Here is a 288,358-nt window from a genome sequence, read left to right on the forward strand (position 1 = left end):
AGTAGATCCCCTAGTGTTGACTAACCAGGTGGCTTTGGCTAAATGTTTATCCCAATGTTTGAATGTCCCGTCACCCATTGCTCTCAGTGTAGTCTTTAACAGTCCGTTGTATCGTTCAATTTTTCCGGAAGCTGTTGCATGATAGGGGATATGATACACCCACTCAATGCCGTGCTCTTTGGCCCAGGTGTCTATGAGGTTGTTTCGGAAATGAGTCCCATTGTCTGACTCAATTCTTTCGGGGGTGCCATGTTGCCATAAGACTTGCTTTTCAAGGCCCAGGATAGTGTTCCAGGCGGTGGCATGGGGCACAGGGTATGTTTCCAGCCATCCGGTGGTTGCTTCCACCATGGTAAGCACATAGCGCTTGCCTTGGCGAGTTTGTGGAAGTGGGATATAGTCAATCTGCCAGGCCTCCCCATATTTATATTTCAACCATCGTCCTTCATACCAGAGGGGCTTCAACCGCTTGGCTTGTTTGATCGCAGCACATGTCTCACATTCATGGATAAACTGTGCAATAGCGTCCATGGTCAGGTCCACCCCTCGATCCCGAGCCCATCTATATGTTGCATCTCTTCCCTGATGGCCTGAGGTGTCATGGGCCCACTGAGCTATAAATAATTTACCCTTATGTTGCCAGTCCAGATCCACCTGAGCCACTTCAATCTTAGCAGCCTGATCCACCTGATGGTTGTTTTGATGTTCTTCGGTGGCCTGACTCTTGGGTACGTGAGCATCTACATGGCGTGTACTTTTATGACTAGAGTCTCTAATCGGGCAGCAATATCTTGCCACAATTCAGCAGCCCAGATGGGCTTGCCTCTGCGTTGCCAGTTGCTCTGCTTCCATTGCTGCAGCCACCCCCATAGAGCATTTGCTACCATCCATGAGTCAGTATAAAGATAGAGTATTAGCCATTTTTCTCGTTCAGCAATATCTAAAGCCAGCTGGATGGCTTTCACCTCTGCAAACTGACTTGATTCACCTTGTCCTTCAGCAGCTTCTGCGACTCGTCGTATAGGGCTCCATACAGCAGCTTTCCACCTTCGATGTTTGACTACAATACGACAGGACCCATCAGTAAACAGGGCATATTGCCTTTCGTTCTCTGGCAGTTCATTATATGGTGGAGCCTCTTCAGCATGCGCCACCTCCTCTTCTGGTGATACTCCAAAATCTTTGCCTTCTGGCCAGTCCATGATCACTTCCAAGATTCCCGGGCGATTAAGGTTTCCTATTCGAGCCCGCTGTGTAATAAGCGCGACCCGCTTACTCCACGTAGCATCAGTCGCATGATGTGTAGAGGGGACCCTCCCTTTGAACATCCAGCCCAGCACCGGCAGTCGGGGTGCCAGGAGGAGCTGTGCTTCAGTACCAACCACTTCTGAGGCAGCTCCAACTCCTTCATATGCTGCCAATATCTCCTTTTCAGTTGGAGTATAGCGGGACTCAGATCCCCTATATCCTCGACTCCAAAACCCTAGAGGTCGACCTCGAGTCTCTCCTGGTGCCTTCTGCCAGAGACTCCAGGTAGGGCCATTCTCCCCGGCTGCCGCGTAGAGCACATTTTTAACATCTTGTCCTGCCCGGACTGGCCCGAGGGCTACGGCATGAACTATCTCCTGTTTGATTTGTTTGAAGGCTTGTCGTTGCTCAGGGCCCCATTTTAAATCATTCTTCTTCTGGGTCACTTGATAAAGAGGGCTTACAATCAGACTGTAATTTGGAATATGCATTCTTCAGAAACCCACAATGCCCAAAAATGCTTGTGTTTCCTTTTTGCTGGTTGGTGGAGACATAGCTGTTATTTTGTTGATCACATCCGTTGGGATCTGTCGATGTCCATCTTGCCATTTTATTCCTAAAGACTGGATCTCTTGTGCAGGTCCTTTGACCTTACTTTGTTTTATAGCAAAACCAGCTTTCAGAAGGATTTGAATTATTTTCTTCCCTTTCCTGAAAACTCCTTCTGCTCTGTTGCCCCATACGATGATGTCATCAATGTATTGCAGATGCTCTGGAGCTTCACCCTGTTCCAGTGCAGTCTGTATCAGCCCATGGCAAATGGTAGGGCTGTGTTTCCACCCCTGGGGAAGTCAATTCCAGGTGTATTGGACACCCCTCCAAGCGAAAGCAAACTGTGGCCTGCACTCTGCCGCCAAAGGGATTGAGAAAAACATGTTAGCAATATCAATGGTGGCGTACCACTTGGCTGCCTTTGACGCCAGTTCATATTGAAGTTCCAGCATGTCCGGCACAGCAGCGCTCAGTGGCGGCGTGACTTCATTCAGGCCACGATAGTCTACTGTCAGTTTCCACTCTCCATTAGACTTTCGCACTGGCCATATGGGGCTGTTAAAGGGTGAGTGAGTCTTGCTGATCACTCCTTGGCTCTCCAGCTGACGAATCAGCTCATGGATGGGGATCAGGGAGTCTCTGTTGGTGCGATATTGCCACCGGTGCACTGTTGTGGTAGCGATCGTGTCCTGGTTTCAGCCAGGATAGAGCTGGTTTTCTTCACAGAAGCTAGTGTGAGTCTGTGTTTTGGATTTGGGATGAGGAACTGTTGATAATGTGCTGATGTTTTGGGTTGTTGCTGAGCCGTCAAGGACAGTCCAGCTTCTTGTGCTGGCCTGCCAGCGAGCAGGCTGGGGGTGCATAGGAAGCTGGGAGGGGACACAGCCAGGACAGCTGACCCAGACTGGCCAAAGAGATATTCCCTACCATCCGACGTCATGCCCAGTACATAAACTGGAGTTGGCCAGGGGGCGGAAATCGCCTCTCGGGGACGGGCTGTCGATCACGGGGTGGTGAGCAATTTCTGTATTGGGCCTCACTTGTTCTTGTACATTCCTTTGTTGGTATTATCATTATTGTTCCCTTCTTTCTTTCTGTCCTATTAAACCGTGTTTATCTCAACCCACGCGGTTTTTCCTAATTCTCTCCCCCGTCCCACTGCGGGAGGGGGAGTGAGTGAGCGGCTGCGTGGTGCTTAGTTGCCAGCTGGGGCTAAACCACGACAGTTCTTTTTGGCGCCCAACGTGGGGCTCGAGGCTTGAGATAATAACGGTTGCAGGTCACAATATCAGTTTATTTGATTTGCATCATGCTCTCGTCTTTGCTGTACATGTCAAGAATCAGTGTTGGTTTCTGCGGGCTGCTGTACTCTGCAATGATTAGTAATGTCTCGCCTGTGAATTTTGTTTTTAGAGCACTGACCTTGAGCTTAATGTGGTATCATCTGAGCTCTGTACTAAAGCCGTTACTGTATTTTGGCTACAGTCTTGTGGAGACGATTAGCAATTATACTTCTGCCTCTGAAAGGTTTTTTATGGAGGAAATGCAGAATGGTACCTTTGATACCCTCTATCATAACATTTCCTCCTTCATCACAATAATTTTTCAGTATTTTGAACACCCTTGGGTAGTTAAAATACCTCTATTGCTACTTCTGGGGAACATTGTTTCGGTTTTGTCTAAGGTTGGCAAGCAATTTAAGAATATCATCCAGAGATCTGCCCCAAGGCTGGATAGTTATGAATGGCAGGGTGTGTGGAACAGCATGGGCAAATGCCTGGGGCGGTGGGCACCTCCGGTGTTTTGGAGCTTCACTCCCGAACAAGTGCAGAATCCTGATAAACTAGCAGAATATCTGGAAGAAGTATGCTGTCAGCCTGGCAGCTCCAAGGAGACACAAATCATTGCCATGTGCTGGGGCCTGGCCCATGCCTACCGAACCCTATTTAACACTGTGCAAAGGGGAGAGGGGCTCTCTGGGTCTGATGGCAATGTGGCAGGCACTGTGACTACTCCAACCCCTGTGGCAGGCACTGTCACTACTCCAACCCCCACGGCGAGCACTGCCACTACTCCAACCCCCACGGCGGGCACTGTCACTACTCCAACACCCACGGCGGGCACTGTAGCTACTCAGACTGTTGCAGCTGAACCAGAGAACCAGCCCATCCCGGTATTAGTTGCCCCTGTACAAAAGAAGAAATCTTGGAAGCGGAAGTCAGCTCGTTTAGTAAGGGAGGAGGAAGATTCTGCTAAGAAGGAGCCAGAGGAAGAGAGTGAGGAGGCAGAGTGCTCTGAAGCAGGGCCATCACAAGCACGGAAGAGGGAAGAGAGCGAGTCATCACTTGAAGAGGAGGAAGAGGAAGAACTCATAAAAGAGACGTTAACTACCCGATCTCTATCCCTGAGTGAATTGCGAGATATGCGAAAGGATTTCAGCCGTCGTCCAGGTGAGCACATTGTCACCTGGCTGCTCCGATGCTGGGATAATGGGGCCAGTAGCCTGGAATTAGAGGGTAGGGAAGCCAAGCAGCTGGGATCCCTTTCTAGGGAAGGGGGCATTGACAAAGCAATTGGAAAAGGTGCACAAGTCCTCAGCCTCTGGAGACGACTCCTGTCGGGTGTGAAGGAAAGGTACCCCTTCAAGGAAGATGTTCTATGTCACCCAGGCAAGTGGACCACCATGGAGAAAGGTATCCAGTACCTGAGGGAGCTAGCGGTGCTGGAAGTGATTTATGGTGACTTGGACAATGGACAATCATCCAAAGATCCAGATGAAGTCAATTGCACGCAACCTATGTGGCGGAAGTTTGTACGGAGTGCACCATCATCATATGCCAACTCATTAGCAGTAATGGCCTGGAAGGACGGAGAGAGACCAACGGTGGATGAATTGTCTGGCCAACTCCGGCAATATGAAGAAAGTCTCTCTTCCTCCCTACGGGCCTGCGTCTCTGCTGTAGAGAAACTGTCCCGGGAGTTCCGGCAATTCAAAGAGGATATGCCCTACTCTCCAGCCATACGGACCAGTGTCTCAGCCATTAGGAGTAAGCGCTCTTCTGTTCAAGAGAGAAGATACAGAGGATACACACCACGAGCCACCCTGTGGTTTCAGTTGCGTGACTACGGAGAGGACATGAGGAGGTGGGATGGAAAACCTACCTCGACCCTAGAGGCACGAGTACGCGAGCTGCAAGGAAAAACAATTACAAAAGGGGGTTCAGGTTCCTCGAGGAAAATCGTCGCTCCACTTTCCAGTGGGCAGCTTCCCAGAAAGAATAGAAGAGCTGATCTCACCTCTGATCCTCTTGAAGGGACTTCTGATTCCTATTTACAAGAAGTGGGTAACGAGTACTATGAGCAGGACTAGAGGGGCCCTGCCTCCAGCCAGGTGGAGGAGAGGGACAACCAAGTTTATTGGACTGTGTGGATTAGATGGCCTGGCACATCAGACCCACAGGAATATAAGGCTTTAGTGGACACCGGTGCACAATGTACCCTGATGCCATCAAGCCATATAGGGGCAGAGCCCATCTGTATTTCCGGAGTGACAGGGGGATCCCAACAGCTGACTGTGCTGGAGGCCGAAGTGAGCCTAACTGGGAATGAGTGGCAGAAGCACCCCATTGTGACTGGCCCAGAGGCTCCATGCATCCTGGGCATAGACTATCTCAGGAGAGGGTATTTCAAGGCCCCAAAAGGGTACCGGTGGGCTTTTGGTATAGCTGCCTTGGAGACGGAAGAAATTAAACAGCTGTCCACCTTGCCTGGTCTCTCAGAGGACCCTTCTGTGGTGGGGTTGCTCAGGGTCAAAGAACAACAGGTGCCGATCGCTACCACAACAGTGCACCGGCGGCAATATCGCACCAACAGAGACTCCCCGATCCCCATCCATGAGCTGATTCGTCGGCTGGAGAGCCAAGGAGTGATCAGCAAGACTCGCTCACCCTTTAACAGCCCCATATGGCCAGTGCGAAAGTCTAATGGAGAGTGGAGAGTGGCAGTAGACTATCGTGGCCTGAATGAAGTCTCACTGCCACTGAGCGCTGCCGTGCCGGACATGCTAGAACTTCAATATGAACTGGAGTCAAAGGCAGCCAAGTGGTACGCCACCATTGATATTGCTAACATGTTTTTCTCAATCCCTTTGGCGGCAGAGTGCAGGCCACAGTTTGCTTTCACTTGGAGGGGTGTCCAATACACCTGGAATCGACTGCCCCAGGGGTGCAAACACAGCCCTACCATTTGCCATGGGCTGATACAAACTGCACTGGAACAGGGTGAAGCTCCAGAGCATCTGCAATACATTGATGACATCATCGTATGGGGCAACACAGCAGAAGAAGTTTTCGAGAAAGGGAAGAAAATAATTCAAGTCCTTCTGAAAGCTGGTTTTGCTATAAAACAAAGCAAAGTCAAGGGACCTGCACAAGAGATCCAGTTTTTAGGAATAAAATGGCAAGATGGACGTCGACAGATCCCAACGGATGTGATCAACAAAATAACAGCTATGTCTCCACCAACTAGCAAAAAAGAAACACAAGCATTTTTGGGCATTGTGGGTTTCTGGAGAATGCATATTCCAAATTACAGTCTGATTGTAAACCCTCTTTATCAAGTGACCCAGAAGAAGAACGATTTTAAATGGGGCCCTGAGCAACGACAAGCCTTCGAACAAATCAAACAGGAGATAGTTCATGCCGTAGCCCTCGGGCCAGTCCGGGCAGGACAAGATGTTAAAAATGTGCTCTACACGGCAGCCGGGGAGAATGGCCCTACCTGGAGTCTCTGGCAGAAGGCACCAGGAGAGACTCGAGGTCGACCTCTAGGGTTTTGGAGTCGAGGATATAGGGGATCTGAGTCCCGCTATACTCCAACTGAAAAGGAGATATTGGCAGCATATGAAGGAGTTGGAGCTGCCTCAGAAGTGGTTGGTACTGAAGCACAGCTCCTCCTGGCACCCCGACTGCCGGTGCTGGGCTGGATGTTCAAAGGGAGGGTCCCCTCTACACATCATGCGACTGATGCTACGTGGAGTAAGCGGGTCGCGCTTATTGCACAGCGGGCTCGAATAGGAAATCTTAATCGCCCGGGAATCTTGGAAGTGATCATGGACTGGCCAGAAGGCAAAGATTTTGGAATATCACCGGAAGAGGAGGTGGCGCGTGCTGAAGAGGCTCCACCATATAATGAACTGCCAGAGAACGAAAGGCAATATGCCCTGTTTACTGATGGGTCCTGTCGTATTGTAGTCAAACATCGAAGGTGGAAAGCTGCTGTATGGAGCCCTATACGACGAGTTGCAGAAGTGGCTGAAGGACAAGGTGAATCAAGTCAGTTTGCGGAGGTGAAAGCCATCCAGCTGGCTTTAGATATTGCTGAACGAGAAAAAAGGCCAATTCTCTATCTTTATACTGACTCATGGATGGTAGCAAATGCTCTATGGGGGTGGCTGCAGCAATGGAAGCAGAGCAACTGGCAACGCAGAGGCAAGCCCATCTGGGCTGCTGAATTGTGGCAAGATATTGCTGCCCAACTAGAGAATCTCATCATAAAAGTACGTCACGTAGATGCTCACGTACCCAAGAGTCGGGCCACCGAAGAACATCAAAACAACCATCAGGTGGATCAGGCTGCTAAGATTGAAGTGGCTCAGGTGGATCTGGACTGGCAACATAAGGGTGAATTATTTATAGCTCGGTGGGCCCATGACACCTCAGGCCATCAGGGAAGAGATGCAACATATAGATGGGCTCGGGATCGAGGGGTGGACCTGACCATGGATGCTATTGCACAGGTTATCCATGAATGTGAAACGTGTGCTGCGATCAAACAAGCCAAGCGGTTAAAGCCTCTCTGGTATGAAGGACGATGGTTGAAATATAAATATGGGGAGGCCTGGCAGATTGACTATATCACACTTCCACAAACTCGCCAAGGCAAGCGCTATGTGCTTACCATGGTGGAAGCAACCACCGGATGGCTGGAAACATACCCTGTGCCCCATGCCACCGCCCGGAACACTATCCTGGGCCTTGAAAAGCAAGTCTTATGGCGACATGGCACCCCCGAAAGAATTGAGTCAGACAATGGGACTCATTTCCGAAACAACCTCATAGACGCCTGGGCCAAAGAGCACGGCATTGAGTGGGTGTATCATATCCCCTATCATGCACCAGCTTCCGGAAAAATTGAACGATACAACGGACTGTTAAAGACTACACTGAGAGCAATGGGTGATGGGACATTCAAAAATTGGGATAAACATTTAGCCAAAGCCACCTGGTTAGTCAACACTAGGGGATCTACTAATAGAGCCGGCCCTGCCCAATCAAAACTTCTACGTACTGTAGAAGGGGATAAAGTCCCTGTGGTGCATGTGAGAAACATGCTGGGGAAGACAGTCTGGGTTACTCCTGCATTAGGAAAAGGCAAACCTGTTCGTGGGATTGCCTTTGCCCAGGGACCTGGGTGCACTTGGTGGGTAATGCAGAAGGATGGGGAAGTCCGATGTGTACCTCAAGGAGACTTGATTTTGGGTGAAAACAGTCAATGATTTGAATTGTATTATGTTAATTGTTCAGTATGACATTACTACTATGGCTGCTATCTACCATATCAATGGTATTATAGTAAGAATCACCCAGACTGATGAAGAATGAGCTTCACTGAAACCAAGCAACGTGCAGCAGTGATGAAACCAGAACTGGCTTCAGCAGCTTGCGCCCAACAAATCCCTCGAGACCGACATCTTCGACCTGCAGATCATGGACATGGACCGTGCCAGATGACAATCCAACACCACATACCATCTCCCCTGCCCTGAGAGACTGCTATGATGGATGAAGCCCAGAGTCATGGACTGACTGAACTCCATAGATATTTTGAAGTGATGGCCCATGGACTAAGAGAGTGATATCTGTGTGTATATATTAAAAGACAGGAAGAGTAATAATGAATAATTTGAATGGATTGAAAAGTATAGGACCAGGGCATGACGTAAATGGTATGGAATAAGGGGTGGATACTGTCCTGGTTTCAGCCAGGATAGAGCTGGTTTTCTTCACAGAAGCTAGTGTGAGACTGTGTTTTGGATTTGGGATGAGGAACTGTTGATAATGTGCTGATGTTTTGGGTTGTTGCTGAGCCGTCAAGGACAGTCCAGCTTCTTGTGCTGGCCTGCCAGCGAGCAGGCTGGGGGTGCACGGGGAGCTGGGAGGGGACACAGCCGGGACAGCTGACCCAGACTGGCCAAAGAGATATTCCCTACCATCCGACGTCATGCCCAGTACATAAACTGGAGTTGGCCAGGGGGCGGAAATCGCTGCTCGGGGACGGGCTGTCGATCACGGGGTGGTGAGCAATTTCTGTATTGGGCCTCACTTGTTCTTGTACATTCCTTTATCGGTATTATGATTGTTGTTTCCTTCTTTCTTTCTGTCCTATTAAACCGTGTTTATCTCAACCCACGAGGTTTTTCCTAATTCTCTCCCCCGTCCCATTGCGGGAGGGGGAGTGAGTGAGCGGCTGCGTGGTGCTTAGTTGCCAGCTGGGGCTAAACCACGACAGATCGGCACCTGTTCTTTGACCCTGAGCAACCCCACCACAGAAGGGTCCTCTGAGAGACCAGGCAAGGTGGACAGTTGTTTAATTTCTTCCGTCTCCAAGGCAGCTATACCAAAAGCCCACCGGTACCCTTTTGGGGCCTTGAAATACCCTCTCCTGAGATAGTCTATGCCCAGGATGCATGGAGCCTCTGGGCCAGTCACAATGGGATGCTTCTGCCACTCATTCCCAGTTAGGCTCACTTCGGCCTCCAGCACAGTCAGCTGTTGGGATCCCTCTGTCACTCCGGAAATACAGATGGGCTCTGCCCCTATATGGCTTGATGGCATCAGGGTACATTGTGCACCGGTGTCCACTAAAGCCTTATATTCCTGTGGGTCTGATGTGCCAGGCCATCGAATCCACACAGTCCAATAAACTTGGTTGTCCCTCTCCTCCACCTGGCTGGAGGCAGGGCCCCTCTAGTCCTGCTCATAGTACTCGTTACCCACTTCTTGTAAATAGGAATCAGAAGTCCCTTCAAGAGGATCAGAGGTGAGATCAGCTCTTCTATTCTTTCTGGGAAGCTGCCCACTGGAAAGTGGAGCGACGATTTTTCTCGAGGAACCTGAACCCCCTTTTGTAATTGTCTTTCCTTGCAGCTCGCGTACTCGTGCCTCTAGGGTCGAGGTAGGTTTTCAATCCCACCTCCTCATGTCCTCTCCGTAGTCACGCAATTGAAACCACAGGGTGGCTCGTGGTGTGTATCCTCTATATCCTCTCTCTTGAACAGAAGAGCGCTTACTCCTAATGGCCGAGACACTGGTCCGTATGGGTGGAGGGTAGGTCATATCCTCTTTAATTGCCGGAACTCCCAGGACAGTTTCTCTACAGCAGAGACGCAGGCCCATAGGGAGGAAGAGAGACTTTCTTCGTATTGCCGGAGTTGGCCAGCCACTTCATCCACCGTTGGTCTCTCTCTGCCTTTCCAGGCCATTACTGCTAATGAGTTGGCATATGATGATGGTGCACTCCGTACAAACTTCCGCCACATGGGTCGCGTGCAATTGACTTCATCTGGATCTTTGGATGATTGTCCATTGTCCAAGTCACCATAAATCACTTCCAGCACAGCTAGCTCCCTCAGGTACTGTATACCTTTCTCCATGGTGGTCCACTTGCCTGGGTGACATAGAACATCTTCCTTGAAGGGATACCTTTCCTTCACACCTGACAGGAGTCGTCTCCGGAGGCTGAGGACTCGTGCACCTTTTCCAATTGCTTTGTCAATGCCCCCTTCCCTAGAAAGGGATCCCAGCTGCTTGGCTTCCCTACCCTCTAATTCCAGGCTACTGGCCCCATTATCCCAGCATCGGAGCAGCCAGGTGACAATGTGCTCACCTGGACGACGGCTGAAATCCTTTCGCATATCTCGCAATTCACTCAGGGATAGAGATCGGGTAGTTACCGTCTCTTTTATGAGTTCTTCCTCTTCCTCCTCTTCACGCAATGACTCGCTCTCTTCCCTCTTCCGTGCTTGTGATGGCCCTGCTTCAGAGCACTCTGCCTCCTCACTCTCTTCCTCTGGCTCCTTCTTAGCAGAATCTTCCTCCTCCCTTACTAAACGAGCTGACTTTCACTTCCAAGAATTCTTCTTTTTTATAGGGGCAACTGATACTGGGATGGGCTGGTTCTCTGGTTCAGCTGCAACAGTCTGAGTAGCTACAGTGCCCGCCGTGGGGGTTGGAGTAGTCACAGTGCCTGCCACAGGGGTTGGAGTAGTCACAGTGCCTGCCACATTGCCATCAGACTCAGAGAGCCTCTCTCCCCTTTGCATAGTGTTAAATAGAGCTCAGTAGGCATGGGCCAGGCCCCAGCACATTGCAATGATTTGTGTCTCCTTGGAGCTGCCAGGCTGACAGCATACTTCTTCCAGATATTCTGCTAGTTTATCAGGATTCTGCACTTGTTCGGGAGTGAAGTTCCAAAACACCGGAGGTGCCCACCGCCCTAGGCATTTGCCCATGCTGTTCCACACGCCCTGCCATTCATAACTATCCAGCCTTGGGGCAGATCTCTGGATGATATTCTTAAATTGCTTGCCAACCTTAGACAAAACCGAAACAATGTTCCCCAGAAGTAGCAATAGAGGTATTTTAACTACCCAAGGGTGTTCAAAATACGGAAAAATTATTGTCATGAAGGAGGAAACGTTATGATAGAGGGTAGCAAAGGTACCATTCTGCATTTCCTCCATAAAAAGCCTTTCAGAGGCAGAAGTATAATTGTTAATCGTCTCCACAAGACAGTAGCCAAAATACAGTAACGGCTTTATTACAGAGCTCAGATGATACCACATTAAGCTCAAGGTCAGTGTTCTAAAAACAAAACTCACAGGCAAGACATTACTAATCATTGCAGAGTACAGCAGCCCGCAGAAACCAACACCGATCTTTCACATGTACAACAAAGACGAGAGCATCATGCAAATCAAATAAACTGATATTGTGACCTGCAACCGTTATTATCTCAAGCCTCGTGCCCCACGTTGGGCGCCAAAAAGGACTGTCGTGGTTTAGCCCCAGCCGGCAACTAAGCACCACGCAGCCGCTCGCTCACTCCCCTTCCCACAGTGGGACAGAGGAGAGAATTAGGAAAAAAAACCGTCGTGGATTGAGATAAACACGGTTTAATAGGACAGAAAGAAAGAAGGAAACAACAATGATAATACCAACAAAGGAATGTACAAGAACAAGTGATGCCCAATACAGAAATTGCTCACCACCCAGTGATCGACAGCCCGTCCCTGAGAAGCTATTTCCGCCCCCCGGCCAACTCCAGTTTATGTACTGGGCATGACGTCGGATGGTAGGGAATATCTCTTTGGCCAGTCTGGGTCAGCTGTCCCGGCTGTGTCCCCTCCCAGCTTCCTATGCATCCCCAGCCTGCTCGCTGGCAGGCCAGCACAAGAAGCTGGCCTGTCCTTGACTGCTCAGCAACAACCCAAAACATCAGCACATTATCAACAGTTTCTCATCCCAAATCCAAAACACAGTCTCACACTAGCTTCTGTGAAGAAAACCAGGTCTATCCTGGCTGAAACCAGGACACATGCGTGCGCTGAAACAAAAGTTCATCCTTTATATACCTTAAGGACATGAATATTCACACATCTTCCAAGAAATCACCGCCTCCTTGCTTATCTATTACATTTACATAATGCTGGCGTTGCAAAACTACACTACGCATGCACGGGGGTCTCGGGTGGTCGTCGGTGGTCGTTTGGGGAGTTAGCCCCCTACTCCTTTTTCCCTTTTATGGTCACAGGTCTCCTGAGGATAATTTCTTCTCCTTGGATGTTTGCCCCTTCTGTTGTACAGCCAAGTGATCCCTTCTTATCATCCTTGTTAGAGCACTCCTGCCAGTCTGTCTCTGTGCTCAAGGTTAAGATATCTTCTCTGTACTCATTCATCTCTCAGTCCTTGCTCTTAATTCTTCTTTGGTTTAATTTTCATGAGGCCTGCTTTAGTCGTGATTAACCGTTTACACATAGTCACAATGTTAGCATTGAGGCAAATACAGCCTAAGGACTATGAGAGTAGGCCGTTAAACATAATCACATGGTTATTAGGCTAAAGAATTTTATACTAAAGTTAAACTAATCATGTAATCAATAACCTTTCATATATTAAGAAATTTGCAAAAGTTACAGTTGATTAGTTACACATGCTAAAACTTTATAATTGTTTTAGATCCTTGTTTCAGTACCTGTATCAATCATGCCATATGTATTTGTACTGAGCAGTAAAAAAAAACCACACCACCACATCCTACCAGTATCTTGGCTATTGAAGGTTCTCTTAAAACCACTACCCACTACACTAATGACCACAATCACTACAATGACTAATGTTAGTCATTACTGAGATTTTAAAAAACAGATTAATTTTTCTTTACATAAATGAACAAGGCTGTCTATACTTTTCCCAATGTAAGTCATAGTAAGGAAGACAAAAATGTCTAAGTAGGAAAGAGTTATGTTTTTTTTTCCCCCCATACTGCTATTGACAATAACAGAGGAATAGAACTTCTACAAATTTATTTTTACAAAAATGCAACACTGAAATTCAAACTAGGTCTGAAAAAAAGAATCAGCATGCAGAAGACAAGGGATAAAAGAACAAAGACTAAGAAGGAGGAACACACGAATAAAGAACAGCAGTGAGCAAGGCTGACAATAATATTTAGGGAAGTAACTCAGATTACATTATAAAATACTGAGGACAAGAAGAATGGCCTTTCAGGTTAAATGGAAAGCACCAAACTGGCAAAACACTTCTAACAAACAAGCAGTAAAAAAACCCACCACAACAATGGGACTATTCCAAGGAATTTGCTTGGATACAGCTCAGAAGAAACTCTTATCATAGGGTTCAGTATTGATGACATAGGGGATGTCATCCAAAATGATGTCATCAAAAACAAAGGGATACAAAGACAACAGAAGAATATTTTTAATGTTTAATAGTATGCTTATAAGATGCCCCATCTCAAAAGACCAGTCTTGTTCCTTTGAATTCTTCCAACTTCACCTCATTTAAACAGATTTTCAAAAAGCTAGGACAGAACACTTTATAACAAATTAATGTGCAACAGCTGAAATAGAAATTCAAGTTTCAGTCTGCCCTCATGCTCTGAAACTGCCTTAAACCATTTCAATTTCACCACAGTTAAAACCTGCTTCTGATAATACAGTGTTAAAACTTTATATGTAAAGCTTGGGCAACAAAAACCTCTGTTATACCATTTAAATATATAGCACTGTATTCTGTTTTCGTGGCAAGGCTTTGGTAGCAGGAGGGATACAGGGGTGGCTTCTGTGAGAAGATGCCAGAAGCTTCCCCCATGTCCAACAGAGCCAGTGCCAGCTGGCTCCAAGATAGACCCGCCGCTGGCCAAGGCTGAGCCAATCAGAGACAGTGGTAGCGCCTCTGTGATAGCATATTTAAAGAAGGGGAGAAAAAAAAACCACCCACAAATGGTGCACAGCAATTGCAGCTGAAGAGAGGAGCGAGAATATGTGAGAGAAACAACTCTGCAGACACCAAGGTCAGTGAAGGAGGGGGAAGATGTGCTCCAGGTGCCAGAGCTGAGATTCCCCTGCAGCCTGTGGTGAAGACCATGGTGAGGCAGGTTGTGCCCCTGCAGCCCATGGAGGTCCATGGTGGACCAGATATCCACATGCAGCCCGTAGAGGACCCCATGCCAGAGCAGATGGATGCCTGAAGGAGGCTGTGACCCCGTGGGAAATCCACACTGGAGCAAGCTCCTGGCAGGACCTGTGGATCTGTGGAAAGAGATCTGTGGAAAGCTCCCCACACTGGAGCAGGTTTACTGGCAGGACTTGTGACCCCGTGGGGGATCCACACTGGAGCAGCCTGTTGCTGAAGGACTGCACCCCGTGGAAAGGACCCATGCTGGAGCAGTTCGTGAAGAACAGCAGCCTGTAGGAAGGACCCATGTTGGAGAAGTTCATGGAGAACTGTCTCCCGTGGGAGGGACCCCACGCTGGAGCAGAGGAAGAGTGTGAGTCCTCCCCTTGAGGAGGAAGGAGTGGCAGAAACAATGTGTGATGCACTGACCACAACCCCCATTCCCCATCCCCCTGCACCACTGGGGAATGAAAAGGTAGAGAAAATCAGGAGTAAAGTTGAGCCGGGGAAGAAGGGAGGTGTATGGGGAAGGTGGTTTTAGATTTGGTTTTATTTCTCATTACCCTACTCCGATTTGACTGGTAATAAATTAAAGTAATTTCCCGAAGTTGAGTCTGTTTTGCCCGTGACAGTAATTGCTGAATGATCTCTCCCTGTCCTTATCTTGACCCATGAGCCTTTCATTATATTTTCTTTCCCCTGTCCAGTTGAGGAGGGGAGTGATAGAGCAGCTTTGGTGGGCACCTGGCATCCAGCCAGGGTCAACCCAGCACAGATGCTAAATGCCCTTTTGCAGAATGGTACAATGAAAGAAGAAAAGCAGACAGCGATAAAAAAGCCTAGTGTTAAATTTCAAGAAGTCAAAACCCATAAGGTACATGCTGTTGTCAGAGACTGAGGTAGTTCTCGCATATTATGAATACTTGTGACTGGTATCCCCTGCTCCCAACCCCTGGTAATATGGTTAGCATAACTAATGCCATTCTCTGTGACTGACTGATTTAGAGAAGAATCTGTTTTACAGTAAGACTTCAACTGCTGTTCTTCAAAAACCTGTGGGAAGAAAATAACCATCTTTAATGAAAGACCAATACTTGCCCTTTCCTACAAAAAAACAACTTCTGTCAACAAACCACACAGCTTAATGCTTCATATTCTTCTGATGCTTTCCCATTGATTCTACACAGACTGAAAACTGTTTCAATTTGGAACTAAGAAATAGTCCCCTGAAATTAGGTAACAGTTCATCTTTTCTCCTGACTCGGAGAAAGCACTTTGCCATTGCCAAACAACATAAAACGCAAAGCCAAATTGTCTTATCCCTGGCAATCAACAGAAGTCAGCACAGAAAATGACACACAACATAAAAACAACACTGCACTAGCACAGAACAGCACCTGGTAGCTCAAATAAAAACACAGCAGGTGTAAACAAACAGCCTATATATATGGGTCAAAAGCTGCCAGGAAGAGCATCGCTCGGTGCATTCCAACTTTCGGGCTCCTTCCTCCAAGCTGTGCCTTGCTCTAAGCCGAAACCATTTTTCCCTCTCTTTCCCTCTCCCCAGCCCACTGCCAGCCTGCACAGCGCAGCACCCGCAAGAACCCAGCACTGACCAGCTCCACGTCGCACCTCCAGCCACCATACTTGCTGTCCAAAAAGATGGATTCGTTACCCAGTGTGCAATAAGCCAATTTCACACACAGAGACGAGATATCGGTTTATTACAAAGGTGCGCATGTTTGGGTGCTAGTTGGCAGAGCCACAAGGCTAGCACAACTAGGGACATTTCACGGCATTTCTTATACGCATTCTTATCTATAGCCACTACCTTAACTCAGCCCCCCCTCACACTGATTGGTCAGTCAATTTATTTACAATTACACAAACATTTCTACATACTACACATGCTCGGGGGTGGGAGTCTGACCTGAGCTGGGGTCTTCTTGACCTATGGGTACGATTTTTAGTATTATATTGAGGATAGTTCAGTTAAGGATACAGCTTAATCATGCTTTTGGCTGACTATTCTAAACATACTGATTAACCACATAATTAGTTCACTCATGCTTCGGGATGTTCCTGTCTTGAAGGATAAATTTGAGGCAAAATCGAGATTAGAAATTCCTTCACTATCCAGTCCTGACAGACTCAAGGACAGTCAGCTTGTTCCCAGGCAAAGAACATACCTCAGCTGCGTCCACGTTTACGCATATACAAATTAACTCTTGCTTGCCTTATACTGAGGGGCGCAGAGGCCGCCGCGCTGGGGCGGCAACTCGCAGCCGCCTACTCCCAGGCCCGCGCCGCCGCCACCACCACCCCCCCCTCAGTCCTTAAAAGGGCGGTCCCGCGATGCCAGGGAAGCCCCCGGACGGCGGCAACGGCGGCACCGTGAGCGCGGGTCACTGTGATGGCTGGCAACGCTGCACGCAGACCACGATTGGCACGCGCAGCTCCACCTATTCGGAAGCTCGCGCCACGAACTGCTACCGCTGCGGCACCCCACCTCCCCCGGCGCGCCACTGCTAACGTCATCGTCCAGCGACACGTAGCCAGCTCTCCCCGCAGCGCGTGCAGATGTCGTCGGACAGCAGGCGACGGTGGGGGGGGGGGGTCTAGCTCACCCTCTGGTGCGCATGCGGCTCTCGCCGCTAATGGCGGATACTCGAGGTGGTGTGCCTAGCACGAGGCGTCGCCTGACTTTGATGGGTGGAAAGGTGGGGGAGGGCAGCTACCGGCTATCGGGGTGGATGGAGCCTAGCATCCGGTGTCTCTTTATCTCTGCTAAGAACGGCCCTGCTGTTCAGCTGTCCCAGAGGAGTGAGCTTAAACCTGTGGTGCAGTGAGTTGAGGTTCACGGCTACTGAATAATGGCCCATGGGGTGCACCAATGCCGCTTGTCTCAGGCCCGCTAGAAGACATTACTGGCGTGCAGCCTTTGCGTGGGGAAGTGGCCTGCAAACCTGGGTTGCTGACAAACTGCTTCAGTGCAGCATGGCTGTGAACCCATGGCTGAATTAATTGCAATTCTCTGTTTTAAAATAACAAGACTATTGGGCTTCCCTCACAACTGTTCACTGCTTCATTTGTGTATTTCACATCAAATCAGGATAATGGCTTTATTCCTGGTGTTTGGTGTGTAAATGATTGAAAATAATTGAAGAAAAAATTAAACTTTTGACAGTTTTGATATCTGAGGCAAATGGAAAGCTTTAGTGTGCGGGTGTGTAGGAGTTAACAGTACCTTAAAGGTTACAACATTAAAATGAAACTAGATCTGGCAGTCAAAAAAACAAAGAAGTATTTGTACTTAAGCAGTAAACCATGAAGACTTAGCTGTTCCTGCATTCTTGAAAAATGTAACTGTCATGAAGTCAGCAGAATCCACAGTAACGAGGGTAAAGGTGGCAAGGGGAGATTCATGACCACTGACTCAATTGAGGGACTATGCAAATTACCCCCCCCCCCCCTTTCTAGGAGCATGCATGCCAGTTTGAATATGTGTAACCAATAATAGGTGACATGGTAATTACTAGCCAATGAATGTAAATTTGGGTGGGTTCTCTATTGTTTTTGCTAATCATGGAATGGGATAAATATGTGGTAATTCCTCTGTGTGGTGTGCTAGCTTAGTGGAATTGCCACCTAGCACCTATCTTTGCACAAACATGAAATAAATAAAATACCTCTACTCTGTGTGCATATTGGTGTGTTGCACACTGGGTATACGATCGTGTTGAAGGTATGCAAGGAATGAAGCTGGGTGTATTGCTTAGTGTCTGTGAGCAGTTAACAAGGTGCAACCTTAAGGGAAGGAACAAGATAATCACAAAAGAAACACAACTACTGAACCTTGAGTGAACTATCCTAATTAACATCTAATTAACATATAATTGGCATAATAGAAACCTGCCCCTGGGTGGGGAAAGCCCCCTACTCACAAAAGCCCCCTCCTCACTGAGCGCATGCAGTCAAAAAGAAGGATGCTGTGACTTTAAGTGTAGCTGAGGCTCACGAGAACAAGGATGACTGAGCAAACTTTTTAAAATACTGATAATTGTTGCTCAAAGTGTACAAATATTTTCTGTGTATTAACTGAGGCGTGCTAGCTTTGTGGACCTACCACCTAGCACCCAACTCTGTGCAGATTTGGAATAAAAGCAAATATATCAACTCTGTGTGTTTTTCAGCTCTCTGCACACCACGTGGAAGAACCCATATTTGGGACAGCACTTGTGCACTGCTGGATGTTTGTTCCCTATTGTGTTACCAAAAAAGTCATCAAGAAAACCCTCTAACACTTAGTTTGAAGTTTTAGAAGGCAGGCATTCTTTATTGCAGCGCTGGATGCACGGGGGATCGCTCCACCTAATGTGCATACCCTGAAACAAAAGTTCATCCTTTATATATCTTAAAGACATGAATATTCACACATTTTCTGAGAAATCTCCGCCTCCCTGCCTATCTACTATATTTACATAATGCTGGCGTTGCAGAACTACACTACGCATGCGCGGGGGTCTCGAGTGGTCGTCGGTGGTCATTTGGGGAGTTAGCCCCCTACTCCTTTTTCCCTTTTATGGTCACAGGTCTCCTGAGGATAATTTCTTCTCCTTGGATGTTTGCCCCTTCTGTTGACTAAAAACCACACCTCTAGGAGATTTTAGATGCAAATGTGAGTCTACCTTAGTATAATGAGATAAACTAAAATTAGGGCATGCGCAGATGAACTTTTGTATATGTGACCAATCAACTATTTCTTCTTTGTTATTGTTTTGTATAAAAGACCCTGTGTGCTTGGGACAACAGACCTGCTAGCCACACTTCTTTTGATGCAGCCCAGGATGCTATTGGCTTTCCAGGCTGTGAGTGCACATTGCTGGCTCATGTTCAAATTTTTAATCCACTAGTATCCCCACGTCCTTCTCTGCAGGGCTGCTCTCTCTATATATACATAGATATAGATATATAGATAGCCTGTAGGAATTTAGAGCCATAATTTCTTTACTCTGACTTACTGGGTATCATACTGATTTCAGTATGAAACTGAAAGTGGAGGCAAGGAGATGTGAGGCAAAGAGGGTGACAGGCTGGGTGGGAGCATGCAGCTCTTAGGGGTGGTGGTGCAGTGTCAGTTGTCATTATGTATTACCAGTTGAAGCATGGACTGGGGGATTATTTTTAATAAGACTGGCTTTGCTAGGCAAGAAGAGATTGTGTGTTTAGGCATATTTATTCTGATGCTGCTCAAGGTGACTAGGAAACTGTACAGGAAGGACAAGTTTAAACCCATGGTGGCTTCATCATATTAGGAATTGCCCCCAGAGGAGAAACCCAAGGGACAATGTTTAATGAAGTAGCTTGCCTGAGGTACAGGAATCATTATAAGTGTGATAAATGATTTAGTCCCAAACAGGATTCCAATTTAAGTTTACAATTTATTAAACGAATAGAGGCAAGCAAACAGCGCTGGGTGCGCCGGGAGTCTCCGCTCCACCTAGTCGCACACCTTCACTTCTTACAATTCCTTCCTTTATACTTTTCTAGGCTTCGTTTCTCGCTTTTCTCCGCCTTTTTCTTCGAGGATGACTCCTTCTCTAAGTGCGTCACCACTTCCCCGGTCTGCGCATGCTTCATCCTTTTTTAGGTGGTCGTCCGGTGGTCGTTGGGAGGAAGATGCTCCTCTTCGTCAGTGCACTCTACATGACCTTTCTGTTTGCGCATGCGCTCTGTTATTCTACTTATATAATGCTACCTTATTTGGCTATACATCTTCTCGACATTTCTGCGGTTATCTACAACACTGGTTTGCACTAGTATATCAGGAGCTAACATACACATATCAGGAAGCTACATAAGCTACACATATCAAGAAGTTACATAAGCTATACATATCAGGAAGTTACATAAAGATTATGGTTTCTTCTATTTAACACCACTCCCCTGTTTATGGTCATGCCCTACATACATTCTTTTATTTCAATATAAATGACATTTGCTTCAAGCATATATTCACTAGATTTTCTTTACACGAATCACTCATTCCTCACATAAGGAAATGAGAAACATGAAGTGTGTTTTGGTTTTTATTTAAGTTGTATAAAGGCAGTCATGAGGTGAGGATGGATGGATGCTGTTGACAGCGTGACCTTACTTGGACTGAAGAGGTACTGGCAGGTTGGGGAGCGAGTACAAAGCATGCTTCTAAGCTGCTCTACCTGGCACACGGGAGCCTTATGAGCAGATATTAGATCGATAAAGCTATTACGTTAAAAATTAAAGGCAGCTCAGTCACCATCTGGTGCCAAACAGGCACATGTGTGTGTTTGTAAGTCGGGGACAGGGCCAAGAGGAGAGACTCTCCCGGCCCAGGCCCGAGCGAGCAGGGAGGCAGCCCCAGGGTAGCAGGGGCGCCCATCTTGTGCCAGCTCCCGCCTTCCCCGTGAGCCGGTCCTGCCGTGACGCCGCGGTGAGCCGCACAGGCGCAGCAGCTTCCAGCGCCTCGTATCCAGCCGGCGCCTTTTCTCTTTCCCCCCTCCTCCCTCTCCCCGTTCGTCCATCCGTCCTTCCTTCCGTTCCTCCCACCCACCCTTCCTCCCTGGGTTGCCGCGGTCGGTGCTGCCGTCGCTGCCGCTGCTGCTGTGTGCGCCCTCCCTGCCCCCTGTGCGCCCGGCCGGCAGCGCCTCCAATCTCCCCGGCTGCCCCATGAAGCGATGTCAGCGGCCAACTTCGGCAAGATCCAGATAGGGATCTACGTGGAGATCAAGCGCAGCGATGGTCAGTGGGGCAGGAGCGGCGGGAGGGGCCGGCCCGGCGGAACGGCTGCAGCCCTTGGCCGGGCACCGCCGCCCCGGTGCGCGGCGCGAGGGGGCGCGGAGGGGGCTGCGCGCGGGGCCCATTGTGTGCGCGGGGCCGGGGAGTGGCCGGGCCTGGCGCGCGCTGTGGTTGTCAGGGGAGCGCTCGCGCTTGGCGGCGGAGGGTGGTTACGCAGGGCGCGAGCGGCGGCGGCCGCCGCTGGGGACGGGGAGGCTTCAGCAGGGCGGGGAGGGGCGGCGGCGGGATGGGGGGGCTGAAATGGGGGGGAGAAGGGCGAGGTGGGTGCGAGGGGGATGAAGCAGGGATGGGCTCATGGGGGAGGGGAAAATGGGACAAGTGTGGAGTGAGCACTGAGACGTGCGGAGTGGCAGTGGATGGGGTCGATGAGGTGATTTGAGGGGGAGAGGGGCGTGGGTGGGGAGGAAAGCCTGGGGAGGTTTTGGCGGGGAGGTGGGAGGGCCTTAGGGGAGGGGATGAGGTGATGGAAGGAGGAAAGGCCTTCAATGCAAAGTAATAACTTCTTGTTTGCTCTGGCATACGAGCCGTGTTCTGAAAAAATGAAAATGGATAACTCTATTTTTCTTTAAGTAAAAAGAAAAACTAACAGCATAACATTTTTTTGGTGAAACATCACTGTTAAAAGCCATACTTGTTCATTACAACAAAATTACAAAGACATGTAGAACACAATAAATGTGAAAATGCGACCAGAACATTCTGGAAAGAAGTTACATATTCTGTCATTTTGACAAGTTCTAATTAGGTTTAAGTGTTTCATGAGAGATTTCTTAGAGGACTGAATAGAAAATAGATGTGCAAATGAAAGGCATTATTAGAACTCGTGGCCAAGAACACATGAAAAACAGTGTTTGGATAAAACCCAACATTTTCAAGGTTTGATGCTGCAGAGCTGCTTGCTGTGTATCTGGTTTTTCTCAGTGGGTAAACATTGGTATAAATGTTGTCTAGAGTTGCAGGTAATGTTTCCAGTTATAATTGGAATAACTAGTTATGTTCATGTAATGTAAGAGCATATTAAGTCAGCTAGTTTGGCTTTTTATAATCATTCTGATACTGAAATTTACTACTTATTTCAGTGTAATTTATGTATGTTGCTTGAAATATGCCTTGGTAATCTGTCTTGGAAATGGGAAAGTACTCGTTTGTTTTAGGTAGTGAATTGCTAAGAATGGACTGCATTTCCAGTCTTGCAAAATGTGCCTTATCACACGGAAGCTTAGGGAAGTAGAGAGGTGGCCAGAAGGTACCCGCAAAACCTGCTGTAATGGTGTTTTCTCCTGTCCAGAAGATGCTCCTTGTTGAGGTCTAAATATGGGCATTTGTTGATGAATTCCCTTTACTCAAATAATAATAGCCCACTGCTTTACATGTGAACTTACACCTGTATCTCCACTTCTTGTGCATTATCCAGTTAATGATGACAAAGATCTATGTAACTACTTGGAGAAAGAATATCTCACTTTTTTTTTTTTTCCATAAATTCAGTCTTTTGCTGAAACAGGATAAATCTCTTATGCCCTGTAGCCCTTTAGTAGGCTGATTACTGTTTTTCCTTTACTTTTTCAGTCCAATTGTTTACCATCCATTTTCTCCTCAGGCTGTTCCTATTCTCTCTGTCTTTGCAGATCTGAAATGCTACCTAGAAGGACAGAGAAATTAATTATATATTTGCTTATTTGGAAAGCAGGGGGGAATACAGTTCTGGTCTCACTGTGTCAGAAATAATGTAACAGAGATGAGGACAAGGGATGTTCTTGTAATTGGAAGAGTGACTGAAGATTTGATAGAAATTCCAGGAAGGGAAAAATGGTGAATTTTTAGGGATTAACCATCAAATAGTGTAAAAAAGAAAGATCATGAGTTTGTGCCCATTTTTTTCATAATACAAGAACAGGAGAGCTGTCAGTGTTTGAAAGAGAAAACTTAAAACTGATAAAGGAGAATAAATTAGGTACAGTTATCACGTGGAGCTTGTCACCATAGGAGATGGAGGCTAGAAGCATAGCAGAATTTTAAGAAGGATCTTGATGTGGATGATAGGAATATCCAATTTTACACTAAAAATTAAAAAAAATACACTATCAACTGTAAAAGGTAGTTTCTGTTCTACCTGAGTCTGTAGTTTAAATAATCTTTAACTGATGGGAGGTAGGAAGAAATCTTGCCTGTGGCTGTGTTATTTTGTAATTGTCTACTTAAGAATTTTCTTCACTTGTCTCTGAAGCAGCTGGAACCGGTCATGGTCAAAGATAATACATCTAGTCCAAAAACCTACTGGGCAGCTCCTCTCTCCTTAGGCTTGCCAAAACATCATTGTAAATGTTTCGCCTTCAAACACAAACAAGACTAAACTTTTGTAACGGCAAGGGCTATAATTTTTTTCTTTAAAACCCAACTTCCATGAAATTGATGTTTATCAGAGTTGAGAGGTCTGTACCATCCTCTGTCTTCTGGGTAATCCTGTATGATGATCTTGATCTTTACGTACAACTCGTTGGTTGCTGAGGGGAGCTGCTCTGGAGCCGGCCCGACCCACAGCGGAGTGGCAGATCTTGGCGCACAGGGGGTTTTCCTGAGGCAGGGAAATGCCAGGGCAGCGGAGAGACCCGCCAGGAGCCGGCAGCTCTCGCGGGAGACACTGAGGCCTGGGCATTGCCAGAGCAACAGTGGCCCACCCCCCCACAGCCTCAGGAGCACTATTGACCAGGAGTGCTGCCAACAGTGTGGCACGGCAGTTTGCAGTTTGCGTGGAAGGGCACTCAGGGAGGGCATAGTGGCCCCACCAGCAAAACAGGTGAGTTCTATTGGTGGTCATCACCCTCTCAGAAGGAGCTTAGCTATGGTAACCACCCAGTGGAAAGCCATGTCCTTTGCACTCACCAGAATGGATGTGGCAACCCAGACAGAGCTTCCATGGAAACATGCAGCCATCCAGGTCTCAGGCTGCAGAGAGTTCCAGAGCCTCTCACTGGCAGTAGTGAGAGCAGATGTGTGAGGTGTGACCAGGTGGATGATCTGCTTAGCCTGGTGGCAGAGCTACGAGAGGAGGTAGAAAGGTTAAGGGGCATCAGGGAGTCTGAGAAAGAGATAGACTTGTGGAACCATGCCCTGCCCTCTCTGAGACAGAAGCAGGAACAGTCATCAGAAAAAATGCAAGATCAAGGGGGTCCCGTATCCCCCCTCTGCCAGGCTGAAGGCAATAGCTTAAAGGAAAGGAGCAAATAGTCAGGTCCATGCTCGAGGCGGCAGGTGAACCCCCTCCTTGCCCATCTCGCCTCCCCAGGTGCCTCTGTACAACAGGTATGAGGCTCTGCATGTGGAAGACCAGTCCATGGATGATGTGGATGATGGTCCAGCTATGCCGGAGATGTTGCCAAGGTCAGAAAGGCCTACCCCCCATATCACGACCAGTCCATGGATGATGTGGATGATGGTCCAGCTATGCCGGAGATGTTGCCAAGGTCAGAAAGGCCTACCCCCCATATCACGACCACTCCCATGAGAAAGAAAAGACTTCTTATAACTGTAGGTGACTCCCTTCCAAGGGGAAATGAAGATCCAATATGCCGGACAGACCCTTCTCTTAGGGAAGTCTTCTGCCTCCCTGGGGCCCGGGTTAAGGACATCACATGGAAACTTCCTAGCCTGGTGCAGCCCTCGGACTATTACTCGCTACTGCTCTTCCATTTGGGTGGCGATGAAGCTGCAACTAATAGTCCAAGGGCGATCAAAAGAGACTTCAGGGCCTTGGGACGATTGGTAAGGGAATCTGAAGCACAAGTTATTTCTTCCTCCCTCCTTCCAGATGCGGGCAAAGACATAGAAAGAAATAGCCCAGTCCATTAATGCATAGCTCCGTGACTGGTGCCACTGCCACAATTTTGGTTTTCTTCGATAATGGGATGGCCTGCATGGCACCTGGCTTGCTGGCATCAGATGGGATTAACCTTTCTCAAAGGGGGAAGAGGGTCTTTGCTCACAAGCTAGTGGGGGTTATTGACAGGGCATAAAACTAGCCTTGAAGGGGGAGGGGGATAATATCAGGCTTACCCATGACAAGCTGTGGGATGACATGACAAGATTAGAGGGATGGGGGTGCTAGTGAGGCCCCTCAGCCAGTTGCACCAAAGACCTCAAAAGAACTAAGGGATGTTCCTCTAAGAGGGTGACACGGCCGACAGCGCAGCTGAAGTGCCTCTACAGCAATGCACGCAGCATGGGCAACAAACAGGAGGAGCTGGAAGCCACCATGCTGCTAGAAAGCTATGACCTGGTTGCCATTACTGAAACTTGGTGGGATGAATCCCATGACTGAAGTGCGGCTATCGATGGCTACAGGCTGTTCGGAAGGGATGGGTGAGGAAGGAGGGGCAGAGGTGTTGCCCTCTACGTCAAGAAATGGATAGAGTGCGAAGAGCTGTCTCTGAAGAATAGCCACGAGCAGGTCAAAAGCTTATGGGTAAGAATCAGGGACCGAGACAACAAAGGGAACATTGTGGTTGGTGTCTACTACAGGCCGCCTGATGAAGGGGAGGCTATTGACAAAGCTTTCTTAGTCCAGCTACAGGAGGCATAGTGCTCGCAAGTTCTCGTACTGCTGGGGGTCTTCAACCACCCCAACATCTGCTGGAAAAGTAGCACGGTGAGCTGTAGGCAATCCAGGAGACTCCTGGAGTGCATGGAAGATATAACTTCCTAAGCCAGGTAATAGACAGCCCCTACCAGAGGGGATGCGATACTGGACCTGTTGGTCGCCAACGCAAGTGAGCTAATTGGTGATGTCAAGATTGGAGGCAGCCTGGGCTGCAGCGATCATGCACTGATGGAGTTCACAGTCCTGAGGGATACGGGGCAGGGGAAGAGTCAAGTCAGGAAAAGCAAACTTCCAGGTCTTCAGGGAGTCAGTCAATAGGCCCCCCTGGGAAACTGCCCTCAGGGACAAGGGAGCAGAACAGAGCTGGCAGATCTTTAAGGATGCTTTCCAAAGAGCTCAAGAGCTCTTGATCCCCAGGTGTTAGAAGTCAGGTAAGGAAGGGAGGAGACCAGCATTGCTGAGTTGAGACATGCTGGTCTCGAATGGTAGAGGGCAAGCTGCCTACATAAGTATCTGCTGCCCTGCTGGTAAAGGGCAAGAAGGAAATGCACAGGAAGTGGAAGCAGGGACAGGTATCCTGGGATGAGTACAGGGATGCTGTCTGGTTGTGTAGGGATGGAGTAAGGAAGGTCAAGGCACCACTGAAACTGAATTTGGCAAGGGATGCAAAGAATAATAAGAACGGCTTCTGTAGGTATGCCAGCCAGAAAAGGAAGGTCAAAGAAAGCATACCCCCCTTGATGAGCAAGACTGGCAGACTGGTAACAGCGGATGAGGACAAGGCTGAGGTACTCAACGAGTTCTTTGCCTCAGTCTTCACTGGCAATCTTTCTTCCCACACCTCTCAAGCAGATGGCCTGCAGGACGGGGACTGGAGGAGCAACGTCCCTACCACTGTAAGAGAAGATGAGGTTCAAGACCACCTGAGGAACCTGAACATGCACAAATCTATGGGACCTGACAAGATGCATCCCAGAGTCCTGAGGGAATTGGTTGATGTAGTTGCCAGGCCACTCTCCATGATTTTTGAAAAGTCATGGCAGTCAGGTGAAGTCCTTGGAGACTGGAAAAAGGGAAACATTGCACCCATTTTTAAATAAGGGGAGAAAGGAGGACCCTGGGGACTACCGACCTGTCAGCCTCACCTCTGTGCCTGGGAAGATCATGGAGCAGATCCTCCTAGAAGCTATGCTAAGGCACATGGAGGACAGGGAGGTGATTTGAGACAGCCAGCATGGCTTCACCAAGGGCAAGTCCTGCCTGACCAACCTAGTGGCCTTCTGTGATGGAGTGACCACATCAGTGGACAAGGGAAGATCTACAGATGTCGTCTGTCTGGACTTCTGTAAAGCCTTTGACCCGGTCCCCCACAACATCCTTCTCTCTAAATTGGAGAAGATGGATTTGATGGGTGGACTGTTGGGTGGATGAGGAATTGGTTGGATGGTCGCATCCGGATGGTAGTGGTCAATGGTTCAATGTCCTGATGGAGATCGGTGACGAGTGGTGTCCCTCAGGGGTCCATCTTGGGACCAGTACTCTTTAATATCTTCATCAGTGACATAGTGGGATCAAGTGCACCCTCAGCAAGTTTGCAGACGACACCAAGCTGAGTGGTGTGGTTGACACGCCTGAGGAACAGGATGCCATCCAGAAGGACCTGGACAAGCTTGAGGAATGGGCCCATGTGAACCTCATGAGGTTCAAAAAGGCCAAGTGCAGGGTCCTGCACCTGGGTCAGGGCAGCCCCAGGTATCAATACAGGCTGGGGGATGAAGGGATTGAGAGCAGCCCTTCCAAGAAGGACTTGGGGGTACTGGTGGATGAAAAGCTGGACATGAGCCGGCAATGTGCGCTCGCAGCCCAGAAGGCCAACCGTATCCTTGGGTATGGTTGGAGGAGTATGGAGGGAGTTAATTCTGCCCCTCTGCTGTGCTCTGGTGAGACCCCACCTGGAGTACTGTGTCCAGCTCTGGAGCCCTCAGCACAGGAAAGACATGGACCTGTTGGAGTGGGTCCAGAGGAGGGCCACCAACATGATGAGAGGCATAGAACACCTCTGCTATGAAGAAAGGCTGAGAGAGTTGGGGTTGTTCAGCCTGGAGAAGAGAAGGCTCCGGGGGACCTTACTGCAGCCTTCCAGTACTTAAAGGGGGCTTATAAGAAAGATGGGGGCAGACTTTGTAGTAGGGCCTGCAGTTATAGGACAAGGGGTAATGGCTTTAAACTAAAAGAGGGTAGATTTACACTGGATTTAAGGAAGAAATTTTTCACAACGAGGGTGAGGGTGGTAAAACACTGGAACAGGTTTCCCAGAGAGGTGGTAGATGCCCCATCCCTGGAAACGTTCAAGGTCAGGTTGGATGGGGCTCTGAGCAACCTGATCTAGTTGAAAATGTCCCTGCTCACTGCAGGGCAGTTGGACTAGATGACCTTTAAAGGTCCCTTCCAACCTAAACTGTTCTATGATTCTAACTCCCAATAGCAACAAACATTTTATAGCAAGGTAGAAGGTATGACGCTATAAAAATTGTGTTCAGTTTTGGGTAGTCATCCTGTTTTACGAGCTCTTGAGGGTAGCTTTAAATGGTAATGTGGTTTTACTCTTTCCTTTTTTGACATACATCTATTCCTTCTCTTTGGTTAAGACTTTTGTTACCACATTTTAATCATTTGTCTCAGTTACCCTGTGTAAGCCATACAGACACAATGTGTCTTTGTCCTTCCATATTGGCCAGATCACATGCGGGGTTTCAGGTCTGCTATTGCTGGTTGAGCTAATGGGTGCAACATTTAGGCTTCCTCAGCCGGTGTTGGTTCTTGTATTGTTACATCTAGAGTTTCTGGGGATTGTTGGTCAACACAGAAGTGTGACCAAGAGGATGTGTTAAATTTTCTGTGTCCTTTTTCAAATCACTTTTTAAGTGTTCAGCTTTTGTTATGCAGTGAGTATTTTAACTGTAACTTGCAGATTCTTAGATATTTATGTAGGCCTTCTGTATTTTGTATAAATAGCTTTTGAATGACAAGAGTTGAAGTCCTGATCTTCAGATAATCTTCTTATCTTTGTTCCATAAGCATGTTTAATACAGCATTACATACTGGCAATAATGTCTTTAGAGCTGTATATGGCTACTAGGATTACACAGCTTGTATTGCATGTTTTTTCCCCTCTCATCATGTTATGAGGGAATCTATCCTTTATTTCTCTTTGGTAGGTAAAGTTATTGCTCTTTCCACCCACTCTCTATAACGGCCTGTTGCCTGGGCTCAGTTTTACTTGTGTTTTCTTCTTATGGCTTTATGAACTGAAGACTTTGCCATGCTGCTGCTTGGCAGCATGGCACCAAGAATGGCTTCCCACCTTGCTGAGGTGGGAAGAGCCGATAAATCATTGGGAAGAGGTCATGCCTGACTGAAGAATAATGTCATTGCAAAAGTATCTCTTTCTCTTTGCTCTAGAAGATAAATTAGCCTTTTGAGTTCTTGTAATACATCCACTTACTGTAGGACAATGTAGAGAAATGAGTGAACAGTATGAAGTATTTAGCAGGTGAGTTCCTTTCCTGGAGCACAGAATCTGTAGCATTTTTGTTGGCTTGACCTGTGGAATGTGCCACTGTGATTATTTTTTTTTGTGTGCTTGAGAAATAAGTAACAGAATGGAGTAAATTCCCTTCATTGCAGTGTTCTTGTTTAAGTTCTTCCTTTGTAAACATTTACTACTTATAAAGTCTGATTTTTCTTTTTAAACTTTTTTCCCATCTTATTGTTTGTTGGGTTATCTTGTCTTCCTCACCATACTGTGTGGCTGGACTCTTGGGATCAGGAAGAGAATGCTGTGGTCAGCCCGTTGTGAACACTAAAATATGGTGTTCACTATAAATATTCACAATATGTTTAGTCATAGAGGAAAAGAATTAATGAATTTTGATAAATTAAAGGTTTATGTTAAATTTTCAGAGTTAAGTTAAATTTCTAACATAATGCAAGAAGTAAGATACGGAAGTCCACAGTAAGGACTCCTAAGCAGTCTTAACTTTGTCCAGTAGTGAGAATGTTTAGATGTATAGTAAACAAAATATATGGTCAAGCATGATGGTGTTCGTAATTTAAAATGAAAGAGTTTTTAAGAAGACATCAGCTTTTAATAATCAATTTCTTATAATGCATCTGTAGCATAGTTAGAGTTATTTGGAAGCCTAGATGCATTCAGTGTGTATTTCCAGATGTAGGGTAGAAGGTTTTTATGGAGCTGTAATACATTTTTTGTTATTTCTGTTCATCTATTTCAAAAACATGAACAAGCTTTCAGGTATGTGAGCAATTCTTTTTGCTTGCTTGAAAGCTTATCTATGTTTTCCAGTTTTACAGAATCACAGAATCACTAGGTTGGAAAGGACCTTTAAGATCATCAAGTCCAACCATTAATCCAGAACCACCATGTCCCCTAAACCATGTCCTGAAGCGCCACATCCACACGTTTTTTGAACACTTCCAGAGATGGTGACTCCACCACCTCCCTGGGCAGCCTGTTCCAATGCCTGACCACCCTCTCAGTGAAGAAATTTTTCCTAATATCCAATCTAAACCTCCCCTGGCGCAACTTGAGGCCATTTCCTCTCGTCCTATCACTAGTTACTTGGGAGAAGAGACCAACACCCTCATCGCCACAACCCCCTTTCAGGTAGTTGTAGAGAGCGATAAGGTCTCCTCTCAGCCTCCTCTTCTCCAGACTGAACAACCCCAGTTCCCTCAGCCGCTCCTCGTAAGACTTGTCCTCCAGACCCCTCACCAGCTTCGTTGCCCTTCTCTGGACACGCTCCAGCACCTCAGCATCCTTCTTGTAGTGAGGGGCCCAAAAGTGAACACAGGATTCAAGGTGCGGCCTCACCAGTGCCGAGTACAGGGGCACAATCACTTCCCTATTCCTGCTGGCCACACTATTTCTGATACAGGCCAGGACGCTGTTGGCCTTCTTGGCCACCTGGGCACACTGCCGGCTCATATTCAGCCGGCTGTCAACCAGCACCCCCAGGTCCCTTTCCGCCGGGCTGCTCTCCAGCCACTCCTCCCCAAGCCTGTAGCATTGCATGGGGTTGTTGTGGCCAAAGTGCAGGACCCTGCACTTGGCCTTATTAAACCTCATACAGTTGGCCTCTGCCCATCGATCCAGCCTGTCCAGATCCCTCTGCAGAGCCCTCCTACCCTCCAGCAGATCAACACTCCCACCCAACTTGGTGTCATCTGCAAACTTACTGAGGGAGCACTCAATTCCCTCATCCAGATCGTCAATAAAGATACTGAATAAGACTGGCCCCAGAACCGAGCCCTGGGGAACACCGCTTGTGACCGGCCGCCAGCCGGATTTAACGCCGTTCACCACAACTCTCTGGGCTCGGCCATCCAGCCAGTTCCTCACCCAGCGAAGAGTAAACCCGTCTAAGCCACAAGCCGCCAGTTTCTCCAGGAGAATGCTGTGGGAGACGCTGTCAAAGGCTTTACTAAAGCCCAGGTAGACAACGTCCACAGCTTTTCCCTCATCCACTAGGCGGGTCACCTGGTCATAGAAGGAGATCAGGTTGGTCAAGCAGGACCTGCCTTTCATGAACCCATGCTGGCTGGGCCTGATCCTTTGGTTGTCCTGCAGATGCCCTGTGAGCACTCTCAAGACCAACCGCTCCATAATCTTCCCTGGTACAGAGGTCAGGCTGACAGGCCTGTAGTTCCCAGGTTCTTCCTTCCGGCCTTTCTTGTAGACGGGCGTCACATTGGCAAGCCTCCAGTCTTCTGGGACCTCCCCTGTGAACCAGGACTGCTGATAAATGATGGAGAGTGGCTTGGCAAGCTCCTCCGCCAGCTCTCTCAGTACTCTCGGGTGGATCTCATCAGGCCCCATAGACTTGTGGGTGTCCAACTTGTATCTTTTCAGAAGTGAATGTTTCCTTGTATTTCTTTTTAGTTTTTTGGAGGGAACAGTTACAGTTCCTTCTAATGTCATTTTTTAAAACTTGCTTGCAGTTGTATATTCCAAACCTTTGGGTTTTATTGTGAGTTGGTATTTGGGGTTTTATTTAAATTTTTCTCAATACTGAATTGAACATAGACACTAAAACAAATGTTCCTAGCTACAGTGTTTGGACCAATTTTTCATGGATTTTGCTAGAGATTTTGATACTTATTTAAGACTGTTAGACACTCATCATAATTAAGTTAGCTACAGTTAATTTTGACTATTGGTGTGATTCAACAGCTGTTTAAGATGTTTAAATTGGGGCTGCTTTTGTCTGTCCACTGCATCAGTGTTAGTTTTTAGTTAAATGTGTTGGAGGGAAGGGAGGGAGGGTAGAGAACTAAAACTATGGTAATCCAGATGTAGATTGTCTTAAACTGCTGTTAGTTATATCCGCGAACCTGTTCATATTGTATATGTACAGGCACATGCACCGTTTCTTCTTTTTATCTCCCTAAAATGTTCATAGTTGTTATACTGCTGTTTGAGTACTATTTTTTATTTTCACTTGAAGAATTAAAAAGCCTATAGCTCGCTATAATGTTCCCAATAGAGAGACAGACGGTTGATTGACATGATTTTCCTACAACTTTGACCTCTGTAAAAGGACACTGAATTCTGTAGTAAGTGTTTAGCTATGAGACAGTACTGACTGTGTCTGATACCCTGGAAATGTGATTTGTGCATATCCCCAGAAAGTATCATGATAAACAGGTAAGTTGTGGCTTAGAACATCCATAAACCATTGATTTACTAGAAGACAGTGAAGTACACCTGCTATGTTAAATGCTTTTCTCAAGCGGAACCACTGTTGGAGGCAGAATACAGGGCTAGGTCTTCTTGTCTTGTGCTGCTCTTCTTTGTGCCTTGTAATCGCTCCTGGGAAACAAAGCAGCCACAGGTAGTTCTCTGGGACGGTGTTACAAAGATGGCATTGCCATTTCTCTGTTGAAGAGTGTTCTGTGGAGTTAATTTTGCTGTCTTTGAATTTGGTCATTGCTAAATATGTAAAACTAGATTTTACATCTGTTAGACAAAAGGTAATAAAGCTGTGCCAAAAATTACATTAGAATTACCTTTCCTGGAAAAGGGAATTAATTTATCGGGTTTATGCTTTTTTTAAAATGTTTATAGTGCACTGAATCATTTACATGAGTAGAACATACCTAGAAGACACTTGATAACTCTACTGTTACAGTCTAAATTCAGTTATTCTTTTAATTTACTAGGAACCCAAGTTAATTTTAGAATTGCTTAGTTAAAACAAGTAAGTAGAGGTTCTTGAAGATAACTGTATAACTGTGTGTCATAAACAAAACTTCGTGACATTTTTAAAAATGTGAATTGTCTGTTAGATTTACTAATTTAGCTACTTGATCACTTTTTTTTTTATGAGGTCTTGTTCAGCAACACTGAGTCTGATCTTATATTTGACTCTTGAAAAAGAATGAGTGATTTTGCTGCTTAAAGGCTTAGATGTGGTTGTGGAGGTTAATATTTTGCTTTATTTGAATAATACTGCTTTCAGTATAGCTTATTGTTTTTACCTGGTGGCAATTCTAGTTGCATCAGGCATAAGTTGCTTTCAAGTTTCCCAGATTTGTAAAGGGACAAGTCTGCTGCATTCCTTCTGCAATGCCAACTCTGTAAAACATAATTGTCCAATCCCAAGCCAAGCAGTAACAAAGTGACTTCAAGTAACTTGCATATAACAATAAATCTTTGACTTTGGTTGCATTTTTATCAGTGGGTGGTCATGCTTTTCACATAGGGGAATGTTATTTGCTTTCAAGTTATCAATAATCCCATCGAAGCTTTGTCGAGTGCAAGTTTGAGTTTCTCATGGCTCCCATCAGGCACTGAAAACTCTGTGTAATCACAGGTATTGGAAGTGTGAGTATTTTCAGTCTCTTCTGTTATGGGATAGTATGTTAAGAGTTTCCTTCAATGGATGAACACACTGAATGTGTATGTGAGTGGAGGGAGGTAGAGCGCGAGCTTTGTTTAAAGCTTTATCTTTAGAAGCAAGGTACATAGCATACTTGTGCCCTTGCAGAGTTTGGATCTAGAATTTTTGTTGCACAGTGTTGCATATCTTGCAATCACTAAAATGTGTTACTTTTCCCTTGTGGCTGAACTGCATAAGGAATGTGAGGTGTATTTCCAACTGATCTATAAAAGTGTTTTCTAGAGATGCAGGCATGAATAATGATGTGGTGATGAGGATCTCTGGCTCTAGGAAGCGGGCAGTGGAAATGAATTTTGAAGTTTGAAAAGCACATGTACACTTAGATTTTTGGAATACTTAGATTTTGGAAACTGTGTGCAGTTCTAGTCCCCACAATTTAAAAAGGGTGTGAAGGTCCTTGAATGCATCCAGAGGAGGGCAACAAAGCTGGTGAAAAGGCTGGAAGGAATGTCCTATGAGGAGTGGCTAAGGACTTTGGGCGTGTCTGGTTTGGAGAAAAGGAGGCTGAGGGGTGACCTCATTGGTCTCTGCAGCTTCATGAGGAGGGGAAGTGGAGAGGGAGGTGCTGATCTCTTCTCTCTGGTATCCAGTGATAGGACACGTGGGAATGGTTCAAAGCTGCATCAGGGGAAGTTCAGAGCTGACATTAGGAAGCATTTCTTTACCGAGAGGGTGCTCAAACACTGGAAAAGGCTTCCTAGAGAGGTGGTAGATGCCCCAAGCCTGTCAGTGTTTAAGAGGCATTTGGACAATGCCCTTAATAACATGCTTTAACTTTTGGTCAGCCCTGAAGGGGTCAGGCAGTTGGACTAGATGATTGTTGTAGGTCCCTCCCAACTTAAATAGTCTATTCTATTCTAATACTCCAAGTTCCTGATTCAATTTTGGGTTATGTTTGCACATTCTTCTATAATACATTTATGAATTGAATTTCCCAGTTCATCCTGACATTTTAATAGGATAGGAATTCAGGCGGTGATGAATGAGGTAAATATAAATCAAAACCTGATGATTTTTAAGTTGCAATAAGCTTTCATCAAACCACAGAGAACTCTGGTGGTGATTGGTGGCTGTCTTGGTCACAATGACCATGAAGTAGTTGTGTTTCAAGTCGTTGGTGACAGGAGAAAAACTGCCAGCAAAACATTTTCCCTGGATATGGGGAGAGCAGACTTCAGGCTGCTGAAGGAGCTAGTTGACTTGCTTAGTGGATGAGGGAAAGGCTGTGAATGTTGTCTACCTGGACTTTAGTAAAGCCTTTGACATCATTTCCCAAAGCATTCTCCTGGAGAAACTGGCTGCTTATGGCTTGGATGAGTGTACTCTTCACTAGGTAAAAAATTGGCTGGACGGCTGACCTCAGAGAGTCATGGTGAATGGAGTTAAATCCAGTTCGTGGACAGTCACAAGTGGTGTTCCCCAGGGCTCAGTATTAGGGCCAGTTCTGTTTAATATCTCTATCAGTGATCTGGACCAGGGCATCAAGTGCACACTCATTAAGTTTGCAGATGACACCAGGTTGGGTGGGAGTGTTGATCTGCTGGAGGGTGGGAAGGCTCTACAGAGGGATCTGGACAGGCTGGATCAATGGGACGAGGCCAATTGTATGAGATTCAACAAGGCCAAGTGCCTGGTCTTGCATTTGGGTCACAACAACCCCATGCAACGCTACAGGCTTGGGGAGGAGTGGCTAGAGAGCTGCCCGGCAGAAAAGGACCTGGGGGTGCTGGTTGACAGCTGGCTGAACATGAGCCGGCAGTGCGCCCAGGTGGCCAAGAAGGCCAACAGCATCCTGGCCTGTATCAGAAATAGTGTGGCCAGCAGGAGTAGGGAAGTGATTGTGCCCCTGTACTCGGCACTGGTGAGGCCGCACCTTGAATCCTGTGTTCAGTTTTGGGCCCCTCACTACAAGAAGGATGCTGAGGTGCTGGAGCGTGTCCAAAGAAGGACAACGAAGCTGGTGAGGGGTCTGGAGCACAAGTCTTCTGAGGAGCGGCTGAGGGAAGTGGGGTTGTTCAGTCTGGAGAAGAGGAGCTGAGGGGAGACCTTATCGCTCTCTACAACTACCTGAAAGGGGGTTGTGGCGAGGTAGGTGTCGGTCTCCCAAGTAACAAGTGATAGAACAAGGGGAAACAGCCTCAAGTTACATCAGGGGCAATTTAGATTGGATATTATGAAAAATTTCTTCACTGAAAGGGTGGTCAAGCATTGGAACAGGCTGCCCAGGGAAGTGGTGGAGTCACCATCCCTGGAGGTATTTAAAAGATGTGTAGATATGGCATTTAGGGACGTGCTTTAGTGGTGGACTTGCAGTGTTAGGTTAACAGTTGGACTCAATGATCTTAAGGGTCTTTTCCAACCTAAATGATTCCATGATTCTCATTAGTAAGGTCCCCTGGGAATCTGCTTTTGAAGGTATTGGGATCCATGAATGCTGGTCACTTTTTAAGAGCCATCTCTTAAGAGCACAGGAGCTGGCAATTCCAAAGTGTCAGAAGTCAAGCAAGCAGGGCAGAAGGCTGGCTTGGCTGAGCTGGCATCTCCTTCTAGAACTTAGGCGGAAAAGGAAAATGTATGGACATTGGAAGCAAGGACAGGTGACACGGGAGGACTACAGAGATACTGTTTGCCACTGTAGGGAGAAAATCTTTGTGGCCATAGCTTGATTAGCGTTCAGTCTAGCCAGCACTGTGAAGGAGAACAAAAAGGGCTTTTAAAAATATGTTAACAGCAAAAGGAGGATCAGAGATAACATTGGTCCGTTAATTGATGAGGTCAGTCACCTCACAAATAGGGACGTAGACAAAGCAGAGACGTTTAATGCCTTCTTTGCCTCTGTCTTCAACATTGATGATGGGCCTTGGGACCCCCATAGCCCTGTGTTGGAAGACCGTGACTGGGGGGGGATGATAAACTCCCATCTGACTCTGAACTTGTTTGAGACTTGCTGCTCCAGCTGGATGCACATAAGTCTATGGGGCCCGATGGGATTCATCCCAGGATACTGAAAGAGCTGGCCGATGTTATTGCAGGACCTCTCTCCATTATTTTTCAACCGTCTTGGGAGTCTGGAGAGGTCCCTGTCAACTGGAAGCTGGTAAATGATGTCCCAGTTTTCAAGAAGGGTAAGGAAGACCCTGGTAATTATAGGCCTGTCAGTCTCACTTCAGTTCCTGGTAAAATTATGAAGACGGTTATTCAGGGAGTTACTGAAAAACACTTGAGAGACAATGCAGTCATTGGTCATAGCCAGCACAGGTTCATGAGGGGAAAGTCCTGCTTAACCAACTTAATTTCCTTTTATGACAAGATCCCCCATCTAGTTGACCAAGGGAAGTCAGTAGATGTGGGTTTTGGTTTTTTATTTTAACAAAGCTTTTGATACTGTCTCTCACAGTATCCTTCTGGACAAAATGTCCAGCATAGAGCTAGAAAAGTCCATAATACACTGGCTGAGCAATTGGCTGACAGGTTGGGCTCAAAGGGTTATAGTAAAGGGGGTTACATCAGGCTGGCAGCCGGTCACTAATGAGGTTCTGCAGGGCTCAATTTCAGGGCCGGTGCTCTTTAATGTTTTTGTAAATGATCTGGATGCAGGAGTCAAATGTACATTAAGTAATGTACATTAAGCAGCCGATGATACTAAACTAGGAGGAGCTGTGGACTCCCTCGATGGTTGAGAGGCCTTACAGAGAGATCTGGATAGACTAGAGAGCTGGGCAGTCATCAACTGTATGAAATTGTGGTGGGTTGACCTTGGCTAGATGCCAGGTGCCACCAAGCTGCTCTATCACTCCTCTCCTCAGCAGTACAGGGGGGAGAAATTACGACGGAAAAAAAAAAAACCCAAACACGTGGGTCAAGATAAAGGCAGTTTAATAAGCAAAAAGCAAAGGCTGTGTGCAGAAGCAAAAGAAAACAAAAGGTTTATTCTCTACTTCCCATCAGCAGTAGGTGATATTCAGCCACTTCCCGGGAAGCAGGGCTTCAGTACGTGTAGTGGTTGCTCTGGAAGACAAACATCGGAAAAACGAATGCCCCCCACTCCTCCTCCTTTCTCTTAGCTTTTATTGCTGAGCTGACGTCATATGGTATGGAATATCCCTTTGGCCAGTTTGGGTCAGTTGTCCTAGCTATGTCCCCTCCCAAGATCTTGCCCACCCCAGCCTACTGGTGGGGGGGAATGTTGGAGAGACAGCCTTGAAGCTGTGTGAGGACTGCTCATCAGTAGCCAAAACACTGGTGTGTTATCAACACTGTTGTAGCCACCAGTACAAAGCACAGCACTGTGAGGGCTGCTATGGGGAAAGTTAACTCCATCTCAGCCAGACCCAGTACAATCTCCACCCATTATTCCATACCATTTCCGTCATGCTCAGGTCCCACATAGTTTTATACATAAATAAATAAATATATATATATATTAAAACTCTTCTAACCATCCTATTGTATTCAATTCTCATTACTGAAATCCCTTCTGTCCAACACTTACAACATATACTACATACTTAAGCCATCTTTATCCCCAACATACAGATTTATACATTCTCATTAACTATATTATACCCTGTCCTTTAACAGATAGATATTACTCTCCCATTCCATGGGCTTCTGCCACTCCTCCAGATGTTCAGAAGAACAGGCTATAACTTGGGCCCCATCTGTCAAGATGGGTGCTCAGGACAGGAGAAGCAGTATGTTCGATTGTTGGGCACCAGCACTGGTTTGGGTCATTGCTGCGCTTGTCTGGTTCCTCGTGAAACTTGCTTTTCGTTGGTTGTCCTGGTTTCAGCCAGGATGGAGTTGGTTTTCTTCACAGAAGCTAGTGTGAGGATATGTTTTGGATTTGGGATGAGAAAATATTGATAGCGTGCTGATGTTTTGAGCTGTTGCTAAGTAGTCAAGGACAGTCCAGCTTCTCGTGCTGGCCTGCTAGCAAGAAGACTGGGGGTGCACGGGAAGCTGGGAGGGGACACGGCCAGGACAGCTGACCCAGGCTGGCCAAAGGGATATTCCATACCATATGACATCATGCCCAGTACATAAACTGGAGTTAGCCGGGGGATGGAAATCGCTGCTCGGGGACGGGCTATCGATCACTGGGTGGTGAGCAATTGCTGTATTGGGCATCACTTGTTCTTGTACATTCCTTTATCGGTATTATCATTGTTGTTATCGTTGTTTCCTTCTCTCTTTCTGTCCTATTAAACTGTTTTTATCTCAACCCATGAGTTTTTTTCCCCAATTCTTTCTCCCATCCCACTGGGGGAGGGGGGAGTGAGCAAGTGGCTGCGTGGTAAGCGGCTGTGTGGTGCTTAGTTGCTGACTGGGGCTAAACCATGACATCAGTTCAGGTCATTCCTGCTACATTACTTCCTACAACATACAGCTCACATCACAGATTACTTTTCCCCCAAGGTTAGATCTCCTTGAGGCACACACCGGGTCTCCCCATCTTTCCACATCACCCACCAAGTACACCCAGATCCTTGAGCAAAGACAATCCCATGAATGGGTTTGCCTTTTCCCATGGGAGGAGTAATCCACACTGCCTTCCCCAGCCACTTCCCTAGGTGCACTACAGGGACCTTATATCCTCCCACAGTATCTAGGGGTTTTGTTTGGGCAGGACCAGGACAGTTAGCAGATCCTCTGGTGTTAACCAGCCAATTGGCTTCTGCTAAATTTGTATCCCAGTGCTTCCATGCCCCATTGCCCAATACTCTCAACATAGTCTTTAACAGTCCGTTATACCTCTCAATCTTTCCAGAGGCTTGTGGGTGGTAGGGGATGTGATATACCCACACAATGCTATGTTTTTTGGCCCAGGAGTTTATGAGGTTATTTCAGAAATGAGTTCCATTGTCTGATTCAATTCTTTCTGGAGTACCATGTTGCCATAAAATTTGCCTTTCAAGGCCTAAGATAGTGTTTCGGGCAGTGGCATGGTTTACAGGGTATGTTTCTAACCAACCAGTAGTTGCTTCCACCATGGTGAGTATGTAGCGCTTGCCTTGGCATGTGCGTGGCAGTGGTCCAATAGTCAATTTGCCAGGCCTCGCCATATGGAAAACCCAGCCACCACCCTCTGTTCCAGGGAGATTTTACTCGTGTGGCTCGCTTCATTGCAGCACATGTTTCACATTCATGAGTGACCTCCATGGTCAGGTCCACTCCCCGATTACGAGCCTATGTGTATGTTGCATCTCTTCCTAAGTGTCCTAATGTCTCATGGGGCCATCGAGCTACAAATAGCTCACCCTTGTGCTCCCAGTTCAGGTACACCTGAGCTACTTCAGTTTTCACAGAATCACAGAATCGCTAAGGTTGGAAAGGACCTTCAGGATCATCAAGTCCAACCATTAATCCAGAACCACCATGTCCCCTAAACCATGTCCTGAAGTGCCACATCCACACATTTTTTGAACACTTCCAGAGATGGCGACTCCACCACCTCCCTGGGCAGCCTGTTCCAATGCTTGACCACCCTCTCGGTGAAGAAATTTTTCCTAATATCCAATCTAAACCTCCCCTGGCGCAACTTGAGGCCATTTCCTCTCGTCCTATCGCTGGTTACTTGGGAGAAGAGACCAACACCCACCTCGCCCCAACCCCCTTTCAGGTAGTTGTAGAGAGCGATAAGGTCTCCCCTCAGCCTCCTCTTCTCCAGACTAAACAACCCCAGTTCCCTCAGCCGCTCCTCGTAAGACTTGTCCTCCAGACCCCTCACCAGCTTCGTTGCCCTTCTCTGGACACACTCAAGCACCTCAGCATCCTTCTTGTAGTGAGGGGCCCAAAACTGAACACAGGATTCAAGGTGCATCCTCACCAGTGCCGAGTACAGGGGCACAATCACTTCCCTACTCCTGCTGGCCACACTATTTCTGATACAGGCCAGGATGCTGTTGGCCGCCTTAGCCACCTGGGCACGCTGCAGGCTCATGTTCAGCCAGCTGTCAACCAGCACCCCCAGGTCCCTTTCCGCCGGGCAGCTCTCAAGCCACTCCTCCCCAAGCCTGTAGCGTTGCATGGGGTTGTTGTGGCCGAAGTGCAGGACCCTGCACTTGGCCTTATTAAACCTCATACAGTTGACCTCTGCCCATTGATCCAGCCTGTCCAGATCCCTCTGCAGAGCCCTCCTACCCTCCAGCAGATCAACACTCCCACCCAACTTGGTGTCATCTGCAAACTTACTGAGGGAGCACTTGATCCCCTCATCCAGGTCATCTATAAAGGTATTGAACAAGACCGGCCCCAGAACTGAGCCCTGGGGAACACCGCTTGTGACCAGCTGCCAGCTGGATTTAACGCCATTCACCACAACTCTCTGGGCTCGGCCATCCAGCCAGTTCCTCACCCAGCGAAGAGTAAACCCGTCCAAGCCACGAGCCGCCAGTTTCTCCAGGAGAATGCTGTGGGAGACGCTGTCAAAGGCTTTACTAAAGTCCAGGTAGACAACATCCACAGCCTTTCCCTCATCCACTAGGCGGGTCACCTGGTCATAGAAGGAGATCAGGTTGGTCAAGTAGGGGCTGCCTTTCATGAACCCATGCTGGCTGGGCCTGATCCCTTGGTTGTCCTGCAGATGCCCTGTGAGCACTCTCAAGACAAACTGCTCCATGATCTTCCCCGGCACGGAGGTCAGGCTGACAGGCCTGTAGTTCCCAGGATCCTCCTTCCAGCCTTTCTTGTAGACGGGCGTCACATTGGCAAGCCTCCAGTCTTCTGGGACCTCCCCTGTTAACCAGGACTGCTGATAAATGATGGAGAGTGGCTTGGCAGGCTCCTCCGCCAGCTCTCTCAGTACTCTCGGGTGGATCCCATCAGGTCCCATAGACTTGTGGGTGTCCAGGTGGCTTAACATGTCCTTAACTGCTTCCTCCTGGATTATGGGCGGGTTATTGTGCTCTCCATCCCCGTCTTCCAGCTCAGGGGGCTGAATACCCTGCAGATACCTGGACTGGCTATTAAAGACCGAGGCAAAGAAGGCATTAAGTACCTCAGCCTTGTCCTTGTCCTTGGACACAATGTTCCCCGCCATATCCCATAAGGGATGGAGATTCTCCTTGCCTGTCTTTTTGTTGTTAATATATTTGTAGAAGCATTTTTTTATTATCCTTTATGACCGTGGCCAGATTGAGGTCCTTGTTTTTGGCATCCTTGTCTACTTGTTGATTTTTTCTATGTTCTTCAGTGGCACGGCTTTTGGGAATATGAGCATCTACATGACGTACCTTTAGAGCCATGTCCTGCCACGATGCAGCAGCCCAGATGGGTTTACCCCTGCGCTGCCAATTGGTCTTCTTCCACTGCTGTAGCCACCCCCATAGGGCATTAGCCACTGTCCAGGAATCAGTATGGCGATAGGGTACTGGCCACTTCTCATTCAGCAATCTCTAGGGCTAGTTGGATGGCTTTCACTTCTGCAAACTGACTCAACTCACCTTCTCTTTCAGTGGCATCAATGACTTGTTGTGTGGGACTCCACACAGCAGCTTTCCACTTCCGATGGTTTGCTACAACACAACAGGATCCATCAGTAAACAGTGCATAACGCCTTTCATCTTCTGATAGTTTATTATATGGTGGTGCCTCTTGGGCATGAGCCACCTCCTCAGGCAGTGGTCCAAAGTCCCTGCCTTCTGGCTAGTCCATGATCTCATCCAGGATTCCTGGGTGGTTGGGTTTCCCCAGTCGAGCTCATTGCGTGATTGTTGTGATTTAACCCAGCAGGTACCTAAAAGAACCACACAGCCATTCGCTCACACATTCCCCGCCCCAGTGGGATGGGGAAGAGAATCGGAAAAAGAAGGTAGAACTCGTGAGTTGAGATAAAGACATTTTAATAAGACAGAAAAAATCATAATAATAACGATAATAATAATGATAAAATAATATACAAAACAAGTGATCCACAGCACAATTGCTCACCACCTGCAATGACCGATGCCCAGTTAGTTCCCGAGCTGTGGCGCCTCCCCAGCTAACTCCACCAGTTTATATACTGAGCATGACATCATATGGTATGGAATATCCCTTTGGCTAGTTTGGTTCATCTGTCCTGGCTGTGTCCTCTCCCAGCTTCCTGTGCACCCCCTGCCTTCTCGCTGGCAGGCCAGAGCATGGGAAGCTGAACAGTCCTTGACTTCTTATCAATAACTGAAAACATCAGTATGTTATCAACATTATTTTCATCCCAAATCCAAACCACAGCACTTTACCAGCTATCAGGAAGAAAATGAACTCTATCCCAGCTGAAACCAGGACAGTGATCAACACTACCAACTTACTCCATGTAGCGCTGGTTGCGTGATGTGTAGAGGGGATGTTTCCTTTGAACATCCAGTGTAGCACGGGCAATCGCAGTGCCAAGAGAAGATATGCTTCTGTACCAACATCTTCTGAAGCAGCTCGAACTCCCTCATATGCTGCTAGTATCTCTTTCAGTTGGGGTGCAGTGGGCTTCTGATCCTCGATACCCCCAGCTCCAAAACCCTAATGGTTGACCTAGGTTTCTCCTGATGTTTTCTGCCAGAGGCTCCACGTAAGACCATGCTCCCCAGCTGCCGTGTAGAGTACATTTTGCACAGCTGGTCCTGTTCAGACAGGCCCAAGAGCTACCGCACGAGCTATTTCCTGTCTGATATGCTCAAAGGCTTGTTGTTGCTCAAGGCCCCACTAAAAATAGTTCTTCTTTCAGGTTACTCAATAGAGAGGGCTTACAAGCTGATTATAATGTGGAATATGCATTCTCCAGAACCCCACAAGGCCTAGGAAAGACTGTGTTTCCTTCTTGTTAGCTGGTGGAGACATAGTTGCTATCTGGCTGACCACATCCATAGGCACATTGACGGCATCCATCCTGCCATTTTATTCCCAGGAAGTGAATCTCCTGTGCAATTCCCTGGACCTTACTTTTCTTTATGGCAAAACCAGCTTTCAGAATAATCTAAATCACACTTTTTCCCTTCCCAAACACTTCTTCTGCCTTGTTTCCCCACACGATGATGACTGATATATTGTAGATGTTCAAGGGCATCACCCTTCTCCAGTGCAGTGTGGATTAGTTTATGACAAATGGTGGGGCTGTGCTTCCACCCCTGGGCAGTTGATGCCAGGTGTATTCAGCACCCCTCCATGTGAAAGCAAACTGTGGCCTGCAGTCTGCTGCCAAAGGAATTGAAAAAAACACATTGGCGATGTCAGTTGTACCATACCACTTGGCTGCCTTTGACTCCAGTTCATATTGGAGCTCTAACACAGAATCACAGAATCATTAAGGTTGGAAAAGACCTCTAAGATCATCATGTCCAGCCATCAACCCAACACCACCATGCCCACTAAACCATGTCTTGAAGTGCCACGTCCACACGTTTTTTGAATGCTTCCAGTGATGGTGACTCCACCACCTCCCTGGGCAGCCTGTTCCAATGCTTGACCACCCTCTCGGTGAAGAAATTTTTCCTAATATCCAATCTAAACCTCCCCTGGCGCAACTTGAGGCCATTTCCTCTCGTCCTATTGCTAGTTACTTGGGAGAAGAGACCAACACCCACGTTGCCACAACCCCCTTTCAGGTAGTTGTAGAGAGCGATAAGGTCTCCCCTCAGCCTCCTCTTCTCCAGACTAAACAACCCCAGTTCCCTCAGCCGCTCCTCATAGGACTTATGCTCCAGACCCCTCACCAGCTTCGTTGCCCTTCTCTGGACATGCTCCAGCAACTGAATATCCTTCTTTTAGTGAGGGGCCCAAAAGTGAACACAGGATTCAAGGTGCGACCTCACCAGTGCTGAGTACAGGGGCACGATCACTTCCCTACTCCTGCTGGCCACACTATTCCTGATACAGGCCAGGATGCTGTTGGCCTTCTTGGCCACCTGGGCACACTGCTGGCTCATGTTCAACCAGCTGTCAGCCAGCACCCCTAGGTCCTTTTCTACCAGGCAGTTCTCCAGCCACTCTTCCTCAAGCCTGTAACGTTGCATGGGGTTGTTGTGACCCAAATGCAAGACTAGGCACTTGGCCTTGTTGAATCTAATACAGTTGTCCTTGTCCCATCGATCCAGCCTGTCCAGATCCCCCTGCAGAGCCTTCCTGCCCTCAAGCAGATCAACACTCCCACCCAACTTGGTGTCATCTGCAAACTTACTGAGGGAGCACTCGATCCTCTCATCCAGATCATCAGTAAAGGTATTGAACAAGACCGGCCCCAAAACTGAGCCCTGGGGAACACTGCTTGTGACTAGTGGAAGCTCTAATGGGACAGTCAGTGTACAAGTAAAAAACTCAGTGAACAGAAAACTGAGTGGTAAGTAAAAAAAATACTACGTGAAAGCCACACCACTTAGACTCTCTTTTCTGAGAGTCTCACACGGGTGGGAATGTTTCCTGAGGTGCACTCCACAAAGGCTTGTTTGTCTCCCTTCTAGGACAATAGAACATTAAATGTCCCGACATAGGAGGGAAGCCCCCTGAAATTGTATTCTGATATCCATTTCTTATGGGCATTCAATCAGTTGGTAATTCAACTAAGATTAAATTGCCTGCAATTTAATACAAATCATCATTTTAAAAACAATTGCTAACACAGACTGTTAAGCTGGAGTTAAGGTGCCATTGCTATGACTTCTCCAGTGAAAGATCCAAAGCCAGCAAGCCCCCATAAAGTACAATAAAACCAGTAAACTTTCAGTAGGAATAAGGATTTTCCTTCTCGGATACGTAGTGTACTGCATTTTTTTATGTCATCTGTCATACTTTGTCCTATTTCCTACATGTGGTAGCGTGGAGCAATTGGAAGAGCAGAGCAGTCACACACTGACACAAAAGTGCATGTCACATTGATTTCACATCTGTGCTTTGCCCTAAGAGTACCAAGAATTGAGGTTTCTAAAGAACACTAGTCCAACGCGACTGCTCCTCTAACACTCTCCTTTAATGAGCCATAGCACGAACAAGCAACCCCTTACTCCATCGCATTTGAGAGGGAAACACAGGCGATACAGTAAAAAAGGAAACCTAAATAATGTTTTGTTATCTCCCCAAAGGAAAAAAATGGAAATGTAAAGCTTTATACACCTAGCAAGAAGTACTTTCATTGCAACTGTACTTAATCCTTCCATGAACTCCCTGAAAAGCACACAATTTTAACTTGTTTGTAGCTTGCAGCCCGCAGCCCACACACACCCACAGCGGCCCCTGCAGGTGTCTCTACCAGGCCACCTCAGTCCCACCAAGCTCACCTGGGCACACACCCGTGCACCGACACAGCTCCCCAGCAGTTCTGCAGGGGCAAGCACAGTCTGGTAATTCTCACATCCACACGCTACAGTGCGCACCTCCTTCCACAGCACCGTCAGACAAATCCACTCCTCCAACACCAGCACGTCCCACCTGCCTGCCGCCCCTGAGCCACCCCCCAGGAGCCCAAGGGCCACGTGCAGCTCCAAAAGCACAAGCCAGTTGTCTTGGAGCAGTCCATGCGTACGCTGCTGCTGGTGCTGCTGGGCACCCACTTAGGGGTGAAACACAGCACGGTCCTTACATGTCTGCTCTTCTCTGGATCTCCACCTTGCATCTTCTCTTCTCCTTTCCTAAATCTCCCAATCTCCCAAACCCACCCCACTTTTCTCCTCCATCGATTGTTTCAAACTTCTGTTTCAGCCATTTCAGTCACAATTTGACAGTTTTCCAAAGTTACTGTTTTTATACAGTCTAAGCCTCTTAGGACCTGCTGAGGGACAGAAAGGAAGAAAAACCTTAACTGGTATCGCAAATTATCTCACCTAACAGCACAACAGATGTATATTGTTAATATATCTTTTATTGCAAAGGCTGCCTAAACATTCACATCTAATTAAAATTAAGCAAATAGAGAGGCTACAGGGAAGTGTCATGGAAGGTAACAGCAAATCTGTGTACTCTAATATAACATACAGAGGAAGAGACTAACTGAAACTCAGGCAAAGCATAGTACATTGGGGGACTCGCAGAGCTGTCGGCACCCCTGAGCAGCACTGCTTTCGCATCTGCGGTGCTTACCTCACCAGCAACAGTACATTACATGCACATTTTTAACCTCTGCACTTCTCCTTGCCTAAAGCATAAGATTCAGTCCACTACTAAAGAAGATTAAGTAAGATTTTTTGCTTAAAAAAAAAAAACTTCCCCCTTTGCTTCACTTGGTTCCTTTCCTCTAGCATTTGCTAGTTTTTATTTCCCCGACCTGTGTTTTGTCTGAATAAACCCTTCCATTTGTGCTTCCTGAGCATCATTCTCCCAGGCGCCCCAGCTGTGCACACTGCAGAGATGGTCTGTATTCCTCACTGAGGCACTGCCAGCAGGAGGCGCGCAGGCAGGGATCACAGCTGTGCCATCCCCTCCACGCACAAGCATTCCTCCATTTCCCCTCATCCAAACAACATTGTGCAGGCACACATCCTGCCCGTGGGACCGTGCCCGAATTCTGCTGGTGGCTGGGCTGAAGCAGACTCACTGAGCATAATGTTCCCACACCTCATTTCCTTGGACGAGCATTTTTGTGTAAGTTTTCTTTGTGCAAGGTCCTCAATACACCTCTCCATTAATTTTTCTGCATTTAATAACCTCTAGTGACTTAATTTGGTGCAAGAACACTCTGTCATAGAACTGTTTCAATTAGCTAGCTGGTCTGTTAGCAAAGTAGGAACACAAGCCACTTTCTTCCTGTAGCGGTGCCACTTCTGCCACTTCTACAAACAGCATGCTGGGATGCAAGGACACAAAAACTTTTCAGCACAGTGGGAAGTGGAAGACTCTTCAAGCTTACATTGGTATAATCTTCTGCTACTGTTTTGAGGCTTGGCCCAGCTGTCAATCCAGAATCAAGAGAAGACTGATATATGAAAAATTTAAATTTGGAGAAACATACGTTATACAATACTATAATAATCTTTTGCATGTTAACCGATTTTATAAATTTTGACGAAAAGCACTATTCACAGCCTGTGACCCTGTATTCATCACAGAGCCGTCATATAAGTCCTATTACCTGCTCCTGTGCTCTATTACTTTTGACAGAGAACGAATAATTTAAAAAAGGTTTAATCTTTGCCATAACAAGTGAAAGGAGATCAAAGCAGGCTGATGAATGAATAGAAAACAGTGAATCCTCTCACAAACACAGTAAGACAGCATGCCACAACAAAAGAATCACAATAAATCTTCCATCTCTGTGCCAGACTTTATCCACTCCCTGGCCAAGAAAGTCAGGATTGAATAAAAAAAACCCAACCTAACAAAAATAAAAGTTATGTCCATCTTCCAAATATTCTCCGTTTAAATAGAAAATTTATACTATATTTAAACTGGCAATATACCCATACAATTTGTTCCTCAAAATTCTTTATGTGTTACTAAAAGTTTGCACGTTATTGAACTGCCAGAAAGCACATATACATCTTTATAATTGCTCTCCACAAACAGTATTCCATTATATTTTTCTAGTACACAGCTGAATACAGCAGTTGTGAAATTCAGGAATGCCAGAAGCCAATTAGGCTGGCATAAACCTTATCTAGCATATAAAGCAAGACCAAGCTGCAAATGCATAAGAGCCAAATTAATCTGCAGAGAGTGATTGAAGGCAATGTCCCTGATTTCGGGTGCATTTTCTGGAGTTGGTGTCAAAATCTGAAATGTAAACATGAACATGTAAACATGAATGTGTGTTATGACAAACTGAAAAAGCAACAAGTGATTTGAGAAAGATTATCTTCACACACATCTCAAAAACAAAAGAAGAAAGTAGAGTCATAATGTCGGTACACCAATTCTTCACTTGGTGTTTCTTTAATTTTTATTGCCTCTCCTCACATGATTAGAATTCACATCACAGGCAAAACTTTTTCTGGGAAGTCAGTCCATTGCTATAAAACTCAAAGCTGATGGAGAAGTTTGAAAAGGCTATTATTTGTGTAAATAAGTTCTGTCATACAGTGCATGGCATCTGGCTTATCTCCTACTGACTAGAGAATGCAGAAAATATTGCTGCAAATACAGCAGTAAGACAGCACAAATGTATGTGAAGCCATCACTTTACAATTACCTTAAATACACATACGTTATGATATTCTCACCCCTATCAATACAAGTGAAGAATAGAAACTCTCCATTCCCTCTCTTCCTAGTCATTTTATGAAAATTTGACAAACAGAAGCAAGCAAGCATAAATATCTGCAGAAATAGCAGATAAATCCTCTCTATTGTAAGAGTTCCTAGGCTAGCTATTGGTACAGAAAAAAAGGTTTAGGAAGCAGTAGTGAAAGCAAACAACCAGGGCTAAATCACACATTTTGACTAACCCTCAACCTAGGCAGCAATGGCAACTGATAGAAATACCAAGCTGTACTTAGATCCTTACCTCTAAGCAAACTGAATGTTTTCTATCTGCAAAACTTCTCGAAACTACCACAATTTTGTAGCAGTGATCAGTGATCATGGCCTTTTCATCTTCCTAATAATTTTCAGAAACTTAAGTGATAACTAAGTGATAACACTGATAAGTGTTAAATATGGGTTGGTGGTTTTTAAATTACAGTCTGGGCTAAAGCATTAGCTGACATATGACTCAAACCACTTTGCGCTCTCCTAAGTGAAAAGGCTGGAAAAAGACTGCAACCTTCCCCACTCTTCCAAATAATTCAAGTGCACTGGCCCCAAAAGACACTGTACTCACACTTCTCATGCAAAAGTTTTGTGAAGTCTTAGAAGTATCTTTGACCCATAATAACTAAAAATTTACACACAGGCTCTGGATCAGGCTATAGAGAAGAAAGGTTCATAATTTCCACTATGACCCTCTCATTCCTCCCCCAAAAACAGCAGCAGGACTCTGCCTGGCAGCGTTAACCTATCACCATCATACAGTTGATGGTGATCAACTCATCATATAGTTGAGTCTTGTCAGCTCAAACCCAGGCAATTATTTTTATCAGGACCAGGCTATGACAATGTTAATGGACCCAACATTCAGTAAAGGCAACTCACAGCTTATGTTAAATCCTCTCAAGTTGCCACTTCTTTAGGAGCACAAATATGTTATATTAGCTCAGGCAGTGGTCTGGTCAGCCAAGCACTTAGTTTTTCCAAGTGCATCAACAGTAGATGTGTCACAGATGAATATAAAAATATAGTACAAGTCAACATCTGCTACAGAGCCTCACTGAGGATGACCACTGCAACAGAAGCTACTCATCCCTTAAAGCATTATAATGGGCATTTGTGAAATAGCCATGATTTTCCTAATCACATTCATGAGGGACTAACATGAATGTTATCTCATCTAGAGACACCTGGACATGCTTGACCTTCGCGCTCTGCCACTTGATATTAAAAAATTTAAATTGCGAAAAGTAGAATTTTCTTCACTCTCTTTTAAACAGAATAAAAACCCCAATTTAAAAAAAAAAAACAACAAACAACTATATTTAGGAGAGACATGAGAAGAAGCAGCATTTACCAGAATTACCATGGTCCAGAAAATTATCTCCTATGCTACAGACTCCAATCCTGGAAATTCTGGTGGAAGGACTTTCCTGCTCTCACAGAGCTCAGGGAGGAAAAAAATAATCCTTTACCCACCAAACAATGTCTATAGCAAACTTTCAGGAGAAAATCCCAAGGAAAAAGATAATTCCAGGCTCAGTGTCTCCAGCAATGTTACCTGTGGTGATGTCCCTAATCACGCGATCAGCGCTTGTTATGGTTCTCCCTGCACTATACGGACAGTCCTGCTGCTAGTCCCCCAAGGAAAAACTGGAAGTTACTAGTGACTGATGTTTCTTTCTCCACAACACTAAACATGCTTGATTTTATTTTGTTTCAAAGTTTCATTTATCCATAAACAACTAGCCTTTTATTTTCTTTGTATCTACCACAGTTACACTTTTGTTTTATTTTATCATATAGATTTGTTTCTTTGTTTCATTTTTGCCATGCCACCCTTCCTTATTGTATTGTCTCTTGCCTTAGTTATAAGTGTTATCACACTGTCAAATGAGTCACTAAACATACATGGTACCTGCCATATTTCTAAAGCAAGTTCTTAAATATTTTTAATTCCATATAATTTTAATTAAAGATATATTAATTTTTGGGGGGTGAATGATCCCTAGCTACCAACTCGTTTAGTTTTATTCTCTAAATTATCACAGCAACACTAGAGTCCTTCAAATGACAAGCTTCTTAAAACTGCATTTTATGATCTCCATAAACCTCTACAACGTAACAGACAGGAATATTGAGAATAGAATCTAACATTAACCAAATCAAGTTTCTCATATCTGCCTGTATATTTCAGTTATGAATTAAAATCCAACTTAATCTACTCTTGCCCCATCTAGAAAGCTACCAAACTCAGAAAACTCCCCATCCAAGATATGTATCTAATTTCTGTGCAAAAACCAATCAATCAACCATAGTGCTTTAGAAAAACAAAGTTCACAGATCTTACTGACAATCCACTAACAAATGGGGGGGGGAGGCTCACACATGCCACTGAACTGTGTATAATATTTAGCTTCAAAATACAAAGAGCACATTTAATGGCCTTTGTACAGCAAACAGGACACAAGCAACTTTTTGGTCCTCCTTGCATTCAACAACAACGACACCCTCCACCCCCCACCCTAAACCACTAAATTATAATTTGACATGCTCAGTCTAGCTGAATACGTTAGTGGTTGTCCTGGTTCCAGCTGGGATATAGTTACTTTTCTTCATAGAAGCTAGTATGAGGCTATGTTTTGGATTTGGGATGAAAATAATGTTGATAACATACTGATGTTTTCAGTTGTTGCTAAGCAGACAAGATTTACTTCATTGTGTTGTTATCTTATAATTGGACATAGTGGGAGCTTCTAGCAGCTTCTCACAGAAACCACCCCTGCAGCCTCTCCCCAACAAAAATCTTGCCACGCAAACCCAATACACAGCTGCAACAAAACAAGAGCCAATGAAACACTGGCCATCATCAGGAACCTAGAGAATAAAAGCAAGTGTCATTTGTAAATTATAAATAAAACATTGGTGCCCCCACATCTCAAGTACTGTGTGCACTAGTCTTCACACCTCAAAAAAGATGTAGCGGACATAGAGGAGGTAAAGAGAAGGACAATGAAGAAGACAAAGAGAACGAAGCAAGTAGAGGTTGAGGTGGGTGAGATTACTCACTTTTGAGGAAAAGGCTGCAGGTGGATTTGGTTGAGCTTTACAACCATAAAGGACAAAATGAGTGGAAACTGTTATTCACCAAATCCTACAACACTAAAACTAGGAGCAATCTCTTAAGGCAGATTGGTTTAAGGCAGATAAAAGTAGTAATGTACTTCTCTATGCAGCAAGCAGGGAACTTCCCGATCTTGCTTCCACAAGAGGTTTTGGAGGCAGACAGTGTAAGTTGGGTCAGTGTGTGAGCCGGCACAGGGAGGATGCAGGAACAACCACAAAACCATGGATGAAATGCAAAGAGTAAATTTATTTTTGTTAGCTCACCAACCCCGAAGCAGCACCCGGACAGAGGCACACAAGCAGGGATGCAGGCACTGTGGAGCTCGGTCCATGCTAGAGGATCACCAAACCTGCTGTTTTCACCTGTATGTCAGGGATTCACGCAGGCATAGTTTACCACTGTGCTTTGATCTTTCCCACAGCAGGGCAGGAATCTCAAGCACGTTTGATACAATGCCTCTATCACAGGCTCATGTTATCTAAAAACAGATTTTCTACTTGTCAAGAGTAAACAACAATTATTATATGTGCTTTTCGACACCCGAGCTGCAAGTCCTTTGAGCGTGTTTGCAATCCTCCCAGCCAATCACAGAATCACAGAATCATTAAGGTTGGAAAGGACCTTCGAGAACATCAAGACCAACCGTTAACCCAACACCACCATGCCGACTAAACCATGTCCTGAAGCGCCACATCCACACGTTTTTTGAATGCTTCGAGTGATGGTGACTCCACCACCTCCCTGGGCAGCCTGTTCCAATGCTTGACCACTCTTTCAGTAAAGAACATTTTTCCTAATAGCCAATCTAAACCACCCCTGGTGCAACCTGAGGCCATTTCCTCTTGTCCTATCGCTAGTTACTTGGGAGAAGAGACCAACACCCATGTCGCCACAACCCCCTTTCAGGTAGTTGTAGAGAGCGATAAGGTCTCCTCTCAGCCTCCTCTTCTCCAGACTGAACAACCCCAGGTCCCTCAGCCGTTCCTCATAAGACTTGTGCTCCAGACCCCTCACCAGCTTCGTTGCCCTTCTCTGGACACACTCAAGCACCTCAGCATCCTTCTTGTAGTGAGGGGCCCAAAACTGAACACAGGTTTCGAGGTGTGGCCTCACCAGTGCCGAGTACAGGGGCACGATCACTTCCCTACTCCTGCTGGCCACACTATTGCTGATACAGGCCAGGATGCTGTTGGCCTTCTTGGCCACCTGGGCGCACTGCTGGCTCATGTTCAGCCGGCTGTCAACTAGCACCCCCAGGTCCTTTTCCGCCGGGCAGCTCTCCAGCCCCTCCTCCCCAAGCCTGTAGCGTTGCATGGGGTTGTTGTGACCCAAGTGCAGGACCCGGCAATTGGCCTTATTAAACCTCATACAGTTCACCTCAGCCCATCAATCCAGCCTGCCCAGATCCGTCTGCAGAGCCCTCCTACCCTTCAGCAGATCAACACCACCGCTCAACTTGGTGTCATCTGCAAACTTACTGAGGGAGCACTTGATCCCCTCATCCAGATCATCTATAAAGATATTGAACAAGATTGACCCCAGAACCGAGCCCTGGGGAACACCACTTGTGACCGGTGGCCAGCTGGATTTAACGCCATTCACCACAACTCTCTGAGCTCAGTCGTCCAGCCAGTTCTTTACCCAGCGAAGAGTGCACCTGTCTAAGCCACGAGCCGCCAGTATGGCCTCAAGTTGCGCCAGGGGAGGTTTAGATTGGAGTCAAGGGGACAAATTGCAGATTAAATTACACACTTTAACACAAGAGGATGAAGAAGCTATTAACCCCTCAGTGTGGTATAAGGAAGGGGAAACTGGAAAGATAAAAATGGACCCCATAAGCGTTCAAATAATAGATCCGCACCGCCCAATTAGAATCAAGCAATACCCTATACCTATGGAGGGTCGAAAAGGATTAAAACCTGTAGTTGACAGACTTTTGGAAAAAGGAACCCTAGAACCATGTATGTCACCTCATAACACGCCCATTCTTCCCGTAAAGAAACCGGACGGGTCATACAGGATGGTGCAGGACTTAAGAGCTGTAAATCAGCGAACAATCACTAAATTCCCTGTGGTGGCAAATCCTTATACTTTATTGAGTCATATATCTCCCAAACATACTTGGTATAGTGTAATAGATTTGAAAGATGCTTTTTGGGCCTGTCCTCTGGATGAGGGATCCAGAGATTATTTTGCTTTCGAGTGGGAGGACCCCGAAACAGGGCGAAAACAATGATTAAGATGGACTGTGTTACCACAAGGGTTTACAGAGTCACCAAATCTATTTGGACAAACTTTAGAAAAAATTCTACAAGATTTCACAATACCTAAGGAGGTAAAATTATTGCAATATGTGGACGATTTATTAGTAGCAGGAGAAACTGAAGAGGGGATCCGAAAAGCCACCATTAAATTGTTAAATTTTCTAGGGGAAAAGGGATTAAAGGTGTCCCGATCAAAGCTACAGTTTGTAGAACAAGAAGTAAAATACTTAGGACATCGGCTGAGTAAGGGAAGGAAGAAGTTAGATCCTGATAGGGTATCTGGGATTCTATCCTTAAGACCCCCACAAACTAAAACGGAAATTAGGCAAATACTGGGATTATTAGGATATTGTAGACCATGGCTTGAAAATTATAGTGATAAAGTAAAATTAAAAACCTTTCTATCTCTTTGTGAATACATCAAGCCAGACAGCATATGGAGTTCTTACTCAAGACTGGGCAGGAATCAAAAAACCCGTGGGTTATTGTTCTAAGTTACTTGATCCAGTAAGCAGAGGATGGCCTGCTTGTCTCCAAGCTTTGGTTGCTACAGCATTATTAATAGAAGAAGTTAGGAAGATTACCTTTAGTTCTCCTTTAAAAGTGTATACCCCACACAATGTCAGAAATGTTTTACAACAAAAAGCGGAAAAATGGTTAACGGACAGCCGAATCCTAAAGTATGAAGCAATACTAATAGACTCCCCTGGCTTAGAACTGAGGGTGACTTCTGCTCAGAGTCCAGCACAATTTTTGTTTGGAGAACCATCAGAGGAAGTACAACATAACTGTTTAGAGGTAATTGAGACCCAGACAAAGGTGAGACCAGATTTAAGAGATGCTGAGTTGGAAAATGGAGAAGCGCTGTTTATAGATGGCTCCTCCAGAGTGGTAGAAGGGAAGAGAAAATCAGGTTATGCAGTAATTAATAAGGACTTGGAACTTGTGGAATCAGGACCTCTGAGTCCATCATGGTCAGCTCAGGCTTGTGAGCTGTATGCCCTATGTAGGGCCCTGGAATTATTAAAAGGAAGAAGCGGGACTATATTTACAGATTCTAAATACGCATATGGGGTGGTCCACACCTTTGGAAAAATTTGGGAAGAAAGAGGTTTGATTAATACTCAAGGGAGGAATTTAATACATCAAGAATTAATAGTAAAGATTTTGAAGGCGTTAAGAGAACCAAAGGAGATAGCAGTGGTACATGTGAGGGGACACCAAAAGGGATTAGATTACCGAACTAGAGGAAATAACTTAGCAGATAAGGAGGCCCAGGAAGCAGCCTTGAGGACTAAAGTTGCCAAAATTAATGTAATACAAACAAAGGAGGACACCAGCAAAGAAGAACAAGAGGAAAGAGAGAAGAAGTTTACGCCAGAAGAACAAACAAAATTGGAGAAAATAGGAGCTAAATTAGAACAAGGAAAATGGACACTGCCCGATGGGCGAGAAATGTTGCCAAAAGCCTACACCAGGCGAATATTAGAACGCTTGCATGCGCAAACACATTGGGGTACAAAAGCGTTAAGTGATCATTTTCTTAAACAATTTGGTGGTATTGGAATTTTTGAAATAGCAAAGCAAATTACACAAGGTTGCTTAACCTGTCAAAAGGTAAATAAGACAGTGTTTCGACAAACAGCCACGGGAGGGAGAAAAACAGCTTACAGACCTTTTGAGAAAGTACAAGTCGATTTCACTGAATTGCCTAAGGTAGGGAGGATAAAATATTTATTGGTAATAGTAGATCATTTAACACAGTGGGTAGAAGCGTACCCTGTAGCACGAGCTACGGCACAGATGGTGGTAAAAATCTTATTGGAACATTTGATACCTAGATATGGGATAATCCAGTACATTGATTCTGACCAGGGCACACATTTTACTTCTAAAATAATAAAACTATTATGTCAATCATTAGGTATACAGTGGGAATACCACACTCCGTGGCACCCACAAAGCTCGGGGAAGGTAGAAAGAATGAATCAAACAATAAAAAAACAATTGGCTACATTAATGATTGAGACACAAATGCCCTGGACGAAATGTTTACCATTGGAACGAAACCATACAGTGAGACTGGATTATCGCCATATGAAATGTTATATGACATGCCTTATTTTCAAGGAATGCCTCTGGGGAACAACGTAATTGAGGATCATAGTATCCAACAATATATAATTACCATTGGAAAAAGATTAAAAGAATTAAGAGAGATTGGGATGGTGGCCCAAACACCACCTTTAGGATTTGCAATTCATCAGTTAGAACCAGGAGATAAAATTCTGATAAAAACATGGAAAGAAGGAAACCTATCTCCCCTCTGGGAAGGACCATTCCTTGTTTTATTAACTACAGAAACAGCTGTGAGAACTGCTGAAAAAGGATGGACACATGTGTCACGAGTGAAAGGTCCAGTGAAGGAGTGGAAAGTCACATCTGACTGAATTGCTGTGGGAATTTTATTGCGGCTACTCCTGTAATAGAAACAGGAGTGAAACATGAAATTCCCACAGTTGCTAAAAATCTATTTGTAAATCTTGCTGAAAACATTGCTAAGTCATTGAATATAACTGTTACGTTTGTGGTGGAACAAATCAAGGTGAACGATGGCCATGGGAAGCTATGGAGAGAAATATAAGTAATCCCCCAAGTTTGGAAAACAATGGGAAAGGGTAATAGGAAACAACAATGGGTACTCCAAACGAGTATAATCGGAAGGAGTTGTTGGCAAAAGAAGAACAGGAAAAAGGAGCTGGAACTAGAATTTGTCCTTTGTGTAGAAGGTGGTGTGCATTTGTAAGATTAGTGTTGCAGGCTAACTGGCAGTTTTCTGTAGCCATAAAGCCTTGCAAATAAAGAGGATCGCCAGGCTCGGGCAAGTGCTTAGGTCTGGACAAACCACTGATCTATCAAAGCTCTGGCCTTCACAAGCAGTGCTCAATTAATTTGGGTACTAAGAAAGCACCCCCTTAAAGGAAAGAAGAGGGCAAGACTGGAGGGGAACTGGTGTTGCGGCTTAAAAAGGGTCTGCCAAGGGCTGCAACCCCTTTGGGCTGTGACCGCCGATCACTATGGACCTGACCGGACCTCTTCTAGTTCTACTTGGGGTGAGTTCCTTGACTCTGACTACGGCAAATAACTGTAGTCAATATTGGAACAAGTCCAGCTGGGGTTTACCCCAGAAAAATGGAAAAACTGAGGACCTTTTCTAATTGTACAGCCCGTACCTGTAATCAGCAATAAAACCTAGTTTTTTCCTGTTACCCATAAATTAGGGAGAACGAATGGCCTCCTGAGAGACAAACTTGGAATGGAATCAATCTAGGAGGATTTTGGGGAGATTTTATGGGTGGTGATCGGCTTACTAAAATGGGGATAGTTGTATTGAGGATATGTGGGGGATTGTTACTAGATTAATCTACTCGGTTATACTCAATTGGAAATGAAAACACGAATCAATACTATAAAGAAAAAGATGGGGGATTGTGAAATATGTTTATCTGATTTGTGTGATGAAGTATAATCTTCTGTACTTTCATGGATTTCTCCTGCACCATAAAAAGGGGTATTTTACAGGAGAAAGTTAAACTACTTTGCTGGTATATCAGCTCAAACCAGTTTGACCACTGACCGCATAGTATTGTGTAAAGAAAGTGCATGCATAAGGTTTGGGGTCATCCTGGGGGCACGCCGAGGAAGATTCGAGAAGACTCTAGCAGGAGAAGAGGGCATGCGCCGAAGACGACACACCTGTTCATTAATATGTATTAACAGACAGGATATAAACCAGGAACAGGAACTGTACCGTGTGCGTCTTGGTGGAGCGGAGACTCCCGGCGCACCCAGCGCTGTTTGCTTGCCTCTATTCGCTTAATAAATTGTAAATTTGAATTGGAATCCTGTTTGGGACTAAATCATTTATAACAGTTAGAATCATAGAATATGGTTGGAAGGGACCCATAAGGATCATCGAGTCCAACTCCCTGCTCCTCACAGGACTACCTAACACTAAACCATATGACTAATAGCGTCATCCAGACACTCCTTGAACTCTGACAGGCTTGGTGCCATGACCACTTCCCTGGGGAGCCTGTTCCAGTGACCGAACACCCTCTCAGTGAAGAACCTTTTTCTAACATCCAATCTGAACTTCCCTTGATGCAGCTCCATTCCATTTCCTCGTGTCCTATGGCTGGTCACCAGAGAGAGATCAGCAGCTCCCCCTCCACTGCCCCTCTTGAAGAAGTTGTAGACTGCGATGAGGTCACCCCTCAGCCTTCTCTTCTCCAAGCTGAACAAGCCAAGTGACCTCAACCGGTCTTCATAAGTCTTGCCCTCAAGGCCTTTCACCATCTCGGTCGCCCTCCTCTGGACACACTCTAATAGCTTGATGTCCTTCTTACATTGAAGCGCCCAGAACTGCACACAGTACTCAAGGTGGGGCTGCACCAGTGCAGTGTAGAGTGGGACAATCACCTCTCTCGACCGGCTAGCTATTCTGTGCTTGATGCACCCCAGGACACAGTTGGCCCTTTTGGCTGCCAGGGCACACTGTTGACTCATATTCAACTTGCCATTCACTCAAATCCCCAGATCTCTTTGCATCGGGCTGCTCTACAGCCTCTCGTCCCCCAATTTCCATGTATAATCAGGATTGCCCCATCCCAGATGCAGTATCTTGCTCTTATTAAATTTCTGTATTGTGTCTGGCTGAGATGGAGTTAACTTTCCCCGTAGCAGCCCTCATAGTGCTGTGCTTTGTATTGGTAGCTAGAAAGGTGTTGATAACACACCAGTGTTTTGGCTACTGCTAAGCAGTGCTCCCACAGCTTCAAGGCTGTCTCTCCAACAGTCCTCCACCACCACCACCTGGGGTGGGGGTGGGCAAGATCTTGGGAGAGGACATAGCCAGGACAGCTGACCCAAACTGGCCAAAGGGATATTCCATACCATATGACGTCAGCTCAGTAATAAAAATTAAGAAAAAGGAGGATGAGTGAGGGCATTCGTTTTGACCATGTTTGTCTTCCGGAGCAACAGCTACGCAGACTGAAGCCCTGCTTCCTGGGAAGTGGCTGAATATCACCTACTGCTGATGGGAAGTAGAGAATAAACCTTTTGTTTTCTTTTGCTTCTGCGCGCAGCCTTTGCTTTTTGCTTATTGAACTGCATTTATCTTGTCCCACGTGTTTGGTTATTTTTTTTCCATCTTAATTTCTCTCCCCTGTCCTGCTGAGAAGGGGAGTGATAGAGCAGCTTGGTGGCACCTGGCATTCAGCCAAGGTCAACCCACCACAGTCCTTTTTGGCACCCAACGTGGGGATCGAGACAACGGCAGTTTTGCATTATGCGTGCTATAGCTATAGTAGTTATTGAGTAGCAAGCTCCTGTGCGGGTCATGGAGTTTGCTGGCTGCACTGCTTATCTCTTTATTTTGCTGAGCTTGGAAACTGGAGGAAAGAGAGAATTCAGACAGGAAGTAGAAACTACCCGGTCCCTGACCTCATCAGAACTTTGATACATGTGGAAAGATTACAGGTGCCAGACAGGTGAGCAGATTGCTACCTGTCTGCTCCGATGCTGGGATAATGGGGCTGACAGCAGCTGGAAGGTAAGGAAGCCCAGCAGCTGGGATCCCTTGCTAGAAACTGGGGAACTACAAGAGGAATTGGAAAGGAGGCAGCAATTCACAGTCTCTGGAGACAGCTCCTCTCAAGTGTGAGGGCAAGATATCCATTTGAGGAAGATCTTGTGAACTCCCCAGGAAAGTGGATTACTGCACATGAAGGCATCCAGTACCTTGATGAGTACAATGATGAGGTCTCTGAAGATCCAGAGGATGTCCCGTGCACACGGGCTATGTGGAGGAAGGTGATTCAAAAAGTGCCCCAGCGTCATATTCTAACAGTTTGGCAGCGATGTATTGCCCAGATATAGGTACACCAACTGTGGAGAGTGTCTTCTTCGCCCCAAAACTTCAAAGAAAATCTCTGTATGTCCTCATCCCTATGGGCGAGCGCCTCGGCTGTCAGGGCACCCCCAGAAATCAGTCCTCTCCTGCCCCAGTCAGAGGGGAAGAGAGCCCCAGGCGCATGCCACGTGGCGCACTCTGGTTCTTCCTGTGTGACCAGGGAGAGGACATGAGGAAGTGGGATGGTGAGCCCACCTTTAAGCTGGAAGCCCGTGTACATGAACTGAGAGGGAAGACAGCTGTTAAGGGGGCCACTCAAGAAGGCTGTCAGCTTGGTCGCAGTAGAGACACAAGAAGGCAATCAGTGATCTCCCAGACATAGAAGAACTGAGATCACCTCCCTTGACCCTGGTGAGGGGACTTCTGGTCTGGCACCGCAAAGGTCAGACAGTGAATACTCTGCCCAGGATCAGGAATAGAGGGTCCCTGCCTTCAGCCAGGAGGAGGAAAGGGATGACCGGGTATACTGGACTGTGTGGATTCGATGTCCTGGCACATCAGACCCACAGAAGTACAAGTCTTTGGTAGACACGGGTGCACAGTGTACGCTGGTGCCATCAGGGCATAGGGGCACAGAACCAATCTGGATCTCTGGAGTGACAGGGGGATGCCAAGAATTGTCTGTACTGGAGGCTGAGGTGAGCTTAACAGGGGACAAGTGGCAGAAGCGCCCCATTGTGACCATCCCAGAGGCCCCTTGTATCCTTGGCATAGACTACCTCAGGAGAGGGTACTTCAAGGACCAAAGGGGTACCGATGGGCTTTTGGTGTAGCTACTGTGAATACAGAGAAGATCAAACAGCTATCTACCCTGCCTGGCCTCTCCAAAGACCCCTTCATTGTGGGATTGTCACGAGTTGAAGAACAGCAGGCACCAATTGCTACCAGGACAGCGCACCGGCGGTAATATCGCACAAACCAAGACTCCCTCACTCCCATCCATGAGCTGATTCATCAACTGGAGAGCCAAGGAGCGATCAGCAAGACCCACTCACATTGCAATACCTCCATATGGCCTGTGCAAAAGTGTGGCAGAGGGTGGAGGTTAACAGCAGACTACTGTGGCCTGAATGAAGTCACGCCACCACTGAGTGCTGCTGTACAAATGTACAGACAACCTAGGGGTTGCCTAGGATGAGTCAGTCAGCCCCACATATTACAGAATCACAGAATCACTAAGGTTGGAAAGGACCTTCAAGATCATCAAGTCCAACCATTAATCCAGCGGCACCATGTTCCCTAAAACATGTCTTGAAGCGCCACATCCACATGTTTTTTGAACACTTCCAGAGATGGCGACTCCACCACCTCCCTGGGCAGCCTGTTCCAATGCTTGACCACTCTTTCGGTGAAGAAATTTTTCCTAATATCCAATCTAAACCGCCCCTGGCGTAACTTGAGGCCATTTCCTCTCGTCCTATCGCTGGTTACTTGGGAGAAGAGACCAACACCCATGCCGCCACAACCCCCTTTCAGGTAGTTGTAGAGAGTGATAAGGTCTCCCCTCAGCCTCCTCTTCTCCAGACTGAACAACCCCAGTTCCCTCAGCCGCTCCTCATAAGACTTGTGCTCCAGACCCCTCACCAGCTACGTTGCCCTTCTCTAGACACACTCCAGCACCTCAGCATCCTTCTTGTAGTGAGGGGCCCAAAACTGAACACAGTATTCAAGGTGCGGCCTCACCAGGGCCGAGTACAGGGGCACGATCACTTCCCTACTCCTGCTGGCCACACTATTCCTGATACAGGCCAGGACGCTGTTGGCCTTCTTGGCCACCTGGGCACACTGCCGGCTCATATTCAGCCGGCTGTCAACTAGCACCCCCAGGTCCTTTTCTGCCGGGCAGCTCTCCAGCCACTCCTCCCCAAGCCTGTAGCGTTGCATGGGGTGGTTGTGGCCGGAGTGCAGGACCCTGCACTTGGCCTTATTAAACCTCATACAGTTGACCTCTGCCCATCGGTCCAGCCTGTCCAGATCCGTCTGCAGAGCCCTCCTACCCTCCAGCAGATCAACACTCCCACCCAATTTGGTGTCATCTGCAAACTTACTGAGGGAGCACTCGATCCCCTCATCCAGATCATCAATAAAGATATTCACAGAATCACAGAATCACAGAATCACTAGGTTGGAAAGGACCTTTAAGATCATCAAGTCCAACCATTAATCCAGCACCACCATGTCCCCTAAACCATGTCCTGAAGCGCCACATCCACACGTTTTTTGAACACTTCCAGAGATGGCGACTCCACCACCTCCCTGGGCAGCCTGTTCCAATGCCTGACCACCCTCTCAGTGAAGAAATTTTTCCCAATATCCAATCTAAACCTCCCCTGGCACAACTTGAGGCCATTTCCTCTCGTCCTATCACTAGTTACTTGGGAGAAGAGACCAACACCCTCGTCGCCACAACCACCTTTCAGGTAGTTGTAGAGAGCGATAAGGTCTCCCCTCAGCCTCCTCTTCTCCAGACTGAACAACCCCAGTTCCCTCAGCCGCTCCTCATAAGACTTGTGCTCCAGACCCCTCACCAGCTTCGTTGCCCTTCTCTGGACACGCTCCAGCACCTCAACATCCTTCTTGTAGCGAGGGGCCCAAAACTGAACACAGGATTCAAGGTGCGGCCTCACCAGTGCCGAGTACAGGGGCACAATCACTTCCCTACTCCTGCTGGCCACACTATTCCTGGTACAGGCCAGGACGCTGTTGGCCTTCTTGGCCACCTGGGCACACTGTCGGCTCATATTCAGCCGGCTGTCAACCAGCACCCCCAGGTCCCTTTCCGCCGGGCTGCTCTCCAGCCACTCCTCCCCAAGCCTGTAGCATTGCATGGGGTTGTTGTGGCCAAAGTGCAGGACCCTGCACTTGGCCTTATTAAACCTCATACAGTTGGCCTCGGCCCATCGATCCAGCCTGTCCAGATCCCTCTGCAGAGCCCTCCTACCCTCCAGCAGATCAACACTCCCACCCAACTTGGTGTCATCTGCAAACTTACTGAGGGAGCACTCAATTCCCTCATCCAGATCATCTATAAAGATATTGAATAAGACCGGCCCCAGAACCGAGCCCTGGGGAACACCGCTTGTGACCGGCCGCCAGCCGGATTTAACGCCGTTCACCACAACTCTCTGGGCTCGGCCATCCAGCCAGTTCCTCACCCAGCGAAGAGTAAACCCGTCTAAGCCACGAGCCGCTAGTTTCTCCAGGAGAATGCTGTGGGAGACGCTGTCAAAGGCTTTACTAAAGTCCAGGTAGACAACGTCCACAGCCTTTCCCTCATCCACTAGGCGGGTCACCTGGTCATAGAAGGAGATCAGGTTGGTCAAGCAGGACCTGCCTTTCATGAACCCATGCTGGCTGGGCCTGATCCTTTGGGTGTCCTGCAGATGCCCTGTGAGCACTCTCAAGACCAACCGCTCCATAATCTTCCCTGGTACAGAGGTCAGGCTGACAGGCCTGTAGTTCCCAGGATCCTCCTTCCGGCCTTTCTTGTAGACGGGCGTCACATTGGCAAGCCTCCAGTCTTCTGGGACCTCCCCTGTTAACCAGGACTGCTGATAAAAGATGGAGAGTGGCTTGGCAAGCTCCTCCGCCAGCTCTCTCAGTACTCTCGGATGGATCCCATCAGGTCCCATAGACGTGTGGGTGTCCGGGTGGCTTAACAGGTCCTTAACTGCTTCCTCCTGGATTATGGGCGGGTTATTGTGCTCTCCATCCCCATCTTCCAGTTCAGGGGACTGAATACCCTGCGGATACCTGGTCTGGCTATTAAAGACTGAGGCAAAGAAGGCATTAAGTACCTCAACCTTGTCCTCGTCCTTCGCGACAATGTTCCCCGCCATATCCCGTAAGGGATGGAGATTCTCCTTGCCTCTCTTTTTGTTGTTAATATATTTGTAGAAGCATTTTTTATTATCCTTCGCAACCGTGGCCAGACTGAGCTCTAGCTGGGCTTTTGCCTTTCTAATTTTGTCCCTGCTTGACCTAACGAGATCCTTGTACTCTTCGTGAGTTGCCTGCCCCTTCTTCCAGAGGTGATAAACTCTCCTCTTTTCCCTGAGTCCCAGCAAAATCTCCCTGTTCAGCCAGGCCGGTCGCCTTCCCCGCCAGCTCTTCTTAGGGCACATAAGGGCTTTAAACTAGATTTGGAGGGGGGAGGGGATAAAACCAGGCTCACTAGAGATGAGCCTAGGGGTGGCGTGCCAGAGTTGAAATCGATAGCCCAGCTCAAGTGCATCTACACCAATGCACGCAGCATGGGCATCAAACAGGAGGAGCTGGAAGCCATTGTGCAGCGGGACAACTATGATGTAGTTGCCATCACAGAAACATGGTGGGATGCTTCTCATGAGTGGAGTGCTGCAATGGAGGGCTGTAAGCTCTTCCAAAGGGATAGGCAAGGAAGGAGAGGTGGTGGGGTGGCTCTGTATGTTAGGGAGTGTTTTGATTGCATAGAAATCAATGACTGTGAAGACCAAGTAGAGTGCTTATGGGTAAGCATGAGGGGGAAGGCCAATGAGGCAGATATCTTGCTGGGAGTCTGTTACAGACCACCCAACCAGGATGAAGAGACAGATGAGACATTCTATAAGTGACTGGCAGAAGTCTCGCATTCGCTGGCCCTTGTTCTTGTGGGGGTCTTCAATCTACCGGACATCTGCTGGAAGTATAACACGGCAGAGAGGAAACAGTCAGGGAGGTTCCTGGAGTGTGTGGAAGATAACTTCCTGACACAGCTTGTGAGCGAGCCCACCAGGGGAGGTGCCTTGCTTGACCTGCTGTTTACAAACAGGGAAGGACTGGTGGGAGATGTGATGGTTGGAGGCCGTCTTGGGCTTAGCGACCACGACATGTTGGGATCACCCTGCACAGCTCGACCTTAAGGAGAAGGAGCTGTGGCATTGGGAAGCTGGTAAACAGCTGGATACCTGCACGGCACGGCCTTGAGGAGAAGGAGCTGTGGTAAACAACTAAGAGGAAGCAAAGGAGCACAGGAACACCTGCAAGCAGCGAATCCTGACTGTGTGAGAGGCGCGTGGACAGCGCGTGATATTTTGTATGTAGGCAATTGCAATAACGTGTGTAACAAGCTGTAACCAATCATGAGTGTGTGTGTGCAGTGGCTAACCAAAAATTATGATAGTGTCATGGTTTAGCCCCAGCCGGCAACTAAGCACCATGCAGCCGCTCACTCACACAATGCCCAATACAGCGATTGCTCACCACCCAGTGATCGACAGCCCGTCCCCGAGCAGCGATTTCCGCCCCCCGACCAACTCCAGTTTATGTACTGGGCATGACGTCAGATGGTAGGGAATATCTCTTTGGCCAGCCTGGGTCAGCTGTCCCAGCTGCGTCCCGTCCCAGCTTCCCATGCATCCCCAGCCTGCTCGCTGGCAGGCCAGCACAAGAAGCTGGACTGTCCTTGACTGCTCAGCAACAACCCAAAACATCAGTACATTATCAACAGTTTCTCATCCGAAGTCCAAAACACAGTCTCACACTAGCTTCTGTGAAGAAAACCAGGTCTATCCTGGCTGAAAACAGGACAGTATCCACCCCTTATTCCATACCATTTACGTCATGCCCAGGTCCTGTACTTTTCAATACATTGTAATTATTTTTATGTCTGTGGAGTTCAGTCAGTCCATGACTCTGGGCTTCATCCATCATAGCAGTCTCTCAGGGCAGGGGAGATGGTATGTGGTGTTGGATTGTTATCTGGCACGGTCCATGTCCATGACCTGCAGGTCGAAGATGTCGATCTCGAGGGAATTGTTGGGCATAAGCTGCTGAAGCCAGTTCTGGTTCCATCACTGATGCACGTTGCTTGGTTTCAGTGAAGCTCATTCTTCATCAGTCTGGGTGATTCTTACTATAATACCATTGATATGGTAGATAGCAGCCATAGTAGTAATGTCATACTGAACAATTAACATAATACAATTCAAATCATTGACTGTTTTCACCCAAAATCAAGTCTCCTTGAGGTACACATCGGACTTCCCCATCCTTCCGCATTACCCACCAAGTGCACCCAGGTCCCTGGGCAAAGGCAATCCCGCAAACGGGTTTGCCTTTGCCTGAGGCAGGAGTAACCCAGACTGTCTTCCCCAGCATATTTCTCACATGCACCACAGGGACTTTATCCCCTTCTACAGTACGTAAAAGTGTGGATTGGGCAGGGCCGGCTCTATTAGTAGATCCCCTAGTGTTGACTAACCAGGTGGCTTTGGCTAAATGTTTATCCCAATGTTTGAATGTCCCATCACCCATTGCTCTCAGGGTAGTCTTTAACAGTCCGTTGTATCGTTCAATTTTTCCGGAAGCTGGTGCATGATAGGGGATATGATATACCCACTCAATGCCGTGCTCTTTGGCCCAGGTGTCTATGAGGTTGTTTCGGAAATGAGTCCCATTGTCTGACTCAATTCTTTCGGGGGTGCCATGTCGCCATAAGACTTGCTTTTCAAGGCCCAGGATAGTGTTCCGGGCGGTAGCATGGGGCACAGGGTATGTTTCCAGCCATCCGGTGGTTGCTTCCACCATGGTAAGCACATAGCGCTTGCCTTGGCGAGTTTGTGGAAGTGTGATATAGTCAATCTGCCAGGCCTCCCCATATTTATATTTCAACCATCGTCCTTCATACCAGAGGGGCTTTAACCGCTTGGGTTCTTTGATCGCAGCACACGTTGCACATTCATGGATAACCTGTGCAATAGCGTCCATGGTCAGGTCCACCCCTCGATCCCGAGCCCATCTATATGTTGCATCTCTTCCCTGATGGCCTGAGGTGTCATGGGCCCACCGAGCTATAAATAATTCACCCTTATGTTGCCAGTCCAGATCCACCTGAGCCACTTCAATCTTAGCAGCCTGATCCACCTGATGGTTGTTTTGATGTTCTTCGGTGGCCCGACTCTTGGGTACGTGAGCATCTACATGGCGTACTTTTATGATGAGATTCTCTAGTTGGGCAGCAATATCTTGCCACAATTCAGCAGCCCAGATGGGCTTGCCTCTGCGTTGCCAGTTGCTCTGCTTCCATTGCTGTAGCCACCCCCATAGAGCATTTGCCACCATCCATGAGTCAGTATAAAGATAGAGTATTGGCCATTTTTCTCATTCAGCAATATCTAAAGCCAGCTGGATGGCTTTCACCTCTGCAAACTGACTTGATTCACCTTGTCCTTCAGCAGCTTCTGCGACTCGTCGTGTAGGGCTCCATACAGCAGCTTTCCACCTTCGATGTTTGCCTACAATACGACAGGACCCATCAGTAAACAGGGCATATTGCCTTTCGTTCTCTGGCAGTTCATTATATGGTGGAGCCTCTTCAGCACGCGCCACCTCCTCTTCTGGTGATACTCCAAAATCTTTGCCTTCTGGCCAGTCCATGATCACTTCCAAGATTCCTGGGCGATTAAGGTTTCCTATTCGAGCCCGCTGTGTAATAAGCGCGACCCGCTTACTCCACGTAGCATCAGTCGCATGATGTGTAGAGGGGACCCTCCCTTTGAACATCCAGCCCAGCACCAGCAGTCGGGGTGCCAGGAGGAGCTGTGCTTCAGTACCAACCACTTCTGAGGCAGCTCCAACTCCTTCATATGCTGCCAATATCTCCTTTTCAGTTGGAGTATAGCGGGACTCAGATCCCCTATATCCTCGACTCCAAAACCCTAGAGGTCGACCTCGAGTCTCTCCTGGTACCTTCTGCCAGAGACTCCAGGTAGGGCCATTCTCCCCGGCTGCCGTGTAGAGCACATTTTTAACAGCTCTATCCTGGCTGAAACCAGGATAATATTGGAGTCAGACAAGACTATAAACGGCTTCAGAATATAACTCTCATAGAGTTGTGAAGTCCATCCTTCTCCTGCAACGACATGATAGAATTCTCAGTTGTGAGCGAAGGAAGGAGAGGGGTCAGAAAAACTGCTACCATGGACTTCCGGAGGGCAGACTTTGGCCTGTTCAGGTCACTGGTTGAGAGAGTCCCTTGGGAGACAGTCCTGAAGGACAAAGGGGTCCAGGAAGGCTGGACAGCCTTCAAGAAGGAAATCTTAAAGGCGCAGGAGCAGACGGTCCCCATGTGCTGTAAGAAGAGCTGGCGGGGAAGGCGACCGGCCTGGCTGAACAGGGAGATTTTGCTGGGACTCAGGGAAAAGAGGAGAGTTTATCACCTCTGGAAGAAGGGGCAGGCAACTCACGAAGAGTACAAGGATCTCGTTAGGTCAAGCAGGGACAAAAATAGAAAGGCAAAAGCCCAGCTAGAGCTCAGTCTGGCCACGGTTGCGAAGGATAATAAAAAATGCTTCTACAAATATATTAACAACAAAAAGGAGGCAAGGAGAATCTCCATCCCTTACGGGATATGGCGGGGAACATTGTCGCGAAGGACGAGGACAAGGTTGAGGTACTTAATGCCTTCTTTGCCTCAGTCTTTAATAGCCAGACCAGGTATCCGCAGGGTATTCAGTCCCCTGAACTGGAAGATGGGGATGGAGAGCACAATAACCTGCCCATAATCCAGGAGGAAGCAGTTAAGGACCTGTTAAGCCACCCGGACACCCACACGTCTATGGGACCTGATGGGATCCATCCGAGAGTAGAGAGAGCTGGCGGAGGAGCTTGCCAAGCCACTCTCCATCATTTATCAGCAGTCCTGGTTAACAGGGGAGGTCCCAGAAGACTGGAGGCTTGCCAATGTGACGCCCGTCTACAAGAAAGGCCGGAAGGAGGATCCTGGGAACTACAGGCCTGTCAGCCTGACCTCTGTACCAGGGAAGATTATGGAGCGGTTGGTCTTGAGAGTGCTCACAGGGCATCTGCAGGACAACCAAGGGGTCAGGCCCAGCCAGCATGGGTTCATGAAAGGCAGGTCCTGCTTGACCAACCTGATCTCCTTCTATGACCAGGTGACCCGCCTAGTGGATGAGGGAAAGGCTGTGGACGTTGTCTACCTGGACTTTAGTAAAGCCTTTGACAGCGTCTCCCACAGCATTCTCCTGGAGAAACTAGCGGCTCGTGGCTTAGACGGGTTTACTCTTCGCTGGGTGAGGAACTGGCTGAATGGCCGAGCCCAGAGAGTTGTGGTGAACGGCGTTAAATCCGGCTGGCGGCCGGTCACAAGCGGTGTTCCCCAGGGCTCGGTTCTGGGGCCGGTCTTATTCAATATCTTTATTGATGATCTGGATGAGGGGATCGAGTGCTCCCTCAGTAAGTTTGCAGATGACACCAAATTGGGTGGGAGTGTTGATCTGCTGGAGGGTAGGAGGGCTCTGCAGACGGATCTGGACAGGCTGGACCGATGGGCAGAGGTCAACTGTATGAGGTTTAATAAGGCCAAGTGCAGGGTCCTGCACTCCGGCCACAACCACCCCATGCAACGCTACAGGCTTGGGGAGGAGTGGCTGGAGAGCTGCCCGGCAGAAAAGGACCTGGGGGTGCTAGTTGACAGCCGGCTGAATATGAGCCGGCAGTGTGCCCAGGTGGCCAAGAAGGCCAACAGCGTCCTGGCCTGTATCAGGAATAGTGTGGCCAGCAGGAGTAGGGAAGTGATCGTGCCCCTGTACTCGGCCCTGGTGAGGCCGCACCTTGAATACTGTGTTCAGTTTTGGGCCCCTCACTACAAGAAGGATGCTGAGGTGCTGGAGTGTGTCTAGAGAAGGGCAACGTAGCTGGTGAGGGGTCTGGAGCACAAGTCTTATGAGGAGCGGCTGAGGGAACTGGGGTTGTTCAGTCTGGAGAAGAGGAGGCTGAGGGGAGACCTTATCACTCTCTACAACTACCTGAAAGGGGGTTGTGGCGGCATGGGTGTTGGTCTCTTCTCCCAAGTAACCAGCGATAGGACGAGAGGAAATGGCCTCAAGTTACGCCAGGGGCGGTTTAGATTGGATATTAGGAAAAATTTCTTCACCGAAAGAGTGGTCAAGCATTGGAACAGGCTGCCCAGGGAGGTGGTGGAGTCGCCATCTCTGGAAGTGTTCAAAAAACATGTGGATGTGGCGCTTCAAGACATGTTTTAGGGAACATGGTGCCGCTGGATTAATGGTTGGACTTGATGATCTTGAAGGTCCTTTCCAACCTTAGTGATTCTGTGATTCTGTAATATGTGGGGCTGACTGACTCATCCTAGGCAACCCCTAGGTTGTCTGTACATTTGTACAGCAGCACTCAGTGGTGGCGTGACTTCATTCAGGCCACAGTAGTCTGCTGTTAACCTCCACCCTCTGCCACACTTTTGCACAGGCCATATGGAGGTATTGCAATGTGAGTGGGTCTTGCTGATCGCTCCTTGGCTCTCCAGTTGATGAATCAGCTCATGGATGGGAGTGAGGGAGTCTTGGTTTGTGCGATATTACCGCCGGTGCGCTGTCCTGGTAGCAATTGGTGCCTGCTGTTCTTCAACTCGTGACAATCCCACAATGAAGGGGTCTTTGGAGAGGCCAGGCAGGGTAGATAGCTGTTTGATCTTCTCTGTATTCACAGTAGCTACACCAAAAGCCCATCGGTACCCCTTTGGTCCTTGAAGTACCCTCTCCTGAGGTAGTCTATGCCAAGGATACAAGGGGCCTCTGGGATGGTCACAATGGGGCGCTTCTGCCACTTGTCCCCTGTTAAGCTCACCTCAGCCTCCAGTACAGACAATTCTTGGCATCCCCCTGTCACTCCAGAGATCCAGATTGGTTCTGTGCCCCTATGCCCTGATGGCACCAGCGTACACTGTGCACCCGTGTCTACCAAAGACTTGTACTTCTGTGGGTCTGATGTGCCAGGACATCGAATCCACACAGTCCAGTATACCCGGTCATCCCTTTCCTCCTCCTGGCTGAAGGCAGGGACCCTCTATTCCTGATCCTGGGCAGAGTATTCACTGTCTGACCTTTGCGGTGCCAGACCAGAAGTCCCCTCACCAGGGTCAAGGGAGGTGATCTCAGTTCTTCTATGTCTGGGAGATCACTGATTGCCTTCTTGTGTCTCTACTGCGACCAAGCTGACAGCCTTCTTGAGTGGCCCCCTTAACAGCTGTCTTCCCTCTCAGTTCATGTACACGGGCTTCCAGCTTAAAGGTGGGCTCACCATCCCACTTCCTCATGTCCTCTCCCTGGTCACACAGGAAGAACCAGAGTGCGCCACGTGGCATGCGCCTGGGGCTCTCTTCCCCTCTGACTGGGGCAGGAGAGGACTGATTTCTGGGGGTGCCCTGACAGCCGAGGCGCTCGCCCATAGGGATGAGGACATACAGAGATTTTCTTTGAAGTTTTGGGGCGAAGAAGACACTCTCCACAGTTGGTGTACCTATATCTGGGCAATACATCGCTGCCAAACTGTTAGAATATGACGCTGGGGCACTTTTTGAATCACCTTCCTCCACATAGCCCGTGTGCACGGGACATCCTCTGGATCTTCAGAGACCTCATCATTGTACTCATCAAGGTACTGGATGCCTTCATGTGCAGTAATCCACTTTCCTGGGGAGTTCACAAGATCTTCCTCAAATGGATATCTTGCCCTCACACTTGAGAGGAGCTGTCTCCAGAGACTGTGAATTGCTGCCTCCTTTCCAATTCCTCTTGTAGTTCCCCAGTTTCTAGCAAGGGATCCCAGCTGCTGGGCTTCCTTACCTTCCAGCTGCTGTCAGCCCCATTATCCCAGCATCGGAGCAGACAGGTAGCAATCTGCTCACCTGTCTGGCACCTGTAATCTTTCCACATGTATCAAAGTTCTGATGAGGTCAGGGACCGGGTAGTTTCTACTTCCTGTCTGAATTCTCTCTTTCCTCCAGTTTCCAAGCTCAGCAAAATAAAGAGATAAGCAGTGCAGCCAGCAAACTCCATGACCCGCACAGGAGCTTGCTACTCAATAACTACTATAGCTATAGCACGCATAATGCAAAACTGCCGTTGTCTCGATCCCCACGTTGGGTGCCAAAAAGGACTGTGGTGGGTTGACCTTGGCTGAATGCCAGGTGCCACCAAGCTGCTCTATCACTCCCCTTCTCAGCAGGACAGGGGAGAGAAATTAAGATGGAAAAAAAATAACCAAACACGTGGGACAAGATAAATGCAGTTCAATAAGCAAAAAGCAAAGGCTGCGCGCAGAAGCAAAAGAAAACAAAAGGTTTATTCTCTACTTCCCATCAGCAGTAGGTGATATTCAGCCACTTCCCGGGAAGCAGGGCTTCAGTCTGCGTAGCTGTTGCTCCGGAAGACAAACATGGTCAAAACGAATGCCCTCACTCATCCTCCTTTTTCTTAATTTTTATTACTGAGCTGACGTCATATGGTATGGAATATCCCTTTGGCCAGTTTGGGTCAGCTGTCCTGGCTATGTCCTCTCCCAAGATCTTGCCCACCCCCACCCCAGGTGGTGGTGGTGGAGGACTGTTGGAGAGACAGCCTTGAAGCTGTGGGAGCACTGCTTAGCAGTAGCCAAAACACTGGTGTGTTATCAACACCTTTCTAGCTACCAATACAAAGCACAGCACTATGAGGGCTGCTACGGGGAAAGTTAACTCCATCTCAGCCAGACACAATACAGAAATTTAATAAGAGCAAGATACTGCATCTGGGATGGGGCAATCCTGATTATACATGGAAATTGGGGGACGAGAGGCTGTAGAGCAGCCCGATGCAAAGAGATCTGGGGATTTGAGTGAATGGCAAGTTGAATATGAGTCAACAGTGTGCCCTGGCAGCCAAAAGGGCCAACTGTGTCCTGGGGTGCATCAAGCACAGAATAGCTAGCCGGTCGAGAGAGGTGATTGTCCCACTCTACACTGCACTGGTGCAGCCCCACCTTGAGTACTGTGTGCAGTTCTGGGCGCTTCAATGTAAGAAGGACATCAAGCTATTAGAGTGTGTCCAGAGGAGGGCGACCGAGATGGTGAAAGGCCTTGAGGGCAAGACTTATGAAGACCGGTTGAGGTCACTTGGCTTGTTCAGCTTGGAGAAGAGAAGGCTGAGGGGTGACCTCATCGCAGTCTACAACTTCTTCAAGAGGGGCAGTGGAGGGGGAGCTGCTGATCTCTCTCTGGTGACCAGCCATAGGACACGAGGAAATGGAATGGAGCTGCATCAAGGGAAGTTCAGATTGGATGTTAGAAAAAGGTTCTTCACTGAGAGGGTGTTCGGTCACTGGAACAGGCTCCCCAGGGAAGTGGTCATGGCACCAAGCCTGTCAGAGTTCAAGGAGTGTCTGGATGACGCTATTAGTCATATGGTTTAGTGTTAGGTAGTCCTGTGAGGAGCAGGGAGTTGGACTCGATGATCCTTATGGGTCCCTTCCAACCATATTCTATGATTCTAACTGTTATAAATGATTTAGTCCCAAACAGGATTCCAATTCAAATTTACAATTTATTAAGCGAATAGAGGCAAGCAAACAGCGCTGGGTGCGCCGGGAGTCTCCGCTCCACCAAGACGCACACGGTACAGTTCCTGTTCCTGGTTTATATCCTGTCTGTTAATACATATTAATGAACAGGTGTGTCGTCTTCGGCGCATGCCCTCTTCTCCTGCTAGAGTCTTCTCGAATCTTCCTCGGCGTGCCCCCAGGATGACCCCAAACCTTATGCATGCACTTTCTTTACACAATACTATGCGGTCAGTGGTCAAACTGGTTTGAGCTGATATACCAGCAAAGTAGTTTAACTTTCTCCTGTAAAATACCCCTTTTTATGGTGCAGGAGAAATCCATGAAAGTACAGAAGATTATACTTCATCACACAAATCAGATAAACATATTTCACAATCCCCCATCTTTTTCTTTATAGTATTGATTCGTGTTTTCATTTCCAATTGAGTATAACCGAGTAGATTAATCTAGTAACAATCCCCCACATATCCTCAATACAACTATCCCCATTTTAGTAAGCCGATCACCACCCATAAAATCTCCCCAAAATCCTCCTAGATTGATTCCATTCCAAGTTTGTCTCTCAGGAGGCCATTCGTTCTCCCTAATTTATGGGTAACAGGAAAAAACTAGGTTTTATTGCTGATTACAGGTACGGGCTGTACAATTAGAAAAGGTCCTCAGTTTTTCCATTTTTCTGGGGTAAACCCCAGCTGGACTTGTTCCAATATTGACTACAGTTATTTGCCGTAGTCAGAGTCAAGGAACTCACCCCAAGTAGAACTAGAAGAGGTCCGGTCAGGTCCATAGTGATCGGCGGTCACAGCCCAAAGGGGTTGCAGCCCTTGGCAGACCCTTTTTAAGCCGCAACACCAGTTCCCCTCCAGTCTTGCCCTCTTCTTTCCTTTAAGGGGGTGCTTTCTTAGTACCCAAATTAATTGAGCACTGCTTGTGAAGGCCAGAGCTTTGATAGATCAGTGGTTTGTCCAGACCTAAGCACTTGCCCGAGCCTGGCGATCCTCTTTATTTGCAAGGCTTTATGGCTACAGAAAACTGCCAGTTAGCCTGCAACACTAATCTTACAAATGCACACCACCTTCTACACAAAGGACAAATTCTAGTTCCAGCTCCTTTTTCCTGTTCTTCTTTTGCCAACAACTCCTTCCGATTATACTCGTTTGGAGTACCCATTGTTGTTTCCTATTACCCTTTCCCATTGTTTTCCAAACTTGGGGGATTACTTATATTTCTCTCCATAGCTTCCCATGGCCATCGTTCACCTTGATTTGTTCCACCACAAACGTAACAGTTATATTCAATGACTTAGCAATGTTTTCAGCAAGATTTACAAATAGATTTTTAGCAACTGTGGGAATTTCATGTTTCACTCCTGTTTCTATTACAGGAGTAGCCGCAATAAAATTCCCACAGCAATTCAGTCAGATGTGACTTTCCACTCCTTCACTGGACCTTTCACTCGTGACACATGTGTCCATCCTTTTTCAGCAGTTCTCACAGCTGTTTCTGTAGTTAATAAAACAAGGAATGGTCCTTCCCAGAGGGGAGATAGGTTTCCTTCTTTCCATGTTTTTATCAGAATTTTATCTCCTGGTTCTAACTGATGAATTGCAAATCCTAAAGGTGGTGTTTGGGCCACCATCCCAATCTCTCTTAATTCTTTTAATCTTTTTCCAATGGTAATTATATATTGTTGGATACTATGATCCTCAATTACGTTGTTCCCCAGAGGCATTCCTTGAAAATAAGGCATGTCATATAACATTTCATATGGCGATAATCCAGTCTCACTGTATGGTTTCGTTCCAATGGTAAACATTTCGTCCAGGGCATTTGTGTCTCAATCATTAATGTAGCCAATTGTTTTTTTATTGTTTGATTCATTCTTTCTACCTTCCCCGAGCTTTGTGGGTGCCACGGAGTGTGGTATTCCCACTGTATACCTAATGATTGACATAATAGTTTTATTATTTTAGAAGTAAAATGTGTGCCCTGGTCAGAATCAATGTACTGGATTATCCCATATCTAGGTATCAAATGTTCCAATAAGATTTTTACCACCATCTGTGCCGTAGCTCGTGCTACAGGGTACGCTTCTACCCACTGTGTTAAATGATCTACTATTACCAATAAATATTTTATCCTCCCTACCTTAGGCAATTCAGTGAAATCGACTTGTACTTTCTCAAAAGGTCTGTAAGCTGTTTTTCTCCCTCCCGTGGCTGTTTGTCGAAACACTGTCTTATTTACCTTTTGACAGGTTAAGCAACCTTGTGTAATTTGCTTTGCTATTTCAAAAATTCCAATACCACCAAATTGTTTAAGAAAATGATCACTTAACGCTTTTGTACCCCAATGTGTTTGCGCATGCAAGCGTTCTAATATTCGCCTGGTGTAGGCTTTTGGCAACATTTCTCGCCCATCGGGCAGTGTCCATTTTCCTTGTTCTAATTTAGCTCCTATTTTCTCCAATTTTGTTTGTTCTTCTGGCGTAAACTTCTTCTCTCTTTCCTCTTGTTCTTCTTTGCTGGTGTCCTCCTTTGTTTGTATTACATTAATTTTGGCAACTTTAGTCCTCAAGGCTGCTTCCTGGGCCTCCTTATCTGCTAAGTTATTTCCTCTAGTTCGGTAATCTAATCCCTTTTGGTGTCCCCTCACATGTACCACTGCTATCTCCTTTGGTTCTCTTAACGCCTTCAAAATCTTTACTATTAATTCTTGATGTATTAAATTCCTCCCTTGAGTATTAATCAAACCTCTTTCTTCCCAAATTTTTCCAAAGGTGTGGACCACCCCATATGCGTATTTAGAATCTGTAAATATAGTCCCGCTTCTTCCTTTTAATAATTCCAGGGCCCTACATAGGGCATACAGCTCACAAGCCTGAGCTGACCATGATGGACTCAGAGGTCCTGATTCCACAAGTTCCAAGTCCTTATTAATTACTGCATAACCTGATTTTCTCTTCCCTTCTACCACTCTGGAGGAGCCATCTATAAACAGCGCTTCTCCATTTTCCAACTCAGCATCTCTTAAATCTGGTCTCACCTTTGTCTGGGTCTCAATTACCTCTAAACAGTTATGTTGTACTTCCTCTGATGGTTCTCCAAACAAAAATTGTGCTGGACTCTGAGCAGAAGTCACCCTCAGTTCTAAGCCAGGGGAGTCTATTAGTATTGCTTCATACTTTAGGATTCGGCTGTCCGTTAACCATTTTTCCGCTTTTTGTTGTAAAACATTTCTGACATTGTGTGGGGTATACACTTTTAAAGGAGAACTAAAGGTAATCTTCCTAACTTCTTCTATTAATAATGCTGTAGCAACCAAAGCTTGGAGACAAGCAGGCCATCCTCTGCTTACTGGATCAAGTAACTTAGAACAATAACCCACGGGTTTTTTGATTCCTGCCCAGTCTTGAGTAAGAACTCCATATGCTGTCTGGCTTGATGTATTCACAAAGAGATAGAAAGGTTTTTAATTTTACTTTATCACTATAATTTTCAAGCCATGGTCTACAATATCCTAATAATCCCAGTATTTGCCTAATTTCCGTTTTAGTTTGTGGGGGTCTTAAGGATAGAATCCCAGATACCCTATCAGGATCTAACTTCTTCCTTCCCTTACTCAGCCGATGTCCTAAGTATTTTACTTCTTGTTCTACAAACTGTAGCTTTGATCGGGACACCTTTAATCCCTTTTCCCCTAGAAAATTTAACAATTTAATGGTGGCTTTTCGGATCCCCTCTTCAGTTTCTCCTGCTACTAATAAATCGTCCACATATTGCAATAATTTTACCTCCTTAGGTATTGTGAAATCTTGTAGAATTTTTTCTAAAGTTTGTCCAAATAGATTTGGTGACTCTGTAAACCCTTGTGGTAACACAGTCCATCTTAATCATTGTTTTCGCCCTGTTTCGGGGTCCTCCCACTCGAAAGCAAAATAATCTCTGGATCCCTCATCCAGAGGACAGGCCCAAAAAGCATCTTTCAAATCTATTACACTATACCAAGTATGTTTGGGAGATATATGACTCAATAAAGTATAAGGATTTGCCACCACAGGGAATTTAGTGATTGTTCGCTGATTTACAGCTCTTAAGTCCTGCACCATCCTGTATGACCCGTCCGGTTTCTTTACGGGAAGAATGGGCGTGTTATGAGGTGACATACATGGTTCTAGGGTTCCTTTTTCCAAAAGTCTGTCAACTACAGGTTTTAATCCTTTTCGACCCTCCATAGGTATAGGGTATTGCTTGATTCTAATTGGGCGGTGCGGATCTATTATTTGAACGCTTATGGGGTCCATTTTTATCTTTCCAGTTTCCCCTTCCTTATACCACACTGAGGGGTTAATAGCTTCTTCATCCTCTTGTGTTAAAGTGTGTAATTTAATCTGCAATTTGTCCCCTTGACTCCAATCTAAACCTCCCCTGGCGCAACTTGAGGCCATACTGGCGGCTCGTGGCTTAGACAGGTGCACTCTTCGCTGGGTAAAGAACTGGCTGGACGACTGAGCTCAGAGAGTTGTGGTGAATGGCGTTAAATCCAGCTGGCCACCGGTCACAAGTGGTGTTCCCCAGGGCTCGGTTCTGGGGTCAATCTTGTTCAATATCTTTATAGATGATCTGGATGAGGGGATCAAGTGCTCCCTCAGTAAGTTTGCAGATGACACCAAGTTGAGCGGTGGTGTTGATCTGCTGAAGGGTAGGAGGGCTCTGCAGACGGATCTGGGCAGGCTGGATTGATGGGCTGAGGTGAACTGTATGAGGTTTAATAAGGCCAATTGCCGGGTCCTGCACTTGGGTCACAACAACCCCATGCAACGCTACAGGCTTGGGGAGGAGGGGCTGGAGAGCTGCCCGGCGGAAAAGGACCTGGGGGTGCTAGTTGACAGCCGGCTGAACATGAGCCAGCAGTGCGCCCAGGTGGCCAAGAAGGCCAACAGCATCCTGGCCTGTATCAGCAATAGTGTGGCCAGCAGGAGTAGGGAAGTGATCGTGCCCCTGTACTCGGCACTGGTGAGGCCACACCTCGAAACCTGTGTTCAGTTTTGGGCCCCTCACTACAAGAAGGATGCTGAGGTGCTTGAGTGTGTCCAGAGAAGGGCAACGAAGCTGGTGAGGGGTCTGGAGCACAAGTCTTATGAGGAACGGCTGAGGGACCTGGGGTTGTTCAGTCTGGAGAAGAGGAGGCTGAGAGGAGACCTTATCGCTCTCTACAACTACCTGAAAGGGGGTTGTGGCGACATGGGTGTTGGTCTCTTCTCCCAAGTAACTAGCGATAGGACAAGAGGAAATGGCCTCAGGTTGCACCAGGGGTGGTTTAGATTGGCTATTAGGAAAAATGTTCTTTACTGAAAGAGTGGTCAAGCATTGGAACAGGCTGCCCAGGGAGGTGGTGGAGTCACCATCACTCGAAGCATTCAAAAAACGTGTGGATGTGGCGCTTCAGGACATGGTTTAGTCGGCATGGTGGTGTTGGGTTAACGGTTGGTCTTGATGTTCTCGAAGGTCCTTTCCAACCTTAATGATTCTGTGATTCTGTGATTGGCTGGGAGGATTGCAAACACGCTCAAAGGACTTGCAGCTCGGGTGTCGAAAAGCACATATAATAATTGTTGTTTACTCTTGACAAGTAGAAAATCTGTTTTTAGATAACATGAGCCTGTGATAGAGGCATTGTATCAAACGTGCTTGAGATTCCTGCCCTGCTGTGGGAAAGATCAAAGCACAGTGGTAAACTATGCCTGCGTGAATCCCTGACATACAGGTGAAAACAGCAGGTTTGGTGATCCTCTAGCATGGACCGAGCTCCACAGTGCCTGCATCCCTGCTTGTGTGCCTCTGTCCGGGTGCTGCTTCGGGGTTGGTGAGCTAACAAAAATAAATTTACTCTTTGCATTTCATCCATGGTTTTGTGGTTGTTCCTGCATCCTCCCTGTGCCGGCTCACACACTGACCCAACTTACACTGTCTGCCTCCAAAACCTCTTGTGGAAGCAAGATCGGGAAGTTCCCTGCTTGCTGCATAGAGAAGTACATTACTACTTTTATCTGCCTTAAACCAATCTGCCTTAAGAGATTGCTCCTAGTTTTAGTGTTGTAGGATTTGGTGAATAACAGTTTCCACTCATTTTGTCCTTTATGGTTGTAAAGCTCAACCAAATCCACCTGCAGCCTTTTCCTCAAAAGTGAGTAATCTCACCCACCTCAACCTCTACTTGCTTCGTTCTCTTTGTCTTCTTCATTGTCCTTCTCTTTACCTCCTCTATGTCCGCTACATCTTTTTTGAGGTGTGAAGACTAGTGCACACAGTACTTGAGATGTGGGGGCACCAATGTTTTATTTATAATTTACAAATGACACTTGCTTTTATTCTCTAGGTTCCTGATGATGGCCAGTGTTTCATTGGCTCTTGTTTTGTTGCAGCTGTGTATTGGGTTTGCGTGGCAAGATTTTTGTTGGGGAGAGGCTGCAGGGGTGGTTTCTGTGAGAAGCTGCTAGAAGCTCCCACTATGTCCAATTATAAGATAACAACACAATGAAGTAAATCTTGTCTGCTTAGCAACAACTGAAAACATCAGTATGTTATCAACATTATTTTCATCCCAAATCCAAAACATAGCCTCATACTAGCTTCTATGAAGAAAAGTAACTATATCCCAGCTGGAACCAGGACAACCACTAACGTATTCAGCTAGACTGAGCATGTCAAATTATAATTTAGTGGTTTAGGGTGGGGGGTGGAGGGTGTCGTTGTTGTTGAATGCAAGGAGGACCAAAAAGTTGCTTGTGTCCTGTTTGCTGTACAAAGGCCATTAAATGTGCTCTTTGTATTTTGAAGCTAAATATTATACACAGTTCAGTGGCATGTGTGAGCCTCCCCCCCCCATTTGTTAGTGGATTGTCAGTAAGATCTGTGAACTTTGTTTTTCTAAAGCACTATGGTTGATTGATTGGTTTTTGCACAGAAATTAGATACATATCTTGGATGGGGAGTTTTCTGAGTTTGGTAGCTTTCTAGATGGGGCAAGAGTAGATTAAGTTGGATTTTAATTCATAACTGAAATATACAGGCAGATATGAGAAACTTGATTTGGTTAATGTTAGATTCTATTCTCAATATTCCTGTCTGTTACGTTGTAGAGGTTTATGGAGATCATAAAATGCAGTTTTAAGAAGCTTGTCATTTGAAGGACTCTAGTGTTGCTGTGATAATTTAGAGAATAAAACTAAACGAGTTGGTAGCTAGGGATCATTCACCCCCCAAAAATTAATATATCTTTAATTAAAATTATATGGAATTAAAAATATTTAAGAACTTGCTTTAGAAATATGGCAGGTACCATGTATGTTTAGTGACTCATTTGACAGTGTGATAACACTTATAACTAAGGCAAGAGACAATACAATAAGGAAGGGTGGCATGGCAAAAATGAAACAAAGAAACAAATCTATATGATAAAATAAAACAAAAGTGTAACTGTGGTAGATACAAAGAAAATAAAAGGCTAGTTGTTTATGGATAAATGAAACTTTGAAACAAAATAAAATCAAGCATGTTTAGTGTTGTGGAGAAAGAAACATCAGTCACTAGTAACTTCCAGTTTTTCCTTGGGGGACTAGCAGCAGGACTGTCCGTATAGTGCAGGGAGAACCATAACAAGCGCTGATCGCGTGATTAGGGACATCACCACAGGTAACATTGCTGGAGACACTGAGCCTGGAATTATCTTTTTCCTTGGGATTTTCTCCTGAAAGTTTGCTATAGACATTGTTTGGTGGGTAAAGGATTATTTTTTTCCTCCCTGAGCTCTGTGAGAGCAGGAAAGTCCTTCCACCAGAATTTCCAGGATTGGAGTCTGTAGCATAGGAGATAATTTTCTGGACCATGGTAATTCTGGTAAATGCTGCTTCTTCTCATGTCTCTCCTAAATATAGTTGTTTGTTGTTTTTTTTTTTTAAATTGGGGTTTTTATTCTGTTTAAAAGAGAGTGAAGAAAATTCTACTTTTCGCAATTTAAATTTTTTAATATCAAGTGGCAGAGCGCGAAGGTCAAGCATGTCCAGGTGTCTCTAGATGAGATAACATTCATGTTAGTCCCTCATGAATGTGATTAGGAAAATCATGGCTATTTCACAAATGCCCATTATAATGCTTTAAGGGATGAGTAGCTTCTGTTGCAGTGGTCATCCTCAGTGAGGCTCTGTAGCAGATGTTGACTTGTACTATATTTTTATATTCATCTGTGACACATCTACTGTTGATGCACTTGGAAAAACTAAGTGCTTGGCTGACCAGACCACTGCCTGAGCTAATATAACATATTTGTGCTCCTAAAGAAGTGGCAACTTGAGAGGATTTAACATAAGCTGTGAGTTGCCTTTACTGAATGTTGGGTCCATTAACATTGTCATAGCCTGGTCCTGATAAAAATAATTGCCTGGGTTTGAGCTGACAAGACTCAACTATATGATGAGTTGATCACCATCAACTGTATGATGGTGATAGGTTAACGCTGCCAGGCAGAGTCCTGCTGCTGTTTTTGGGGGAGGAATGAGAGGGTCATAGTGGAAATTATGAACCTTTCTTCTCTATAGCCTGATCCAGAGCCTGTGTGTAAATTTTTAGTTATTATGGGTCAAAGATACTTCTAAGACTTCACAAAACTTTTGCATGAGAAGTGTGAGTACAGTGTCTTTTGGGGCCAGTGCACTTGAATTATTTGGAAGAGTGGGGAAGGTTGCAGTCTTTTTCCAGCCTTTTCACTTAGGAGAGCGCAAAGTGGTTTGAGTCATATGTCAGCTAATGCTTTAGCCCAGACTGTAATTTAAAAACCACCAACCCATATTTAACACTTATCAGTGTTATCACTTAGTTATCACTTAAGTTTCTGAAAATTATTAGGAAGATGAAAAGGCCATGATCACTGATCACTGCTACAAAATTGTGGTAGTTTCGAGAAGTTTTGCAGATAGAAAACATTCAGTTTGCTTAGAGGTAAGGATCTAAGTACAGCTTGGTATTTCTATCAGTTGCCATTGCTGCCTAGGTTGAGGGTTAGTCAAAATGTGTGATTTAGCCCTGGTTGTTTGCTTTCACTACTGCTTCCTAAACCTTTTTTTCTGTACCAATAGCTAGCCTAGGAACTCTTACAATAGAGAGGATTTATCTGCTATTTCTGCAGATATTTATGCTTGCTTGCTTCTGTTTGTCAAATTTTCATAAAATGACTAGGAAGAGAGGGAATGGAGAGTTTCTATTCTTCACTTGTATTGATAGGGGTGAGAATATCATAACGTATGTGTATTTAAGGTAATTGTAAAGTGATGGCTTCACATACATTTGTGCTGTCTTACTGCTGTATTTGCAGCAATATTTTCTGCATTCTCTAGTCAGTAGGAGATAAGCCAGATGCCATGCACTGTATGACAGAACTTATTTACACAAATAATAGCCTTTTCAAACTTCTCCATCAGCTTTGAGTTTTATAGCAATGGACTGACTTCCCAGAAAAAGTTTTGCCTGTGATGTGAATTCTAATCATGTGAGGAGAGGCAATAAAAATTAAAGAAACACCAAGTGAAGAATTGGTGTACCGACATTATGACTCTACTTTCTTCTTTTGTTTTTGAGATGTGTGTGAAGATAATCTTTCTCAAATCACTTGTTGCTTTTTCAGTTTGTCATAACACACATTCATGTTTACATGTTCATGTTTACATTTCAGATTTTGACACCAACTCCAGAAAATGCACCCGAAATCAGGGACATTGCCTTCAATCACTCTCTGCAGATTAATTTGGCTCTTATGCATTTGCAGCTTGGTCTTGCTTTATATGCTAGATAAGGTTTATGCCAGCCTAATTGGCTTCTGGCATTCCTGAATTTCACAACTGCTGTATTCAGCTGTGTACTAGAAAAATATAATGGAATACTGTTTGTGGAGAGCAATTATAAAGATGTATATGTGCTTTCTGGCAGTTCAATAACGTGCAAACTTTTAGTAACACATAAAGAATTTTGAGGAACAAATTGTATGGGTATATTGCCAGTTTAAATATAGTATAAATTTTCTATTTAAACGGAGAATATTTGGAAGATGGACATAACTTTTATTTTTGTTAGGTTGGGTTTTTTTTATTCAATCCTGACTTTCTTGGCCAGGGAGTGGATAAAGTCTGGCACAGAGATGGAAGATTTATTGTGATTCTTTTGTTGTGGCATGCTGTCTTACTGTGTTTGTGAGAGGATTCACTGTTTTCTATTCATTCATCAGCCTGCTTTGATCTCCTTTCACTTGTTATGGCAAAGATTAAACCTTTTTTAAATTATTCGTTCTCTGTCAAAAGTAATAGAGCACAGGAGCAGGTAATAGGACTTATATGACGGCTCTGTGATGAATACAGGGTCACAGGCTGTGAATAGTGCTTTTCGTCAAAATTTATAAAATCGGTTAACATGCAAAAGATTATTATAGTATTGTATAACGTATGTTTCTCCAAATTTAAATTTTTCATATATCAGTCTTCTCTTGATTCTGGATTGACAGCTGGGCCAAGCCTCAAAACAGTAGCAGAAGATTATACCAATGTAAGCTTGAAGAGTCTTCCACTTCCCACTGTGCTGAAAAGTTTTTGTGTCCTTGCATCCCAGCATGCTGTTTGTAGAAGTGGCAGAAGTGGCACCGCTACAGGAAGAAAGTGGCTTGTGTTCCTACTTTGCTAACAGACCAGCTAGCTAATTGAAACAGTTCTATGACAGAGTGTTCTTGCACCAAATTAAGTCACTAGAGGTTATTAAATGCAGAAAAATTAATGGAGAGGTGTATTGAGGACCTTGCACAAAGAAAACTTACACAAAAATGCTCGTCCAAGGAAATGAGGTGTGGGAACATTATGCTCAGTGAGTCTGCTTCAGCCCAGCCACCAGCAGAATTCGGGCACGGTCCCACGGGCAGGATGTGTGCCTGCACAATGTTGTTTGGATGAGGGGAAATGGAGGAATGCTTGTGCGTGGAGGGGATGGCACAGCTGTGATCCCTGCCTGCGCGCCTCCTGCTGGCAGTGCCTCAGTGAGGAATACAGACCATCTCTGCAGTGTGCACAGCTGGGGCGCCTGGGAGAATGATGCTCAGGAAGCACAAATGGAAGGGTTTATTCAGACAAAACACAGGTCGGGGAAATAAAAACTAGCAAATGCTAGAGGAAAGGAACCAAGTGAAGCAAAGGGGGAAGTTTTTTTTTTTTAAGCAAAAAATCTTACTTAATCTTCTTTAGTAGTGGACTGAATCTTATGCTTTAGGCAAGGAGAAGTGCAGAGGTTAAAAATGTGCATGTAATGTACTGTTGCTGGTGAGGTAAGCACCGCAGATGCGAAAGCAGTGCTGCTCAGGGGTGCCGACAGCTCTGCGAGTCCCCCAATGTACTATGCTTTGCCTGAGTTTCAGTTAGTCTCTTCCTCTGTATGTTATATTAGAGTACACAGATTTGCTGTTACCTTCCATGACACTTCCCTGTAGCCTCTCTATTTGCTTAATTTTAATTAGATGTGAATGTTTAGGCAGCCTTTGCAATAAAAGATATATTAACAATATACATCTGTTGTGCTGTTAGGTGAGATAATTTGCGATACCAGTTAAGGTTTTTCTTCCTTTCTGTCCCTCAGCAGGCCCTAAGAGGCTTAGACTGTATAAAAACAGTAACTTTGGAAAACTGTCAAATTGTGACTGAAATGGCTGAAACAGAAGTTTGAAACAATCGATGGAGGAGAAAAGTGGGGTGGGTTTGGGAGATTGGGAGATTTAGGAAAGGAGAAGAGAAGATGCAAGGTGGAGATCCAGAGAAGAGCAGACATGTAAGGACCGTGCTGTGTTTCACCCCTAAGTGGGTGCCCAGCAGCACCAGCAGCAGCGTACGCATGGACTGCTCCAAGACAACTGGCTTGTGCTTTTGGAGCTGCACGTGGCCCTTGGGCTCCTGGGGGGTGGCTCAGGGGCGGCAGGCAGGTGGGACGTGCTGGTGTTGGAGGAGTGGATTTGTCTGACGGTGCTGTGGAAGGAGGTGCGCACTGTAGCGTGTGGATGTGAGAATTACCAGACTGTGCTTGCCCCTGCAGAACTGCTGGGGAGCTGTGTCGGTGCACGGGTGTGTGCCCAGGTGAGCTTGGTGGGACTGAGGTGGCCTGGTAGAGACACCTGCAGGGGCCGCTGTGGGTGTGTGTGGGCTGCGGGCTGCAAGCTACAAACAAGTTAAAATTGTGTGCTTTTCAGGGAGTTCATGGAAGGATTAAGTACAGTTGCAATGAAAGTACTTCTTGCTAGGTGTATAAAGCTTTACATTTCCATTTTTTTCCTTTGGGGAGATAACAAAACATTATTTAGGTTTCCTTTTTTACTGTATCGCCTGTGTTTCCCTCTCAAATGCGATGGAGTAAGGGGTTGCTTGTTCGTGCTATGGCTCATTAAAGGAGAGTGTTAGAGGAGCAGTCGCGTTGGACTAGTGTTCTTTAGAAACCTCAATTCTTGGTACTCTTAGGGCAAAGCACAGATGTGAAATCAATGTGACATGCACTTTTGTGTCAGTGTGTGACTGCTCTGCTCTTCCAATTGCTCCACGCTACCACATGTAGGAAATAGGACAAAGTATGACAGATGACATAAAAAAATGCAGTACACTACGTATCCGAGAAGGAAAATCCTTATTCCTACTGAAAGTTTACTGGTTTTATTGTACTTTATGGGGGCTTGCTGGCTTTGGATCTTTCACTGGAGAAGTCATAGCAATGGCACCTTAACTCCAGCTTAACAGTCTGTGTTAGCAATTGTTTTTAAAATGATGATTTGTATTAAATTGCAGGCAATTTAATCTTAGTTGAATTACCAACTGATTGAATGCCCATAAGAAATGGATATCAGAATACAATTTCAGGGGGCTTCCCTCCTATGTCGGGACATTTAATGTTCTATTGTCCTAGAAGGGAGACAAACAAGCCTTTGTGGAGTGCACCTCAGGAAACATTCCCACCCGTGTGAGACTCTCAGAAAAGAGAGTCTAAGTGGTGTGGCTTTCACGTAGTATTTTTTTTACTTACCACTCAGTTTTCTGTTCACTGAGTTTTTTACTTGTACACTGACTGTCCCATTAGAGCTTCCACCAGTGGATCAAATCTGAGACAGTTTACAGTATGTGGCCAGGAATCATCTTCTATTTATCTTTTTTTTTTTAAACCCTTTTCTTCCTGCCTCTGTCTGCATTTCTCAGTGCAGGAATTAAAATAATTTCTGGAAATTTTTTCCATCTGTTAATTGATCATTTTTGTTTCCTTTCTAGGACGAATTCATCAAGCTATGGTAACATCCCTAAATGAAGATAATGAAAGTGTAACTGTTGAATGGATTGAAAATGGAGATACTAAAGGCAAGGAGGTAAACCTAATTATTTTAGAACTTTTCTTTTTAAAAAAATGTGTAATCTACATGAATGTTACTTTGGAATTTGCACTAGAAACAAAGAGAAAATATAAATCTTAATTTACTTGATGATTCTTTGGTTACAGCCCATTTTGAATGGGAGTTGTTAGGCAAATGCTGGTTTCTGTTGTATTAAATTTGACTTCCTGAGTTCTGTCTCATAGCTTTTAAATAGTGCTTTTCATCTTTTGATTTTGAACCAGATTACAAAGGCTGACCTCGTTACCCTTTTTTACAAGTAGAAAAATCAATTTTTTGAGAGGGAGAACGACTTGCAGTTCAGACAGGAAACTAGTGGGAGAGCTGGATTAGAAATATTTTTGAGTTTGTATTATTGAGGGATTGAACTGCTTGTTTGTTTGTTTGTTTGTTTATTTTAGGCAATAATTTTCAGCCTTGCTTTCCTTTAAGAAACTGTGTCTGCGTGTGTCCCAGTTATGCTTTGCTATCCCTTCTTCCTGTAAATTTTGGACCACAATAGCCAGTTTCAGTTGAGATTTGGAGAAGCAGCTCAGAACTAATTACACTTCACCAGTTTTGTGAAAACACAGGAGCAAGGAAAGTAAATTTGTGAGAATGTCCTGGTGATCTCATCAGCTGAGCCCATCCCTCTAAACACAGAATCTGTACAGTAGTGAGGTCTTTGAAAGGTCCAGCCAGAGGAAATGGCAGTCTATAGAGACCAAAGCTATTTAAGATTTTTAGGAAACCAAGTTTCAGTAGATCTGAAACCAGCTATTTTTAAGATCCTGCCCGTCCGCCACTTACATTTTACAGCATTTTGAATGAGGAACACTTACAAGGAAAAAAAATCGCATGATAAATTTAACATAGTTTCAACTGTGCTTTTATTTTTGGAGTGGTTGTAATTCATCTGTTGTTTTTGCACTGTCTGGGAAATTTCAAATAATTGAGATCTCTATGTTACAGAATATCTTTCATATTCTGCAGTAATTGTTAAATTACTGCAGTAATGCTAGCAACTTCTGTTTTAATTTAATCACTTTACAAAATTATGAATATCTATTGGTCATTTTTAATTAATCCCGTTTCTGAAGGGTATGTTTTCAACTAATATGAAGACCAAAGCTTACACTGTTGTCGTGGTTTAGCCCCAGCCGGCAACTAAGCACCACGCAGCCGCTCGCTCACTCCCCCTCCCACAGTAGGGTGGGGGAGAGAATTAGGAAAAAAAAAAAACCTTGTGGGTTGAGATAAACACAGTTTAATAGGACAGAAAGAAAGAAGGAAACAACAATGATAATACCGACAAAGGAATGTACAAGAACAAGTGATGCCCAATACAGCAATTGCTCACCACCCGGCGATCGACAGCCTGTCCCCGAGCAGCGATTTCCGCCCCCCGGCCAACTCCAGTTTATGTACTGGGCATGACGTCGGATGGTAGGGAATATCTCTTTGGCCAGCCTGGGTCAGCTGTCCCGGCTGTGTCCCCTCCCAGCTCCCCGTGCACCCCCAGCCTGCTCGCTGGCAGGCCAGCACAAGAAGCTGGACTGTCCTTGACTGCTCAGCAGCAACCCAAAACATCAGCACATTATCAACAGTTTCTCATCCCAAATCCAAAACAGTCTCACACTGGCTTCTGTGAAGAAAACCAGCTCTATCCTGGCTGAAACCAGGACAGTATCCACCCCTTATTCCATACCATTTACGTCATGCCCAGGTCCTGTACTTTCAATACATTCCAATTATTCATTATTACTCTTCCTGTCTTTTAATATATACACACAGATATCACTTTCTTAGTCCATGGGCCATCACTTTAAAATGTCTGTGTAGTTCATTCAGTCCATGACTCTGGGCTTCATCCATCATAGCAGTCTCTCAGGGCAGGGGAGATGGTATGTGGTGTTGGATCGTTATCTGGCACGGTCCATGTCCATGATCTGCAGGTCGAAGATGTCGGTCTCGAGGGATTTGTTGGGCGCAAGCTGCTGAAGCCAGTTCTGGTTCCATCACTGCTGCATGTTGCTTAGTTTCGGTGAAGCTCATTCTTCATCAGTCTGGGTGATTCTTACTGTAATACCATCGATATGGTAGATAGCAACCATAGTAGTAATGACATACTGTATTGTGTAACAATTAACATAATACAATTCAAATCATTGACTATTTTCACCCAAAATCAAGTCTCCTTGAGGTACACATCGGACTTCCCCATCCTTCCGCATTACCCACCAAGTGCACCCAGGTCCCTGGGCAAAGGCAATCCCACGAACGGGTTTACCTTTGCCTGAGGCAGGAGTAACCCAGACTGTCTTCCCCAGCATACTTCTCACATGCACCACAGGGACTTTATCCCCTTCTACAGTACGTAAAAGTTTTGATTGGGCAGGGCCGACTCTATTAGTAGATCCCCTAGTGTTGACTAACCAGGTGGCTTTTGCTAAATGTTTATCCCAATGTTTGAATGTCCCATCACCCATTGCTCTCAGTGTAGTCTTTAACAGTCCGTTGTATCGTTCAATTTTTCCGGAAGCTGGTGCATGATAGGGGATGTGATACACCCACTCAATGCCGTGCTCTTTGGCCCAGGTGTCTATGAGGTTGTTTCGGAAATGAGTCCCGTTGTCCGACTCAATTCTTTCGGGGGTGCCATGTCGCCATAAGACTTGCTTTTCAAGGCCCAGGATAGTGTTTCGGGCGGTGGCATGGGGCACAGGGTATGTTTCCAGCCATCCGGTGGTTGCTTCCACCATGGTAAGCACATAGCGCTTGCCTTGGCGAGTTTGTGGAAGTGTGATATAGTCAATCTGCCAGGCCTCCCCATATTTATATTTCAACCATCGTCCTTCATACCAGAGGGGCTTTAACTGCTTGGCTTGTTTGATCGCAGCACATGTTTCACATTCATGGATAACCTGTGCAATAGCGTCCATGGTCAGGTCCACCCCTCGATCCCGAGCCCATCTATATGTTGCATCTCTTCCCTGATGGCCTGAGGTGTCATGGGCCCACCGAGCTATAAATAATTCACCCTTATGTTGCCAGTCCAGATCCACCTGAGCCACTTCAATCTTAGCAGCCTGATCCACCTGATGGTTGTTTTGATGTTCTTCGGTGGCCCGACTCTTGGGTACGTGAGCATCTACATGGCGTACTTTTATGACCAGATTCTCTAGTCGGGCAGCAATATCTTGCCACAATTCAGCAGCCCAGATGGGCTTGCCTCTGCGTTGCCAGTTGCTCTGCTTCCATTGCTGTAGCCACCCCCATAGAGCATTTGCCACCATCCATGAGTCAGTATAAAGATAGAGTACTGGCCATTTTTCTCGTTCAGCAATATCTAAAGCCAGCTGGATGGCTTTCACCTCTGCAAACTGACTTGATTCACCTTGTCCTTCAGCGACTTCTGCGACTCGTCGTGTAGGGCTCCATACAGCAGCTTTCCACCTTCGATGTTTGCCTACAATACGACAGGACCCATCAGTAAATAGGGCATATTGCCTTTCATTCTCTGGCAGTTCATTATATGGTGGAGCCTCTTCAGCACGCGCCACCTCCTCTTCTGGTGATATTCCAAAATCTTTGCCTTCTGGCCAGTCCATGATCACTTCCAAGATTCCCGGGCGATTAAGGTTTCCTATTCGAGCCCGCTGTGTAATAAGCGCGACCCACTTACTCCACGTAGCATCAGTCGCATGATGCGTAGAGGGGACCCTCCCTTTGAACATCCAGCCCAGCACCGGCAGTCGGCATGCCAGGAGGAGCTGTGCTTCAGTGCCAACCACTTCTGAGGCAGCTCGAACTCCTTCATATGCTGCCAGTATCTCCTTTTCAGTTGGAGTATAGCGGGACTCAGATCCCCTATATCCTCGACTCCAAAACCCGAGAGGTCGACCTCGAGTCTCTCCTGGTGCCTTCTGCCAGAGACTCCAGGTAGGGCCATTCTCCCCGGCTGCCGTGTAGAGCACATTTTTAACATCTTGTCCTGCTCGGACTGGCCCGAGGGCTACAGCATGAACTATCTCCTGCTTAATTTGTTCGAAGGCTTGTCGTTGCTCAGGGCCCCATTTAAAATCATTCTTCTTCCGGGTCACTTGATAAAGAGGGCTTACAATCAGACTGTAATTTGGAATATGCATTCTCCAGAAACCCACAACGCCCAGAAATGCTTGTGTTTCTTTTTTGCTAGTTGGTGGAGACATAGCTGTTATTTTGTTGATCACATCCGTTGGGATCTGTCGACGTCCATCTTGCCATTTTATTCCTAAAAACTGGATCTCTTGTGCAGGTCCTTTGACCTTACTTTGTTTTATAGCAAAACCAGCTTTCAGAAGGATTTGAATTATTTTCTTCCCTTTCTCAAAAACTTCTTCTGCTGTGTTGCCCCATACGATGATGTCGTCAATGTATTGCAGATGCTCTGGAGCTTCACCCTGTTCCAGTGCAGTTTGTATCAGCCCATGGCAAATGCTAGGGCTGTGTTTCCACCCCTGGGGAAGTCGATTCCAGGTGTATTGGACACCCCTCCAGGTGAAAGCAAACTGTGGCCTGCACTCTGCCGCCAAAGGGATCGAGAAAAACGCGTTAGCAATATCAATGGTGGCGTACCACTTGGCTGCCTTTGACTCCAGTTCATATTGAAGTTCTAGCATGTCTGGCACGGCAGCGCTCAGTGGTGGCGTGACTTCATTCAGGCCACGATAGTCTACTGTCAGTCTCCACTCTCCATTAGACTTTCGCACTGGCCATATGGGGCTGTTAAAGGGTGAGCGAGTCTTGCTGATCACTCCTTGGCTCTCCAGCCGACGAATCAGCTCATGGATGGGGATCAGGGAGTCTCTGTTGGTGCGATATTGCTGCCGGTGCACTGTTGTGGTAGCGATCGGCACCTGTTGTTCTTTGACCCTGAGCAACCCCACCACAGAAGGGTCCTCTGAGAGACCAGGCAAGGTGGACAGCTGTTTAATTTCTTCCGTCTCCAAGGCAGCTATACCAAAAGCCCACCGGTACCCTTTTGGGGCCTTGAAATACCCTCTCCTGAGATAGTCTATGCCCAGGATGCACGGAGCCTCTGGGCCAGTCACAATGGGGTGCTTCTGCCACTCATTCCCAGTTAGGCTCACTTCGGCCTCCAGCACAGTCAGCTGTTGGGATCCCCCTGTCACTCCAGAAATACAGATGGGTTCTGCCCCTATATGGCTTGATGGCATTAAGGTACATTGTGCACCAGTATCCACTAAAGCCTTATATTCCTGTGGGTCTGATGTGCCAGGCCATCTAATCCACACAGTCCAATAAACTCGGTTATCCCTCTCCTCCGCCTGGCTGGAGGCAGGGCCCATCTAATCCTGCTCATAGTACTCGTTACCCACTTCTTGTAAATAGGAATCAGAAGTCCCCTCAAGAGGATCAGAGGTGAGATCAGCTCTTCTATTCTTTCTGGGGAACTGCCCACTGGAAAGTGGAGCGACGATTTTTCTGGAGGAACATGAACGCCCTTTTGTAATTGTTTTCCCTTGCAGCTCACGTACTCGTGCCTCTAGGGTCGAGGTAGGTTTTCCATCCCACCTCCTCATGTCCTCTCCGTAGTCACGCAATTGAAACCACAGGGTGGCTCACGGTGTGTATCCTCTATATCCTCTCTCTTGAACAGAAGAGCGTTTACTCCTAATGGCTGAGACACTGGTCCGTACGGGTGGAGGGTAGGGCATATCCTCTTTGAATTGCCGGAACTCCTGGGACAGTTTCTCTACAGCAGAGACGCAGGCCCGTAGGGAGGAAGAGAGACTTTCTTCGTATTGCCGGAGTTGGCCAGCCAATTCATCCACCGTTGGTCTCTCTCCGTCCTTCCAGGCCATTATTGCTAATGAGTTGGCATATGATGATGGTGCACTCCGTACAAACTTCCGCCACATAGGTCGCGTGCAATTGACTTCATCTGGATCTTTGGATGATTGTCCATTGTCCAAGTCACCATAAATCACTTCCAGCACCGCTAGCTCCCTCAGGTACTGGATACCTTTCTCCATGGTGGTCCACTTGCCTGGGTGACATAGAACATCTTCCTTGAAGGGATACCTTTCCTTCACACCCGACAGGAGTCGTCTCCAGAGGCTGAGGACTCGTGCACCTTTTCCAATTGCTTTGTCAATGCCCCCTTCCCTAGAAAGGGATCCCAGCTGCTTGGCTTCCCTACCCTCTAATTCCAGGCTACTGGCCCCATTATCCCAGCATCGGAGCAGCCAGGTGACAATGTGCTCACCTGGACGACGGCTGAAATCCTTTCACATATCTCGCAGTTCACTCAGTGATAGAGATCGGGTAGTTACCGTCTCTTTTATGAGTTCTTCCTCTTCCTCCTCTTCAAGCGATGACCTGCTCTCTTCCCTCTTCAGTCCTTGTGATGGCCCTGCTTCAGAGCACTCTGCCTCCTCACTCGCTTCCTCTGCCTCCTTCTTAGCAGAATCTTCCTCCTCCCTTACTAAACGAGCTGACTTCCGCTTCCAAGATTTCTTCTTTTGTACAGGGGCAACTGATACTGGGATGGGCTGGTTCTCTGGTTCAGCTGCAACAGTCTGAGTAGCTACAGTGCCTGTTGCAGGGGTTGGAGTAGTCACAGTGGCCGCCGCAGGGGTTTGAGTAGCTACAGTGCCTGTTGCAGGGGTTGGAGTAGTCACAGTGCCTGCCACATTGCCATCAGACCCAGAGAGCCTCTCTCCCCTTTGCACAGTGTTAAATAGGGCTCGGTAGGCATGGGCCAGGCCCCAGCACATTGCAATGATTTGTGTCTCCTTGGAGCTGCCAGGCCGACAGCATACTTCTTCCAGATATTCTGCTAGTTTATCAGGATTCTGCACTTGTTCGGGAGAGAAGTTCCAAAACACCGGAGGTGCCCACCGCCCCAGGCATTTGCCCATGCTGTTCCACACGCCCTGCCATTCATAACTATCCAGCCTTGGGGCAGATCTCTGGGTGATATTCTTAAATCGCTTGCCAACCTTAGACAAAACCGAAACAATGTTCCCCAGAAGTAGCAATAGAGGTATTATAACTACCCAAGGGTGTTCAAAATACGGAAAAATTACTGTGATGAAGGAGGAAACGTTATGATAGAGGGTAGCAAAGGTACCATTCTGCATTTCCTCCATAGAAAGCCTTTCAGAGGCAGAAGTATAATTGCTAATCGTCTCCACAAGACTGTAGCCAAAATACAGTAACGGCTTTAGTACAGAGTTCAGATGATACCACATTAAGCTCAAGGTCAGTGCTCGAAAAACAAAACTTGCAGGCGAGTACAGCAGCCCGCAGAGACCAACACCGATCCTTAACATGTACAACAAAGACGAGAGCATCATGCAAATCAAATAAACTGATATTGTGACCTGCAACTGTTATTATCTCAAGCCTCGGGCCCCACGTTGGGCGCCAAAAAGGACTGTCGTGGTTTAGCCCCAGCCGGCAACTAAGCACCACGCAGCCGCTCGCTCACTCCCCCTCCCACAGTAGGGTGGGGGAGAGAATTAGGAAAAAAAAAAAACCTTGTGGGTTGAGATAAACACAGTTTAATAGGACAGAAAGAAAGAAGGAAACAACAATGATAATACCGACAAAGGAATGTACAAGAACAAGTGAGGCCCAATACAGCAATTGCTCACCACCCGGCGATCGACAGCCTGTCCCCGAGCAGCGATTTCCGCCCCCCGGCCAACTCCAGTTTATGTACTGGGCATGACGTCGGATGGTAGGGAATATCTCTTTGGCCAGCCTGGGTCAGCTGTCCCGGCTGTGTCCCCTCCCAGCTCCCCGTGCACCCCCAGCCTGCTCGCTGGCAGGCCAGCACAAGAAGCTGGACTGTCCTTGACTGCTCAGCAGCAACCCAAAACATCAGCACATTATCAACAGTTTCTCATCCCAAATCCAAAACAGTCTCACACTGGCTTCTGTGAAGAAAACCAGCTCTATCCTGGCTGAAACCAGGACAACTGTTTTTAGTGAACATAAAATAAGATCATTCAGGTTATAGAATAAACAAATTGTGGAGTAAAACCAGTAAATATATTCATTGCTTATTTTCAAACATAACAGGAGAAATGGAGATGGTGAATATTATTTGAAGACTCATGAATACTTTTTATATTGTTTTACACAGATTGACTTGGAGAGCATATTTTCACTTAACCCAGATCTTGCACCTGATGAAGATATTGAACCTAGTCTAGAGACACCACCACCACCACCTATTCCAGCAGCCAAAGTAAACAAAATTGTGAAGGTTGGTAATACCTATGCAACATGTTCATATTAAACTTACAGTACTCCTATACATGTTGTTATAAATGAATTTTTAAATCTAACTTTTGTGTCTGTGGAGCTACTTGATAACTGTGTTCCTTTCTTTTTCCTATGGTGAATAAGGGTTTCTAAAAATTTTCTAAGAATAGGTTTGGCAGAGAGAGAGTTGGGAACTAATATTTATATAACTAAATATATCTCAAGGAAAAATACAGAAAAGGTTTTGGACGTTGTTTTGAAACAGTACATATAGTTCAAGCAGTCTTCATCCTAGGCTCTTCAGGGACGGATTTGGCAGCTATCACCTCTCTGTATTGTGTATGTTGTGTTGTTTTTATTCACTGGAAAGAAGCAAAGGTGGGGCTGCAGTTTTCAATAATAAGGTGATCAAATAACAGAGATTTCTTTCTTTATAGAGTCGACGAACTGTGGCACCTATTAAGAATGACATTCCTGCCAGAGATAACAGAGGTAAATGTTATCTCTTTCCATTTCAAGGAAGTAAAAAATATGGGAACATTTTAATCTCCTGCTCATCTAACATTCTTTAATAGTTCTGCATTTCTAATTCAGTATGTATGCATGTGACGTAAAAGACATGGTACATCATTCCTAGAATTACACCTACGTATATTTAGGAATGCATACTGTATGAATAGTATTTATATGCAAGTTTAAGCAATATAGCATTAGGAAAGTTAAGCTGATTGAACTGAAGGTGCAAAAATTTGAATTTAATTAGTTATACTACATTAAATCATGTGTGGACTTTTCCAAGTTAAAGCATCCTCAGTTTGCTTCATCTTAACTGAGTGTTTCAATGTACATTAAGTAGTGCACTTAAAATTCTTCCACTTTCAATTTTTTAGCTTAGTTTTCTAACAGTCTGTGTATAAACAATGATTCAAAGAGTACTTAAACCCTGTGGGTTATTCCTCACTCTACAGTTAATAGCAAAAAATCTACAAAAATGCTGAAATATCACAGGAGGATAGGTGAAAAGTGTGTATTGGATGAATACAGATGTAATGCATCTAATAACATGAGAAAGAATAGTTATTGCTTATTGTTTTCATTTTCTCTCCTGCATTAAAGTTAACTTGTACTGATGATGGTGATGATTCTTCTTCCAAACATTAATCTACTGTAATTAATTCAGGCTAGATTCCATTCCATATGTTTAAACTTGAAAAACAAGTGGGCTTGCATATCTTTGCAAGTGTTCAGATTCTTCTGGTGGACGATTTGGATCACTTTCTCCCTTCTGCCATTTGCCTCTGGGGGTGTTAAATCAGAAATCTCATGAGGAGAGGATAATTTTTTTCAAACTAATATGGTTTAAATTTGAGACATCTTATTGATGGGCTCTCCTCACATCCATACACGTTTTCATTTGTCTGTTTGGTATGGAATAACCCTGTGGCTTGTGTTTTAATAGATCCTGTGCATCTTACTATTCACAGTTGGCCTAAGTATTTGTTCTTTGTTGGCCTTGTAATTAAACTTTTCTCAGCACGCTGTCTTGTTTAGTGTAGTTAATTCATGCAATAAATTAGATCTCCTATCATATTTGAAATGACCTGGGGATTTGTCTTGTCTATCCCATTTGATACCTGTTTCCATAGTTGTCTCCATGTTGCACAGTGTGCTGGCCTTCATTTGGAATGTCATCTCTAGGCTACTAATCAAAGTTGTTACCTTCACTTTCATACTCTTCTGGCAGACCTCGTTAGGAACATGTACAGGAAACTGGCCAGCTGAAGCAGAGCTGCTTGAAGCAACTTTTTCAAAAACAACTTAAAACATTCAGCTCTACCAAAGAGGCTTGCATGCACGCCACTCCCACCGCATTCACTGGGAACAGACATCACTCTGCATCCTCAGAAATTGGCATCCTTATCACATATCGAATCAATAAGTTTAGGTAGACATATTGATTGTATCTGTATCTCTTTCAGTATAGCGTCAAAAAGGTTTGTTTCTTCCACTCATAGACTGAGCTGCACTTTTATGCCTTTCGTTTGTATCCCTCTACTCGTCCATAGATTGTAGGTTCAATGGGGTGGGACCATTTTTTAACATCTAGAAAATGTGAAACAGTGGGTCCTTTTTTCTTACTGGGTTTTTGGGTATAATTACAATATAAATAAAATTTCAACACTTTAAACTTCAAAACTGCATATCTCCAATTACATACTACATTCTATGCACATAATAAGTTCTACTAATTCTGTAGTGGAGTATTTAAAAATATGCACGTGCAGTACTGGTACATAATAATTATGCTGTGTTGGTGTACAGCACTAGGAAAAAAAAGCTGCATACTGAATGTCTTTATTAATAGACTTTCTACATGCATGGCTCCCCTCCGTCCCCAATAAATTGTTGTGTCTTGAAAGGGGCCTCATTTTATCTGGTCATAATAAGATATTTCAGAATTGTATAGAAACATTACTCTCCCATATCTAGATGAGCTTTGTGCTTTTCTTTTGCAGTGATTGCTTCTGCACGCGCGCGGCCTACTCAGCTTCCTGAACAGTCTTCCTCCTCACAACAGAATGGTAGTGTTTCAGATATATCTCCAGTTCAAGCTGCAAAAAAAGAATTTGGACCCCCTAGTATGTAAACCATGTACCAAGGATTCATTCATTCTGGGCATTACATGTACATTCTCTTGGATTGCATTGTTGTCCACAAATGACAAATGGTCTATATACACAGTTGCCTGTAGGCTTATTCAAGAAGCTTTTTCAGAGTGCTGTGGCTAAACAAATGTTCGCTTTTGTTATAGATATTCTAGTATTTGGAATTTGTTTTTCCTTTATCTATTTTTAACCATGATGGTGGTGTTTTTAATTTGCCTGGGCTTTCTTTTAATTCAAACTAAGAGATCACATGTATCCAAATATCATCACATGTCCAAATATTTCTTGAGGGTCATTGTCCTTATATTTTTGGCTGTGTAATTATTATCCCATTCCCATGAATTTTTCTAATTCATTTTATTCTATAAATTCTAGAAATTAAGTTGCCATAATTATTCTTTACTAATACTAATTTGCTTGAAAAGATAGTTGATATAAATAAATGCATTCTAATTATTCATAAATTAGTAGAATTGAAATGTTATAGTGTAAATACTAAATTCATGCAACACTAAAAATATTTTTAAATTATATCATTTTCTTTAAGCACGTAGAAAATCTAATTGTGTAAAAGAGGTTGAAAAATTGCAAGAGAAACGTGAAAAAAGAAGGTTACAGCAGCAGGAACTTAGAGAAAAAAGAGCTCAGGTTAGTATTTTTAGCACAGATAGAAAATGTATGTCAGGAAGAGAAGATGTTTGCAAAATTATTGTGCTTGCTTTCAGTCTTAAATAATTTTTATGAACTGTAATAACCTTGAAATTAAATGTTTCCACCCTGTATACAATTTTGACAAATATTTTGGTGCATGGTTCCATTGCTCTGATAACTATTTCTTTAGACAGTTTTCCCCCTCTATTTCTTCCTACAGAAATAATTGCTTGCAATTACTTATCTTTCTGTGTGTTATTTAAAAAACAAGTACTGATGATAGCTATTTCTTAGGGAAAATACATTGATGAAAATAATTAAATCTTTGGCTTTTAGATAGGGCTTTTATTCTACAGGAGGTATTATAACATTATGACAAATTGTTCTTTATGATCTTTGATGTTTCGTGGATCAGTTTGAGCAGTGATTTTTTTTTTCCTTTACACCTATCTATGCACTTACAGAATCATAGAATAGTTTGGGTTGGAAGGGACCTTTAAAGGTCATCTTGTCCAACCCCACTGCAAGGAGCAGGGACATCTTCAACTAGATCAGGTTGCTCAGAGCCCCATCCAACCTGACCTTGAATGTTTCCAGGGATGGGGCATCTACCACCTCTCTGGGAAACCTGTGCCAGTGTTTCACCATCCTCATTGTCAAAAATTTCTTCCTTATATGTAGTTGAAATCTGCCCTCTTTCTTTTAGTTTAAAACCATTACCCCTTGTCCTATTGCTATAGACCCTGCTAAAAAGTTTGTCCCCATTTTTCTTATAAGCCCCCTTTACGTACTGGAAGGATGCAATAAGGTCTCCCTGGAGTCTCCTCTTCTCCAGGCTGAACAAACCTGACTCGCTCATCCTTTCCTCACAGGAGAGGTGTTCCATCCCTCTCATCATTTCTGTGGCCCTCCTCTGGACCCGCTACAACAGGTTCATGTCTTTCCTGTGCTGAGAGCTCCAGAGCTGGACGCAGTACTCCAGGTGGGGTCTCACCAGAGCACAGCAGAGGGGCACAATCACCTCCCTTGACCTGCTGGCCACCCTTCTTTGGATGCAACCCAGGATACAGTTGGCCTTCTGGGCTGCAAGGGCACATTGCTGGCTCATGTCCAGTTTTTCATCCACTAGTACCCCCAAGTCCTTCTCAGCAGGGCTGCTCTCAATCCCTTCATCCCCCAGCCTGTATTGATACTGGGGGTTGCCCTGACCCAGGTGCAGGACCCTGCACTTGGCCTTGTTGAACCTCATGAGGTTCACATGGGCCCGTTCCTGGAGCTTGTCCAGGTCCCTCTGGATGGCATCCCATCCCTCAGGTGTGTCAACTGCACCACTCAGATTTTTTTATAATTTAGCTTTGCATCATGTTTGGAGTGGCAGCAAGTTGTTACAAACTTGTGTGAAAGAAATTAAGCTGTAATCATTTGAGAAAATCTCTTAATATTAAATGACTTTCTGTCACAGTAGTGTAAAAGCTTTAGCAAATCTAGTAGCGTAATCTTGTTGGCAGGCCTGTGTGTATGTGTTAGTCTCTCTAAAGAGATACTACCAATCTGCTACTGACATGCGAAGTACCACCACCAAGTAAATAATTTAGGCAATTTACTTCATAGTTTAATGATGTTTCTAAGTTGACCTAAAATCACTTATTTTGAATTCATGTTCTCTAATTTCCATCCACTTAAGCAAATGCAAAACATTACTATGGCTTTATGTGTGAGGAGCAAATAATTTTTGTTTTATATATTAAAATTCTTTGATGTGGTACTACACCTAAAATTTTCTTTTTATCACTTCTGTGACAACTCCCCTTACATCCTGTTGCTTTGTGTATTCTGTTGTTGTGAAATGCAGCAATAATTACCCAAGCACGGGCTTCTGGTGGGCAAGACCTTTAAACAGTGTTTGAAGAATATTAGGCAAATACCTTTTCCATAATAAGCAATATCCCTTTCTGAATGTTAGAAGGCAATGTTTCAGCAGGAATACATTTTGTATGGACTTACTGTAAATAGTTTTTAGTTCACTGTAGTCATGGTGAACAACTTAAAGGTACAGTCAACTTCTGATTACCAGGGCACAGTTTTGTCTGAGGTGTGGATCAGCTGTGTCACAGGTGTAGAGACATGAGCTGGCTCCATTTCAGCTTATTAACCCCAATGCAGCGCTTTCTGAAAGTGCCTACACTATTTCCACAGCCAGATGTGATCCAGAAGGAGTTTTAGCTCATTTGTGGGAAGCCATGCAAAGCTTAATAAGGTCTGAGCACCAGAGCTGGCTATGCATGGCATCAGCAGCATGTCCCGAAATGGTGTAAAAACTGACAGTCGCAGGGAGAAGTGACAGGAAAGACATTTGAGCAATTCTGCAGAGAACCAGCTTAGCTCACAGTAGGCTCAGTAGCTCAGGCTTCACGAGGTTTAGAGGGGATCCGTTCGTGGCCTCTTACATGTCCGTTCGCTCTGATACTGATGGTTCCAGGTTTAGGGACAGGAGGTCTTGTGAGCCTGGATGTAGCCTATTGCGTACCATTGGGATTCCTTCTGCTTTTTGGGGGTCTAGGAGTGTTAGAAGAGTTTCCAATGCATCCAAGTAACTGTAGGAGTTAACTCAGGACCAGCAAATAGGATCAACCTCCTTTAACCAACGCGGATCCAGCAGGGTTGTGTTTAGAGCAGCTGGGGCACCTGCACTGTCCTCTGCAGTGTGTTTTGTACCTGTATAATAGAGTGTATCCATTTGTCTGTTGGACTGCCTTATCTCAGATTAAGAAGCGTTGACTGTATATGCTGTCTGTCGTGCAACTGTTCAGCTGTGTTTCTTTAATGTGAAGATTCTAGAAAAAGGCAGGAGTCATATCTTTCTTGAGTAGACTTAATGAGTCCTCAGTTAAAAAGTGTTTTCTATTACATGCCAACCAAAAATATGAAATAGAAGGCATATAATTGTTTTGCTTTATGATCAGTAAATTAGCTACATCAGAACGGAAAAAGGCATTAAACTTGCAGTCGAGACATTTATGTCATTCTGGAGAAGAATTAACATTTCAGTTAATGTGTATTTATTTTACAAGTAAATTTCGAAGATATTGAAATTAGTTCATTTCAGGGAAAAAAGGTATATTAGAAATTCTGTTGCTTACTTCCCTAGGATGTTGATGCTACAAACCCAAATTATGAAATTATGTGTATGATAAGAGATTTCAGGGGAAGTTTGGATTATAGACCACTGACAACAGCAGATCCTGTAAGTACCCCAGGGATGTGGAAATCTTTTATCCTTCTCAATTTTGCTCTGCATTTCCAATTTTTTCAGTGTATGAATATACTTCTGTCTGTAAAGGGGAGGGTTCAGTCATTTTTTCAGTCATTTAAATATCTTCTGACTATAAAATAATACCAACATGTACTCAGTCAGCCTCTATATTGTAGATTTTCTGGGGATGCTAAGGGATGTGCACACAAAACCATTAAGTTTTTCTGAAAAACCCTGTTGAGTAGAAAGATTAATATTTGATCTTTAAAGGTGATGAGGGCCTTTGATTTGCAGAGAAGTCAGAGGAGCGGAATCCTTAAATTATTAAGATTATCAGATCTCTGTGGAAATCATAGGATCATAGAATGGTTTGGGTTAGAAGAGACCTTAAAGATCATCTAGCTCCAAGCCCCTTGCCATGGGCAGGGATAACTTCCACTAGACCAGATTGCTCAAAGCCCCGTCCAACCTGGCCTTGAACACTTCCAGGGAGGGAGCACCCACAGCATTTCTGGGCAACCTATTCCAGTGTCTCACCAGCCTCACAGTAAAGAATTTCTTCCGAATATTTAATCTAAATCTACCCTCTTTCAGTTTAAAACTGTTACCCCTCACCCTATCACTACAATCCCTGATAAAGAGTCCCTCCCCATCTTTCCTGTAGGCCCCCTTTAAGAACTGGAAGGCTGCAATAAGGTCTCTCCGGAGCCTCCTCTTCTCCAGGCTGAACAACCCCAACTCTCTCAGCCTTTCTTAACAGGAGTAGTGTTCCATCCCTCTGATCATTTCTGTGGCCCTCCTCTGGACCCTCTCCAACAGGTCCATGTCTTTCCTGTGCTGAGGGCTCCAGAGCTGGATGCAGTACTCCAGGTGGGATCTCACCAGAGGGGAATAGAGGGGCAGAATCACCTCCCTCGAGCTGCTGGCCACGCTTCTTTTGATGCATCCCAGGATGTGATTGGCTTTCTGGGCTGTGAGAGCACATTGCTGGCTCATATTCAGCTTTTCCTCCACCAGTACCCCCCAAGTCCTTTGCCGCAGGGCTGCTCTCAACCCACTCATCACCCAGCCTGTATCCATGTTTGGGATTGCCCTGACCCAGGTGCAGGACCCTGCAGTTGGCCTTGTTGAACTTCATGGGGTTTGCATGGGACCACCTCTCTAGCCTGTCAAGGTCCCTCTGGATGGCATTTCTTCCCTGTAGTTTATCAATTGCACCACTCAGCTTGGTGTCATCTGCAAACTTGCTGAAGGTGCACTCAATCCCACTGTCCATGTCCCCAACAAAGATGTTAAATAATACTGGTCCCAGTATGGACCCCTGAGGGACACCACTTGTCACTGGTCTCTACCCGGACATCGTGCTGTTGACCGCAACTCTTTGAGTGTGATCATCCAGCCAATTCTTTATCCACTGAGTCATGCACCTGTCAAATCCATTTCTCTCCATTTTAGAGACAAGGATGTTGCGTGGGACAGTGTCAAATGCTTTCAAAAATCCAGGTAGATTACATCAGTCGCTCTTCCATTATCCACCAATGCTGTAACCCCATCATAGAAGGCCACCAAGTTTGTCAGGCACGATTTGCCCTTAGTGAAGTCATGTTGACTCTCACCGATCTGTTTTCCATGTGCCTTAGCATAATTTCCAGGAGGATCTGTTCCATGATCTTGCTGGGCACAGAGGTAAGACTGACTGACCTGTAGTTCTCCAGGTCTTCCTTTATTCCCTTTTTAAAAATGGGGGTTATGTTTCCCCTTTTCCAGTCACTGGGAACTTCACCAGTCTGCCACGACTGGGTAAGGAGGGTAATTGTCATAGGCGACTCCCTTCTGAGGGGTACAGAGGGCCCAATATGTCGACCAGACCCAACTCACAGGGAAGTCTGCTGCCTCCCCGGGGCCTGGGTGAGAGACGTCACCAGGAAACTCCCTGGTCTGGTTCGGCCCACTGATTACTACCCACTGTTGGTCATGCAGGTTGGCAACGATGAGGTTGCACTAAGAAGCCCAAAGGCAGTCAAAAAGGACTTGAGAGCACTGGGGCGACTGGTCAATGGAGGGGGAGCACAGGTAGTGTTTTCATCAATCCCTTCAGTGACAGGAAAGAATGCTGAAAGGAACAGGAAAGCACACCTGATCAACACATGGCTCAGGGGCTGGTGCCGTCGTCAGAATTTTGGGTTTTTTGACCACGGGGCAGCTTACATGGCACCGGGCCTCCTTGCAGCTGATGGAGTGCAACTGACTCCAAGGGGCAAAAGGATTCTTGCTCAGGAGCTGGCAGGCCTCATTGAGAGGGCTTTAAACTAGATTTGGAGGGGGGAGGGGATAAAACTGGGCGCACTAGAGTTGAACCTAGGGGTAGCGTGCCAGAGTTGAAATCAATAGCCCAGCTTAAGTGCATCTACACCAATGCACACAGCATGGGCACCAAACAGGAGGAGCTGGAAGCCATTGTGCAGCGGGACAGCTATGATGTAGTTGCCATCACAGAAACATGGTGGGATGCTTCTCATGACTGGAGTGCTGCAGTGGATGGCTATAAGCTCTTCCGAAGGAATAGGCAGGGAAGGAGAGGCGGTGGGGTGGTTCTGTATGTTAGGGAGTGTTTTGATTGCATAGAAATCAAAGACTGTGAAGACCAAGTAGAGTGCTTATGGGTAAGCATGAGGGGGAAGGCCAATGAGGCAGATATACTGCTGGGAGTCTTTTACAGACCACCCAACCAGGATGAAGAGACAGATGAGACATTCTATAAGTGACTGGCAGAAGTCTCGCATTCGCTGGCCCTTGTTCTTGTGGGGGACTTCAATCTACCGGACATCTGCTGGAAGTATAACACGGCAGAGAGGAAACAGTCTAGGAGGTTCCTGGAGTGTGTGGAGGATAACTTCCTGACACAGCTGGTGAGTGAGCTCACCAGGGGAGGTGCCTTGCTGGACCTGCTGTTTACAAACAGAGAAGGACTGGTGGGAGATGTGGTGGTCGGAGGCTGTCTTGGGCTTAGCGACTACGACATGATAGAATTCTCAGTTGTGAGTGAAGAAGGAGAGGGGTCAGCAAAACTGCTATCATGGACTTCCGGAGGGCAGACTTTGGCCTGTTCAGGTCACTGGTTGAGAGAGTCCCTTGGGAGACAGTCCTGAAGGACAAAGGGGTCCAGGAAGGCTGGACAGCCTTCAAGAAGGAAATCTTAAAGGCGCAGGAGCAGACGGTCCCCATGTGCCGTAAGAAGAGCTGGCGGGGAAGGCGACCGGCCTGGCTGAACAGGGAGATTTTGCTGGGACTCAGGGAAAAGAGGAGAGTTTATCACCTCTGGAAGAAGGGGCAGGCAACTCACGAAGAGTACAAGGATCTCGTTAGGTCAAGCAGGGACAAAATTAGAAAGGCAAAAGCCCAGCTAGAGCTCAGTCTGGCCACGGTTGCGAAGGATAATAAAAAATGCTTCTACAAATATATTAACAACAAAAAGAGAGGCAAGGAGAATCTCCATGCCCTACTGGATATGGTGGGGAACATTGTCTCTAAGGACGAGGACAAGGCCGAGGTACTTACTGCCTTCTTTGCCTCAGTCTTTAATAGCCAGTCCAGGTATCCACAGAGTATTCAGCCCCCTGAGCTGGAAGACGGGGATGGAGAGCACAATATACTCCTCATAATCCAGGAGGAAGCAGTCAAGGACATGCTAAGCCACCTGGACACCCACAAGTCTATGGGGCCTGATGGGATCCACCGAAGAGTACTGAGAGAGCTGGCAGAGGAGCTTGCCAAGCCACTCTCCATCATTTATCAGCAGTCCTGGTTAACAGGGGAGGTCCCAGAAGACTGGAGGCTTGCCAATGTGACGCCCATCTACAAGAAAGGCCGGAAGGAGGATCCTGGGAACTACAGGCCCGTCAGCCTGACCTCTGTACCGGGGAAGATTATGGAGCGGTTGGTCTTGAGAGTGCTCACAGGGCCTGTGCAGGACAACCAAGGCGTCAGGCCCAGCCAGCATGGGTTCATGAAAGGCAGGTCCTGCTTGACCACCCTGATCTCCTTCTATGACCAGGTGACCCGCCTAGTGGATGAAGGAAAGGCTGTGGATGTTGTCTACCTGGGCTTTAGTAAAGCCTTTGACAGCGTCTCCCACAGCATTCTCCTGGAGAAACTGGCAGCTCGTGGCTTAGACAGGTTTACTCTTCACTGGGTGAGGAACTGGCTGGATGGCCGAGCCCAGAGAGTTGTGGTGAACGGCGTTAAATCCGGCTGGCGGCCAGTCACAAGTGGTGTTCCCCTGGGCTCAGTTCTGGGGCCGGTCTTTTTCAATATCTTTATTGATGATCTGGATGAGGGAATTGAGTGCTCCCTCAGTAAGTTTGCAGATGACACCAAGTTGGGTGGGAGTGTTGATCTGCTGGAGGGTAGGAGGGCTCTGCAGAGGGATCTGGACAGGCTGGATCGATGGGCAGAGGTCAACTGTATGAGGTTTAATAAGGCCAAGTGCAGGGTCCTGCACTTCGGCCACAACAACCCCATGCAACGCTACAGGCCTGGGGAGGAGTGGCTGGAGAGCAGCCCGGCGGAAAGGGACCTGGGGGTGCTGGTTGACAGCCGGCTGAACATGAGCCAGCAGTGTGCCCAGGTGGCCAAGAAGGCTAACAGCGTCCTGGCCTGTACCAGGAATAGTGTGGCCAGCAGGAGTAGGGAAGTGATCGTGCCCCTGTACTCGGCACTGGTGAGGCCACACCTTGAATCCTGTGTTCAGTTTTGGGCCCCTCACTACAAGAAGGATGTTGAGGTGCTGGAGCGTGTCCAGAGAAGGGCAACGAAGCTGGTGAGGGGTCTGGAGCGCAAGTCTTATGAGGAGCGGCTGAGGGACCTGGGGTTGTTCAGTCTGGAGAAGAGGAGGCTGAGAGGAGACCTTATCGCTCTCTACAACTACCTGAAAGGGGGTTGTGGCGACAAGGGTGTTGGTCTCTTCTCCCAAGTAACTAGCGATAGGACAAGAGGAAATGGCCTCAAGTTGCGCCAGGGGAAGTTTAGATTGGATATTAGGAAAATTTTCTTCACTGAGAGGGTGGTCAGGCATTGGAACAGGCTGCCCAGGGAGGTGGTGGAGTCGCCATCTCTGGAAGTGTTTAAAAAACATGTGGATGCGGCACTTCAGGACATGGTTTAGGGGACATGGTGGCGCTGGACTAATGGTTGGAATTGATGATCTTGAAGGTCCTTTCCAACCTAGTGATTCTGTGATTCTGTGATTCTGTGACTTTTCAAATATGATGGATAGTGCCTTAACAACTTCATCTGCCAGTTCCCTCAGGACCCGCGGATGCATCTCATCAGGTCCCATGGACTTGTGTACATTCAGGTTCCTTAAATGGTCTCCAACCTCATCTTCTCCTATGGTGGGCGGTACTTCATTTTCCCAGTCCCTGCCTTTGGATTCTGTGAGTTGGGCGGTGTGACTAGAGTACTTGCCAGTGAAGACCGAGGCAAAAAAAATTGAGTCCCTCTGCCTTCTCCACATTGGTTGTAGCCAGGTCTCCCGTTTCGCTCATTGAGGAGGGGTGCAGTTTCTTTGATCTTCCTTTGTTGTCCTATGTGTCTGAAGAAACCCTTGTTATTTTTCATGTACCTAGCCAAGTTCAGCTCCATCTGTGCCTTGGCTTCCCTGATCCCCTCCCTGCACTCCCGGGCCATAACCCTATAGTCTCCCCAGGATGTGTATCCCTGCCTCCACTGCCTATGCATTTTGGTTTTGTGTTTTAGTTTGGCTAAGAGGTCTTGACTTAGCCAAGCTGGCCTCCTGCTTCCCATGCCCTACTTCTTGCATGTTAGGATTGAGAGCTCTTGCACCCTAAGAAAAATGTCTTTTAAATATCTCCCAGCTCTTGTTTGCTCCTTTGCCTCTGAGGGCACTTTCCCAAGGGATCCCACGCACTAGCACCCTAAACAGCCAAAAGTTTGCCTTTCTGAGGTTTAGGGTCCTGACTCTACTTTTTACCTGTCCTGTACCCCTCAAGATTGAGAATTCTACCAGGGCATGATCAAAGAGTGACAATTTCTGTCAAGAGCGTATCTATCTACCCTGTTATAGCTGGATTTGCTTGCAATGTTCCAACATGTACCTGGTACTCTGCAGGATCAAATCACTGTCTGTAGGGAGTTTTATTAATGTATCCCTTTTGGGTTCTTGGTTATTGTGCAGACACAAGGGGCTTTTACACATTCAGATGACTCACTGTCTTGGAAATTTCTCTTTGTTTAAACAATTGGGTAATTAATTAATAAACAGAAGTAAAATATCGTATAGCTGGAATTGGGGTATAGTTCACTGAAGATTGTTTCCTTTGTAGATTGATGAGCACAGGATATGTGTTTGTGTACGAAAACGACCACTCAATAAAAAAGGTATGGCCATTTAAGATTTTGCAGAATTTTTTCTCTGAAAAACTGCTTCTGATAGTAATATTATTTGTATTAAAGAGGTCTAGGAATACTGATCAAAGATGAAACTGTTGTACTAGACAATATGTGTGAGGCACCCAGAAAATTCATAAACTTATAACCTGGAGAAAGACAGGGAGAAAAGTAGTTTAACTGTCATTGTTTTATGGACTGGGAGCTGAGGCACAAAGAGATTTTAATTTTTGCCCAAGGTTATCTAGGATGTATTTAGTTGATCTGGGAATTCTACTGTAATTTCTTCAGTATTCTTACATTGTGTTAGGATCACCATTCTTTTAAATTGTCCTTTAAGTGATCTCTTGATCAGTGAGCTACACAATGAAAACTTTTCTACACTTTTTTTTATACATGTATCTTTATACTTTCAAGTGGTCTTGAATCAGACATCAAGGGAACAATTAGGCACCTAAATTGTTGGTGTCTTCTGACATGTAAGGTGCCCAAGGGTGTCCAAGACATCCTCGCAGGGCTAGCGGTTTACACACAAACTAGAGACTTGTATCTCCTGGAGTTGGTGATCGGGGATGGGCAGGATACCCTAGGGCATATGAAATGGCACTGGAATAACTCCCTAGTGACTTCTTTTTATGTACGATTAGTATTACAACTTTTTTTCTTACTGCCTGCTGATCAGACTGGAGTCCGTATTAAAAAAAAACCTATTTAGGTTTTCAACTCGAGTTAAATCCCAATCTTTCTATGAAGTTCTTTACTTTCAGCTGGAAATTAAGAACCGCAAATGCTTCTGCAGCCTGTTTGAAATCAGCACTAAAGTAAGCTGACTTTCTTTTTGAAAGATATTTCTTTCCTTCTCTTTTTGTTATATTTTGTTTAGCTAGAGGACTCAAAGAACATCACTGACTCTGAAACAACATGGGATGCATTTATTATTTTTGTACAGTCAGAACTACATGTTGAGGATTATCTGGAGCATATTCAGAGGAAAATGGGAGAATTGTATGGGAAAGGGAAAGCATATGTTGATGTCAGTATATAGCTAGTTTTCTTTTGTCTTATTTTTTCCCTCCATGTTGCTGCTTCCCCTACCTTTTTGTTCTTTATTTTTACTTTAGATGTTTTCTTATTCCCTGTATTTTTTCTTTTATTGATCTGAAAGGAATGCATAATCTCAAAAATTGGTTGATTGAAACTATTTTGCGCAACCTATGTAATAAGGGCATTCAATATACAAGTCTGGTAGCAGTTCAGTTTCTGTTTTAGCATTGGAGGCTATCTGTAATAAAATATGACTTAGAAATGTGATACATTTGGGGGGAATGTTACCTTCTACCTGCAGTGAAGGTGGACAAAGTGAAATCACAGTAAATGAAAGCAAGTTGTCATGAGGCATGAGTTAGGATTCAGAAGTGGGATTTGATTCTGTACAAGTTGCATATCTTGGGTATTAGTGGTTTGGAGCTGTTAAGAAAATAGTTCTGAGGTGTTGGTAGGAAGATGAGTGTCTAAGTACAAATGAGGTTGGCACTAAAGTTATTTTGCATTTTTAAGAATAAGCTATAATAAAAAGGTATTAATGAAATAATCTATGCTGGGGAGGAACCATAGAGATAATCTAGTACCCACATAATACAGTCTTCTGAGAACATGCACTTTAATTTTGAAAGTTCATAAGAAACAATATTTCTCATGCCATGTTTTAAAATTATATAAAATTATATAAATTATAAAGGAATCACAGATATTTGTGTGTAATACCCTGAAGAGAAAAAATATAAATAGTTTTTCCTTTATTATTGCAATAACATGTCAAAAATATTATCTTTCCCCTTTCATGTTCTGTATTTTGAAATTCTGTAAGATGTTAAAATAATTTAATAGAAATTAAGTGTACAAATCAATTTCTGTCAGTCTCACAAGCACAGAATTATCACCAAAGTCTTTAGGTGTTCTCAGCACCAACCGTTCTGTGGATTGTCTCTGCAGGAAGTAGGTCTTCAGATTGACATTTTAAGATTTTACTTCAGTGACATATATTTATAATTGAGAAATTACATAATCGTGTGATGTGTTTCAGAGACACTATTTCAAATTTTCATTAGCAAGGAACACATATTGTCATAACAAATAGCTGGGAGCAGGTAAATGTCTTATTCCAAGCAATCATTTAAGAAAAAACAGCTTTTGACTGCTTTAACTAAAAAGCTTTTGCTGCAAAGAATTGACCTTTATATATACCTATTCATCACTATTCCTTATTTCTTCTCTGTGATTACTGCAGAATAATTGCATTTTATTTTATTGCAGTGCAGTTGAAAAATTGACTTGAATGCAGATTTCTGTTGGTGTGTAATGTAACTGTAATGTGGTAACCATTGTACTGTTTGATCAGTATGTTAACTGATTAAAAGATTTCTATCTGATTGTATAAAGCCACATCAAATTCTTGAACTGCATGCCTTAAGAAATTTTACACAGAAATGCAAGTAGGACACATTAGTGATCCTGACTGTACACAGAAAGGATCTTTATTTTTGTGTATATCATGGATCACTAGGTTCTCTATGTTGCTGAGTCATATCTCATAAAACAATTAGCAATAAGTTGTAGTGCTGTGTAGTAATTATAACCTGGGAAGTCTCTACTGAAATCGCATCTAGATGGCTTTTGTTCATTCCCACTGATGGGAAACATCATTAGCATTTTCAGCTTTTTCTGCTTGCAAGATAATTTTTAGAAAGGATTTTACTTTAGAGAAATTCTATATTAAAAATGTATACTTTAGATTCCAGGAGGAATACACAAATGAAAATGTCTGTGTAGAATGAAAACAATTTTTTTTCTTTTTGAAAGCTGTGAACATATGACTATAACTTTAAGGATTTAGGGAAAATAAAAAGACAAAATTTTTAAATGAAGCTATAATTGATAGTGCTTTCATTAATGATCTTAGTTTTTCTAATCAACTTTGCACAACCTCTCTTTACTTTCTAGCACTTGGTAGGATAGTGTCGTGGTTTAACCCAGCAGGTAGCTAAAACAACCACACAGCCGTTCGCTCACCACCACCACCACCACCCACTGCCAGTGGGATGGGGGAGAGAATTGGAAAAAAGGTAGAACTCGTGGGTTGAGATAAAGACAGCTTAATAGGACAGGGGAAAAAAATGTTAATAATAATGATAAAAGAATATACAAAACAAGTGATGCACAGCACAATTGCTCACCACCCGCAATGACTGATGTCCAGCCCCTTCCCGAGCCGTGGCGCCTCCCTGGCCAGCTCCCCCAGTTTATATACTGAGCATGACGTTGTGTGGTATGGAATATCCCTTTGGCCAGCCTGGGTCAGCTGTCCTGGCTGTGTCCCCTCCCAGCTTCCCATGCACCCCCAGCCTTCTTGCTGGCAGGCCAGAGCATGGAAAGCTGGACAGTCCTTGACTGCTTAGCAACAACTAAACCATCAGTATGTTATCACCATTATTTTCATCCTAAATCCAAAACACAGCACTACACCAGCTATCAGGAAGAAAAGTAACTCTATCTATCTCATCTCAGACAAAACCAGGACAGATAGGATGACTAGACTTCCAAAATAGAATCTCTTACTTAGCAGATTACTGTCTAGGTATCAGAAGCCCAAGTCCATTGCAGTGTTATTACTTGGAGAAGCTGTGTTATCGGAGATGTTATAAGAGTGTAAACAATGAAAAAATGTAAACAACAGTGATATGTTGCTACTTAAATATATATTTCAATTATTTTATAGAAAATTTAATGAAAGACCTTGATGTAATAACAATTCCTAGTAAAGATGTTGTGATGGTACATGAACCAAAACAGAAGGTGGATTTAACAAGGTACCTAGAAAACCAAACTTTTCGTTTTGATTATGCCTTTGATGACATGGCTCCTAATGAAATGGTTTACAGGTATGTGTATATGCCTTTTTTTTTTAAATCTTTTTTCTTGTATATCTCCCATGTCAATAACTGTGGGCTTACCTTGATCATGGACTTTACTTCTACTTTCTGTGTTATTAGATATGTATATTGCTACCTCCATTCTTTTGCTTGTTTACTTTTGTTTGAGCTCTGTTTATCCTGAACTTTTCATCTGTAATATCATCTCCACTTCTGTTGACCTCAGTCCTGCTCTCAGTCCTCCTCCAAGCCCTGCCTTTCCAGGCTCTAGCATGTATTGCCTCCTCAGGAGGCAAACAAAGCAGGAGAGGGTGGGGAAAGAGATGGGGGAGGGGGGGTGAGAGAGAGGGAGAGGGAGGTTATATTTGTTCTGTTGCTGAGATACCTGATCTAGTTTGGCTGTTGGAAGCAATCTAGCTGATGTAACATGGAGGTACATAGAGCTAATTTATCTTGCTCAAAATGCTGAAACTTTCTGATTTAAAAAACAACAGCCAGAAAGACACACAGACACCCTCAGCCCCAAGGTATTTGGATCTCCATTTTCTCCTTTATTCTTCTGTTTCACTTCCACAGTTGGAACAGAATAATGCACACAGCGCTTTTAAAAACTTGTTTAGAAGTAGCTGTTTACCTTGTACAAGTCGCTAAATGGATTAGATACAGTAGCAGACAAGGTTAGACATCATGACAGGTCATAATCTTGGTACGCAGTCTAAATATTGTGAAGATTTTTGCAAGGAATATTGATATTAGAAAGGAATTTGATTAAGATAATTTTCCTTATGCTTAGAAAGTGCTTCCCATAGCCTTAAGGAGTAGTGATAGAGAAATATCTTAATTCTTGTTTGTAATCCAACAACTAGGAAGTGAAAGTTGGCATTGTATCCTGATTGAGGTTAAACGCTAACATCCTGTTGATGGATAAGAGAACATTCTTAGTAAAAGAATTATGAAAAGGCCTTGAAAATGAAAACTTGTGTCTTATGCTTGACTTAAGTAAGAGGAGAAGGGTAGCAAAAATAAAATCTTTTTAGTCTGTTAGTTTACACTAATGAAAGACTTCTAAACAGCAAAGCTGTGCCCTTGGAAAATTCTGTCTCTAATGATTGTCTACTGGTAGCATCTTTTCTTTCTTGATACTGAAGAGCTGTGGGAGAGAGATCTAGTTGGTGAGATGTGTCTCTTGCAATAGTTTTCCTCCTGCTTAACAACCAGTAATTATAATCTCCCTCCTTCCTGTTATTTGTCTTTGTGAGCATAGTGTTTAAACGTGAGTGCTGGTTTTGACATATAATGTTATGTTTTTGTAATGAATTTCTTCTGGACAATTCTTATTAGTTACATAATAAATTAATAGTAATATGTGAAAATATTGAAAGATGCTTGTATTCATACTGAAACAGTAAATCTCTAGTCTGTGTAGCAGTACAGACTTTTTCCTTCTCCCTCATATGGCACAATAATGATTATTACATGAAGGATAATCTGCTTCAAGGCCTCCTGTAATAACACAATTAAGAGGAAGATAGGTATTGTCGTCTGCTCTCATCAGAACTATCAGGGTCACAGTGGGGAGAAAAAAAGGCATGACAAGTTACTCCAGTTTTCTTCAGTATGCTAAAATTACTCACTATATTTCTGTACTGAAGAATGTTCTGGAGAAATATATTACTCTTGTGTTTTTATTATTATTTTTGTTAAGCTGTATTTTAAGTATTTTTGAATCCATGAGCCGCAACACTGTGTTGCAAGTTTTCTTTATTATTAAAAAACATGCACTAGTGTGAATGGTTATGCCTTTTGAATTTTAATGGAGAATCAGAGTTTATATTTCTGAAGGATCAAGATTGCAAATAAAGGTTCTACTAGGAGGAAAGTTTGACTGTTTTGGTGTGGTACCATTTGGAGTTGTATAATGCTTTACAAAAACTTTTCTAGATATGTTTGTATTTTGCCTTATTTTAAAATATATATAATTAAGTACCTTTTTTATAAATCGGCAAAATAAATAATTTTAAACTCAATTAAACAGAGATAATGGAATGTGCTTCTTAGGTGGATAGGTTTCTTGAAATTTATATTTTAAATAGAAAAAGAACAAACATTGAAATATGGGAATATCCTCTTGAGGACAAAGTATATGTTTAGAGGAAGCAAAAAAGAAAGACTAAGGCTGATCAGGAATCATCTGGTACATTTTTGATGAAAATTGATGATTCAGTTAAACTTAGATTTTTGCATAACCCTTGGTTGCTGAATGGCTCGATCTTACCCATATTATTTTTATAAGTGATCTTGTGTTTGTTCCTAAGTGGAATGAAAGGAGGTTGCAACACCTCAGTGTTTCTGTAAACAATCATTCTTGTTTCTGTCACTAAACATACTTTTATGTGTAAATACCTAGGAAAAGTTTAGAAAGAAAGACTGCTGCAGAGAGACTCTTACCTCTATCACCTAGTGGAGGTAACCCTCCATAAGGTTATCCCTTGCTTTTGGAGTTTTTAATGAAGTAATGGTGATAAGCAGCTGAAGTAGGAGCAATAACTCTACATTTTTTTAAATTAAAAATTAATTCTCTAGAATAGAAAAATGATACTTTAGAGAATATTTTTGACACATCAAATAATACTTAAGGGATAGCCAGATTTTTCCATTCTGATGAGCTTGGGTATACATTTTCTTGAGCCTTTTCTCAGCGTGACTATGTTCTCAAAATATTAAGACGTGTAATGTTGTTTTGGCCACCTGTCTTCTAAACTTAACCTTGGAAGCTGATTTAGGGGAAAAAAAAAACAAAAACAAAACTATAGCAGAATTTTTGTTTGGGCAAAATCTAAGTATTTATCTGCTGCACTGTCCTACTTCCATATCTTCTAATGCTGTCTTCTTTAAGGAGCTCCAAACTCCATGTAGTAAGCTGTGCCATGTTGCATCACTAAAACAAGGAATTATTTTTTTCTCAGGCTTTGAAGGAAGATAATATTGTTGTAAAATAAATGGGAGACACCTTGTAGCTTTTGTTTAATCGTTTAGGTTATTTTAATGCCTTAGAGCTGGTAACCTCTTTAGTTCAGGAATCAATGTGGAGATGTCCTTTGGCCTCTCAAAGTACAGAACCAGTTTTGTCACTTCTGGCCTTAAAATTTATAGTGTCCTTGTGGTAGTGTGGCATCTTAAAGTAATTAAGTTTCTTCAGTATTGCTGTTTTTTGCATTTAAGGTTTACAGCTCGACCATTAGTGGAGACCATATTTGAAAGGGGAATGGCCACTTGTTTTGCATATGGACAAACAGGCAGTGGAAAAACCCATGTAAGTATTTCTTCTACATGTCAGCAATACACTTCTTTTTATGTACGATACACTTCAATAAATACTAATAAGTAGCAAATATGTAAGTTACAGTTCTGTGATCTTTATAGTGTATTTTTGGGGTTTTTTTGTTTTTTTAAATTTAGACTATGGGTGGTGACTTTTCAGGAAAGAACCAAGATTGTTCTAAAGGAATATATGCGCTTGCAGGTAAGACTTTATTGTTCTGCTGGCTTTTTCAAATTAGTTGAGGTCAATACATTTCTAGTCCCTGTCATACAAACATAAGGGTCTACATATTTTGCATTACAGTGGAGCTTTGGTAACATAAAAAATAGTTCCTATCTGTGTAATCTTTACACAGTAAATATATATATAGATAACTTCAAAAACATAAGAGATATAACTAATGATTAAATGAGTTTACAATTTTGGGGTCTTCTGCATCTTCCAGTGTAATGTGGCAGTTTAAACTGCAGTGCTTTTTACTTGATTGGCTGACCCTATCTGTTACACTTGCAAAATATGAGAGATGCTGTAAAATAGACTGTTACGAATTAATGAGTCTTCACTAAATGAAAATAACATAACTAGATTTCTTTTATTTTGGAAATGCATTCACAGCTCGAGATGTCTTTTTAATGCTAAAGAAGCCAAACTATAAGAAGTTAGAACTTCAAGTATATGCAACATTTTTTGAGATCTACAGTGGTAAGGTAAGTACCTGATCTTTTTCTGAGGAAGGTGGAATTTCTCTTTCACAGATAAGATTGTGAGCTTGTCACATAAAAGATTTTTTTCCTTTTTATACTGAAAGCTTTATTTCAAATAATTCTTTACACTTCCCTTCCAATCATGTTTGTGCATTAAATGCTTTGCATAATTTGATGCAAGATTTGAAGCAAAAATGTCTTTTAAAGCTCCTCTTTAACTGTTCTGTTCCCCCCCCCAAGGTTTTTGACTTGTTGAACAGGAAGACAAAATTAAGAGTGTTAGAAGATGGTAAACAGCAAGTCCAGGTGGTGGGATTACAGGAACGGGAAGTCAAATGTGTTGAAGATGTTCTTAAGCTTATTGAAATAGGCAACAGCTGCAGGTATCTCCCATGGCTTCCACCAATTTTTCATTGTAAATTAAAGAATCAGAACAAGATTTTTTTTGTGTCTCTTCATAGTGATGGCTTTTTAATATGCAGTGGTATTTTTTATAATGTTGGCTGCAAGTAAGGAATCTGCCTGTCTTTTGAATAAAGGTAGTTTAGAGTTTCTCTCCTAGAGAGAAATATGAACTGATTTTTCTACAGGATGTGAATTGCATGCATTATATAACCGTTTTACTGACTTAAATTCACATCATTTATAATCTAGAATACTGCCAGATTCTTCGGTTCTAAAAGGCCTTGATATGTAGTGACAGAAGTTAAATATAAAATTTTTATTTTTTGTTAAGATCCAGCTTTATTGTTTTTAAAATTAGCCTTCTGCATAGTCTGCTGCCTGATCAGATAAAAATACCACATTGCGGTATTTTACATGTAAGCTCCCTGATAATCTGAAATCTTTGGAGATCGGATTATTCTTGCTTTTAAGAGGGAAGTAAAATGTTACTAATCTTCCATTTCTGTTTGAAGAATTGTAAAAATAGGTATAATTATACTATGTATATCAAATTATTAGGGTAAATACAGGACTCTGCCCTGAAAAGCTAATGTTTTGAGGGTAGTGTGTTTAACATGTATGATCCTTCACCTGTTGATATGTCCTTCCTTTCTTTCCTTTTGTTAAAGAACATCTGGCCAGACATCTGCAAATGCACACTCCTCTAGAAGCCATGCAGTGTTTCAGATTATTCTCAGAAGGAAAGGGAAATTGCACGGTAAATTTTCTCTGATTGATTTGGCTGGCAATGAAAGAGGAGCAGATACTTCCAGTGCAGATAGGCAGACGCGACTGGAAGGTGCAGAAATTAACAAGAGCCTTTTAGCACTCAAGGTAACTGAAATGTTTCCATTGCCTTTGAGTAGGTGGTAGCCTTCTACATATAATAGCAATGACTATTAAAACAAGTGTTTTTGCAGGCTTTGCTCGCCTACATTGTCTACTGATGTGACAGGTAAAATAATGTATTGATTTTTCCTTTAAATGCCTGAAGAAACACTTGGTAATTGCCAAGTAGAAACATCGCAGAAACATTGTGCTATCAACTTTCATGTAGTTTAAAAAAAAAAAATCCCCATTCGTTGAATTTGAACACTTTTCTAATACACCTAAAATGGGAGGAGAGATAACTTACTTTGGTACTCAAGGTCTGAAATACTAACTGGAAATATTCTTACTGATCTCAGTATTTATCTTTTTTTAAAAAAGATAAAAAGTAAAGTTACCTTTATGACAGATCTATTTACCACTGTTAATTAATTAACTAAAGAAAACAACACAACGGCACTATATCCAGAAAGAATTAACAAATTGATTAAAATAACCTTTGAAAGTTGTAATCCATTGTTGACTACTCTTTATAGAAAATTGTCTGATACAGTCACTTTGCAGATTTTCATACATTAATCCAGAACACATCAAGAGAGCTAAGAAATATTATTTAAATATTCAAATGCTTTTTTTGTTTGTTTTATAATGCTCGAAAGAGGTTCAGTCTAAATAGGGAAAGTAATTTTTTGGTCTCAGTTGGGGAAACAGTGGTTTTGAACGGCCCAGAACCTATCAATTATCTCTGTTGTTGGTTAGCTTTGCTTAGGTTTACTACTCTCTGCACCAGCACTGTGGTTTTATATGAAGAATCTAAACCCAAAAATCACTGTGCTTACTTTTTTATCCCAGAATAAACTTGGGAGAAGACTTGTATCAGACTCTAAGTAGATCTCACAAAACACCACAAAACTGTAACATGTCATTACAAAATTGTATGTCATGTTGAAAAATTAGAAGCAGCAGTTCCAAAACTGTGGCCTGTTTTGATTTAGTATCAAAATAAATAATGCAAACAGCATTGTGTTGACGTTATCACTTGTTTCCAAATGTAACTGAATAAAGCTGTTTTGGTTTTGCTTTTTTAGTTTATTTGCTGATTTTGTGCTGGCTAGTGCCTTCAGTGCAATACCCATACAACATACTTACTTAGTTCATTTTCACACAACTTGTCTTTTTAATTATAGTGAAAGGCTCTGCTGCTGCTGTACTGGTGGTTGTGATCTAAATTATATGTGGAAGGGGAAATAAAAATAAGTGGAGGTCCTGCAGAGGTCTAAACAGCAGTACAAGAAGATATAAATGTTTCTCAGTTATATGTTAGTTTTCCATTTTTCATCTATCCCCAAAAACATTACACAGCTTTTTCCATTTATATTCAAGACCCTTGAAGTTATTGTCAAGTTCGAATTAAACTAGTATGTTCTGAGGAGTGGTTTTTGGTGCTAATCCAAGATTTGCTATTTGCATGTGGATATCAGTCCTGTCTTAACCTGTTCAGATTTTTGGTACAGGACATTATTTCTTTAATGTCTCTACATGGAAGTAGTGTTGTCATTTTGTTACCTGGCTTTCTGAGCTGTGATAAAAAGCAAAACTAGTTAAAAACTCCATTAATTTAGAAGCTGGCAGTGTCCTCCTATAATCATTTTACTATTAAGGAGACAATCCAATTCTAATTTTTCAAGAGTGAGCAAACTAAAAATCATTATAGAAAATTAAAATATCTTAATTAAACTTGTTGGTTGCCATATCAGTAATTCAACATACATATTTGTTACTGTTTTTAGTTTGTAATGTCACTTGTTGAAAATCTGTTGCCCCTCTTCCTGTCTAATCTGCTTTTCTCCTTATGTAAATATACTAGTAATATACAAACAAATTAAGAAATTTCAATGAATGCACTGCCTTGCTCACCTATAAGTATTGAGTCCTTTTTTGCATTTGCATGTGAAATTCACATTCAACAAGCTTCAGTCTTTCTGTTTATCTGAGCTGTGTCCATTCTTTAAAGTTCAGCTGGTGAGTTTTTAAATAATCACTTTATTGAAAGCCAACTTGCCCTTGTGTTTGCTCTGTTCTCTATCATGGCAGTTTTATTCTGAGCCCGTTTAGTTCTGTTTTATGCTGTTTCACAACTGCAATGCTTTCTTGGATTATCATCCCACAATTTCTAGCCTGGCTTTTGGAAGAAGCTGTTTCTAGGAAATTTCAAAAGGCCACAATATGGCTGCAGCTGGAGGATTAGCTGAACTACTGTAGAACTATTCTTGTAACACAAAAGCCATTCCATCTGTTAGTCCTGCTAAAAGCAAAGCTATAATATGAAAAGATTTTGATGTACAGTTGTTTGAAGAAGTTCTGTGTGTAAATGTGTTAAAACTGTACCAAGGAAGCCCTGAATCTGAAGAGATGCCTGTACACAAAGTATTAAGGCAAAGCCAGAAACTGGAATTAATGATCAAAATATGACAACAACAACAACAAAACGGAAATTTAAATTAAACTTTCTTTCTGTAAGAAGTAATTTATTAGTTAATGTTAGAACTCTGAGTGGGCAGAAGTGATGTTTAGATTAGTGCGATCTTGGTTTGCACTGTTATACTTAGTTGCTGCTGTAACTTCTATAGTAATTTCTTAATATTTACTTCTGTACTCTGAAACTCTTCAACTAATAGAAAATATTAGTTTAACCCCATACCCTTCTTGTGAGTGAAAGGGGAGATGTTATCCCTGTTTTTTCACATGAAGAATATTTTAAAACAGGGAATGACTTACATTTTCACGTGTCTTCCAATATTGAGTACATCAATACAGAGCTATACTTACTAGGTTTGTGACCTGTGGAAGCTTTCAGAAAGTTTGGGCACCAGTGTTTTCTTCTGAGCTGTAAAGAAAGTCAGTGGTAGAGCCAGAATCAAAGCTACTGCTTTTAACTGATAGGGTTAACGTGAGTCACTGTCCACGCTTCTTCTGCTGGCAGAGGCTGTAGATCATTCAGGCTTTTGCAGCTCATAATCAGAAATAGTTGTTAGTCTGGAGATTTAACATCAACACTGATTTTTTTGTTGTTGTTGGATGCAATATATGTAAACATTTCGGATGAGATTCAGAAAATTTTTAGGCTCCTAAGTCCTTTTTAAGTTCCTACCTCTCTACTGAACTTAATGAGAGGTAAAAGCCTAACACTTCTTGAATTCAAGCTTTAATAGTAAATTTTAATGATATCTTAGAGGACAGCAACATAACTAAGGCATATATTTTCTGATTTTGAATTGCATTTGTATTATGTATTTTTCTTTAACATGAATTGAATAAATATAAACCTGATTGTTCTTTCAGGAGTGCATTAGAGCCTTAGGCCGTAACAAACCTCATACACCATTCAGAGCAAGTAAACTTACTCAGGTGCTAAGAGATTCATTCATAGGAGAAAACTCACGTACCTGTATGGTAAGTTTTTTTAATTAACTATATGTTTTAACAATTACAAAGAGTAAAGCAGCTGGGAATTTAGGATCTTATGTTTAGAATTGGTCACTTGCTACTGGCAATGTGCTTGACAATTTTATACATTAACTGACACTATATTTGGAGTGAGTCTTTCAGCAGACATTTCAGATAACTTGCTCCCTTCTCGGTTTTTATTGGCCTTTCTTATTGCTTTTTCTATTTTTCTAGCTAGGCACATAGCTAGAAGCACTTCTAGCTTGAGGGTTTTTTTGTTTGATTATTTATTTTTAAGAACATCTTAATTATATGAGAGTATTATTTGTTGAATCAGAATTTTGGAAAAGGTGGTTGTCCTGGTTTCAGCTGGGATAGAGTTAATTTTCTTCATAGAAGCTAGTATGAGGCTATGTTTTGGATTTGGGATGAAAAATAATGTTGATAACATACTGATGTTTTCAGTTGTTGCTAAGCAGTCAAGGACTGTCCGGCTTTCCATGCTGGCCTGCCAGTGAGAAGGCTGAGGGTGCACGGGAAGCTGGGAGGGGGCACAGCCAGGACAGATGAACCAAACTGGCCAAAGGAATATTCCATACCATATGATGTCATGCTCAGTATATAAAGCTGGGATGAAGAAGGAGGAAGGGGTGAGGGGCCGTTTGGAGTTATGGTGTCTGTCTTCCCAAGTAACCATTACGCGTGATGCAGCCCTGCTTCCCTGGAGATGGCTGAACACCTGCCTGCCGATGGGGAGTAGTGAATGAATTCCTTGTTTTGTTTTGATTGCGTGCGCAGCTTTTCCTTTCCCTATTAAACTGTCTTTATCTCAACCCATGAGTTTCCTCACTTTTACTCTTCTGATTCTCTCCCCCATCCTGCTCTGGGGGGAGTGAGTGAGCGGCTGCGTGGGGCTTAGTAGCTGGCTGGGGTTAAACCACGACAGTAGCGTAGACTGGAAATATAGTGGTGAGTTATGATCTTTAAATGACAAAGGCAAATTTAAAATTTATATCAAAGGCATCAGAATATGCTCTAGGCTGTTGAGGGGAGGAGTAGTTGGGATAGATGGGATGAATAGTTGTGTACTGTATAAATGTGCATTTCCATCAATCTGAAAAACAGAATGCTTCTGTCAGATGGTGGAAAGGACAGATAAAAGCACAGATGACCAGTCATTTTATTTGTGCATCCTTAATGTTCCTCCTTATGGAAATGCAGACTCTGTGCAGTGGACAGCAACTGTTAGGCTTGTTTGCTGCGGTGGGTTGACCTTGGCTGGCCACCAGGTGCCCACCAAGCCGCTCTATCACTCCCCTCCTCATCAGGAGAGACAGGGAGAAAAGAAGATGGAAAAGAACTCATGGGTCAAGATAAAGGCAGTTTAATGAAAAAGCAAAGGCCAGGCACGGAAGCAAAGGAAAACAAAAAGATTTATTCTCTACTTCCCATCAGCAGGCGATGTCCAGCCACTTCCTTGGAAGTAGGGCCTCAGTACCTGTAATGGTTGCTCTGGAAGACAAATGTTGTAATAACAAATGCCCCCCCCCTTCTTTTAGCTTTTATTTCTGAGCAGACTTCATATGGTATGGAATATCCCTTTGGCCAGTTTGGGTCAGCTGTCCTGGCTATGTCCTCTCCCAAGGTCTTGCCCACCCCCAGCCTACTGGCCTTTGGGGGTGAGCGGGGGGGAATGTTGGAGAGACAGCCTTGATGCTGTGTGAACACTGCTCAGCAGTAGCCAAAATACTGGTATGTTATCAACACCTTTCTAGCTACCAGTACAAAGCACAGCACTATGAGGGCTGCTATGGGGAAAGTTAACTCCATCTCAGCCAGACCCAATACATTTGCATTGGTTACTTTTCACAGGCTCCTTGGAATTAGTCTAGAGGCCACAGTAGTCTGCAGACCACAACATGAAAACCATGGTGTTAGGGCAGCCTACTCTTCTCTTTAGATGTTAGGTATGATTCTAATTTGAAAATCATGGTAAAATAACATTTTTGATTAATCTTTTATTCTTCTTCAGTTTTCTAATGAAAACGCAGGATTGTTTTCTTTTCACTGAGACATAACTTCAAAAATCCTATTCAGGATCAGAAAGCTAAACTGTACATCTCTAGCCAATGTATCCACACTGCTGAAGAAGGTTTGGAAAGTTAGCCTGTTGGGAATTGTTCTCTGTACACAGAAGGATTAACATTTGTGACTGTTTCATGAAGTTCTCACCATTACCCTTACCACTCCTTAAAGTGATAACAAGCTGTCTTCGTTTTGGTGAAGCTTTTTTATTTAATTATTACTCTTCTTATAGAGCTGATGTAACATTTTTTCCTGTTTAAACGTGTGAGAATGCCATCGAGAATAAACCATGATCTATGAGTATTTAATTTCTGATAAAGCTTGCATTCCTTCCTTTTATATTCAATATAGTTCTAAATTAAGGAAGAAAATCCCCTCTGAAAGTGAGTGGAAATATGCTTGAATTATTTTTTATTTTCTCATTCACATAACTACAGTCACTTTATAATTAAGAATAAGAAAACCCTTTCATGATGAGATACTGCTTTCAAACTCATTCTTCCTGTTACTTTTTCATGTAGTTTCTCAGTACTAGGACCATTTGTGACATTCAGGTTTTAGTGTTTGTTTACATGTAATTTTTATCAAGCATTTAATCAGCAAAGTTTTTTCTTAAGATATTGATGTGGGAAGAAGAGCACTTGGGTGGTTATGACTAACTCTGAATTATAGTTGAAAGGAAGGAGGGAAAGAAACCTACAGTGCATCTTTACGATTGTCTGAATTGTGCTCTCACATTTGCAGCGCTTGTTCCTGTGATAGCTAGATAGATGCAGAAAAAAGCTGCCTCTCTAGAGATCTGACAGGTTTCTGAACAGTATATATTTAATTGGGGGAGGTGTAGGAGATAGATACCTTAGCCTGGAATTGCCGCCAGTCCTCACCAGTTCCCTGAAAAGAGGAGAGGAGATTTGCACTCCAGTGGCCAGGTGGTGAGAAGAGTGGATAATGTTCTGCAGTTTTGCCACTCTTCTAGGTCTTCCTTTGCCTCATATCAAGAAAATGTATTCAGCCTTCCAGTGTGGTATTTACATTTGGCTCTTTGGCAGAGTGTGCCTGGTTTGTAAGCATGCTTTCATAGTTTAGTCCCAGCCAGCAACTTAGCACCACAGAGCCGCTTGCTCGCCTCCCCGCCCAGGTGAGATGAGGGAGAGAATCGGGAAAAGAACTTGTGGGCTGAGATAAAAACAGTTTAATAGGAGAGCAAAAGAAGAGGAAACAACAACGATGATGATGATGATGATGATGATAATAATAATAATAATGATAAATGAATATACAGAAACAAGTAATGCATAATGCAACAATTTCTCACCACCCGGTGACCAATAGCCCATCCCCGAGCGGCGATTCCCACCCCCCGGTCAACTGCAATTTATATACTGAGCATGACTGAGCGTGACTCAGTTCTCATCCTGGTGGGGGACTTCAACCACCCCGACATCTGCTGGAAAAGTAGCACGGTGAGCTGTAGGCAATCCAGAGGACTCCTGGAGTGCACTGAGGATAACTTCTTAAACCAGGTAACAGACAGCCCTACCAGAGGGGATGTGATACTGGACCTGTTGGTCACCAACACAAGTGAGCTAAACGGTGACGTCAAGATTGGAGGCAGCCTGGGCTGCAGTGATCATGCACTGGTGGAGTTTGCAGTCCTGAGGGATATGGGGCAGATGAAGAGTAAAGTCAGGACCCTGAATTTTAGGAAAGCAAACTTCCAGGTCTTCAGGGAGTCAGTCAGTAGGACCCCTGGGAAACTGCCCTCAGGGACAAGGGAGCAGAACAGAGCTGGCAGATTTTTAAGGATGCTTTCCATAGAGCTCAAGAGCTCTCAATCCCCAGGTGTAAGAAATCAGGAAAGGAAGGCAAGAGACCAGCATGGCTGAGTGGAGACCTGCTGGTCAAATGAAAGGGCAAGAAGGACATGCACAGGCAGTGGCAGCAGGGACAGGTATCCTGGGAAGAGTACAGGGATGCTGCCCAGTTATGTAAGGATGGGGTCAGGAAGGCCAAGGCGCAGCTGGAACTGAACTTGGCAAGGGATGCAAAGAATAATAAGAAGGTCTTCTCCAGGTATGTCTGACAGAAAAGGAAGGTCGAAGAAAGTGTACCCCCCTTGATGAGCAAGACTGGCAGACTGGTAACAACAGATGAGGAGAAGGCTGAGGTACTCAGTGACTTCTTTGCCTCAGTCTTCACTAGCAATCTCTCTTCCCACACCTCTCAAAGGGATGGACTACAAGATGGGGACTGGAGGAGCAAAGTCCCTCCCACTGTGAAAGAAGATGAGGTTCGAGACCTTTCAAAAGGATCCTGGGAACTACCGACCTGTCAGCCTCACCTCTGTGCCTGGGAAGATCATGGAGCAGATCCTCCTAGAAGCTATGCTAAGGCACATGGAGGACAGGGAGGTGATTCGAGACAGCCAGCATGGCTTCACCAAGGGCAAGTCCTGCCTGACCAACCTAGTGGCCTTCTGTGATGGAGTGACCACATCAGTGGACAAGGGAAGAGCTACGGATGTCATCTATCTGGACTTCTGTAAGGCCTTTGACACAGTCCCCCACAACATCCTTCTCTCTGAATTGGAGAGAGATGGATTTGATGGGTGGTTGAAGAATTGGTTGGAGGTTCGCATCCAGAGGGTAGTGGTCAATGGCTCAGTGTTCAGATGGAGATCAGTGACAAGTGGTGTCCCTCAGGGGTCCGTCTTGCAACCAGTACTCTTCAATATCTTCATCAATGACATAGACAGTGGGATCGAGTGCACCCTCAGCAAGTTTGCAGACGACACCAAGCTGAGTGGTGTGGTTGACACGCCTGAGGGATGGGATGCCATCCAGAGGGACCTGGACAAGCTCCAGGAATAGGCCCGTGTGAACCGCATGAGGTTCAACAAGGTCAACTGCAGGGTCCCGCACCTGGGTCAGGGCAACCCCCGGTATGAATACAGGCTGGGGGATGGAGAGCAGCCCTGCCAAGAAGGACTTGGGGGTACTGGTGGATGAAAAGCTAGACATGAGCCGGCAATGTGCATTCGCAGCCCAGAAGGCCAACCGTATCCTGGGCTGCACCCAAAGCAGCATGGCCAGCAGGTGGAGGGAGGTGATTCTGGCCCTCTGCTCTGCTCTGGTGAGACCCCACCTGGAGTACTGCATCCAGCTCTGGAGCCCTCAGCACAGGAAAGACATGGACCTGTTCTAGAGGGTCCAGAGGAGAGCCACAGAAATGATGAGAGGGATGGAACACCTCTCCTGTGAGGAAAGGATGAGAGAGTTGGGTTGTTCAGCCTGGAGAAGAGGAGGCTCCTGGGACACCTTATTGCAGCCTTCCAGTACTTAGAAGGGGCTTATAAGAAAGATGGGGACAGACTTTTTAGCAGGGACTGTAGTATAGGACAAGGGGTAATGATTTTAAACTAAAAGAGGGTAGATTTCAACTAGATATGAGGAAGGAATTTTTCACAATGAGGGTGGTGAAACACTGGCACAGGTTGCCCAGAGAGGTGGTAGATGCCCCATCCCTGGAAACATTCAAGGTCAGGTTGGACGGGGCTCTGAGCAACCTGATCTAGTTGCAGATGTCCCTGCTCCTTGCAGGGGGGTTGGACTAGATGACCTTTAAAGGCCCCTTCCAACCCAAAGATTCTATGATTCTATGACATTTTATGGTAGGGCATATCTCTTTGGCCAGTCTGGGTCAGCTGTCCTGGCTATGCCTCCTCCCAGCTTCTTGTGCACATCCCAGCTGGCAGAACATGCGAAGCTGAAAAGTTCTCGACTGAGTGTAAGCACTACAACTACTTAGCAACAACCAAAAACATCACTGTGTTATCAACATTATTCTCATACCAAATCCAAAACACAGCACTATACCAGCCATCAGGAAGAAAAACCAACTCTATCCCAGCTGAAGCCAGGACACATGTTTGTGTTTAGGTTTTATATCACACTGGCAAAATTTTACTGATGAAATATACAAGGAAAGAAAAGGGCAAGTCAATATGGTATGGTATAGAAGAGCTTAAGCTGAACAGTATTTTATTAAATTAAAAGAGTAGTTATCCTGCAGGTACACTGACTACTTTTTTGCATCAGAGCCATATAATTAACTGTGGTGCTTCAAAATTCTAAAAATTAATACAAAAATAGTTTAATAGTGAGTAGTTTCATTTCAGGTTTCTGCAGTTGACTGTAGAGATCTCTGCTATGTTCTCTAGAAGATTGTCTACTTTATGCGAAGTGAATTAAAGCACAGAAGAACTTTTTAGGTACAATACTGTTATATAATGTTGTGGTGGGTTGACCCCGGCTGGACGCCAGGTGCCTACCAAATGCTGCTCTATCACTATCTATCTTCCGCTGGACAGGGTAGTAAAAATATAATGAAAGGCTTGTGGGACAAGATAAGGGTAGGGAGATGACTCAGCAATTACCGTCACAGACAAAACAGACTTGACTCAGGGAAATTAGTTTAATTTATTACCAATTAAATAAGAGTAGGGTAATGAGAAAATAAAACCAAATCTTAAAACACCTTCCCCCCACCCCTCCCTTCTTCGCAGGCTCAACTTCACTCCTGATTTCTCTACCTCCTCCCCCCCGAGCAGCGCAGGGGGATGGGGAATGGGGGTTGTGGTCAGTTCATCACATGTTGTCTCAGCCACTCCTGTTTCCTCAGGGGGAGGACTCCTCACACTCTTCCCCTGCTCCAGCGTGGTGTCCCTCCCACAGGAGACAGTCCTCCACAGACTTCTCCAATGTGAGAATTTAATTTTTATTTGACTTTGCCTTTTATCATTTATGGAATTTCTTGTTGCAATTTTAAAAGTTACATCTTTAGGGATGGAGCATCCATGGAGTTGAACTTTATTAGTCATTGCAATTTTAATGAAGTTCTTGTTTTTAAATAGTTTCAAAAACTATTTCATGGAATCATAGAATCATTTAGGTTGGAAAAGACCCTTAAAATCATCGAGTCTGACTGTTAACCTAACACTGCAAGTCCACCACTAAACCATGTCCCTAAATGCCACATCTACACATCTTTTAAATACCTCCAGAGATGGTGACTCAACCACTTCCCTGGGCAGCCTGTTCCAATGCTTGACAACCCTTTTGTTGAAGAAATTTCTCATAATATCCAGTGTAAACCTCCCCTGGCACAACTTGAGGCCCTTTCTTCTTGTTCTATCGCTTGTTACTTGGGAGAAGAGACCAACACCCACCTCACCACAACCTCCTTTCAGATAGTTGTAGAGAGCAATAAGGTCTCCCCTCAGCCTCCTCTTCTCCAGACTGAACAACCCCAATTCCCTCAGCTGCTCCTCATAAGACTTGTGCTCTAGACCCTTCACCAGCTTCGTTGCTCTTTGGACACGCTCCAGCACCTTAGTATCTTTCTTGTAACAAGGGGCCCAAAACTGAACACAGTATTTCAAGCTGTTTTTTAAGAGTTACATAGTAGGATAATATATCATAATTTGAAGGTAGCTACATAGAATAGTCTTATTTTTTAACCTATACTGCATCTTTGACATGCTGCATCCTTGACATGCTGCAGTCATAGCTGAGGTGCCAGACCCCTCAGCTCTCCAGCAGGGGAGTAGGAACTTGGTTACTTCAATGTCCCAAAAGGGCCATTGATCCCACTGTGATGGCTTATAAACAATGTAGATGCATTCAAAATAGCAACAATGATAATTACAGGTCTTAAGGATATTCCTGTCCATAAATAGTGCTGCTTTTTCCATCCTCACATGGAATTACGAATGCAGAAGTGAGTGACAGAGAGGTCGGAGTCCTGCTGTCCTGCCTGGACTGGACCTGTTGAGGCATGAGGACATATGATGCAGTGCATGTTTCTATTCAACAGACTGAGTCTTATGCATGGGTTCTTGTGCCCTGAAGGGGGTATTGGCACAGCTGACAGCACCTACAGTGACAGTTCCCTATAGGAGCTGTACCTTATATGGTTCAAAAAGTTGGAGCAGTCCCCTGGCATTATGACATTTGCTCTGTGTGGTGTACTCTGAACATTAAACTTACGGAATAGATGCATGCACCTTTCATGTTAAATAACTTTAGAAGGATTTTAGGAACTTGTAGGTTTTTGTTAATTAGCACCCAGAATGCTTTATAGAGAGACGTGCAACCATATGATCTTTTTAAATCTACGCTTGTTGTTTTCATTAGTAACTGTTGCATACCGGTATTAGAGCTTTAAACTTAAGTCTGTGTGGTAGCAGGCTCTTTAGACTTTCTAACCCCCTCCCACTGCATATTTTTCCTTTCTCCCCAGTAGGAGAAATTCCTCTCAGGATGACTACCTATGCTTTTGTACAGTAATGTCAGCAGCAGGATGAAAGAGAAGACCAGGATTATCTAATCTTCATCAGTTTCAGTCTCCTGATGCTGTGCTGCCAGAAAAAATGTTAGTGTGTAGGATTATAGAGGTGTTTGTCCTGGGTAGTGCCTTTATGGCTCTCCTGAAAGGAGCACAAATGAAAAAATTGGACTACTGAGAGAAGCTAGGACAAATAATGATGCCACTGTTGCCTGATCACAGTTATTATTTTTGCTGAGTGCTGAAAAGAAGGTGAGATCTTCAGGGTATTTTATTTAGCTGGAAAAGGAACGACTTATAGATTCCAGATATGTTTGATAATAAGTTAGCTATCAAGCATTATTTACGGGTAACGACCAGTTCAGAAAAAAATAGAAATCTTTACTTAGGAAAATTGTTAAACACATGCTTATCTTTAATATTATTAAGTACAGTTTTGGACTGTGGCCAAAATAGATCTCTCAAATAAGTATACAGTCTGCTTGAATGGAGAACAGCCTACAAAGATATATATATATAAAAATAATCTGGCAATTGTTTGCAGGATACATTAGACTTACTTTCTACTGAATTGCATATTTCCCTTTTTGAAGAGTCTTATTTTTTCAGTTGGTGTTTTGCATTTGCATATTATGTTACAAAGACTGTGAGATGGGGGAAATTGACTGACATTTCTATGAATTCTTAATGTTTCAGGTATGGTTGAAAAAATTAAATTGAAGCTTCGACTTAACATCTCTCTTCTTGAGATGTCCTTGTATTAGGACAGCTGTACATAGTAGATGACTTTTGTAGAACATCTCAAATGAAAGTGGAGATTTAAAAAAAAAGTTAATTTTAATTCATCTACCCTTTCATCTGTACAAAGCGATTTATTAGTGCATGGCTTGTTTTCTCCAGATCGCTACAATTTCTCCAGGGATGGCATCATGTGAAAACACTCTAAATACGTTGAGATACGCAAATAGGTATGGAAAATGTTATTGCTTATAGCTATACTGGCTATTGATCATTGATGTTTGGAATACTGTTGTTCCATGATGTATAATTATTTTAACTACTTGAATAATTTTAGCGTACTTGCATTTCTTAATAAGATTAAAACCAAAATGATGATTACTGATTCAGGCTCACATTTAATTTAATTTGCCACTTTTTACAACCATTACAAGAGAATCAATAGAAACTGCATTCAAGCCATTATCCAGAGATAGATATAGTGTGGATTGTAAGGAACCTGGGAGATGCCCCTATCAGTTTTGCCCCTGCTCTGGAGGCATCACCTCTTGCATTAGGGGTAGTCAGTTTTCATGATGACTCCCTGGGGTGTTAGCTGAAATACCTTTCTGCAATGTGATTTTTCATCCCCTTGGTGGAATTGCATTCAGTTGCCAGCCTATTTCTTTTATATATATGATATATCATATCATATCCAGATCTCTCTTAACTAGTTTATTCTTATGAACATTCTGCAGTTGCTGTGGCCCAAATTTTATACTTCCCAACTTCAGGCAAATATCTGAGACCCCTAAGTAAAGAGTCAGTTAATCCAACATTGATGTTATAATCAGTGTAGAGAAATTAGCACCTCCAGAGGCTGATGCAGCACCTCTGAGACCTGTACTGTTCTCTGAAAGTGTTCGTCTCTTCAGTGAGTGTGAAAGGAGCCTTCCCCAGCTGCAGTTCTCGTTAGTTTAATGTCTGTGGAGATGGGGTCCTGAATGTGCCTGCAGTCAGACCTGCGACCCAGAGACCTGCCCCCCACTTTGCTGCAAAGAACAAAGGAGGCAAACAAGCTTCTGGGCCATCAGAAAGCCTGGTTTTGCCAGAAGAGGCTACCACCTAGTGGCCTGCTTGCCCCAGTGAAAGACAGGGCAGAACCACGTCTGCTCCTGCTTGGCTGGGCACCCCCCGGCCAGTCGCTAATTGGGCACAAAGAACTGCTAGGGAAGCTTACCACCCGCTCCTCTCTGTATCCGAATGTCTTTGTGTTTGGATCAAGGGAGTTAGTAGCAAATCTGCCTGGCTTGGACCAGTCTATGGTGAGAAGGGGGCATCTACTCTCTGCTTACAGTAACATAACAAAGGATGTTGCACGTTCATCAAGACTTGTTGGATCTTTCTATCCCTTATAGAATACGCATTGCTGAAGTGACTCCAGAAAAAGACACTGCAAAACAAATTAAATACCTATTTCTAGTATACTAAATCGTTGTGCTGAAACTGTTTCTTCCCCTTGGTGTTAAATTTGTATGTTGTTATGGAGTAAATGCCTATCACCATAAAGTTGCTTCATGTGTTTTGTGTAGTATTTTATTTTTTTATAGCAATATATCATTTTCATAGTACAATTAGTTTTTAGGTGCTGAACACCAGTGTCTGTGCAGTGTGAGACAGGGGGCAGCATAGAATTTAAAGTATTGTAGTGGTTTGATATGTTAAAAGGAGTAGTTTAATGGAATATTGAATGTAGAGCAAATTTTATTAACTGCACAAACTGGAACCTGGAATTACTCTTCTGAAAACATTGCTATTATAGTCGCCTGCAAATTTGCCGCACTGGTTTTGTTCAATTTTGTTAGTGATCTGTAACTCTATGTGCAGAAGGTTTAAATATGTCGACACTCTTACTTGTGTTTTAATATAAAAATATTTTTATTGTTAAACTATTAAAGAAGTATGCTAAACAAAGAGTTGTCATTTTAACTGTGTTTATGAGAACATTTTCTTTTAATTTGCTGCTGCAGAGTAAAGGAATTTGGAATTAGTCCTTCGGACATTCCCTTCTCACAGGGTAGTGGCAGTCGCTCTGATCTCTCTCCTTCCTATGAGTATGACGACTTTTCTCCCTCAGTCATCAGGTCTACTTCATTCTATACATGGAATTGTTATTTTTAAGTTTTCTTTTTGACAATGTAATTTTACAGACCAACCTTTCATTATTCCCCTTGCCTTGAGTCACGTGTACTTTGCTTTTATTTTGTTTGGCAGGTGATGGTTCTGCATGATCTGCAATCATCTTCCCACTATTTTGTTCACCCTCCTTAAACATCCACACTGTATCCAGGACTGCTAGTTTACTTCATATATTTTTAAAAAAGTGGTGATGTCACCTTTGTACATTTAGTGGACCAAATCTGACCAAATTTGAATATGTCTAATTAAAAAATAAAATAATTTTAATACATATATATTTTTAAAACTTTTCATCACTCTGAAGATGAATGAAATACAGTTTCCATTGTAGTAAATGTGCTATTTGAAAAAAAATTTCCCCTTAAAAAATTAAGAATTTATTCTAGAACTTGCTATACTTGCAGACTTTGATGTGTCTGTTTCATAAACGTACTTTTAAATGGGCTTTTTTTGGACAGAATCATTATCAACGTTTTAAACTATTTTCATGCTGCAAGAGCCTAACATTTTAATAAGATATTTTCACCTTTGAAATTATTTTCATTAAAGGATCTATTCATTCTCTGGGATACTTGGTTGCAAATTGGTATTTTCTTCAGAATTCTTGGTGAATTTGCTTATAACAGCTAGTGGGGTACTGATTGACTAATTTTTTTTAAAGCATAGTTGTGTGCACAGAAAAAGAAAGATGGTCAGGTTTAGGGTGCTGAATGAACTTTTCTTTCAAATATTATTCATTGTTAAGGAATTAATATTGAGGGTTTGGAGATTTTTGCCCTCTTAACAGTTAATGAGTAATAAGATTTCAATTAAAAAATGCCTCTTGCTAGAAGATGGACTGCAATCCACCTGCAAGTGGTTGAAATTCAATGGTCCATGCTTTTTAGAAGTTGGACTAACATCTTTTTGTCACTGAAAGTACATTAAATTTGTGAAGCTGACATCATCATCCTTATTAAATGAATTAAATTGCGCATAAACCCATAGAGCTTTATTTTTGGTTGTGACTCTTTTGCACAGTAAGTTACTAATTTACAAATTAAATATTTTCTGATTGTAGGGTGAAGGAGCTGATGGTTGATCCTAGTGTTGCGGGAGATATCCGTCCCATTATACACCATGCTCCCAATCAGACCGATGACTTAGAGACACAATGGGGTGTGGGGAGCTCTCCTCAGAGAGATGATCTCAAACTGCTTTGTGAACAAAACGTGAGTGGTTTACAGCATTACATGGAAAGAGATGATGATAAATACAGTGGCAGAACAAATCCAGAGTAATGTGTATTTATAGCCTGTTAGCAATATCATTAAGTAGATACAGCATGCCCATTCACCTTTTCACTTTATGGTGTTATGTTCATTCCCATACACAAAAAGGTTCCTTGAAGGGTGAGAGGAGAATGTTTTACTTTTCTTTATCTTCCTTGCTGATTAGGGCTTTTAATGTCTAGGCAGGGTCTGCTCTAGGCTCTCGCGTTTTTTAGTGTGCATTTTTTCCAGTATAGCTTCATGTCTTAGTAGGTAGTTAGAAGTAGCCTGGGAAATGCATCCATTTTATTTAACACTCCTGTGTTTTTGACCATTACTTTCCCTGCATGCAACACCTGTTTCAAGCAAGTTTGCCTTTGTCTGCATTTAGAAATCTGGCTACCCATCATTCCTCTTTCCAACATCCTGATTTTCATGGAGTGAAACCCCAGAGCAATGTTTGGGAGACAGCCACATCATGTTCCCAGGATATCTTCCTGGGCTGCATGAATGGAGAGCTGGGACTGAGAAGCATCTTCTAAATGGCATTTTTCCCTCACTGCTGATTATCAGCTCTAGTCCTGATTCCTTAAATGTTCAACAGGGATTAAAACTTGGTTTGTGAAAATGCTGATGAAAGATAGAAAAGTCCTTACTACGCTAACTTATTTTTCTCAAGACTCTGCCTTATCAAACACCTCTTCATCGTGTTTGCTGTATTTCTCATTTTAGTAACTGGCTCTTCTTCCAGGACTCTATAAGAACATGCTAGTAATTCCTAGAGCATCCCACTGGACAGTCCTTCCAGACAGATATCATTTCATATCATACTTTTTCATTGTTCGTGTGGAATTCAATTAAGCTTTATAATGTGTTTTTAAAATTATTTTTAAGGCATGGTATAAGGAACCATACTGTCTTGCTAAAACATTAATTGTAGCCTACCTAGCGCTTTCCCCTTTGATTGTTAACTATTTATGTCTAAAGAAGTCCTGTTTGTCCCAGTTTGTAAATCCATGTTGTGCATTCTTCTAATGTATTAATCACTACATACTTTTTAGATTTTTTTCTTTACATTTATTCCACCTTTTGTTCCAAAGGTTTAATTTAATTTTAATTTCCTGAAATGTATTGAATGTAATTGCTGTTCTCTTTGAAAATTGTTGTCTGTCTATTGTGGTATGCACAACAAAAAGCCCTGATGGAAAATGAGTTTTTTGTAGGTGTTAAAACCTACTAGAAATTAGCATTCTTCCCTTGTGACTTCCTCCTCCCACTACTTTAACTTGGTTTTTTTTTTCATGTGGAATATTCTGTTTTCCAGTATTCACTAAGATTAGTGGTTAGAAATTTTTAGTGAATATGAATTAAATTTAATTCTGCGAACATTTTGAATTTATTGCCCTCTCCACTCATTTTTGGAGATTTTCTTGTTAGAAGTATTAAGTTCTATTTTTGACAGGTTCTGCTTTCTGCATATTTCTTTTCATATTCTGTGATGGGATGGATCACATTCAATATATTTCCTGTAGCCACAGTTCTCTCCAGACTAACAAGCTTAACTATTGTTTTTAGGAAGAGGAAGTTTCTCCACAGTTGTTTACTTTCCATGAAGCTGTGTCACAAATGGTAGAAATGGAAGAGCAAGTAGTAGAAGACCACAGGGCTGTCTTCCAGGTAAAAGATGGAGCTCTACTTTAGTTTATCCTAATCCAGGAATTCAGGTTTTCCCAATGAAAGTGCATACTCTTGAAGATGTAGGATATCATCTGGTCATTCTGCTGCTGTCAGAGATTTCTAAATTGTTTTATTATGCTAAACACATTGTAGCAAACAAATAGGAACAGATGTTTAGATCCCATAACCATTAATCTTTGTCCCCATGATGAAAGAGAAGCATATTTTTCTACCATCACAGAAATTTAGTAAAATTTTCCTTTTCTTCTCAACAAACATTCCTGAATAGACTGTGTTCATTGTAAGAAAAGTTACTATTTTAACTATTTACTATATTTTCTGTGTTAGTCCTTTTCCAGCATTAGTGACTGTTTTTTCTAGTTGCAGGGAGCTTACTCAGATTGGTCTTGAAATTTTCAATTTCACTGTCTAATCTATGCCAATATTCCTATGCCAAAGCTGGCAATTAATAGTAATGTCTCTATATAGTAATGTCTCTATATAGTAATGTCTCTATCAGCACCATTTCTGTTTGGTCATCTCCCTCTAAGTTACTGAAATACTCCCTCCAAGTATCTCCTCTAAATATCCTTCTGTGACATTTTCCTCTGAGATACTGAGATCCAAAAGAAACAAATATATTTCTAACTGCCTGTTTGCTTCCTTTTTACAGATTCATAAAGGTTTTCACTTGCTATTAGTCAGGGTCTTTGGAAGGAATACTGCCCACACAGTGTAATGCTGGTCAGCGCCACAGAGCCTTTTACATTCACAAAATGAATTGTAATGAGTTACTAGTTTTCAGAAGGAAATGTGAGTTGCTTCTGTTCATAACCTTAGGGTCTTTAGGCAGGCTGTCCATTTGGTGCTTCTGCTGCAAGAAAACAGCAAAACATTAAACCTGTAGGGAATACACACATCTCCTCAATTTAGTTATCTAACTTAGTGGAACATTGATGTGTGTTCATGTAATACAGTAGGATGCTAAATAACACATTTTATAACAGATGTAGAGATTTAGTTATTATGAAACATTAGCCCTGCAGTAAAACATGCAGAAGTGTGAAAGTCTTATGCCATATGCCATAGCTGTGTCCTAATGCTTGCCACTTCTGGAGAGACAAGCTGCATTAGTTTAAGATGTCATTGCCTCTGTGTGTCCATCTGGCCTTATGCTGGAGATTACTGCTCCTCACAGCAGTCATTAGAAGGAAATGTGTCCAAGCCTCAGCTCCCTTCATTCGCAGCATGGCTTGTTAGTTTATGCCATGGGTGGAGATGGGCTGCACCAATACAAAATCTACAAGCTGTAACATGCAGAAGTTGTCTTCTGTCAGCTTTCTCCTGGAAGCTGTTGATTCTGGGAAACAAAACATCCTATCCTAACAAAAATGTCTAAAATAGATCAACTAAATGAATCATGCTCTAGAGGTGTTGGTCTTCCTTTGTTTCTTGGATATATGAGTTTACATTAGGTGAGAGAAATCCTATCCCAATGTGAATTCCATCTGTCCTGAAAGGCAACAAACATACATGGGGTTTGGACTATACTTTCAATATTACTTGGACTACTGAGCACAGAGAGAAAGACTTAATTTTAGTATTTCAGGCCCAGCATGCCTAGAACTGTCAGTTGCTTGCTTTTTTTTAAAATCGAAGCATTTCCAATGGGATCAGTTCTCCTGATCACAGCTTTGCATGGTTCTGTAAGCTTTAAGCTCCTGGTTGCATTATTCTTTGCTGCAAGACTTCTTTCTTTTTTTCCCCCCTCTTTTTTTTGTAATATTCAGAGTGCAAAGATGCCTAAGAGCTGCTTTAATCAACTTTTACAGTACTCTTATCTGTCTGGGGAGTTAGCTCATGCAATAGAGAGCTTAAAATAGCTCTTCTTTTATACAGCTTCTCTCAAAGCTGATTTTGAGTATGGACAGAATTATCTTGGCTCCTTGACTGTAGTAATGACACTGTGATTATAGTCAGTGGCAACCAGCCCATACTTAAAACTGAAGCCTGGCTTCAAAGTTTGATACCTGCCGAAGGGGACATAACCATGATGTAAAGTTCTGAGTTTCTTAGCTTTACAGTCACCTAATGTTCTGAACTTGAAGAGAACTGGGGTAGCTGGCGTTTGTTTATCTGTTGCTGGTATTACCATTGGAGTTAAGAAACTATGTAGAAAACATACAATTTTGATGAATTAGGAATAAGGATTCATTTTAGGATTGAAATCTATTATAGTGAGGTGACTAGACAGTAAAAGCGTGGTCATCTTGAGAAAAGGAATAATTACGCTCTTTGTCTTGAAACTTGTCTTGAAACTTTGTTAATGTATTTAGTTGGGGTTTTTTTAACTTTTATCTAGGAATCTATTAGATGGCTGGAAGATGAAAAAGCTCTTCTTGAGATGACAGAAGAAGTAGACTATGATGTGGATTCTTACGCTACCCAACTTGAAGCAATTCTAGAGCAAAAAATTGATATTCTGACTGAACTTAGAGGTAGATTGCTTTTAATCACTTTTGTGTGCATTTTCACATGCCATGGAGATTTGCAGTAATAATGAGGAGAATGAGTGTGGTTATGTTTTGGGGTCTTTTTTCACCTTATGCTGTCCTGTAATGTTCTGTGGAAGGAACATTTATTCTGCTGCCTAAGAACAAGTTCACATCTGTGTTCGGTTCACCCTAGTTTAAAGGAAAAGTCTCTGCTTTACCTCTAGGAAATATAAACCTGATCCTGCAGCTTTGTTTGTTTTTTTTTTCTTTTGTTCCAAAACAATAAAGGAAGAAAAAAGAAAATCCAAAAGAACTGTATGAAAAAAGAAGATATTGCAATGACAAAAAAGTAGTAGGAACTCCCAGTTCCTGCTCTATTGCACTCTGTAATGTAGCAGGGAGCCTGCTGTTGTTTTTCAGTCTGTGCTTAAGAGTAGCGTCAAGCTCTGAGTAGCTTGGCTGTTAGCCTACATTTTTCCTCAGCAGCCTTTCTGCCAGAATTTTGTCAGCCTCTCTTTGTTGAAAAACAAACTGCAGATAATTCTTAGTTCCCCAAATTATTTTGGCTCAATTATAGGGCCAGTTCTGTTCAGTATTTTTATCAATGATCTGCATGAGCCAGCAGTGTGCCCAGGCAGCCAAGAAGGCCAACAGCATCCTGACTTGTATCAGAAATAGTGTGGCCAGCAGGAGTAGGGAAGTGATAGGGAAGTGATTGTCCCCCTGTACACTGGTGAGGCCACACCTCAAATACTGTGTTCGGTTTTGGGCCACTCACTACAAGGAAGACGTTGAGGTGCTGGAGGGCATCCAAAGAAGGGCAACGAAGCTGGTGAAGGGTCTAGAGAACAAGTCTTATGAGGAGCAGCTGAGGGAACTGGGATTGTTTAGTCTGGAGAGGAGGAGGCTGAGGGGAGACCTTATCACTCTCTACAACTACCTGAAAGGAGGTTGTAGTGAGGTGTGTCTCCTCCCAAGTAACTAGCGATAGGATGAAATGTCCTCAAGTTGCGCCAGGGGAGGTTTAGATTGGATATTGTGAAAAATTTCTTCACTGAAAGGGTTGTCAAGCATTGGAACAGGCTGCCCAGGGAGGTGGTGGAGTCGCCATCTCTGGAGGTATTTAGACATGGTATAGACATGGTGCTTAGGGACATGGTTTAGTGGTGGACTTAGCAGTGTTAGTTTAATGGTTGGTCTTTTCCAACCTAAATGATTCTATGATTCTATTCTGTGATCTCACAGCTGGACAATTTGTCCAGAAGGATGCTGTGAGCGACAGTACCAAAAGCCTTACTAAAATCCAGAAAAACTACATCCACCACCTACCCTTCATCTACTAGGCATGTGACCCTATCATAGAAGGATATCAAATAAGTTAAACAGGACTTTCCCTTTGTGAGCCCGTGTTGACTGTGCCTGATGATTGCATTGTTCTTTAAATGCCTTTCAGTAGCACCCAGTATGATCTTCTCCATAATTTTTCCAGGTACTGAGGTTAGATCAGCAGGTCTGTAGTTTCCGGGGTCTTCCCTCACATCCTTAAAAACTGGAATAACATTGGCTAGCTTCCAGTCAGCGGGGGCCTCCCCAGACTCCCAAGACCTTTGGTAGATGATCGAGAGGGGTCCTGCCATAACATCTGCTAGCTCCTTCAGTACTCTGGGATGAATCCCATCAGTCCCCATGGACTTATGACCATTCAGCTGATACAGCTGGTCCCTTACAATTTCAATGTTCACAAATGGAAAGTCACTGTTCCTGCACTCATGGTCCTCTGACTCAGGGGACCGGGCAGCCCAAGCTCTGTCAGTATCATTAAAGACTGGGGCAAAAAACGCATTGAGTGCCTCCGCTTTTTCTACATCCCTATTAGTCAGATGACCATCTTCAACAAGTATCGGTCCAATGTTTTCTTTAGACCTTCTCTTGCTATTAACATACTTAAGTCCTTGTTATCTAACACAACACTGGCCAGTTTCAACTCTAATTGAGTTTTGGCCTTTTGTGTCTTCTCCCTGAATATACAATCCACAGCTCTGTAATCTTCCTGCGATGCCTGACCTCGCTTCCAGAGATTGTACAATTTCTTTTTCCTCTTGAGCTGCACTATACAATTGTGCAGTTTCCAAACCTAACCTGCCTAGAGACAGGAGTAGCATCTAAGAATGGACTAAGTTGCTAAGCAACTTCGTTTTACGGTGACTATTGAATTTAAGCTTATCTATCTCAATCCTCTTGTAGTTTGTGGAGTCAGCTATTTTTGTGGAGGAATGTTCTTTGTTGTGCATTATAGCATCAGGGTTTAGTTTCAAGATCTGTGTTGAGCACAGGCACATCAGCACTCATTCTCTCTTTTTCATTAAAGATAAAGTGAAATCTTTCCGGGCAGCTCTACAAGAGGAGGAACAGGCCAGTAAACAGATCAACCCGAAAAGACCACGTGCCCTTTGAAATGGGCCTCTGCTGCTAAAGGAATCCATGCACCTGTATTGCTGTAGCACACATTTGTTACAAAGTGTCCGTAAGAACTCAACTACTTGAAAGTGTAAAAACATTAGAAATGTATGTGGAAATGTCGTGTTTCTTATTCACCTGAATGACATTTTCAGTTTTGTGTGAAATGCTCCTATGATGTCTACAAAATGCTTCTAGACCAGACAGTACAACCATGCAGGGTTCAGATCTGTGAAGCACTTGGTTTAAAATATTTCATTTATTCAATCTGTGAATTCTATGTTTGGAAATATTTGCTGTGTTTTTAATAATGAAGTAAAACTGTGGCCATTAAAAATCCACAGTATTTACTTTTAACTACGTTCAGTTTTGTTACAGAGAACAGCTGTGGAGTTTTGAATTGTGTTTGCATGCATGCATACCTCACTAGTGGTTTCACATAACTTGTGTTTTACAGACAGCTGTGCTTACCTCTTCCCATTCTGTGCCTTGATGAAGGCTACTTAACCCTAAACACCCTCTTTCTGAAGCACAGCCTTAATAAAAAACATTCCTTATTCGTCAATATAAATTACTTTTTGTGTGTGTACATTTTTAATGTATCTTAATTTTTTTTTTTGGTGGCTAGTGCATTTCACAGCATATGCCATATCCTTTGAACAGGAACTGCAAAAGCTGTTAGAGTGGACAAAGTGCTGGACATTCCATCCTCCTTCTAAAAAATCTGGAATCTAGGTTTACTTGCATACCATAAAGAATAGTTATATAATACTAACATTTTCTCTGTAATAAAAAACAACAAAAAACACAAAAAAAATATAAATTAGTTGACGTATAATAAAGGGTAACGTTTAAGTACTGAGGAGAGTTGTATCTTAGAATAATGCAGATATACAGTATGTGGTATGGTGTGATAATGCTGTCAGAATAAAGGTATGATCTGACCTCTGCATATGGATAGGCTAACTGTCGAAAATCAGGGATCTGGCTAAAGAAATACATATTGGCCTTTCACGTACTGTTGAAATTTGCCTTCTGATGCATAACAAGCTTACATGTTACATTAACTGCAGTTAGCAGATAGTTTAAGTAGCTCTGATGCTTTAAAAAAAGTAGCTAATACCTATTTTTCCCTTTGTACAGTGCCAGCAGCCGAAAAGTGAAATTGCATCATTTCAGGATTTGCACAACCACAGAATCATATAACAGTTTGGTGTGGAAGGGACCTTTAAAAGTCATATAGTCCAACCCCCCTGCAATGAGCAGGAACATCTTCAACTAGATCAGGTTGCTCAGAGCCCCATCCAACCTGACCTTGAATGTTTCCAGGGATGGGGCATCTACCACCTCTCTGGGAAACCTGTTCCAATGTTCCACCACCCCCATCGCAAAAAATTTCTTCCTTATATGTAGTCTAAATCTACCCTCTTTTAGTTTAAAACCATTACGCCTTGCCCTATCACAACAGGCCCTGCTAAAAAGTCTGTCCCCATCTTTCTTATAAGCTCCCTTTCAGTACTGGAAGGATGCTATAAGGTCTCCCCAGAGCCTTCTCTTCTCCAGGCTGAACAACCCCAACTCTCTCAGCCTTTCTTCATAGCAGAGGTGTTCCACTCCTCTGATCACTTCGGTGGCCCTCCTCTGGACCTGCTCCAACAGGTCCATATCTCTCCTGTGCTGAGGGCTCCAGAGCTGGACGCAGTACTCCAGGTGGGGTCTCACCAGAGCACAGCAGAGGGGCACAATCACCTCCCTCAACCTGCTGGCCACGCTGCTTTGGATGCAGCCCTGGATACAGTTGACCTTCTGGGCTGCGAGTAAAATCGCCGGCTCATGTCCAGCTTTTCATCCCCCAGTACCCCCAAGTCCTTCTCGGCAGGGCTGCTCTCAATCCCTTCATCCCCCAGCCTGTATTGATACTGGGGGTTGCCCCAACCCAGGTGCAGGACCCTGCACTTGGCCTTGTTGAACCTCATGAGGTACTCAAGCTTGTCCAGGTCCCTCTGGATGGCATCCCGTACCTCAGGTGTGTCAACAGTTGGTCAGGCAGGACTTGCCCTTGGTGAAGCCATGCTGGCTGTCTCGAATCACCTTTCTGTCCTCCATGTGCCTTAGTATAGCTTCTAGGAGGATCTGTTCCATGGTCTTCCCAGGCACAGAGGTGAGGCTGACAGGTCGGTAGTTCCCAGGGTCCTCCTTGCTACCCTTTTTCGAGATTGGTGCAATGTTTCCCTTTTTCCAATCTCCAGGGACTTCCCCTGACTGCCATGACTTTTCAAATATCATGGAGAGTGGCTTGGCAACGACATCAGCCAATTCCCTCAGGACTCTGGGATGCATCTTGTCAGGTCCCATAGATTTGTGCATGTTCAGGTTCCTCAGGTGGTCTGGAACGTGATCTTCTCTTAGAGTGGGAGGGACTTTGCACCTCCAGTCCCCGTCTTGCGGTCCATCCACTCGAGAGGTGTGGGAAGAGACTCTGCCAGTGAAGACTGAGACAAAGAAGTCACTGAGTACCTCAGCCTTCTCCTCATTCGTTGTTACCAGTCTGCCACTCTTGCTCATCAAGGGGGGTATGCTTTCTTTGACCTTCCTTTTCTGGCAGACGTACCTGTAGAAGCCCTTCTTATTATTCTTTGCATCCCTTGCCAAGTTCAGTTCCAGCTGCGCCTTGGCCTTCCTGACCCCATCCTTACATAACTGGGCAGCATCCCTGTACTCTTCCCAGGATACCTGTCCCTGCTGCCACTGCCTGTGCATGTCCTTCTTGCCCTTTCATTTGACCAGCAGGTCTCCACTCAGCCATGCTGGTCTCTTGCCTTCCTTTCCTGATTTCTTACTCCTGGGGGATCAAGAGCTCTTGTGCTCTATGGAAAGCAACCTTAAAGATCTGCCAGCTCTGTTCTGCTCTGCTCCCTTGTCCCTGAGGGCAGTTTCCCAAGGGGTCCTACTGACTGACTCCCTGAAGACCTGGAAGTTTGCTTTCCTAAAATTCAGGGTCCTGACTTTACTCTTCATCTGCCCCATATCCCTCAGGACTGCAAACTCCACCAGTGCATGATCACTGCAGCCCAGGCTGCCTCCAATCTTGACGTCACCGTTTAGCTCACTTGTGTTGGTGACCAACAGGTCCAGTATCACATCCCCTCTGGTAGGGCTGTCTGTTACCTGGTTTAAGAAGTTATCCTCAGTGCACTCCAGGAGTCCTCTGGATTGCCTACAGCTCACCGTGCTACTTTTCCAGCAGATGTCGGGGTGGTTGAAGTCCCCCAGCAGGATGAGAGCCTGAGAGCAAAATGCCTCCTGTAGCTGGAGTGAGAAGTTTTCTTCAGTATGCTTCCCTTGATCAGATGGCCTGTAGTAGACATCGACCACAAGGTTCCCTTTGTTGCCTCCATCTATGATTCTTTCTCATAAGCTTTCAACCTGCTCATGTCTATTCTTCAGAAACAGCTCTTCACGCTCTATCCATTTCTTGACGTAGAGGGCAACTCCGCCTCCCCTCCTTCCTCGCCTGTCCCTTCTGAACAGCCTGTAGCCATCAATAGCCGCACTCCAGTCGTGGGATTCGTCCCACTAAGTTTCAGTAATAGCAACCAGGTCATAGCTATCTAGCAACACAGTGGCTTCTAAGTCCTCCTGTTTGTTGCCCATGCTGCGTGCATTGCTGTAGAGGCACTTCAGCTGGGCTGTCAGCTGTGTCACTCTCTTAGAGGAACATCCCTTAATTCTTTTGTGATCTTTCACTGGTGTTTCCCTGTTTGCTCCTATTACCTCAGGAGCCCCTGACTCATCTCCATAAGACTTCAAGTGTGCTGCAGTGTAGCCAGCACATCTCAGAGCAACAGGCTGAGGGCCTTTGCTAGCACCCCATCCCTCTAACCTTGGCATGTCATCCCACAGCTTGTCACAGGCAAGCCTGATATTATCCCCCTCCCCCTTCAAGTCTATATCTCTTCAATACCTCTACCTAGCTCTAATAGAAATCCTGCAAATACCTGAATTCTCACAAATGGCACCATGTGTATCACCACTTTTTAGGTGGTGGCAGTCATTTTTGCAAGTCAGTATGCAAAAAAGATTGACCTTTCACATAAGAACTTCTTGTCAAATGAAGAATTGTAGACCTCTCTAGGAGTTCTCCCCGTTTCCAGGAGTTCATATCAGCAGACTTTCCCTTGGAACTGTTTAAAAATTACTTTTGTAATACAAGATTGTTTATTTGTGCCAGGCCTGGAGGGAAATAAATGGAAGGCAATGAAAAGAGTGTTAAATGGGCCAGGAATTCTCGTAGTATGTAATATTTGTATCATCTCCCATAAGAAGGTCGACTGTGGGAAGCTCTTGTCACATCACGGTTAAAAATAAAAGAAATCTGCCTGTGTGTAAACATGAAAATTGAAACAACAATGTAGATTTTACATACTGTGTTTAATAAATTAAGCTATTAAATTAATTACAGATGAGAATTTACTTCTATGAAAGTTCTGTTCTGCTTTGGGAAGGGTTTCATTTTGTAAACACATCTGAGTTACACTTTTCAAAAGGCCTCTGATTTCAGAATGAGTATTTACTTCTGGATCTAACTATTCTGTACAAATTCGTCATATAGGAAGAAGTTCCCCAGAGGACTGTCCTGACATGTTTTTTAACAGGTCTTAAAAGAAACATCACACATCTTTCTGACCATTTAAGAATGTCTTCCATCATAGTTAAAAGAAAAAAACACAATGAAATAGAAAGCAGCAGCTTTTGTTAGTAGGCGATCATACAGGTTATTGTATAATACCAGAGGGTTTCTTTGAAGTTGCTCTAGAGAAGTCTTACTTTCTGAAAAGCCTCTGAAGATTGAGACATCCTACATGAGAAACAGTGGCTTCCCTACTATTCCTCCATGCAAGCCTAGAGCCACAAGCAGGATGTGGTTTATAGGGGTACCAAAGAGGACAGGAAGGACGGAGGCAGTTAGATTTCAGCAACTTTTTTACTAAGCCTTGAAAATTACGTGTCTTTTCAGGTAGCAGATGCAAGTTGAAATTGCATCAACTGGACAGGGGGGTGTGTGTGTGGGGAGAATGTTGAGACAGCCTTTGCAATAGAGCCTGCTGTAAAGATCAGATCTACAATGATACTGAATCAGTGAGATCAAGATTAAAAAAACTGATACAGCTGGTTACAGCACTTGAATTCCTGTAGCCCATTGCTATGATGTAATGAAATTACTTGAACAGGACTCAGACAAGCTTATCTTGATTCCTGTCCTGTAAAACAAAAGCATTTAAGACGTGACACATATCTCCAACAATTGTTCCTTCTGTATTGCTGTGGCTACTTATACGCACTAGAATCGTTAAATTCTAAAATAAATAAGCAATTCAGTTTTCCAAGACAATCTCTCAGGATGCCTATAAATTCAAGTACATGTTTCTGTACTTGTTTTTTCCAGTGACCTTTAAAGTATTGACATTGAACGTGTATAAAATGAAGTTATATCTTAGAGGAGTTCTTGCTAATTTGCCTCTTCTTCACTTACTGTGGTCTGATGGAAAGAGATATGCTATACATGAAAAAATGACTCATGGTAGTTAATACCATGAGTCAGGCCTTCACCCCTACATGATGCTACAGAGTTAGCATTTACTGTTTTCCTGAAACATAAGACAGACCAAAGTGTATTTTTATTTTTGCTATGCAGAGATAATGCAAACTTGGGAAAAAACTCTGCCTTGTCCTTAATAACAAATATGTATAATCCAAACAATATTAAGACACTTCAGTAACTCTTTCTGTCATGACACAGGTGTGAATTGCTCTAAGACTCACCGAAAGGTTTGATCTATGCTAAAACTCCTCATTGCCTTGAAAGGCAAAGTAGTTTTCCTATAAAAATAGCTGCCTGAATTTACAGTTGACAAAAAACACCCCCCCCCCAAAAAACAATCCAAAAATGTGCTTTAATATACTTTAAAATAAACAAAAAAAATCCAAAACAAATTGTATAACAGCAAATCTGGTTTTGTTGCCCAGATCAGACTTATGGGTTGTACTGTTGAGTATTGTGCAAGAATATACTGAGATCAAGTCCATGATCAGAGAACATGAGTGAGAGATGTCACTAGGAAACTCCCTGGTCTGGTTCAGCCCACGGATTACTGCCTACTGATGGTCATGCAGGCTGGCAGCGACGAGGTTGCACTGAGAAGCTCAAAAGCGATTAAAAGGGACTTCAGAGCACTGGGGCAACTGAATGATGGAGCGGGAGCACAGGCAGTGTTTTCATCAATCCCTTCAGTGGCAGGGAGGAATGCTGAAAGGAATAGGAAAACACACCTGGTCAACACATGGCTCAGGGGCTGGTGCCGTCGTCAGAATTTTGGGTTTTTTGACCATGGGGCGGTTTACATGGCACCAGGCCTCCTCGCAGCAGATGGAGTGCAGCTGTCTCCAAGGGGCAAAAGGATGCTTGCTTACGAGCTGGCAGGCCTCATCGAGAGGGCTTTAAACTAGATTCGAAGGGGAGAGGGGATAAAACCAGGCTCACTAGAGATGAGCCTAGGGGTGGCATGCCGGAGCTGGGGGTGAAATCGATAGCCCAGCTCAGGTGCATCTACACCAATGCATGCAGCATGAGCACCAAAGAGGAGGAGCTGGAAGCCATTGCGCAGCGGGACAGCTATGATGTAGTTGCCATCACAGAAACATGGTGGGATGCTTTTCATGACTGGAATGCTGCAATGGATGGCTATAAGCTCTTCTGAAGGGATAGGCAGGGAAGGAGAGGTGGTGGGGTGGCTCTGTATGTTAGGGAGTGTTTTGATTGCATAGAAATCAATGATTGTGAAGACCAAGTAGAGGGCTTATGGGTAAGGATGAGGGGGAAGGCCAATGGGGCAGATATCTTGCTGGGAGCCTGTTACAGACCACCCAACCAGGATGAAGAGGCAGATGAGACATTCTATAAGTGACTGGCAGAAGTCTCGCATTCGCTGGCCCTTGTTCTTGTGGGGGACTTCAATCTACCGGACATCTGCTGGAAGTATAACACGGCAGAGAGGAAACAGTCAGGGAGGTTCCTGGAGTGTGTGGAGGATAACTTCCTGACACAGCTTGTGAGCGAGCCCACCAGGGGAGGTGCCTTGCTTGACCTGCTGTTTACAAACAGGGAAGGACTGGTGGGAGATGTGATGGTTGGAGGCCGTCTTGGGCTTAGCGACCACGAAATGATAGAATTCTCGATTCTTGGAGAAGTAAGAAGGGAGTCAGCAAAACTGCTACCATGGACTTCTGGAGGGCAGAATTCAGCCTGTTCAGGACACTGGCTGAGAGAGTCCCTTGGGAGACAGCCCTGAAGGGCAAAATGTCCACGAAGGCTGGACAGTCTTCAAGAAGGAGATCTTAAAGGCGCAGGAGCAGGCGGTCCCCATGTGCCGTAAGACAAACTGGTGGGGAAGATGACTGGCCTGGCTGAACAGGGAGATTTTGCTGGGACTCAGGGAAAAGAGGAGAGTTTATCACCTCTGGAAGAAGGGGCAGGCAACTCAAGAAGACTACAAGGATCTTGTTAGGCCATGCAGAGGGAAAATTCGAAAGGCAAAAGCCAGCTAGAGCTCAGTCTGGCCACAATCGTAAAGGATAATAAAAAATGTTTTTACAAATATATTAACAACAAAAAGAGAGGCAAGGACAATCTCCATCCCCTACTGGATATGGCGGGGAACATCATCACCAAGGATGAAGATAAGGCTGAGGTCCTTAATGCCTTCTTTGCCTCAGTCGTTAATAGCCAGACCAGATATCTGCAGGGTATTCAGTCCCCTGAACTGGAAGACAGGGATGGAGAGTACAATAAAGTCCTCATAATCCAACAGGAAACAGTCAAGGACCTGCTAAGCCACCTGGATACCCACAAGTCTATGGGGCCTGATGGGATCCACCCAAGAGTACTGAGGGAGCTGGCGGAGGAGCTTGCCAAGCCACTCTCCATCATTTATCAGCAGTCCTGGTTAACAGGGGAGGTCCCAGAAGACTGGAGGCTTGCCAATGTGACATCCATCTACAAGAAAGGCCAGAAGGAGGATCCTGGGAACTACAGGCCTGTCAGCCTGACCTCGGTGCCAGGGAAGATCATGGAGTGGTTCGTCTTGAGAGTGCTCACACGGCATGTGAAGGACAGCCAGGGAATCAGGCCCAGCCAGCATGGGTTCATGAAAGGCAGGTCCTGCTTGACCAACCTGATCTCCTTCTATTACCAGGTGACCCACCTAGTGGATGAGGGAAAGGCTGTGGATGTTGTCTACCTGGACTTTAGTAAAGCCTTTGACAGCGTCTCCCACAGCATTCTCCTGGAGAAACTGGAGGCTCGTGGCTTAGACAGGTGTACTCGTCGCTGGGTAAAGAACTGGCTGGATTGGCCGAGCCCAGAGAGTTGTGGTGAACGGCGTTAAATCCGGCTGGCAGCCGCTCACAAGCGGTGTTCCCCAGGGCTTGGTTCTGGGGCCGGTCTTGTTCAATGTCTTTATTGATGATCTGGATGAGGGAACTGAGTGCTCCCTCAGTAAGTTTGCAGATGACACCAAGTTGGGTGGGAGTGTTGATCTGCTGGAGGGTAGGAGGGCTCTGCAGAGGGATCTGGACAGGCTGGATCGATGGGCAGAGGTCAACTGTATGAGGTTTAATAAGGCCAAGTGCAGGGTCCTGCACTTCGGCCACAACAACCCCATGCAACGCTACAGGCTTGGGGAGGAGGGGCTGGAGAGCTGCTCGGTGGAAAAGGACCTGGGGGTGCTGGTTGATAGCCAGCTAAATATGAGCCAGCAGTGTACCCAGGTGGCCAAGAAGGCCAACAGCATCCTGGCCTGTATCAGAAATAGTGTGGTCAGCAGGAGTAGGGAAGTGATTGTGCCCCTGTACTTGGCACTGGTGAGGCCGCACCTTGAATCCTGTGTTCAGTTTTGGGCCCCTCACTACAAGAAGGACTTTGAGGTGCTCGAGCATGTCCAAAGAAGGGCAACGAAGCTGGTGAGGGGTCTGGAGAACAAGTCTTATGAGGAGCGGCTGAGGGAACTGGGGTTGTTTAGTCTAGAGAAGAGGAGGCTGAGGGGAGACCTCATCGCTCTCTACAACTACCTGAAAGGGGGTTGTGGCGACGTGTGTGTTGGTCTCTTCTCCCACGTAACTAGCGATAGGATGATAGAAAATGGCCTCAAGTTGTACCAGGGGAGGTTTAGACTAGATATTAGGAAAAATTTCTTTACTGAGAGAGCGGTCAAGCATTGGAACAGGCTGCCCAGGGAGGTGGTGGAGCCACCATCACTGGAAGTGTTCAGAAAACGTGTGGACATGGCACTTAGGGACATGGTTTAGTGGGCATGGTGGTGTTGTGTTGATGGTTGGACTTGATGTTAAAGGTCTTTTCCAACCTTAATGATTCTGTGATTCTGTGATACAAATTTGCTTTGTATTCATAGCACAGAAAAAAGGTTAGTTTAAATAATCTATTCATTTCCTGCTTTTAGATTGGTTCTTGTTTCAACTGATATAAGTAAACTGTATTTTTTTCTTGTATGGATTATTATATTCTTGTGTCTGAGTTTTTATACCTCAGCTCATTCACTATAAATAAATCACCAACAGTATTACTAAGCAGACACAAAAAGTTTTCTTACTAGGTTTTGGTAAAAGTCAGTCCTTGAGACATGTACAGCCAATATATTAACAATATATTCAGTTTTCATTTTTTTCCACTGTAATTTAGTGACTCTTTTGGATTTTTCTTTAAGAAAAGTTAGGTTCTTCCCTCCCTCAAACTCTTTTGTAAAAACTTTGACACGTTAAGCTTTTCAATTCTAATTTTTTACTCTTATAAATGTTAGGATTTAGGTCAGAGTACACAGAAGTAGAATTTAATATATTAAGAAGGAACATACTGTATTATGTAATGAACAATGAATTCGGTAATTATGATCCAGCAACTGCTCTATAGCACTTGACCTGAAAAAAACCAGAAAAAACCAAAAAACCAAACAAGTTTAGAATGAGCTTTAACTAGTTTTGGGGTTTTTTGGGGGGTGGTTTTTTTGTGTTGTGGTTTTTGGTTTGTTTGTGGTGGTTTTTTTTTTAACTCAAGTGGTTGTTAATCTTTACTAAAAAACCCCAAACAAACAAAAAAACAAAAAACATCCCAAAAAACCAACCTGTAGACTACACAGATCTGTTCTTTTTAAACAGCCGCCTAGTTTTCTTCTAAAAAGTTTCACTTCAGAAGAACTTGTGACCTCAGCATCAGTTCTCCATCGTGGTTTATCCCAGACTGTGCTGGCATGCATATAACACTGCTATGCATTTGCACAGAAGAAATGGTTAATTGGATGGATTTTCAAACTTTGAAAAGATTTCCTCCTATAGAAGTTAGTTACTTAAATGCTGCCGAGAGTGTCTTGTTTCTCCTAACAAAGGCTATCCTTACCAGATCATCTCACTCCTGAAATTAAAAATTGTACAGTTTTTACAGAAAGGAACATAGAGCCGCTACAAACAAGAACAAACACTATTGACAATTTCACAACAATACTGAACATAAAGAAAAATATTTCAGGAAAATAACTTTCTAAACAATACAAAAACAGTCCTGTCTTGGACAAAGCAATACAAACGGAGGAGAAAATACTTCACCCACAAAAACGTTTGAATTGTTCTTTTTTGTGCCCAGGCACCATTGGACAGATTTTATGTATTGAGAAGGCAGATACTCGAAGAAAATCCAGCTAACCTTGGGCAAGGCTGAAATGGTCTTGGAGATCAAAGCATTTTAAAAAATAACTTTAAGAATACTATCCTGTAACATCTGTCTTCTGAGATTTTACACACTCATCTGAAGATAAGAGTTCTCATAGACACTCCTTTGATCATAAGCAACAACGTCATCAGCCAGAAAGATCTCTGGGAGATATGAAGTATTGTGAAAGGGACATTATTACTAGCAAATCTCTAACTGGCATGGAGATGGTACCTCAGTCTTGTCAGAAATACCGTAAAGAAAATAGCACCCGAATTGATGGTGGCACGTTCAGGTAATGTCCTAATGCAACCCTGATCAATAGAGGAATATGCATTTTGGAATTCTGTAAATGCCAATGAATAGCTGGTACTTAGTAGTGAAAACAGCATATAGAACTGAGTAACAAGTGAAAAGAAAAATGAAATTAAGTATTATGACTAGTATGTTTCATTGTTATTAGAGTATACGATGCCCACCTGGAAGTTGATGGGAGTGGTGGGTTCTTTGGCTCTATTCTGACAACACAGGATTCAACTTGGGGAGGAGGCTTGAAGCTGTTCTTTCCAACCTATTAGTCGGGAGAAGTCAGGCAGCTGTATGAATAAGAGGCAAATGCTCACATTCCTAGAAACATTCTTCTCTCTGTGATAGCTTTGTTCGCTAACACAGAATGATAGATCTTCATCAGATGATCCACTTGAGCTAATAACTGAGTATTAATAGAGAGTCTCCAGTATAATTTAGTTCCTGGTTTTGCAACCAAACAAAGTGCAAATTCCCTTTGAAACATAAGTATTGCACACCTGAGAATAACAGAAATGAGAAAAAGAATTTTATGTCTAATCAGCTTTTAAAGTCAAAAGCCAATTAACAGACTTGGAAAACACAGGCTTTCCCTCAGCACTTAGAAGCAATAGAAGTCTGTCATAAACACACTCTGCCTTAATTATCTCAGTGTGCTAAAAAAAAAAACCAAAACCACCACAAAACTTGGTGAAACCATCTAAATCTCCTTAAAGCTACAATAGAATTTGATTTTGTATACTGCTAAATGGATCAAGATCAGAGGCAGAGGCTAGTCTCAGTTTTGTGCATGACTGTAACAAATAATTTTGAATAATTCTATGATGAGTCCTTCAAACCCAAACTCTTGAGCTCCAAAAATCAACCAGTAATGTCACTAACATTAGTGCTTCAGTGGGAGGAATTAAAAACTGCTGACATATTGAACAACACACAGAAGTACCTAACTTGAAAAGGTGAAGAAATCTGAGGAAAAGAATAATAACAATAGTATAACTTCTGGGAAATTATCATTAAAAAATAATAATTTTGTGTCCTGGTTTCAGCTGGGATAGAGTCAATTTTCTTCATAGAAGCTAGTACGAGGCTATGTTTTGGATTTGGGATGAGAAAATGTCGATAACGTGCTGATGTGTTGAGCTGTTGCTAAGTAGTCAAGGACTGTTCAGCTTTTCATGCTGGCCTGCCAGTGAGAGGGCTGGGGGTGCATGGGAAGCTGGGAGGGGACACAGCCAGGACAGCTGGCCCAGGCTGGCCAAAGGGATATTCCATACCATATGACATCATGCTCTGTACATAAAGCTGGGGGAAGAAGAAGGAAGGGGAGGGGGGACATTCAGAGTTATGGTGTCTGTCTTCCCAAGTAACCATTACGCGTGATGGAGCCCTGCTTCCCTGGAGATGGCTGAACCCCTGCCTGCCCATGGGGAGTGGTGAATGAATTCCTTATTTTGCTCTGCTTGCATGCGTGGCTTTTGCTTTACCTATTAAACTGCCTTTATATCAAACCATGAGTTTTCTCACTTTTACCCTTCCAATTCTCTTCCCCATCCCACTGTGGGGGAGTGAGCAAGCGGCTGCGTGGTGCTTAGTTGCCGGCTGGGGTTAAACCACGGCATTTTGCCATGTCCTGGTAAGGCAAGTTAGCTACACGTGCATCAAAGAATGGGAAGTCTGTTTTCAAGATGTCTCCAACCTTGATTTCAAGTTTGATTGCCAGACATCTGGGGGAAAATGCGCTTCAGAGAAGCATGTTGCCGAAGTTTTTTGCCAAAGCAACTCCACTGCTTTAAGTGCTCGCTATTTCCACAGTTGATATTTATGTGCCCTGGACTCTCTTTTGAAGTACACCAAGTTAAGGGTCAATTTTACAAGCAGTAACCTGAAAACAAACTATATATTTGCAACTTAATATAACTTCACCTAACTGGGATTACAATTTAAATTGTAAAAAAACTGTAACTATTGCTAAAGTATTAAATAATTCTTAAATATTTCCTATTATGCTATGCACCCCCCCCCAACATGCAAGACTTACCACATAGATAAATAACAGCAATATAGTTTGAGAAAACCATACAAGACTTACATGAGCAACTAAAAACTCATTGGAATTATGCAAATGTTAAGAAAAATATCCATAGAGTAATTCTACTTATTTGAATCAGATAGCTGAAGATCCTTCTGTTTGCCATAGTGTTGCCGAAATCAGGATAAACTTCTTAGCACCAATGTAACATTAAGAAGCAGGCGTTCTTTTATTCCAGCACTAAATGCGCGGGGGATTGCTCCACCTAACGTGCGTGCTCTGAAACAAAAGTTCACCCTTCCTTTATATACCTTAGACATGAATATTCACACATTTTCTGAGAAATCTCCGCCTCCCTGCCTATCTACTACATTTACATAATGCTAGCGTTGCAAAACTACACTACGCATGCGCGGGGGTCTCGGGTGGTCGTCGGTGGTCATTTGGGGAGTTAGCCCCCTATTCCTTTTTCCCTTTTATGGTCACGGGTCTCCTGAGGATACTTTCTTCTCCTTGGATGTTTTCCAATTCTGTTATACAGCCAAGCAGTTCTTTCCTTGTTTGAGCACTCCTGCCAGGATGTTTCTATTCTCAAGGTTAAGATATCTTCTCTGTATACATTAATCACTCATTGGTCTTGTTAAATTCAAAGTTAATCACTGTTTGGTAAAAGAATTTCTCAACAATAGTCTAAACCACAATGTAGTTTGAGCTTGGGGGAGGGGTGGAATTCACACTTTTTTAACTTTCTCTAAAATCTTTATTGTCAGGTTACCAGTTCCCAGGCCTACTTCCAGAATGACATTTGTATGTCGTAAGGCAGCCTAAGAACAAACGGCATTTCAGTATTTTTTTAGAACCGATTTCAAGCAATCATTTAGTTTTAAAATGAAAGGTACATGCAGCTCAGTAAAAAGCTGAAATCAGCTAACAGAGGAGCATGAATGCAATTTAGAAAGGGATGGGAGGAAAACAGTGAAAACTAATTTATGAGAGATCCTTGGCCAAGTATAGAAAAGTAAGGAAGCACCCAGCTCAACCCCGAGAGCAGCTCTGGTCAATCACCTCCTTCACCTGGTTCCCTAATGGCATGTTAAAAAAAAACTCCCCAGCCCTGGGGGTGGCAGCTGTTGGACGCTACAAGCATGGAGGGTGCAGGCTTTTCCCCATCCATAAGGAATGCACATTAGCCTGTCCGAGCGCCTCAGCACTATTTTCTAAGCTCAAAGTCTGCTGTCAGGCAACACAGGTTGAAAAGCCTAACTGTTTGGGTTCTTCAACACAAATGCTGGACACTTGACTGTAAACCTGTCTAGCAAGTATATGAAATGAGCTGTTCCTGAAGCTTTAAGTCACAGTTGAAACCACAGGGGAGTGTTTACTCTAAAACGAAAGTGTGGAGCCATCCTGCTCCGTGGCCACGGTCCATTGGACAGCCATCACCCACCTTCTTGATGATGCTATTGACAACAAGGAGTTTTTTAAAGATGTGTTGGCCAGCTCCACTGCTGAACAGGATGCCTATGGTACAATGCAGCCAGAGCAGCAAAGTTACTCGAAATGAAAACGTATCCCATGAAAATACAAGACGAAAACTTTACCTAAGAAGGTCTTTATCTGCAGCAAGCATTCACGCTTCTTTCAGATCAATCCACGTTCCCTGCCAAGAGCATCCCTCCCCTGAGCCTCCTACAGGGCCGCTTCCAGCACCGAAGCGTCCCCCGACCGAAGGCGGCGGCGGGGGTGGAAGCAAAGTGCGCAGACCACGCCCGGGCGGTAGGCCCCAGCCCCGTCGCCGCTCAGCCCAGCCCGCACTCACCGGTAGTGTAGCCCTCCCTGTGCACCTACCGCTGCCACAACCACTTCCCCGCCCGCACCTTGGGCATAGCGACACCCGACCCATCTCGGCGCCGCGCGGAGGCTACAAGTAACACCGAGCACCGCAGCTGGGCCGGCGCGTGTCACGAGAGGTAGGCGGAGGGCCGCGGGGGACAACCGCCCGCCCGGTCTGGCGGGGTCGCTCTGGTGCTCCTCGCTGGGGTTGAGTCCCCCCGCACAAAGCAGGTCGCTCGCGGCGAGACCGCGCGGCAGCTGCGCCGGGCTCTCTCGCTGCTGCTGCTTCGGGTTCTGCTGGTATATTTAACTTAAGAATCGCGGGTTTTACGAGCAGAGCATGATCTTCCCTACAAAAGCAAGACCTCTGCGTCCAAAACAGCTCCTGCAAAAGCTGCAAGTGTGCTTTTCAGAAGTGTTACCCTGTTCAGTTAAAAAAAGCTCATCTGTAGGGCTACAAATATAGCACATAGCATGAGATCTCTTATTCTAAGTTGTCTGGAGAATAGACTCTTCAGGAGGAGTTACTAGGAGGAGCACCTAAATGTAGGAATATACACAGCCGTAATGTCAAAGAATGACGGCATGTTTTCCTAGCTAAATACATGTTATTTAATAAACAGTAAGTGGGAAGTAAATTGCATTAGCTATTTAGGCTTCATTTTATTGCCATGTGGTGAGAGGTGATACTGAGAGAAAGGTAAATAACCCCGAATAATACCCATTCCAGGTAACTGTGGATGAGTAGAAGGCAGGAAAAACCTGAGGGAGAACAGATAACAAGGGAAAAAATAAAAGAAACATTTAAATTTCTCTGGGTCAGAATATTCAGCATTATGCTGTTGTATATAAACAGATAGAATTATTTCTTCTTTCATCAGTCCTGGAGGGATCTCCCTTGTTCTAGCACCTACTATCTAATGCAAATCTTATGTTTCAACCTTGAAAAAAAAGATTTAAAAGGTGATTCTCAGCAATTTCTGGTGATAAAGCAACAGGATGCTTTAACTCACTAACTCCATATGACAGAAATGGTCTATCAGTTTATAATCTGAAACCGTGGTTTATAATCAAATAATCCTCTATTGTTGGTACACAGTATGGGTAGGCACTTTGTTGTTGCTGTTACAGGGTCCAAATGCTGTTACACAGGAGGAAACAGACTAAGTTGTGGGGCTACACTTGCATACAGTAACTCCTTACCCAGTTATACATAGAGATATCTGAGAGTCCAGCCTATGGATTTCATCAGGTATTTTTTCAATATTTGGTATTCCCAAAATAAACAAGCAAAAATCACATTACTTGACATTAGACACCTGACTCTGAAACAAGGATCTAAAACAATTACAAGGTTTTAGCATGTGTCACTAATCAACTGTAAGTTTTGCAAATTCCTTAATATATGGAAGGTTACCGATTACATGATTAGTTTGACTTTACTATAGAATTCTTTAGCCTAATAACTATGTGATTATGTTTAACAGCCTACTCTCACAGTCCTTAGGCTGTATTTCCTCAATGCTAACATTGTAACTATGTGTAAACGGTTAATCAATCACGACTAAAGCAGGCCTCATGAAAATTAAAACAAAGAAGAGTTAAGAGCAAGGACTGAGAGATTAAAGAGAACAGAGAAAATATCTTAACCTTGAGCTTAGAGATAGACTGTCAGGAGTGCTCAAACAAGGATGATAAGAAGGAACCGCTTGGCTAGACAACAGAAAGGGCAAACATCCAAGGAGAAGAAATTATCCTCAAGAGACCTGTGACCATAAAAGGGAAAAAGGAGTAGGGGGCTAACTCCCCAAACGACCACCGATGACCACCCGAGACCCCCGCGCATGCGTAGTGTAGTTTTGCAACGCCAGCATTATGTAAATGTAATAGATAAGCAAGGAGGCGGCGATTTCTTGGAAGATGTGTGAATATTCATGTCCTTAAGGTATATAAAGGATGAACTTTTGTTTCAGCGCACGCATGTTAGGAGTAGATATCCCCCATGCGTCCGGTGCCGTGATAAACATACCTGCTTTATAACTCTTTTGAGTTGTGAAGTTTGTTTCCGCACGTCAATTTTGGCACCCCAGATGGGACCCTCTCTGCCCGGCTGCGGGACCGGCTGAGAGTGGGATGTCCTTGGTGCACCCCGAGATTTCTTGGAGGACCTCCCTCGCTCGCCTGATCACTGCAGGGACAGACAGGGGCCATCAGCGGACCAGGGATGTTAATTTGGGAGGGGAACCTGTAAGTCATGAGGAGACGTCCTACACGAGGTAAAGAGCATTGGCGCTCCCCCTGGGTGATTAGGATTCGAATCCAGTAGTGGTGCAGGCATCCCTGACTAGGGAAGTATGCGAACACGGGAATCCCTGATAAAGGGAAGTACGCAATGGGTACTCTTCGCTGAAATTCAGAATCACAGAATCACAGAATCACAGAATCACTAAGGTTGGAAAGGACCTTCAAGATCATCAAGTCCAACCATTAATCCAGTGCCACCATGTCCCCTAAACCATGTCTTGAAGCGCCACATGCACACGTTTTTTGAACACTTCCAGAGATGGCGACTCCACCACCTCCCTGGGCAGCCTGTTCCAATGCCTGACCACTCTCTCAGTGAAGAAATTTTTCCTAGTATCCAATCTAAACCTCCCCTGGCGCAACTTGAGGCCATTTCCTCTCGTTCTATCGCTGGTTACTTGGGAGAAGACACCAGCGCCCTTGTCGCCACAACCCCCTTTCAGGTAGTTGTAGAGAGCGATAAGGTCTCCCCTCAGCCTCCTCTTCTCCAGACTAAACAACCCCAGTTCCCTCAGCCGCTCCTCATAAGACTTGTGCTCCAGACCCCTCACCAGCTTCGTTGCCCTTCTCTGGACACGCTCCAGTGTAACCAAGGTGGAAGGGAATTAAAATAAAATAGGGTTAGAAAATAGGTTTGTGAATTTGTAGCAAGTTGTAACTCTAAGAACATTATGCACCAGCAATGCTGCTCGAGAACCCACCTAACCCTTCCCATCTTGATTTAATTATCAAGGAGTTAAGTGTAACATTGTGATCATGGTATTATGTTTTGTTCTAATAACAAGTAGCTAGAAAGAAGGAACACCTTGGTCAGTTCTACGGTCCGGTGGGTGGGTAATTATTCATTCTATAGTCTTGTCTTAAAACAAAGGACTGTGGGGTGAATGATTGCATATTAGACCGATAGCCCGTGAAGATCTATTTAGTGTTGCCAAGTTTAAATAAACTCAGAAGGAAAGGTAATTCCGGCAGGGGGAGATCGCGACCACCGACTCAGAGACCACCCACTCAAGAAACCCTCCGACTCAAAAGAGTAAGGAAGTAAAATCCCAAGAAATTATAGTGAGCATGCGTGGTCATTTACATGTGAGGCGAGGAATATTTAACCAATCATTGTATGGAAACTTGATGAATATGTATTAATCTTGCCTATAAATGTTTGATTTTTGAACTGATCGACGAACATGATTTAGGAGGAGCTATCCCCCGTGTTCCTGGCGCCGTGAATAAAGAGTGCCTGCCTTTTAACACTACATTGGTGTTACGAGGTTTATTCCCGATTTCGGTGACACCAGCACCTCAGCATCCTTCTTGAAGTGAGGGGCCCAAAACTGAACACAGGATTCAAGGTGCGGCCTCACCAGTGCCAAGTACAGGGGCACAATCACTTCCCTACTCCTGCTGGCCACACTATTTCTGATACAGGCCAGGATGCTGTTGGCCTTCTTGGCCATCTGGGCACACTGCTGGCTCATATTCAGCCGGCTGTCAACCAGCACCCCCACATCCCTTTCCGCTGGGCAGCTCTCCAGCCACTCCTCCCCAGGCCTATAGCGTTGCATGGGGTTGTTGTGGCCGAAGTGCAGGACCCTGCACTTGGCCTTATTAAACCTCATACGGTTGACCTCTGCCCATCGATCCAGCCTGTCCAGATCCCTCTGCAGAGCCCTCCTACCCTCCAGCAGATCAACACTTCCACCCAACTTGGTGTCATCTGCAAACTTACTGAGCGAGCACTCGATCCCCTCATCCAGATCATCTATAAAGATATTGAACAAGACCGGCCCCAGAACCGAGCCCTGGGGAACACCGCTTGTGACTGGCCACCAGCCGGATTTAACGCCGTTCACCACAACTCTCTGGGCTCGGCCGTCCAGTCAGTTCTTTATCCAGCGAAGAGTAAACCTGTCCAAGCCACGAGCCTCCAGTTTCTCCAGGAGAATGCTGTGGGAGACGCTGTCAAAGGCTTTACTAAAGTCCAGGTAGACAACATCCACAGCCTTTCCCTCATCCACTAGGCGAGTCACCTGGTCATAGAAGGAGATCAGGTTGGTCAAGTAGGGCCTGCCTTTCATGAACCCATGCTGGCTGGGCCTGATCCCTTGGTTGTCCTGCAGATGCCCTGTGAGCACTCTCAAGACGAACCGCTCCTTAATCTTCCCCGGTACAGAGGTCACGCTGACAGGCCTGTAGTTCCCAGGATCTTCCTTCTGGCCTTTCTTGTAGATGGATGTCACATTGGCAAGCCTCCAGTCTTCTGGGACATCCCCTGTTAACCAGGTGTCGTGGTTTAGCCCCAGCCGGCAACTAAGCACCACGCGGCCGCTCGCTCACTCTCCCTCCCACAGCGGGACGGGGGAGAGAATTAGGAAAAACCTCGTGGGTTGAGATAAACACGGTTTAATAGGACAGAAAGAAAGAAGGGAACAATAATGATAATACCAACAAAGGAATGTATAAGAACAAGTGATGCCCAATACAGCAATTGCTCACCACCCCGTGATCGACAGCCCGTCCCCGAGCAGCGATTTTCGCCCCCCCGGCCAACTCCAGTTTATGTACTGGGCATGACGTCGTATGGTAGGGAATATCTCTTTGGCCAGTCTGGGTCAGCTGTCCCGGCTGTGTCCCCTCCCAGCTCCCCGTGCACCCCCAGCCTGCTCGCTGGCAGGCCAGCACAAGAAGCTGGACTGTCCTTGACGGCTCAGCAACAACCCAAAACATCAGCACATTATCAACAGTTCCTCATCCCAAATCCAAAACACAGTCTCACACTAGCTTCTGTGAGGAAAACCAGCTCTATCCTGGCTGAAACCAGGACACCAGGACTGCTCATAAATGATGGAGAGTGGCTTGGCAAGCTCCTCCGCCAGCTCCCTCAGTACTCTCGGGTGGATCCCATCAGGCCCCATAGACTTGTGGGTGTCCAGGTGGTTTAACATGTCCTTAACTGCTTCCTCCTGGATTATGGGCGGGTTATGATGCTCTCCATCCTCATCTTCCAGCTCAGGGGGCTGAATACCCTGTGGGTACCTGGACTGGCCATTAAAGACCGAGGCAAAGGTGGCATTAAGTACCGCAGCCTTGTCCTCGTCCTTGGAGACAATGTTCCCTGCCATATCCAGTAGGGGATGGAGACTCTCCCCGCCTCTCTTTTTGTTGTTAATATATTTGTCGAAGTATTTTTTGTTATCCTTTACAAGTGTGGCCAGACTGAGCTCTAGCTGGGCTTTTGCCTTTCTATTTTTGTCCCTGCTTGACCTAACGAGATCCTTGTACTCTTCGTGAGTTGCCTGCCCCTTCTTCCAGAGGTGATAAACTCTCCTCTTTTCCCTGAGTCCCAGCAAAATCTCCCTGTTCAGCCAGGCCGATCGCCTTCCCCGCCAGCTCTTCTTACAGCACATAGGGACTGCCTGCTCCTGCGCCTTTAAGATTGCCTTCTTGAAGACTGTCCAGCCTTCCTGGACCCCTTTGTCCTTCAGGACTGTCTCCCAAGGGACTCTCTCAACCAGTGACCTGAACAGGCCAAAGTCTGCCCTCCGGAAGTCCATGATAGCAGTTTTGCTGACCCCTCTCTTTCCTTCACTCACAACTGAGAATTCTATCATGTCATGATTGCTAAGTCCAAGACGGCCTCCGACCACCACCTCTCACCAGTCCTTCTCTGTTTGTAAACAGCAGGTCCAGCAAGGCACCTCCCCTGGTGGGCTCACTTACCAGCTGTGTCAGGAAGTTTTCTTCCACACACTCCAGGAACCTCCGAGATTGTTTCCTCTCTGCCGTGTTATACTTCCAGCAGATGTCCGGTAGGTTGAAGTCCCCCACAAGAACAAGGACGAGCACATGCGAGACTTCTGCCAGTCGCTTGTAGAATGTCTCATCTGTCTCTTCGTCCTGGTTGGGTGGTCTGTAACAGACTCCCAGCAAGATATCTGCCTCATTGGTCTTCCCCCTCATCCTTACCCATAAGCACTCTACTTGGTCTTCACAATCATTGATTTCTATGCAATCAAAGCACTCCCTAACATACAGAGCCACCCCACTGTAACCAAGGTGGTAGAGAATTAAAATAAAATAGGGTTAGAAAATAGGTTTGTGAATTTGTAGCAAGTTGTAACTATAAGAACATTATGCACCAGCAATGCTGCTCGAGAACCCACCTAACCCTTCCCATCTTGATTTAATTATCAAGGAGTTAAGTGTAACATTGTGATCATGGTATTATGTTTTGTTCTAATAACAAGTAGCTAGAAAGAAGGAACACCTTGGTCAGTTCTACGATCCGGTGGGTAGGTATTCATTCTATAGTCTTGTCTTAAAACAAAGGACTGTGGGGTGAATGATTGCATATTGGACCGACAGCCCGTGAAGATCTATTGAGTGTTGCCAAGCTTAAGTGAACTTTGTAGGAAAGGTAATTCCGGCAGGGGGAGATCGCGACCACCGACTCAGAGACCACCCACTCAAGAAACCCTGCGACTCAAAAGAGTAAGGAAGTAAAATCTCAAGAAATTATAGTGAGCATGCGTGGTCATTTACATGGTAGGCGAGGAATACTTAACCAATCATTGTATGGAAACTTGATGAATATGTATTAATCTTGCCTATAAATGTTTGATTTTTGAACTGATCGACGAACACGATTTAGGAGGAGCTATCCCCCGTGTTCCCGGCTCCGTGAATAAAGAATGCCTGCCTTTTAACACTACATTGGTGTTACGAGGTTTATTCCCGATTTCGGTGACAGTTTTGGCGACCCAGATGGGACACTGCTTGTGAATCTCAACGGATCCGTGGGATCACAGGACCTCCAGCCGGCACCGAGGGATTCTCGGGGAGAACCTCTGATCCCCGGACCGAAGAATTCTGAGCAAGTCCCCTGGAAAGGTAATAAGGCATTCTTTAAAGGATTGAAGTAATGTGGGTTCAAGTCCCACTAGCTCGCTCGTAAGGCGTGGCGAAAGCTACGCAGAGTAGGGCTGAAAGGTACCTCTGGAAAGGGGGAGGGTACGAGACCCTCACAAGGAATGCCTGCCTATAAGACGCGGTGAAAGCCTCGCAAGGTTGGGCTAGGGGCCCAGGTAAGGAGATTGGGGGATTTCTAGCAGGGGGCTAGAAGATCCGGAGGGACCCTCGAGGAGAGTAGGGGTCCCTCCGACTAGTGCCTGTGATAGTGCACAATCACACCCACTAGTCTTGGGAAGATGGGAACGTTTCCGAGTCAAAGATCTATCCCACAAAAAAAAACCACCTTTGGGATGTATTTTGAGGCATTGGAAAGATTTGGGAGGTGATCCTCTGACTCGGAAGCATTTAATTGAATATTGCAATCATTGGTGGCCAATGTATAGGTTGGACAGTGGAGAAAAAATGGGACATTGCAATATAACACCATTTTGCAATTAATGTTGTTTTGTAAAAAGGAAGGTAAATGGGAAGAAATGGCTTATGTTGATTTATTCTTTACACTACAAAATCATCCAGAATGGCAGAGACAGTGTGGAATGCATCCGTATGATCCCATGGTAATGATTGTGAAAAAGGGAAAATGTGGTGAGAACTCGAAAAGGGGTTGTTCTACTTATAATATTAAGGAAAATTGTTGGAAAAATGGAATTGAGGAGGAAGATATTGAATTAATGGTTGCTCCTCACTGAAGGTGGGAAAGGGGAAGAGAGGTCCAAAAGTCGGAGGATGATAGTCCTCCTACTTCTCCCAAGGAAGGGGAAGCAGTGGGATTTAGCCCAATTTCAGGAAGAACACGGGGAAGGAGGGGGGAAGTAAGACTAACTTCCCTCCAAGCCCTTCTCCAAGAAGCGGTGGGGAATGATGGTTCAGTGGTGGTGAAAGTTCCTTTTTCAGTTACTGATTTAAGATCATGGAAAGAGACTGCAGGTACCTATCGGGAGGATTCCGAAAGGGTGGCTAAGGTAAAATGCTTGAAATTGCTTGGGCTGTATATAACAATAGAGAAAAAGAAAAAGAGGTGAGGCAAGCCCGAAGGGGTGGAAAGCTACTAGCAGTTTTGGCAGGGAATAACAGGATAGGCAGAGGGAGAGGACGAGGAATGAATATCAGAGAGAGAAGGAAAATAAGCCCCGATTAGCAGAAGATCAATGTGCTGTTTGCAAGGAGCGTGGGCACTGGAAAAGAGAATGCCCTAAGGCAGGAGAATTAGATCCGGCTCTCCAGGCAATTAAATTAATGACTCTGGATGAAGAACTATGAAGGGGACTGGGGGAATCAACCCTAGCTGAATGTCTGGTTACATTGAAGCTAGGGAATGAAGAAAGAGTTTCTGGAGATACTTACTCGGTATTGAATACATGTAAAGGGAGATTTAGTCACAAATCAGTAGATGTCGTTGGTGCGACAGGGCAAAAGGAAAATTGGCCATTTTTAGAACCGTTAAAGTTTAAATTGGGAAAACAATGGGTAACTCACCAGTTTCTGTATATGCCTGAATGTCCACTGTCTTTGTTGGGATGAGATCTATTGAGTAAATTAGATGCACAAATAACTTTCAAAGATGGAGAGATTAAATTGTTAATACCAGAATCAAAAGCCATAGAGGCAAGAGTGTTTATGTTACAGAATTCCTACAGGGAAGAACAGATTCCAGAAGAAGTGGAAAATGCAGTTATTCCTTTGGTCTGGGCAAGTGGAATTCCGGGACGATCTAAATTGGCAGAGCTGGTAAAGGTGATTTTAAAACCTGGAGCCAAACCGGTAAGACAAAAACAATATCCTATTAAGTGGGAGGCTCGAAAAGGATTAGAGGGGTTGATTATAAAATTTTTAGAATATGGACTATTGGTAGAGTGTGAATCAGAATATAACACTCCCATATTACCAGTAAGGAAATCCGGAGGCAAGGAATACCGATTGGTTCAGGATTTAAGAGTTATAAATCAGATAGTCCAAGATATACACCCAGTAGTGGCTAATCCATATATTTTACTGACTTCTTTGAAAGAGGAACATAAATGGTTTACTGTACTAGATTTAAAGGATGCCTTCTTCTGCATACCTCTAGATATAGGCAGCCAAAACATATTTGCTTTTGAGTGGGACAGTCCGGCCACAGGACGAAAGACCCAATTGACATGGACTGTACTTCCACAAGGATTCAAACATAGCCCTACGATATTTGGGAATCAATTGGCCAAGGAATTAGAGATATGGAAGAGACAGGACCAAAAGGGAAGTGTTCTGCTATCAGTTTACTAAATTTCCTAGGCCAAGGAGGATATAGAGTCTCCAGAAATAAGGCCCAAATAGGAAAAGAAACAGTAATTTATTTGGGATTTGAAATATCCCAAGGACAGAGACAATTGGGAAATGAAAGAAAAGAAGCTATCCATCAAATTCCTGAAGCAAGTAGCCCGAAAGAATTTCCTGGGAATGATTGGGTGGTGCCGACTTTGGGTTTTGGATTATGGATTGTATGTAAAGCCACTGTATGAGGCTTTAAAGGAATCCAAGGATCAGTATCTGACTTAGACACCTCAATGTCAGAAATCATTCAAAGAACTGAAAAAGGCACTAATGATGGCACCTGCTCTGGGATTACCTGATGTGACCAAACCTTTTGAGTTGTTTGCACATGAAAGGCAACATCTGGCTCTTGGAGTGCTGACGCAACGGCTGGGATCCTGGAAACGACCAGTGGGGTACTTCTCTAAACAACTTGACAACGTGAGTAAAGGATGGCCAGGATGTTTACGTGCTGTAGCGGCAACAGTATTGCTGATCCAAGAAGCCTGAAAATTGACCATGGGTCAAAAGACGGTGGTGTATGTACCGCATATGGTAATAACTGTTCTAGAGCAAAAGGGGGGTCACTGGCTATCCCCCAGCAGAATGCTGAAGTATCAGGTTGTCCTATTGGAACAAGATGATGTGGGATTGAAAACCACACCGATTGTTAATCCAGCAATATTTTTGTCAACAGAGAATCCAACAGGAAGTTTAGAGCATGACTCTTAACTATTGAACAAGTTTATTCCAGTAGACCAGACCTGAGAGATGAACCTCTGGAAAACCCTGATCTGGAGTTATACACAGATGGAAGCAGTTTTGTAGAGAAGGAAAACGAATGGCTGGATATGCTGTCGTCACCACCTCTGAGGTATTGGAATCAAGGACACTACCTCTAAGTACCTCAGCACAGAAAGCAGAATTGGTGGCATTAAGGCGGGCTCTACAAATAGCAGAAGGAAAAAGGGTAAATGTTTGGACTGATTCTAAATATGCATTTGGTGTGATCCATGCTCATGGAGCCCTCTGGCAAGAAAGGGGATTGCTGTCAGCCCAAGGAACATCAATAAAGTATAAAGAAGAAATTCTCCAACTCCTGGAAGATGTGCAGAGACCGAAAGAAGTGGCGGTAATGCATTGTAAAGCTCATCAATTTGGTCAGACGGCTGTAAATATAGGTAATCGATTAGCAGTCAAAGCTGCAAAAGAGGCCGCAGAACAGGGTATCCTTGCACTAGTACCAGTAAAATAAAAAACCAGGTGATAGTAACCCCACAAATTATGACAGAACTCACAAAGGAAAAACATGAACAAACACATTGGGGAGTAGATGCTATGGTTTCAAGTTTAAAAACATCTGTAGTATGTGTAGGAATGACAGGAATAGTTAAATCAATAATAGCTAGATGTCCAATCTGCCTTAAAAATAACCCCATGAACCAAAAGCGGCCACCTCTAGGAATGATAAAACAAGGAAATTCTTCAGGAGATTATTGGCAAATTGATTTCTCTGAGTTACCCAGACAAAATGGATACAGGTATTTATTAGTACTAATTGATACATTTTCTGGATGGCTGGAGGCCTTCCCTTGCCGCACCAACAAAGCTAGAGAGGTAGTTAAAGTGTTGTTGAAGGAAATAATACCAAGATTTGGAGTGCCAATAGGAATGTCTTCTGATAGGGGACCACACTTTGTGGCAGATGTAGTTCAATAGATCAGTAAAATTTTGAGTATAAAATGGGACTTATATACCCCTTGGAGGCCACAATCGAGTGGAAAAATTGAGAGATTGAATCAAATGTTGAAAAGACAAATAAGTAAAATTTGTCAGGAAACATCTTTGAAGTGGCCACAGGCTTTACCACTAGCTCTCTTGAGAATCAGGATCCAACCAAGATCAAGAGACAGTGTAAGTCCATATGAAGTCCTGTATGGTAAACCGTACCAGACTCCTTTAATCCCAGGGGATATGAAGGTAGCTGGGGAAACTGATTTGAAAGTGTATCTAATTTCTTTAGGAAAAGTCCTTGGAGCACTTTGGAGATATATTGTGCTGACTAGGTCACTTGCCTTGGATACGCCCGTACATCAGTATCAGCCAGGTGATCTTTATAAACTTGGAACTCTGAACACTGCAGGAAAAGTGGAAGGGACCATTCTAGGTACTGTTAACAACTCATACTGCAATCAAGGTTGGAGGAGTGGAACCGGGGATACACTACACCCGAGTGAAGAAAGCCCCATCATGGAAGGTCATCAATAGGGATTCAGAGACCGCAAAGTTGACTTTAAAACATGTTTAAGAAATTATCATTGGAAAATATGGAAAAGCAGGTTTTGATTTGGAAACTGATGGTGTTGGGAGCATTGTTTGGGGTAATAATAGACCAATTGGAAGGGAAAGTTGGAGATGAAGTAGGACAACTAATACACGTCCCAAAAAGAACCCCAGAGGAGAACTTAATGATAGGATTGATAAAGGAATTTGCTAATCTGCAAAATGTGACCCAAATAACCGCATGTCTTCCAATTCCAAGAGCAGTAGGTGAATCAATTCCATGGGGAATCTTAACAACAAATTTGAGCGCAGTAAGCATAAGGGATGAACAATTATGCAAAGAAATAAGTAGAGGCCTCCCTGTACATGATCCCGAGGAAGCTGGACGTGTAGTCCATAATTGTGAAAATCAAACTAAGCGAGAGGCAGAGGTTGCATGGGATTCAGTGTGGTCTATGACTATTTTATCTCAATTTCAATATATGGTTTATACTTCATGGTGTTTTGCCTGGGACGGAACAGTCTTTACAGTTTTCCCATCAGTTAATGACAGGAGAACCACATCCAGGGAAAAGGAAGACATAGTACCCTGGTGGAATTGTAAAAAGATAAATAATTGCAGTGCAGTTGATAGAGCAGTCCAAGAAGTTCCTCCCTCAGCAGCTGCATTGAAATATGGGTGTTGGTGCAGAGGACTCAAGAACGATTTAAATTTGACTAGTGTTTATAAAATTAGAAGGGGATCAATATTTACTTGTAGAAGGTCTACAGTTCAGAGCCTGGGACATTTAGTTTGGGCAATGAGTGATGGAACTTGGACCACCCATTTACCGATGGACGGGAAAGTAAAACAAATTACTTTAGGAATGCCAACATTATGTCCAATCTGAAAGAAAGCTCCCTTTAGGGGAGATTCTGAAAATTTAAAGTTAATATGGACAAAAAGATCACAAATTGATGATGATGATTGGAATGAACCCTCGAGAGGAGTGAAACTTGGATGAGCCTCAGAATCCTTATTGACTCCCTTGGCAACTTACAGGAATAGGGATTGGTTATATAAGTTGACAGGTCAAGTGAAAAGATTAGCCAAAATAACAAGGAAAGGATTTAAACAACTAAATTTACAGTTACAAGCCACTTTGAAGATGACCCTACAAAATAGGATGGCTCTAGATATGCTCTTACTAAAAGAACATGGAGTTTGTGGATACCTGAGGGATAGGATAGATCATTGTTGCATACATATCCCAAATGTTACCCAGGATGTTGAATATGATTTGGACTTACTGAGAAAAATAGAAAAGGATACTCAGGAAATGCAACAAGACATGCAAGAAAATTGGTTTGATAAAATTTTCAGTGGATTGGGATGGAACTTGAGTTCTTGGGTAAACTCCTTAATTGGTACTGTGTTATTATTATTAATAATATCTTTGGGAATATTATTCATTTATCATTGTTTGAAAAAGGAATTTACAAAAAGAGCTACCATTGATAGCAGAATTACACTTGCATTGACTACAAAACACCAAAATTTACATGGACTAACTAATAATGCTCCTACCATCATACAATAAAGTGATTGAATGTTAATAAGGAAATTAATTTGTAATGGAAGTATTGAAAAGAAATTATTTCAAAACTTCCAAAGGGGGGAAATGTAACCAAGGTGGTAGGGAATTAAAATAAAATAGGGTTAGAAAATAGGTTTGTGAATTTGTAGCAAGTTGTAACTATAAGAACATTATGCACCAGCAATGCTGCTCGAGAACCCACCTAACCCTTCCCATCTTGATTTAATTATCAAGGAGTTAAGTGTAACATTGTGATCATGGTATTATGTTTTGTTCTGATAACAAGTAGTCAGAAAGAAGGAACACCTTGGTCAGTTCTACGGTCCGGTGGGTAGGTAATTATTCATTCTATAGTCCTGTCTTAAAACAACGGACTGTGGGGTGAATGATTGCATATTGGGCCGACAGCCCGTGAAGATCTATTGAGTGTTGCCAAGCTTAAGTGAACTTTGTAGGAAAGGTAATTCCGGCAGGGGGAGATCGCGACCACCGACTCAGAGACCACCCACTCAAGAAACCCTCCGACTCAAAAGATTAAGGAAGTAAAATCCCAAGAAATCATAGTGAGCATGCGTGGTCATTTACATGGTAGGCGAGGAATATTTAACCAATCATTGTATGGAAACTTGATGAATATGTATTAATCTTGCCTATAAATGTTTGATTTTTGAACTGATCAAGTGAACACGATTTAGGAGGAGCTATCCCCCGTGTTCCCGGCGCCGTGAATAAAGAATGCCTGCCTTTTAACACTACATTGGTGTTACGAGGTTTATTCCCGATTTCGGTGACACCACCACCTCTCCTTCCCTGCCTATCCCTTCGGAAGAGCTTATAGCCATCCATTGCAGCACTCCAGTCATGAGAATCATCCCACCATGTTTCTTTGAAGGCAACTACATCATAGCTGTCCCGCTGCACAATGGCTTCCAGCTCCTCCTGTTTGGTGCCCATGTGTGGCGGACCAATATGCGGTTTCTGTCTTAAACATTTCATGGTTCCGAGGAACTCACACCTTTTTCTTGGTGCAAAAGCTTGAACATGCCTCAGTACGGGGTGGACCCCAGAAAAGACCGAGATAAGGTGCCTTTGCCTGGTTGAATACCGGGAGGAGACACCAAGAGATGCCATTGCCTGGTTGAATAAGCCTGCACAATGACCGGGAGGAGGCACCAAGGCCTGCAGAGGTGCCATTCCCTGGTTGAACCAGCCTGTTGCATATGCATGCAGCCTGTTGCATATGCATGCAGATGGAGATTGTGGGACTCGGACTGTATAAAAAGGACACCATCAGAAGCAAAAAAGGGGGACCCCCACCACCAAGGAGCATCAAGAGGACCAACGGGACGCCGCTGGATCCACAGGTGGTGATATCTTCTTTTCTGTCTTTCTCTCTCTCTTCTCTCTCTCTCTATCTCTTTCTCTCTCCTCTCTTTGTCAAAGTGTAAAAGATGTGCTGGAGGGGACTTGTTTGTTTAGTTGAATTATTTAGTCAGAGTAGTTGCCATTGAGTCATTTATGTAACCTCATGCCTTGCATTTTGTATTATTAAATTGTTAAATTGGCTGGTGTCGTTTCACCTTAATTCAGTCCAGGGGGATCACGAACTTGGTCATTGGTCTCACGGGGAAGGAGGTCGTCCTAAACGACTCCTTTTCGGGCCGTGACATCTAAATTGGCGCCACGGACAGGATCCCCTTGCAAAACTGAACCAACCAGGAGGGACCAGGGCCCTTAGCGTGGCCCCTTCCTTGGGAAGTGCCTGACAGAAGAGAGAGAGGACAGAGGATCTTGTTGTAAAGATCCACACTGGGTACATGAACCCACAGTAAGCTGAATACTTTGGAGTACTCCTTTTGCATTGTGTGACAGTTGTTGTTGGGATCCATTTGAGGATCCGACGATGGGGGAGAATCCCCTGCTTGAGAAACTGAAGGGCTATAAAACCCTACCCTCTCTTCCTGACATGGCTTGGGCTCAAAAGAATTGGCATGACTCGCAGGTAGTGGTTGATCGAATCACTCTTTTGGCAAAGGAACGAAAACTGCAACTGGGGAAAGGGAAGGCAACAGTCTGTGCAGTGCTGGGGGCAGCACTAATTACTGCCCAAGAGGAAAAGCAAGCAGATAAAGAGACAATTGAGTCCTTGCAAGAATAGATAAGAAACTTGCAAAGCCAGCTCACTGCTGAGCGTAGCACTACTCAGCAGCTTCACGTAATTTTGGCAGATTCACTAGACCGAGAGAGAATCTTACGGACTGAATTGCAAGAAAATGGGCAGGTGTTTGGCGATAGGGGAGAAACAGGCTCAGATCTAGAGAGTGAACCGGGATTTTCGAGTTTGGCGAAATTAGGAGAAAAACCGACATCTGACCTGAAAGCTATATATCCAGTTAAAGAACTAGGGGAAAGTAGGAATGTCTTTTACCCTAGAGATGAGGAAGTGGTGATGAGACCCTTGATCAAAACTGAAATCATTGATACTGGTCAGGGGGGTGTCCAGCAACATACCACACATACCGTCCCCTTTTCCCCTACGGACTTGGCCAAAATACAGGAAAAATACTCTCGGGGCCCACGAGAAACTGAAACCAAGTACGTGTGGAGAGTCTCCCTTATTGGAGGAGATCGCATTCTGTTGAGCGAAGATGAGACTAGAGGATATTGGGGACCTGGGGCTTTCTTAACTACTAATGATCACTGAGAACCCTGGTCCTTGACCCAGAGGGTGGCTTATTAGGCAGGAGGATTAGACCCAATGGAGAGAGGGGACCCTTTTTCTATCAAAACACCTACAGCAAGTCACATTTTGGAAAGCGTGCAGAAAGCTGCCTGCCTCCAATTAATGCATGACCGGTTGCTGCTTCCCGACAGCCCTCCCCCATGCAGTGTGTGGGAGACCCGGAGAGGTTTCATCCCCTAATCAGGGGACTTCCCGATGCTTTAGAACTGTATGCTGTTCAGCTACAAGACCGATCGCGAACTCCCCGACCGAGGCGAAGGGGAGACTCCCCCGAAATGACCTGGGGGGGAGTGGCGCAAGAGCTAATTAATTACTGAAGATGCATGGGATTCACTGGCCAGGGGGAAACAAAGCACAAGGCAGAGATAAGGAGAGTCAAAGAAAGTGGGAGGAAATTTAAACCATCACGACCCCCACATTCTGAGAAATTGGTACAGGTACCGGACAGTAAAAGACAGTTATTATGGGCAGAGGGCATTTCAAAGGGCATTCCCAGAGAAGTAATGGACGGGTTACCCACTCCCAACCTGGAAAGCTTGGTGAAAACCTGGGACAGAATAAAGGGAATCCCACTGTCACCAAAATTGGGAATAAACCTCGTAACACCAATGTAGTGTTAAAAGGTAGGCATTCTTTATTCACAGCGCCGGGAACACGGGGGATAGCTCCTCCCAAATCGTGTTCGTCGATCAGTTCAAAAATCAAACATTTATAGGCAAGATTAATACATATTCATCAAGTTTCCATACAATGATTGGTTAAGTATTCCTCGCCTACCATGTAAATGACCACGCATGCTCACTATGATTTCTTGGGATTTTACTTCCTTAATCTTTTGAGTCGGAGGGTTTCTTGAGTGGGTGGTCTCTGAGTCGGTGGTCGCGATCTCCCCCTGCCGGAATTACCTTTCCTACAAAGTTCACTTAAGCTTGGCAACACTCAATAGATCTTCACGGGCTGTTGGCCCAATATGCAATCATTCACCCCACAGTCCGTTGTTTTAAGACAGGACTATAGAATGAATAATTACCTACCCACCGGACCACCGAACTGACCAAGGTGTTCCTTCTTTCTGACTACTTGTTACATAATATCATGATCACAATGTTACACTTAACTCCTTGATAATTAAATCAAGATGGGAAGGGTTAGGTGGGTTCTCGAGCAGCATTGCTGGTGCATAATGTTCTTATAGTTACAACTTGCTACAAATTCACAAACCTACTTTCTAACCCTATTTTATTTTAATTCCCTACCACCTTGGTTACATTTCCCCCCTTTGGAAGTTTTGAAATAATTTCTTTTCAATACTTCCATTACAAATTAATTTCCTTATTAACATTCAATCACTTTATTGTATGATGGTAGGAGCATTATTAGTTAGTCCATGTAAATTTTGGTGTTTTGTAGTCAATGCAAGTGTAATTCTGCTATCAATGGTAGCTCTTTTTGTAAATTCCTTTTTCAAACAATGATAAATGAATAATATTCCCAAAGATATTATTAATAATAATAACACAGTACCAATTAAGGAGTTTACCCAAGAACTCAAGTTCCATCCCAATCCACTGAAAATTTTATCAAACCAATTTTCTTGCATGTCTTGTTGCATTTCCTGAGTATCCTTTTCTATTTTTCTCAGTAAGTCCAAATCATATTCAACATCCTGGGTAACATTTGGGATATGTATGCAACAATGATCTATCCTATCCCTCAGGTATCCACAAACTCCATGTTCTTTTAGTAAGAGCATATCTAGAGCCATCCTATTTTGTAGGGTCATCTTCAAAGTGGCTTGTAACTGTAAATTTAGTTGTTTAAATCCTTTCCTTGTTATTTTGGCTAATCTTTTCACTTGATCTGTCAACTTATATAACCAATCCCTATTCCTGTAAGTTGCCAAGGGAGTCAATAAGGATTCTGAGGCTCATCCAAGTTTCACTCCTCTCGAGGGTTCATTCCAATCATCATCATCAATTTGTGATCTTTTGTCCATATTAACTTTAAATTTTCAGAATCTCCCCTAAAGGGAGCTTTCTTTCAGATTGGACATAATGTTGGCATTCCTAAAGTAATTTTACTTTCCCGTCCATCGGTAAATGGGTGGTCCAAGTTCCATCACTCATTGCCCAAACTAAATGTCCTGGGTTCTGAACTGTAGACCTTCTACAAGTAAATATTGATCCCCTTCTAATTTTATATACACTAGTCAAATTTAAATCGTTCTTGAGTCCTCTGCACCAACACCCATATTTCAATGCAGCTGCTAAGGGAGGGACTTCTTGGACTGCTCTATCAACTGCACTGCAATTACATATCTTTTTACAATTCCACCAGGGTACTATATCCTCCTTTTCCCTGGATGAGGTTCCCCTGTCATTAACTGATGGGAAAACTGTAAAGACTGTTCCGTCCTAGGTAAAACACCATGAAGTATAAACCATATATTGAAATTGAGATAAAATAGCCATAGACCACACTGAATCCCATGCAACCTCTGCCTCTCGCTTAGTTTGATTTTCACAATTATGGACTACACGTCCAGCTTCCTCGGGATCATGTACAGGGAGGCCTCTACTTATTTCTTTGCATAATTGTTCATCCCTTATGCTTACTGCACTCAAATTTGTTGTTAAGATTCCCCACAGAATTGATGCACCTACTGCTCTTGGAATTGGAAGACATGCGGTTATTTGGGTTACATTTTGTAAATTTGCAAATTCTTTTTTCAATCCTACCATTAAATTTTCTTCTGGAGTTCTCCTTGGAATGTATATTAGCTGTCCTGCTTCACTCTCCCTTCCAATTGATCTATTATCATCCCAAACAATGCTCCCAACATCATCAGTTTCCAAATCAAAACCCATTTTTCCATATTTTCCAAAGATAATTCCTTAAACATGTTTTAAAGTCAACTTTGCAGTCTCTGAATCCCTATTGATGACCTTCCATGACGGGGCTTTCTTCGCTCGGGTGTAGTGTATCCCCGGTTCCACTCCTCCATCCTTGATTGCTGTATAAGTTGTTAACAGTACCTAGAATGGTCCCCTCCACTTTTCCTGCAGTGGTTCAGAGTTCCAAGTTTAAAGATCACCTGGCTGATACTGATGTACGGGCGTATCCAAGGCAAGTGACCTAGTCAGCACAATATATCTCCAAAGTGCTCCAAGGACTTTTCCTAAAGAAATTAGATACACTTTCAAATCAGTTTCCCCAGCTACCTTCATATCCCCTGGGATTAAAGGAGTCTGGTACGGTTTACCATACAGGACTTCATATGGACTTATACCGTCTCTTGATCTTGGTTGGATCCTGATTCTCAAGAGAGCTAGTGGTAAAGCCTGTGGCCACTTCAAAGATGTTTCCTGACAAATTTTACTTATTTGTCTTTTCAACATTTGATTCATTCTCTCAATTTTTCCACTCGATTGTGGCCTCCAAGGGGTATATAAGCCCCATTTTATACCCAAAATTTTACTGATCTGTTGAACTACATCTGCCACAAAGTGTGGTCCTCTATCAGAAGACATTCCCAATGGCACTCCAAATCTTGGTATTATTTCCTTCAACAACACTTTCACTACCTCTCTAGCTTTGTTGGTGTGGTAAGGGAAGGCCTCTGGCCATCCAGAAAATGTATCAATTAGTACTAATAAATACCTGTATCCATTTTGTCTGGGTAACTCAGAGAAATCAATTTGCCAATAATCTCCTGAAGAATTTCCTTGTTTTATCATTCCTAGAGGTGGCCGCTTTTGGTTCATGGGGTTATTTTTAAGGCAGATTGGACATCTAGCTATTATTGATTTAACTATTCCTGTCATTCCTACACATACTACAGATGTTTTTAAACTTGAAACCATAGCATCTACTCCCCAATGTGTTTGTTCATGTTTTTCCTTTGTGAGTTCTGTCATAATTTGCAGGGTTACTATCACCTGGTTTTTTTGTTTTACTGGTACTAGTGCAAGAATACCTCATTCTGCGGCCTCTTTTGCAGCTTTGTCGGCCAATCGATTACCTATATTTACAGCCGTCTGACCAAATTGATGAGCTTTACGATGCATTACCGCCACTTCTTTCGGTCTCTGCACATCTTCCAGGAGTTGGAGAATTTCTTCTTTATACTTTATTGATGTTCCTTGGGCTGACAGCAATCCCCTTTCTTGCCAGAGGGCTCCATGAGCATGGATCACACCAAATGCATATTTAGAATCGGTCCAAATATTTACCCTTTTTTCCTTCTGCTATTTGTAGAGCCCACCTTAATGCCACCAATTCTGCTTTCCGTGCTGAGGTACTTAGAGGTAGTGTCCTTGATTCCAATACCTCAGAGGTGGTGACGACAGCATATCCAGCCATTCGTTTTCCTTCTCGTACAAAACTGCTTCCGCCTGTGTATAACTCTAGATCAGGGTTTTCCAGAGGTTCATCTCTCAGGTCTGGTCTACTGGAATAAACTTGTTCAATAGTTAACAAACAGTCATGTTCTAAATTTCCTGTTGGATTCTCTGTTGACAAAAATATTGCTGGATTAACATTCGGTGTGGTTTTCAATTTCACACCATCTTGTTCCAATAGGACAACCTGATACTTCAACATTCTGCTGGGGGACCCCCCTTTTGCTCTAGAACAGTTATTACCATATGCGGTACGTACACCACCATCTTTTGACCCATGGTCAATTTTCGAGCTTCTTGGATCAGCAATACTGTTGCCGCTACAGCATGTAAACATCCTGGCCATCCTTTACTCACGTTGTCAAGTTGTTTAGAGAAGTACCCCACTGGTCGTTTCCAGGATCCCAGCTGTTGCGTCAGCACTCCAAGAGCCAGATGTTGCCTTTCATGTGCAAACAACTCAAAAGGTTTGGTCACATGAGGTAATCCCAGAGCAGGTGCCATCATTAGTGCCTTTTTCAGTTCTTTGAATGATTTCTGACATTGAGGTGTCCAAGTCAGATACTGATCCTTGGATTCCTTTAAAGCCTCATACAGTGGCTTTACATACAATCCATAATCCAAAACCCAAAGTCGGCACCACCCAATCATTCCCAGGAAAGTTCTCAATTCTTTCAGGCTACTTGCTTCAGGAATTTGATGGATAGCTTCTTTTCTTTCATTTCCCAATTGTCTCTGTCCTTGGGATATTTCAAATCCCAAATAAATTACTGTTTCTTTTCCTATTTGGGCCTTATTTCTGGAGACTCTATATCCTCCTTGGCCTAGGAAATTTAGTAAACTGATAGCAGAACACTTCCCTTTTGGTCCCGTCTCTTCCATATCTCTAATTCCTTGGCCAATTGATTCCCAAATATCGTAGGGCTATTTTTGAATCCTTGTGGAAGTACAGTCCATGTCAGTTGGGTCTTTCGTCCTGTGGCCGGACTGTCCCACTCAAAAGCAAATATGTTTTGGTGGCCTATATCTAGAGGTATGCAGAAGAAGGCATCCTTTAAATCTAGTACAGTAAACCATTTATGTTCCTCTTTCAAAGAAGTCAGTAAAATATATGGATTAGCCACTACTGGGTGTATATCTTGGACTATCTGATTTATAACTCTTAAATCCTGAACCAATCGGTATTCCTTGCCTCCGGATTTCCTTACTGGTAATATGGGAGTGTTATATTCTGATTCACACTCTACCAATAGTCCATATTCTAAAAATTTTGTAATCAACCCCTCTAATCCTTTTCGAGCTTCCCACTTAATAGGATATTGTTTTTGTCTTACCGGTTTGGCTCCAGGTTTTAAAATCACCTTTACCAGCTCTGCCAAATTAGATCGTCCCAGAATTCCACTCGCCCAGACCAAAGGAATAACTGCATTTTCCACTTCTTCTGGAATCTGTTCTTCCCTGCAGGAATCCTGTAACATAAACACTCTTGCCTCTATGGCTTTTGATTCTGGTATTAACAATTAGATTTCTCCATCTTTGAAAGTTATTTGTGCATCTGATTTACTCAATAGATCTCGTCCCAACAAAGACAGTGGACATTCAGGCATATACAGAAACTGGTGAGTTACCCATTGTTTTCCCAATTTAAACTTTAACGGTTCTAAAAATGGCCAATTTTCCTTTTGCCCTGTCGCACCAACGACATCTACTGATTTGTGACTAAATCTCCCTTTACATGTATTCAATACTGAGTAAGTAGCTCCAGAAACTCTATTTCTTCATTCCCTAGCTTCAATGTAACCAGACGTTCAGCTAGGGTTGATTCCCCTGCTCCCCTTCATAGTTCTTCATCCAGAGTCATTAATTTAATTGCCTGGAGAGCCGGATCTAATTCTCCTGCCTTAGGGCATTCTCTTTTCCAGTGCCCACGCTCCTTGCAAACAGCACATTGATCTTCTGCTAATCGGGGCTTATTTTCCTTCTCTCTCTGATATTCATTCCTCGTCCTCTCCCTCTGCCTATCCTGTTATTCCCTGCCAAAACTGCTAGTAGCTTTCCACCCCTTCGGGCTTGCCTCACCTCTTTTTCTTTTTCTCTATTGTTATATACAGCCTAAGCAATTTCAAGCATTTTACCTTAGCCACCCTTTCGGGATCCTCCCGATAGGTACCTGCAGTCTCTTTCCATGATCTTAAATCAGTAATTGAAAAAGGAACTTTCACCACCACTGTTTCGAGTTCTCATCACATTTTCCCTTTTTCACAATCTTTACCATGGGATCACACTGTCTCTGCCATTCTGGATGATTTTGTAGTGTAAAGAACAAATCAACATAAGCCATTTCTTCCCATTTACCCTCCTTTTTACAAAACAACATTAATTGCAAGATGGTGTTATGTTGCAATGTCCCATTTTCTGGCCATTTCTCCCCACTGTCCAACCTATACATTGGCCACCAATGATTGCAATATTTAATTAATTGCTTCCGAGTCAGAGGATCACCTCCCAAATCTTTCCAATGCCTCAAAATACATCCCAAAGGTGGTTTTTTTTTGTGGGATAGATCTTTTACTCGGAAACGTTCCCATCTTCCCAAGACTAGTGGGTGTGATTGTGCACTATCACAGGCACTAGTCGGAGGGACCCCTACTCTCCTCGAGGGTCCCTCCGGATCTTCTAGCCCCCTGCTAGAAATCCCCCAACCTCCTTACCTGGGCCCCTAGTCCAACCTTGCGAGGCTTTCACCGCGTCTTATAGGCAGGCATTCCTTGTGAGGGTCTCGTACCCTCCCCCTTTCCAGAGGTACCTTTCAGCCCTACTCTGCGTAGCTTTCACCGCGCCTTATGAGCGAGCTAGTGGGACTCAAACCCACGTTACTTCAATCCTTTAAAGAATGCCTTATTACCTTTCCAGGGGACTTGCTCAGAATTCTTCGGTCCGGGGATCAGAGGTTCTCCCCGAGAATCCCTCGGTGCCGGCTGGAGGTCCTGTGATCCCACGGATCCGTTGAGATTCACAAGCAGTGTCCCATCTGGGTCGCCAAAACTGTCACCGAAATTGGGAATAAACCTCGTAACACCAATGTAGTGTTAAAAGGCAGGCATTCTTTATTCACAGCGCCGGGAACACGGGGGATAGCTCCTCCCAAATCGTGTTCGCTCGATCAGTTCAAAAATCAAACATTTATAGGCAAGATTAATACATATTCATCAAGTTTCCATACAATGATTGGTTAAGTATTCCTCGCCTACCATGTAAATGACCACGCATGCTCACTATAATTTCTTGGGATTTTACTTCCTTAATCTTTTGAGTCGGAGGGTTTCTTGAGTGGGTGGTCTCTGAGTCGGTGGTCGCGATCTCCCCCTGCCGGAATTACCTTTCCTACAAAGTTCACTTAAGCTTGGCAACACTCAATAGATCTTCACGGGCTGTTGGCCCAATATGCAATCATTCACCCCACAGTCCGTTGTTTTAAGACAGGACTATAGAATGAATAATTACCTACCCACCGGACCACTGAACTGACCAAGGTGTTCCTTCTTTCTGACTACTTGTTACATAATATCATGATCACAATGTTACACTTAACTCCTTGATAATTAAATCAAGATGGGAAGGGTTAGGTGGGTTCTCGAGCAGCATTGCTGGTGCATAATGTTCTTATAGTTACAACTTGCTACAAACCTATTTTCTAACCCTATTTTGTTTTAATTCCCTACCACCTTGGTTACACCATCCCCCTCAATCCCCAAAGATCGTTCTTCCTTATCCCAAGAACCCGGAACAGTAACCCCATCTGCACCCCATGAGACGGATTTGATTGATTTAAAAACCTCGGAGTCGGGAAACCGCCCGCGCCATCCTTTTTAAGTGAGCCAGAGGACGGCTGGTGGACACACTTAAGGAGGCTCACAGAAAACAGCAAAGGAGACCTGTTGGTGACTTTCCCGTTGGGACCCCTTAAAACTCCAGTTACCTTCCTAGTAGACACTGGAGCCCAAATGTCAGCTCTCCGGACAGATGTTGCTGACAACACTGGCATAGTCGCAGATAAGAAACCGATCTGGGTTACTGATGTTTTTGGCAACTCTAAACCACAACAAACAGCTCGAGTTAAATGTTGGCTGCCAGGAGATGAATCTCCTGTTGAGATCACAATGATATTGGGAGATTTACCAACAAACATTATGGGGCTCAATTTACTTAAAGGTCGCGCCTGGGTAGATTCAGTAGGAAAAGAGTGGGTGTTCAGACTCCCCACAGCCTCAGTGAGACTGCTTCAATCAGCACCCACACTCCCTTTTTCAAAGATAGTCAATGTCAAACCCTACGCCCTGCCATTAGGAGCAAGGGAGGGAATTACCCCTGTAATAGCTGAATTACGGGAACAAGGGATAATTGTCCCTACTCACTCACCTTATAACTCCCCTGTGTGGCCAGTCCGCAAACCAAACAGGAAGTGGTGATTGACAATTGATTATTGGCGCCTGAATGCCAGTACATGTCCCTTGACTGCTGCTGTACCTAATATAGCTGAACTAATTGCAACTATACAGGAGCAAGCTCACCAAATTTTAGCAACCATTGATGTGAAGGACATGTTTTTTATGGTTCCCCTGCAAGAAGCAGATAGAGATCACTTTGCTTTTACATGGGAGGGCATGCAATTCACCTTTACACGTCTTCCCCAGGGATACTGTCACTCACCGACCATCGCTCATTGTGCGCTGGCACAGGAACTTACTCAAATTACTCCCAGAGAAGGAGTTAAAGTATATCAGTATATTGATGATATACTGATTGGCGGCTCTGATGCCACTGCAGTAAGACAAACCCAATCTGAAATAATTGATCATTTGGAAAATTTAGGACTCCAAATCCCAACAGAAAAGGTACAGCTTCCCTCTTCTGAAGTAAAATTCTTAGGCATTTGGTGGAGGGGAGGAACAATATGTATTCCCCCAGAGACTTTAACTACCCTTGAACAAGTAAAAATGCCTGAAAACAAGAAGGAGTTACAACATGCCCTAGGTCTGCTGGTATTTTGGAGAAAGCACATTCCAGATTTTTCCATCATAGCACGCCCCTTGCATGATTTAACACGCAAAAAAGCTGCCTGGGACTGGACCCCAGCTCATGAGGAAGCCTTAAAATTGTTAATTTTTGAGGCTGGAGTGCATCAGGCTTTAGGGCCAATATACCCAACAGATCCATTCTATATCGAATGGGGTTTTGCAATCCATGGATTATCCATACATATGTGGCAACGTGGACCTGAAGGTCCAACTCGCCCCATAGGATTTTATTCACGCAGTTTTAAAGATGCAGAGAAGTGATACTCAACTTGGGAGAAAGGCCTTTTTGTAGTTAACCTTGCCTTGCAAGAAGCTGAAAAAATCATACGACAACACTCAATTATTTTAAGAGGACCCTTTAAGGTTTTGAAACCGATACTAGCTGGAACCCCACCTCCTGTTGGAGTTGCGCAGCGAGAAACAGTAAGGAAATGGTATGCACAGTTAGACCACTACTGTCATACACACCAGATAGAGGAAGGGTTACCTAAGAAGCTTCAAATACAGGATCCAACTTCTGATCACCCAGATCAGGAGCCTCCTCCTCCTTCAGTTATAAAACCTACTCCTCCTTTTGATTCCCAGCTAGAGAATGTATGGTTTACTGATGCATCCTCTAAAGGAGAGGGAAAGGTATGGAAGTACCGAGCAGTAGCACTGCACGTTGATTCAGGGAACCGGATAGTGACAGAAGGGGAGGGAAGTGCTCAGGTAGGAGAGTTGATAGCAGTTTGGATTGTGATAAAACGAGAAGCAGAAAACAAAGAACCATTGTTTATTTATACCGATTCATATGCTGTATTCAAGGGATGTACTGAATGGCTCCCATTTTGGGAACAAAACCAATGGGAAGTTAACCGGATACCGGTGTGGCAGCGAGAAAAATGGGAAGACATTCTAAACATTGCTAAACAGAAATCTCTTCTATTAGGATGGGTAGCTGCACACCAAAAAGGAGATCACCCTTCCCACCTTTTGAATAATCAAGTACATTCGCTAACCTGCTTAGTCACATTAGAAGCAGAAGCGGAAGGGGAAAAATGGGAACATCTGTTAGAATGGTTACATGTTAAACGAGGCCATTCTGGAAGTAAAGACCTTTATAAAGAGGCAATTAGCAGGGGATGGTCTGTGACCAGGGAGCTATGTAATTCTGTCACCTCAGCATGCGTCCTATGCCGTACACGATTAGGGGAGCATAACCCTCTCAAGGATCAACCCCTACATTTAAGGGACAATAAGGGACTGTGGGACACTTGGCAAGTAGACTACATCGGCCCTTTTCGTCTCTCAGAAGGAAAGAGGTACATATTGGTAGGAGTTGAAGTAATTTCTGGACTAACTCAAGCTGAAGCTGTCCCACGAGCAACAGGAGAGTATACAGTGAGCAGTCTGAAATCATGGTTTAGCTGTTTTCCTAAACCCAGAGTTATCCAATCAGACAACAGTGTAGTCACTTTACTGCTGGGGTGGTCCAAGAGTGGGCACGAGATGAAGGGATACAGTGGATTTTTCATACCCCATATTACCCTCAGGCGAATGGTATTGTAGAACGTACTAATGGACTCCTTAAACAAACCCTGAGACCACATGACCCTGGATGGGCACGACGAGTATCTGATGCAGTAACTAAAGTCAATGGACGCTGGGGAGTAAACGGTTGCCCCAGACTCACAGCTTTTTAACCTAATCTCCCATCCCTCTTACCTGGGACTAAGGAGAATAAGAACCCGAGGAATTCAGTGTATTATCCAGGACAACCAGTTTTAGTGAATCTACCCACTGTGGAACAAGTACCTCTAGTACTGAAAGCTCCAAAAAATCTGTATGCATGGGTAGCCACAGATGCCTATGGGAAAGATCATCGAATCCATACTAGATGGATCATTCCATCTTTTTAACCGGTTCGAAATCGAGCCGAGTTGCTTTATCTGATCTCTTGCAGGTGGAATCCTGAGATCAGGAGAAGGAAGAAGAACACTGGGGAAGAAGATTTGTCTCATGTTGAGCTGGAGTGTCCTCAAGGGATACTATCTTTTGTAGTTATAATAGTTATTTTTATAGTACTTGTAATTATGTGTTATGATCATAATTAGCTTTATTGTTGAAAACACAAGAGGTAAAAATGGCATTTTTTACGTGTGTTAGAAAGATATGCCTTGGTTTAATATGTTTATATGTGTTATGGAAAATCTATTGCTGGAATCAGGAACATGCCCAAGGTAAAAACAAGCAAACTTTATCAGTCCAAGCCACACATGGTTTAGAGGATAACTTAGTTTTAACCTTGATAAAGGGGCTTGCGAGTGCCCTCAATGAATCTAGTATTACTGCTTGTTTACCTTTGCCTAAATCTGTAGAAGATCCCCTTCCGATGGGTATTCTCCCTACGGACATAGCAGGAAGTTTGTTACGACTGTGGAATACCCGGGTTATCATTGAAATAGTGAACCCTTATTCCTCGGATAGAAGGCGAGTTTCTGTACAAATTAATCAGCCATTTAATTTTTCTACCATTGATAGCACAACCTGTACATATTATGAAAAAGGCTTGAACGTAACTTTTACGTGCAATCAGATCATATGGGGAACATCTGATTTGCGTCCCTGGGGAAGAGCAACTAACGTCCTACAATATAATCAACCCATAAATACAACGTGGTGTATACAATGGAATAGAGGACAAGATTGTCCCAAGGAAAAGAAGAAAAATCCCAATAAGGGTTGTGTCTGGTTTGGATCAGATGGACAGGGTTTTACACCATTCGAACCAGGATTTTCTTTTGGCTCAGTATCAAACAAGTCAGCGTTGTGGTCCTGTCAAAATGTAATAAATTGTTCTAACTGGAAACAATACGATTGGGTTAAATATTATTGGCCAGTTTATAGTACCTTAAAAATGGGCTGTTTATGTCGAAATCATAGTGTATCATATAAATCAGTGGGTGCAGATTTTGCACCTCGCAATGACTGTCATGTTGCCTCTGGTGACGCTCCGACTGGTTTGATTTGGTCCTGTAGCTATGGTAATATGTACACTTCTTTATGGGCGGGACTACCTGAACTTCAATGTACTTTGGGTCTCCCGACATTATGTCCCATGTGGAAGCGAACCCCTATTCGACCCCACTGGATAACCCGCATGAAGCGGGCAAAAGTGACACTAGACCGAGAGGTAGAGGGGTGGCAAGACCCAGGGACCGCTACCCGCATAGCCTGGGGAATGGAAGGATTCTGGGGATTTGGGAGTGCTACCGTGCGGACGCGATTATGGTTAAGTAGGTTAGCTTATCAAGTAGAAAAACTAGCTAATGCTACTGAAATTAGTGTACAGCTGCTTAATCAACAATTGCAAGCTACATCAAAAATGGCTCTTCAAAACCGCATGGCACTAGACTTAATGTTGGTATATCAAAATGGTCTTTGTGGTTATTTGAATCTTTTGGATACTGATTGTTGTATTCATATCCCTAACGTTACACTGGATCTTAATGTCCAACTAGAGAAGATGCGACAAGTAGCAAAGGACACCTGTGAGCTCCAAGAATCAATGAGTGTTAGCTGGCTTTCAAAGGTATTTAGTTGGTTTGGATTTGGTGTCACTGGTTGGGTCCAAAGTTTGATACAATCTGTAATGATGTTTATTGTAATTGTAATTATTATAGGTGTAGCAATATCTTGTATAAAATCAGCTATAATGAAGGCTGTTAACATACGAATGGTCCAGCTAACTAATTATACACCCTTGCAGGAAGTTGAGGAAAACTTAATCGATGTCCCTAATTCTGAAATAGCAATTTAAGATCAGATGGACTCACGGGGTGAGGGGATGTGAATACAGCAAATATTATTGATAATTTGTATTGGAATTGAAACAACAAAACCGGAAGGCGGGAAAAATCCGTGACGAGAGTACCCAGACCCAAACTACACATGCGCTCTGGGCTGGAGGCGTGGAAATCCGTTTTTCTTGCTGTGTATGCAGACCCCACCTCCAATGCGCCAGGGTAGCGTGGCCATCAGCCTCTGTACTGACCACGAGGACCCCAACCGACAACAACAACCAGCTTTGTATTGCTGAAAACCCGAGACCAACGCAAAAAAGATACTCTCCCGTCACGACAAAGACACCATACCGGAAGAATCACAAGAGGAAAACCCGAGACCAACACAAAAAAGGTACTCTCCCGTCACGACAAAGACACCATCCGTGGACTGTATTACCAGAAGAATCACAAGAGGAGAGGACGAAATGGCGGAAATATACCTAATCGCTACACTTTATTTTGTGGCATTGATTTTGTTAACTATTGCTGTAATTGTTCTTTTGATATATGTGTGTTTACCTTGTGATTATCATCGTGGACAATCACCTCCTGCTTCTAATCCCTCCAAGCCGTAAACAAGTTCTCAAACTCGGCATGGGACATGTTTCTGTTATGTAGAATCTGTTAGATTTAGATATATTATAGTTATAAGGAGATGTTGTGAACCAGTTAAAAATAGTTGTAGCTACCATGTGCATGCATTGTCACTTCTACCTTTTCTTTTTCCTTTTTCTCTCCATTCTAAACTTAACTTCATATCACACCCGTGGACGAGACTTTCAATCAATGTTTAAGCCACGGGGTGGTGTGGCGGACCAATATGCGGTTTCTGTCTTAAACATTTCATGGTTCCGAGGAACTCACACCTTTTTCTTGGTACAAAAGCTTGAACATGCCTCAGTACGGGGTGGACCCCAGAAAAGACCGAGATAAGGTGCCTTTGCCTGGTTGAATACCGGGAGGAGACACCAAGAGATGCCATTGCCTGGTTGAATCAGCCTGCACAATGACCGGGAGGAGGCACCAAGGCCTGCAGAGGTGCCATTCCCTGGTTGAACCAGCCTGTTGCATATGCATGCAGCCTGTTGCATATGCATGCAGATGGAGATTGTGGGACTCGGACTGTATAAAAAGGACACCATCAGAAGCAAAAAAGGGGGACCCCCACCACCAAGGAGCATCAAGAGGACCAACGGGAAGCTGCTGGATCCACGGGTGGTGATATCTTCTTTGCTGTCTTTCTCTCTTTCTCTCTCTCTCCTCTATCTCTTTCTCTCTCCTCTCTTTGTCAAAGTGTCAAAGATGTGCTGGAGGGGACTTGTTTGTTTAGTTGAATTATTTAGTTAGAGTAGTTGCCATTGAGTCATTTATGTAACCTCATGCCTTGCATTTTGTATTATTAAATTGTTAAATTGGCTGGTGTCGTTTCACCTTAATTCAGTCCAGGGGGATCACGAACTTGGTCATTGGTCTCACAGGGAAGGAGGTCATCCTAAACAACTCCTTTTCGGGCCATGACACCATGCTGCGTGCGTTGATGTAGATGCACCTGAGCTGGGCTATCGATTTCAACTCTGGCATGCCACCCCTAGGCTCAACTCTAGTGAGCCTGGTTTTATCCCCTCCCCTCTTCAAATCTAGTTGCAGGAGTATGGTATGGGATAGCTATCGTTTGGAAGTTTTGTGCCTGGTACCATGTATTCTATGAAAGCGCTTCATTGTACAAGTAATGTTGTGAGTGTTTCAGTGTGACACAGTCAGACTGCAAGTGTCCGCATTCGAGTGCAGAGTCATGATCCGCGGTTCCGCGAGGAGAGCGGCCGGAGATGGACGAAGCGTATGACAGACTTTGGAACCGTGTTAGTCGACCTGATTGTTAACCCTTAATGCTCTGGTTGTACACAGAAAATTTGGGTGTGGTGAATTTTGGGTGTGGTGAATTTTGGGTGTGGTGAATTTTGGGTGTGGTGAATAAAACTGGTCTGACTGGGCAAGCGTTCAGGCCAGTTTAAGCAAATGCGATTTTTGGTGGGGTGAATGAAACTGGTAATAGGAAAATCTTAATTAAGTATTGTAATCAGTGGTGGCCTCTCTATAAGTTAGATGATGGAGAAAAATGGCCCTTTAATGGGACATGAAAATATAATACATTGTTACACCTAATGTTTTTCCTTCGGAGAGAGGGAAAATGGGATGAAGTGGTTTATGCAGATATGTTTTTCACATTATGCAATCATCCGGAATGGCAGAAAGATTGTGGAATCAATATAGCCCCTTCGGAGCCCTTTGTCCTGGCTCTGGAGAAGGAAAAAGGGAAAGAACTGGGAAAACTGAAACGATGCTGTTTAGCGTGTAGTATAGGACAAAGATGCCTTAAGTTAAAAGGAAAGGGAGAGTCAGAGGAAAGACTGGAAGATTATATTACACCACCGCTGTCTTCGGTGCCAGTCTCTCCCTCCCCCTTAAGGAATGCAGATACTTCTGATGAAGAATCTGCTTCTGCCTCTGGGAGTGCTGCTTTGGGTCCTGTAACCCGAAGCAGAGTCCGACCGAGGATAGAAGGATACAACCCCCACAGACAAGCTAATTATAGGGCCAACCCAATAGGGGTGGCGAAAAGATTTGAATTGATAGTTTAAAAAAATCAGGATCCTGACTGGAAAGATGTAGATTTAATGTTAGATGCAATGACAGAAACAGAGAAACAGCTAGTGGTTAAAACTGCTCAAACACATATAGAAGCCCTTATCACTGCAGGAACGTATACTGGTAGAGTAGATAATCATGTTCCTCTCACCGATCCGAACTGGGATCCTAATGATCATATGGAATATAGACAATTGAAGTGGATAAAATTTGGACTTGAAAATGGAATTCCAAAATCAGTATAATTGGTCAAAATTGTATGTGGTAAAACAAAGTCAGGATGAAACCCCCTCAGACTTTTTGGAACAGCTAAGGGAAGCCATGCATAAAAGTACAACTTTAGATCCTACCTCAGATGTGGGACGGCAACAATTAATTTTGTTGTTTTTAGGACAGTCATCAGAGTATATAAGGAGAAAGCTTCAAAAATTAAAAGAGCCAGATGTAAGAGATTGTGGAATCAATATTGGAGAAACTAATAGAGGAAGCTTGGAGAGTATACAGGAATAGAGAAAATACTGAAAAGTAGAAATTAGGCAAAACAATTGCAATGGCTACCATGGCAGCTTTGAACGCATGGCAATCAAAGATTCACCAGAGGAAGGGGTCGAGGAGGATCTAGTAGAGGTCGAGTGGGAAATTTCCGGCAATCTTTAAGAAAGGATCAGTGTGCTTATTGCAAGGAACAGGGACATTGGAAAGGAGAGTGTCCCAAATGGCCGGGAAATAGGCTGTCCACTACGATAGCAGAAATGGAGTGACGAGGACCTGGGGAATATACCCTGGCAAATCCACTGGTTAGACTGAAGCTAGGGGAACAGAAAAGGGAGGTAGAATTTTTAGTAGATACGGGAGCCTCGTATTCTGTTCTGAATCAGCAACTAATTCCCGTAGATGAGGAATTTGTAAATGTATGTCGTGGTTTAGCCCCAGCTGGCAACTAAGCCCCACGCAGCCGCTCTCTCACTCCCCCACGGTGGGACGGGGGAAAGAATCAGAAGAGTAAAAGTGAGGAAACCCATGGTCTGAGATAAAGACAGTTTAATGGGTAAAGCAAAAGCCGCGCACACAAGCAAAGCAAAACAAGGAATTCATTCACCGCTCCCCATGGGCAGGCAGGTGTTCAGCCATCTCCAGGGAAGCAGGGCTCTGTCACACGTAATGGTTTCTTGGGAAGACAGACGCCATAACTCCGAACGTCCCTCCACCCCTTCCTTCTTCTTTGTCTCAGCTTTATATACTGAGCATGACGTTATATGGTATGGAATATCTCTTTGGCCAGCCTGGGTCAGCTGTCCCAGCTGTGTCCCCTCCCAGCTTCCCGTGCACCCCCAGCCTGCTCGCTGCAGGCCAGCACGAGAAGCTGGACTGTCCTTGACTACTTAGCAACAACTCAAAACATCAGCACCTTATCAACATTTTCTCATCCCAAATCCAAAACATAGGCTCACGCTAGCTTCTATGAAGGAAATTAACTCTACCCTGGCTGAAACCAGGACATTATCCACCCCTTATTCCATACCGTTTACGTTATGCTCAGGTACCACACTATCCAATATAACCTCATTAACCACCACCCCCCTTCCCATCCTTTGATATAATACACAGATTATCATCCCCTTAGTCCATAGACTTCCCTCCAAAATGTCCGTGAAATGTCTGCTGAGTTCATTTAGTCCATGACTTTGGGCTCCATCCCTTATGGTGGTCACTCAGGACAGGCGAGGTGGGGTGTTGCATGGAGTTACTGGGCACCAAAGCCAGCTCAGGTCAGGTCACTGCTGCACTGGCACTGCTTCTTGTAAGGCTTGTCCTCCATTCATTCAGGTGGTTCCTGCTATAGTAGTTCCTATAACATGTAACTCAAATCATGGGTTACAAGAGTTTAAAGGTACTTCCATTACAATCTCCACCCCTGGGCCCTTTGTACTGGACCATAGGGTTTAACATTGCAATGAACTCCTCCCCTTGCCCCTGCTCCAGCTTGGACTTATCCACAGACTGCAGTCCCTTCCGTGAGCCACAGTCTCTCCAGGGGTATATCTGCTGCGGCATAGACTTATCCACAGTTGCAGTCACTTCGAGGTGCACCTGCTCCAAAATGGCCGTCTCCACGGGCCACACTACCTCCAGAGATAAATCTGCTCCAGCGTGGCCTTACCCATAGTTCCAGTCCCTCCAGGAATATACCTGCACTGTTGAGGGCTTCTCCATGGCCACACACTTTGAGGTGCTCCAAGCATGACCTCATGCACAACCAATAATGCTTCAAGGTGCACCTGCTGCAACATAGACTTATCCACAGCCACAGACACTTCGAGATGTACCTTCTTCAGCGTGGACTTATCCGTGTGCCACAATCCCATCAGAGTTATACCTGCTGCGGCACAGAAACAACCATGGCCACAGATGCTTCGAGATATACCTGTTCTGGCATGGGCTTATGCACGGCCACAGACGCTTCGGGGTGTCCTGCTCCCACATGAACTCATCCACAGGTCACAGTCCCTCAGACTTGAGTCCACACTGGAGTTCCAGCCTGTCCAGTACAGCAGCACAGAAACAGCAACGATGCCGCGGCCATCTGCCAGCCCAGGCCCAAGGTCATTGCTGTTATCAAAAACTTCCCAGGCACAGCAGGGTCAGACGATCAGCGGTACAGCAGCACGGTGGCAGCAGCGAAAGCAAAAAGCGGCCACTAACGAGCACTGGACTCTAATATATGCAAGGAAGGCAAACCCATGGCAAGCACAGGGGCCTGGCAATTAATGGCTAAGCAGCAATAACAGCTATAAATTCTATCATCTAGCACATTCCAATCAAACTTGTCATTATCTCAAACCCTTCAAGCCTCACGTTGGGCGCCAAAAAGGACTGTCGTGGTTTAGCCCCAGCTGGCAACTAAACCCCACGCAGCCGCTCACTCACTCCCCCACGGTGCGACGAGGGAGAGAATCGGAAGAGTAAAAGTGAGGAAACCCATGGTCTGAGATAAAGACAGTTTAATGGGTAAAGCAAAAGCCGCGCACGCAAGCAATGCAAAACAAGGAATTCATTCACCGCTCCCCATGGGCAGGCAGGTGTTCAGCCATCTCCAGGGAAGCAGGGCTCCGTCACGCGTAATGGTTTCTTGGGAAGACAGACGCCATAACTCCGAACGTCCCTCCACCCCTTCCTTCTTCTTTGTCTCAGCTTTATATACTGAGCATGACGTTATATGGTATGGAATATCTCTTTGGCCAGCCTGGGTCAGCTGTCCCAGCTGTGTCCCCTCCCAGCTTCCCGTGCACCCCCAGCCTGCTCGCTGCAGGCCAGCACGAGAAGCTGGACTGTCCTTGACTACTTAGCAACAACTCAAAACATCAGCACCTTATCAACATTTTCTCATCCCAAATCCAAAACATAGCCTCACGCTAGCTTCTATGAAGGAAATTAACTCTACCCTGGCTGAAACCAGGACAATGTAGTAAGTGCCACAGGTCAGAAGGAAAAGGCTTTTTTCCTACAACCACTTAAGTATAAATTAGGAAAGCATACTGGAACACACAGGTTTTTGTATATGCCTGGGTCTCCTAAGCCGCTTTTAGGAAGGGATTTGCTAGAACAATTAGAAGCTAAGTTTATTTTTGAGAAAGGAAAAATCAATTTTAAAATTAAAGAAGATCAGTTGATAGAAATTTTGAGCCTAGCTTTGATTCAAATAGAAGAAATAAATCAGATACCCCAAGAAAATTTGGACCAGGTTTTTCCAGGGTGTCGTGGTTTAGCCCCAGCCGGCAACTAAGCACCACGCAGCCGCTCGCTCACTCCCCCTCCCACAGTAGGGTGGGGGAGAGAATTAGGAAAAAAACCTTGTGGGTTGAGATAAACACAGTTTAATCGGACAGAAAGAAAGAAGGAAACAACAATGATAATACCAACAAAGGAATGTACAAGAACAAGTGATGCCCAATACAGCAATTGCTCACCACCCGGCGATCGACAGCCCGTCCCCGAGCAGCGATTTCCGCCCCACGGCCAACTCCAGTTTATGTACTGGGCATGACGTCGTATGGTAGGGAATATCTCTTTGGCCAGTCTGGGTCAGCTGTCCCGGCTGTGTCCCCTCCCAGCTCCCCATGCACCCCCCAGCCTGCTCGCTGGCAGGCCAGCACAAGAAGCTGGACTGTCCTTGACGGCTCAGCAACAACCCAAAACATCAGCACATTATCAACAGTTTCTCATCCCAAATCCAAAACACAGTCTCACACTGGCTTCTGTGAAGAAAACCAGCTCTATCCTGGCTGAAACCAGGACAGTATCCACCCCTTATTCCATACCATTTACGTCATGCCCGGGTCCTGTACTTTCAATACATTCCAATTATTCAATATTACTCTTCCTGTCTTTTAATATATACACACAGATATCACTTTCTTAGTCCATGGGCCATCACTTCAAAATGTCTGTGTAGTTCATTCAGTCCATGACTCTGGGCTTCATCCATCATAGCAGTCTCTCAGGGCAGGGGAGATGGTATGTGGTGTTGGATCGTCATCTGGCACGGTCCATGTCCATGATCTGCAGGTCGAAGATGTCGGTCTCGAGGGAATTGTTGGGCGCAAGCTGCTGAAGCCAGTTCTGGTTCCATCACTGCTGCATGTTGCTTAGTTTCGGTGAAGCTCATTCTTCATCAGTCTGGGTGATTCTTACTGTAATACCATCGATATGGTAGATAGCAACCATAGAAGTAATGACATACTGTATTGTGTAACAATTAACATAATACAATTCAAATCATTGACTATTTTCACCCAAAATCAAGTCTCCTTGAGGTACACATTGGACTTCCCCATCCTTCCGCATTACCCACCAAGTGCACCCAGGTCCCTGGGCAAAGGCAATCCCACGAACGGGTTTGCCTTTGCCTGAGGCAGGAGTAACCCAGACTGTCTTCCCCAGCATATTTCTCACATGCACCACAGGGACTTTATCCCCTTCTACAGTACGTAAAAGTTTTGATTGGGCAGGGCCGGCTCTATTAGTAGATCCCCTAGTGTTGACTAACCAGGTGGCTTTGGCTAAATGTTTATCCCAATGTTTGAATGTCCCGTCACCCATTGCTCTCAGGGTAGTCTTTAACAGTCCGTTGTATCGTTCAATTTTTCCGGAAGCTGGTGCATGATAGGGGATGTGATACACCCACTCAATGCCGTGCTCTTTGGCCCAGGTGTCTATGAGGTTGTTTCGGAAATGAGTCCCGTTGTCCGACTCAATTCTTTCGGGGGTGCCATGTCGCCATAAGACTTGCTTTTCAAGGCCCAGGATAGTGTTCCGGGCGGTGGCATGGGGCACAGGGTATGTTTCCAGCCATCCGGTGGTTGCTTCCACCATGGTAAGCACATAGCGCTTGCCTTGGCGAGTTTGTGGAAGTGTGATATAGTCAATCTGACAGGCCTCGCCATATTTATATTTCAACCATCGTCCTTCATACCAGAGGGGCTTTAACCGCTTGGCTTGTTTGATCGCAGCACACGTTTCACATTCATGGATAACCTGTGCAATAGCGTCCATGGTCAGGTCCACCCCTCGATCCCGAGCCCATCTCTATGTTGCATCTCTTCCCTGATGGCCTGAGGTGTCATGGGCCCACTGAGCTATAAATAATTCACCCTTATGTTGCCAGTCCAGATCCACCTGAGCCACTTCAATCTTAGCAGCCTGATCCACCTGATGGTTGTTTTGATGTTCTTCGGTGGCCCGACTCTTGGGTACGTGAGCATCTACATGGCGTACTTTTATGACCAGATTCTCTAGTCGGGCAGCAATATCTTGCCACAATTCAGCAGCCCAGATGGGCTTGCTTCTGCGTTGCCAGTTGCTCTGCTTCCATTGCTGTAGCCACCCCCATAGAGCATTTGCCACCATCCATGAGTCAGTATAAAGATAGAGTATTGGCCATTTTCCTCGTTCAGCAATATCTAAAGCCAGCTGGATGGCTTTCACCTCTGCAAACTGACTTGATTCACCTTGTCCTTCAGCGGCTTCTGCGACTCGTCGTATAGGGCTCCATACAGCAGCTTTCCACCTTCGATGTTTGCCTACAATACGAGAGGACCCATCAGTAAATAGGGCATATTGCCTTTCATTCTCTGGCAGTTCATTATATGGTGGAGCCTCTTCAGCATGCGCCACCTCCTCTTCTGGTGATATTCCAAAATCTTTGCCTTCTGGCCAGTCCATGATCACTTCCAAGATTCCCGGGCGATTAAGGTTTCCTATTTGAGCCCGCTGTGTAATAAGCGCGACCCACTTACTCCACGTAGCATCAGTCGCATGATGTGTAGAGGGGACCCTCCCTTTGAACATCCAGCCCAGCACCGGCAGTCGGGGTGCCAGGAGGAGCTGTGCTTCAGTACCAACCACTTCTGAGGCAGCTCGAACTCCTTCATATGCTGCCAGTATCTCCTTTTCAGTTGGAGTATAGCGGGACTCAGATCCCCTATATCCTCGACTCCAAAACCCTAGAGGTCGACCTCGAGTCTCTCCTGGTGCCTTCTGCCAGAGACTCCAGGTAGGGCCATTCTCCCCGGCTGCCGTGTAGAGCACATTTTTAACATCTTGTCCTGCCCGGACTGGCCCGAGGGCTACAGCATGAACTATCTCCTGCTTAATTTGTTCGAAGGCTTGTCGTTGCTCAGGGCCCCATTTAAAATCGTTCTTCTTCCGGGTCACTTGATAAAGAGGGCTTACAATCAGACTGTAATTTGGAATATGCATTCTCCAGAAACCCACAACGCCCAGAAATGCTTGTGTTTCTTTTTTGCTAGTTGGTGGAGACATAGCTGTTATTTTGTTGATCACATCTGTTGGGATCTGTCGACGTCCATCTTGCCATTTTATTCCTAAAAACTGGATCTCTTGTGCAGGTCCTTTGACCTTACTTTGTTTTATAGCAAAACCAACTTTCAGAAGGATTTGAATTATTTTCTTCCCTTTCTCAAAAACTTCTTCTGCTGTGTTGCCCCATACGATGATGTCGTCAATGTATTGCAGATGCTCTGGAGCTTCACCCTGTTCCAGTGCAGTTTGTATCAGCCCATGGCAAATGGTAGGGCTGTGTTTCCACCCCTGGGGAAGTCGATTCCAGGTGTATTGGACACCCCTCCAAGTGAAAGCAAACTGTGGCCTGCACTCTGCCGCCAAAGGGATCGAGAAAAACGCGTTAGCAATATCAATGGTGGCGTACCACTTGGCTGCCTTTGACTCCAGTTCATATTGAAGTTCTAGCATGTCCGGCACGGCAGCGCTCAGTGGTGGCGTGACTTCATTCAGGCCACGATAGTCTACTGCCACTCTCCACTCTCCATTAGACTTTCGCACTGGCCATATGGGGCTGTTAAAGGGTGAGCGAGTCTTGCTGATCACTCCTTGGCTCTCCAGCCGACGAATCAGCTCATGGATGGGGATCAGGGAGTCTCTGTTGGTGCGATATTGCCGCCGGTGCACTGTTGTGGTAGCGATCAGCACCTGTTGTTCTTTGACCCTGAGCAACCCCACCACAGAAGGGTCCTCTGAGAGACCAGGCAAGGTGGACAGCTGTTTAATTTCTTCCATCTCCAAGGCAGCTATACCAAAAGCCCACCGGTACCCTTTTGGGTCCTTGAAATACCCTCTCCTGAGATAGTCTATGCCCAGGATGCACGGAGCCTCTGGGCCAGTCACAATGGGGTGCTTCTGCCACTCATTCCCAGTTAGGCTCACTTCGGCCTCCAGCACAGCTAGCTCCCTCAGGTACTGGATACCTTTCTCCATGGTGGTCCACTTGCCTGGGTGACATAGAACATCTTCCTTGAAGGGGTACCTTTCCTTCACACCTGACAGGAGTCGTCTCCAGAGGCTGAGGACTCGTGCACCTTTTCCAATTGCTTTGTCAATGCCCCCTTCCCTAGAAAGGGATCCCAGCTGCTTGGCTTCCCTACCCTCTAATTCCAGGCTACTGGCCCCATTATCCCAGCATCGGAGCAGCCAGGTGACAATGTGCTCACCTGGACGACGGCTGAAATCCTTTCGCATATCTCGCAGTTCACTCAGGGATAGAGATCGGGTAGTTACCGTCTCTTTTATGAGTTCTTCCTCTTCCTCCTCTTCAAGCGATGACCTGCTCTCTTCCCTCTTCAGTCCTTGTGATGGCCCTGCTTCAGAGCACTCTGCCTCCTCACTCGCTTCCTCTGCCTCCTTCTTAGCAGAATCTTCCTCCTCCCTTACTAAACGAGCTGACTTCCGCTTCCAAGATTTCTTCTTTTGTACAGGGGCAACTGATACTGGGATGGGCTGGTTCTCTGGTTCAGCTGCAACAGTCTGAGTAGCTACAGTGCCTGTTGCAGGGGTTGGAGTAGTCACAGTGGCCGCCGCAGGGGTTTGAGTAGCTACAGTGCCTGTTGCAGGGGTTGGAGTAGTCACAGTGCCTGCCACATTGCCATCAGACCCAGAGAGCCTCTCTCCCCTTTGCACAGTGTTAAATAGAGCTCGGTAGGCATGGGCCAGGCCCCAGCACATTGCAATGATTTGTGTCTCCTTGGAGCTGCCAGGCTGACAGCATACTTCTTCCAAATATTCTGCTAGTTTATCAGGATTCTGCACTTGTTCGGGAGAGAAGTTCCAAAACACCGGAGGTGCCCACCGCCCCAGGCATTTGCCCATGCTGTTCCACACGCTCTGCCATTCATAACTATCCAGCCTTGGGGCAGATCTCCAGGTGATATTCTTAAATCGCTTGCCAACCTTAGACAAAACCGAAACAATGTTCCCCAGAAGTAGCAATAGAGGTATTTTAACTACCCAAGGGTGTTCAAAATACGGAAAAATTACTGTGATGAAGGAGGAAACGTTATGATAGAGGGTAGCAAAGGTATCATTCTGCATTTCCTCCATAGAAAGCCTTTCAGAGGCAGAAGTATAATTGCTAATCGTCTCCACAAGACTGTAGCCAAAATACAGTAACGGCTTTAGTACAGAGTTCAGATGATACCACATTAAGCTCAAGGTCAGTGCTCTAAAAACAAAACTCGCAGGCGAGTACAGCAGCCCGCAGAGACCAACACCGATCCTTAACATGTACAACAAAGACGAGAGCATGATGCAAATCAAATAAACTGATATTGTGACCTGCAACTGTTATTATCTCAAGCCTCGTGCCCCACGTTGGGCGCCAAAAAGGACTGTCGTGGTTTAGCCCCAGCCGGCAACTAAGCACCACGCAGCCGCTCGCTCACTCCCCCACGGTGGCACGGGGGAGAGAATTGGAAGAGTAAAAGTGAGGAAACCCATGGTCTGAGATAAAGACAGTTTAATGAGTAAAGCAAAAGCCGTGCACTCAACCAAAGCAAAACAAGGAATTTGTTCACCGCTCCCCATGGGCAGGCAGGTGTTCAGCCATCTCCAGGGAAGCAGGGCTCCGTCACGCGTGATGGTTTCTTGGGAAGACAGACGCCATAACTCTGAACGTCCCTCCACCCCTTCTTTCTTCTTCGTCCCAGCTTTATATTCCTGTGGGTCTGATGTGCCAGGCCATCTAATCCACAGAATTAGGAAAAAAACCTTGTGGGTTGAGATAAACACGGTTTAATAGGACAGAAAGAAAGAAGGGAACAACAATGATAATACCAACAAAGGAATGTACAAGAACAAGTGATGCCCAATACAGCAAATGCTCACCACCCGGCGATCGACAGCCCGTCCCCGAGCAGCGATTTCCGCCCCCCCGCCAACTCCAGTTTATGTACTGGGCATGACGTCATATGGTAGGGAATATCTCTTTGGCCAGTCTGGGTCAGCTGTCCCAGCTGTGTCCCCTCCCAGCTCCCCGTGCACCCCCAGCCTGCTCGCTGGCAGGCCAGCACGAGAAGCTGGACTGTCCTTGACTGCTCAGCAACAACCCAAAACATCAGCACATTATCAACAGTTTCTCATCCCAAGTCCAAAACACAGTCTCACACTAGCTTCTGTGAAGAAAACCAGCTCTATCCTGGCTGAAACCAGGACATTATCCACCACTTATTCCATACCATTTACGTCATGCCCGGGTCCTGTACTTTCAATACATTCCAATTATTCAGTATTACTCTTCCTGTCTTTTAATATATACACACAGATATCACTTTCTTAGTCCATGGGCCATCACTTTAAAATGTCTATGGAGTTCAGTCAGTCCATGACTCTGGGCTTCATCCATCATAGCAGTCTCTCAGGGCAGGGGAGATGGTATGTGGTGTTGGATTGTTATCTGGCACGGTCCATGTCCATGATCCGCAAGTCGAAGATGTCGGTCTCGAGGGAATTGTTGGGTGCAAGCTGCTGAAGCCAGTTCTGGTTCCATCACTGCTGCATGTTGCTTAGTTTCGGTGAAGCTCATTCTTCATCAGTCTGGGTGATTCTTACTGTAATACCATCGATATGGTAGATAGCAACCATAGTAGTAATGACATACTGTATTGTGTAACAATTAACATAATACAATTCAATTCATTGACTATTTTCACCCAAAATCAAGTCTCCTTGAGGTACACATTGGACTTCCCCATCCTTCCGCATTACCCACCAAGTGCACCCAGGTCCCTGGGCAAAGGCAATCCCATGAACGGGTTTGCCTTTGCCTGAGGCAGGAGTAACCCAGACTGTCTTCCCCAGCATATTTCTCACATGCACCACAGGGACATTATCCCCTTCTACAGTACGTAAAAGTTTTGGTTGGGCAGGGCCGGCTCTATTAGTAGATCCCCTAGTGTTGACTAACCAGGTGGCTTTTGCTAAATGTTTATCCCAATGTTTGAATGTCCCGTCACCCATTGCTCTCAGTGTAGTCTTTAACAGTCCGTTGTATCGTTCAATTTTTCCGGAAGCTGGTGCATGATAGGGGATGTGATACACCCACTCAATGCCGTGCTCTTTGGCCCAGGTGTCTATGAGGTTGTTTCGGAAATGAGTCCCATTGTCTGACTCAATTCTTTCGGGGGTGCCATGTCGCCATAAGACTTGCTTTTCAAGGCCCAGGATAGTGTTCCGGGCGGTGGCATGGGGCACAGGGTATGTTTCCAGCCATCCGGTGGTTGCTTCCACCATGGTAAGCACATAGCGCTTGCCTTGGCGAGTTTGTGGAAGTGTGATATAGTCAATCTGACAGGCCTCGCCATATTTATATTTCAACCATCGTCCTTCATACCAGAGGGGCTTCAACCGCTTGGCTTGTTTGATCGCAGCACACGTTTCACATTCATGGATAACCTGTGCAATAGCGTCCATGGTCAGGTCCACCCCTCGATCCCGAGCCCATCTATATGTTGCATCTCTTCCCTGATGGCCTGAGGTGTCATGGGCCCACTGAGCTATAAATAATTCACCCTTATGTTGCCAGTCCAGATCCACCTGAGCCACTTCAATCTTAGCAGCCTGATCCACCTGATGGTTGTTTTGATGTTCTTCGGTGGCCCGACTCTTGGGTACGTGAGCATCTACATGGCGTACTTTTATGACCAGATTCTCTAGTCGGGCAGCAATATCTTGCCACAATTCAGCAGCCCAGATGGGCTTGCTTCTGCGTTGCCAGTTGCTCTGCTTCCATTGCTGTAGCCACCCCCATAGAGCATTTGCCACCATCCATGAGTCAGTATAAAGATAGAGTATTGGCCATTTTCCTCGTTCAGCAATATCTAAAGCCAGCTGGATGGCTTTCACCTCTGCAAACTGACTTGATTCACCTTGTCCTTCAGCAGCTTCTGCGACTTGTCGTATAGGGCTCCATACAGCAGCTTTCCACCTTCGATGTTTGCCTACAATACGAGAGGACCCATCAGTAAACAGGGCATATTGCCTTTCGTTCTCTGGCAGTTCATTATATGGTGGAGCCTCTTCAGCACGCGCCACCTCCTCTTCCGGTGATACTCCAAAATCTTTGCCTTCTGGCCAGTCCATGATCACTTCCAAGATTCCCGGGCGATTAAGGTTTCCTATTCGAGCCCGCTGTGTAATAAGCGCGACCCACTTACTCCACGTAGCATCAGTCGCATGATGTGTAGAGGGGACCCTCCCTTTGAACATCCAGCCCAGCACCGGCAGTCGGGGTGCCAGGAGGAGCTGTGCTTCAGTACCAACCACTTCTGAGGCAGCTCGAACTCCTTCATATGCCGCCAATATCTCCTTTTCAGTTGGAGTATAGCGGGACTCAGATCCCCTATATCCTCGACTCCAAAACCCTAGAGGTCGACCTCGAGTCTCTCCTGGTGCCTTCTGCCAGAGACTCCAGGTAGGGCCATTCTCCCCGGCTGCCGTGTAGAGCACATTTTTAACATCTTGTCCTGCTCGGACTGGCCCGAGGGCTACAGCATGAACTATCTCCTGCTTAATTTGTTCGAAGGCTTGTCGTTGCTCAGGGCCCCATTTAAAATCGTTCTTCTTCCGGGTCACTTGATAAAGAGGGCTTACAATCAGACTGTAATTTGGAAGGAGTGTCGTGGTTTAGCCCCAGCCAGCAACTACGCACCACGCAGCCGCTCGCTCACTCCCCCACGGTGGCACGGGGGAGAGAATTGGAAGAGTAAAAGTGAGGAAACCCATGGTCTGAGATAAAGACAGTTTAATGGGTAAAGCAAAAGCCGCGCACGCAAGCAAAGCAAAACAAGGAATTCATTCACCGCTCCCCATGGGCAGGCAGGTGTTCAGCCATCTCCAGGGAAGCAGGGCTCCGTCACGCGTAATGGTTTCTTGGGAAGACAGACGCCATAACTCCGAACGTCCCTCCACCCCTTCCTTCTTTCTTCATCCCAGCTTTATATACCGAGCATGACATTATATGGTAGGGAATATCTCTTTGGCCAGCCTCGGTCAGCTGTCCCAGCTGTGTCCCCTCCCATCTTCCCGTGCACCCCCAGCCTGCTCACTGCAGGCCAGCATGAGAAGCTGGACCGTCCTTGACTACTTAGCAACAACTCAAAACATCAGCACCTTATCAACATTTTCTCATCCCAAATCCAAAACATAGCCTCACGCTAGCTTCTATGAAGAAAATTAACTCTACCCTGGCTGAAACCAGGACAAGAGGGAAGACAGAGAAGGAATAAAAGGGATAATTAATGATTTTTCAATTCGGGTTATTGGTAGAGTGTGGATCCGAGTACAATACTCCTACCTTGCCAGTGAAAAAGCCAGATGGGAAGAATTACCATTTAGTGCAAGATTTAAGAGCCATAAATAATATAGTTGGGGATTTACATCCTGTTGTGGCAAATCCATATATGTTACTAACAAAGATAGATAAAGGAAAATCAAAATTGGTTTACCGTTTTGGATTTAAAGGATGCTTTTTTTTCTGTTTTCTGCTTGCCAAAGAGAGCCAGAAAATTTTTGCCTTTGGGAAAATCCCAGTACCGGGAGAAGAACCCAGCTAACTTGGACAGTGTTACCACAAGGGTTCAAAAATAGGCCGACAATTTTTGGGAACCAGTTAGCTCGGGAACTTGAAGGATGAAAACCACCATCTCCAAATGGGACATTATTGCAATATGTAGATGATTTATTGGTTGCTACGACAACTAAAGAAAGAATGTATTCAATGGACTGTTAGTTTGCTGAATTTCCTGGGACTGAGCAGTTACAGAGTATCTCAGCAGAAAGCCCAGTTGATCCAGACACAGGTAACCTACCTTGGATACAGGATTTCGAAAGGACAATGAGAGCTGGGGACAGAACGAAAGGAAGCCATCTGCCGAACACCAAAGCCAACTACGGCAAAAGAATTGTGGATCTTTCTTGGAATGACAGGTTGGTGCAGATTATGGATTTACAGTTATGGGATATTGGTGAAACCCTTGTATGATTTGTTAAAAGGAAGCCCTTCACTGTTAGTTTGGACTGGGGAAGCAGAAAGAGCCTTTTAATTGTTAAAAACTGAATTAATGAAAGCACCAGCCCTCGGACTTCCCAATGTGTCCAAACCGTTTTGGCTCTTTTCACATGAAAAACAAGGCATTGCTTTGGGCATATTGGCACAGCGATCAAGGCCATACAAGCGGGCAGTTGCATACTTCTCTAAACAGTTAGATGAAGTAAGCAAAGGTTGGCCCAGTTGTTTGAGCCGTAGCAACGGTAGTGCTTATCATTGAAGAAGCTCGCAAATTTACCATGGGACAGAAGATAACTGTGTTGGTGTCACACACGGTTTCAACAGTGCTGGAACAGAAGGGAGCACATCATTGGTTATCACTCTCCCGGTTCCTGAAGTATCAGGCCCTCTTAGCTGAACAGGACGATGTCAATATAGTAACAACTAATATTGTGAATCCAGCATCTTTTCTCAGTGGCGAAGTTACCGAACCAGTAGTCCATGACTGTCTGGAGACAATGGAAGCAGTTTATTCCAGTCGACCTGACTTAAAGGAAGAACCGCTGGAGGACGCTGAAGAAAATCTGTTTACTGATGGAAGCAGTTTTGTGAAGCAAGGACTTTGTAAGGCTGGTTATGCGGTAACCACTACTTGTAAGGTAATTGAAGCTAATCCTTTACCTGCAGGAACATCGGCCCAAAAGGCAGAAATTATTGCCTTAATCCGAGCACTAGAAATTTCAAAAGGAAAGAGGGTCAACATATGGACAGACTCCAAATATGCCTTTGGAGTGGTACATGCTCATGGAGCCATTTGGAAAGAAAGAGGGCTGCTGACTGCTCAAGGAAAGCAAGTGAAATATGCTAAAGAAATCTTACAATTGCTGGATGTTGTGCAACTACCAAAGGAAGTTGCAATTATGCACTGCAAGGGACACCAAAAGGGTAACACTGATCCAGAGGTTGGGAACAAATTGGCTGATTATGAGGCTAAGGTGGCAGCGGAATGGACAGAAATTGTAAAAACTTTTTCTTTGATCCCAGATGGTAAACTCAATATAATAGAGAATGAGAAATTAGAATATTCTAAAGAAGATAAAAGTTATGATAAATGATCTAGGAGGGAAGAAAGACCAACAAACAGGAACGTATTCAATGCCAGATGGTAGAATAATAGTACCTTATAACATATTATGGAAACTCCTATGGGCAGAACATAATAAAACACATTGGGGAGCAGATGCATTGTACAAATATTTAAATCAAAGAATAGTGAGTCAAAATTTATATACTACAGTGAAGCAAGTCACCCAAAGATGTGAAACATGTTTGAAAAACAATCCAAATACCACACATAAGATACAAATTGGGAGTATTGGAAAGGGAAACATGCCTGGACAACAATGGCAAATAGGTTTTTCTGAACTCCCAAGAAAAGGGGGGTTTTGGTATTTGTTAGTATTAACAGACACCTTTTCAGGCTGGCCAGAAGCTTTCCCTTGTAGGACCAATAAGGCTAGGGAAGCGACATGTGTACTTTTAAATGAGATCATTCCTAGATTTAGAGTACCAGCAGTAATATCTTCTGATAGGGGTACTCACTTTTGTGCGCAAATAGTGCAACAAGTTAGTACGTTTTTAGGGATTGACTGGCAACTACATACTCCATACCGACCTCAGGCAAGTGGGCAAGTGGAGAAAATGAATCACTTAATTAAACAACAGCTAGGTAAAATCAGTCAAGAATCAAATCTACATTGGTACCAAGCGCTCCCACTAGCCCTATTATGAATCAGGGTAAAAACGAGAACTAAAGAGAATTTAAGGCCATTTGAAATTTTGTTTGGGAGGCCGTACCAATCCCAATACCAAGGGGAAGATCTCACCCAATTAGGCAAGAATAATCTACAAAAATATATGATAATATTAGGAAAACAACTTAATGAGGTAAACAAGAGAATTTTAGAAACCAGATCTAGAGGTCTGGATTCTCCTATTCATCCTTTGAAGCCTGGAGACTGGGTTTATATTAGGGCTTTTACAGGTGAACCCTTGGAAGAGAAGTGGAACGGACCCTTCCAGGTGCTGCTAACAACCTTCACTGCTATCAAGATTAAGGAGCAATCAGCGTGGATTCACTATTCAAGGATTAAGAAGGCTTCCCCTCCATGGGTGATAGAACAACAGGACTCTTTGAAGCTAAAGATAAAATGACAAAATGTATAAATACGTTGTGTTTATTGTAAATTTGGTAACCATGAGTCCAATTTGTGAAATGATTTACTGGGATCAGAATACACATCTGACATTGACCCAGAGTGTTACCCAAATTCTAAACAAGAGTGATTGTTGGATGTGTATTGAAATGCCTAGAGATTCTAGAGAGACACTACCTCTAATAGGAGTTCCAGTTCCTGTTAACATCTCTCTATTTAATAACCCCCACTATGGGATAGGACATGGTAAGAGTACTTGGTGGCCAAATCTTTCAAAAAAATGGGAACAGGTTGAATTATTGATCTCTATTATAAATCTTGATTCCAATTCTTCTATTTATATATATGGTCCAGGAAACGATTCCATCTCCTCACATGATTTAAAGTCAGGAGACGATGGATGTGGTGATTATATGTATAAATGAACCACTAGGTTCATAGGCTGTTTTCCTGGTTGTAATAGAACGGCATCATACTGGAGACCAACAACACCCCATGTACCTAATTTTTCTGGACTGCCGGTTCCTGAAGGAACAGGATGGTTTTGGCTATGTAATGATACAGCTAGGAAAATTCTACCCCCAGATTGGCAGGGAGCATGTACTTTAGGGGCCTTGGTTCCTAATATGACCATAGTAGATAAATTACATTAACAAAAAGGATGGATTAGAACTTTTCTAAGGAGAACGACCAGGGCTCACAATGCAATTGCAGACAGACCCACGAAATTTCATGGTTTGTAAGATGGTTCCTCCCATGGCTTGGTGTGAGTGAACTGGAAAAGATTCTAGTGAACATTTCAGCAGTAATAGAAATAATAGAGAACAAGACAATAGATGCAATTCAAGCCCTACAGAAAGAGGTTTCCAGCCTATCACAGGTGATACGTCAAAACCAAGTGGCGTTAGATTTATTATTAGCTTCACAGGGAGGTGTTTGTACCATCATAAACACTAGCTGTTGTATGTATGTTGATCAAAGTGGTCGAATATCAACAGACTTAGAAGAAATTTGGAAACAAACTGAAATGTTACATAGAACGGCCTTAGGCGACACCTCTTGGGGATTTGAAGAAGTTTGGAAAAAATTAACCTCTTGGTTACCAAATTTTAAATGGATCAAAGAGCTGTTTGTACTCATATTAGTTGATAGCTTATTTGTTTTATGTACTTGTTGTATGATTCGATGTTCAATATGGCGTTGTCAGAAGAACGTGAATGATTATGTTACCTGGAAAAAGAATAAGATCAAACATAAAGTTGCAACATGGAGGTATTTTAATCGGTGGACAATTAATAATGGTATGTTATAAAGGATTGCAAAAGAATTTGCAAAGATAATAGAAAAGGGGGGAATGAAACAAGGATCTAAAACAATTATAAGGTTTTAGCATGTGTCACTAATCAACTGTAAGTTTTGCAAATTCCTTAATATATGGAAGGTTATCGATTACATGATTAGTTTGACTTTACTATAGAATTCTTTAGCCTAATAACTATGTGATTATGTTTAACAGCCTACTCTCACAGTCCTTAGGCTGTATTTCCTCAATGCTAACATCGTAACTATGTGTAAACGGTTAATCAATCACGACTAAAGCAGGCCTCATGAAAATTAAAACAAAGAAGAGTTAAGAGCAAGGACTGAGAGATTAAAGAGAACAGAGAAAATATCTTAACCTTGAGCATAGAGACAGACTGGCAGGAATGCTCAAACAAGGATGATAAGGAGGAACCGCTTGGCTAGACAACAGAAAGGGCAAACATCCAAGGAGAAGAAACTATCCTCAGGAGACCCGTGACCATAAAAGGGAAAAAGGAGTAGGGGACTAAGTCCCCAAATGACCACCGACGACCACCCGAGACCCCCGCGCATGCGTAGTGTAGTTTTGCAATGCCAGCATTATGTAAATGTAATAGATAAGCAAGGAGGCGGTGATTTCTTGGAAGATGTGTGAATATTCGTGTCCTTAAGGTATATAAAGGATGAACTTTTGTTTCAGCGCACGCATGTTAGGAGGAGATATCCCCCATGCGTCCGGCGCTGCAAAAAAGATGTCTGCTTAATAACACTTTGATGTTTTTAAGTTTGAATTTCTTAAGTTTGGATTTCTTTGAATCACTGGAATCTTCCATTTGCCTCAGATATCATTTTCCCCCCTTTGAGACTAGGAGATCTTCTCTTATAGGTCTCATATGTCTCACTATTTCTTTTCATTAACATCACATACTTTCCCGTGGCAGTTCGTATAATTAACCTTTTAACGCAGCTATCAGAACCACTCCCAAGACTTTCATTTTCTCAACACTAAAACAATTGTCCTTGCAGACATTCAACCTCTACGTAAGCAAGTCTTATTTAAAAGTCTCTGATCAATTGAAGCTTGAGTTTTCCAGACGGTGTGGAGATCCACTTTTCTTGATCTGGTTCTGGTGCTCTTTTCACCCGCGTGTAGTGTATCCAGGAGTCAATTCCCTCTAATTTGACTGCGGTATAATTCTTTAATAGTCTCTTTTAGTGGTTTGTCTTTCCAGGTCCATATGTAAACAGTGTCTCCTGGTTAGAATGGGTGAACTGGTATGTCTAACGGAAGAGAAACCTTTTGATTTAGGTACCTACGCAGTGAAGATAACATCTGCGAAAGAAAAATCATATATTCTTTAATATTGGCCTGTCCTTTTATATGCATTTGGTCTCCCTTGACGCTCAGAAGATTCTCAGTAGATTATCAGTAGATAGATAATCAGAAGATTATCAGTAGATACTTTCTCTGGTTGGCCAGAGGCTTTTCCTTTCTGTACCAACAAAACTAGAGAAGTAATTAGGATTTTGCTAAAAGAAATTATACCTAAATTTGGTATTCCAGAGGGTATCTGATACAGAGACATAACTATCTTTTAAACCACTTAGATACTGTCTTTTGTTTATTCTTTAAAAAAACTCACCAAGGTTGGCGCTTGTGATGTCTGTTAAGGGTTAAGCTTATCAGGGACTGGTATTTGTCAAGAACAGACTTACTAAAACAAAGAAAGTGATGACAGGATCTGCAAGGTTAACCTTATCACAGAACTGGCTAGAGCTTGTTAAAAACTGTTGAAATCAACAAGTAAGAAGAGAGCATGTATAAAGGACTAAAGTTCATCTAAAGGACAGAAGAGGAAGAGGAAGATAAGACCCCTGAAGAAGTAAACGACCACCAGAGACAGATCTGAGCCTGCGCATTGATAACATAAACTGCTAACGCAAGCCTTTTGAACTACTCCGCCTCACTTATGCATATGTATGTTTTATGTTATGTCATCATATGAATATGTATGCTTTTGTGTAATAAATATTTGCCTGCTTGCTGAAACGGTGTGCAAGTTAGGAGGAGTGATCCCCCTTGCACCTGGCGCCGTAATAAACATACCTGCTTTATAACTCTTTTGAGTTGTGAAGTTTGATTCCGCACATCACTACCAATACCAATACCAATAGATACTTATATCGGTTACATCTAGGTAACTTTGAAAAGTCTACTTCCCAGTATTCCCCAGGAGCTATTCCTTGTTTCACACTTCCTCCTATAATCCTTTTTCCAATTTTCAGGTTATTGGCACAGCAGATAGATAGTACATTTCTTCACTGCAATGTCTGCTACACTCTGCATTTTCAGTCCAAAAAAGTTTCTCTTAGCAGTTAATATCAGTGCACCTTCTCCTGTGTGTGTTTCTTGGTGTAGTCTTTTTAGCAGATCTTCCATCATTTTCTCAGGGACCAATAACATTCTTTTATAGGTACACAAATACATATTCATTATCCTCTATACAATGATTGGTTAAAAATTCTTCGCCTAACATGTAAATACGCATGCTCACTATAACTTTCTAAGAATTTACTTCCTTGATCTTTTGGGTCGGAGGGTTTCTTGAGTGGGGGGTCTCCGAGTCGGTGGTCGCGATCTCCCCCTGCCAGAATTACCTTTCCCTCTAAGTTCATTTAAACTTGGCAATACCAAATGGTCCTTCATGGACCGTTAACACAAACACAATTATTCATTTCAAAGTCTTTGTTTCAAGACAGAAAAATTGCCTTCACTATGTTATACTACACCATTCAGACTAGTTACACTGTTCTCTATTTGCTATCAAAGAACGAGACATACTACTCTTAATTCTGATTTTATACAATTACAATGTTACGTACTGATTAGATCCTTGATGTTTAAATCAGGATGGAAAGGATTGGGTGGACTTCTGAGCAGCATTGCTGGTGCATAATGTTCTTATAGTTACAACTTGCTACAAATTCACAAACCTATTTTCTAACCCTATTTTATTTTAATTCCCTACCACCTTGGTTACAACTGTTCTAGCGGCGTTACCCACCATCCTTGATCATTTTTGGAACAGTCTAATTGTTCTGCCAATTAGTTTTCCTTCTTAGTGTATTTTGGTGGCAACAATTCTAGGCGAGACCCCAGAATTAAAGCTCCTTCCAGGTTTAACTCTTTCAGGGCTGCCTCTAACTAGCTGATCTGCCTTTTTATTTCCTTTTATAATTTCACTATTTCCCTTTTGATGAACTTTACAATGCATTATTGCAACCTCTTTTGGTTGGAGAACTGCTTGTAATAGTCTCATGATTTCTGTTCCATATTTTATTGGAGTCCCTTGTGAGTTTAATAGCCCTCTTTCTTTCCAAATTGCCCCATGTGCATGCACCGCTCCAAATACATATTTGGAATCAGTATATATATTTACTCTCTTTCCATGACTTAGTTCCAGTCAAGGCTATTAATTCTGCCTTTTGAGCAGATGTATTACTAGGCAGTGCTTTGATTTCTAGTGTCTGGGTGTTTGTTACCACTGCGTATCCAGCTCTTCGTTTTCCTTCCTGCATGTAGCTGCTACCATTGGTGAAGAGCTCCACTTCTGCATCAGGCAGGGGTTCATCCCGTAGGTCTGGTCTGCTGGAATACACTTGTTCAGTAGTGGTTAAACAGTCATGTTGCAGTTCATCAGACTCAGAAATTGTGAGTAAAGTGGCAGGATTCAAGGTGGAGGTCAAAGAAAGTGCGACATCATCTTGTTCTAGTAACACAGCTTGATATTTAGCTAACCTATTTGGGGAAATCCAGTGGTGTCCCTTATTATCAAGGAGGGATGATACAGCATGGGGTACAGACATGGTGATTGGTTGGCCCAATGTCAATTTTTGAGACTCCTCAATTAGGGTTACAGTCACTGCTACTGCCCTCAAGCAGGCGGGTCAACCTTTACTGACCTCATCCAGTTGTTTGGAAAAGTATCCCATTGGTCTCTTCCAGTCTCACAATTTTTGTGTTAGTACTCCCAATGCCGCTTGTTGTCTCTCATGTACGTATAATTAGAAGGGTTTTCTTAAATTCGGTAGTCCCAAAGCAGGAGCTTCCATCAGTTTTCTCTTAATTTCAGCAAAGCTTTTACAGCATTCTGCTGTCCATTCCAAGAGTCCTTCAGGTCCTTTTATAGCAGCATACAATGGTTTGGCAATTAGTCAGAAATTAGGAATCCACAGCCGACACCATCTGGCCATTCCTAAAAATCCCCTTAATTGTTTCTTTGATGTAGGTACTGCAATCCTACAAATAGCCTCCTTCCTTTCAGCACTTAATTCTCTTTTTCCTTTTGTAACCTCAAATCCCATATACTGGGCTCTTTCTTTTCCGATATGGGCTTTTTTCTTAGATACTCGGTAACCAGCTAAACCTAGAAAATCGAGTAAGCTAATTGTGGCTTCCAAACATTCCTCGTAGGTATCAGACCCAATCAACAAGTCGTCTACATACTGTAATAATGTTATGTTATCATACTCATTGTGCCATTGCTCTAGTTCTTTCACCAATGCATTACCGAACAGTGTGGGGCTATTTTTGAATCCTTGAGGGAGGACCGTCCAGCAGAGTTGCATTTTCTGTCCTGTGGTCGGGTTTTCCCATTCAAAAGCAAAAATAGTCTGGCTCTGTTCGTTCACAGGTATACAAAAGAAAGCATCTTTCAAGTCCAGTACAGTAAAATAGGTATTACTATCAGGAATTGAGGCAAGGAGGGTATATGGATTTGGAACCACAAGGTGCATGTCTATAGTCCTTGCATTAACCTCTCGTAGATCCTGTACCAACCTATATACCTGAGAGTGAGGTTTCCTTACAGGCAAAACTGGTGTGTTAAGCTCCGATTGTCATGCCCTTAATTGCCCATTTTCTAAAAGAGAATTTATTATAGGCTCCAGTCCCCTCCGAGCTTCCAATTTAATAGGACATTGTTTCTTTCTTACCGGCTGGGCTCCTGGTTTTAGCTCGATCTTTACCGGAGTCATGTTCTTTGCTTGTCCTGGCGTTCCTGAAGCCCATACTAAAGGTATCACTGCGTCCAATACTTCATCTGGAATGCCTCCTTCTTCCGCGTGATTCTTCTCAGTTAACAAACATATCTGGGCCCTCCACAGATTCTCTGGAGGAATATGTAGCTGGACAGAATCTTCAGAGAAGGCTACTTGTGCATTTAACTTGCAAAGTAAATCTCATCCGAGTAATGGTAAAGGGCATTCTGTCATATAGAGGAATTTATGTGTTAATTTGGTATCCCTGATTGAGAGCTCCATAGGCTGTAAAAATGGTCTTAAAGTTCTTTTCTCTGTCGCACCAACAACGCTTATCTCAGTCTTGCTTAATGGTCCCTTACAACTAGTCACTACAGAATGGGTGGCCCCACTATCAATTGGAAAATCTATTATTTCATTCCCCAGCTTAACTGGAACCAGAGGATTGGCTGGGGAAACGTTAATAGATTCCTCCGGTCCCCTTCAGCCTAATCCAATCTCTGCCATTACCTTAACAGCTTCCTCCGTTTCTTTCTTTTGACCATTCAAAAGACATGGACATTCTCTCTTCCAATGACCCTCCTGTTTACAATAGGCACATTGATTCATTTTTAGAGAGGTTTCACAACAGGCTCCGCAACTTTTACCTTTGCCTCTGAACCCCCCCTCGTACGCTTTCTCTGCCTCTGTCCCTTGTCTGTCCTTCTGTCAGGGCGGACAGTAAAGAAGCCTGCAATTTTGCTCACCTTCGCCTCTCTTTTTCTTCTGCCTCTTCTCTGCTATTATATACCTTATACGCAATCGACATTTCTTGGGATCACCCTGCAAGGGCTCAGCCTTGAGGAGGAGCTGTGGCATTGAGAAGCTGGTAAACAGCTGGACACCTGCAGGGCTCAGCCTTGAGGAGAAGGAGCTGTGGTAAACAACTAAGAGGAAGCAAAGGAGCGCGTGGAAACCTGCAAGCAGCGAATCCTGACCGTGTGAGAAGCGCGTGGACTGTGGTAACCAACCAGGATGTATTTTGTGGTGCGTGAAAGAGCTGTAACTGCATAAAAAGCAGACACTTGTAGCAATAAATGTCTTTGGCCTGAATCCCTGCCAGAATCTGTGCCCTATTACTCCACAAATGGCGCCCGAACAGGGACTGAATCGTGGGAAGAGAACGACTGGTGGAGTAGCCCAGCTGAAAGGGGAAAATAGCAGCGGACCAGAGAGCTGCAGAAGAAAGTAGCAGCGGGACAGAGCGCTGCAGTCCAGATGAATGATCACCAAAGAGGTGAGCAGCTGGGGACATTAAGTAATGAGGTCGCAAATACCTTCGGAAGAAAAAGCAATCCTTTGTATTATAGTAAAAATTTTGAAGAAAAGGGGGATTTCTTATGATGAACAAACTTTGCGACTATTGTTAGCATTTCTGAAGAGCCAGGGGCTAGCAGCAGACTCTGCAACAGCTTTTGAGCTAGATACCTGGGACAAAGCAGGGAAATTGGTGTTTGACGCAGCCTCCAAAGGGGATCATACGGCTGCGAAAGTGTTAACAACCTGGCGATTAGTCAGAGACTCTATAAAGGCGATAAAATCAGAGCGGACAGCGGCGGCAGCAGCTGCCGCTGCCACAGCCTCAGGAGAGAAGGGAGGCTGAGCTGGGGACGATGAGAACGAGTGGCCTGAACCCAGTGCCCCCCTGCTAACGCAACCAAAGGAGGTGGCGAGTCCTCCTTGGGCCACGCCTCCTGACCTGGAACATGAGCGCTGGTCGCCCGTGCCACAACAGGAGGGGGCTGCCTGGGACGATCCTTCCCCCAAGTCGAGATCCGACCCTGCCCAACATTGGCGAGGCATGAGACAAGAGGCCTTGGCAGAGGGGGAGGGGACGGAGCGAAGTGGGTACTGGCCAGGCTGGTACGGCCGGCAGTAAGACCAGAAGATCCTGTCACACGTCCCACGGATGCAGAGTCCGACTCCGACGTACCGCCAGCTGACGCTTTCGCTCTTCTGTATGGGGAATGACGGCTTGTTGACGACCTCAGCGGCACTCCCTGGACGTTCAAGAGCAGGAACTTCAATATGCCATATTTGTAAAATGGTGTTGTGGGTTTGTTCTATGTCATTGTAATTATTGTCACAAACGTATCATTTCTTTTGCAGGGAATCAAAGAGTATATTTGAATAAGACACTCTCCCCACGGTGTATACGGTGTAACAGAGTTGGGGGGATAGAGAATTTTGGGTATATTCGATATTTCTGTTGTAATATAGAACGATATATCAGGCAACGATGATGGAGGGAGGCAGTAAGTTCATGGTAAGGGTGCAGCCATGGGCGGACTATTTCTGGGGATGAAGCACCACCAACAACAGCAAAAGGATAAATACCACTTGCAATCTGCCAGAAGGCTTATGGTGGCTGTGTGGAGATCAATTGGCTAGGAAACAGCTGCCCGGGAACTGGTCAGGGGACTGTACCATGGGTGCCCTAGTTCCTAATTTGCAGATAATCAATCACACTGAAATTAGCGGTATCATTAGAGGAACATGGAAAGCTTTTAGGGCAAAGCACTCTATAACTACAAAACCTTTGGTGAGATATAATAAAGGTTATCATAGCTTTGTATGGGCGCTTTTTCCATCGCTAGGAGTAGTACAGCTAGAAAAAGCAATAGCTAACTTGTCGGCAGAAATGGAAATTATTGCTAATCTCACTGTAGACGCGATTTTAGGCTTGCAGCTGTATACAGAGGGGTTAACAGATGGAATTTTGGCCTGTGAGAAAACTGCAGTTAGAATAAGAGGAAACAGATGGCTGGGTAAGAAATAGATACTATGCTGGGTGAGAGAAAACAGCCCACAGAGATAAGAAAGTTGATCAAGGTTAGGGTAGGATGTAGAAGACGTGCAGTAATGGAGGAATATAAAGCACAATTCACGATTTTGTTTGCCTTGTAACATTCTGCTCTTGGCTTAAGCATAGTTGATATGTGACTGCTGGATTATGGTAATATGCCATGTGAACAAAGCCTACGAACCAATAGACGGGATGGCTGTGGCGTGTGCAGCACATCTGGCCAGCAGGCGCATACGCCATAGGCTCCCTGTGTTGAAAGGTGGCAACCGAGGCGTGTTCCGACACTCGCTGGCCACGTGTGTCGAAACTCATTCCTCGGCAAATGTATAAATACCGGGATTTCCCGAAGGGCAGTGGGCCGGTGTACGGCAAGGCCACCGTTGCCTCCGTGGGGACACCCACATAAAGCTGGCACCTACTGACTGCTGGGCTGAGTTCGCGGCGCAGGACAATACAAGAATGTACAGATGGTCCATCTTCCTCACAGTCCTCGGGTTGCGAATGATCCATCGGGTTTTGTTTATAGATAAACAAAAAGGGGGAGATGTTGGGATCACCCTGCAAGGGCTCGACCTTAAGGAGAAGGAGCTGTGGCATTGGGAAGCTGGTAAACAGCTGGACACCTGCAGGGCTCAACCTTGAGGAGGAGGAGCTGTGGTAAACAACTAAGAGGAAGTAAAGGAGCGCGTGGACACCTGCAGGCAGCAAATCCTGACTGTGAGAAGCGCGTGGACTGCATGTGGCAACCAACCAGGACGTATTTTGTGGCGCGTGAAAGAGCTGTAACTGCATAAAAAGCAGACACTTGTAGCAATAAATGTCTTTGGCCTGAATCCCTGCCAGAGTCCGTGCCCTATTACTCCACAGACATTAATTGTGAAATTGTCATCCCATCTGCACCATTGACTTTCTGCAATTTCTTTCTAATGTCCGATGCTGATTGACCAAAGAACAACATATTAAACAGTTTCATATTACTAGCATCTTCCGGATTCAAATTTGTCCACTTTGGAGCCTCATCACACAATCTTTCACAGAAAGCAGATGGTGTTTTGAGTCTACTAAATCACATCTTTTCCTTACCTCCCAATTATTTCTTAAATTGAAAGAAACCCAAATCTACATACAGTACGTCATCCCATCTTTCATTTCTTCTACAGAATAACATTAATTGTAAAATAGTATTTTCTTTCAAGGATCCATTTTCAGGGCACCTTTCACCATTGTCCAATTTATATTGTGGCCACCACTGATTAAAATACCATTTTAATTTTTCTTTTGTCAGGGTGTCCCCTCCAAACATATTCCAATTCTTTAGGATGCATCCTAAGAGAGAACAGAGAGGAGCCTCCTTGGAAGCAGTGGAACCCATTTTGGTACAGAGTAAAATTTCCTAACCCAACATTTCATACACAAAACCTCCAAATGACGTGCGGAAAACAGATTCCACAATCTGTAAGATTGTAAAGTAGGTATGTTTATTCAACGCTGGGCAGCACGGGGGGGTAGTCCCACCAAAAACCGTGCGCACCCCAACGCGGCACTTACTTCAAATATATACAGCAAAGTGTTGCATATACATAAAGTTTCACAATATGCCTATACATATGCATGATCTGTCCCCGCTTCGTATTGAAATGAGTCCCGAGACGTTATTTCCATGAACTCCTCCCATCTGCGCTTGCGCATTGCCTCCTAGTGGTGGTCGTCGGGGGTTGTGGGGTTGAAGGTTGGTGGTTCCTCTTCGTCACCGCTGGTAACCTTTTGTCCCTGCGCAGATTCGGTTGTTCCTTGGTTCTTACTCAAACCGCAGGGTCGGTTTTAGCTAGTTTCTTGAGGCAAGTTCCTAATTCTTATCAGGGACTGTCCTTGTGAGGAGCCACAAATCTTCTTGCTCCTGTTAGTTTATCAGGAACTACAGATCTCCTGCTTTAGTTACTTTACGCAATAGCTAACAAGATTTCAAACCTTATCTACTAATTAACTGCTAAGATTCCCTTAACCCCTTCTCTCAGTCCCCCCTTTTCTTAGAAGTTAGTAAATTCTTTTACTATGCCTGTTCCTAATACAGTGTTTCCTTATCCAGCATCTTTTCAAAATACTTGTTGGACTCAAGACTGCGCCATAACTGGTTCCTCTTCCATTCGCTGTAGGAGTCCCCTGTGTTCCGAAAACAACACAGGGCACATCGAAGCATAACACAAAGCGCTATGGATAGAACCACATTAATTATTAGAGTAACAAATAATCGTTTTAACTATGATAGGTTTGGTAACCAAGAGGTTAACCTTTCCCACATCTCAGAAAACTCTCAAAAAAGTGTCATCTTGAGTTAATTCACGTAGGATTTTTGCTTGTTCTCTGATCTCCCGTAAGTCAGCAGATATTTGCCCACTTTTGTCTACATACATGCAACAGTTGACATTGATTACTGTGCACACCCCTCCCTGTGAGGCTAATAATAAATCTAGAGCTATATGATTTCACAGAATCACAGAATCACTAGGTTGGAAAGGACCTTCAAGATCATCAAGTCCAACCATTAATCCAGCACTACCATGTCCCCTAAACCATGTCCTGAAGTGCCACATCCACACGTTTTTTGAACACTTCCAGAGACGGCGACTCCACCACCTCCCTGGGCAGCCTGTTCCAATGCCTGACCACCCTCTCAGTGAAGAAATTTTTCCTAATATCCAATCTAAACCTCCCCTGGCGCAACTTGAGGCCATTTCCTCTTGTCCTATCACTAGTTACTTGGGAGAAGAGACCAACACCCATGCCACCACAACCCCCTTTCAGGTAGTTGTAGAGAGCAATAAGGTCTCCCCTCAGCCTCCTCTTCTCCAGACTAAACAACCCCAGTTCCCTCAGCCGCTCCCCATAAGACTTGTGCTCCAGACCCCTCACCAGCTTCGTTGCCCTTCTCTGGACACGCTCCAGCACCTCAACATCCTTCTTGTAGTGAGGGGCGCAAAACTGAACACAGGATTCAAGGTGCGGCCTCACCAGTGCCGAGTACAGGGGCACAATCACTTCCCTACTCCTGCTGGCCACACTATTCCTGATACAGGCCAGGATGCTGTTGGCCTTCTTGGCCACCTGGGCACACTGCCGGCTCATGTTCAGCCGGCTGTCAACCAGCACCCCCAGGTCCCTTTCCGCCGGGCTGCTCTCTAGCCACTCCTCCCCAAGCCTGTAGCGTTGCATGGGGTTGTTGTGGCCGAAGTGCAGGACCCTGCACTTGGCCTTATTAAACCTCATACAGTTGGCCTCTGCCCATCGGTACAGCCTGTCCAGATCCCTCTGCAGAGCCCTCCTACCCTCCAGCAGATCAACACTCCCACCCAACTTGGTGTCATCTGCAAACTTCCTGAGGGAGCACTTGATTCCCTCATCCAGATCATCAATAAAGATATTGAACAAGACCGGCCCCAGAACCAAGCCCTGGGGAACACCGCTTGTGACTGGCTGCCAGCCGGATTTAACGCCGTTCACCACAACTCTCTGGGCTCAGCCATCCAGCCAGTTCCTCACCCAGCGAAGAGTAAACCTGTCTAAGCCACGAGCCGCCAGTTTCTCCAGGAGAATGCTGTGGGAGACGCTGTCAAAGGCTTTACTAAAGTCCAGGTAGACAACGTCCACAGCCTTTCCCTCATCCACTAGGCGGGTCACCTGGTCATAGAAGGAAATCAGGTTGGTCAAGCAGGGCCTGCCTTTCATGAACCCATGCTGGCTGGGCCTGATCCTTTGGTTGTCCTGCAGATGCCCTGTGAGCACTCTCAAGACGAACCGCTCCATGATTTTCCCCAGTACGGAGGTCAGGCTGACAGGCCTGTAGTTCCCAGGATCCTCCTTCCGGCCTTTCTTGTAGACGGGCGTCACATTGGCAAGCCTCCAGTCTTCTGGAACCTCCCCTGTTAACCAGGACTGCTGATAAACGATGGAGAGTGGCTTGGCAAGCTCCTCTGCCAGCTCTCTCAGTACTCTCGGGTGGATCCCATCAGGCCCCATAGACTTGTGGGTGTCCAGGTGGTTTAGCATGTCCTTGACTGCTTCCTCCTGGATTATGAGGAGTACATTGTGCTCTCCATCCCCATCTTCCAGCTCAGGGGGCTGAATACCCTGCGGATACCTGGACTGGCTATTAAAGACTGAGGCAAAGAAGGCATTAAGTACCTCAGCCTTGTCCTCGTCCTTGGAGACAATGTTCCCCACCATATCCAGTAGGGGATGGAGATTCTCCTTGCCTCTCTAATATTTTGTGATACTATTTTTGATAAACTAGTAGTTTCTTCTTGGAGTGTCCTGATGGCATCTATAGTTTTATTCTCGATTATCTCTATTACAGCTGAGATGTTTATTATAGCCTTTTCTAACCCGCTAACCCCTAGAAATGGGATTAGTCACCGCACAAAGCTATGATAGCTTGTCGGCTTTTCTATTAAGGGGTTACTCATCCTTCAGTTTCTGATTAAAGCGGCCCTCCGTTTTCTTCTCACGGGATTCTGTGTTGTTTTACCAATAATAGTGATGTTGGGGACCAGGGTGTCCAAAGTACATGCTCCCCGCCACCCCAGAAGTAAAGTTTTCCGAGCTGCTGTACCACACAACCAGTGTGGTTCCCTAGCGGAACCGGGAGGCCATTATAATTAAGTAACTGAAATGCTGGATCAATAGAGACAAAATGTGGTCCTCTGTCAGAGGATATAGTTGCTGGAATTCCAAAACGTGGTATTATCTCTTGTACCAATGCTTTAGCTACCTCCCGAGCTTTAGCTGTTCTGGTTGGGAATGCCTCTGGCCAACCTGAAAAGGTATCAGTTAATACCAATAAATATCGATACCCCCCTTTTCTTGGAAGTTCTGTGAAATCAATCTGCCATTGTTGCCCAGGCCCATTGCCTTTCCCTATCTGGCCCATTTCTGGCTTGGGGGTATTCTTGGGATTAGTTTGGAGGCAAAGATCACATTGTTGAGTTACCTGTCTCACCATAGTATATAAATTTCTGGCCACAATTTCTCTAATTAAATGTTTATATAGAGCCTCCATCCCCCAATGCCTTTTCCTATGTTCTTCCCTTACCAAATGCCATATTAGGCAGGAGGGAATAACCAGTTTTCCTTGTGGGGTATAAGCCCACCCTTCTTCGTTATATGACCCTTCCAGATCTGTGATAAGTTTTGATCTTCCTTGGTATATTTTGGCTTACCTTCTAGGGAGATTCGCCCGTCAGGGACTAAAGCCCCTTCTGTTTTTATCTCTGTTTTAGCTACCTGTTTTGCCTCTCTGTCCACCAGCTCATTTCCTCTCTCCAATTCTGAGCTCACTTTCTGGTGTGCCTTAATATGTAGAATCGTCACCTTCTCGGGAAGTTGGACTGCTTTCAACAGTCTCAAAATCTCTTTTACATGCTTAATAGTTTTCCCTTGAGAGCTCAAAAACCCTCTTTCTTTCTAGATTGTTCCATGCGCGTGCACAACTCCGAAGGCATATCTTGAGTCTGTGTAAATATTCACAGCTTTGCCTTGAGCCAGTTCCAAGGCTCGGGTCAGAGCAATTATTTCTGCTTTCTGTGCAGAGGTATTTATGGGCAAAGGTCTCGACTCTATTATTTCTTGACTAGTGGTAATGGCATATCCCGCGTGTCTTTTACCACTTAGGACATAGCTGCTTCCATCTGTGAACCAGTTTTCTCCGCTTTCCATAGGGCTGTCTTTTAGATCTGGTCGGCTTGCGTACGTTGTTTCAATAGTCTCCAAACAGTCATGATGCACTGGTTCTCCCATGTTTCTACTAGGAAAGAAGCTGGGTTGACAATGTTAGTAACTACGATCTCCACATCATCCTGTTCTACCAGTATAGTCTGATATCTCAGGAATCTTTGTGGGGAAAGCCAGTGCCCACCCTTCGCTCCCAGCACTGCGGACACTGTATGAGACACTAAAACAGTCATCTTCTGGCCCAGAGTAAATTTCCGGGCTTCTTGTATATTCAATATTACAGCTGTAATTGCTCTCAAGCATCCAGGCCAACCCTTCGCAGTTGCATCTGTTTGGAAAAGTAGGCAACTGCTTGTTGATAGGGGCCCAGATCTTGTGCTAATATTCCCAGAGTAATTCTCTGTTTCTCATGGGAAAAGAGAAAAAAACGGTTTACTCACATCTGGGAGCCCTAAGGCCGGAGCCGACATCAAAGCTTTCTTTAGTAGCTCAAAGGCTCGTGTGGTCTCTTTGCCCCATTTAAGGTATTTCTGTTCAGTGGTTGTTAATGCATACAATGGTTTAACAAGCAGTCTATAGTTATATATCCACAGCCGGCATCACCCAGTCATTCCCAGGAAAGTTCATAACTCTTTTACTGTCTGAGGTCTCGGAGTTTGACATATTGTTTCTTTGTGGGCCTGTCCCAAAGTTCTCTGTCCAGCACTGATTTCGTAGCCCAAATAAATCACTTTCTGCTGCATTACTTGGGCCTTCTTCTTAGACACCCGGTACCCTTGAAGCTCCAAAAAATTTAGTAGACTCACCGTCCAGATCATACAATCGTCCTCTGTTTTGGTGGCGATCAGGATATCATCCACATATTGTAACAGTTTCCCTTTTTCAGATGGGATTTCCCAAGATTCCAAGTCTTTTGCGAGCCGATTGCCAAAGATGGTAGGACTGTTCTTAAATCCTTGTGGCAACACCGTCCAAGTGAGCTGAGTCTTGTGACCACTTTTGGGGTTTTCCCATTCGAATGCAAATAATTTTTGGCTGGCTTCATGGAGAGGGAGGCAAAAGAAGGCATCCTTCAGATCTAAAACAGTAAACCAAGTTAGTTCAGGTGTTAATACAGTCAACAGGGTATATGGATTTGCCACTACGGGGTAAAGGTCCTCAGTTATTTTATTTACGGCCCGTAGATCCTGGACCACACTATAGGACCCGTCAGGCTTACGAACAGGTAATATAGGGGTGTTGAAATCAGACTCACACTTTTTCAGTAATCCTATTTGTAAAAATTTTTCAATCACTGGCCGAATTCCTTCCTTATCTTTCCTTCTGCAGGGAGACTGGTTAAGAATAGACTCAGTATCTGGATATATTGCTGATCTTTTACTTCCAGAGTAATTTCTCCTTTTTCAAATGTAATTTTTGCACCCAATTGTTCCAACAAATCTCTTCCCAAAAGTGGCTTTGGGGAGTTGGGCATATACAGGAATTTGTGGATACTCCATTGTTTTCCCAATTTATACTTCAAAGGCTTACAAAAATATGCCTTTTCACTTTGGCCAGTCGCTCCTTTTCCCATGATATAGTCGTTTCCCAGGGGCATCAAGGCTTGATTTAAAACCGAGTATGTTGCCCCTGTGTCAACCAAAAATTCTACTTCTTGTTGTTCCTTCCCTAGCCTCATTATAACCAGTGGATCCGCTAGGGTAGGTTCCCCAGGTCCCTGTCAATCCTCTTTCACGTGGGCTACTATTCTTCCTGTCTGGTGGCTTCGACTCTTTTCCTTGTTTCTTGGACATTCTCCTTTCCAACGACCAAATTTCTTACACAATGCACATTGATCCTTACCTAATCGAGACGGTTCTCGTCTAGGCCTCCTTTCCTCCTCTTCCCTGACAACTGCCATCATTCTTCTTTGCCCTTGTCTATATTCTTCCTCTCTATTACTAAATACTCTCCACGCTTCATCCAGCAACACTTCCAGATTTCTACCTTCTGTAGGGCGCAGCTTCTGGAGTTTGCGCCTTATGTCCCCCGTGGACTGACCCAAGAACAGGGAGACTATTTGTTGTATTCCTACCTCTGACCCAGGATCCAGCGGTGTGCTACGGCGCATTACATCCCTCCATCGATCCAGGAACTCGGATGGGGACTCGGAAGGACCTTGTTTAACTGCATATAGAGCTGACCAATTTATGGTTTTGGGAATAGCCCTTTCCATTCCCTTCGAAATCCATTCTTGATATTCCTGTAACCTCTCCATATGGGCAGATTTATTAGCATCCCATTTTGGGTTTTGGAGGGGAAAATATTCTTTGACATCCCCCCCGTGATCTTGTAATGGTCTTCAGCTAAATTCCCTGCTGTTTTCAAAATTAATTGCTTTTCTGTTTCTGTCATATACTCTAAGAGCAACTGTATATCTTTTCCAGTCTGGATTATGTTGTTTTACTATGAACTGAAAATGCTTAGTAACACTCACTGGGTCGCTTCTATAGTCCCTTGCAACTTTTCTCCATTCTCCTAGATCAGTGGTGGAAAAGGGCACCTTAATCATCATTGTTCCTCCATCAGGTCCCACTGCCTCTCAGAGAGGGGCTTGTAAAGCTGTAGGGACAGTCCTAGAGGCAGTTTTCTTCCTTGTGCGGGAAGATATGGGACTGTCCAGGGGAGTGGAGGTTTTGTCCGAGTCCGCATCCTGTTCCTGTGGTCGAGGGGGAGGCTTAAACAAATCAGTTAGATAATTTTGTCTACTTTAGTACACCTTTGTCCAATACTACATGCCGAACAACACAGCCTCAGTTTACCCTTAAGTTCCTTATTATTTTTTCGCTTAAGTGCGAGTACCATAGGGTCCTGTGGTGGCACCATTCCACAGTCCCTTTGCCACTCTGGATGGTTTCGGAGGGTAAAAAACATATCTGCATATGAAACTTCATCCCACTTCCCTTCTCTCCTTAAAAAACAACATCAATTGTAAAAGAGTGTTATAATCTATAGATCCATTAAGTGGCCACTTAGCTTCACTCTCCAATTTATACAACGGCCACCATTGGTTACAATACTTAATAAGGGTCTTTTCATTTTCTGTCCCTCCAGTTCCAACAATGTCTTTCCAATGAGCAAGCACACAGCCCAGGGGGTTTTTCTTCAAAACTCCCTTTTGAGTGTTACCCATTTTGCAAACCTCTCCTATTACTTTAGTTTCTGATATACTTTTCAATAAGTTTTCACACAAGCCGTTTCTTACACTTCTTTATGGTTTCTTCCCAGTTCTTTTCCCGCACTTCCCAAATTTCTGGGATTAGATTTTCCTTTCCACACACAAAGCAGGGAATTACTCCTATTTGTCCACCAACACTGGGGTTTATAAAAAAACGTCTGAAGGTTGTTCCCAATCTAAGGCCACTTTCCGCCCTGCAGGAGTCACATACGCTCCTCAGATAAAATTGTTCATTTCCCCTTTTTATCCAATGTCCTCCTTCGTTTAAGTATCCCGAAGGTTCAAGCCCAAACCACCGAAGGAGTGATTCCCTTTGCCCCGCTCTTTCATTAACATATAAAAGCATTCACAATCTTTCTATACATTACACACATAAAGACAAAGATTTTTAACATAAAATTCTCGGGTACTCAATTTATACATTTATCACTCCAGGTAACACGCATCCAGCAGCTGCAAATATATATAAAAATAGTAACCCTACCGCAATTGCGAGGAGGTCCGCTTACCCTTCTCCTGCTTCTTATATACCAGTCATTAGCAGGTCCATCCTGGCTCCCGACACTGGGATGCAGCGGTGACCTCGGATTTGCTCGATCTACCCTCAAGATCACTAGCGGCTGCCCTATCAGTCAGCAAATCCCCTTGTTCCCATACAGGGTACCCTCCTCCTACGGGGTACCCTCCTCCCATACGGGGACTCTGCTGCACGCCAGATGTCTCTGCGTGATTTACCAGCTGCCCCGGCCACGCGTACGACTTACAGGCTCCCCTCATAAAACATACCGTTTTCTTCCGTGGCTTCAGAAGGTTGTTGTCTGCTCCCACGGTGAGCGGCTAGCAGCGGAGTCCCCTCTGAGGAAAGTGCTCGAGGCGCGCCCAGGGGTGTCCACTCCACAGCCGATCCCGCGGTTAAGCAGAGAGTCTCCTGGCTGGCTCGCCAAAACTGACGTGTGGAAAACGGACTCCACAATCTGTAAGATTGTAAAGTAGGTATGTTTATTCAGTGCTGGGCAGCACGGGGGGGTAGTCCCACCAAAAAACCGTGCGCACCCCGACGCGGCACTTACTTACTTCAAATATATACAGCAAAGCGTTGCATATACATAAAGTTTCGCAATATGCCTATACATATGCATGACCTGTCCCCGCTTTGTATTGAATTGAAATGAGTTCCAAGACGTTATTTCCATGAACTCCTCCCATCTGCGCTTGCGCAGTGCCTTCTGGTGGTGGTTGCTGAGGGTCGTGAGGATGAAGGCCGGTGGCTCCTCTTCGTCACCACTAGTAACCCCTTGTTCTTACGCAGACTCAGTTGCTCTTTGGTTTTCGTCCAAACCACAAGGTCAGTTTCAACCGGTTCTTGAGGCACTCTCCTGGTTCTTATCAGGGACCGTCCTTGTGAGGAGCCACAAGTCTTCTCACTCCTGTCAGTTTATCAGGAACTGTCTTTGTAAGGAACTACAGATCTCCTGCTTTAGTTACTTTACGCAATAGCTAACAAGATTTCAAACCTTATCTACTAATTAACTGCTAAGATTCCCTTAACCCCTTCTCTCAAACCACTTGGCTGAACAGCAGAAGGGACAAACATCCAAGGAGAAGAAACTATCCTTAGGAGACCTGTGACCATAAAAGGGAAAAAGGAGTAGGGGGCTAACTCCCCAAATTACCACTGACGACCACCTGAGACACCCGCGCATGCGTAGTGTAGTTTTGCAACGCCAACATTATGTAAATGTAGTAGATAGGCAGGGAGGTGGAGATTTCTCAGAAAATGTGTGAATATTCATGTCTTTAAGGTATATAAAGGATGAACTTTTGTTTCAACGCACGCATGTTAGGAGGAGATATCCCCCATTCGTCCGGCGCTACAATAAAGATGTCTGCTTAATATTTTGATGTTATTGAGTTTGTATTTTTTGAATCAATACGACAACAGTCAATTATTTTAAGAGGACCCTTTAAGGTTTTGAAACCAATACTAGCCGGAACCCCACCTCCTGTTGGAGTTGCACAGCGAGAAACAGTAAGGAAATGGTATGCACTGTTAGACCACTACTGTCATACACACCAGATAGAGGAAGGATTACCTAAGAAGCTTCAAATACAGGATCCAACTTCTGATCACCCAGATCAGGAGCCTCCTCCTTCAGTTATAAAACTTGTTCCTCCCTTTGATTCCCAACTAAAGAATGTATGGTTCCCTGACGCATCCCCTAAAAGCGAGGGTAAGGTATGGAAGTACCAAGCAGTAGCGCTGCACGTTGATGCAGGGAACCAGATAGTAACAGAAGGGGAGGGAAGTGCTCAGGTAGGAGAGTTGATAGCAGTTTGGATTGTGATAAAACGAGAAGCAGAAAACAAAGAACCAGTGTTTATTTATACCGATTCATATGCTGTATTCAAGGGATGTACTGAATGGCTCCCATTTTGGGAACAACACCAGTGGGAAGTTAACCGGATACCGGTGTGGCAGAGAGAAAAATGGGAAGACATTCTAAACATTGCTAAATAGAAATCTCTTCTAGTAAGATGGGTAGCTGCACACCAAAAGGGAGATCACCCTTCCCACCTTTTGAATAATCAAGTAGATTCGCTAACCCACTTAGCCACATTAGCAGCGGAAGTGGAAGGGGAAAAATGGGAACATCTGTTAGAATGGCTACATTTTAAACGAGGACACTCTGGAAGTAAAGACCTTTATAAAGAGGCAATTAGCAGAGGATGGTCTGTGACCAGGGAGCTATGTAATTCTGTCACCTCAGCATGCGGCCTATGCCGTACACGATTAGGGGAGCATAACCCTCTCAAGGATCAACCCCTACACTTAAGGGACAATAAGGGACTGTGGGATACTTGGCAAGTAGACTACATCGGTCCTTTTTGTCTCTCAGAAGGAAAGAGGTACATATTGGTAGGAGTTGAGGTAATTTCTGGACTAACTCAAGCTAAAGCTCTCCCACGAGCAACAGGAGAATATACAGTGAACAGTTTGAAATCGTGGTTTAGCTGTTTTCCTAAACCCAGAGTTATCCAATCAGACAACAGTGTAGTCACTTTACTGCCGGGGTGGTCCAAGAGTGGGCACAAGATGAAAGGATACAGTTGGATTTTCCACATCCCATATTACGCTCAGGCAAATGGTATTGTAGAATGTGCTAATGTACTCCTTAAACAAACCGGGAGACCACATGACCCTGGATGGGCACAATGAGTATCTGATGCAGTAACTAAAGTCAATGGATGTTGGGGAGTAAACGGTTGCCCCAGACTCACAGCTTTTTAACCTAATCCTCCATCCCTCTTACCCAGAAGTAAGGAGAATAAGAACCCGAGGGATCCATTGTATTATCCAGGGCAAACAGTTTTAGTGAATTTACCCACTGTGGGACAAGTGCCTCTAGTACTGAAAGCTCCAAAAAACCTGTATGCATGGGTAGCCACGGATGCCTATGGGAAAGATCATCGAATCCATACTAGATGGATCATTCCATCCTTTTAACCGGTTCGAAGTCGAGCCGAGTTGTTTTATCTGATCTCTTGCAGGTGGAATCCTGAGATCAGAAGAAGAAAGAAGAACACTGGGGAAGAAGATTTGTCTCATGTTGAGCTGGAGCGTCCTCAAGGGATACCATCTTTTGTAGTTATAACACTTATTCTTATGGTATTTGTAATTGTGTGTTCTGATCATAATTAGCCTTATTGTTGAAAACACAACAGCTAAAAATGGCATTTTTAACCTGTGTTAGAAAGATATGCCTTGGTTTAATATGTTTATATGTGTTATGGCAAATCTATTGCTGGAATCAGGAACATATCCAGGGAAAAAATAAGCGAACTTTATTAGTCCAAGCCACCTATGGTTTGGAGGATGACTTAGTTTTAACCTTGATAAAGGGGCTTGCAAGTGCCCTCAATGAATCTAGTATTACCGCTTGTTTGCCTTTGCCTAAATCTGTAGAAGATCCCCTTCCGATGGGTATTCTCCCTACGGACATAGCAGGAAGTTTCTTATGACTGTGGAATACCCGGGTTATCATTGAAATAGTGAACCCTTATTCCTCGGATAGAAGGCGAGTTTCTGTACAAATTAATCAGCCATTTAATTTTTCTACCATTGATAGCACAACCTGTACATATTATGAAAAAGGCTTGAATGTAACTTTTACCTGCAATCAGATCATATGGGGAACATCTGATTTGCGACCCTGGGAATGAGCAACTAGCATCCTGCAGTATAATCAACCCATAAATACAACGTGGTGTATACAATGGAATAGAGGACAAGATTGTCCCAAAAAAAAAAACCAAACCCCAATAATGACTGCATCTGGTTCGGGTTAGACGGTCAGGGTTTTACGTCGTTCGAACCAGGATTCTCTTTTGGAGAGTGCTACCGTGTGGATGCAATTATGGTTAAGTAGGTTAGCTTATCAAGTAGAAAAACTAGCTAATGCTACTGAAACTAGTATACAGCTGCTTAATCAGCAATTGCAAGACTCATGGGGTGGGGGGAGGAGAATATAGCAAATATTGTTGATAATTTGTATTGGAATTGAAACAACACAACCGGAAGGCGGGAAAAATCTGTGACGAGAGTACCCAGGCCCAAACCACACATGCGCTCTGGGCTGGAGGCGTGGACATCTATTTTTCTTGCTGTGTATGCAGACCCCAACTCCAATGCACCAGGGTAGCGCGGCCATCAGCCTCTGTACTGACCACGAGGGCCGCAACCGACAACCACGACCAGCTTCATATCGCTGGAACCCTGAGAACAACACAAAAAAGGCACTCTCCTGTCACGACAGAGACACCATCTGTGAACTATTGCCGGAAGGATCGCAAGAGGAGAGGACAAAATGGCCAAAATGTATATAATCACGAAACTTTATTTTGGGGCATTAATTTTGTTAACTATTGCTGTAATTATTCTTTTGATATATGTGTGTTTACCATGTGACTATCATTGTGGACAATCACCTCCTGTTTCTAATCCCATGGAGCCGTAAAACAAGTTCTCAAACTCGGCCTGGGACACGTTTCGATTTTGTAAAATCTGTTAAATTTAGATATGTTATAGTTATAAGAAGATGTTGTTAAGTAGTTGAACCAGTTTAATTGGTGTAGCTACCATGTGCATGTTTCTACCTTTTTACATGGTAGAAAAAATGGTTGCAGCCTTCTGCAGTCCAGAAGAGCTCAAAGGTCTCACTTGGGACTGCTATTTATAGGACTGACTTCAGGCATCAGTGAATTTCCATCTTGACCACAATCCAGACAGGTGATTTCTCAAATCTCCAGTACCACTGGTACCGGTCGTTCCAGGATTGTCAGGAGATAATTAATTAGTCCTGTTCTCATTCCTCACCTTGATTAGGTAACCACATTCCTGATACAATCAGTGCCATCCTCCACATGAGCTACGCAAGAGTGCTTGGTACGGTTGAAGGGCTCTCAATCGCCAAACCTTTTGTTTGAAGGCCAAGGCTTGCTAGGCAACTGATTTTCTCAGGTTGTAGAATGGCCCAGGTGCAAGGGGAGGCGGTGGGGGTGTGATAAATGATTTAGTCCCAAACAGGATTCCAATTCAAATTTACAATTTATTAAGCGAATAGAGGCAAGCAAACAGCGCTGGGTGCGCCGGGAGTCTCCGCTCCACCAAGACGCACGCAGTACAGTTCCTGTTCTTGGTTTATATCCTGTCTGCTAATACATATTCATGAATAGGCGTGTCTTCTTCGGCGCATGCCCTCTTCTCCTTCTAGAGTTTTCTCGAATCTTCCTCAGCGTGATCCTGTTTGCTAATACATATTCATGAATAGGCGTGTCTTCTAATACATATTCATGAACAGGCGTGTCTTCTTCGGCGCATGCCCTCTTCTCCTGCTAGAGTCTTCTCGAATCTTCCTCAGCGTGCCCCCAGGATGACCCCAAACTTTATGCATGCACTTTACAAGTTTCTCTTTACACAATACTATGCGGTCAGTGGTCAAACTGGTTTGAGCTGATATACCAGCAAAGTAGTTTAACTTTCTCCTGTAAAATACCCCTTTTTATGGTGCAGGAGAAATCCATAAAAGTACAGGTGGTTACACTTCATCACACGAATCAGATGAACATATTTCACAATCCCCCATCTTCTTCTTTATAGTATTGATTCGTGTTTTCATTTCCAATTGAGTATAACCGAGTAGATTAATCTAGTAACAATCCCCCACATATCCTCAATACAACTATCCCCATGTTAGTAAGCCAATCACCACCCATAAAATCTCCCAAAAATCCTCCTAGATTGGCTCCATTCCAAGTTTGTCTCTCAGGAGGCCATTCGTTATACACCTGGAATTCTAGTCACTCTCCCCGATTTATGGGTAACAGGAAAAAGCTAGGTTTTATTGTTCCAATTCTTTGGCAAATATGCATATGCTAGCTTGCTACAAATCCAATAATGTCCTTCAAGAGTTGGCCAACCATTTGGTATTACAGGTACGGGCTGTACAATTAGAAAAGGTCCTCGGTTTTTCCATTTTTACCTCTAAGTTAGTTCCTACACACTTCTGGGGTAAACCCCAGCTGGACTTGTTCCAATATTGACTACAGTTATTTGCCGTAGTCAGAGTCAAGGAACTCGCCCCAAGTAGAACTAGAAGAGGTCCGGTCAGCGCCATAGTGATCGGCAGTCACAGCCCAAAGGGGTTGCAGCCCTTGGCAGACCCTTTTTAAGCCGCAACATCAGTTCCCCTCCGGTCTTGCCCTCTTCTTTCCTTTAAGGGGGTGCTTTCTTAGTACCCAAATTAATTGAGCATTGCTTGTGAAGGCCAGAGCTTTGCTAGATCAGTGGTTTGTCCAGACCTAAGCACTTGCCCGAGCCTGGCAATCCTCTTTATTTGCAAGGCTTTATGGCTACAGAAAACTGCCAGTTAGCCTGCAACACTAATCTTACAAATACACACCACCTTCTACACAAAGGACAAATTCTAGTTCCAGCTCCTTTTTCCTGTTCTTCTTTTGCCAACAACTCCTTCCGATTATACTCATTTGGAGTACCCATTGTTGTTTCCTATTACCCTTTCCCATTGTTTTCCAAACTTGGGGATTACTTATATTGCTCTCCATAGCTTCCCATGGCCATCGTTCACCTTGATTTGTTCCACCACAAACGTAACAATTAGTTATATTCAATGACTTAGCAATGTTTTCAGCAAGATTTACAAATAGATTTTTAGCAACTGTGGGAATTTCATGTTTCACTCCTGTTTCTATTACAGGAGTAGCCGCAATGAAATTCCCACAGCAATTCAGTCAGATGTGACTTTCCACTCCTTCACTGGACCTTTCACTCGTGACACATGTGTCCATCCTTTTTCAGCAGTTCTCACAGCTGTTTCTGTAGTTAATAAAACAAGGAAAGGTCCTTCCCAGAGGGGAGATAGGTTTCCTTCTTTCCATGTTTTTATCAGAATTTTATCTCCTGGTTCTAACTGATGAATTACAAATCCTAAAGGTGGTGTTTGGGCCACCATCCCAATCTCTCTTAATTCTTTTAATCTTTTTCCAATGGTAATTATATATTGTTGGATACTATGATCCTCGATTACATTGTTCCCCAGAGGCATTCCTTGAAAATAAGGCATGCCATATAACATTTCATATGGTGATAATCCAGTCTCACTGTATGGTTTAGTTCTTATGTTTAGAAGTGCCAATGGTAAACATTTCATCCAGGGCATTTGCGTCTCAATCATTAATTTAGCCAATTGTTGTTTTATTGTTTGATTCATTCTTTCTACCTTCCCCGAGCTTTGTGGGTGCCACGGAGTGTGGTATTCCCACTGAATACCTAATGATTGACATAATAGTTTTATTATTTTAGAAGTAAAATGTGTGCCCTGGTCAGAATCAATGTACTGGATTATCCCATATCTAGGTATCAAATGTTCCAATAAAATTTTTACCACCATCTGTGCCGTAGCTCGTGCTACAGGGTACGCTTCTACCCACTGTGTTAAATGATCTACTATTACCAATAAATATTTTATCCTCCCTACCTTAGGCAATTCAGTGAAATCGACTTGTACTTTCTCAAAAGGTCTGTAAGCTGTTTTTCTCCCTCCCGTGGCTGTTTGTCGAAACACTGTCTTATTTACCTTTTGACAGGTTAAGCAACCTTGTGTAATTTGCTTTGCTATTTCAAAAATTCCAATACCACCAAATTGTTTAAGAAAATGATCACTTAACGCTTTTGTACCCCAATGTGTTTGCGCATGCAAACGTTCTAATATTCGCATGGTGTAGGCTTTTGGCAACATTTCTCGCCCATCGGGCAGTGTCCATTTTCCTTGTTCTAATTTAGCTCCTATTTTCTCCAATTTTGTTTGTTCTTCTGGCGTAAACTTCTTCTCTCTTTCCTCTCGTTCTTCTTTGCTGGTGTCCTCCTTTGTTTGTATTACATTAATTTTGGCAACTTTAGTCCTCAAGGCTGCTTCCTGGGCCTCTTTATCTGCTAAGTTATTTCCTCTAGTTCGGTAATCTAATCCCTTTTGGTGTCCCCTCACATGTACCACTGCTATCTCCTTTGGTTCTCTTAACGCCTTCAAAATCTTTACTATTAATTCTTGATGTATTAAATTCCTCCCTCGAGTATTAATCAAACCTCTTTCTTCCCAAATTTTTCCAAAAGTGTGGACCACCCCATATGCGTATTTAGAATCTGTAAATATAGTCCCACTTCTTCCTTTTAATAATTCCAGGGCCCTACATAGGGCATACAGCTCACAAGCCTGAGCTGACCATGACGGACTCAGAGGTCCTGATTCCACAAGTTCCAAGTCCTTATTAATTATTCTCTTCCCTTGTTGTAATCCCTCTGATGGTTCCCCAAACAAAAGTTGTGCTGGACTCTGAGCAGAAGTCACCCTCAGTTCTAAGTCAGGGGAGTCTATTAGTATTGCTTCATACTTTAGGATTCGGCTGTCCGTTAACCATTTTTCCGCTTTTTGTTGTAAAACAGTTCTGACATTGTGTGGGGTATACACTTTTAAAGGAGCACTAAAGGTAATCTTCCTAACTTCCTCTATTAATAATGCTGTAGCAACCAAAGCTTGGAGACAAGCAGGCCATCCTCTGCTTACTGGATCAAGTAACTTAGAACAATACCCCACGGGTTTTTTGATTCCTGCCCAGTCTTGAGTAAGAACTCCATATGCTGTCTGGCTTGATGTATTCACAAAGAGGTAGAAAGGTTTTTCTAGATCTGGGAGGCTCAATACAGGTGCTTGTATTAATGCCTTTTTTACTTCCTCAAATCTCTGATCATCTTCAATAAACCATTTAAGTTGGTTATTAGTTAATTTTTCATATAAGAATTTTACTTTATCACTATAATTTTCAAGCCATGGTCTACAATATCCTAATAATCCCAGTATTTGCCTAATTTCCGTTTTAGTTTGTGGGGGTCTTAAGGATAGAATCCCAGATACCCTATCAGGATCTAACTTCTTCCTTCCCTTACTCAGCCAATGTCCTAAGTATTTTACTTCTTGTTCTACAAACTGTAGCTTTGATCGGGACACCTTTAATCCCTTTTCCCCTAGAAAATTTAACAATTTAATGGTGGCTTTTCGGATCCCCTCTTCAGTTTCTCCTGCTACTAATAAAACGTCCACATATTGCAATAATTTTACCTCCTTAGGTATTGTGAAATCTTGTAGAATTTTTTCTAAAGTTTGTCCAAATAGATTTGGTGACTCTGTAAACCCTTGTGGTAACACAGTCCATCTTAATTGTTGTTTTCGCCCTGTTTCGGGGTCCTCCCACTCGAAAGCAAAATAATCTCTGGATCCCTCATCCAGAGGACAGGCCCAAAAAGCATCTTTCAAATCTATTACACTATACCAAGTATGTTTGGGAGATATATGACTCAATAAAGTATAAGGATTTGCCACCACAGGGAATTTAGTGATTGTTCGCTGATTTACAGCTCTTAAGACCTGCACCATCCTGTATGACCCATCCGGTTTCTTTACGGGAAGAATGGGCGTGTTATGAGGTGACATACATGGTTCTAGGGTTCCTTTTTCCAAAAGTCTGTCAACTACAGGTTTTAATCCTTTTCGACCCTCCATAGGTATAGGGTACTGCTTGATTCTAATTGGGCGATGCGGATCTATTATTTGAACCCTTATGGGGTCCATTTTTCTCTCTCCAGTTTCCCCTTCCTTATACCACACTGAGGGGTTAATAGCTTCTTCATCCTCTTGTGTTAAAGTGTGTAATTTAATCTGCAATTTGTCCCCTTGACTCTGAATGCTCAAGTTTAACTTCAAAATCAAATCCCTTCCTAATAAATTGTATTCCGCTTCAGGGAGCAAAAGTAAATCATTAAGACAAATTTTCTTTTCTGTTTCTACTTCTACATCTTTCAATATATTTACTTTAAAAGGCTCTCCTTTTGCTCCTACTACTGACATATAACTCTTCCCTTTTTCTATTCCTTTTGGAAGTTTTTGAATGGTTGACTTTTCGGCCCCTGTATCCACTAAAAATAAAACTTCCTCTTTATGGGGACTAATTAATAATTTTATCAAGGGCTCTGTTGATGTTGAAGTCCCCAGAAGATATAACCCCTGACACCCCTAGTCTTCTTTGAACATCTTCTCATCTTGTTCCCGCTTACGGCAGTACTTCTGAACATGTCCCCTCTTGTTACAGTAGTAACAGATGGGAATTGTAAATCTTTCTCGATAAGGCTGTCCCCGGGGTGTCTGCTCTATTCTTTTTTCCCTTTTCTCTCCAGGAGTCGCCTTATTTTTCTGACTTTCCCTTACTGCTGCTACAAAAATTTTTGCTTTTGCTTTTTGTTTTTCTTCGTCCCTCCTAACATAGACTTTCTGGGCTTCTCTAAGTAACTCCTCTAATCCTCTTTCTTGCCAATCTTCCAATTTTTCTAATTTCCTTCTTATATCCCCCCAGGATTTAGCTACAAATTGTGTTTCAAGGAGTGCGGTCCCAGCCACTGTATTCGGATCAAGTCCAGAATACATTTGTAGGTTTTTCCTCAACCTCTCCAACCATTCTGTTGGAGATTCGTCTTTCCCTTGTTGTTCATTAAATGCTTTAGTAATGTTTTGCCCTCGGGGAACCGCTTCCCTTATTCCCTGTATGATTAACGTTCTCAAATCCCTCATATTTTGTCTTCCTTGGGGTTGTTCATGATCCCAGTGGGGATCCACATTTGGCCATTTCTGATCTCCCGGGGGTCCTGCCTGATTCTGTCTTTCCCAAATTCTCATTCCAGCTTGTCTAATCATTCCCCTTTCCTCAACAGTGAATAGGATCCCTAAAATGGACTGTATTTCTTCCCAGGTATAAGTATTGGGGCCTAGGAATTGGTCCAATTTTTCAGCTACTCTGAGGGGATCATCTAATAGGGTCCCCATTTCTTTCTTGAAATTTCTTACATCTGTGGTATTTAATGGGACTACCACAAACCCGATGCCTCCCTGATTGCCTCCGAGGGGTACTTCTCGTAAGGGATATAGAGAAGCTCCCTCAGATACAGCAGTCCTACTTCTCGTACATGCAGCCGGAGGTCGATCTAATTCCGGTGCTGTTGGTGGTGGATATAGGGGCAACGGTGGTACAGGTAGAGGTACTACAGCCACCGGAGGGGGAGCCGCCGCTGAAGATGGATTATTAGAATATGGAGGCGGTAGGTTATCCAGTGGCTCCCATTTATCATCTTTTTCTTTTTCCTTTTTACTTTTCTCCTCCTCTTCTTCCTCAAACTTTTCATCTGCTTTTAATGTAAGTATTGAGGCTGGAAAAGGACGTAAAGTTCTGTTCCATAATCCTGCATAATCACTTTCCTCCTGACTAAAAGGTTCCTTTGAATTAACATATATATTTAAGGCCTGGCAGACCCAGTCTTCAAAAGATCCAAAAACAGGCCAAAAGACATGTGGTCTCAAAGGTTCTTTTGGCCATTCTACCATACAATATTGAACTAATTTTAATTTACTTTTTCCTTTTCTGGGGCCCCTATCATTCCAATTTTCAATCATTATTCCTAATGGACTCTCCGGAGGTATTTCTAGTAATTCGCTCTCTTTCTTCTGGTCCTGGGTTCTCGATTTCGTCTGACCCATCTAGGAATTTTTACTGTGGCAATTCCTACAGCCCTTGGCTACCAGTAAGAGTGTCTTGCAGGGGGTTTAGGACCTATCACCCACCCACGAATCCTCTAAGAATCGCTTCGGTCCTTCACCGGCCAAGTCCCTCGCGGGAGATTGGAACCGCGGTTAGAAGACCTCCACAATCGCTTCGGAACTAGGTTCCGTCTCAGTCACACTCTTACACACACAGGCAACCGAATCCCACCCAACCAAACGGTATACACCTTAAATACTTACGACTCCGTCGTCTTCGTTCGGATCTTTGCGCGCAGAATTACGGGCAAAATAAACTGCTGCAGCCGGCAAGGGAGCTCATAAAAAAAAGCAAATTCTTTGCTTGCCCCTATTCAGGTTCAGGATGGCGTTAGTCCTGACCCGACCCGATCAGGAGCCACCAAATGGTGGGGCGCCCCTCCTAGATCAAGTCAGAATTCAGGAACCAAGACCATCCCGGACGAGCCCCCAATTGTTATAAATGATTTAGTCCCAAACAGGATTCCAATTCAAATTTACAATTTATTAAGCGAATAGAGGCAAGCAAACAGCGCTGGGTGCGCCGGGAGTCTCCGCTCCACCAAGACGCACGCGGTACAGTTCCTGTTCTTGGTTTATATCCTGTCTGCTAATACATATTCATGAATAGGCGTGTCTTCTTTGGCGCATGCCCTCTTCTCCTTCGAAAGTCTTCTCGAATCTTCCTCGGCGTGCCCCCAGGATGACCCCAAACTTTATGCATGCACTTTACAAGTTTCTCTTTACACAATACTATGTGGTCAGTGGTCAAACTGGTTTGAGCTGATATACCAGCAAAGTAGTTTAACTTTCTCCTGTAAAATACCCCTTTTTATGGTGCAGGAGAAATCCATAAAAGTACAGGTGGTTACACTTCATCACACGAATCAGATGAACATATTTCACAGGGGGATGAGGAGGGAAATGCACCACCACAGGTACCAGTGGGCTTTTGGTATAGCTGCCTTGGAGACAGAGGAAATTAAACAGCTGTCTACCTTGCCTGGTCTCTTGGAGGGCCCTTCTGTTGTGGGGTTGCTGGGGGTCGAAGAACAACAGGTGACGATCGCTACCACAGCAGTGCACGGGTGGCAATATCACACCAACAGAGACTCCCTGATTCCCATCCATGAGCTGATTCATCAGCTGGAGAGCCAAGGAGTGATCAGCAAGACTCGCTCACCCTTTAACAGCCCCATGTGGCCAGTGAGAAAGTCTAATGGCGAGTGGAGACTGACAGTAGACTATCGTGGCCTGAATGAAGTCACACCGCCACTGAGTGCTGCTGTGCTGGACTGATCCAAGCTGCACTGGAACAGGGTGGGGCTCCAGAACACCTGCAATACATTGATGACATTATCGTATGGGGCTACACAGCAGAAGCTTTTTTTGAGAAAGGGAAGAGAATAATCTAAATCTTTCTGAAAGCTGGTTTTGCCATAAACCAAAGTAAGGTCAAAGGACTGTTGCGAACGAGTGGTTTAGGCTGCTTAAAGAATCACTGCCAAAGATGTTAGGAAGCAAATGATTTTAATATAAATTCATAAAAAGCACAACTGACAACAGAATTCGATAGCAAGGTCCACTCTATTACTTACTCAACATGGAAAAAGCATACAAATAGAAATCAAATTAGAACTGGGTTAGAATGATTTACACATGGATTGGGGGAAATTATTTTTACAGAGTCAGGGAAATTGAATCAGATTGGTGTGACCTATATGTGGATTAGGGAAAGAAAGTGAGGGAGACCCTCCCGTTGAGTCACGAGGTTCAGAGTGGTCCCCCTTGCTTTCTAAACTCTTACTCAGAGGAGTCTAGGTGCAGCTGAGGTGCAGCTCCTAGTCCCAGACTTGGTCAAGAGTTTATGACTAAAGGAATCAAGTGCAGGGGATTATGATGTGCTTATGGATCACGGTTTTGTGTAACTTTAGAATGGCAACAATCTAATACAAAATAGCAGCAATTTAAAATTCACTACAATGATTAAGGCAAACCACAGTGTTAGATTATATAATTTCCTAATAAAGCTTAACAACACAACAACTTAAAACCTTAATAAGATTCTTTAATTACGCACACACACACAGACGTAGATATAGAGACATATAAAGAGATACATGTAAAAGAGATATGTATGTAAGAGGAGATTGTGGTGGGTTGACCTTGGCTGGACACCAGGTGTCCATCAAAGCCGCTCTATCACTCCCCTCCTCAGCTGGACAGGGGAGAGAAAAATATAATGAGAAGCTTATGGGTTGAGATAAGGACAGGGAGAGATCATTCAGCAGTTACCATCACAGGCAAAACAGACTCAATTTGGGGAAATTAGTTTAATTTATTGCCAATCAAAATCAGAGCAGGATAATGAGAAATAAGACCAAATCTTAAAACACCTTCCCCTCACCCCTCCCTTCTTCCCAGGCTCAACTTTGCTCCCAATTTCTCTACCACCTCCCCACCAAGCGGCGCAGGGTGACAGGGAATGGGGATTGTGGTCAGTTCATCACACATTATTTTCTGCCACACCTTCCTCCTCAAGGGAAGGACTCGCACTCTTCCCCTGCTCCACCATGGGGTCCCTCCCATGGGAGACAGTTCTCCACAAACTTCCCACAGGCTGCAGTTCTTCCCAAACTGCTACAGCCCAGGTCACTTCCACGAGGTGCAGTCCTTCCGGAACAGACAGCTCCAGCGTGGGTCCCCTGTGAGGTCCCAAGTCCTGCCAGCAAACCTGCTCCAGCATGTGCTTCTCTCTCCAAGGGTCTATAGGTCCTGCCAGGAGCTTGCTCCAGTGCAGGCCTCCCATGGGGTCACAGACTCATTTGGGCATTCACCTGCTCTGGCGTAGGGTCCTCCACGGGCTGCAGGTGGATATGTGCTCCACCCTGTACCTCCATGGTCTGCAGGGGGACAGCTTGCCTCACCGTGGTCTTCACCACAGGCTGCAGGGGAATCTCTGCTCTGGCACCTGGAGCACCTCTTCCCCCTTCCTTCTTCACTGACCTTGGTGTCTGCAGAGTTGTTTCTCACATTCTCACTCCTCTCTCCGGTCTCACTCCTCTCTGACGGTCTTCGGCAACAGTCCTCCAAACTTCAAAAACTTAGGAGTTCGCGAGCTCTGAAAGGCATCCCACTCAGAGGGGGATGCTGTTCTCAGCCCTCTGCATTCCAGGAGAGCTCAGAGGGCCTCACGTGGGACCTCTGTTTATAGGGTCATGAGATGATTGACTTCAGGCATCAGTGAATTTCCATCCTGGCCACCACCCAGACAGGTAATTTCTCAAATCTCCAGTAGCGCTGGTACCGGTTGCTCCAGGGCTGTCAGGAAATGGTTAGTCCTGTTCTCATTCCTCACCTTGGTTAGGCAACCACATTCCTGATACAATCAATGCCATCCTCCACCTCAGCTACGCAAGAGTGCTTGGTATGGTCAAGGGGCTCCAAAATGCCAAACTCTTTGTTCAAAGGCCAAGGCTTGCTAGGCAACTGAATTCCTCAGGTTGTAGAATGGCCCAGAAGCAAGGCGAGGAGGGGATGGTGGATATGTACCAGCACAGGGACCTGCACAGGAGATCCAGTCTTTAGGAATAAAATGACAAGATGGACGTCGTCAGATCCCAAAGGATGTGACCAACAAAATAACAGCTATGTCTCCACCAACTAGCAAAAAGGAAACACAAGCTTTTTTAGGTGTTGTAGGCTTTTGGAGAATGCATATTCCAAATTACAGTCTGATTGTAAGCCCTCTCTATCAAGTGACCTGGAAGAAGAAAGATTTCAAATGGGGCCCTGAGCAGCGACAAGCCTTTGAACAAATTAAACAGGATGCAGTAGCCCTTGGGCTAGTCCGGGCAGGACAAGATGTTAAAAATGTGCTGTATACCACAGCCAGGGAGAATGGCCCTATCTGGAGTCTCTGGCAGAAGACACCAGGAGAGACCTGAGGCCGACCCCTAGGGTTTTGGAGTCGGGGATATAGGGAATCTGAGGCCCACTATACTCCAACTGAAAAAGAGATATTGGCAGCATATGAAGGAGTTCGAGCTGCCTCAGAAGTGATTGTTACTGAAGCACAGCTCCTCCTGGCATGCCAACTGCCGGTGCTGGGCTGGATGTTCAAAGGGAGGGTCCCCTCTTGTCGTGGTTTAGCCCCAGCTGGCAACTAAGCACCACGCAGCCGCTCGCTCACTCCCCCTCCCGCAGTGGGACGGGGGAGAGAATTAGGAAAAACCTCGTGGGTTGAGATAAACACGGTTTAATAGGACAGAAAGAAAGAAGGGAACAATAATGATAATACCAACAAAGGAATGTACAAGAACAAGTGAGGCCCAATACAGAAATTGCTCACCACCCGGCGATCGACAGCCCGTCCCCGAGCAGTGATTTCCGCCCCCCCGGCCAACTCCAGTTTATGTACTGGGCATGACGTCGTATGGTAGGGAATATCTCTTTGGCCAGTCTGGGTCAGCTGTCCCGGCTGTGTCCCCTCCCAGCTCCCCGTGCACCCCCAGCCTGCTCGCTGGCAGGCCAGCACAAGAAGCTGGACTGTCCTTGACGGCTCAGCAGCAACCCAAAACATCAGCACATTATCAACAGTTCCTCATCCCAAATCCAAAACACAGTCTCACACTAGCTTCTGTGAGGAAAACCAGCTCTATCCTGGCTGAAACCAGGACACCTCTACACATCATGCGAATGATGCTACATGGGGTAAGCAGGTCGCACTCATCACACAGCGAGCTCAAACAGGAAACCTTAATCGCCCGGGAATCTTGGAAGTGATCACGGACTGGCCAGAAGGCAAAGGTTTTGGAATATCGCCAGAAGAGGAGATGATGAGTGCTGAAGAGGGCCCACTGTATAATAAACTGCTGGAAAGCAGAAAGCAGTATGCCCTGTTCACTGACAGGTCCTGTCGTATTGTAGGCAAACATGGAAAGTGGAAAGCTGCTGTATGAAGTCCTGTGTGACGAGTTGCAGAAGCTGCTGAAGGACAAGGTGAATCGAGTCAGTTTGCAGAGGTGAAAGCCATCCAGCTGGCTTTAGATATTGCTGAACGAGAAAAATGGCCAGTACTTTATTTCTGTACTGACTCTTGGATGGTGGCAAATGCTCTATGGGGGTGGCTACATCAATGGAAGCAGACTATCTGGAAGCACAGAGGCAAACCCATCTGGGTTGCTGAACTATGGCAAGATATTGCTGCTTGACTAGAGAATCCGGTTGTAAAAGAACACCACATAGATGCCCATGTACCCAAGAGTCGGGCCACCGAAGAACGTCAAAATAACCATCAGGTGGATCAGGCTGCTAAGATTGAAGTGGCTCAGGTGGAACTGGACTGGCAACATAAGGGTGAATTATTTATAGCTCGGTGGGCCCATGACACCTCAGGCCATCAGGGAAGAGATGCAACATATCGACGGGCTCATGATCAAGGAGTGGACTTGACCATGGACACTATCGCACAGGTTATCCATGAATGCAAAACATGTGCTGCAGTCAAGCAAGCCAAGCGGTTAAAGCCCCTCTGGTATGAAGGACAATGGCTGAAATATAAATATGGGGAGGCCTGGCAGATTGACTATATCCCACTTCCACAAACTCACCAAGGCAAGCGCTATGTGCTTACAATGATGGAAACAACCACTAGATGGCTGGAAATATATAACGTGCCCCATGCCACCACCCGGAACACTATCCTGGGCCTTGAAAAGCAAGTCTTATGGCAACATTGCATTCCAGAAAGAATTGAGTTGGACAATGGGACTCATTTCTGAAACAACCTCATAGACACTTGGGCCGAAGAGCATGGCATTTGAGTGGGTATATCACATCCCCTATCATGTGCCAGCCTCTGGGAAAATCAAAAGGTACAATGGACTGTTAAAGACTACCCTGAGAGCAATGGGTGACGGGACATTCAAACATTGGGATACACATTTAGCAAAAGCCATTGGGGAGGTGCACAAGAAGCTGGGAGGGGACACAGCCAGGACAGCTGACCCAAACTGGCCAAAGGGATATTCCATACCATATGACATCATGCTCAGTATATATAAACTGGGGATATTGGCTGGTGAGGCGCTACAGCTCAGGAACTAACTCGGCATCGGTCATTGCAGATGGTGAGCAATTTTGCTGTGCATCACTTGTTTTATATTTTCTTTCATTATTATTAGAACCATAGAATCATAGAATCACAGAATCATTAAGGTTGGAAAAGACCTTTAAGATCATTAAGTCCAACAATCAACACACCACCACCATGCCCACTAAACCATGTCCCTAAGTGCCACGTCTACACGTTTTTCGACCTCCAGTGATGGTGACTAACACTTCCCTGGGCAGCCAATGCTTGATCACTCTATCAGTAAAGAAATTTTTCCTAATATCCAATTTAAACCTGCCCTCATGCAGCTTGAGGCCATTTCCTCTCATCCTATCGCTAGTTACTTGGGAGAAGAGAACAACATCCACCTCACTGCAACCTCCTTTCAGGTAGTTGTAGAGTGACATGAGCATGGGGAATTTGTCACGAACAGTAACATCCTCAGCACTTGGTCTTGCTGCACACCTTTCCCCCTGTGTTCTGTTCATCTGACTCGTGGTTTTGTTTTGGTTTTTAATAAATATTGATAAATAAAAACATATACTGGATTTTGTCAAAGGTGGCTCTGATAGGAGCTATGAGAAAATCAAACGTACCTCCAAACCACTAGTGAAACTATTAGGGTCTTAAGACAGAGCTAAAGTTGATGACTCAAAGCAAGAAATGTGAGTTTAGTTAGTTAGGTTAAAAACATAATACAGCTTTGTCCATCTGTCTATCATGTAGATTTGTAGACAGGAAGAAAGGAGAAAACCCTGCCTTGCTCTGTCAAATGTTATTGCATTCATATTCCATACTGGGTTTGGCCTGACACTGGCACTATTTTCTATCAATATATGTGATTACAGTTGCCAAAGTGCTTATTCACATGTGGACTAGACTGTTGTCTGCATTAAGTCCTACTTTTACTTGATTTTTCAAACCAAAAAGATTACTTGACCAGGAAAATGGACATGGAAAAAGAGATTTCAATGCATAAATTTCAGTCGTATTTGGCATATGTTTCATGTTACTGTTACTTATATCTTTTAACACTTGACAGTGTCCTCGCTGTCCTCCCTTTCTCCCACTAACACATAGACACTCATATGACCAGACCACAGGGGTAATAGCAAGGCAGGGCTGATCCCAAGCTTGTGTCTCTGAAGAAGTCATCACATTGTTGAAGATATGCAAGGAATGAAGCTGAGGGTATTGTTTAGTCTCTGTGAGCAGTTAACAAGGTGCAACCTTGAGGGAAGGAACAAGATAATCACAAAAGAAACACAGCTACTGAACCTTGAGTGACCTATCCTAATTAACATCTAATTAACATATAATTGGCATAATAGAAACCTGCCCCTGGGCAGGGAAAGCCCCCTCCTCACAAAAGCCCCTTCCACACTGAGCATGCCTAGAAAAAAAGGAGGACGCTGTGGCTTTAAGTGGAGACGAGGCTTGTGAGAGCCAATGGGAACAAGGGTAACAGAGCCAACTTTTAAAAAATACTGATAACTGTTGCTCGAAGTGTATAAATATTTTCTGTGTGTTAACCGAGGCGTGCTAGCTTTGTGGGCCTACCACCTAGCACCCAGCTCTGCGCGGATTTGGAATAAAAGCAAATATCTCGACTCTGTGTGGTTTTCGGCTCTCTGCACACCGGGTGAAAGAACCCATATTTGGGACAACAACACCATGTCATGAAGCTTTGCCTTTTCAAACTCATCTGAGTAAAGAAGCAGCCACCCAGGGTAATCTTGTAATTATCAACAGCTCAGATATTTCAAAGCAGTGAAACAAGGACCTGGGACAGTTATGAGCTTATTTTAGCATCTATAATTAGTCAGGTATGGGCTTTGTAAATGTCCTTTTGTACTTGTGTGTACTTTCTGGAGGGTTGTTGATTGCATGATTGGTTTGGCTTTTGTACAGATTTCTTTGGCCTAATGACTGTGTGATTGTGTTTAACAGCCTACTCTCATAGTCCTTAGGCTATACTTGCCTCAGTGCTAACATTTCAGCTATGTGTAAATAGTTAATCACAAGGAAATGCGTGCGTGTAGAACCAAGAGGCCTCATGGAATTAAAACAAAGAAGAGTTAAGAGCAAGGACTGAGAAATTAACCTTGAGAATAGAAACATCCTAGCAGGAGTGCTCAAACAAGGATGATAAGAAAGAATCACTTGGCTATGTAAATGTAGTAGATAGGCAGGGAGGTGGAGATTTCTCAGAAAATGTGTGAATATTCATGTCTTTAGGGTATATAAAGGATGAACTTTTGTTTCAAGGAACCCATGTTAGGAGGAGATATCCCCTAGGAGCAGCCTGAGTTCACTTACCAACTTTTCACTTATCTGGGATGATTTCTTTAAAATACAGTAAAGTCTCTAATAAAAAAAGGAAGCCATTTAATCCAGCCCTGTGACTGCACCAAGCAGGACTCTGGTCTGCACAGGCTCTTCTGCCTCAGCCATCAGCAAAGTCACTGAGCACCTTCCAGTTGTAACCAAGGTGGTGGGGAATTAAAATAAAATAGGGTTAGAAAATAGGTTTGTGAATTTGTAGCAAGTTGCAACTATAAGAACATTATGCACCAGCAATGCTGCTCAGAAGTCCACCCAATCCTTTCCATCCTGATTTAATTATCAAGAAGTTAAGTGTAACATTGTGATCATGGTATTATGTTTTGTTCTAATAACAAGTAGCTAGAAAGAAGGAACACCTTGGTCAGTTCTACGGTCCGGTGGGTCGGTAATTATTCATTCTATAGTCCTGTCTTAAATCAAAGGACTGTGGGGTGAATGATTGCATATTGGACCGACAGCCCGTGAAGGTCTATTTACTGTTGCCAAGCTTAAGTGAACTTTGTAGGAAAGGTAATTCCAGCAGGGGGAGATCGCGACCACCGACTCAGAGACCACCCACTCAAGAAACCCTCCGACTCAAAAGATTAAGGAAGTAAAATCTCAAGAAATTATAGTGAGCATGCGTGGTCATTTACATGGTAGGCGAGGAATATTTAACCAATCATTGTATGGACACTTGATGAATATGTATTAATCTTGCCTATAAATGTTTGATTTTTGAACTGATCGAGCGAACACGATTTGGGAGGAGCTATCCCCCGTGTTCCCGGCGCTGTGAATAAAGAATGCCTGCCTTTTAACACTACATTGGTGTTACGAGGTTTATTCCCGATTTCGGTGACAGTTTTGGCGACCCAGATGGGACACTGCTTGTGAATCTCAACGGATCCGTGGGATCACAGGACCTCCAGCCGGCACCGAGGGATTCTCGGGGAGAACCTCTGATCCCCGGACCGAAGAATTCTGAGCAAGTCCCCTGGAAAGATAATAAGGCATTCTTTTAAGGATTGAAGTAATGTGGGTTCAAGTCCCACTAGATCATTCATAAGGCGTGGAGAAAGCTATGCAGAGAAGGGCTGAAAGGTACCTCTGGAAAGGGTGAGGGTACGAGACCCTCACAAGGAATGCCTGCCTATAAGACGCGGTGAAAGCCTCGCAAGGTTGGGCTAGGGGCCCAGGTAAGGAGGTTGGGGGATTTCTAGCAGGGGGCTAGAAGATCCGGAGGGACCCTCGAGGAGAGTAGGGGTCCCTCCGACTAGTGCCTGTGATAGTGCACAATCACACCCACTAGTCTTGGGAAAATGGGAACGTTTCCGAGTAAGAAAGCTATTCCGCAAAAAACACCTTTGGGATGTATTTTGAGGCATTGGAAAGATCTGGGAGGTGATCCTCTGACTCGGAAGCAATTAATTGAATATTGCAATCATTGGTGGCCAATGTATAGGTTGGACAGTGGGGAGAAATGGCCAGAAAATGGGACATTGCAATATAACACCATCTTGCAATTAATGTTGTTTTGTAAAAAGGAAGGTAAATGGGAAGAAATGGCTTATGTTGATTTATTCTTTACACTACAAAATCATCCAGAATGGCAGAGATAGTGTGGAATACATCCGTACGATCCCATGGTAAAGATTGTGAAAAAGGGAAAATGTGATGAGAACTCGAAAAGGGGTTGTTCTACTTATAATACTAAAGAAAATTGTTGGAAAAATGGAACTGAGGAGGAAGATATTGAATTAATGGTTGCTCCGCACCGAAGGTGGGAAAGGGGAAGAGAGGTCCAAAATTCGGAGGATGATAGTCCTCCTACATCTCCCAAGGAAGGGGAAGCAGTGAGATTTAGCCCAATTTCAGGGAGAAGGAGGGGGGAAGTAAGACTAACTTCCCTCCAAGCCCCTCTCCAAGAAGCGGTGGGGAATGATGGTCCAGTGGTGGTGAAAGTTCCTTTTTCAGTTACTGATTTAAGATCATGGAAAGAGACTGCAGGTACCTATCGGGAGGATCCTGAAAGGGTGGCTAAGGTAAAATGCTTGAAATTGCTTGGGCTGTATATAACAATAGAGAAAAAGAAAAAGAAGTGAGGCAAGCCCGAAGGGATGGAAAGCTACTAGCAGTTTTGGCAGGGAATAACAGGATAAGCAGAGGGAGAGGACGAGGAATGAATATCGGAGAGAGAAGGAAAATAAGCCCCGATTAGCAGAAGATCAATGTGCTGTTTGCAAGGAGCGTGGGCACTGGAAAAGAGAATGCCCTAAGGCAGGAGAATTAGATCCAGCTCTCCGGGCAATTAAATTAATGACTCTGGATGAAGAACTATGAAGGGGAGCAGGGGAATCAACCCTAGCTGAACGTCTGGTTACATTGAAGCTAGGGAATGAAGAAATAGAGTTTCTGGAGATACTTACTCAGTATTGAATACATGCAAAGGGAAATTTAGTCACAATTCAGTAATGTTGTTGGTGCGACAGGGCAGAAGGAAAATTGGCCATTTTTAGAGCCATTAAAGTTTAAATTGGGAAAACAATGGGTAACTCACCAGTTTCTGTATATGCCTGAATGTCCACTGTCTTTGTTGGGACGAGATCTATTGAGTAAATTAGATGCACAAATAACTTTCAAAGATGGAGAAATCAAATTATTAATACCAGTATCAAAAACCATAGAGGCAAGAGTGTTTATGTTACTGGATTCCTACAGGGAAGAAGAGATTCAAGAAGAAGTGGAAAATGCAGTCATTCCTTTGGTCTGGGCAAGTGGAATTCCGGGACGATCTAAATTGGCAGAGCTGGTAAAGGTGATTTTAAAACCTGGAGCCAAGCCGGTAACACAAAAACAATATCCTATTAAGTGGGAGGCTCGAAAAGGATTAGAGGGGTTGATTACAAAATTTTTAGAATATGGGCTATTGGTAGAGTGTGAATCAGAATATAACACTCCCATATTACCAGTAAGGAAATCCGGAGGCAAGGAATACCGACTGGTTCAGGATTTAAGAGTTATAAATCAGATAGTCCAAGATATACACCCAGTAGTGGCTAATCCATATACTCTACTGACTTCTTTGAAAGAGGAACATAAATGGTTTACTGTACTAGATTTAAAGGATGCCTTCTTCTGCATACCTCAAGATATAGGCAGCCAAAACATATTTGCTTTTGAGTGGGAAAGTCCGGCCACAGGACGAAAGACCCAATTGACATGGACTGTACTTCCACAAGGATTCAAAAATAGCCCTACGATATTTGGGAATCAATTGGCCAAGGAATTAGAGATATGGAAGAGACAGGACCAAAAGGGAAGTGTTCTGCTATCAGTTTACTAAATTTCCTAGGCCAAGGAGGATATAGAGTCTCCAGAAATAAGGCCCAAATAGGAAAAGAAACAGTAATTTATTTGGGATTTGAAATATCCCAAGGACAGAGACAATTGGGAAATGAAAGAAAAGCAGTTATCTGTCAAATTCCTGAACCAAATAGCCCAAAAGAATTGAGAACTTTTCTGGGAATGGTTGGGTGGTGTCGACTTTGGATTTTGAATTATGGACTTTATGTAAAACCATTATGCGAAGCTTTAAAGGAATCCAAGGATCAGTATCTGACTTGGACACCTCAATGTCAGAAATCATTCAAAGAACTGAAAAAGGCATTAATGATGGCTCCTGCTCTGGGATTACCTGATGTGACCAAACCTTTTGAGTGGTTTGCACATGAAAGGCAACATCTGGCTCTTGGAGTGCTGACGCAACGGCTGGGACCCTGGAGACGACCAGTGAGGTACTTCTCTAAACAACTTGACAACGTGAGTAAAGGATGGCCAGGATGTTTACGTGCTGTAGCGGCAACACTATTGCTGATCCAAGAAGCTCAAAAATTGACTATGGGCCAAAAGATGGTGGTGTACGTACTGCATATGGTAATAACTGTTCTAGAGCAAAAGGGGGGTCACTGGCTATTCCCCAGCAGAACGCTGAAATATCAGGTTGTCCTATTGGAACGAGATGATGTGGAATTGAAAATCACACCGATTGTTAATCCAGCAATATTTTTGTCAACAGAAAATTCAACAGGAAATTTAGAGCATGATTGTTTGTTAACTATTGAACAAGTTTATTCCAGTAGACCAGACCTGAGAGATGAACCTCTGGAAAACCCTGATCTGGAGTTATACGCAGATGGAAGCAGTTTTGTACGAGAAGGAAAACGAATGGCTGGATATGCTGTCGTCACCACCTCTGAGGTATTGGAATCAAGGACACTACCTGTAAGTACCTCAGCACGGAAAGCAGAATTGGTGGCATTAAGGCGGGCTCTGCAAATAGCAGAAACCGAAAGAAGTGGCAGTAATGCATTGTAAAGCTCATCAATTTGGTCAGACGGCTGTAAATATCGGTAATCGATTGGCAGACAAAGCTGCAAAAGAGGCCGCAGAACGAGGTATCCTTGCACTAGTACCAGTAAAACAAAAAAACAGGTGATAGTAACCCCACAAATTATGACAGAACTCACAAAGGGAAAACATGAACAAACACATTGGGGAGTAGATGCTATGGTTTCAAGTTTAAAAACATCTGTAGTATGTGTAGGAATGACAGGAATAGTTAAATCAATAATAGCTAGATGTCCAATCTGCCTTAAAAATAACTCCATGAACCAAAAGAGGCCAGCTCTAGGAATGATAAAACAAGGAAATTCTTCAGGAGATTATTGGCAAATTGATTTCTCTGAGTTACCCAGACAAAATGGATACAGGTATTTATTAGTACTAATTGATACATTTTCTGGATGGCTGGAGGCCTTCCCTTGCCGCACCAACAAAGCTAGAGAGGTAGTTAAAGTGTTGTTGAAGGAAATAATACCAAGATTTGGAGTGCCATTGGGAATGTCTTCTGATAGGGGACCACACTTTGTGGCAGATGTAGTTCAATAGATCAGTAAAATTTTGAGTATAAAATGGGACTTATATACCCCTTGGAGGCCACAATCGAGTGGAAAAATTGAGAGATTGAATCAAATGTTGAAAAGACAAATAAGTAAAATTTGTCAGGAAACATCTTTGAAGTGGCCACAGGCTTTACCACTAGCTCTCTTGAGAATTAGGATCCAACCAAGATCAAGAGACGGTATAAGTCCATATGAAGTCCTGTATGGTAAACCGTACCAGACTCCTTTAATCCCAGGGGATATGAAGGTAGCTGGGGAAACTGATTTGAAAGTGTATCTAATTTCTTTAGGAAAAGTCCTTGGAGCACTTTGGAGATATATTGTGCTGACTAGGTCACTTGCCTTGGATACGCCCGTACATCAGTATCAGCCAGGTGATCTTTAAACTTGGAACTCTGAACCACTGCAGGAAAAGTGGAGGGGACCATTCTAGGTACTGTTAACAACTTATACTGCAATCAAGGTTGGAGGAGTGGAACCGGGGATACACTACACCCGAGTGAAGAAAGCCCCGTCATGGAAGGTCATCAATAGGGATTCAGAGACTGCAAAGTTGACTTTAAAACATGTTTAAGAAATTATCATTGGAAAATATGGAAAAATGGGTTTTGATTTGGAAACTGATGATGTTGGGAGCATTGTTTGGGATGATAATAGATCAATTGGAAGGGAGAGTGAAGCAGGACAGCTAATATACATTCCAAGGAGAACTCCAGAAGAAAATTTAATGGTAGGATTGAAAAAAGAATTTGCAAATTTACAAAATGTAACCCAAATAACCGCATGTCTTCCAATTCCAAGAGCAGTAGGTGAATCAATTCCATGGGGAATCTTAACAACAAATTTGAGCGCAGTAAGCTTAAGGGATGAACAATTATGCAAAGAAATAAGTAGAGGCCTCCCTGTACATGATCCCGAGGAAGCTGGACGTGTAGTCCATAATTGTGAAAATCAAACTAAGCGAGAGGCAGAGGTTGCATGGGATTCAGTGTGGTCTATGGCTATTTTATCTCAATTTCAATATATGGCTAATACTTCATGGTGTTTTGCCTGGGACGGAACAGTCTTTACAGTTTTCCCATCAGTTAATGACAGGGGAACCACATCCAGGGAAAAGGAGGATATAGTACCCTGGTGGAATTGTAAAAAGATATATAATTGCAGTGCAGTTGATAGAGCAGTCCAAGAAGTTCCTCCCTTAGCAGCTGCATTGAAATATGGTTGTTGGTGCAGAGGACTCAAGAACGATTTAAATTTGACTAGTGTTTATAAAATTAGAAGGGGATCAATATTTACTTGTAGAAGGTCTACAGTTCAGAGCCCGGGACGTTTAGTTTGGGCAATGAGTGATGGAACTTGGACCACCCATTTACCGATGGACGGGAAAGTAAAACAAATTACTTTAGGAATGCCAACATTATGTCCAATCTGAAAGACAGCTCCCTTTAGGGGAGATTCTGAAAATTTAAAGTTAATATGGACAAAAAGATCACAAATTGATGATGATGATTGGAATGAACCCTCGAGAGGAGTGAAACTTGGATGAGCCTCAGAATCCTTATTGACTCCCTTGGCAACTTACAGGAATAGGGATTGGTTATATAAGTTGACAGGTCAAGTGAAAAGATTAGCCAAAATAACAAGGAAAGGATTTAAACAACTAAATTTACAGTTACAAGCCACTTTGAAGATGACCCTACAAAATAGGATGGCTCTAGATATGCTCTTACTAAAAGAACATGGAGTTTGTGGATACCTGAGGGATAGGATAGATCATTGTTGCATACATATCCCAAATGTTACCCAGGATGTTGAATATGATTTGGACTTACTGAGAAAAATAGAAAAGGATACTCAGGAAATGCAACAAGACATGCAAGAAAATTGGTTTGGTAAAATTTTCAGTGGATTGGGATGGAACTTGAGTTCTTGGGTAAACTCCTTAATTGGTACTGTGTTATTATTATTAATAATATCTTTGGGAATATTATTCATTTATCATTGTTTGAAAAAGGAATTTACAAAAAGAGCTACCATTGATAGCAGAATTACACTTGCATTGACTACAAAACACCAAAATTTAAATGGACTAACTGATAATGCTCCTACCATCATACAATAAAGTGATTGAATGTTAATAAGGAAATTAATTTGTAATGGAAGTATTGAAAAGAAATTATTTCAAAACTTCCAAAGGGGGGAAATGTAACCAAGGTGGTAGGGAATTAAAATAAAATAGGGTTAGAAAATAGGTTTGTGAATTTGTAGCAAGTTGTAACTATAAGAACATTATGCACCAGCAATGCTGCTCGAGAACCCACCTAACCCTTCCCATCTTGATTTAATTATCAAGGAGTTAAGTGTAACATTGTGATCATGTGTCCTGGTTTCAGCCAGGGTAGAGTTAATTTTCTTCATAGAAGCTAGCCTGAGGCTATGTTTTGGATTTGGGATGAGAAAATGTTGATAAGGTGCTGATGTTTTGAGTTGTTGCTGAGTAGTCAAGGACAGTCCAGCTTCTCATGCTGGCCTGCAACGAGCAGGCTGGGGGTGCACAGGAAGCTGGGAGGGGACACAGCTGGGACAGCTGACCCAGGCTGGCCAAAGAGATATTCCATACCATATAACGTCATGCTCAGTATATAAAGCTGGGGCAAAGAAGAAGGAAGGGGTGGAGGGACGTTCGGAGTTATGGCGTCTGTCTTCCCAAGAAACCATTACGAGTGACGGAGCCCTGCTTCCCTGGAGATGGCTGAACACCTGCCTGCCCATGGGGAGTGGTGAATGAATTCCTTGTTTTACTTTGCTTGCGTGCGCGGCTTTTGCTTTATTTATTAAACTGTCTTTATCTCAAACCATGAGTTTCCTCACTTTTACTCTTCCGATTCTCTCCCCTGTCCCACTGTGGGGGAGTGAGCGAGCGGCTGCGTGGGGCTTAGTCGCCAGCTGGGGCTAAACCATGGCATCATGGTATTATGTTTTTTTCTAATAACAAGTAGTCAGAAAGAAGGAACACCTTGGTCAGTTCTACGGTCCGGTGGGTAGGTAATTATTCATTCTATAGTCTTGTCTTAAAACAAAGGACTGTGGGGTGAATGACTGCATATTGGACCGACAGCCCGTGAAGGTCTATTTAGTGTTGCCAAGCTTAAGTGAACTTTGTAGGAAAGGTAATTCCGGCAGGGGGAGATCGCGACCACCGACTCAGAGACCACCCACTCAAGAAACCCTCCGACTCAGAAGAGTAAGGAAGTAAAATCTCAAGAAATTATAGTGAGCATGCGTGGTCATTTACATGGTAGGCGAGGAATATTTAACCAATCATTGTATGGAAACTTGATGAATATGTATTAATCTTGCCTATAAATGTTTGATTTTTGAACTGATCGAGCGAACACGATTTGGGAGGAGCAACCCCCCTGTTCCCGGCGCCGTGAATAAAGAATGCCTGCCTTTTAACACTACATTGGTGTTACGAGGTTTATTCCCAATTTTGGTGATACTGTGACTTTGTACCATCATCATAGCATCTTATCTTTCCATAGCACCTGTTAAACCAAAGCAAGCCAGTGAAAGAGTGCTGAAATGCCACCTCCTTGGAGTTGAAGAGCGGCAGATGCTGCACTGCATGCTACATGACTGGGGGAGAAATGACAGTTGTACAAGGACACAGGGACCAATTCCCCTAAGAAAAACATCTAGTGTGTGCACTGGGAAGATCGCAGAGCACAGAAAGGTCTCTTCCCAAAGATGTTATCACAGTGTGGAGCTTACTTGCTTTGGGAGATGATGTTCTGGGATGCTCTTATAGAGAAACCCCATTCTCTGGACTTTGGTATAAAGGTACTGAAGGGGAAATTCAAATTGTAACTGCTCAGGAGTGGTAATTTGTGACTGAGGAATGATCTGGCACAGAGGGCAAAAAGGCTCAACTACAAGAAGGGGTTAAACTGGCTGGAAGCAGGAATGCCAGAGACAGACTGCCTCCTCTAAAGGGAATGAAATTTCCCTGGGCGATGAGATAAGAAACAGCCTCAGCATTGTCTTGTAGCCATCCTGGAATGTGAGGGCTCAGGGGCCCAAGCTCAGGGGTCACCTTTGGGCAGCAGAGATGGGCTGGGGGATGGACCCACAGCCAGTTGAGGTGCCCCATGCAACCGCTCAGGGGTTTTGTGCTGGTGCAAGAGTATATAAGGAATCTGCTTGTGACTCATCTTTTGCAGACTCCTTGTAGAACCGCTTATTCCAGTAGGACTCTGCCCAGTGTATTGTTCATTAAATCTTTCTTTTATATATAAGCACAAAAGTGTGTTTAATTCTCCTCCAGGGGTACAATAAAAATTCCCCAACAGTACAGCCATCCCATCTGTGGCTTTTCGCTCTCTTCCCATGCTGCCAGCTCTACCGTTGGTGAGCTGAAAGGCACAGCGAGCAGGCATGGGGTGTTTGTGTCTAGGTGTGTCTGTGTGTGTGTATGTGTGGAGTGAGGCACTCACAGGCTGTGGGGGCTCTGCAGTTGCTTTTAGCAGATACATCCATAGCCGTGATTCAGCACTTGGCAGCCCGTGAAACCACCTCTCACTCTCACTCACGCTCACTCTCTGTACCAAAATACTCCATCTTTCCAGTCTTATGACATTTACTATGCTATCTAAATGCACCCTGTGACTCAAGTGATGACAATATTTTCCCCGTATGCCCACTCTGCCTTCAGGAGGGAGCTGCAACGTGGCTGAGAGTGGTGTGGTGAGGATGAAGGAGCAGCCATAGGAGAGCTTGCACAACAGTTGTCTTGAGCTCTGAATCATATAAGATTTGTAGTTATTTTTCTTGGCTGCGAAGTGCAATGGTGCAACTGTTTTGGCTTTGTATAAGAGGGCAGGAGCAGAAACAGGAAGGACTCTACTGTGGGAGACCTTAACCAGAATTCACACTATCGTTGAGGCTAGTAGGTCAGTCATGGACTGAGTCTATTCACTTTGCAAGCAGAACCTGAGGCTCAGAGTGCCTTGAGATACACAGGCCTTGACAAAATGGCTGGCCATGGCCCAAACGGTGGCTGCAAAGGATGGTACATTTCCTTACAATTTTTTTCCTCTGGGGAGGTGTATACGGAGGGGTTAAAAGATGGAATTTTGGTCCGTAGTTGGACCCTGGGTAAGAAGTAGATAGCCGAGAAAACCACAGCAGAGGGGTTAAAAAGGTGGAATTTCGGCCCGTGAGAAGAATAGTAGAATATCATTGTGTTCCAACCACGGACCACACGGTGGCATGTATACGGAGGGGTTAAAAGATGGGATTTTGGTCCGTGGTTGGACACTGAGAAGTAGACAGCAAACTGCAGCAGAGGGGTTAAAAGAAGGACTTTTGATCCGTGAGAACACTGCAGTTAGCACAGTGAGAAAACAGATAGCTGGGTGAGATGTAGATAACAGGCTGGGTGAGAGAAACCAGATGGTTTCCCACAGAGATAAGAAAGTTGAACAACACTAGGGGAGGACGTGGAGGGAGGAATCCTTGCAACATCCTGCTATTGGCTTAAGCATGATTGATACGTGACTGCTGGATTATGGTAATATGCCGCATATACAAAGCCTACGAACCAATAGACAGGATGGCTATGGGGCTATGGTGCATGCAGCGTGCCTGACTAGTGGGTGCATACGCCATAGGCTCCCTATGCTGAGAGTCAGCAACAGAAGCGTGTTTTGGCACTCGCTGGTCACGTGTGTCGAAACCCACTCCTCTGCAAATGTATAAATACCGGGATTTCCCGAAGAGCAGTGGGCTGGTGTACAGTGAGGCCACCGTTGCCTCCATGGGGATGCCCACGTAAAGCTGGCACCTACCGACTGCTGGGCTGAGCGCGCGGCGCAAGATGACACAAGAATGTACAGATGGTCCATCTTCCTCACAGTCCTCGGGTTGGTAAGACAATTGCTTTGCAAGATACCCTTAGTGTAACGCATGTCTGTAGTTAATAAAACACTTACTGCTTTTTCCTTGTAGTCTGTGTATGTGTGTCTACCCTTCTCAGGAATCATCAAAACCACCCTAGAACAGGAGGGAATACATAAACCGGGAAGGCTTGCAGTGCCACCTGCAGCAGGCAGTCATTCAACAATTTGATTTTCTGCATGGTGTGCCATGCACTTGCAGTGGGATAAGTGACAATTTCATGGTCCCCAGGCACTCAAGCAGATGCAGCACCAACAAGGCCTTCTCTCCCTGCACTGAAGGATATCTGCTGCAGAGGGAGCTCTGGCAGGAAAAAATGAGCAGTAATAAAAGGCAGGCATTTGTCATGTGTGAGGCAAGTCAGTGATTTTGTCACCAAAACAGCAAGAATGGTGCTTGAATAGTTCTGGTTTTAACCTTCAATTAATGAAAAGGGGGAGGAAACAGCACAAGAGGACTGTAGAAATGGAGCGGAAGATGAGGAAATGTTACGCATCAGCTGAACACATGTAGTCGCTTCCTATGATCCCTTCTTTCCCTCCATCTTCGTTCTCCTCTTCCCTCTCTCCTTGCAGCTCAAAAGCAAGGCTGGGATGGCAGGGAGCACAAGCCCCCCTCCTGCTTGTACAAATAAGATCAAACAATGAGATGTCTGAGGTTTTTCCACACCACTAGCAAAGGGTTCACAATGGTTTGCCTCACCTAAGAGTTGTCACCGGTAGTTAACCAGGCTGCTCTCTGTGGGCAAAGGTACAGGGCTGGTAGCAGAAGGAAACAAGGACTGCTCTTTCACTTCTCTTGCACTGAGCAGTGTGATGAATCATTGACAGTCCCCGGTGATGTGAATGGTGTTCATTATTTTTAAAAACTGGGACTGAATTTCTTACACACACACACAAGCTTGCTGGCTCTGGCTCTGTCCTGAAACATCCAGTACATTTTTGACTCCTACCAGTCCTGGAAAATGCAACGTGAAGAAAACAGTAAGGCAAATATTTGCACGCTTTAGTGTCAGTGACAGGGAGCACAAGCAGAATCAGGAAATACATACAGTTTAAAATGAGATTTGGTAGTATATGGAAATTAGACTATCCAGGATTGTCACAATCACTGACAACAAACATTTTTTTAAAGAATGCTAAACCATGCTTTCCAGGCCTGACTGCTACAGAATAGGATCTCTAATCTCACATACAGATCCCATAGGTATAGGATTCTTACTGCCTCTCCTGAAAAAACTGATATCAGCCATAATTAAAGATGGAGTCTGAGCCTAGATGGAACTGGAGTCTGATTGAATATGGCAGCTCCTCATCTAGCAATCCCAGATCTCCCAGGTCTGTGGAAGCAGAGCAGATGAAATTGAAAAATGTAGATGAAAATATTAGAGTAGCCTTTAGGCAGTGAGGTAAGAATATTGGTAACTAATGAAAATAGCAGAGTAGCCTTTAGGCAACAAGGTGAGGATAGAAATGGTAGCCAGAAGTGTCCTGACTGCAGTGAGAATGCACACAGCCAGCAGCTGAGGGTTTCCAGCCTCCAGGCATCCATTGGATGCTCCACAAGCTTGCACCATAGGGAATAACACCTCCAACACACTGAAGGTCCCCACAGCTACCATGGTAGTGGATGGGAGTTGTCAACTGTACAAAACTTTGACACCTGAGCCATTTTGCTGCAAAACAGGGCAGCTTTTAGGAGATTTACACTCTGTTTGACCTAAAGGGGAATGGTCCCCTTTGCTCCTGCACAGTGGGATGGCCTGGACAGAGCAGGAAGTCCATGACATGGCTGGAAAGGTGGCTCCCGTCGCTACCCATTGCTTTCGCTCCCCTCCCTACAGGAGCTGGGAGTTTCTTTTGTGCAGCACAGTGCTACCAAATGTGGAGAGATCAAATTCACTGTAAATCTGTTCCATCATTTGGGGATCATTTTTTCAGCCCCTTTTTTGGTACCAGACACATGAGGCAATCTAATTATCTGTTAATAGATTTGTGGTATCCAGAGCTATTTCAGTACTGATGTGCCTCTGTTCCTTCCTGCAAAACATGTCAAAGCAATTTATCTACACATTTGAATACGTCAGCTATGCAATCACTCTCCTTCGGTGACAAATTTAATTTCTTCTGCAGAAGGTTTGCTGTTGCTATACAGACGTGCGTAAGTCACAGTTAATTGCACAGCTATCCCTGAACTTTTCTTTTTATAGCTAGAGAAGTCATCAGAAAATATCCCTTCATTCATTAACTAAGATTTGGTAAACACAGATATTAAAATTAAACCATTCAAAAAGACTTCTTCAAAGAATTTGTATCTTTAAAGAGGGATGTTTCTCCTACAAATTGTCTCTTCCCTGCTCTTGCACAGCTAAAGGGCTCTCATTAGGACTACTTTAGTGGAAGTCACATTAAGCAGAGCTCCTACTCTTCCCTCTTGTCTGTGCAAAGCTTTGCTCAGAGGAGCAGGCAGAACAAGCACATTATTCTGCAGGGGAATTATATAAATATGGAGGCCACCTCAATGCAAGAATAGGAATTAAAATAATAGTTTCACATAGTACATGCTGCCTTTGCTGAAGGGAAGAAAGGATGTCGGGTTCCTGACCTTGCTGAACAAGTTCACAGTTACAACCCTGCTGTATGCTGACAGAAGGTAAAATGTGATGTCAGCAGGTCTTAAAAAAATGAACTGAAGGAACTTAATGGGAATATGGACTAGGGCAAGGGGCTATGAGAAATGGCTTCCCCTGCTGCTCCCTGCAGAATGATGTCTTCCAAGAGGAGTCTGGACAGAGGTGCTTATAACGTCACTGATTGGCTCAGCCTTGGCCAGTGGCAGGTCCGTCTTGGAGCCAGCTGGCACTGACTCTATCAGACATGGGGGAAGCTTCCGGCATCTTCTCACAGAAGCCACCCCTGTAGCCCCCCTGCTACCAAAACTTTGCCACGTAAACCCAAAACAGTGATGAACTGACCACAACCCCCATTCCCCATCCCTTTGTGCCTCTCGGGGGGGGGGGGAAGGTAGAGAAATCAGGAGTGAAGTTGAGCCCAGGAAGAAGAGAGTGGTGGGGGGAAGGTGTTTTAAGATTTGGTTTTAATTCTCATTATCCTACTCTTCTGTTAATTGGCAATAAATTAAAAAATTTCCACAAGTCAAGTCTGTTTTGCCCATGACAGTAGTTACTGAATGATCTCTCCCTGTCCTTATCCTGACCCATGAGCCTTTCATCATATTTTCTCTCCCCTGTCTAGTTGAGGAGGGGGAGTGATAGAGCGGCTTGGTGGGCACCTGGCAGCCGACCAAGGTCAAACCCACCACAGTAGCTAAGTTTGATCATTAACTATAATATTTACTGCACTGCACTTGGTTTTTCCAATCTGGTTGTGGCCTCACTTCCCTAATTGAGGGTCTGATCTTGCAATCATTGATAAGGCTCAGCACTTACTGACACAATTCCTCTTTCTTTCCAGCCACACAGCTGTCCCCAAGTGCAGTTTTCTGCCAGGCACCATCTCCGATAACCAACATCAGCATCCATCTAGGATTGCTGAGGACTGGGGTACCCTCTGGGATGGACTGTGACAGACCAGGGCTGGGCTGGATCACGGAAACATGGCAGTATTGATCGGTCATAAGGAGATACAGCAAAACAGGACTTTCTGGGGTATAAGTCACTCAGATATCTTCCTAAGGCCAAGATCAGCATGCACGGGTAGCTCTTCTGCATTTCCTGCTCTGCCTGGGACGTGTATAAAAACCTCTCCTTGTCATACCACTAGGGAGATGAGTGTAGGGACACAATACAGGACCCACTGCTCCCTGTCACAAGAGCATCCTCCTGTTACACTTGAGAGCAGTCTTTTGGCTTAGGATTTGCTAGGGTGCCCTGCAAAATGGCTGCTCTGTATTTCAGACCCTGGGTCATAGATCATTTTAGCTGGTACCAAATGTTCAGCTATGTTCATTTCACATGGGGAATATCCCAAAGGAAACACCCCTGTGTATCCCTGTTACTTCAGTCCTTTTGGTGCATGGACAATAAACAGTTTCCTGAAGTTTTACTGACGATCTACTGGACAGACTGCATCTGCTCCATGCAGCAACTGAAAGCATGTTTCATACACAGATGTCTCTTCACTGCCTTTTCTAGCAGCATCCACTGTCCTATAAAGTGCCTTGTTTAAGCCAGCATACCCTGCAGCAGATGAAGCATGAGCCAGAGCTCTGTGGAGGACATCAGAGTGAGGTTCAGTCACTCTTCCAGACTGTCCTGGTTTCAGCTGGGATAGAGTTAATTTTCTTCATAGAAGCTAGTGTGAGGCTGTGTTTTGGATTTGGGATGAAAAAATGTTGATAACGTGATGATGTTTTGAGTTGTTGCTAAGCAGTCAAGGACAGTCCAGCTTCTCATGCTGGCCTTCTAGCAAGAAGGCTGGGGGTGCACGGGAAGCTGGGAGGGGACACAGCCAGGACAGCCGACCCCAACTGACCACAGGGATATTCCATACCATACGACGTCATGCTCGGTATATAAAGCTGGGATGAAGAAGAAGGAAGGGGTGGAGGAACGTTTGGAGTTATGTTACCTGTCTTCCCAAGAAACCATTATGCATGACGGAGCCCTGCTTCCCTGGAGATGGCTGAACACCTGCCTGTCCATGGGGAGTAGTGAATGAATTCCTTGTTTTGCTCTGCTTGCGTACGCAGCTTTTGCTTTACCTATTAAACTGTCTTTATCTCAAACCATGAGTTTTCTTACTTTTGCTCTTCTAATTCTCTCCCCCATCCCACCATGGGGGAGTGAGCGAGTGGCTGCGTGGTGCTTAGTTTCTGGCTGGGGTTAAACCACGACATAGACACAGGAGCAAGATGACAGGGACAGTCTTCAGCCCCTGCCCCTTAGCTGTGGGAAAAGTCAGGGTACCAACTCATGTGCTTTCTAAGTACAAGTATTTTCTCATAGCCATGCTGGGCAGATCACGGACCTTGTAAATGCAGAAATTGCCAAAAGTACTCTGTGATGTCCTTGGATAAAAGGCTGGGCAAACTGATCCTAACAGAAAGGGCTCAGTCTCAATTAGATTCTTAATATAGGGTTTGGGGTAAAGAGACCTTGCCACCGGTACATAATTTTGGTTTCCTTTATACAAATACTGCATTACTTCAAACAATATCCTCTGATGCAAAGGCAGGAATAAGCCACCTCCAGCAGACTCTCTGAAGAGGTAATCCATCAGAGGCATGGAAGTCACCCCAGCTTTTCTTCAGACTTATGACAAAATTAAGTTCCCACAAGCTCCCTCCAGCCAGTGGCTCCATGTCTTGCCCTTACCTCCATGGCACCCTGGCTTGTTCCACCCCCCACAGCTGCTGGTTGTTACATATGACATCAGTCACTGAAACTCACTTTCTGTCCATCAACATCTGCTCAAGTCACATATCATCTGTACAGTATTTCTTGTACATATGATGGTGTTCAGAGACATTAAGCCCCTGCTTTGCCAGCTGCTCTTTCCACACCCAGAGGAAAAATGAGGAGAGGAAAAAAAGAGCAAAGCCCAGAGCCATTGGCAGCTGTTGGCAGAATTTAACCCTGTCATGGTTTAACCTTAGCCAGCAACTAAGCACCACACAGCCGCTTGCTCACTACCCCCCGGGGGGATGGAGGAGGGAATCGGAAGGGTAGATGTAAGAAAACTCATGGGTTAAGATAAAGAGAGTTTAACAGGGAAAGCAAAAGCTGCACACATAAGCAAAGCAAAGCAAGGAATTCATTCACTACTTCCCATGGGCAGGCAGGTGTTCAGCCATCTCCAGGGAAGCAGGGCTCCATCACGCGTAATGGTTACTTGGGAAGACAAAACGCCATAACTCTGAACATCCCCTCCTTCCTTCTTCTTCTCCCAGCTTTATATACTGAGCATGATGTCATATGGTATGGAATATCCCTTTGGTCAGTTGGGGTCAGCTGTCCTGGCTGTGTCCCCTCCCAGCTTCCCGTGCCCCCCCAGCCTACTCGCTGGTGGGGTGGTGTGAGGAGCAGAAAAGGCCTTGACTCTCTGTAAGCACTGCTCAGTAATGATGAAAACATCCCTGTATTATCAACACTGTTTTCAGCACAAATCCAAATACAAAAAGCTTCCTACTAGCTACCATGAAGAAAATTAACTCTATCCCAGGCAAAACCAGCACAGACCCTCAACATTTATCACAGCATGGGGATGGGGATCAATATGGGCCTCACATTCTCACTTCATCAATCTACATCCCCCAAGGCACCAAAACAAGGGACTGACTCCTGCAAGAAGTGTTCTTCCCCCTGTCTTCTTGCCTTTCTTTGCGCTAAATTGATGCTACTCCAGTGTATACTCCTGTGTTCACCTGCAGTTCAGGGAATGCTGTAATGATATTATACAAGCACTGAAAAGCAATTGACACAAAACATTTTGAATATGCATGGAGTACTTGTTTAAAGCTCCAATGATCACCTAGAAACAAAATAAAACTGAAAAGCTATCTACTCTAAATAAGAGCCAGTTTTCCACAGTTAGAGATGAGCCAAAATCAGAAAGATCCTGCCAAACCTGGTGCATACAGAATTAGATCAATTATCTGGTTTTTATTTTGCATAATCCAAACCCGACCGGGAAAGTGTCTTGTAACCTGATTCTTCCCACTCATGCATGAGAAGAAAAACTGAGATCTTTTGCCTAACAATCCTAAAACTTTAGCAGCACAGCTAACATCATTTGACAAACTCCAGCCTACATTCTTAAGTCAAAATCCAAATTACTGGGATAAAAATTCAAAACTTAGTTTCCCTGGCCTAATTTGACTCAAAGACTTTGTATTAATACATAAAGCCCATGCACAGTTTCTACCTCGGTGTTTTTTATGACTTCATACATCCTTCTCTACCTGCTATTTTCTCTCATTATGTACAGAAAGATGTGCTTTTCCATGCTGAATCACAGGATATATTTCCAGCAAACAGTTTCCGTGTTATTACAACCCACAGGAACAATGTGGGAATTTTATCAACAGCAGCAGCTAACTGAGATTAAACTGCTGGTTTGGGATTTTTTTTTAAACCATCTACTGATTTTTGGATGATTGGGCTCAGAAGTAATAATTTAAACATATGGAATACCAATAAAGCTCTAGAAAATAAATAATTTATAATGAATATTAAGTTAAATAATCTAGGCAGTCAACCTAATGAATTGTTTGGACAAAAATAGATATCAATCACCAGAGAACAACAAATGTTGTTACTTAAATGTCGAGGGTTGCTGCAGATGCAGTTTTAGGCATTTTATTGCTTTTATAAACTGATGAACAGTATTTACAGGATTGATATTCGCAAACCCTACCACCACTGTCATCCACTGCTTGGGGTTGGAATAGTGAAAAAAACTCTAGAAACAATTTACATCTATCCTCAAAACAATTAAAATGCATGTAAATTATGATGCTCCAGGAATTAATCACTCCAACAGATGGCTGGTAGCTTGTTAATGAGTGAAGCAGACATTTTTTCTTTTTTCAAATCCCATACCTTGAAGATTATAGGAATGCCAAACGACCACCAAAAATCAGGTTGCTGCAGCAAAGGGATCTGACTACAATCTAATGATTAAAATGATATGGAACACCAGAGACAAACCATTTGGCATAATTCAATCTGAATCAAATTTTTCACCCTTCCTTACTTTTTATCCAGCTATGGCCTCAACTCTAAACGGCATCAGCCAAAGCGGGATTTGGACGTGGACTGATTTCACAGGTTGTCTATCTTATTGTTGGGATAACAGCTATGTTAAAAGCCATAGCAACTTGCATTGAGAAGTTTGCAGAGGCAAACCCTTGTTTGCAGAGGCAGTGCTTGGATCCTGGGAAGCAGAACTTCACCTTGCTCTCAGCAAAACATTTCACAGTCTGTCTTTTTTTAAAGAGCCTTGAAGATGAGCTTCTATATCTCTAGGGCTGAAAGGACAAGGTGCTGGGGGCCTAGAGAAATGTTTGCTCTGTTATGCACATATACACACGTACGTTATATACAGTGATTTGGTTAAGTCTGATTATTGTATAAAGAATGTTTTCAGTCACTCAGGCCATGCTGTGCCTTGTCAAGGGGCAGAAGACCTGTCCTGCACAGGGGAGCATAGGTGAAAGCCTTAAGCCAGAAAAGTCTGAGCTACCTCCAGAAGCAACATAAAATCATCACCCCATCACCATGGCAGGGCAGAGCTAATGAGTAAATTGATGCCTCTGTACTGCCTCTAGAATCCAATCTACTATTTTCACTAATCATGGCTCTGTCCTCTGTAATTTAGTGTGAGATACTACGGGTTTCTGTTCTTTCTAATTGGAGGTGGCGTGGCTGCATATTCCAGCTTCAGGCTTTGATGTGGTGTGGTTGTGCATCCCAGATTTTTGCTCTGCACAGGGATCACAATTTCTAACACATTAATTTCCAAATTTAAAAACTCAGAACTTTATTGATGCTGTCAAATAAGGAAACTAAGTCCTGTGGTCTAAATTAAAGATTGCAAGCAAAGTGGGACAGAACCATATTCCAATAAATAACACACCACAAATAAATTGATAATGCACTCTTGCAAATCCCATCTTGCAAGGTAGGGCTTCTGTCTTCTTAAGTGACAGGCAACAGATAAATATCACTGTGACAGTCTCTTTCACACCATGATGGATGTGGTTATTAGAGTTTCCATTTAGTCAGCACTCCCAAAGGAACCTCTTAGAAAATACAGACTTTATAGGTATTTAGGCAGTATTCAGAAAAACTAAATGGTGATGTACCATTTAGAGTGCCCTGCCACCAAGGGAAAGCTCCCACAAGCTCTGAGCCCTGTCAACGGCTGCTGACAGAGAGACGTTGACTGTCCCAGGTCCCACAGATCAGGAGGAGAGCTACAGAGTTGACCTGACAGGACATCAGGGGTCTTGGCAAATTGCAAACGGTGTTGGGAATATCATAGGCCCCCTATGCAGGCAGTGAAAGATACAGTTGTGTATACTTGCCCCACAGAGAAGCTGGAAAGAGTTAAAAAGAAATAGGACAGGGAAACATTTTGTTCTTTGTGGATAAAAGGGATAGAAAGAACTTTCTACGTAAACTAATAGTGTGGGCTGATAAATAACCCATCACTTTTCATCTCTTTCCTCTTGTCGTGGTTTAGCCCCAGCCGGCAACTAAGCACCACGCAGCCGCTCACTCACTCGCCCGCCCACAGTGGGACGGGGGAGAGAATTAGGAAAAAAAACCTTGTGGGTTGAGATAAACACAGTTTAATAGGACAGAAAGAGAGAAGGAAACAACAATGATAATACCAACAAAGGAATGTACAAGAACAAGTGATGCCCAATACAGCAATTGCTCACCACCTGGCGATCGATAGCCTGTCCCCGAGCAGCGATTTCTGCCCCCTGGCTAACTCCAGTTTATGTACTGGGCATGACGTCGTATGGTAGGGAATATCTCTTTGGCCAGTCTGGGTCAGCTGTCCTGGCTGTGTCCCCTCCCAGCTCCCCGTGCACCCCCAGCCTCCTTGCTAGCAGGCCAGCACAAGAAGCTGGACTGTCCTTGACTGCTCAGCAACAACCCAAAACATCAGCACATTATCAACAGTTTCTCATCCCAAATCCAAAACACAGTCTCACACTAGCTTCTGTGAAGAAAACCAGCTCTATCCTGGCTGAAACCAGGACAGTATCCACCCCTTATTCCATACCATTTACGTCATGCCTGGGTCCTATACATTTCTTCCTGTCTTTTAATATATACACACAGATATCACTTTCTTAGTCCATGGGCCATCACTTTAAAATGTCTGTGGAGTTCATTCAGTCCATGACTCTGGGCTTCATCCATCATAGCAGTCTCTCAGGGCAGGGGAGATGGTATGTGGTGTTGGATTGTCATCTGGCACGGTCCATGTCCATGATCTGCAGGTCGAAGATGTCGGTCTCGAGGAAGCTGTTGGGCGCAAGCTGCTGAAGCCAGTTCTGGTTCCATCACCGCTGCACGTTGCTCGGTTTCAGTGAAGCTCATTCTTCATCAGTCTGGGTGATTCTTACTATAATACCATTGATATGGTAGATAGCAACCATAGTAGTAATGTCATACTGTATTGTGTAACAATGAACATAATACAATTCACAGAATCACAGAATCACTAGGTTGGAAAGGACCTTCAAGATCATCAAGTCCAATTCAAATCATTGACTATTTTCACCCAAAATCAAGTCTCCTTGAGGTACACATTGGACTTCCCCATCCTTCACTATTACCCACCAAGTGCACCCAGGTCCCTGGGCAAAGGCAATCCCACGAACAGGTTTGCCTTTGCCTGAGGCAGGAGTAACCCAGACTGTCTTCCCCAGCATATTTCTCACATGCACCACAGGGACTTTATCCCCTTCTACAGTACGTAAAAGTTTTGATTGGGCAGGGCCGGCTCTATTAGTAGATCCCCTAGTGTTGACTAACCAGGTGGCTTTTGCTAAATGTTTATCCCAATGTTTGAATGTCCCGTCACCCATTGCTCTCAGTGTAGTCTTTAACAGTCCGTTGTATCGTTCAATTTTTCCGGAAGCTGGTGCATGATAGGGGATGTGATATACCCACTCAATGCCGTGCACTTTGGCCCAGGTGTCTGAGGTTGTATCGGAAATGAGTCCCATTGTCTGAATCAATTCTTTCGGGGGTTATTGTGCTCTCCATCCCTGTCTTCCAGCTCAGGGAGCTCAATACCCTGCAGATACCTGGACTGGCTATTAAAGACTGAGGCAAAGAAGGCATTAAGTACCTCAGCCTTGTCCTCGTCCTTGGTGACAATGTTCCCCGCCATATCCAGTAAGGGATGGAGATTCTCCTTGCCGCTCTTTTTGTTGTTAATATATTTGTAGAAGCATTTTTTGTTATCCTTTACGACTGTGGCCTGATTGAGTTCTATCTGGGCTTTTGCCTTTCTAATTTTGTCCCTGCTTGACCTAACGAGATCCTTGTACTCTTCGTGAGTTGCCTGCCCCTTCTTCCAGAGGTGATAAACTCTCCTCTTTTCCCTGAGTCCCAGCAAAAGCTCCCTGTTCAGCCAGGCCAGTCGCCTTCCCCGCCAGCTCTTCTTACGGCACATGGGGACCGCCTGCTCCTGCGCCTTTAAGATTTCCTTCTTGAAGACTGTCCAGCCTTCCTGGACCCCTTTGTCCTTCAGGACTGTCTCCCAAGGGACTCTCTCAACTAGTGACCTGAACAGGCCAAAGTCTGCCCTCCGGAAGTCCATGGTAGCAGTTTTGCTGACCCCTCTCCTTACTTCGCTCACAATTGAGAATTCAATCCAGTATATAGCATATTCACCACTTTTAGAAAAACCTTCACCCTATACCTGCAATTCACAAGAATTCAAACCCAGTGGTCAAACATTACTATTCAGTTAAAGCAACTTGCTCTTTTTATGCTCAGATTGAGTTTCCTCTGTGTTGAGTATATTATTAGTTATGTTAAGTTAAAATCTAAATTCAGTTGTTCCTGTGCACCAAATCTCAGATGAGAATCTGACCAGTAATATACGCTCCCTGGACAGTTCAGAAGAATAATTCATTTGCAGATTTCCTCAGTTCATAAAAGTTTCAGTACTCTGCCAGTCAATAAAATATCTATGTTTTATGTAAACCAGGAAACAGAATTTCTGACTAGAGGAAAACAGCTATATCAGAGCATCATATCACTTTGCCTGTTTGATTGAAGGGCCTTTGTGTTGGAGCAAAGCTCAGAGCATTTTGAAAATGTAAACACAGGGATCACTCCATTAAAATTATATGTGCACTCTAAACAAATACATAGCTCTTGGTTGCATGTTATATGGTAAGGCATTTAAAGGGGTCATCATGATGATATATGAATGGCAGCATGGCCAAGACTAAAGGGCAATATATTCCATTAGAGCTGTTTCTTATTGAATAAAAAAATTACCTCCCACTCAGAAAATGCTTCCAAATCTAATTATTTTGTATAATATGCCTCTTCTCTTCCTCCAGGCTATATAAAATACTAGAAGAGATTCCCTGCCTATATGGATTTTATCTTTATGAATTGCCTAACCTTTTCAAAAAATATGTTTTTATATATAACTTTTGAGCACAGCCCCTTAATTAACAACAGGAATGCTTGTGGACTGGAAACAAAGCTGGTTAGTGAGTCTTGAAATTACATTCAGAGCCAATTGCATTGGCATTAGCATTCCTGAATGGAAGTCAATATCTAGCTCCTGAATTATGTGCAGTGCCCCATGTAGCAGGAAGTCAAACATGGAATAAAAAGCTTGGGGTATTGCATTATCCAGGAGCACAGACTGCACAGTGGCAGGACGAGCCTCACCTCCATGGCACGGTACCTCTCCTTCCTTTCCTTTTCTTCCCGCAGGGCCAGGGAGAAGATCACAGGGAGGGGGGAGAAGGTAGCCTGGGGATGAGGACACACACATTTTCACAACCTTGTGAATGTGCTTTCAAGGATCAGGGAGGGGGGCAGTAATCCTTCAACTAACCCTCAAAATTATCCACAAGGCTTTAAAAAAAACCCCAAAAAACCCCAAAGCAAAACCCGGTGGGCTCATTTCAGTTTTTGCATTTTTAGGGTCACTTACATCTCAGTGTCAAGTGCTGGAATAACTTTCAGCACTATTGAATTTGCTTCTTTCTTAAAGATTTTTTAAATGAACACTGAGCTTTTTACCTGCTTTTAAGCAGCAGAGTTTTCGGAAACATTTCAGACATCCCATGATACATGATAAACCTCAGACCAGTCGACGTCACTGCTATTGCCAGCACTACTTCCAAGACCAGCCTTGCCAGTCCGCCCCTGGGCCAAGAGCTGGGTCATGAGCAAGAAGCCACACAACTGCAGACTGCATGCAGCCTCGGCATCCACAGGTTTTCCAGGAGACTCCCTGCCATCTATCCTGAGCTTCTCACTGGAGACCCAGAGGGCTTGCTGATGCTCTCCTGGATGTCCAAAATCAGCTGGCCTAAGAAACTCAAGGCTATAACCTTGATTAGGTCTATAGATTTTGCCTTGAGAAAATGTGATCTCCACCACTGAATGCATTTGAAATTATGCATGCATTTCTGTTCAAGGGATTATCTCTCTTTTTCTCTCTCTCTGTATATAGAGAACAAGAGTGGCAATGGATCCATGCTTCAGAGTTTCTGTTCTGAATGAAGATATGATGTTGTAATGAGAAGGCTCAAAGCCCCCTGAAAGAAATAAAATGCAGTGTAGAAAATATAAATGAAGCCCATCCACAAAGATCCCACTCCCACAGACCCAATACAAGCAAATTTTCTACTGGAGGCAGTCGGGGCATGTAGCTCTGTTTTGCACAAGGTGACAGTGGAGACACCCACTGCAGTGTCTGGGAAGGGACAGGGTGCTGCACTCCCAGGGGCACTTGGCACCTCCTGGGGTCACCGCCTTTGTCTTAGAGAAAGACAAGTGGCCAGGCACCTCCTTACCTGTCTTCTACTTCCCTATTAACTCTTCCAGCCTTTCAGGACTAATATACACTTCTAAATACAAACACCTTCCCCCTGCTCTGAGTCAACAGTATCTCACTATCTCTATTCTCTTTCTAAAGAGCAAGTTTCTTCCTCACAAAAGGGCAATGATTATTCTTTGTTCCAGAAACAATTATATATTTGTTTCTTTCAAGTGGTTATTAAAGCCTCATATTATTTTCACACCATTTATTTAGCAAGATTTAACATACAGCCCTTCCTGGAGAGGGTAAAGTCAGCTTTGTCTGCTTTTACTAGCTACTTTTCCAGAGAAACTCTGGCCAACTCATTTCAGATTCATGTATTTCCTCTTTCATTTGTCCTCTGTGCTCCATCTCCAGGTTTCTAAGCTCTAACCTTTACATTTTTCCCTTTTCTTCAAAAAGGCAAGATACCAAATTCACTGCTGACATAAATAGGTGCAGCTCTAATTAAGTCAATGAGGTTACACCTGCCCATGTCAGCAGTGAATTTGGCTCAAGATCCCTAGTGAGCAAAATGTCACATTACCTTTGCTGAGCAGGACATTTCAAATAAAACATTAGCAAAATCAATTAACTTTAAAGCCATTAATCTACTAAATTCTAATCTACTCATTAAATTCATTAATCTACTAGAATCTAATCTAGCCATTAAAGCTACTGACAACCTCCTAAGGACTGAAGCCAATTCCCAGTAAATGTCTTTGACTTAATAGATTGTGATGCTTTGGTATGAATCATAGTATTGAATGACATTGAATTAAGCAGCATCATATTGTATTTCTATATATAAATTATATTTTAGCACACATCTGACAACTTTTAACTATAATACTTAAGAAACTATTAGTAATGGAGGAGATCATACAGAACATTTCATTATATAATACCTATGAATTTTGCAAATGCGTTATGTACATATCTGTCATGGTTTAATCCCAGCCAGCAACTAAGCACCACGCAGCCACTCGCTCACTCCCCCACGGTGGGATGGGGGAGAGAATCAGAAGGGTAAAAGTGAGGAAACTCATGGGTTGAGATAAAGACAGTTTAATAGGTAAAACAAAAGCTGTGCACGCAAGCAGAGCAAAACGAGGAATCCATTCACTACTTCCCATGGGCAGGCAGGGGTTCAGCCATCTCCAGGGAAGCAGGGCTCCGTCACTCGTAATGGTTTCTTGGGAAGACAGATGCCATAACTCCGAACGTCCCTCCACCCCTTCCTTCTTCTTTGCCCCAGCTTTATATACTGAGCATGACGTCATATGGTAGGGAATATCTCTTTGGTCAGCCTGGGTCAGCTGTCCTGGCTGTGTCCCCTCCCAGCCTCCTGGGCACCCCCAGCCTTCTTGCTAGCAGGCCAGCACGTGAAGCTGGACTGTCCTTGACTACTTAGCAACAACTGAAAACACCATCACGTTATCAACATTTTCTCATCCCAAACCCAAAACATAGCCTCACACTAGCTTCTATGAAGAAAATTAACTCTAGCCCAGTTGAAACCAGGACAATATCTAATATTACACTAAGATATAATATACTTTTTTATTTCATTAGCATCCCATTTTTCATCAACAAAGATGGAAGATTTAGAAATAGCATGGTTCTCTTTGGCACAAAACAGGTAGCAACAAATCTGGATGAGTGTAAGGTAAGAATGCACTCTTGCTCTGAACATCTTTACAGCTACAGAAAGACAGGGGTCAACGTATTATCTAAAGAATTTGAAAGCCTGTCATGGTTTAGCCCCAGCCAGCAATTAAGCACCACACAGCCACTCGCTCACTCCCTCCTCCCCCAGTGGGATGGGGGAGACAATCAGGAAAAGCTCATGGGTTGAGATAAAAACAGTTTAATAGGACAGCAAGAGAGAAGGAAACAACAATGATAACAACAATAATAATAATAATACCAACAAAGGAATGTACAAGAACAAGTGATGCCCAATACAGCAATTGCTCACCACCCGGTGATCGACAGCCTGTCCCCAAGCAGTGATTCTCACTCCCTGGCCAACTCCAGTTTATGTACTGAGTATGTTATATGGTAGGGAATATCTCTTTGGCCAGTCTGGGTCAGCTGTCCCAGCCATGCCCCCTCCCAGCTTCTTGTGCACCTCCTCACTGGGAGAGTATGAGAATCTGAAAAGTCCTTGACTGAGTATAAGCACTACAACTACTTAGCCACAACTAAAACTTCAGTGTGTTATCAGCATTATTCTCATACCAACTCCAAAGCACAGAACTATACCAGATATTAGGAAGAAAAAACAACTCCATCCCAGCCGAAACCAGGACAAAGCCCAAGTTCAGGTCCTTGCTAGATGTCCCTGAACAGTATGTGGCAGCTCACAGTCAGGTGCATGTGGACCAGCAACTCCACTATTGCGCTCTTGGGTGCCCTGTTTCTTTGCAGTGTTCATAAAACCCGGGTGAGGTGCATGGACTCCCACTTCAGAAAAATGATAGAATTACTGGATTCTCATAGGTCAAACACCACTGTAGGCAGCCAGAAGGAAATGCTGGAGACAGGGATGGGTGTTAAACCCTGTCCCCCACTAGAGTACTGTCACTTTCTCTGCCTTGCATGGTGTGATTCCTCCCATTCAGGATTTGCAGCCCTAGACCTTCCCTGGGAGTTACATACCCTAACCCTTTCTTCTAAAGTCCAAGGAAGTGACAATCTTTTTCTCTATTAGAAAGTCAGAAGAGAAGGGAGGCATGAACCCTGTCTCCCAGTTCCAATCTGGATGCTCCACAGGGGAGAGAACTCAAGTTGAGTTCCTTCATCCATCCAGTGAGACATTTGCCCTCTGTCACCCAATACTAAGGGGACAGACAGGTTTTTTTAGGGATCCTTGGCAAAATGATGACGGCACTAAATCACAGTTACAATTAAAGCTTTATTTTCTTAACAGGATATTATGATTAGTATAGCACAGAATTTATGATTAGAATGGCACAGGATTTCTACAATCAGAATCAATATAGTATAAAATCTATAAGTAGCATAATACAGAATTTATAATACAATTTAACTTATAATCTCTAATCACCTGGACCCTCTGCAGATCAGGTCAAATCTTAGTACATGGTTTGCTGTATCAATATAACAATCATAATCTAGACTCAAAAACCATATAAAAGAATACAAGTGACTCAATCCCTGGAGGAAGCAGATGACGGTGGAGGCATCTTTGGCCACTGGAGGGTCACGGGTCTCACTGTCCAGCAGCAGTTCCAGTCCAAGTTCCCCACTTAGGACTTGTAACTGCTTGATTTTATAGAGAGTGCTCTGTGTGCTGTTATGCTTCCCTGTTCTGTGAGGGGGTCATCAACAACACCTGGTTGTTTGAGTACCTGGGACCTTCAAGGCTGGTAAAGAAGGGAGTAATTGGCCTGGCACCCAGGAATCTTGAGGCTAGTAGGGAGGGGAAGAAGAAATCTGTTTGGTTTTTCTACTTGGTTCACAGGACCTTCAGGACCTGCTAATGAGGGAAAGGGAACGAATGTGTGACCCGCTCGGTCACAGAGAATGGCTGCTTGCCTCATAAAATGGCATTAGTTATGCTAACCATATTACCAGGGGTTGGGAGAAGGGGGTACCGATCACACCCTCCCACCCTTCTCTCAGGTGCATGGGCTAAACACTACATTTTAGAGTCATGGCTTCCTTTCCCATTGAATATTTACTTAGAACATGCAAACTGTAGCAGCCACAGCAGGAGATGAGAAAAGAAAAAACTTTCCTTTGCTCCAGACTGCTCCCCACTGTGCTGGTCACTTCCCTTTTTCAGGAGCAGGAGAGAAAGCCCAACTCACAGAGAAAATAACTGAATAAAAGTCACTCACCACTTAGGTGACTGCTGCAAGAATCTCAGTATTTTAATCACAGTGTCCTCTCGAAGGTAAGCACAGCTCCCCAACTCCACATACATAGCCTCGTCAGCCAACACAAAAATTTTGTGGTGGGTTGACCTTGGCCAGATGCCAGGTGCCCACCAAAGCCACTCTATCACTCCTCAGCTGAAGAGGGGAGAGAAAGTATAATGAGAAGTTTGTGGGTCGAGATAAGGACAGGGAGAGATCATTCAGGAATTACCATCACAGGCAAAACAGACTGAACTTGGGGAAAAAATTAATTTAATTTATTGCCAATCAAATCAGAGTAGAGATAACGAGAACTAAAACCAAATCTTAAAACACCTTCCCCATGCCCCTCCCTTCTTCCCAGGCTCAGCTTAATTCCTGATTTCCTCTACCTCCTTCCCCTGCCCTGAGTGGCACAGGGGGATGGGGAATGGGAGTTGAGGTCAGTTCATGACACATTGTCTCTGCCACTCCTTCCTCCTCAGGGGAAGGACTCCTCACACTCTGCCCCTGCTCCAGCATGGGGTCCCTTCCACAGGAGACAGCCCTCCACGAACTTCTCCAACATGAGTCCTTCCCACAGGCTGCAGTTCTTCACAAACTGCTCCAGCCTGGGTCCCTTCCACAGGGTGCAGTCCTTCAGGAACAGGCTGCTCCAGCGTGGGTCCCCCATGGGATCACAAGTCCTGCCAGCAAACCTGCTCCAATGTGGGCTCCTCTCTCCCTGTGGATGGTCCACAGGTCCACAGGTCCTGTCAGGAGCCTGCTCCAGCATGGGCTTCCCACAGGGTCACAGCGTCCTTCAGGCATCCACCTGCTTTGGTGTGGGGTCCTCCACGAGCTGCAGGTAGATATCTACTCCACTGTGGACCTCCATGGGCTGCAGGGGGACAGCCTGCTTAACCATAGTCTTCACCATGGGCTGCAGGGGAATCTCTGCTCTGGTGCCTGGAACACCTACTCCCCTTCCTTCTTCACTGACCTTGGTGTCTGCATTGTCTACACTTTTCTTGGAGGAATAAAGAGTCTTTTTTCATTAGCCAGGTAACAAGAAAACATGACTCATGTCCAAGCCTCAGAATGACTGAAATCTGGCAAGTTTCATAAAATTCAGTAAGGCTGCCTTGCATCCAGGTGATGGTAGACACTTCTGCATTGATTTTGTTCAGGTGTATTTTACTAAATTTGGTCACCATATAAAACTTTCTGCAGGCAGAACCTCTCTTCGCTCAGCCCTGGTGCATGTACCATTTGCTCCAAGTCAAGGGAGAGTGGATTGAGTTTGCTGTGGTAAAGGCCATGGTTAACACTTTTTCAGGCACATTAAAGTGATCCCATTGCAGGCTTCCATGGCGCACACACATTCTTCCACATCCTGCAACAAACTGCATCCAGCTCTCTGCCCTCTTCTACCTGTCCAATTTGTTGTCTCCTTTTTCTGCTATTAAAAATATGGTGGCCTTAGATCAGATGGCATATAAGACCTTAACATCTCTTAGACCCCGAAGTATCCCACTTGTGTAAATCGGCATACTCAATATATTTATCCATTTGAAACAATAAATTCTGAGCACAAAACAACCATGCAGACTGTGTTGTTCTTTCAGAAACAAATACTATGGGAATATACTTTAGTGGAGCTGCACTGCAACTGTCAGTAATAATGGGAAATAGTCAGGTTAATAGGTGTGACTTCTGAACCACTCTAATTACTTACCTCATATTCCTGTTTTGGTGTCCTGATTTTGGCCAGGATAGAGTTAATTTTCTTCTTAGTAGCCAGCAGAGTGCTGCGTTTTGGATTTGGGATGAAAATAATTTTGATAACATACTGACGTTTTCAGTTGTTGCTAAGCAGTCAAGGACTGTCCAGCTTCTCCTCCTGGCCTGCCAACAAGAAGGCGGGGGGTGCACAGGAAACTTGGAGGGGACACAGCCAGGACAGCTGACCCAAACTGGCCAAAGGGATATTCCATACCATATGATGTCATGCTCAGTATATAGACTAGGGGAGTTGGCCAGGGAGGGCCGCAGCTCGGGAACTGGCTGGGCATCAGTCGGTGGGTGGTGAGCAATTGTGCTGTGCATCACTTGTTTTGTATATTCTTTTATCATTTTCTCCCCCCTTCTTTTTCTGTCCTATTAAACTGTCTTTATCTCAACCCACAAATTTTACTTTTTTTTTCCAATTCTCTCCCCCACCCCACCGGGGAGGGGGGAGTGAGTGAACGGCTGTGTGGTTGTTTTAGCTACCTGCTGGGTTAAACCACAACACTTGAGCAAAATATTCTTCCAGCAGCAAGGGACTGTCCATTTTGTCTGCACAAGCACCTTGAGGTGGCCGGTCTATGAACTGACATCTTCTTCCTAGTCACCTCCAGTCCAAGCAAGCTCAGAAACATCTCAAGTCAAATGTCAGCACTGTCACTTCATAATTTGGCTCTGTCAGTTCAACAACATGTCTCTTTCCAAATATAAATAAATGTTTTATAAAGTTTTACTCTACTCAATTACACATGTACATTTATCTTGCTTATAACCAATAGCTTGCTAATACTCATGTATTGCCTGGAGAGCATTCCAGGTGGTTAGATTTTCACCCAAACATGTGAATCAAAACCTCAGGCAAAACAGGAACTATCTTTCATACCTTTTACAGTTTAACAAATAGTTTTTGCCTTGCTAATGCCACTCTTAATTGGACTGCACTGTGAGAAGCAATTAAGATTAAATGGCCACTTGCTGAGAGCTGGTGAAAGAGAAACTGCAGCTTGAGACATTCGCATTCTCCAAATATAGTGCAGTTGCCTTACTTTGGTGTTAAAGAAAGAAGCTTAATTTTTTTAATGGCTTAGTATATTAAAAAGGAATGATTCAATTCACAGCAGGGAAAACAGTTTTGGGAGGGATTTTATTTTTATTTTTTTCAAAACAACTTTGTAGATTTAAAGGCTCCTGACTGACAGCTCTGGAGGTGGGACTCTCCCATCCCAGAGAAAAGCAGTGACAGCTACAGCTGCAATAACATGCCACCTTTCTGCACTGCCTCACCTGTAGCTTGCAGAAGCCATCCCAGGGCTAGAAAGACATTTTCCCATTTAGTCTGTGCCCTGCTAGGCACCTGTCAGGTACGTACTTGGTACATGATGTAGCAGTGCAAATGAAATCTAGGTAACTATTCACATATCTTGGGGAGGTTCAGACTTGACATTGGGAAACATTTCATTACAGAGAGGGTGGTCAAACACTGGAACAGGCTTCCTAGAGAGGTGGTTGATGCCCCATGCCTGTCAGTGTTTAAGAGGCATTTGGACAATGCCCTTAATAATATGCTTTAACTTGTGGTCAGGCAGATGGAGCTCCCACTCAGGCACGCGGCTGTCCAAGTATCCGGCTGCAAAGAGTGCCTGAGCCTGTCGGTTGTACCAGAGACCAACGGGGACACCACCTGTGTGCGGTGCGACCAGGTGAGCGACCTGCTCAGCCTGGTGGCAGAGCTGAAAGAGGAAGTGGAGAGGCTGAGGAGCATTAGGGAGTGTGAGAGAGAGATTGGTGGAGCCACACCCTGCCATCCCTGAAGCAGGGGCAGCTGGTGGAGGCTCCACAAGCAGCAGGGGATCCCCTGTCCTCTTGCTGCCGGGCAGAAGGAGGGGACCTAAGAGATGAGGGGAAATGGAAGCAGGTCCCTCCTCGGAGAGGTCGGCGAATCCCCTCCCGGCCTCCCTCACCGTCCCAGCTGCCCTTACACAACAGGTATGGGGCTCTGGAACGTGAGGGACAGGAACATGAGGACCCTGACGATGGCCCGTCCAAGGGGGTGCTAAGGTTGAATCAACCAGCCCCGTGCATCAAGACATCCTCTGTTAAGAAAAAAAGGAGGGTGATTTTCATAGGCAACTCCCTTCTGAGGGGTACAGAGGGCCCAATATGTCGACCAGACCCAACTCACAGGGAAGTCTGCTGCCTCCCCGGGGCCTGGGTGAGAGACGTCACCAGGAAACTCCCTGGTCTGGTTCGGCCCACTAATTACTACCCACTGTTGGTCATGCAGGTTGGCAACCACGAGGTTGCGCTAAGAAGCCCAAAGGCAGTCAAAAAGGACTTGAGAGCACTGGGGCGACTGGTCGATGGAGCGGGAGCACAGGCAGTGTTTTCATCAATCCCTTCAGTGACAGGGAAGAACGCTGAAAGGAACAGGAAAGCACACCTGATCAACACGTGGCTCAGGGGCTGGTGCCATCGTCAGAATTTTGGGTTTTTTGACCACGGGGCGGTTTACACGGCACCGGGCCTGCTCACAGCTGATGGAGTGCAACTGACGCCAAGGGGCAAAAGGATTCTTGCTCATGAGCTGGCAGGCCTCATTGAGAGGGCTTTAAACTAGATTTGAAGGGGGGAGGGGATAAAACCGGGCTCACTAGAGATGAACCTAGGGGTAGGTTCAACGTACCAGAGTTGAAATCGATAGCCCAGCTCAGGTGCATCTACACCAATGCACGCAGCATGGGCACCAAACAGGAGGATCTGGAAGCCATTGTGCAGCGGGACAGCTACGATGTAGTTGCCATCACAGAAACATGGTGGGATGCTTCTCACGACTGGAGTGCTGCAATGGCTGGCTATAAGCTCTTCCGAAGGGATAGGCAGGGAAGGAGAGGCGGTGGGGTGGCTCTGTATGTTAGGGAGTGTTTTGATTGCATAGAAATCGAAGATTGTGAAGACCAAGTAGAGTGCTTATGGGTAAGGATGAGGGGGAAGGCCAATGAGGCAGATATCCTGCTGGGAGTCTGTTACAGACCACCCAACCAGGACGAAGAGACAGATGAGACATTCTATAAGCGACTGGCAGAAGTCTCGCATTCGCTGGCCCTTGTTCTTGTGGGGGACTTCAACCTACCGGACATCTGCTGGAAGTATAACACGGCAGAGAGGAAACAATCTGGGAGGTTCCTGGAGTGTGTGGAGGATAACTTCCTGACGCAGCTCGTGAGTGAGCCCACCAGGGGAGGTGCCTTGCTGGACCTGCTGTTTACAAACAGAGAAGGACTGGTGGGAGATGTGGTGGTCGGAGGCCGTCTTGGGCTTAGCGACCACGACATGATAGAATTCTCAGTTGTGAGTGAAGTAAGGAGAGGGGTCAGCAAAACTGCTATCATGGACTTCCGGAGGGCAGACTTTGGCCTGTTCAGGTCACTGGTTGAGAGAGTCCCTTGGGAGACAGTCCTGAAGGACAAAGGGGTCCAGGAAGGCTGGACAGCCTTCAAGAAGGAAATCTTAAAGGCGCAGGAGCAGGCGGTCCCCATGTGCCGTAAGAAGAGCTGGCGGGGAAGGCGACCGGCCTGGCTGAACAGGGAGATTTTGCTGGGACTCAGGGAAAAGAGGAGAGTTTATCACCTCTGGAAGAAGGGGCAGGCAACTCAAGAAGAGTACAAGGATCTCGTTAAGTCAAGCAGGGACAAAATTAGAGAGGCAAAAGCCCAGCTAGAGCTCAGTCTGGCCACAATCGTAAAGGATAATAAAAAATGTTTTTACAAATATATTAACAACAAAAAGAGAGGCAAGGAGAATCTCCATCCCCTACTGGATATGGTGGGGAACATTGTCTCCAAGGACGAGGACAAGGCTGAGGTACTTAATGCCTTCTTTGCCTCAGTCTTTAATAGCCAGTCCAGGTATCCGCAGGGTATTCAGCCCCCTGAGCTGGAAGACGGGGATGGAGAGCACAATGTACTCCTCATATTCCAGGAGGAAGCAGTCAAGGACATGCTAAACCACCTGGACACCCACAAGTCTATGGGGCCTGATGGGATCCACCCAAGAGTACTGAGAGAGCTGGCGGAGGAGCTTGCCAAGCCACTCTCCATCGTTTATCAGCAGTCCTGGTTAACAGGGGAGGTCCCAGAAGACTGGAGGCTTGCCAATGTGACGCCCATCTACAAGAAGGGCCAGAGGGAGGGTCCGGGGAACTACAGGCCTGTCAGCCTGACCTCTGTACTGGGGAAGATTATGGAGCAGTTGGTCTTGAGTGCTCACAGGGCCTGTGCAGGACAACCAAGGGATCAGGCCCAGCCAGCATGGGTTCATGAAAGGCAGGTCCTGCTTGACCACCCTGATTTCCTTCTATGACCAGGTGACCCGTCTAGTGGATGAAGGAAAGACTGTGGATGTTGTCTACCTGGACTTTAGTAAAGCCTATGACAGCGTCTCCCACAGCATTCTCCTGGAGAAACTGGCGGCTCGTGGCTTAGACAGGTTTACTCTTCGCTGGGTGAGGAACTGACTGGATGGCCGAGCCCAGAGAGTCGTGGTGAATGGCGTTAAATCCGGATGGCAGCCGGTCACAAGCGGTGTTCCCCAGGGCTTGGTTCTGGGGCCGGTCTTGTTCAATATCTTTATTGATGATCTGGATGAGGGAATCGAGTGCTCCCTCAGTAAGTTTGCAGATGACACCAAGTTGGGTGGGAGTGTTGATCTGCTGGAGGGTAGGAGGGCTCTGCAGAGCGATCCGGACAGGCTGGATCGATGGGCGGAGGTCAACTGTATGAGGTTTAATAAGGCCAAGTGCAGGGTTCTGCACTTCGGCCACAACAACCCCATGCAACGCTACAGGCTTGGGGAGGAGTGGCTAGAGAGCAGCCCGGCGGAAAGGGACCTGGGGATGCTGGTTGACAGCTGGCTGAACATGAGCCGGCAGTGTGCCCAGGTGGCCAAGAAGGCCAACAGCGTCCTGGCCTGTATCAGAAATAGCGTGGCCAGCAGGAGTAGGGAAGTGATTGGCCCCTGTACTCGGCACTGGTGAGGCCGCACCTTGAATCCTGTGTTCAGTTTTGGGCCCCTCACTACAAGAAGGACGTTGAAGTGCTGGAGCGTGTCCAGAGAAGGGCAACGAAGCTGGTGAGGGGTCTGGAGCACATGTCTTATGAGGAGCGGCTGAGGGAACTGGGGTTGTTTAGTCTGGAGAAGAGGAGGCTGAGGGGAGACCTTATCGCTCTCTACAACTACCTGAAAGGGGGTTGTGGCGACGAGGGTGTTGGCCTCTTCTCCCAAGGAACTAGTGATAGGACAAGAGGAAATGGCCTCAAGTTGCGCCAGGGGAGGGTTAGATTGGATATTAGAAAAATTTCTTCACCGAGAGGGTGGTCAGGCATTGGAACAGGCTGCCCAGGGAGGTGGTGGAGTCACCATCTCTGGAAGTGTTTAAAAAACGTGTGGATGTGGCACTTCAGGACATGGTTTACGGGACATGGTGGCGCTGGATTAATGCTTGGACTTGATGATCTTGAAGGTCCTTTCCAACCTAGTGATTCTGTGATTCTGTGATCAGCCAGAAAAGGAAGGTCAAAGAAAGCCTGCCCTCCCTGATGAGAAAGACTGGCAGACTGGTAACGACAGATGAGGAGAAGGCTGAGGTACTGAACGACTTCCTTGCCTCAATCTTCACTGGCAATCTCTCTTCCCACACCTCTCAAGGGGATGGCCTGCAAGGTGGGGACTGGAGGAGCAAAGTCCCTCCCACTGTAAGAGAAGATCAGGTTCGAAACCACCTGAGGAACCTGAACATGCACAAGTCTATGGGACCTGATGAGATGCATCCCAGAGTCCTGAGGGAATTGGCTGACGTAGTTGCCAGGCCACTCTCCATGATATGTGAAAAGTCCTGGCAGTCAGGGGAAGTCCCTGGAGACTGGAAAAAGGGTAACATTGCACCAATCTCTAAAAAGGGTAGCAAGGAGGACCCTGGTGTGGCAGACCGATATGCAGTTTCTGTCTTAAACATTTCATGGTTCCGAGGAACCCACACCTTTTTTGATACAACGGCTTGAACATGCCTTGATATGGAGTGGACCCCAGAGAAGACCAAGATACCGGTTCCCGCAGAGCAGAGATACGGTGCAGGTGCAAGGACCTGTTCCCGTAGAGCAGAGATGCGGTGCAGGCGCAATGACTGGTTCCTGCAGAGCAGAGATACGGTGAGAGGAGACACCAAGACCTGCAGATGTGCCGTTGCCTGTTGCATCAGCCTGTTGCATATGCATGAAGTTTCTTGGGATCAGACGGAGATTGTGGGACTCGGACTGTATAAAAATGACACCATCAGAAGTGAAAATGGGGACCCCCACTGATATAGAGACATAACTATCTGCTTTTAAACACTTAGATATTGATATTTGTCAAGGACTGACTTGCTAAACAAAGGAAGTGATAACAGGGACTACAATGATAGTCTCATCACAGAACCAGCTAGAACTCGTTAACAACTGTTGAAATCATCAAGTAAGAAGACAAGACCCCTGAAGAAGTAAAAGACCACCAGAGACAGATCATTGATAACATAAACTACTGACGCAAACCTTTGGAACTACTCCGCCTCACTTCATATGTATGTTTTGTATTGCATAATCATATGAATATGTATGCTTTTGTGTAATAAATATTTGCCTGCTCGCCGAAATGGTGTGCAAGTTAGGAGGAGCAATTCCCCTTGCACCCAGCACCGTAATAAACATATCTGCTTTATAACTCTTTTGAGTTGTGAATTTTGTTTCCGCACATCACCACCACCAAGGAGCATCAAGAGGACCAATGGGACACCGCTGGATCCACAGGTGGTGATATCTTCTTTGCTGCCTCTCTCTCTCTCTGCCCCCTGCCCCCCTTTCTCTCTCCTCCTCTCTTTCTCAAAGTGTAAAAGATGTGTTGCAGGGGACTTGTTTGTTTAGTTTAATTGTTTAGTTAGAGTAGTTGCCGTTGAGTCATTTATGTAACCTCATGCCTTGCATTTTGTATTATTAAATTGTTACATTGTTTGGCTGGTGTCATTTCACTTTGATTCAGTCCAGGGGGATCACGAACTTGGTTGTTGGTCTCACGGGGAAGGAGGTCGTCCTGAACGACTCCTTTCGGGCTGCGACACCTGGGAACGACCAACCTGTCAGCCTCACCTCTCTGCCTGGGAAGATCATGGAACAGAACCTCGTAGGAGCTATGCTAAAGCACATAAAGACCAGGGAGGTGATTTGAGACAGCCAGCAAGGCTTCACCGAGCACAAGTCCTGCCTGACCAACCTAGTGGCCTTCTATGATGGAGTGACCACATCAGTGGACAAGGGAAGAGCTATGGATGTCGACTATCTGGACTTCTGTAAGGCCTTTGACATGGTCCCCCACAACATCCTCCTCTCTAGAGAGAGATGGATTTGATGGGTGGACTGTTGGATGGATGAGGAATTGGTTGGATGGTCGCATCCAGAGGGTAGTAGTGGTCAATGGATCAATGTCCAGATGGAGATCGGTGACGAGTGGTGTCCCTCAGGGGTCCATATTGGGACCAGTACTCTTTAATATCTACATCAATGACATAGTAGGATCGAGTGCTCCTTCAGTAAGTTTGCAAATGACACTAAGCTTAGTGGCGTGGTTGACACGCCTGAGGGACAGGATGCCATCCAGAGGGACCTGGACAAGCTTGAGGAATGGGCCCATGTGAACCTCATGAGGTTCAACAAGGCCAAGTGCAGGGTCCTGCACCTGGATCAGGGCAGCCCCAGGTATCAATACAGGCTGGGGGATGCAGGGATTGAGAGCAGCCCTGCTGAGAAGAACTTGGGGGTACTGATGGAGGAAAAGTTGGACATGAGCCGGCAATGTGCACTCGCAGTCCAGAAGGCCAACCATATCCTGGGCTGCATCCAAAGCAGCGTGGCCAGCAGGTCGAGGGAGGTGATTCTGCCCCTCTACTCCACTCTGGAGTACTGCATCCAGCTCTGGAGCCCTCAGGACAGGAAAGACATGGACCTGTTGGAGCGGGTCCAGAGGAGGGCCACAGAAATGATGAGAGGGATGGAACACCTCTGCTATGAAAAAGGGCTGAGAGAGTTGGGTTTGTTCAGCCTGGAGAAGAGAAGGCTCCGGGGAGACCTTATTGTGGCCTTTCAGTACTTAAAGGGGGCTTAGGAGAAAGATGGGGATAGGCTTTTAGCAGGATCTGTTGCAATAGGGCAAGGGGCAATGGTTTTAAACTAAAAGAGAGTAGATTCAGACTAGATAAAAGGAAGAAATTATTCACAGTGATGGTGGTGAAATACTGGAACACGTTGCCCAGAGAGATGGTAGATGCCCCATCCCTGGAAACATTCAAGGTCAGGTTGGACAGGGTTCTGAGCAACCTGATCTAGTTGCAGATGTCCCTGCTTACTGCAGGGAGGTTGCACTAGATGACCTTAAAAGGTCCCTTCCTTGATGGGGACCATGGTGAGGCAGGGTGTCCCCCTGCAGCCCGTGGAGGTTAACATTGGAGCAGATATCCACCTGCAGCATGTGGAGGACCCCATGCCAGACCAGGTGGATGCACCCAAAGGAAGATGTGACCACCTGGGAAACCTGGGCTGGATTAGGCTACTGGCAGGACCTGTGGACCCATGGAGATAGGAGCCTATGCTGGAGCAGGTTTGCTGGCAGGACTTGTGACCCTGTGGGGGGACCCACACTGGAGCAGTTCCTGAAGAACTGCAGCCCATGGGAGGGACCCCATGCTGAAGCAGGGGAAGAGTGTGAGGAGTTCTCCCCCCTCAGGAGGAAGAGGCAGAGGAGACAACATTGTGATGAACTGACTGCAATCCCCATTCCCCATCCCCTTGTGCTGATCGCAGGGGGAGGAGGTAGAGAAAATATGGAGTAAAGCTGAGCCTGGGGAGAAGGGAGGTGTGTGGTGAAGATGATTTTAGATTTGGTTTTTATTGCTCCTTACCTTACCCTGATTTGATTGACAATAAACTAAATAAATTTCCCCAAGTCAAGCCTGTTTTGCCAGTGACAGTTATTGCTGAATTATCTCTCCCTGTCTTTATCTCAACCCACGAGCCTTTCGTTATATTTTGACCCCTGTCCAGCTGATAAGGGGAGTGACAGAGCGGCTTTGGTGGGCACCTGGCATCCAGCCAGGGTCAACCCACCACACACCTTCCACACCCCTCCCCACACCCCTGCTTGCATCCTCCCTGCACTGATGCTAAACCAGCTGTGTCTCACCCAGCTGCCTGCATCTCTTGGGTACTGCTGAAAAGCCGGTGCCTGGTCTCCTTGTCTGTGGTTTAGCCACCACAGACCACAGCGGGGCCATCAGATGCTGGTGTCAGCTCTGTCTGAAAGGGTTTTTTTCACCAGAAGCCTCCTACAATCACAGAATCACAGAATCACAGAATCATTAAGGTTGGAAAAGACCTTTAAGATCATCAAGTACAACCATCAACCCAACTCCACCATGCCCACTAAACCATGTCCCGAAGCGTCACATCCACACGTTTTTTGAACACAGAATCACAGAATCACTAAGGTTGGAAAGGACCTTCAAGATCATCAAGTCCAACCATTAATCCAGCACCACCATGTTCCCTAAACCATGTCTTGACTCCACCACCTCCCTGGGCAGCCTGTTCCAATGCTTGACCACTCTCTCAGTGAAGAAATTTTTCCTAATATCTAATCTAAACCTCCCCTGGCGCAACTTGAGGCCATTTCCTCCCAAGTGCTGTGGGAGACGCTGTCAAAGGCTTTACTAAAGTCCAGGGAGACAACATCCACAGTCTTTCCCTCATCCACTAGGCGGGTCACCTGGTCATAGAAGGAAATCAGGTTGGTCAAGCCGGACCTGCCTTTCATGAACCCATGCTGGCTGGGCCTGATCCCTTGGTTGTCCTGCACATGCCCTGTGAGCACCCTCAAGATGAACTGCTCCATGATCTTCCCCGGTACGGAGGTCAGGCTGACAGGCCTGTAGTTCCCAGGATCCTCCTTCCAGCCTTTCTTGTAGATGGGCGTCACATTGGCAAGCCTCCAGTCTTCTGGGACCTCCCCTGTTAGCCAGGACTGCTGATAAATGATGGAGAGTGGCTTGGCAAGTTCTTCCGCCAGCTCTCTCAGTACTCTTGGGTGGATCCCATCAGGCCCCATAGACTTGTGGGTATCCAGGTGGCTTAACAGGTCCTTAACTGGTTCCTGCTGGATTACGAGGAGTTTATTGTGCTCTCCATCCCTGTCTTCCAGCTCAGGGGGCTGAATACCCTGTGGATACCTGGTCTGGCTATTAAAGACAATCCTCTCTGACAGGGAACAAATCCCCTTGTGGGAGCCAGATTCAGCACAAACTGGCTGGACTAAGTTGTGGGAAGAGTGAGAAAGGCAGCCTTTGGTCTCAGCTGCTTGGTCTAACCCCAGCTGGAAAAAAGCTCAAGACAATATCCATTTTTCCAGGAGGGAAGCCTATATTTATAAGGGTGGATAAAGAGTGTTCAGCCAAGGTTTCAGCTACAACCTCTATGTATATTTCTAAACTCTGAATTACGAGACTCCCCCACTGGCTCCCCCAGAAGAGCTCTACTAGGTTTTCTAGGAAAGTCAATTGTTCTTCTGACAGATCCTTACTGAAATGAGGTCCCTGCGACTCCCATTGTTCACATCACTTCCATACAGACTTTAAAAGCCTAAGGATTTAAATGCCTAAGGATTTGTCTAAACTATTTTTATATCACACACCAGGAATTTTATTGTGAGTTTTTCTTTCTCTGAAACATTTGGAAATAGGAAACATATTAGTTCACAATGTTATCTATATGCACATTTACATCCTTTTTACTTTCTATGTCAATTCTCTACTTCCACAGAGACCATGATCTGAACTCCCTTTATCCACCATTGCAGGCAGTCTCAGTATCATTAGCATCATTTCATCCCAGTGTATCATCTATCTAGTGACTTAACCTGATGAGATGACACTAGCAAACATTAGTATTTCATTTTTCCATCCCAAAAAGATATTTCTTTTCAATTTAGTTACTACCTGACAAAAATATTGCTGAACACCTGCAAGCAATAAAACACCCTTAATTCAATTTCTTTTCACAAATGCTAAGGGCCATGTTTTTCTGCCACTCATGCAGCTTATAGCTCAGACTTCTGCACAAGAAGAAGAGAAACAAGTTGTTTGACTTGGTTGTGGGAGTGGTTTAGTCTGCCCTTCGCTGACATTGTGTGCCTCACAGAGCTCAGTGCTTACCTGAGGGAAGAGGGAGCACAAGTGTCTCGAAGAAGCCAGGTATAAAACAGTAACAACAGAGAAAGACTTGTGCTTCTGAGGCAATTCAAGGCAAAATGAAAGGAACCAAAAAGAAAGCCACTTCTGACAGTACATGATCCACGCCGGAGCTAGACTCCAAAACAGACTCTATAATCTGCTGCTCTGACTCACAGACTAGATGTAGCTAATTGGCACAGCTCTTTAATTAGCACAGAGCTGCCATCTCTGCAGATGGTGTGGGAGGATGTGCAAACATGCACAGCACGTCAAGCACCCAACCAAGCGATGGGCAGGGTGGGGAACCCTCTCCTCTCATAATGATGCCCTGGATGAGCAAGCAGCAGGTTGCTCTCAGCTAAAGAGCAACACTGAAGGCCAAAGAGGAGAAACTATGAAAGCTATGGAGCTGCTTTAACATGCAGAGGGTCAAGCAGCCGAGCAGCCAACATGCTTCTCTCTAGGCCATACCCTAAGGCGGTTTTCCCTGGAGGGCTGAGAACAGGAAAGCTGTCATGCAAGTGGTTGCTCAGACTTAATACCCCTTAGTACAAAGGAAAGAGGCTGATGCTTCACTTAATGTGTTTCCATGTACATTCTCCGTTTGCATTCAGTGGTGCAAACCATGCATGCCCTGGGACGGGTCAGCATTTTCGCCTCTGGCCCACAGAGTTCATTGGCACTTCAGTATTGCCATATGCAAACAGTTGCTCTGACCACAGACCAAACACTTTAGTCAAAAGATTTTTACTAAACAATTCAAGTAGTGAGCAACCTCTCCTAAGAATAACATAACATGATCTAGATAAGGCAGCAATTGTTTCCTAGCTACCAAAGGAGCCTTAAGCAGTCAAATCAGCAATTTTTCTTTTTTGAGTTTTTAGGCTGAGGAGAAATCTCTTGAAAAGAATCCATCCTTTGTTTGCAGAATACTTCTGAAGTTACATTTGCAGAAGTTATGTATCTCAGTATGTTCTGTTGTCCAAAGGGATCCATCCAAAGTGTCTTCTGTCACCCTCCCTTTTCATGCTCACTACTCATCCTGCAGCTAATGAATCTAAAGGGTCTCCTGATATGTCTTCACCAGCCTTTATCCAGAAGAGCTAATGCTACTAAGTTAATAATATGGCTCTAAGTTTTTAATTAATTTTCCAATGCACCTTGCTTTAGCAGGCAATGTAGATATGAAGTTCAAAATTTGCATGGAAAGGAAAAGCCTGTTAGGAAGTTAGCAATTAATGATATAGAGCAATACAGCTAGCACCAAGTTTTTAGGGCTGTAACATAATTACTGTAATTATGTGAGCTGCCTACAAATATATATATATGCATAGACAGATCCCAATGGATTGAGCTGACAGGGTGTTTTTTTTTTTTAACTTTGGAAGATTCTTGGCTGAAAAAACTCCCTCCTCTCTCTTCCTGCAGTCCTGTACATGCATATACCTCCCAGATCCTATATGCATCATCCCATTTATGTCATTGAGGCTACCCATGTGCATAGGGATGGAAGGGTGTTTGTGTGAGGATCTGTGCAAATGCAACCCAAGCAAGCAGACTTGGTTTTGTTTCTAATTCCTCATACCCATAGCCTGGAAAGGTAGATACTGATAAAAGGACCTGCAGCTGTACAAGGGAATGCTGAGAAAATTCAGCAGTTTTCCATAATTTGAACAGTTTGGGATCCTCTCCCTTATCTTGAAGGGTTCAGGTGACTGACCAGACCCTGTGAAGGGAAAACAAGGCTCAGGGGCATAGGAAGGTCCTGGTTAGTGATAGGCTCCTTCAGAACCAGCACCAGGTCAGGCTGTTTCAGCATTTTCCCAGTACCCACTTCCTAGCTGGGAACCAGTATTCAGACGTGTTTCTTCATAGTCTCTTGAAATGTTCACTGTGCTCCCACACCCCAGACAATATCGTACTTATTAAGCTGTTTTTGTAATAAATATACAGTCTGAGTTATGTCAGCCATACAACATGTCTCAATTTTGACATCAGCAGTTGCCTGGCATAAAACCAGTGTGATGCAAGGGAGAATAATATCTTTTTCACTGGTATATTGTTGAGGATTGTGCAGATTGTTTCAGCCTGATGATAATAAGATGACAAACCTACAGACATAATTCCTTGCTTGTCTGAGAACGGCAAAAAATGTAGATTGTCTAGGGAGATGAACTATTTAATATAGATTAAAAAAGAAAAATCTCTTTTGGGTCCATTACATCTTCCTTGTTAATGTTTTATATTTTTTGTTCTGCATTTTAAAAAATTTGACATCTCAGGGTGGGCTAACTCTACAAAAGTCACTTCCCAGGTGGGCTTCTCCTTATGCAATTAGAAATAAAGCACAAAACATCCAGAACAGATGGGACTGCTGCACAAAACAAAATCTCCTTCTTTACTCTCATTTTTCCCACCCAAATTCTGTTTCACACAGAAGATATTTAAACTATGAAATCAAATTAGAGTTAATCAGCCAGAGCATTTTGTAATTAATTAGAAGGTCATATCCCATGTGGAATGGTGGAATTTTACAATCCATCACCGAGCTTGTGGCTTTTTCACCAGTTTATCTGGGTCAAACTCGGTTTTCTATGGGAGCAGGGTAAGCGAGGAATAAATCCATTCAAACCAACAGAGTTACTCCATATTTATATGGAGGTAATAGCAAATCTACTACAGAAATAGGTACAGAGCCTTTGTTTCGAGTAGCAGATGCAGAGTCTAGACAAGTCTAGCGCTGTGACAGCCCATTACAAAGCACTGTGGAGGGGCTTGACCCTGCTGCTCAGGCTGGTCCCCTCTGAATACTCCTGCTGGTGTCACTGCATCATTACTGTGTCATTACTTCTGCTGGCCTCCTACTCTGCAGCAGCAACAGGAGGTGAGAACATGGCACCTACCTTTGCTAAAACAAAGTCCCTCTAAAGCCCTAGGAAAAAGCGAGAAGGAGCTTCCTTTGCTCCAAGTTTCCCATGTGAGCTGTACTGAGGGTCTCACTTCCCTCCAAGCACCTGTGGAGAATTATATCTCATTTGCTCACTCACTCAGAGGTTTCTCCTTCAACCCTGTTTTCTTTTTAGCTCTCCTGAGCAGGTATGAAGAGTGATATGTCTGCTGGTGGCGATAAAAAGCAACATCACTGCTGGCTTCCCTAAAGTGGAGCCCTGCCAGTGTTGATCACTGTTACAGAGACTAACCTATCATCTCAGCTGTCCACAGAAATCTGAAATCTTCCTTGTGGATTGGCCATGGTATGGACAATCAGTCCAAAGATGCTGAGCCCTTGAAGTTTCCTCATACACTGCTACAATTCTTGACCTGACAAGCAACCCTCAGATTTAACTGCAGTCTTGGAGAGCCAAATGCTGCTTACTCTCTCCCAGATGCTTCCAAGGGACTTGCAGAGGCAGTAATCACATATCCCACAGCTTTTGTAAAGGAACAATGAAGAAGCTCAGATGATGGGAGTGAAAAATATTTGAGAATGGTTTCAAAAGCCTTTGAAAAATATTAAGGCAGAACCCATAAGTAAATCTCCAGACTACTGAGTTTTTAATCGGCATGAACTTTGTTTATCCTTTTACCTTGCATTGTTCAGACCACCCTTTTCTGGATGCGTACAGAGGAAAACCACTCCACCACTTTGCACTCAGCCGCTTCTGGTTGGTTGTTGGGTTTTTACTAGTTTCTAAGCAGAAGTAAACATTTGTCTGTTGGAATGCCTTATCTCAGATTAAGAAGCATTGACTGTATATGCTGTCTGTCGTGCAACTGTTCAGCTGTGTTTCTTTAATGTGAAGATTCTAGAAAAAGGCAGGAGTCATATCTTTCTTGAGTAGACTTAATGAGTCCTCAATTAAAAAGTGTTTTCTATTACATGCCAACCAAAAATATGAAATAGAAGGCATATAATTGTTTTGCTTTATGATCAGTAAATTACCTACATCAGAATGGAAAAAGACATTAAACTTGCAGTTGAGACATTTATGGCATTTTGGAGAAGAATTAACATTTCAGTTAATGTGTATTTATTTCACAAGTAAATTTTGAAGATATTGAAATTAGTTCATTTCAGGGAAAAAAAGGTATATTAGAAATTCTGTTGCTTACTTCCCTAGGATGTTGATGCTACAAACCCAAATTATGAAATTATGTGTATGATAAGAGATTTCAGGGGACGTTTGGATTATAGACCACTGACAACAGCAGATCCTGTAAGTACCCCCTCTGAATTTTGCTCTGCATTTCCAATTTTTTCAATGTATGAATATACTTCTGTCTGTAAACATTAAAAAGTAATTTAATATATACTATTATTCTTTATAACACTTTTTTTTTCAGTCATTTTTTCAGTCATTTAAATATCTTCTGACTATAAAATAATACCAACATATACTCAGTCAGCCTCTATATTGTAGATTTTCTGGGGATGCTAAGGGATGTGCACACAAAACCATTAAGCTTTTCTGAAAAACCCTGTTGAGTAGAAAGATTAATATTTGATCTTTAAAGGTGATGAGGGCTTTTGATTTGCAGAGAAGTCAGAGGAGCGGAATCCTTAAATTATTAAGATTATCAGATCTCTGTGGAAATCATAGGATCATAGA

At 44.5% G+C, this 288,358-nt stretch overlaps 1 protein-coding gene and 1 pseudogene across 5 annotated transcripts; one reads left to right on the forward strand and one right to left on the reverse strand.

The window, feature by feature from the left end:
- Positions 1–21,274: 21,274 nt before the first annotated feature.
- LOC309415101 (kinesin-like protein KIF2A) lies at positions 21,275–140,436 on the forward strand (the record flags this gene model as incomplete). Of its 4 annotated transcripts, XM_082012543.1 has the most annotated exons (21): positions 21,275–21,338; positions 87,185–87,279; positions 95,441–95,563; positions 96,000–96,054; positions 98,079–98,201; positions 98,776–98,876; positions 102,028–102,123; positions 108,477–108,531; positions 112,316–112,478; positions 115,692–115,782; positions 115,929–115,992; positions 116,407–116,498; positions 116,736–116,878; positions 117,569–117,773; positions 121,110–121,220; positions 130,545–130,612; positions 132,392–132,505; positions 133,621–133,771; positions 135,386–135,487; positions 137,850–137,985; positions 140,351–140,436. In XM_082012543.1, the coding sequence occupies 21 exons, from the start codon at positions 21,275–21,277 to the stop codon at positions 140,434–140,436; spliced, it is 2,238 nt and encodes a 745-aa protein (XP_081868669.1). The 4 variants fall into 4 exon arrangements, with proteins under 4 accessions (XP_081868669.1, XP_081868670.1, XP_081868671.1 ...); XM_082012544.1 differs by lacking the exon at positions 132,392–132,505; XM_082012545.1 differs by lacking the exon at positions 132,392–132,505 and having other exon boundaries at positions 98,079–98,144.
- Positions 140,437–150,341: 9,905 nt separating this feature from the next.
- On the reverse strand, positions 150,342–155,451 carry LOC309415205 (dimethyladenosine transferase-like; annotated as a pseudogene). The gene is made up of 9 exons: positions 155,397–155,451; positions 154,996–155,069; positions 154,286–154,372; positions 153,343–153,401; positions 153,134–153,243; positions 151,896–152,055; positions 151,693–151,784; positions 150,855–150,919; positions 150,342–150,429 (listed from the first exon to the last, which is right to left on the reverse strand). The product of its transcript is annotated as a dimethyladenosine transferase-like (transcript).
- Positions 155,452–288,358: the final 132,907 nt, after the last annotated feature.

Source organism: Phaethon aethereus, assembly GCF_964289735.1.
Source record: "Phaethon aethereus genome assembly, chromosome: W".
Classification (NCBI taxonomy): Eukaryota; Metazoa; Chordata; class Aves; order Phaethontiformes; family Phaethontidae; genus Phaethon; species Phaethon aethereus.